Source organism: Tamandua tetradactyla, chromosome 11 (genome assembly GCF_023851605.1).
Source record: "Tamandua tetradactyla isolate mTamTet1 chromosome 11, mTamTet1.pri, whole genome shotgun sequence".
Classification (NCBI taxonomy): Eukaryota; Metazoa; Chordata; class Mammalia; order Pilosa; family Myrmecophagidae; genus Tamandua; species Tamandua tetradactyla.
In genome coordinates, this window is record NC_135337.1 from 86,786,309 (window position 1) to 87,074,666 (window position 288,358).

Sequence of the window (288,358 nt, forward strand, 5' to 3'; positions counted from 1 at the left end):
GCTGACATGATCATAATTTAATTATATGAAATGTCCTCTTCACAATAGACAAGTCAGCACTTGCCTAACTACGACTTGGACAAGTTGACACATGAACCTGACCATGACATCCCCATGTAAATACTTTCTAGGTATCGCTAGTTATAGAGTGCAGGTTTTATCCTCTATCTTTCCTTCTAGTGTCACACAAACCCCTAGATTCCACTTTCAACCATACTCATATTCAACTTTGTTTGTATACTTACAATATTGTACAAACATCGCATAGTACTGTTGCAACCTTTTCTGGATTTTGACTATCAATCCTGTTGCATATTCTTTACTCCTTCAGCATCAAGTGCCCAAATTCAACCCTCTTTCTATCTCTTGACAAACTGTCTTCCTCAACATTCATTCTCAAAGTTTGCTCATTATAGCAGTTCATACTAGTGAGACAACGCAGGATTTCTCGTTTGGTTTCTGGCTTATTTTGCACAACAAAACATTCTCAATATTCATCCATGTAGTTGCATGCTTCATGACTTTATTCTGTCTTATAGCTGCCGGATATCCATCATATGTATATAGCACAGATTGTTTAGCTGTGTGCCCATTAGTAGACATTTGGGCTGCTTCCAACTCTAGGTAATTGTGAATATGCTGCTATAAATACTGGTGTGTAAATGTCCATTCGTTTCCCTGCTTTCAATTCCTCTGCATATATTCCTGGTAATGGGATTGTTGAATCATATGGCAATTCTATACTTAACTTCTTGAGGAATTAGCAAACTTCCTTTACAAAATGACTAATTCTTCCCTTTATTCATGCATCATCTTCTTGATTTCCTTGAATTCTAGTGTCCATCTTTTCCCTTAGCTCAGTGAACCTTTATAGAAGAGTTCATTTGATGTCTTTCATTAGTTCTTCCAATATCAGGACTTCTTTGAGGTTTATTTATTTTTTCCTTTCAATGGATCATGTCTTCCTGTTCCTTGCATATCCTCAAATCTTCTATTGAATATAAGGTTTTTGAATATTTTGATAAGTAACTCTCACAATCAGATTTGCCCTCTAATATAAGATTTTAGTATAGAGTAGCTTTATATTGAATCTCTTCTTCATCTCATAGCCCAGTTCATACAGATAATTCAGAATAGCCCATGGTGAGCTGTGAGCTTTTACTTGCTTTGGATTCATTTACCATTCTTTTCTTTAATTCTTATAGGTGTGAAATTAGGTCACTGGTTTTAGCTCTTTCTTCATTTAAAACACAGGAATTGAGGGCCATCAATATCACTCTCAATCCTGCCTTCACTGAATCAAATCTCTTTTGACATGTGTTTTTGTTTGCACTTGATCTCAAGGATTTACTGGTTTCTCTTGCAACTTCTTCTTTGACCCACAAATTGTTTTCATGTCTTCTTTAATGTCTATAACTTTGTAAATTTTCCAGTTCTTCTACTTTTTATTGATTTCCACATTAAATATATTGGGTTCAGACAAAGCAATTTAAATCATTTAAATTTTTTACCCATATTGAAATCTGTTTTGTAATGCAACATGGGGTCCATCTTGGAGAACGATCAAGGGACCTATAGAAGAATATATGTCCTGCTGCTTGGGTGTCCATTGTTCTCTATATATTTGTAAAGTCTAGTTGACTTTTCATAGTATTCAGGTTTTTGGTTTCCTTATTTCTAAGCTTATTAGATGTTCTATATATTGATGAGAGTGGTGTATTGAAGTATCCAAGTATTATTAAACCGATGTCTACTTCTAACTGCAGTTTTCTACTTACTGACCTTATGTATTTACTGTTCTCCTTTTAGGATTATAAACATTTATGATTGTGATTTTTTTCATGGGGAATTATCCCTTACATTAATATAATGTTTCCTATTTGTCTCTTATGACACTTCTGCCTTTAAAGTCTTTTTCATCATATATTCGTTTTGCTACCCCAGCTCTTTTTGGTTGTAGTTTGTGTGGAATATGTTTTTCCAACCCTTCACTGCCTTTCTCATTGTTTCCTTTGGTTTAAGGAAAGCCTTAGATAGCCCATACGTTTTGTGCATTCTGCCAATCTGCATCCTTTGATGAGTGCATTAGTCCATTCACACTGTGTTATTATTCTAAAGGCAAGAATTACATTGAATATTTTATCCTTTTGTTTTTGCCTGTCATCCTTATATTTGCCTTTCTTTTACCCATTTAGTTGCACTTACTTTCTATTCTCTCCTCCCAGCTTCTCTCTTTTCCTTTTAGCCTGTACAACTCCTTTTAATATTTCTTGAGAAAGAAATAATTACTGTTTACCTGTGACCATTTTAAACTGCTTATGTGTGAAGGACAGTTTTTCCAGATACATAATTCTTAGCTGTCATTTATTCTCCTTTAAAGACAAGTATATCATATCATTGCCTTCTCACCTCCATCGATTCTGATAAGAAATTGGTCCTTAATTTTATTACACTGTTTTGTATGTGATGGATTGCTTTTCTCCCGCTGCTTTCAGGATTCACTCTTTTTTTTTTTTGGCTTTTAAAAAGGGGAATTTAATAAGTTGCTAGTTTACAGTTCTAAGGCCGAGAAAATGTCCCAATTACAACAAGTCTATAGAAATGTTCCATCTAAGGCATCCAGAGAAAGATACCTTGGTTCAGGAAGGCTTATGAAGTTCAGGGTTTCTCTCTCAAGTGAGAAGGCACATGGTGAACACAGTCACAGTTTCTCTCTCATCTGGAAGGGCACATAGCGAGCATAGCGTCATTTGCTAGCTTTCTCTCCTGGCTTCCTGTTTCCTGAAGCTCCCTGGGAGGTGTTTTCCTTCATCTCCAAAGGTCGCAGGCTGGTGAACTCAGCTTCTCATGGCTATGTCATTCTGCTCTGCTCTCTCTGAATCTCTCTCATTGTCTAAAATGTTTCCTCTTTTATAGGACTCCAGAAACTTCTCAAGACCCACCCAAATGTGTGGAGACATGTCATCACCTAATCCAGTTTAACAACTACTCTTTTTTTTGAGTATTTTTTATTTTATTTTATTTTTTAATTAATTAATGGAAAAAAAGAAAAAAAGAAATTAACCCAACATTTAGAAATCATACCATTCTACAAGGATTCACTCTTTATCTTTACATATATCATACTTAGCATTTGTACTAATAGGTGTAAGCATATTAGAATTCATTCAGTTTTTAATATGTTGTGCTTCCTGGCGATTTGCATATATATTACAACTTGGGAAATTTCATCCAAAATTTCCTCAAGTGTTCTTTCTCCCCCTTTTCATTTTTCTTAACCTTCTGGGACCAACATGAGCGTATGTTTATACATTTCATGATGTCATTCATTTCCCTGAGTCCCAGCTCCTGTTTTTTCATCTTATCTCTATCTCTCCAGTCTGTAAATTTCTATGTCCTATCATCCAGTTTGCCAATCCTTTTTATTGCAAGTTTAAAATATGCTGTCATGTTCTTCTACAATTCATTTAATCTCTTCTATTGTGCTGTCATCACCCCCAGTTCTGTTACCTTTCTTTTCATTGTTTGTAATCTTTTTGTTCAACCCTAACCGAGTCCCAAGATCTATTTTCAGAGAAATGCAAAAGGTAATCCTCATTCACAGAGCATTACGCTTCATCAGGAGTTCAATACCAACTTCAGGTGCATTATTTATTTATTTCTGTTACTCTTTGCTGTTTGACAGCAGGCACAATGCATTACTCTTTTTTTCATTCCCAGACTGTAATTTAATGATAACCATATAGTATTGCTGAATATATATATTTAGAATAACTGGAAATAAATAGTTGTGTGCATTGAATAGATATTGCTAACTACCGGGGAGAAAGGAAAAGCAGTGAAACAAGAAGAAATATTATTGAAAGAAGGCATCACCATAAATAAGATTGAACACCAGAAGTTGGAAATCACAGAAAATAGATATTTTAGTACTCCCAGAATTTCTATCCTGAATGAGTGATAGGGAACACATTATGGGAAAACTTGCAGTACTAGTGTCCACAGCTAAAAAGAGGTGAGAGTCTACTGGGATAAGAAATAAACAAGAACATCTAAAGCTTTCTCCCAAGGGTCAAAATAGATGCAAGTTTTCATTTCATTGCCTTATTTTCCCTTCAGAGAGCGAAATATCTTATGGAGCAGAGAGACAAAAGAATAATTCATTAATGAGGCTCATGGGAATTAAATTCATAAAAGCATGGAAACATAAATGCTTTGACTACACTATCTTAAGCCAGAATTACCAATCTCTGCTGAAGTAGACCCTAATTTTACCTTCTAGAGACCTCAAGATTATTTACATCTTCCTCCCCTTTCTGGGAGAAGAGCTTCCAACTTCATCCATCATTTAGGGAAGACTAGATATTGGTGAAATCAGAATCTTCTTTGATAATTTCAGGGTGAGTCATACAGTCTGGTCATGAGTGTGGGAAATGTATTAGGAGTCCATCACTACATTTATTGAGAGTAACTTTAGGGGCACCAACAAGGATAACACAGAGAGATAATTGTCCAAAGTTCTACCCAGGTAAAAAGATGGTGATTGAGGAAGACAAAGAATTCACTAAAGCATCTTCTTAACCGTATCTGTCTCATCTAATGTCAGCTCACAGTCATGGGCTTCCTTCATAGAAGTACATTGTTGACCACATCCATCAATTTTTTCTTAAAATCATTCCACACAAACCCTTTCATTAATTCCTTCATGGTAGGCACTAAGTGTTACTGTCAGAATAAATGAATGAGTAAAATAGTGTTCTTTATTTCAAAGAGAGTATATCTAAATATGACAATAAACATAGAAATGAGCACATGCAACATTCTGAGGTGGAAGGTGAAGTCTTGGTGAAGTGGATACGAACATTTGGACTAATCTGTTGAGGTTTGGGAAGGCTTTCCAAGGCTGCTGGGAATTGTGCTAACCCTGGCAGGAGGAATGTTTTCCTTACATTATCAATTCAAAGAGAAGAGGATATAAACCCACCAAGAAGAGAAGACAGGGACGCAAATCTGCAATCAATGTAACTGTAAGGTTTGGTTAAATTTAAAAGTGGATCTTAATTCCTGATCACAATGACAGTGAGAGTGTGAGAAAAGCAACAAAAGTCTGGGAAGGTTGTCAGCAGCCACATTGCAGAGAGCTTTGTGTTTTGTCCACAGGATTAATATTCATGTTTCAAGTTATCGGAGAGTCAGTGCAGGGTTTTTTGAAGGTGATGTTCAAGAAAATTCTTGCCCTGTGAAAAATTCTGGAACATTTTCTGTTGTCAAATTTCTGGGAGATGATGAGGGATGGAAATATCCCAGTTGCAGTGGGCTTGGAAGTTTGGAGAATGAATATGGTGGGGTTGAATCACAGTGTATAAAAATATTCTTCATTAATACTAAGCACAATATAGAACACTATATAGTCATTATTTTTAAAATTTTTTTCAATTACTATATGAATTTGGTATCTCTGTTCTGATCTAATAGGTGTTGAATGTGAGTCTTACAGCAGAGTCAAATTCTTTTCCATGGCTTATAATCACTTCTGGAATGAAGATCAGAGTTGTTTTCATAGGTTTTTGCATTTTACTAATATTTTTACATTTTAATTAATTTATTTTTAAAAACGGAGGATGAGATTTAGAGGAAAATTGCAAGGATAGTAGAAACAGATTCCAGAACATCACATCAATTTTCCCCTATTCTGAACATTTTCCATCCACAATACCACATTTCATCTATTTGTTATAAACAACAGTTTCTCAGACTCTTTGTTTTTGATGATTCAGATATTTTTCAAGGGTGCTGGTCAAGAGTATTCTAAAAAGTCCCTCAATTCGAATTTGTACTATGTTGTCCTCATGATTAGACTGGATTATGCATTATGGAGAAAACCGCTAGAGCTAAACTTCTATTCTCTTTACATTCTGTATCCAGGATACATCCCATCAATGTGACTCTTCACTGTTGATGTTAACATTCATCAACAATGATTGTCAGGTTTCCTCACTTCAAAGTTTGTCATTCCTCTGCTTCTCCATATATCATCTTTGGAAAGGGATTAATATGGGAAAACACACTTTAGGAGTGGGAATTAACTTCACCTTCCTGAGACAGCAGTATCTACATATACCATTTGAATGCATCTGCATGGGAGATCTTTGCCTTCTTCCTCATATAATAAATAATGTATTCAAATCATTATATACTCATGATGTTCATTTTATACATCGGGTTGTGATACAAAACTACTTTATTTATTTTGCTGTGAGGTTTATTTCAGTTGGGCAATGGGATATCTTTCACAGGTGCTCTGGGTCTATTGGATTTATCCTGACCATTGAATGCTTCATTTTAGTGCCAACTTAATTTCTGGTCATACAAGATGCTCCAGGCAGTTCCTGTATATTCGTGTTCCGGGTCAGCCATTTCTCCAAGAAACTTTTTTCGAAGAATGGAATTAAAATAAAGGTCTGGGCACTATGTGTAATCCGTATTACAAGGACATCTAGGCCCTAACTCCTACAGAGTGAGAAAATATATGTTTGTTTGCCAAGTTGTGCATATATACCAACCCATAAATAGGTCTACAGGTAACCCTCTATGTATATTAACCTACTCATGCTGATGTGTCATACTCTAAACCATTGCCAGGCAGAACACTCTAGCCTCCTCTCCTTTCTTATGGCTGACCACCCACTCTGCAGTGTAAAACATATTCTTCTCACCTGCCATCATCTCCTTTATTGCTTGATTCAAGTATACATGTCCAGATTTGATAGAATTTTCAACCTATATTATGGTGAGATAAACTTTATCCACTAGAACATAGTACTTAGGATTTCTGTCCCCTTTATTTTCCAGATTCCACTCATATCCAGTATGACCATTTGAGCATCTTTTCCCCTCACCCCTTCAGTAAGCATGTTTCATACATTTCTAATACAATTATTTTGTTATATCACATTTTACATTCCATTCTGGCATACCTATTGCCTTGACAATTAATCTCTTTTTTGGATATACTAAGGGTTATTCTTAGTGTCATAAAGTCAATGTGTTTTAACAAATGCATAAAGTCATGTGTCTGTTATTATAGGATTATACAAAATAGATTCACTGCTCTGAAAATTTTCTGTGATTCACCTATTCCACATTCTTCCCTCTTCCCAATCCCTTGGCTACCGATGATCATTTTATTGTCTCTATTATTTGGACTAATCCAGAAAATTATATAATTGAAATTATACTTATACCGGATATTTAAAGTGGTTTGCTTCAATTATCAGTAATCATTTCAGATGTATTCTTGACTTTTGTGACTTGAGGGAACATTCATTTTTATCATTGAGTGATATTCCATTGTATAGATGTAGCAGAGTGTGTTTATCCATTGACCTTAAAGAACATCTTGGTTGCATTCAGATTTTGGAGATTATACAGAAAAATGCTATAATTCATTCTTGCCTAGGTTTTTTGTGTGGACACAAGTAGTCAAACTAGCTGTTTGTCTAAGGGCACAATTTCTGGGCTGAATCGTAAGACTATGTTTAGTTTTGCTAAATAGTGCTGAACTGTACTTTGGCTGCACCATTTCATGTTCTCACTAGTGGAAAATGAGTCTGCACTGCTCTCCATGATCAACTGTCCATGGTATTGTCAGTGTTTAGGCTTTCAGATATTCTAAGACATGTGTGATGGTATATATGTGCAGTTTAATTTTGCAATTCCCTATTGATAAATGACAGAGCATCTTCTCACATACTTATTTGCCACCTGCATATCTTCTTAATTTCGTTTTCTGTTCAGAAATTTCACCCATTTTTAGTTGAGAGTTTCCTTTCTTATTGTTGGGTGTTAATACTTCTTTGTACATCAGATAGAAATCATTTATCAATATCTTTAACATAGCATACTTTTTATATTTTAATAAGGTTCAATTTTTAATTATTCTTCAATTATGGATCATGATTTGGGTGCTATTTCTAAAACCTCATCACCAAAGTACAGGCTGCCAGATTTTATGGAAGTTTTATTCTCAAAGTATTATATTTTGCATTTTAATTTTGCACACAGGATTCATTTTGAGTTAATTTTTGTGAAATGGATACAGAGCTTGGTTATGTTCCATTTCTGTTTTGCACATGTGTATGTCACTGCTCCACAGCAGTTGTTGAAAAGATTGTACTTTTTCTATTAAATTGCTCTTCCCTTTTTATCAAAGGCCAGTTGACTGTGCTTGTATGGGTCTTTTTTTGACTTCCCCAACATTTGATTTTGTGTTTACTGAGTTCTCTTAGGTTAGTTCATGTGTCTATTTCACCAAAAAATAGTTTGATCATCATGTCTGCATAGTTAGACTTGAAATCTGGTAGCATTGGATGCACACCCATGTTTTTTTTAAGTATTGTTTAGGTAATCTAGGGCGTCTGTTTTTCCCTGTAAAGTTGAGTATTTTGTCAATATATATAAACTGACTTCCTGCTATTGAGTATGGGATTGAGCTGAAAATAAAGATCAGGTAGAGATGAAATAGAATAACAACAATATTGATCTTTCTATCCATAAAGATCAAAAATTTATTTATTTTAATTTTTATTGTAGTAATCTACATACAACATAAAGTTTCACAGCCTAACTATTTTCAAGTGTGCAATTTAGTAATATTGATTACAATAAAAATTCCAATATGCATATCCCAACTTTTTCATTACATAGTGCAGAATAACCAGTCAAGTGATTTTTGAATAATATAAAGGCTAAAAGCGTTTGTAGTGGATCATATTACCTTGGGAATAAGTTCAAAATATAGACATGAATGGCTTGTGAAGAATTGCATAAAAGAGAGGGAAGAACATGTATTTACCCTGATATTTTCAGATAAAGGGCAGTAAATCTGTATATAGTTACACATAATAAATAAAAAATATTTCAATACATTTGCAATACAAACCATAGCATTTATGTTAATTTGCTGAGAGCTGCTTGTATCTAAATCTGGTTTGCTCTGGTCTTTGCTCCAGCAGTTTCATGACTTACATGCAATTAGGGAACAAAATACGTGTTTCAGAATTTATCCTCCTGGAACTCTCAGAAGACACAGAAGTGCAGACCCACCTATTTACTCTGTTCCTGACAATGTATCTGCTCCCTCTCACTGGGAACCTTCTCGTCGTCCTGGCCACCATCTCCGACACCCATCTGCACACACCCATGTGCATCTTCCTTGATAACCTGTCTTTTGCAGGCATCTGTTTAACCTCTGGCACTGTCTCAAATATGCTGCTGAACATCCAGACAGAGACCAAAACTATAAGTTATAGAAACTCCCTCACCCAGATGTATTTTTTCTTGGTTTTTGGAGGACTAGACAATTTCCTCTTAGCCATGAAGACCTATGACCATTACATGGCTATCTGTCACCCACTGCACTACATGGTCATCATGAACCCCAGGCTCTGCAGTCTCCTGCTGCTGGTGTCATGGATATTGAGTGTTCTGGAACCTCTTTTACAATGCCTAATGTATTTGCATTTGTCTTTTTGTACAGAGTTGAAAATTCCTCACTTTTTTGTGAATTTACTCAAGTAATCCAACTTGCATGTTCTGACACCTTCCTCAATGATCTATTGATGCATTTCGCAACTGCAATTCTGGGTGGTGTCCCACTCACTGGCATCCTTTTCTCTTACTCTAAGATTGCATGCTCTATTTTGATAATTTCACCACATGGAGGCAAGTATAAAGCATTTTCTACCTGTGGGTCTCATCTTTCAGTGGTGTCCTTGTTTTATGGTACAGCCTTTGGAGTCGTTCTTAGTTCTGCAGCTACACAAAACAGAAGGGCAAGGACAATAGTTTCTGAGATGTACACAGTGGTCACTCCCATGATGAAACCCTTTATCTATAGTCTTAGAAACAAGGACACAAAGCATGCCTTGCAAATAATTTACTACTGAGGAAGTCTGTATGTACAAGTATCATTCACCACAATTTCAGAAAATTACTCTTCATTGACAGAGGTTAAATACTGTGAAATGTAAATCAAAAGATGCTTATCAGTGTATATAAAGTTAAAACGCTTTTTGCTCTGTTGCTAGAACTTTATCTCTATTTTGCATTCATGAAAAACCATTATATATTCTGTATTTTCTTTAATTCATTTGACATCTAGGAATATATTCCCAGGATTCACTATTGAGCCAGACCCTATTGCCTGAATATTCAGTGGTAAATGTTTAACACAGTTCATTAGGGACATATAAAATTATTGTAATTACTGGAGAGGCAGAGGTTTATTGCTCCCTTGAAAGCAGAAATAAACTACTCTTGTGTCATATGCATTTGACCAAAACCATTTGTCTTTTCAAATGCTCTGTACCTGTTGCCAGAGTTATGTTAATCAGCTCTTGAAAGTAGGCCCAGCCTGGACTTGAGTCACAATATGATGAAGTTTCAATAAGCCAAATTCATGTCCAATTGTGAATTTTTTACTGACTATTCCATAAAAGGTAAGTGAGGATATAAGAGACATTACAGCCCTGATTCTTCAATCATTGATGGTTTTACTATTGTTGGATTTCTTTCAGGGATGAAAATTTGCTCTTTAAACATTGTTTTTATAGGCAGGGATTTTTTCAGTAACTTTCTCTTGGCACCTCTACACTCATAGGCCCCCTTCCCTGATCCTGAAATGGAATTTGGGTCATTTCTGATAGCCAACTGTATCTTTTAAAAATATTAAAGCAAGGTATTAAGTAATAACGTCATGGGTTTTGTAGACGTCCTGTTCTTTGTAAGGTAGAGTACCACTAATACTTTCTTCATCACTTGACACATTAGACTGACATTTTCAGATGAGAGATTGATCTGAGGTAATGTCCAGTTTGGGAAAAATGATGTGGTCATTTATTTTATTCATTTTATATCTTTGGTAGATCTGTGAAATCACTTCTATTGCAATGTATTAACCAAAGTATCAGACTCTGTTTTAGTCAAACCCATGTCAGCAATTTAATTTACAGACAAAACATATTTGACTCATGCAGCACTGCAAGTCTCTTGGTTTTGATTATTAAAGTTGTCAGCTTGTCATTTTTTGATGTCTCTCTGGGAAAAATAAAAGACCCCTCTTAGTCCACTTACATTGAGTCTGAATTCTTAACAAAATATTTTATCACATAAACCAGGCTGTTTTCCAAATTCTTTGATAAGTACTCTTTTAGGGATGAGTATAAAGAATATATTATGAATCATCCTTTGCCATTGCTAAATATGCACTAGTTGTATACATTTATCCAAAGTAAACAGCATCGTTCTGGTCTCACTTCCAACATGTTCATATATCAATTCCTAGAATCCTATCCAGGAAACTCCATGCATTTGCATTCAGTTTCTGTTTAAAATAATTTACTTGCATTACGCCTTTTCTTTAAGCAGAAATATCTTTCAATAAAAATCTCTAAAATGTTTGTGAAGAAATTTAGTAAACGTATATTCTCAATGTTACTGATGAAGCAAGAGGTATGTCTTTCAACTAGAAAAAAAATGAAAGAAAAAAAACATTTAGAAAACAGTCCAACCAGGAAATGTGATGCTTCTGCTATCCTCAGGAACATTGTATAATCAAGAAGACTCCACAAAAGTGTTAGATCAGTAAATGCAACATTTTCTGCAATTCAGGTATAAGAAGCTCTTCCCATAAGTATTGACTACATATGCACCTGATAGTTCACCATCCTCTTCAACACAGGATCCAAAACCAGGAGGAGTGAGAAATGCCTGTTAAGGGCTACTCCACCTCATCCATGTCACACCATATCATGTAGATGCCATGTGGGACACCACACTTACACTTGAGTGTACTTCAGGAGGAAGAGTGATTATATCTCCTTCATTTCCAGAGACTTCCTGTTTTCTTTCCGATACACCCAGTTCATAGGTTCTGAAGGAAAGACATTTTGTAGAGCATATTCTGAGAGAGTAATTGAAACCGTTAATATTCTGTCATATACACCAACACTCTAAGCTTTCCTTCTATTACCATTCCAGCAACTCCAGTTATTTCTCAGATGAAAAATATTTCTGGTTTGTTAGTAAAACTTTATTCTTCTCCAGAACTATTAAATTAAGTGATAATGATTATGATTCGATCTGTATTGAATGGATAGTTTTATTCTCACAGAAATTTAAATTTTATTCTTGAAGAATCTATATATGGAAACAAAGAAATAATCAAATTCTGTGCTATTGGTGAAAGAAGTACAGTGTTGGGTTTTGTTTGTAGGAAAATGTTGAAGAGTCTATTAAAATTTAGATATCTGCAAAAGAAATTTTCAGGAATCATGATGAGAGATAAATACCATGTTACAGAGCTAACTATTATTTTTCCAGCAGAAAGAGGGGATTTGATTATTTTCCTCAAATTTTCAATGTTATGTTATAAAGAAGGAGGAAAAGACTCATTTTGAGTAAATAAGCTCTGTTCAGTAGTTTTCAATTGGATACATCCAAAAATTTTTTCTGTGACCTTTCCATGCAAAATTTAAGTCATACAAAAGAGATGCATGCATTCTGTTGGAAGATTAATTGTCAACACTCGTAGAAGTCAGAATAAGCACTGTCAGAAATGGGGAACACGATTTAAATTCACACACTGTAGAAACCAGTAGCAAACTCCTCATCACTAAGAATGCACCATAAAAACGTAGCCAGTGTCAAAGTGCATGTATGCAATACATAGGAAGAATGAATCCTTCCATGCTTGTCAAGAGCTGAGTTTCAAAGGGAAGCAAATAACAAAGTTCCAATGTTGGATAAGAGGGTCTTGGATAACATGTCCTAGTGGTCTTCCACCTGTGTCAATATTCTCATTTTCCCTCGATTTCAGATTACCCTCCTCAGAAGTATTCAACACAACCCTGTAGCTCTGAGATAAATCATGCAATCTCAGATTATTGGTCTGTTTCATCTCTTTAGGTTCTGAAAAGATGGTTGTGCTTTTCTCTGCTATCTTTGGTGGAAACAGAGGCAGCAGAACAAAAGAATCACTTGAATTAACCAGAGAAGTTCTCTTATGCTGTAGGAATGAAATATGATGGCAGGGAATCCTTTACGTGCAATAACTACAGGAATTAGGGAAAATGTACAAACATAAATTTGTTTTATTGTCTAATGTCTTTTCTGGATTTCACCTTGGTTTCTATTGCAGCCAATTTTCTTTGAGTTCCACTTCAGGGAATTCTTAAATTTTCATAAATTTATATTTCAACAATTGATGCTTTATTTGATGTTTTTATTTTATTAGAAATTGTGATTTAAGAAAAACTCATGCATAAAATACAGATTGATATACACCACTCCACCATCAACATGTGCATGGCTATGGAGTGTTTGTTGGAATGGATGATAACACATTTTTGTAACTCCTTTGTTAACAGTAGTTAACATTTTTAACAATTGATGAAAATTTGGCAAAGTAATACTATAATGATTTTCCATAGTTTACATATGGGTATTTACCATCATATTTCCAGTCTACCATTATTATTATTTCTCATACATGTCTTTATTTCAATTCTCATCTGCTGATACCCTGAATAGAGGAAGTGTCAGTCGCAAGGATCTACAATCAAATGTTCACATGATGAAAATTCTATAGGTATGCAATCATTATCAAATATGAAGGCTAATGGATTATTACAGTTTCACGTATTTTGTTCTGGGTATTCTAACGTACTCGAAAATAAAAAGGTTGTGACATATCTATGTGAGTCAGTAGTCACAATCATTTGTTAAATTTTTATTTCTGGTTACACCTCACCCACACATTTGATCATTCTCTCAATCTTCTGGGAAATCTTGGCAATGACCATTTCATCTTCATGCAGGAAATGGGTGTTGACCTTACCAGATAAGGAAAGAAACTGGTTGATGTCCTTTGAGAAATTGTAACCTCTGGGTTTCAGAGTTTATCTGTGATAGCAAGAATTTGGATTCCTATAGTTTCTAAAAAAAATAAACTTACAAAGAAGAACTTTTATAGATTCTTACTCAGAGTCCAGGGTTTCCTTTAGGATTTTAAGGAATACTTTTGGTGGTGGCTTTGTACACTGTGGGAATATTTAATATCTGGCTGAAGTTTGCATAAGGGTAATCTCCAACATGTCAACTCGACTCTATTTGAAGTCTCTTGACCACTGAAACTGAATTTTGCCTGATTTCTTTTCCACATTTTGGTCAACAATATATTTCCAATCCCATGATGACAGGGCCAGGATCATCCCAGGGAGTCATATCCTATGTTTCCAGGGAGACACACCCATGGGAGTCATACACCAACTGGTGAGGAGGAAAGTGAGTTTTTTGCAGAGTTTGGCTTAAAGACAGGCCACATCACAGCAACAAAAGAGATTCTCTGAGGGTGACTCTTAGGTATAATTATAAATAGGCTTAGCATCAGCATTGTGAAAATAACTTTCATAAGGACATGCATTAAAATTGAGATAACATTAGGAATTCTCCCTATGGGGAAGATAAATTCTTCAACGTTTTCCCTAAGTCCCTCAAGGGGACTTTGCAAACTCTTTTTTTATTTTGTGCCCAAAATACTATGGAATTTATTAGGGTATTATGTTAATCTGTACAGAAAAATAAGACCTCAGTCTCTATTCAGGAATTAAAAGAAACCGTTGCCTCCACGAGATGGATCAAGATTAAAACATGGCTTTTCTAGGGTACATAATCCTTTCAAACCAGGAAAGACACCAAAGAATATTTGTCCTTACATTACTGACTTATTTCACTCAACATTATGTCCTCAAGTTTCACTCACCTTGTTTCATTCCTTACAGCTTCATTCCTTCTTGAAACTCCTCAACATTCTATCATATGTATGTACCACAGTTTTGCCTTGCATTCCTTATCAATGTACACGGAGGCCACTTCCATCCATTCCAATATTTTTCCCGTGAACATCGGTGTGCAAATATCTATTCATGACCCTGCTTTCAGTTCTTCCACCTGTATACCTAATATTGGGATTGTAGAATAATGTGGGAACCATATAGTTAGCCTCCTGTAGAACCAGCCCACTGCCCTCCAGAGGAGCTGCACCATTCAACATCCCTTCTAACAGTATCTCTCCACATTTTCTCCAGCACTTGTATCATTCAGCTTTTTACTGTCATATATTCACATATCACATAATCATCCATGGCATATATTCAGTTTTCATGGTATCATCATAAGGTTGTGCATTCATCATCACAACTTATTTTCACACATTTTTGTTACCTCATAAACAATAAAAATAAAAGTAAAATGAACATCCAAACATCCTTCACCATTTTCCCACTTATTATTATATTTTTGTCTTTATGACCTTACTCTTCTGTCCATACATTGGATAAAGGTAGTATCAGTCATAAGGTTTTCACAATCACTCCTTATAGTAAAAACCATATATTATGCAATCATCTTCAAGACCAGACTACATTTTGTTTCAGGTATTTCCCTCTAGTTATTCCAATACTCCCTGAAAAATGACACAGATATCTATTTAATCCATAAGAATAATCTGTAGAATGACCTCTTGACTGTGCTTGAAATCACTCAGCCACTAAATCTGTATTTGCTTCATTTCTATTCCCACTTTGGGTCAGGAAGTCTTTCTTAATCCTATGATGCTAGTGCCAGCCTCATCTCCAGGAGTCAGTTTCCATGTTACCAGGGACTTTTACATCCCTGGGATCATGTCCCATCTAGCAGAAGGCAGTCAGTTAGCCTGTGGAGAAAGCTTAAAGAGAGGTGCTACATCTAAGCAACAATGTAACTTCCCTCGGTGTGACTCTCAGGCATGATAATAAGCAGTCTAAGCTTCGTCACAGGAATGTGTTTCACAAGGGCAAAAACCAAGATCGAGGTCTTTGTCTGTTAAATTGGTACTACACAATGCTTGTGACAATTTCAAATGTTCCCTATGTGGGAAGTTTACAATCTAAATGAGTACATTTCTGTTTATTTTGGCAAAAAAGAAAAGAAAAAATAAGGAAACTACAACAAGAATCCCATATCCCTTCCTTATATACTCCTCTGTTATCATTTAGCTTTGGTATATTGCTTTTACTTAGAATTATTTTAAAAATATTGGAATGTTTTGAATAACTACTTCCTAGTCTGCATTAATAATATTTTCTCCATGACAGCTTTTTTCAACACCTTGCAAATGGTGAAATTCATTTATGTACAAGCTCTCTAAGTATTGCTACATTACACATTCCAGTTTTTATCCACTATCTTTATTTCTGGTGTCATATATGCCCCTAGACTTCCACTTTCAGCCATACTCACATTCAGCTTTGTTTGTTATACTTACAATATTGTGCAACCATCACATAGTATTGTAGTATCTATTTCTGGATTTTGACTATCAATCCTGTTGAATATCATGTACTCTTTCAGCATCAAGTGCCCAGATTCGACCCTCTTTCTATCTCTTGATAACCTGTGTTCCTCAACATTAACTCTCAGAGTTTGCTCATTACAGTTAGTTCATGTTAATGAGATAGTACAGGATTTGTCCTTTTGTTTCTGGTTTATTTTGCATAACAAAACATCCTCAGGATTCATCCAAGGTGTTGCATGTTTCATGACTTTATTCTGTCTTTCAGCTGCCTAGTATCCATCATATGCACATAGTACAATTTGTTTAGCCTCTTGTCCATTGGTAGACATTTGGGTTGTTTCCATTTCTAAGTAACTGTGAAAATGCTACTATAAATATTGCTGTGCAAGTGTTCATTTGTGTCCCTACTTTTAGTTCCTCTGAGTATAGTCCTAGTAATGGGATTGCTGAATCATATGGTGATTTTTTTACTTAACTTCCTGAGGAACTACCAAACTCTTTTTTCAAAATTATTAATTCTTCCCATGCATCATCTTCTTGATTTCTTTGAGTTCTATTTACATGTTTTCCCTTAGTTCACTGAACCTGTATAGAAGAGTTCACTTGATGTCTTTGATTAGTTCTTCCAATGTCAACCCTTCTTTGAGGTTGTATATATTTTTTCATTACAATGGGTCATGTCCTCTTGTTTCTGTATCTTCACTTCTTTATTGAATTTTGGCCATTTGTATATTTTGATAAGAACCCTGATAATCAGTTTCTCCCTCAGATGCAGACAGTTTTGCATTCAAAACCTCATTTGTCCAACATTGGTATAGCATCTCACAGTATCCAGGGGGTCCCTGAACCTATCTCGTGCTTATTGGCCCAGTTCCGAAATGCATAACTGGAATAGACATGTTCAGTGATCCTCATGCTGGTTTCCCTGAGGCTTTAAGATGGCTGGGACCAAGTCTGCTCTCTATTGTACCTGGGGGCACAGTGCCTGGCACATACTAGGTATGCAGTAAACATTGGTTAATTGGAACATGGGGATATATTCAGGAAGCACCAGTAAAATTTGAGATGGGAGTGGGAAGGGATGAGTGCAGAGAGGTAGACTGGGGTCAGATAGCAGGGCATCTACCCTTGTTGTGTTCCAAGTGAGTCAGGACTTTGCTCAGTAAGCATTAACGGGACATAATCTGATTTGTATTTTAGAAGGACACTGATGTTGGAGACCTTGAAGCCACTCAGCAATGCGTGCTGAGGGCGTGGATCAGTCTGCACCTTCTGCCATTGTCTGAGAGCCCAGGATGCAGCACCACCTTAAACTTATTTCTGTGGCGCTCCTCACCCGACCTGCAGGGTCACCTGTGGCAACTTGGGGAAAGCTGGGAGTGACATCCACAGATTCCTGAGCCACACGCTGTGGCAGGTCTGACCCAGGTGCTTGGACTCCTGCCCACTGTCACACTGCACTCACTCTAGGAAATGCAGCTCAGGCTAGACCACAAAGTTTGATGACAGACTTGCCCTCGAGTTCCTGATGGGGAAGAAAACCCTTGCCAGATTACAGGTACACAGAGTTGAAATCAAAGGAATTGTTTTAAAAAGGATGGTGGCTCTTTGTGCAGAAATCTACTCCCATCCTGCAGGCAAATCAACAGAAAATGCCCCTCTTGCTACAGCTTTTTACAAACCATTTTGTAAAATACCAACAATTCCCAATTGAGGTATTTACCTCAAGAGAAATCCGAGGAAACATACTGGGGTGCTGTTACCATTTTTCCTTTGAGCAAAGAGTGAGTTGGGCCTTTTGGAGATGGGCCATGCTGGACTCCACCTCACCATCACTCTGAAAGGGGATGAGGCCGTGTGTGGACTCCGAGGATCTCTTCTCTCCTCTGGATGATGCTGTGTCTCACCAGGTCCCTTGGCCCTATACAGACACCATGGAGACAAGCAGGTAGTGCTATGATATATTTAATGTTCTGAAAGAGATAAACTTTCAACCAAGAACTCCATATGCACCAAAGCTATGCTTCAAAAATGAGGGGCACTGAGTGTGAGCACACAAATGGACATTTGCCTTTTGCTGTCTATGGCGGAGGTGTTCACAATACACAATGAATGGAGGTGGTCCCAGGGTACAACAACTGAGGAATGGAAGGGGGAACCATGGTGTATACATACAGTGGACTACTGAGCTGCAGCAAGAAAGAATTAAGTTAGGAGGCATGAAACTAGGTGAATGAACATTATGGTTGTATGTTGAATGAAATATCAGAAGCAAAAAGACATTTAGTTCCTTCAGATGTGCAGTTCCGTTATTGACCTGTTGCCCTTCTGTGTTTTTATTATAGGGCTCCATAGCTATTACTTTCCCTCGGAGCATTGATTTCACTGCAGCGTATAAGTTCTGGTATATTGTATTTTACTTTTCATTTGTCTCAAAGTAGTTCTTGATTCCTGCTGTGATTAATTTTTGACCCTTTGGTTGTTTGAGACTGTTGTTTAACATCCATCTATTTGTGTATTTTCAGTTTTGCTTGGTTATTAATGTCTACCCTTAGTCCATTGTGGTCAGAGAAGATGGTGTTCTAGTTTACAAGCTGCTGGAACACAACACATGAGAGATGGATTTGTTTTTAATAAAAGGGGATTTCTTTCATTAGTTCTTCAGAGGTAAGGCAGCTAACTTTCATCTGAGGTTCTTTCTTACATGGGAAGGCTCTGGGTGATCTCTGCTGGCCTTCTCTCCAGGTCTCTGGTTCCAACAACTTTCCCTGTGGTGATTTCTTTCTGCATCTCCAAAGGCCTGGGATGAGCTGCGAGGGCTAGATGAGTTGTGCCGAGCTATTGGGCTGTGCTACATTGAGCTCTATCACTTAAGCACCAGCCAATTAAGTGAAACAGCATTGATTGTAGAAGGCACACCTCCTAGCTGACTGCAGATGTAATCAGTAACAGAAGAGGTTCACATTCCATTGGCTCATGACCACAACAACAGAACTAAGGTGCTTTCACCTGGCCAAGTTGACAACTGAATCTAACTACTAAATATGGTTTACTTAATTTCAATCATTGTCTTATTTCAGGCACCCAGTCCCAATAGCTCTGGTCACCTCAGCTCCACTCCATGGTCTGGTTTCACCATTGTGCTCTTGATTTTATCACAAGTCTTGTCTTGTGGCTCCACTCAAACTGCTTCACGGCCCCAGGTAAATTCCAGATTGAGGGACCCAGAACCAAACACCTCCATGGACACAGTTGCAGCCAATACACAAAGCCATCCAATACTTTTGTTTTGTGTCCCGATAATTAGGTCCAGCAAAAAGCTGTGTAACAGTGTGACACTGGGCATCCTTTTATTGTTTCCCATCTTAAAGAGAAAGCTTTTAGTCTTTCACCACTTGGTATGAGGTAGTCTGTATGTTTTTCATGTATGCCTTTTTCACATTGATAAAATTTATTTCCATTCCTACTTTTTGAAGTGTTTTTTATCAAGAAAGGATCCTATAGAAATGCCTTTTCTAAAGCAGTGGAAATGATCATTTCATTTTCCCCTTCATTTGGTTACTGTAATGTTTTGCTTTTATTGATTTTCTTATGCTGAGCCACACTTGAATACTTGGTATAAAATCCACTAGATCTGGTTGTGTTATTCTTTCAATGTGCTGTTGGATTCAATTTGCAAATATTTTGCTGAAGATTTTTGTACCTATATTCAATTGGTCTGTAATTTTCTCTTCTAACAGTATTTTTACCAGGCTTTGGTAATAGGGTGATGTTGGTTTCAAAGAATGAGATGGTAGTGTTCCTTCTTCAATTTTTTTGGAAGAACTTCAGGAGGATTGGTGTTATTTCTTCTTGGAATGATTCGTAGGATTCATCCATGTAGCCATCTGGTCCTGGGTTTTCTTGGTTGGGAAGAATTTGATGACTGATTCCATCTCTTTGCAATTTTTTCATTGAAATCTTCTGTTTCTTAAAGAGTCAGTGCAGGTGCCTTATGTGTTTCTAGGAGATTCCTTATTTCATCTCCCTTGTCTAATATCTTGGCATACAGTTGTTCACAGTATCATCTTATTATTCTTTTTATTTCTGTGTGGCCAGCAGTAATGTCACCCCTCACATTTCTTATTTTCCTTATTTGCATTTTCTCTCTATTTTGTCAGTCTTGCTAAGGGTTTGTCAATTTTATTGATCTCTTCAAAGAACAATTTTGGTTTCATTAATTCTATTCTTTTTCATTCTCAAATTCGTTTATTTCTACTCTAACTTGGTTATTTCTTTCATTCTGCTTACTTTGGGATTAGTTTGCTGTTCTCTATAGTGTACACTTAGAACTTTGATTTTAATTCCTTTCTTTTTAATATAGTCATTAAGGGCTAGAAATTTCCCTCTTAGCACTGGTTCATGGGATCCCATAAAGGTATATGTTGTGTTCTTGTTTTCATTTGTCTTGAGTATTTGCTGTTTTCTCCTGCAATTTCTTCATTGAACAATGGGTTGTTTAAAAGTGTGTTCTTTAAATTCCATATACTTGTGAATTTTCCCATTCTACCCATGTTGTTTATTTACAGCTTCATTCTATTATGGTCTGAGAAACTGCTTTGTCTAACTTCAATCTCTTTAAATTTATTGAGACTAGTTTTGTGACCAAATATGTGAACCATCCTGAAGAATGATCTATGAACAATTAAGAAGAATGTACACCTTGCTTTTTAGGAGGGCAATGTTCTGTCTATGTGTATTAGAACTTGTCAGTCATCATATTTTTCAAGTTCTCAGTTTCCTGGTTGATATTTTGCCAAGATATACCATGAATTGGAGAAAGCCCTTTACTAAATTCTCCATATATTTTTGTAACGGTGTCTATTGCTCCCTTCAGTTTTGTTGGTGTTTGCCTCATGTATTTTGGGGCATCCTGGTTAGATGCATAAATATTGACCTTTATTTATTCTTAGTGGGCTATACCTTTTATTACTATACAGTGTCCTTCCTTGTCTCTTTTAATATTTATGCTTTTTTTTTATCTAGTTTGTCCAATATGAGCATAGCTAGCTCTTCACTTTTTTGGTTACTGTATGTGTGGAATATATTCCTCCAATATTCCATTTTAATCCTCTTTGTGTCCTTGAGTCTAAGGTGACTCTTTTGTAGGCAGCATATTCATGGATCAGACTTTTTTATCCATTCTATCAGTCTGTGTCTTTTGATAGGGGATTTAATTCACTCACATTCAAGGTTATTACAGTGAAGGCAATACTCATTTCAAATATTTTATTCTTTGGGTTTTACATCAAGTCTTATTTTTGTCCCTTTCTACCATTTTAATTAAATGTGTTGATAAAATTGCTTTATACACTCCCCTCCCAGTCTCTCTCTCCTCCCTTTTTCTTTCAGTGTGCAGACCTCCTTTTAGTAGTATTTATTATTAGTGTTTCTTATAGGAAGGCCTCTTGTTGATGAACTGTTTCCACTATAAATATATAAAAATTTTGAATATTTCAACTCACCTTCACGTTTGAAAGACAGCTGGCCAAATAAAGAATTCTTGGCTGGGAGTTTTTCTGTTTCAGTACCTTTAATATATCATACCATTGCTTTCCTGCCTATATGATTTCTGATGAAAAATTGGTAACTAACCTTGTTGCAGTTCCTTTGTATGTTGTGAATTGCTTTTATCTTGCTCCTTTCAGGATTCTCCTCTTACCTTTGTCATTTCCATTCTTATTAGCATATGTTTTACAATAGATCTATTAGGATTTATTCTAATTAGATTACATTGCACTTCTTGGACATATACATTAATGACTTTCATAAGAATTGGGAATTTTTAAGCCATTAATTCTGCAGAGGAGTTTTCTTCCCCTTTTCTATTCCATTCTCCTTCTCTGACACCCATGATACATATGCATGTGTGCTTCATGCTGTTATTCAATTCCCTGAGACTCTGCTCAAAAGTAAAAAGGAAGTGAGGGGAAATAGGAATGTTGACCTTGGGGGAGAGCATGAGGAGATGCATTTTTGGCCCTCTCATTGAATAATGGTGTACCATCATTTGCATCCTTTGGAAACTCAGCTTTTGGTAGTGCTGTAAGGAATTCTTGTTTCTATATTGCACATATGCACATGTTGACACAGCTACATTATTATGGTGCATGCTAAGAGCTAAGTGCTCTGTTATGGCTCCTTAATTGTGTCTTAATTAAAATGGTGTTCCTTGGTCCTGAAAGTGTTTTTTCATTCCCTGATCTGAAAAATTAATCTTTTAATAGAAGAAAACATTTTTCCAAATATTCTTCATTTTAGAATCCCAGTAAAGAATTTGTTAAATTTACACAATATAATAAAATTAAAGAGAACGGAGCTCACCCAAAATTATTCTTCTCTTCCTTCTATATAACAAAACATTGGTATTTTGAAGGCATCAATCAACTCCCCATTTCTCCAGGAAAAATATTTCCCTTTATAACCTCTTGTTATTCGCTCACACATTTCATGTAAATTTCACTTGCTGAAATCTATATCATAATGTCTCTTTTCAAGTTTTTCGTTTAAAATAAAACATAGTTCCATTCCTGCAGTCTGCCCATGCCAAAAAATATAAATAAATAAATAAATAAATAAATAAATACACAAAACCTAATACTGCACTTGTCTCACCAATAACAAACAATTTGTTGATTTTTTCTTGTAGTCATATGTAGATTCTTTGAGAATAAAATTTAATTGTCTATGAGAAGAAATTTATCCCCTAAATTCAGTGTGAATCATTTCTTTTCCCATATATTTTAAGAAACTTGGGGAAGAAAACTATTCTAGTGATAAAATCCATGAAGACTTTTTTGTCTGAGGGAAAAACAGAAGTCACTAGAGCAGTAATTGAAGTAAAGATGAAAGGTCTATGGCAGAGTTGTAATGAAAACCATTGCATGATTGAAAGCACTCAGTCATGACATGCTTTTTAAAATATCTTTTCTTAGGACCCTATGTACTATCTAGGGCATCTTAGAAAATAAACAGGGAATTTTGGAAAAAATGCAATGCCCTCTCTCCTAAATTACACTCAGAGTACAAGTTTGGCATCTATCATCAAGTCTAAATGATATAGTGTCAAGTAGGTGCAGTGGACTGATTCCTATCAGCTATTTCTTCCTGCTTCTGGTTTTTGTCCCTGAACTCCAGAAGATGGTGAAATAACAAGGCTATTTAACCAATACTTAGGGCAAAATCTTCCTACTACCTGGATTGCAGAAAATGAAGCAAGTTTCTACAGCCAAGAATTTCACTGATATCTTCATGTTTATCTAATGTTCCTGGTGATAGCCTAAATAAAATACTCCCTGCTGACTGTTTCTCAATGTTTTATAAATTTTCAATTACTTGAGGAAAAAAATACCCCTATCTTCTCCCACATTGTTGCGACTTCATGCTTACTAAGTTTTGTCTAAAAACACTTATATAAAATCAAAAAAAGAGACATCAGCTTGAAAAAATGAGCAATAAGGTTAAATTTTTAAATACAAATACTGATAGAACAACAATGGATTTTCCAGGATAGGAATATTGGAATGAATATATTAACTACTTTTATGTCAGAACAATAATGATGCTATTTCCCTCAAATAAATATATACCATTGGTTTATGTATAGCATGGGTAGTGAAATGAGGGCAAAACAGTATCTTCCTAAATCTCACTTACTGCTGTTTCAATGTGTGTTTTAGGTTTAGGGTTAGGGTTAGGGTCAATGTTACTGATAGGATCTCTAAGGGAAAGAGTGTGAGACAGACACCTCATTTGCCTTCCTGCTCTTATTTGAGTGAAAACTTCTACTTCGTTTAAGAAGGCACATAGAAGCATATGGAATGAGACGAGACATTCAATTTAGAAAGTGAAGAGAAATGGAAGTCCTTGAGCCTTCTTGCTGTTACTGGTATGAAAAACAGCCACATGAGCATTCAGTCACTTCATGGTAATTGAAAGAATCCTGAAACCCAGTTTTGGAAAATCAGAGAAAGATATCCAATTGTAGCTTCACTTCGGTTAATGCTGGAAATCTACCCTGCATGCAGAAAGTCCCATGACACAATTGAAATTTAGCCACAATGTCAGCTGAGTGAAGTAAGTGAAATGGAAAGAAGACCTCATTTCCTACCCTTATTTTGTGAGAAACTGTATCTTGGAGAAACACAGACTTAGGGCAATTATTTGAACGCAGCCACAAATTCGATTTTAGGAAGAATGTCAAATAGCGCCACCTGGAGTTTCACTGCTCTTCTTCGAATGATAAAGAGCATTTTAATAATGTTCACACCGAGTGCTATTTGAAAGTGACCAGGAAGTTGTTTCGTCAAGACAGGTGAAAGAGCAGTGGTAAAGGATACTCTGCAGTGAAATGAGGGCAAAACAGTATCTTCCTAAATCTCACTTACTGATGTTTCAACGTGTGATTTAGGTTTAGGATTAATGTTACTGATAGGAACTCTAAGGGAAAGAATGTGAGACAGACCCATCATTCGCCTTCCTGCTCTTATTTGAGTGAAAACTTCTACTTCGTTTAAGATGGCACATAGAAGCATATGGAATGAGGCACACATTCAGTTTAGAAAGATAAGAGAAATGGAAGTCCTTTAGCCTTCTTGCTGTTACTGGCATGTAAAACAGCCACATGAACGTTCAGTCACTTCATGGTAATTGATAGAACCCAGAAAAACATTTTTGGGAAATCCATGAAATAGATTGAACTGTCTCACTTCCACTAATACTGGAATGCTAGCCTGCATGCAAACACTCCTTGACACTATTGAAATTTAGCCACAATGTCAGCTGCGTGACGTAAGTGAAATGGAAAGAAGACCTCATTTCCTGCCCTTATTTTGTGAGAAACTGTATCTTGGAGAAACACAGACTTAGTGGAATTATTTGGAAGCAGCCACAAATTCGATTTTAGGAAGAATGTCGAATAGTGCCACCTGGAGCTTCACTGCTCTTCTTTGAGTGATAAAGAGCATTTTAACAATGTTCACATGGAGTGCTATTTGAAAGTGACCAGGAAGTGGTTTCGGCAAGGCAGGTGAAAGGGTAGTGGTACAAGATACTCAGCAGTGAAATGAAGGCAAAGAGTGTCTTCCTAAATCTTTCTTACTGCTGTTTCAACATGTGCTTAAGGTTTAGGGTTAATATTACTGAAAAGATCTCTTATGGAAAAAATGTGAGACAGACCCATCATTCGCCTTCCTTCTCTTATTTGAGTGAAAACTTCTACTTCATTTAAGAAGGCACATAGAAGCATATGGAATAGGCAGACATGCAGCTTAGGAAGATAAGAGAAATGTATGTCCTTTAGCCTTCTTGCTGTTACTGGTATGTAAAACAGCCACATGAACATTCTGTCACTTCATGGGAATTGAAAGAACCCAGAAAACCAGTTTTGGAAAATCCGTGAAATAGATCCAATTGTAGCTTCACTTCGGTTAATGCTGGAAAGCTACCCTGCATGCAGACAGTCCCTTGACACTATTGAAATGTAGGCACAATGTCAGCTGCGTGCAGTATGTGAAATGAAAAGAAGACCTCATTTCTTGCCCTTATTTTGTGAGAAACTGTATCTTGGAGAAACACAGACTTAGTGCAATTATTTGGAAGCAGCCACAAATTCAATTTTAGGAAGCAACTCAATTAGAGCCCTGTGGAGCTTCGCTGCTCTTCTTCGAGTGATAAAGAGCATTTTAACAATGTTCACACCTAGTGCTATTTGAAAGTGACCAGGAAGTTGTTTCGTCAAGGCAGGTGAAAGAGCAGTGGTACAAGATACTCTGCAGTGAAATGAGGGCAAAACAGTATCTTACTAAATCTCACTTACTGCTGTTTCAACATGTGTTTTAGGGTTAGGTTTAGGGTTAGGGTTAGTGTTATTGCTAGGGTTAGGGTTAGGTTTAGGGTTAGCGTAGGTTTCGGGTTAGAGTTAGGGTTTGGGTTAGTATTTTGGGTCGGACTTGGATTTGGTTTAGGGCTAGTGCTTGGGTTAGGATTAGGGTTATGTTTAGTGTTAAGTTTAGGGCTAGGGTTAGTGTTAAGGTCAGGACTGGGACTAGGGTTATTGTTAGGGCTAGATCTACAGTTAGCGTTAGGGTTAAGTTTAGGGTTAGGGTTAGGGCTAGGGTTAGGGTTATGGTTAGAGTTTGGGTTAAGTTTAGAGTTAGGGTTAAATTTACGGTTAGGGCTATGGCTAGGGTTAGAGTTAGGTTTCGGGTTAAGGTTGGGGCTAGGATTAGTGTTAGGGTTATTGTTAGAGTTTGGATTAGGGATAGGGTGTTAGGATCTATAAGGGAAAGAATGTGAGTCAGAGACATCATTCACCTTCCTGCTCTTATTTGAGTGAATGCTTCTATTTCACTTAACAAGGCACATAGAAGTATATGGAATGAGGCAGACATTCAGTTTAGAAATGTAAGAAAAAGGAAGACCTTTTGCCTTCTTGCTTTTACTGGCATGAAAAAAAGCAGCATGGGCATTCAGTCCCTTCATGGTAATTGAAAGAACCCAGAAAATCAGTTTTGGAAAATCAGTTAAATAAATCCAATATATTGATTACATCTCCCTTCCTCCCAGTTAGTTCATTTTTGATTATGGCAGATCTTCGGGTTCAATGAGGTGGAGACTTAGGATGTTTGATTGTAAATTTTCTGGTGAGCTTTTGTCATGCCACAGATGTTAGTCTCTTCCTTCCCCATCCAATGCCGCCTGTGCCCTGGAACTGAACTGTTAAGAAGATGTACCCTTCAATTGAAATTACTCTGTCTTAAACCTCAAGTTCATATTATTGCCATTCTACAAAGCATTTTCATAATGTGCTAAATTTAAAAATGCATTTTGATTTCTGAGTGAAGAAACAAATTACCAATCCCACCATGAAGGTGGTCTGTTTTTCCATTTAATACTATTTTATTTATAAATAATGTCATCTTCTTCTGTGTATGTAGAATTCAGTCAGGGACTTCCAGAGCTTAAGTTAAGCTACTTATGTTAGCTAAAATTCTAAAGCTTCAGATGAGCCAGCTGTTGCCACTGATGGAACGAGTTCACTTGCTTTCATCCTACTTTGCTCTTTGTATTGGATTTGAAGGTACTAATGCTATGTGTCTTTTTCCTAAATATCCCTGTGCCCTCTATACAGCTTTCTGTCCAAGAACTACCAGTATGTTTTGGCCTTGGCTTTTGTCATTGAAGAAATCAACAGGAACCGCCATCTTTTATCCAACATTTCTCTGGGATATGATGTGTATAATGCCCTACACAGTGAACAGAAGACATTGGAGAGTACCATCCTTTGGCAACCAGGGCTGGGCAAAGTCATCCCTAATTATACCTGCAGGACAGAGAGAAAATCTGTAGCAGCTATTACAGGAACAACATGGGCAGTTTCCACTCAGATTAGGACACTCCTGGAACTCTACAAAGTATCACAGGTGAGTCTGGGTGGAAGTGAAGAGATATGATCTCATGTCTCTTTTGGTGCCATTATCAGGGGCCTTTATAAAACAAAAGGTGAAATGAGGGAGTTGTGCTTATGCATCTCTCAATGGGTACAACCAGTATCAGAAACATGGGATGGGCATATGTCCTTTATTTGGAATAGAAAGAAGGAATTTGGGGAAGGAATCAAAGGAGATTCCTGGAACTCTCTGAATCCTAAATTATTTCCTAGAAAACTCTCTATGACTGGGGATGATTATAAAACCGAATGAGCAAATCTTCCCCTCTGCCACTTTCCACCAGTGCTTAATATTCATCGGGACTGAGGTTGTGCTCCTCACTAATCCTCTTTCTTATATTGCTTCATTTTATGTTCCCCCTTTAGCTTTCCTACGGTCTTTTTTATCCTGACCTGAGTGATGGTGGCCAGTTTCCATCTCTCTATCAGATGGCCCCCAAGGACACATCTCTGGCCCTTGGCATGGTCTCATTGATGCTGCATTTCAGCTGGACCTGGGTGGGACTGGTCATCTCAGAGGACAAGGGAGGCTTTCAGTTCCTCTGGGACTTGAGAGGAGAGATGGACAGGAAGGGAGTCTGTGCAGCCTTTGTGGAAATGATCCCCGTCACTGAGAGGTCATATTACTCCAACTACTGGAAGTATCATTTGCGGACCAAGGAATCCTCAGTGAATGTGGTTGTCATTTATGGTGACACTGACTCACTACTAGGTTTGAACTTTTGTAAATGGGAATATTTAGTGTCCCAGAAAGTCTGGATTACGACCTCAAAATGGGATTTTGTCAACATTGAAAGAGAGTTTTTACTTGACTCATTCCATGGGACTCTCATTTTTTCACACCACCATGGTGAAATACCTGATTTCAAGACTTTTATCATGACTGCTAACCCTTCCATGTACCCTGAAGACTTTTACCTCAGCCATTTGTGGCTCATCTCTTTTGGTTGTGTGATTTCAAAACCTGACTGTAAAACACTGGAGAACTGTCCACCCAATGCCTCCTTGGAGTCCTTGCCTTGGTTTGACAAAGACATGATGGAAGGAAGTTATCATGTGTACAATGCAGTGTATGCCATGGCTCAGACCCCTCATGAAATGCTTCTTCAACATGCAGAAATGCAGTCAGTGGGAAATGGACATGGGCTGGTGGTTGACCCCTGGCAGGTAATGTCTCTTCCATTTGAAAGTGTGTGTATTTCAGAACTTGTAATAAAAAAAATTGTGGTTTTCAAAGCGATAGGCTGAGTCCCCAATCTTAGGCTTTGTTCATATGAAACTTAACCCCACAAAGGATAGGTCAAGCCTACCTAAAATTAGGCCTAAGAGTCACCCCCAAGAGAACCTCTTTTGTTACTCAGATGTGGCCTCTCTCTCCAGTCAACACAACAAGTAAACTCACTGCCCTCCCCCTGACTACATGGGACATGACTCCCAGGGGTGTGGACCTTCTTGGCAACGTGGGTCAGAAATCCTAGAATGAGCTGGGACTCAGCATCAAGGGATTGAGAAAACCTTCTTGACCAAAAGAGGGAAGGGTGAAATGAGACAAAATAAAGTGTCAATGGCTGAGAGATTCCAAACTGAGTTGAGAAGTTATCCTGGAGATTATTCTTACACATTAAATAGATATCACCTTGTTAGTCAAGATATAATGGAGAGGCTGGAGAGAACTGCCTGAAAATGTAGAGCTGTGTCCCAGTAGCCATGTTTCTTAAAGATGATTGTATAATGATATAACTTTCACAGTGTGACTGTGTGATTGTGAAAACCTTATGTCTGATGTTCCTTAGTTACCTTATCAATAGACAAGTAAAGCATATGGCATAAAAATAAATAATAGGGGGAACAAATGTTAAAATAAATTTAGTAGATTGAAATGCTAGTGATCAATGAAAGAGAGAGGTAAGGGATATGGTATGTATGAATTTTTTTCTGTTGTCTTTTTATTTCTTTCTCTGAATTTATGCAAATGTTCTAAGAAATGATCATGATGATGAATATGCAACTATGTGATGATACTGCAAATTACTGATTATATATGTAGAATTGAATGATCATATGTTAAGAATGTTTGTGTCTATTTCTTGTTATATTTAAAAAAATTAATTTAAAAGAAATTAAGCCAAAAAATTGTGGTTTTCAGGTTCCACATATTCCCAAGCCAAGAAGTTTAGTGTCTTTCTCCAAAACATCAGGAGTTTATGTACTTCTTTCACTGTCTAGGAGGTAAATCTAGTCCTAGGTAGAAAGATCATCAAACAGAAGGTCCTAGTGGCAGGGAGGAAATGAGTTATGAACCAAGGTCAATGCTTTGTGTTGGTAAGGATCTCAACATCCTACACAATTAATATTTTCAACAAGAAATAACTAGACTTCTTCCATGAAAGTTTTAAATGACGACCGGGAGAGAACTAGGTCTTTAAGTGATTGTGAAACCCAGGCACTGTAATGGATACTCTACATAAAAGATCCCATTTAATTTTAGAAACCACTTCAGGTATTGATAAACTTGCTTTGAAAGATGATGCTCTAGGAGAATTCAGAATGTAAAGGAGTGTGGTTAGATTTGATCCTTCCATTAAGATTTTTCTGCATCCACACTCACAGATTTCTGGATCCCCCTTGTCTTTGGAAGAGATTCTAATATTTTATAACATCAGATTATATTCTGATATTTTGTAAACATTAGATATTGTAGCTCTCAAATGCTTTCATTTGTTTTACTTCATTGGATACTAATAATAAAGTAGCATCATGAAGCAGGGGAAAAGGGGATGTTCAACAATATGGGTTTTCTGTCTTTAATACTGGGGTGCACTTTCTCACAGAATGATGCATCTCTTTTAGCTGCACCCATTTCTGAGAAACATGCAATTTTCCAATCCTGTTGGTGATCTAGTGACTTTGGATGAGGAAAAGAAATTGGATGCCAGTTATGACATTCTCAACTTTTGGAATTTTCCAGAAGGTTTTGCACTTAAAGTGAAAGTAGGACAATTTGCCTCAGATGTGCCACATAATCAACAATTGTCTCTATCTGGGGAGTTGATAGAGTGGGCCATAGGATTTTTAGAAGTGAGTAAGACCCAAGCACCATGGTTTATATTACATATAAATGACCAAAACTTTGTCGTGGTGTTCTTTTTGTCCCCTTATTATTCAGAAAATGACTACATCTGGTGTTTAACAACTCACCTTTAAAGTTGAAGAAATTTCATATCCTCTGTCCAATAGATTGAAAGAGAACACATTATTCAAATATATTTCTAATTATTATATATTTCATAACATACAATAAATATGACAGCCTATAATTAATGTGATTTCGGTATTTAAAATTTGAATCTGTTTGTGGTTCAACATCTCAAACAGTCTAATTATTAGAAGGTTAGTTAAAGTCAGAGCTGTGTTAACTCATCTCTGATTTTCTTCAGACTCCCCACTCTGTACAGTGAGAGGTGTATTCCTGGATTCAGGAAAACCTCTCAGGAGAAAAAGCCTGCCTGTTGCTTTTTTTGCATCCCCTGCCCAGGAAATGAGATTTCCATTGAGTCAGGTAAGTGTGACTCTCAAAGAAAGCCCCCACCAATATTTTATCACCAAAACATATAATATTTCCCATTGAAATGACACATTTCCTCTGCCCTGAACTACCTTTTGTGTCATTCCTTTCAAACTTGCAGGCAAAACCATCTCTAGGAAACCTTTTTATTGACCCCAGCACAGTAACTTAAGTTTTCATCTAACTTGGAACTTAGCACATGGTATTATACATATACAATTTCCATCTTGTTTGAAAGGATATTTAGATTATGTGGAAAGAGTGGATCTAAACCATCCTAAGTTTCAGCACAATGATGACATAGCATGCCCCTAATGAGTAGGTTTCAGTTTCTGCTCTCCTTTCATTCAGAGCTGACTAGGGGAGAGAAAACACAGAGTCATTTCATGTTCATGCATAAAAGTACATAATGGGATGTTCTAGTTTGCTAGCTGCCAGAATGCAATATGCCAGAAACAGAATGACTTTCAAAAAGGGGAATTTGATAAGTTGTTAGTTTACAGTTCTAAGGTCGAGAAAATGTCCCAATTAAAATAAGTCTATAGATATGTCCAATCAAAGGAATCCAGGGAAAGATACCTTGGTTCAAGAAGTCTGATGAAGTTCAGGGTTTCTCTCTCAAGTGAGAAGACACATGACAAACACAGTCAGGGTTTCTCTCTCATCTAGAAAGGCACAAAGGCGAACATGGTCAGGGTACCTGTCTCATCTGGGAGGGCACATGGAAACCATGGCATCATCTGCTAGCTTCTTCTCCTGGCTTCCTGATTCATGAAGGTCCCCAGGAGGCATTTTTCTTCTTCATCTCCAAAGGTCGCTGGTTGGTGGACTCTGCTTCTCATGGCTATGTCATTCTGCTCTGCTGTCTCTGAATGTCTATTCTCCAAAATGTTTCCTCTTTTATAGGACTCCAGAAACTTATCAAGACCCACCCAATTGGGTGGAGACATGTCATCACCTAATCCATCTTAAAACCACTCTTGATTAAATCACATCTCCAAGGAGATGATCTGATTACAGTTTTAAACATACAGTATTGAATAGGGATTATTCTACATTTATGAAATGGGATTTTGATTAAAACATAGTTTTTCTAGGGGGCATAGTTCCTTTCAAACCAGCACAAGGGACCAATGGAAGAATATCTACATTGAGGCAAGGGGGCTCATAGAATTCTTCCTAGAGGCAGTAGTATTAATATTATGTAAGATGAATGAAGAGTGGGACAAATTCTTGGCAGAATTATTAGAAGTGGCAAAAAAGGCAAGTTACCACTGCATGTAATATTCAGAGGTGCAGAAAACTGAAAAAACAAAGTTCTCTGTAATAGGATCACAGAGTATACTGGGTGTTGGGATTGAACATGATGCCAAATCGGGACGGAAAATCAGTATTTAAGATTTTTTCATACTGTAACTAATATCCTTAAAATACTTACATTTGTGGTATTTTAAATGCTAGAATCACCTTAACTGTGGGGATTTTCCAATTTCTTTCTGTGATTAATAAGGAGCTTAATATCACAAAATAAGTATTGTAATTTCAGTTCTTTGAAATGTGTTGAGTGACGATATAACCTGGCATTTAGTCAAACTGAGAAAAATGATTCATGCACACATTGGGTATAAGGTAAGTTGGAGTACATGTTCCAAGTGCATATATAAAGACCACTGTACCCATCCATTTCAATTTCCACATGCTTGGAGATTTAGAAATATTTTTTAAACAACCAATACTTAAAATTATGCCAGTGCTCAGCCGACCCCGGGGCGGAGACCTTGTTCCCAGCTCAGGGTTTCGTGGCAGCAAAGAAATCACAGATGAGAAAGCAGATACTGAGTAAATTTACTAGAGGAGAGTACACCATGCACATGCTGACGGGAGAGATGCCTGATGGACTTTTCTGTGCTGGCTCATTGCCATGCTTTCAGGCTAAAAGCCAGGTATGGAAAATTCCAAATGCCCCTTTGTACTCTACTCCCTTCCCCCTCTTTCCCTCTTGTTTTTTTTCAGCCATGTCTGAGAAGTGGAGCAAAGGATTCCAACACCTAATGTTTCGTGCTTGTGGTTAAGCCATTTCGTATCTTGCTTTAATTTCTTATGCAGCCCCAAAGTTGAATTAATCCTTCAGCTCTGAGTCTAGACTGAGCGATGCCCCTGGGTGAATTTTTCTAACCTCCCTCAGTAGGAATTATAAGATGCTTTGAAATTGAAAATACTACATATCAATCCTTCTTTGGTGGACCCAAAGATGTTCATAGAGAAAAAAAAAACTATAATTTTAAGACTATATATACTTGAGTATAATTTTGCATTTTTTAAATGTAAGCAGTTGAAATTCTAAGTATTCAAGCAAACTAAAGAACAGCAAGCTAAACATAAAGAAAATAGAAGATATAAAATGATGCATATATAAAGAAAGTGCAATAAAAGACAAATATAGAGGCAATAAACAAAGACAAAGCTAATTCTAATAGAAGATAAAATTGGTAAACCCATGCTGGCTTCAGCAGCACATGTTTAAAATTAAAATAATACAGAGAAGGATGACACGCAAATTCGTGAAGTGTTCCATATTTTTGAAAGAAAAAAATTGGTAAACCCCTAGAATGATTTATTAAGTAAAAAAGAAAAATTGCAAAATAAGGAATACCAGATAATCTGTACAGAATTTTTTAGCATCATGAAAATATAGTACAAATAATTTAATGCAAAAATATTTGAAATTTTAAGTTTAATTCACAAATTCCCAGAAAAATAAAAGTTATCAAACTGTCCTAAGAAAAAAATGAAAAATCTGAAAAGTTTCATATCCACTATAGATAATGGATATCTACTTTAAAACATTCTCATAAATTTTTATTGTGACCAATGGCTTCACTGGGTATTCTACCAGACATTCAAGGAAGAAAGTAATATCTGTTTACTCAAACTCTTCCAAATAAGGAAAAAATGGGAAAACTTCTCTATCTATTTTATGAGAAGAACATAACATTTGTACCAAAATCTGGCAAGTTCATTACCAAAAAAGGAAATTTACAACCACTTCCTTTTTTGAAATTAAACTCATGTTACTTAAAACATCTGCATTCAAAATCCAGCTATATTTTATGAAGCTATGTCATGACAAAGATTGGTTCATGCAGCTCAATTTAGTATATGAGCCCCCCAAAAGGAGAAATAGAATCTCAATAAATGCAGGAAAACGTTTAATAAAACTCAACACCCATTCATGACTTTAAAACAAACAACATAAACAATCTTAAAAATTAGTAATAGAAGGGAACCATGTTAACCCCATAAAGGATACTTTTTGAAAACTAGAGTAAATATCAAACCTTATGGTGCAATATTGAAAGCATTTCAAGACAGTGAGATCAAGAATGAGACAACAATGCTCAATATTACCATTTCTACTGGACATTATCCTGGAAACCCTTCCCAATGCAATATTAACAACAAAAGAAATGATAGGAATAATTACTGGAAAGCAGAAATAAAACTGACTTTATTTGAAAGCAATATCATTGTGTAAATTTAAAATCAAGAAAATTTTATAATCTGAGTTTAGTGGTCTGAGTGCAAGGTTAATATACATATTTCTAAATTGATATATGCCAGCCATAGGGCATTCTAAAATGAAATTTTAAAAGTTGACATTTAAAACATCCTGAAAGTTTTAAATGCTTATAAATAAAATTAAGGAAAGTTTGGAAACCATCTTCACATAAATTTATAGAAGAAGATTGATAAATACTTTAAGAAGCTTGAAATAAATTGACGGGTATACCATGTCCATGGATGAAAAGATGTAACATTATAAAGATTTAAGTACACTCCAAATGGATCAATTGAATCAATGTAATTGCTATCACAATCTATTTGTGGCAATACAACTTATTATTAAGTGAAAAAAGGTAAGATAAATTTAAAGATAATCAGTGGAATGGGAATGCTTTTACTACTTGTTTCAAGTTTCTTAAAATCACAATAATGTAGTTTTAACATAATGATAAAAAAAAATAAAAGGATACAAATGGCAAATCCAGAAACAAAATGGTCACATTTGAATTCATCAGTAACAGGAATACTGCAGTTCTAAATGTAAAAAATAAAAGATTTTAAAGGAACACCATGGAGAAGAACATTGTCAACTTGTGAAGCAAAAATTTCTTAAACAAGACAAATATAACACTAAAGGACAAATTTAATAAATGTAACTATATTAAAATTTCTATTTTCTATCCATCAGTAAAAGATCAAGCTAGCAAGTGGAATAAAACATTTAAAATAGATCTAGCCAATAAGAAATCATATCTATGATATATAGGGAGCTCCTACAAAACAACAATAAAGGCAGAAAATCCATTAGAAAAAAATCATGACTGGGAACAGGGTCTTCATATTAAAAATGTTTAAATTTCCAATGCGAGACAGTGCTCAGATTAACTAGTCACAAGGGAACTCCAAATATAAATCTTAGTAAATATCTGAAATTATCCCTAATAATAGCTAAAATTAACCAGACTTACTGTGTCAAGTGTTGGTGAGAATATGGAATAACTGTAACTCATATTGCTTGTTGGTGTGGAAATTGGTGTATTTATTTGGAAAACCACATGGTATTACCTTCAAAGGTGAATATTTGCCTATTATGTGACCTAGAAATATAGCATCATATTTGTGCCATATGTACAAACATGCTCATAGCGGCATTATTTGCAATGACCCAAACCCATATATGGTTCAAACTTCCATCACCAGTAAATTGGGTAAATAAAAGATGATGTGTCAATGTAATTGCATTCTGTCCAACAATATAAGTGAATGGATTATCCCACTTCATGCCCGCAAAGATACCTATATTTTAAAAATATAAATTACTAAGTATTGGTGGTGATCTGAAAAAATTGGAATTCTAGTGCATTGTTAGTGGTTATTTAAAATGGTGCTGCCATGGTGAAAAGCAATATGGCAGTTCCTTAAAGCGTTAAATATAAAATTACTATATGACCAGGCAGTTCCATCTCTAGGCATATACACAAACAGAGTGAAAAGAGATTTTCAAACAGATAATTATGCACAATGTTTATGACAGCATTATTCCCAACCACCAACAGGTGGAAGGAATCCAAGTACACATGGATAAATGAATGGATAAGCAAAATATGGTAAAGACACAAGGGGAAATATATGCTTGGACATGGTGTGTTTGTAAAAAGAAAATATCAAAAATATATATTTAAAAAGTGAATAAACTATAGCTATAGCCAGTGGCATGAATGAATCTCACAAACATAATATTGTGTAAAAGGACCCAAGCAGCATTAGTTTCCAGGATTATGTATAAGGAAGGTAGTTTCTTTGGAGAAATGACATAGGTGATGATTTAAAGGGTTGGGTTATGGATTCGTGAGGGGCTGGTTATGTGCTCTGCCTTGGCCCGTGTGGTGTTACACATGTGTTCAATTCCTTATAATTCATTAATCAGTACATATGTGATTTGTGCCCTTTAAAGAGTGTATATTATCTGCCAAACACATATTTTTTAAAAAGAAAAGTATGAGAACTTAAGAGTAAATGATAAATGCAACTGTTATCCAATCAAAGGTCTAAAATTCTAAAGGAATGCCAGAGGTCTGAGAAAACGTTTGTGGGAAGGAAACTAAACAGACTGAAACACAGAGTTAATACAGGATGAAAAGATTTGGTTTAAAACTGCCCACGGCTGTGTACTTGGGTCTTGTGAGTAAGAGAAACTTACTGAAATTGGGCTGATGACACTTTGCATTTCTTAATAGATACAAAGCAGTGTGTGAAGTGTCCAGATCGTCAGTATGCAAACAGGGAGAGAACTCGCTGCCTCCAAAAAGCTGTGACCTTCCTGGCTTATGAAGACTCTCTGGGGATGACTCTGGTCTGCACAGCTCTTTGCTTCTCTTTGCTCATGGCTGTTGTTCTTGGGGTCTTTGTGAAGCACCAAGACACTCCCATAGCCAAGGCCAACAACAGGGCTCTCAGCTACATCTTGCTCATCTCCCTCCTCCTGTGCTTCCTCTGCTCGATCCTCTTCATCAGTCGTCCTAACACAACCACCTGCATCCTCCAACAAATCGCATTTGGTATGGTGTTCACCGTGGCCATGTCCACTGTCTTGGCCCAAACCATCACCGTGGTTCTGGCATTCAAGGTCACTGTACCAAGGAGAAGGATGAGGCAGTGGTTGGGGTCAGGGGTACCTAACTCGGTTATTCCCATCTGCTCCCTGATCCAGATGACTGTCTGCAGAATCTGACTGGGAACTTCTCCCCCATTCTTTGACATAGATGCACACTCTGAGCCTGGCTATATCATCATCGAGTGCAACAAGGGCTCAGTCACTGCCTTCTACTGTGTCCTGGGTTACCTGGGATGCTTGGCTGTGGGGAGCTTCACCATAGCTTTCAGGTCCAGGAACCTGCCCAACACTTTCAATGAAGCCAAGTTCTTGACCTTCAGCATGCTTGTGTTCTGCAGTGTTTAGGTCACTTTCCTCCCCATCTACCACAGCACCAAGGGGAAGGACATGGTGACCATGCAGATCTTCTCCATCTTGGCCTCCAGTGCTGGATTGCCGTGCTGCATCTTTGCCCCAAAATGCTATATGATTTTGTTAAGGCCAGAGAGGAACACTCAGCATGCACTATGATGCAAAGTATATTCTGGGGGCAGTAAGCCTCCTTAAGTTTTAACTCATGTTTCCTACAATTAATAGAAACCATAGATTCCCATTGTCATATTTTAAATATAATCTGTTTCTAAATATACATACAAATACCTCTTTGTATAGGTCCCTTAATATTTATTATTTCATTACTTTTTTTCTCTCTTCAACAATAAAAGCCTGTTTTAATATGCTGAACTTGATGGTATGTTCTGTTTGATAGCTGACAAACTATTTCCATCCTCGTTATTGCATCATTTTACACCTTAAGAGAGAGTAAAACTGCATGATATCTGTGCCACTGAAAACTGTGCCTGACAGAAATGTTATTTAGTGAAGATCATCTAGAAGAAGAATACTTTGCCCTGTGCTCTCTAGGTTCTCTGAGGTCCACCTCTGACCATATTCCAAAAACAGGAAGCTTTGTGCATGGACCATTAGCTTTGCTTCTCTCAGAAGAACCTTCTGAAATATAGTTTATTTAATACCATGCCCTGGTTTCAGGAAATAGTGATGAATAAACATTTCTTTTTTTAATTATAGAACTGTTATAAAAAGCTCTGTTCATTTTGCCACTCAGGGTCTTACTTAAAAGGAAGGTTCCACTCTAAGAAATTTATTTGAGTTGATTTCTAAGAATGTCTGCCATTTTTCTAAGAAAATAATATCTTTCTTGATAATGAGAATTGTGTGGTTGATGCTCAGCCACAGCAACTAGAATAACATTTATGATCAAAATATTTGTGTTATGCTCCATTGTTTGGTACTGATCTTCTCTTTCTGTTTATTAGCCATGTACAGTTATTCCTTCCACATCACAACTTTCCCCATTGCCATTTCCATATATTGTGGGTGAGCATAAGACATTAACTGGGAATTTGGGGGGAGTTTGCAGAAGTCGCAAAATAGCTGATGCAGTTGGTGCCATTACTACGTCAGTGAGCTGGCCTTAACGCATACAAGGAAAAAGAAAAGGAAATCTGTGAAGCCATTGTGTCAGCTACAGCAGAATCTGCAAAGCATTTGCATAAACCACTGTGTTCCGCATACCTCTCACATAGAAATTGCAACATTTTGGGGTGCAGGATTTTTATAATAAAGGCATCCTGGTTACACTTTGGCATCAAACAAGAAAAGGTTCAGTCCTTACATGATTTCTTAGAGAAAAAATGAAGGTGAAAGGTCCTTTATAGATTTTCAGTCCAGCAAAAGTCTAGTCTGAAATTTAAAAAAAAATCAGTTTATGCAATGTAAAAGTAACAGGAGAAGCAGCATTTGTTGATGAAGAGGCATGTAGGGACTTTCCCAAAACTCTGACGAAAACTGGTGTGAAAGGAGGGTCAAAAATTTCTACACAAATTTTCCAGATCATGGTGGGGCGGTGGGGAATGCCCAAAGCCCCCTGCAATGGGGAAGGAATAACTGTATTATGCTGTTTTGTTGTAAATAAATAAATAATGATGTAATTTGTTGTCAATAAAGCCAAATTCTCTTTTAGAGATGCAACTTTCTGCCCAGTGGAAATATTTGAATGATGATGATGCTTAAGATGCATTAGTCAGAGGTTCCAAGATGGCGGCTTAGTAAGGTACGTGTGTCTTAGTTCCTCCTCCTCCAAAGCAACTACTAGGTGCACTGAAAGAGTGCAGAACAGCTCCTGGGGCTACAGCAGGGAATGGACACACAGCGTAACCCAGTCTGGACTGGCTAGTCTGACTGCGAGACTCGGCTGTGGTGAGATCCCCGAGCAGTGCGTGATTTCCAGAGCAGCGGCAGCTGCGGCAGTTGGAGCTACTCCCTCCCTCCTTCCCGGGCCGGCTGAGAGTCTCGGAGAGGCAAGTTTCCCAAGCCAAGGCGGCCTGGCGCCCCTCTTTTGCAGGTGGCTTCGAGTCTCGGCTTTGAGTCTGCGGCTACGAGTCTCAGATCAGAGGGCTATCCAAGCCACGGTGCCCCCCCCGTGGGCGGCTTCCTGGTCTGATGCGGAACTCCCCAGGCCGCAGCGGCCGGTGACCGATGCCCCTCCCCTGCGGGCAAATTCCTGGTCCGGTGGCGAACTCCTCGGGCCCGCTGCGGCCAGCGACCAGCCACAGGGTCCCCTCAAGCCGCGGAAGCTGATGCCCCCACCACGCGTGGCCCCTGAACCAACGGAGAGAATTGGATCGGAAATCCCCAGGCTGCAGAGATCAGTGACCGGGGGGGATCCATTCCAAACACTTGAGACAAACGTGTGCCATGAGCGCCACGTACTGGGCAGGATAAGAAAAACAGAACCCAGAGATTTCACAGAAAAATCTTACAACCTTGTTGGGTCCGACACCCAGGGAAATCTGACTAAATGCACAGACGCCAGCAACAGAAGATAACTGTCCACACTCAGAAGATTGAGAATATGGCCCAGTCAAAGGAACAAACCAATAGTTCAAATGAGATACAAGAGCTGAGACAACTAATGCTGAATATACGAACAGAAATGGAAAACCTCTTCAAAAATGAAATCGATAAATTGAGGGAGGACATGAAGAGGACATGGGTTGAACATAAAGAAGAAATAGAAAAACTGAAAAAACAAATCACAGAACTTATGGAAGTGAAGGATAAAGTAGAAAAGATGGAAAAAACAATGGATACCTACAATGATAGATTTAAAGAGACAGAAGATAGAATTAGTGATTTGGAGGATGGAACATCTGAATTCCAAAAAGAAACAGAAACTATCGGGAAAAGAATGGAAAAATTTGAACAGGGTATCAGGGAACTCAAGGACAATATGAAGCGCACAAATATACGTGTTATGGGTGTCCCAGAAGGAGAAGAGAAGCGAAAAGGAGGAGAAAAACTAATGGAAGAAATTATCACTGAAAATTTCCCAACTCTTATGAAAGACCTAAAATTACAGATCCAAGAAGTGCAGTGCACCCCAAAGAGATTAGACCCAAATAGGCGTTCTCCAACACACTTACTAGTTAGAATGTCAGAGGTCAAAGAGAAAGAGAGGATCTTGAAAGCAGCAAGAGAAAAACAATCCATCACATACAAGGGAAACCCAATAAGACTATGTGTAGATTTCTCAGCAGAAACCATGGAAGCTAGAAGACAGTGGGATGATATATTTAAATTACTAAAAGAGAAAAACTGCCAACCAAGACTCCTATATCCAGCAAAATTATCCTTCAAAAGTGAGGGAAAAATTAAAACATTCTCAGACAAAAAGTCACTGAGAGAATTTGTGACCAAGAGACCAGCTCTGCAGGAAATACTAAAGGGAGCACTAGAGTCAGATACAAAAAGAAAGAAGAGAGAGGTATGGAGAAGACTGTAGAAAGAAGGAAAATCAGATATGATATATATAATACAAAAGGCAAAATGGTAGAGGAAAATATTATCCAAACAGTAACAACACTAAATGTCAATGGACTGAATTTCCCAATCAAAAGAATAGATTGGCAGAATGGATTAAAAAACAGTATCCTTCTATATGCTGTCTACAGGAAACACATCTTAGACCCAAAGATAAACATAGGTTGAAAGTGAAAGGTTGGGAAAAGATATTTCATGCAAATAACAACCAGAAAAGAGCAGGAGTGACTATACTAATATCCAACAAATTAGACTTCAAATGTAAAACAGTTAAAAGAGACAAAGAAGGACACTATATACTAATAAAAGGAACAATTAAACAAGAAGACATAACAATCATAAATATTTACGCACCAAACCAGAATGCCCCAAAATACGTGAGGAATACATTGTAAACACTGAAAAGGGAAACAGACTCATATACCATAATAGTTGGAGACTTCAGTTCACCACTTTCATCAATGGACAGAACATCTAGACAGAGGATCAATAAAGATATAGAGAATCTGAATATGAGCTAGACTTAACAGACATTTATAGGACATTACATCCCACAACAGCAGGATACACCTTTTTCTCAAGTGCTCATGGATCATTCTCAAAGATAGACCATATGCTGGGTCACAAAGCAAGTCTTAACAAATTTAAAAAGATTCACACACAACATTTTCTCGGATCATAAAGGAATGAAGTTGGAAATCAATAATAGGCAGAGTGCCAGAAAATTCACAAATACGTGGAGCCTAAACAACACACTCCTAAACAATGAGTGGGTCAAAGAAGAAATTGCTAGAGAAATTAGCAAATACCTCGAGGCGAATGAAAATGAAAACACAACGTATCAAAACTTATGGGACGCAGCAAAGGCAGTGCTAAGAGGGAAATTTATTGCCCTAAATGCCTATATCAGAAAAGAAGAAAAGACAAAAATGCAGGAATTAACTGTCCACTTGGAAGAACTGGAGAAAGAACAGCAAACTAACTCCAAAGCAAGCAAAAGGAACGAAATAACAAAGATTAGAGCAGAAATAAATGAAATTGAAAACATGAAAACAATAGAGAAAATCAATAAGACCAGAAGTTGGTTCTATGAGAAAATCAATAAGATTGATGGGCCCCTATCAAGATTGACAAAAAGAAGAAGAGAGAGGATGCAAATAAATAAGATCAGAAATGGAAGAGGAGACATAACTACTGACCTCACAGAAATAAAGGAGGTAATAACAGGATACTATGAACAACTTTATTCTAATAAATACAACAATTTAGAGGAAATGGACGGGTTCCTGGAAAGACATGAACAACCAACTTTGACTCGAGAAGGCATACATGACCTCAACAAACCAATCACAAGTAAAGAAATTGAATCAGTCATTCAAAAGCTTCCTAAAAAGAAAAGTCCAGGACCAGACGGCTTCACATCTGAATTCTATCAAACATTCCAGAAAGAATTAGTACCAACTCTCCTCAAACTCTTCAAAAAAATCGAAGTGGAGGGAAAACTACCTAATTCATTCTATGAAGCCAACATCACCCTCATACCAAAACCAGGCAAAGATATTACAAAAAAAGAAAACTACAGGCAAATCTCTCTAATGAATATAGATGCAAAAATCCTCAATAAAATTCTAGCAAATCGTATCCAACAACACATTAAAAGAATTATACATCATGACCAAGTAGGATTCATCCCAGGAATGCAAGGATGGTTCAACACAAGAATATCAATCAATGTAATGCACCATATCAACAAATCAAAGCAGAAAAATCACATGATCATCTCAATTGATGCAGAGAAGGGATTAGACAAGATTCAACATCCTTTCCTGTTGAAAACACTTCAAAGGGTAGGAATACAAGGGAACTTCCTTAAAATGATAGAAGGAATATATGAAAAACCCACAGCTAATATCATCCTCAATGGGGAAAAATTGAAAACTTTCCCCCTAAGATCAGGAACAAGACAAGGATGTCCACTATCACCACTATTATTCAACATTGTGTTGGAGGTTCTAGCCAGAGCAATTAAAGAAGAAAAAGAAATAAAAGGCATCAAAATTGGAAAGGAAGAAGTAAAACTATCACTGTTTGCAGACGATATGATACTATACGTCGAAAACCCGGAAAAATCCACAACAAAACTACTAGAGCTAATAAATGAGTACAGCAAAGTAGCAGGTTACAAGATCAACATTCAAAAATCTGTAGCATTTCTATACACTAGCAATGAACAAGCGTAGGGGGATATCAAGAAACGAATCCCATTTACAATTGCAACTAAAAGAATAAAATACCTAGGAATGAATTTAACTAAAGAGACAAAAAACTTATATAAAGAAAACTACAAAAAACTGTTAAAAGAAATCACAGAAGACCTAAATAGATGGAAGGGCATACCGTGTTCATGGATTGGAAGACTCAATATAGTTAAGATGTCAATCCTACCTAAATTGATTTACAGATTCAATGCAATACCAATCAAAATCCCAACAACTTATTTTTCAGAAATAGAAAAACCAATAAGCAAATTTATCTGGAAGGGCAGGGTGCCCCGAATTGCTAAAAACATCTTGAGGAAAAAAAACGAAGCTGGATGTCTTGCACTGCCTGACTTTAAGGCATATTATGAAGCCACAGTGGTCAAAACAGTATGGTATTGGCATAAAGATAGATATATCGACCAATGGAATCAAATAGAGTGCTCAGATATAGACCCGCTCATCTATGGACATTTGATCTTTGATAAGGCAGTCAAGCCAACTCACCTGGGACAGAACAGTCTCTTCAATAAATGGTGCCTAGAGAACTGGATATCCATATGCAAAAGAATGAAAGAAGACCCATATCTCACACCCTACACAAAAGTTAACTCAAAATGGATCAAAGATCTAAACATTAGGACTAAGACCATAAAACAGTTAGAGGAAAATGTAGGGAGATATCCTATGAATCTTACAATTGGAGGCAGTTTTATGGACCTTAAACCTATAGCAAGAGCACTGAAGAAGGAAATAAATAAATGGGAACTCCTCAAAATTAAACACTTTTGTGCATCAAAGAACTTCATCAAGAAAGTAGAAAGACAGCCTACACAGTGGGAATCAATATTTGGAAACGACATATCAGATAAAGGTCTAGTATCCAGAATTTATAAAGAGATTGTTCAACTCAACAAAAAAAGACAGCCAACCCAATTACAAAATGGGAAAAAGACTTGAATAGGCACCTCTCAGAGGAGGAAATACAAATGGCCAAAAGGCACATGAAGAGATGCTCAATGTCCCTGGCCATTAGAGAAATGCAATCAAAACCACAATGAGATATCATCTCACACCCACCAGAATGGCCATTATCAACAAAACAGAAAATGACAAGTGCTGGAGAGGATGCAGAGAAAGAGGCACACTTATCCACTGTTGGTGGGAATGTCAAATGGTGCAACCACTGTGGAAGGCAGTTTGGCGGTTCCTCAAAAAGCTGAATATAGAATTGCCATACGACCCAGCAATACCATTGCTGGGAATCTACTCAAAGGAATTAAGGGCAAAAACTCAAACGGAATTTGCACACCAATGTTTATAGCAGCGTTATTTACAATTGCAAAGAGATGGAAACAGCCGAAATCTCCATCAACAGACGAGTGGCTAAACAAACTGTGGTATATACATACAATGGAATATTATGCAGCTTTAAGGCAGGATAAACTTATGAAGCATGTAATAACACGGATGGACCTAGAGAACATTATGCTGAGTGAGTCTATCCAAAAACTAAAAGACAAATACTGTATGGTCCCAATGATGTGAATCAACACTCGAGAATAAACTTGGAATATGTCATTGGTAACAGAGTTCAGCAGGAGTTAGAAACAGGGTAAGATAATGGGTAATTGGAGCTGATGGTATACAGACTGTGCAATAGGACTAGATACAAAAACTCAAAAATGGACAGCACAATAATACCTAATTGTAAAGTAATCATGTTAAAACACTGAATGAAGCTGCATGCGAGTTATAGGTTTTTGTTTTGTTTTGTTTTGTTTTGTTCTTACTATTTTTACTTTTAGTTTTTTTCTCTGTATTAACATTCTATATCTTTTTCGGTTGTATTGCTAGTTCTTCTAAACCGATGCAAATGTACTAAGAAACGATGATCATGCATCTATGTGATGATGTTAAGAATTACTGATTGCATATGTAGAATGGTATGATTTCTAAAAAAAAAAATGGACAGCACAATACTACCTAATTGTAATGTAATTATGTTAAAGCACTGAATGAAGCTGCATCTGAGCTATATTTTTTGTTTCTTTTTGTTTTTTTATTTATTTATTTTTCTTATATATTTTTGTATTTTTATTTTTATTTTTATCTTTTCTCTATATTATAATTTTATTTCTTTTTCTGTTGTCTTGCTATTTCTTTTTCTAAATCGATGCATATGTACTAAGAAATGATGATCATACATCTATGTGATGATATTAAGAATAACTGACTGCATATGTAGAATGGAATGATTTCTAAATGTTGTGTTAGTTAATTTTTTTAATTAATAAAAAATGTAAAAAAAAACAATAAAAAGTAAAAATATATAAAAAAAAAGATGCATTAGTCTACTCAAAAAGTTCATTTTCACCTAAGCTTTTTCAACATCTTTATCTCTGGGATTTCTCAGAAATCTCATAGATCTGAGTTATAGACCTGGACCCTCTATGGTCTTTGAAAAGTCACTTAATCTCTTATACCTCACTATAATACCATGTGCCCTGCTTACCTAATAAAGTGTTATGTAGAATGATGGCTTCTCTCTGAAGTGAGGCTCTTTGAAAAAGACTAAAGAGTGCCTAATATTTTTCCAATTTATGACACCGCATTATGCAACAAAGAGGAGTAAGGAAGAGAACTAAAATGTATTAACCACCATGCAGGATTTTTTTATGTTTGCCCCTCCAAATACAGTCTCCACATAGAAATGTACAGAGAAAATTTCAGGCATGGAATGAAGCCTGGTATTGAGGTTAAAGCTGCCTTTGCTGAATTTCTCACATTCAGCCTTTAGAAATGGCTCATCAAATGCTATAATAAATACTTTTGAATTTGGGCTAGAAATATACTGCATTTATAGATTAATTTGAGGGAGAACTGACATATTTGCAGTAGCGAATTTTCCCTTTCAGGGATTGCTATATTTTTCCATTCATTCCCTGTTCACCATCTTTTATTAGCACTTTATATATATACATGCATACATATAAGGACAATATATTTTCTTGCCGTATTTATTCCTGAGTAGTTTTAGGGATAATTGATACTGTGAAGGGGACTTTGTTCTTTACCACATTTCCAAGGTTGATTTTCAAGTTATATAACAAATTATTATTTATCTTATATTGTTCTATTTTTAAAATATTTTTATGGGGAAATCTTCACACACATATAATCCATACATACTGCACAATCAATGGCTCACAATATCATTACATATTGTGTATTAATCACTGTGAACATTTTAAGAACATTTACACCCTCCCAGGAAAAGAAATAAAAAGACAAAAAAAGACATACCTCTTACCCCTCACACTCATTGACCACTAGTATTTCAATCTACTCAATTTTTTAACCTGTATCACCCCCTACTATTTATTTACTTTTTTGCTTATCTGTCCATTCCTTGGATAAAAAAGGATTTTATAAAGTGATTTCAGTGGTCTGAGTTCAAGGAAATTAGACACACACAAATTTATATAGGCCAGTCATAAGGCATTCTAAAATGAAATTTTAAAAAGATGACATTTACAACATCTTGAAAACATAAAATGCACATAAATAAAATTAAAGAAACTTTGGAAAGACTGTGCTCATAAAGTTATAGAAGCATATTAATAAAATTTTTAAGAAGACTGAAAGTAATGGGAAGATAATCCATGCCCAGTCATAAAAAGATGCAACATTTCAAGATGCCAGGGCTCTCTAAATTGATCTACTGATTCAATGCAATTGCTATCACAATCACAACTGTTTTTGGAATTGGAACTTATTGTAAAATTCTTAAGAATATGAAGAAAACAAAAGTATAGCTAAAACAAACTTGAAGGTAAAGAATGGAATAGAAATACTTCTAATTGTTTCAAGATTTTTAGTCACAGTAACGTGGTTCAGCATGAGGATACAAAATAAGTGAAAGGAGTGAAGTGGCAAATCCAGAAACACAACGGCCATATATGGACTAAACAATGGGAGAATTATTGTAGATCTAAATGTAAAAAGTTAAAAAATGTAAATGAAGTCAAAGGAGAAAAATTCTCTCAATGTAAGAAGGCAAAATTTAAAGATGTGATTTTAAGATGTATGCGCACACTGCTGTTTATAGTGGTGTTATTCCCAATTGCCAAATGGTGACAGCAATCCACATGTCTATCAAGTGATGAATGGATAAGCAAATGTTATCTCTCCATAAAATGGAATATTATTCAGCTGAAAAAGTAATGTAGTTCTTATACTTGCTTTAATATGGATGAGCCTTGAAGGTATCTAGTATTGTAAAGTAAGCCATACACAAAAGGAGAAATATTGTATGTGCTCACTTGTATGAAAAATGTGCAAATTCATATTTAGAAAATAGTATACAGTTTACCAGAGCCAGGGATGGGAGTGGGGAATGGGGAGTTAACATTTATTTTGTACAGTAACTGTTTCATGCTTGAAAGTGGTTGGAAAGGGACATTTTATGTTGCATAAATTTTACCATAATAAAAATGTTTTTAAAAATATAGAACATCCAACCTAAACAGTGAACCCTAAGGTATAGACTATAGTTAAAAGTATAACAATTATAAAATAGTTTCAACCATTTGACAAAGGTGCCAAAATAATACAAAATATTATTTAAAAGAAAATCTGTGTGTTGAGTTATAAAGCATGTCTATTCTTTTTACATGACTGTTCTATGAAAATATAACTCCTCTAATAGAAACAAAAAAACATATTATGCATGAAAATGTTCAAAAATTGACTTTAGTGATGAATGCACAGCTATATGATGATGGTATGAACCACTGACTGTACATTTTAGATGATTATATGTTATGTGAGTGTATTTCAATAAAATTGCATTAGAAAACTATGTTCTGTGAAATAAGCAAGGCACTTGAGGACAAATTCTATGTGGTTTCACTTTATCAAATATTTCTAAAATGCAGATTCATCTACACAGAAAGTAAATTAGATGGTACCAGATGTTGAAAAGGGTAGAGAAGTGGAAAGGTTTGTTTGGTGAGTATAAATTGTTCATGATTTAGTTAATTTCATAAAAAATTTAATTTAAAAATTTATACATTGATTCTTTATATTGGAAAAATAAGTCTGGATTTTATGTTAAATAACCTGTAAGTTGGAAGCTAGAATAGAGGGGACAACATTGATTCCATATAAGAGATGAAGGAAATTCCTTCTCAAGAAGGAAATTCATTTTCTCCACCTACTATTACAGTTCTATTAACAAATTCTCAGAGATGGATGATCTCAGCCAATTTGTCTAATTATGACATGAGGGAATTGAACTCTCAAGTTTACACAACATTAAATATCTCACTGTAACCTCGAGTTCTTCAAATTGGGTGTACCAGTCAATCGAGCTCTCATCTGAGTCACTGTGCATAAAGAAGCCCATGCCTGGCCATTTCTTCTTTCCAGGCCACAGCACAGACTTTCAACCTTCATCACTCACCTGGAAAAGAAACACCAGTGGATCCAGAGTTCTTGGTTATGCCTCAGTCTAAAGAAATCTCATCCCAGTGAGTTCCATAAATATTGGATATAGACGGATATGTAAGAACACTGGTTTATGTCATTAGTACAAAGTAGAAGAGATAGCCAAATGGGTGGGTTCTGAAATGCAAAGTTACACTCAGAGGTTAAGGGGGTTAATTCTTGATTCTGGTAGGGATTTCAGTGCTGTCATTCCTTGTCTGTTTGTTATCTACCATTGGTCTCCAGTATCCATTGGATATCCAGTATCCTCCACCAGAGCAGAAATAGGTCATGCTAACCTGTCCCCAAAGCCCTCCGAAATTATCATGAAGGTGATGATTATGATAATGATAACAAAGAAAATGGCAACAAAATATCATGGAGCATATTTAAGTGTCCCCTTGTGCAAAGCTCAGAGGACAGTTTTCTATATACCTTCTCTCTTTTCATCTGTATAACCATCCATCAATTAAATGTGCAAATATCATTGCTATTTTTCAAATGAAGAAATTAGGATGTCATTCCTATTTAATATTTAACAAGTTCTAGTATAGAAAGGATCAAGCCAAGTTGAACTTGAGTAGTGAGATCCCAAACACAGAACTCCTGGTCAGTGTTCTCTCTTTCAACCTGCAATTTCATGTTTGTTGTCTTTCCAGGAAGTATGATTGGAGTGAGATTACTAAATTCCAGTTATCTGATTCCCCAGAGCCTGTATTGTGAATGCTGACAACCAAGTAAAAAGAGAAAAATCTCTGTTAAAATTGATTACACTTCTTTAGTTCATAGGGACAAAGTGCATTTATTATGACTCCCAAGCAATGGGTGACTGCCTGATTGTGCTTTATGTCCATCCAGAGAGATGCAGTAGGACTGACAACAGTTTAAATCTCTATACCATATGAAGCAAATATTTCAAGCCTTTGAATTTTTAAAATGGTGCTTGGCTTTAAATGATTAGTTAAATTAATGGAGCATTTTCTATGTTCTTGACATTTTTCTAGGGAAATGGTTCTTAACTCTATAGGTGCTAAGGGTCATCATTGGCCTCCTTTGTAGAGCTTCTAATTTAATTGGTCCTGGAATGTATCCTGGACTTGTTCATATTTTAACAGAACCATGGGTATTTTTAATAATCAACGAGGCTACAGAAACACTATGTTAAGCATCCTCTATATAGTATTTTACTTAATTTCTTTCAGAAATCCTCTAATGTAAGTTCAATTATTATATATACATAAATGTCAACTGATTAAATACATTTAATTTTAGGATAGATTCAAGTTTTCTGGTGTTTCTGATGATTCTGAAGCTTCAGCATGATCTGCAACACAATATTCTGGTTCAGATGTCAAGAATTATGAGGTTTACACACACACAGCCCAAGAGTGTATGGAGAGGTTATTACCTGCATAAGATGACTTTTGAGTAAAGCAGGCTAGGTCTCCAAAACTGGTTTGAAAATGGCTTGAGGAAGAAAGACAGTTGGCAGGATTGGTATTTCTATTGTGTTTATGTGGACAAGACAGAGTTCAGAGTCCTCAGGTTATGACTATTTCTTGTCTGGTTTAAATCTCTGGCCAATGTCAAAGGAGATAGAACTAGGGTATCTTACCAGCTTACCCATATGTGGGACAGAAACCAGCATAAATAGTGAGACCTAATTGTTGTCAGGAGTAAAAAATTATAAAAAGTGGAGTCAGACTATTTATTTCATAGCTTTTATAAGGTATTCATAAATTGTCCAAACTATGGATTTATTTCAATGCATTTCAATAAAGTGAAGTACATATGACTGTGTTCTATGTCCTTTAATAGGACTACTTATTAAAAAGCATATAGATTTCTTATGGCTTATGTATTTTAACGGAGAAAACAAGTATTTAACGGCATTTTTTTTCAACTCAATGTTTTTGCTACCAGTATGTCTATTAGCAAGTGTCTAGAATAACAAGTGAAAAGCAAAAAAACAAATGGAAAGGTGTTCTATCAAGTATGGGTTTGTAATAATTTCAAAGCATTAGTAAGGTACCAGGGTATATGCTACTCGAGGGTGAATAGGTGACTATTTTACATAGGAAAGTACTTGAATCTGAAATAAACATACAGTGGTGGGTGTATGTATATAATTTCCTTATATCAATCCTTTCTTTTGCAAATGTCTCAACCTCTCGGATTCACAGAATCTAACCAGTGTCTCAGAATTCTTCTTAGGACTCTTGGATGACCCAGAACTTCAGCCCCTCTTATTTGGGCTGTTTCTGTCCATGTACCTGGTCACTGTGCTGGGAAGTCTACTCATCATGCTGTCATCTATGACCCCCACCTCCACACCCCCATGTACTTCTTCCTCTTCAACCTGTCCTTGGCTGACATTGGTTTCACGTCTACCACAGTTCCAAAGATGCTTATGGGTGTCCACGCTCAGAGAGGAGTCATCTCCTACAGAGGCTGCCTGGTTCAGTTGTCCTTTTTCTATATTTGTTGATGTTTGGACAGCCTAATTCTGACTGTAATGGCCTATGACAGGTTTGTGGCAATCTCTCATCCTCTCTCTATGCATTTATCATGAACCCCCGGTTGTGTGGCCAGCTGGTTCTGCTGTCTTTGCTCTTTAGCATTTTGGACTCTCAGATGCAGCACTTAATGGTGTCACAACTACTATTCTGCTCAGACGTGGAAATCCCACATTTCTTCTGTGACCCTCCTCGACTCCTCAAATTGGTCTGTTCTGACACCTCCACCAATAACATATTAATGCATTTTCTGAGTTTCATCTTTGGTGGAATACCAGTCTCACTGATCATTCTCTCTTATACTCAAATTCTTCCCTCCATTCTGAGAGTCCCAGTTCCAAGTGGGAAATATAAAGCCTTTAGCACCTGTGGCTTTCACCTGTCAGTAGTTTGCTTGTTTTATGGAACTGGCATGGGAGTGTACCTGAGCTCAGCTTACTCACATTCACCCAGGAAGAGTGCAGTGACCTCAGTAATGTATACGCTGGTCATTCCCATGCTAAATCCCTTCATCTACTGCCTAAGGAAGAGGGACATCAAGAGAGCTCTGAGTAGGGTCCTCAAGGGAACACACTAATCTCAATTCTGTGCTTTCCTTTCAGATTTGTGGATAAGAAGGCACAGAAAACCAGATATCTGAAATTAAAGTATCCTCTCTGGGCACAGAATTTTTCATAGTTCCCACAGTTTTATTTTCATAAAAAAAGTCATGTCTCATATCTGGTCCTGGTGCCTTTGACACGTGTTTTTGAGGTTGCTGTAATATTTCTCTGGCTTTGACACAGTGTTTAACTCTCAAGACCTTTATTTCTTCATTTGTAGTCATATTTAGTCTAACTGCTTCACTTTGGGATTTACAAATAATGTAGAAGCATTTCAAATTTCCTTCAAATATAGGTATCTTCATGGTGATCACCTACTCTTATCTAGTACAATGAGGGTAGAATTTTTTCCCATGTTTATTCTCAAAATGATGAATAAATAATCCTTTATCACGCTAGAAAGTATGAAAAGTTTTCCATGCTTACATACAGCATTTTCCTTCCTTTTCTATTAGATCTTCTATGCAAAAAACTAAGAATTTCTGTGAGTAGAAATATATGGTTTGTTTGCTTTTACAAATATGGTCATTCAGAGTGATCTCTTAGATATCATCTAATAAAATGTGCAAGAATAATTCATATAGTATAATAAATGTGTTTTGACAATTTCATGAAAAATACAGGGATAAAAAATTCAGGATCAAAATTCTTCAATTGTTTATCTGAATAGTTAAGGAAAAAAAACTGGAGTAGTCTTGTTGTTTCTTCATGGATGTTCAATAACGTGAGTGGTAATTGTGAAAACTAAAAATATGGTTCGTATTAAATATATGTGTGGTCAAATTGTGCATCACACATATATTTGAACATTTTTTTGGTCCTGGCTTCACATTCGGTGGACCTATTATAAATAATCTTCCTTCAGTATACAACTTCAGTTATGATATGGTCCTACCGAGCAAGGCTGGGCTTCAATCCAGGTTATTAGATTCTTTTCTAAGCAGGGCTTCAATCCAGGTTATTAGATTATTTTCTAAGCAGAGTGAAAGTCATATGGAAATAAAATCCTGGGGAGCATCCAGAAGCCTAAAGTCAATGTAAGAAAGAGGAAGAAGGAAAATGCAATTCCTTGTGCATTGGCCTCTGATGGAAAAGCCAAGAAAGACAAAATTTCAAAACCAGCAAGAAAACTGACCCAGAAGAAAGCAAGCCTTCTAGTTTTCTTAGTCAATAAATTCCTATTCCTATTATAAAGCCAGCCCCTTGTATGGTACTTATTTTAGCAGCTTAAAAATAAAAGGCTGTATGAACCCAACTATCTATGGTTTCCATATGCCATTCTCTATACTAGGCTTTGACAGGAACTCATAATCTCAAATGTGATATCTTGTACTCATTATAGCACCAACATTCTAGAATGTCTCAATGCATAATCTCTCTGCCTTTAATCCATGTGTACACAGTTTTCATTTGGTCTTTTCTCCTGTAAAATTTTACTCTCCAACTATTAGCTACAGACTCATAAATTGCATCCTTTTTCTGATATCAATTCTAATTTATTATACTTATTTAAGGTTTATTCTAACTGGTAATTGACAAGTCAATCTCAGAGTTCCAAATTACAGGGATCTCCTAACAACCACTAAAACCACATTGGTCAAAACACATATTAAAGTCTTTGAGATTTGTGAACATGAAATTCTAAAGAAAATGCATTCTGAATAAAGTAATGCATTTTTAGTTAAGCAGAAATAAAAGCCTCTGAGGATGTTTGTTGACTTTGGACATGGAATGCCTACACTGTTACCTGATGTCATTGGAGTGACTCTGCTGGCTTAAGAGACAGCAGGGTGATTCTTTTGACTGAATTGAGATAGCATCATGTTGTGATCTACAGTAGAAATACCAGAGGCAATTCTGCATGTGCCGTTTCCTTTCCAGGGATTTCTTGCCTTGTTCATATTGGTGGATATGGGTTGGGGATTTCTTGTAAAGCAGAAGGAGATATCCAGAGTCCTGTTCTGTTTAGAAACTAAATTTATGATAGATTTTGAGGCCTATGTTGTGGGCATAACATAAGATTCTCTCGATATCTTCTGCCTCCTTGTGTCCATGCCCTTTCCTAAATCCCTCACTAGAACATCTTCAGGATCTAGTGACTCACATCCAAAGATTACTACATGGCCAAAGACATTAGATGTTACCTCTGAGTCTAGTGGTTTCAAACATAAAAGAATCTGAATTTCCTCTTGCTGACATTCTGTAGCTTTCTAGTCTGTGTGCTCAGATGGAAGCCAGCTGTTATACTGTAAGTCCTGCCCCTGGTGAGAACCTGGAAATCCTCTGCCCAATATCCCACGAGAAACAGAATCATGATAATAGACATGTGAGATTGGAAAAATATCCTCCACTGCTCTGGTCTTGATATGATTGTAACCCTTGCTGACAGCTTGTGTGCAGCCTTGGACTGCCCTGTAATATTAAAGTAAAATGTCAAGTTATCAAACAAGGATGCAAAATGAAATTGTTTTCTAATAATGTCAACATATAATATTAGGAAAGAATTAACACTGGATGGTCATTCAAATTAGTAAAATTGTATAGCTTAATGCATAAAACACCAAATGATGTGAAAGACATATAGAAAAGAAAATAAGTAATTATCCTTACAGACAAAATTTTTGATAAGAAAATGTAGTGGTATCACAAAGGTGGTATGGAAGTCCTAATTCTTCCTAAATTACTTGAAAAAGACAATGCATTTTCACGTGTGAGACATGTATTGATTCATTACATTAGAGTCTCGATTTTATATTGAGATTCCCCACTACTTAGAAATCAGATTTGGAGTAAATATCAGCTTCCTTCTAAGAAGACAAACCAAGATCTATTGAGGACATTTCTCTTCCTCTTATTCCATTAATCTTAATTCTTAGAGATGTAGATAACATCTGCCAATTTGGCTGATTTTGTGGCCTGTCAGTTGAGCTCTTAGGCCATCCAGGAAATAAAAATTTGACCTGTGTTCTATACCACTAGAGATTGCTAATCCTAGGTAGGTGGTCTCCACAGGTGTCCTCTCCAGCCAGACTCATCATCTGCCTTGGGGGAGAGTCTGTCCATGCCAGAGTTGGTCCTTCCGTCAATCCTGAGGTCAGGGCTTCAGCCTTTTCTCTCATTTAGCACAGTAATGACATTGACCACACATTCCTCAGTCATGTCCCAGCACGCATGAGATACAGTTAAGTGACTGTTGCAGATGATGATGCATTTACTTGTGACTATTTGGAATATTGTTTCCTCATCATTAGTACAAATGTAGCCATTCATATAGCCTTATGGGTAGGTGGGGGGCCTGAAATGCAATGTCTGAACACTAAGGGTTGAGGAGTTTATTTCCTGTTTCTAGGGGGATTTCAGAAGTCTCATTCAGAATTTTGTTTTTCTCTACCACTGGTCTTAGCTGCCATTGTACTGTCACCACCATGGCAGGCAATGCAATCCTCACAATTTGTTAATGTGTACTCCAAATGATCACAAAGACAGTGCTGATAAGGAGGGGGTGAAACTAATCATGATATTAAGTCCCATATGGAGGGTTTCCTAGTGCCAGCCTCTGAACTAGGGGTAACTCGTTTCATTTTTTTCTGAATAAACATCCCCAATAAAGAAGAACATATTTTATCCTTTTTTACAGATGAGGAAATAAGCACAGCCTCGCAATCTAACTTTTACCATGTCCTAGAGTAGACATGGGTAAATCCAGATATGACTTTGGAGAGTAAGCCTCCAGACCCAAACACCAAGCCAACCAAATCTGTTGTTTCATTTCCCTGGTCACTTCTGGCATTGTGCTAGGAGAGAAAGGACTGAAACTAATTTATTTTTTGTTCCCAGAGCATATTCAATGCTTGACCCAGATAGGTAATGAATCAACAAATCTGTTGAATACTGATTACCCTTCCTTCATAGGAATTAAGAAGGAGCAATATCAATTAGACACACTACATTGACAGCCCTTCCAAGGTTGTCCCATAGGAGTAAAGACAAGATTAAAAGCTGGAGCTGTGTATATCTGTGGCATTACTTTTCTTAGGAGACTTCTATTTTCTCTTAAATATAACCTCTAGCTTTATATTATCACACATCAGCTAAGCTAAATAAAAATTAAAAAGAAAATGGGGGAGGACATGGTGGCTCAGCAGGCAGAGTTCCCACCTGCATTGCTGGAGACCCAGGTTTGATTCCCAGTGCCTGCCCATGAAAAAAAAAATTAAAAAATAGAGGAACAGAAAAGGAAATTTCATCTTTTCTTGTGGCCTGAAACACAGTTTAGGATTTAAAAAAAAAATTCACCTGTGCCCAAATTTTTTGAGATAAGATAGGCTTCAACATCAGCCATATAATTGAAAATAAAGGTGGCTAAATCTTTTGGGGAATTCATTAATCAATAATCCTGTTATTCCAGTATTGGTTTATATCTCAATTCCAAATGATGAATTTTTTTAAGTGCCAAACCACCAGGGAGTCATAAATGAGTTTCAGATATTGATTCCCATTTCCCCCCATGGGAACTGAAAAGCTTTCCCTTTTCACATCTGCTTTAATTCCAGATGAGAAAATGGAAGAAAAACCCATTGGATTTTCTCCCTTGGGAATAGGTTATTTCATCTTCGAATTTGCTGAATAAGCCAGTGGTTTGCAGTATTCTCGAACAGTTAAATTATAGGGATTATATGAATGGTTATTAAATTTCCCCCCAGTATGGAAATCCAATATTCTGAAATAATGTTCTATAGAGAAGATGGGTTTTGTTGTGGAAAAATCATCTTTTACTACACTTCTTTGGGAGTATTTCCAACATGATAGTTTAACAATAAGAGCACTTATTTGGTTGTGTATGATTTTCCTATTGAGGAAGCATGCAGGAAATTAATAGTAAGATTTAATATGCATCTAATGTTGAAATGCATACATTTACCAGTGATGAGTATAAGTTAAAGAATTTTAAGAATTTAAGTTAAAGAATCAGTTGGATGAATAGAGAAAGGTTTGGGAATTTTTATAAGGTTATTTAATAACAATGAAAGTGAAGTTCATCTCCAACAATATTATGCATCAGGTTAACTAGAATTTAATCAAATGAGTGATAAAGGGAGAGTCAAAAATCACAATATTAATGTTTTGAGGTTCTGTTAGTAACAAGATACTGTCTACATGAGTTTTCTAAAGAACTCTTTATGAGTTAATGAATCAATATAGAAAATTATGGAAACATTGTCAGGTACATATCCTCCCACATTTATGACACTGGTTGTTTTAGAGAGACAGAAGAGTGGAGGAAAGGAATCGTTCAGTGATAGCAACAGAACACAAATTTTGTTGATAATATTTTAATATCTCTGTTGCTTTGAACCACTCTCTAGTCTCTTTTACTTTCATTCTGAAGCATTCCTTTAGGATGTCCAGGTTAAGTCCAGTGGTGATGGAATCCCTCAGTTTTTGTTTATCTAAGAATATCTTAATCTCACCCTCATTTTTTAAATAGTCTCACCGGACATAACATTTGTGGTTGACAGTTGTTTTACTTTAGCAATTTAAATTCATCAACCCACTGCCTTCTTCCATCCATGGTTTCTGATGAGAAATGTGGAATCAATTGGGACTCCCTTTTACATAACACTAAGTAACACATTGCTTTTCTCTTACAGCTTGTCATTCTCTCCTGTCCTTTGCATTTGATAGTGTAATCAATATTTGATGGGTTAGTATTTCTTTATGTTTATCCTGTTTGCTTTGCTCTGAATTTCTTGGATGTGCATATTCAAGTTGTTTTGCTAAGGTTAGGAAGCTCTCTGTCCTTATATCCATGACTATTCTTTCTGCCCATCTTTCCCTATTTTCTACTTTTAGGATTTACAAAATGCACAAATTGTGTGCTTGATGATGCCCTATAGCTGTCAGGCTATTTTTGCTGTTAATATTTCTTTTTTTCTTTCTGCTCCTCATCCTGACCCTTTTCAAATGTCTTGTGTTCCAGTTCATTGATCCTTCCTTCTGCCAGTGACATTCCACTCTTGAGTACATTCTGGATATTTTTCTTCAGTTCTTGTGACCTTCAACTACAGAAGTTCAGATTGCTTCCTTTTTAAAATGTCTATCTCTTTACTTAGACTCACATTGTCCATTCATTGTTTTCCTGATACCTTGTAGTTCTTTCTCCATTCTTTCTTTAATCTCTTTGAGCATTTTTAAAATAAATTTCTAGAAGCCTTTGTTCAGTTTGTCCACATTCTCATCTTCTTTGTTGGTGTTTTCTGTATGCTTTTCTTCTTCCTTTGGATGGGCCATTATTTCCTGTTTAATTGTCTTGCAATCTTTTCTTGTATATTGTATATTTTAATATTTTAAAACGTTACCTCTGGGATTACTAGTTGGGAAGTCTAATTCCTGGATTTATTACTAGCCAGTGAAAAGACACATTTTTTTTTAACTTCAGCCTTCCTTTCTGGAAGGTCTCCCTAAGGTGGTTGCACTGTGAAGTGTCTTCTCTATCTTTCTGGGCCTCTGTTGTGTCCTGGGCTTGTGATTGTTAGTTGTATTGGAGTTTCCTTATTCACAGGAATTTGGCTGTTCCTCTACTTCACAGGAAGGAAGGCTCCCTCTCCCAAGTATCTGAAGCTGGTGGGCATTTGTCACAATCTGTTCACCCGTGCAGTGTTTAGACTCCTTTCATTGCCTCATGTTCTGAGAGGAGGACCACCCTGAGGAGGAAATTCTGAACTGAGTCCTTCCCAACTGAAAAGACACAGGGACCCACAAAGGGGGCACAGACAGTCTCTAAGGTGCCCTGGAGAGGGAATCCAGAAGAGAGATAAAGCTTCTCTGAGGGTTCCCAGATGCTGAGCTCCCCTGGTTTGCCTGGTATATGCAGCCCTTCAGCTGACTTTTTACTGCAGCCCTGAATAAGTACTGCATCTTTATTTCTCTTCAGGGAGTATTGAAATAATGGTTGACACCATCTTTTCCCCAGTTGGGTTGAGACAATAGGGTGCAATCAGACCAGGACCCAGTGATGCAAACTTGCTAATCCTGTTATTTGAAGTGCACATGTGCCAGTTTAGAGAGACTCATTTCTTCCTTTGGTAGTGACAATTCTTATGGAACCTGGGCTCAGAGATAGAGGTAAACAAATTTCTGGATGGGATTTCTGAAATCCCCACTGAAACATAACCTCCATAGCTCTCAGTGCTGTGATGATGTTACACACGAAAGCCTTCTAATTTGGCTATCTCAATAGTTACACTTGTGTAATGATGAGAAAACAGAAAAAATGGTCCCAGCCATCCCTAAATCTAATATCTCCCATGACATTCACTTTGCTGCTTCTGGCCCCAGCTGGGGCATGAATGGCGAATGTGTATGCAATGCCATTATTCTGCTGGACAGGAGAAAATGATGAGGCAGCAACATTGGGACTGGCAGGAAGACAAACTCAGGCATGGGCCATCTAAGGCTGAGGAGGATTCTCAGAGAGAGAATTCCCACGGAGGCTGTTTCCCCAGGACCAGCAATCTCAAGTGTATTCTTTAGTGTTGGATGGCTTAAGAGCTCAATTCACAGCATGGATAATTAACTAAATAAATGTTATTTAAATCTGAGGACTTATTAATGTTAATGGGCTGAAAGTAGGATAAATCTCATTGTCCTTAATGAAACTGGCTCTGCCCTTCTCCCAGAAGGAAGCTGGCATTTATTCCAGATATTACTTCCAAATAGCAGACTATAACATAAAATTCACATACTCATTTTATAAATCAATCTATAACTCAATGTCTGAAAATGTAGTGAAGTCCTCAAGTAATTTAGGAAGAATAAGGACTGCCATACCAACAACCTGACGTTCTATTTTCCTTATCAATATTTTGCTTCTAAGTAACTGACTACTTATTTTACTTTTTATATACCTTGATGTGGTTTGGTTTTATTCATTCAGATTTATCATTTTAGTATTTCCAACGACAGTTCTATCCTAATTTTTCTTTCTCATTGATATATATTTACATATTAGAAAACATTTGAATTTTACATATTTATTTTATAACTTTTTACTTTTCTTAAATATTGCAGTGCTTCACAAGGCTGGACCCAAGATGAAAGCCAGGGTTATAGTTACATGGAAGCCAGAAGAGTGGAGGATATTCTTACAATCTCACCCACAAGACTGGTATCATAATTCACTTCCTTACAAGCTATTGAGCAGAGAATTTCCTGGGTTCTTTGCCACATTGGTCTCTCTGTGGGGAATCTCAGATATGGCAGCTGGCTTCCATCAGAGCAAATAAGCAAAAAAAGCAGTGGAGAACCAGAAAGTTGAAATTCCAGTTCTTTTAGTCTTTTAGAACCCTAGCCTCAGAACCAACATCCAAAGTCTTTGATCATTTGATAATCATTGCATGTGAGTCATTAGGTCCTACCCACTCTCAAAATGAGGGATTTAAGAAAGTACATAGCCATAAGGTAGTAGGGGACATTGGGAGAGTCTTAGATGCTGCCACCACACAACCTTACCAGCTACAAGGACAGTTGGCTCTAAAACACAAGGCTCTGGAGATGTACTTCTGATTTCCAACATAATCTCCAAACTTATCTCCATAGTTCCATGTACAAAATAGCCTCAAGAAGGAACTGGTTCATGCAGAACTTCCTCTGTATTTGTTCCACTGGAAGCCACAACAGGATGTGTTTTCCATGCAATCAGAAGAATCATCCTGATGTCTTCTGCATCAGCAAAGTCACTTGATCAATATCAGGCAAAGCTGCAGTCATTCCATGCTCAAATTCAACAAATATGCCCAGAGTCTCTGTTTTATGCTTCATTGAAAAGGCTCACCTTTATTCAGACTGTTATTTTCTTTAGAATTTCATGCTCACAAATCTTGAAGTCTTTATAAAATATGGTTTTGACTGATGTTATGTTATTAGCTGTTAGTAGATCTCCTTGGTGAAGAAATCTGAAAATTGGTTTGTCAATTACTGATTAGATGAAATTTTAAACGTGTATATACAAATAAATTTGTCATTGGAAAAATGATACCATTTACACACGTGTAGATCAAAGTTAGATAATAACATTTTAGAGAACTAAAGATCTAATGACAAATGTGTACAAATGGATTAAAGGCAGGGAGGCTGTGCATTGAGACCTTAAAATGCTGGTGCTAAACGAGAGTACAAGGCATCACAATGAGTGTTCTTGAGAAAGGTGCACTGCACCCTATGCACCAAACCTTGCTCCACGCTTGATCCACAAATACAAAACCTTAGAGGAACTAGGGAAATCAACTTCCAAATTCACCCTTTCAAAGTAATGAAATGTCTCGAATTCAAAACAAAGTTGCAAAGCATTTGAAGATGCAAGCAGATATAGCCCAGCCTGATGACCAAATTAAAACACCAGAGATACACAGGCTGTGAAACAACTAATCCAAGATGTTCATACACGTCTACTAGATAAATTCACTGGGTTGGCTAATGACATAAAAGATCAAGAAAACACTAGAAGAGCATAAAGAAGAATTTGAAAGAATAAATAGAAAAATGGCAGATATCAGAGGTGAAAGATTCTGTAGACCAAGTCAAAAATATACTGAAGACACACAACAGCAGATTTGAAGAAGGAAAAGAAAGAACAAGTGAGCTTGAGGACAGGAAAATTGATTTTGAATGCACAAACGAACAAATGGCAAAAAAACAAGATGGAAAAATTTGAATTGGATTTCAGGGAAATAATGGACAACAGAAAACACACAACATAAGAATCATAGGTTTCCCATAAGAAGAATGGAACAATGAAGGACTAAAGATTAACTGGGAAGATAATGGGGGGAACCTTCTCAACCCACATAAAAGACATAAATATACAAACCAAATAAATCCAACAAACCCCAAAAAGAATAAACCCTAATAGGCTTACTCCATGACACATACTAATCACTCTGTCAAATGTTGATGAGAAGCAGAAAAGCCTGAAAGCGGCAAGAGAAAAGCTACGTACTACATTCAAGGAAAACCACATACAACTGAGTTTTGACTACTCAAGAGACACCATGGAGGGAAAAAGGCAGGGGTAGGACATATACAAGAACCTTAAAGAGAAAGAATTCCAAGAATTCTGTACCCAGCCACATTGTCCTTCAAAACTGAGGGAGAGATTAAAATTTTCACAGACAAAGGCTGAGAACATTTGACAACAAGAAATCAACCTTATAAAAAATACTAAAGGGGGAGAGGAGGGGCCAAGATGGCGGCTTAGCAATGTGCACATTTTAGTTCGTCCTCCAGAAAAACTACTAAATAACCAGAAGCAGTACAGAATAGCTCCCAGAGCCACAATAGTTACTGGACACACAGCATTCCCCAGTCTGGACCAGCTGGACAGGCTGGGAATCTCCAGAACCATGAGTTCCCCAAGCCACGGTGGCTGGCACCTGGCACCCCTCCCACACAGGCAGTTTCCCAGAGGGAAATGAAAGACACTTTAACAGTAGCAGGGACTGAGTCCAACCAAACACCAATTGTGGCATTAATAAACAAATTCTGACTACTAAAAATAGGCCCCCAGCTCAGGCGAAAATGGTCAAGACGGAGGTCGCTTATTGGGCTAACCGAAAAAGAAGAAAGGAGAGGAAATGGAAGTTTTTGTGGCTGTTTCTATGGAGGCTTGGCTGCCTCTGGATTCAACAGTGGGACTACTCGGGTTGCAACTGCCCCAGACATGGGCAGAAACAGACTGCTTTCAGGGCTGTCTCTTGCCTGTTCCCCAGGGAAGGGGTGAAGCCTAACTTAGGTGAAATCCCTCTCTCAAGGAATTCAGATCCAAGGGCTTGGTAATTGAAGCCATTAAAACCAGCTACAACCTTTCCTCTGTCTCCACCATGCCCCCAGCAGGGAAAGCCTTCCAAAGTTAAAGGAGCCACAGCATCTTTTGCTGGTGTGACCCACAGGCAGACAAGTGCCACATGCTGGGCAGGATAAGAAAAACAGAGACCAGAGACTTCACAGGAAAGTCTTTCAACCTGCTGGGTCTCACCCTCAGGGAAAACTGACATAGTTGACTCATTCCCCCTGATAGGAGGCCAGTTTAGTCCGGGAAAAGCCGGCTGGAGTCTGTAATACCTATGTAGATTCTCCTAAAGGTGGGGAGAGAAAAGGCACCTTACAAGCAGGACAAGAAACAAGAAAACAAGAACTGAAAAATTACGCTCTGTTAAACAAAACTTAAGCTAGAGGCCCAGAAAAAGCTGAACTGAAGGTCAAAGAACAGACAACAAACTCATCTAGCAGGAAAATCCTAGGTAAGAGAAGTGGAAGCAATCTCCAGAATAAGCAAATTAAGGAAATCTAATGTGAAGACACCAGCAAAAAATAACAAATCACACCAGGAAAATTGAAGATATGGCCCAGTCAAAGGAACAAACCAATTGTTCAAATGAGAAACAGGAGCTGAAACAATTAATTCAGAATATATGAACAGAAATGGAAAACCGCATCAAAAACCAAATCAATGAATTGAGGGAGGACATGAAGAAGGCAAGGAATGAACAAAAAGAAGTAATGGAAAGTCAGAAAAAACAAATCACAGAACCTATGGGAATGAAAGATATAGTAGAAGAGATGAAAAAAAAACAATGGAAACCTGCAATGGTAGATTTCGAGAGACAGAGGTTAGTATTAGTGAACTGAAGGATGGAACATCTGAAATCCAAAAAGAAACAGAAACTATAGGGAAAAGAATGGAAAAATGTGAGCAGGGACTCAGGGAATTGAATGATAATGTGAAGCACACAAATATACATGTTGTGGGGGTCCTGGAATGAGAAGAGAAGGGAAAAGGAGGAGAAAAACTAATGGAAGAAATTATGCCTGAAAATTTCCCAGCACTTATGAAAGACCTAAAATTACAGATCCAAGAAGTGCAGCGCACCCCAAAGATCCAAATAGACATTCTCCAAGACACTTACTAGTCAGAATGTCACAGGTCAAAGAGAAAGAGAGGATCTTGAAAGCAGCAAGAGAAAAGCAACCCATCACATACAAGGGAAACCCAATAAGACTATGTGTAGATTTCTCAACAGAAACCATGGAGGCGAGAAGACAGTGGGATGATATATTTAAATTACTAAAAGAGAAAAACTGCCAACCAAGAATTCTATACTCAGCCAAATTGTCCTTCAAAAATGAGGGAGAAATTAAAACATTTTCAGACAGAAAGTCACTGAGAGAATTTGTGACCAAGAGACCAGCTCTGCAAGAAATACTAAAGGGAGCAGTAGAGACAGAAACGAAAAGACAGAAGAGAGAGGTGTGGAGAAGAGTGTAGAAAGAAGGGAAATTAGATATGACATATAAAATACAAAAGGCAAAATGGTAGAGGAAAGTACTACCCAAACAGTAATAACACTAAATGTTAATGGATTGAACTCCCCAATCAAATGACATAGACTGGCAGGATGGATTAAAAAACAGGATCTTTCTATATGCTGTATACAGGAAACACATCTTAGACCCAAAGATAAACATAGGTTGAAAGTGAAAGGTTGGAAAAAGATATTTCATGCAAATAACAACCAGAAAAGAGTAGGAGTAGCTATACTAATATTCAACAAATTAGACTTCAAATGTAAAAGAGTTAAAAGAGACAAAGAAGAATACTAGGTACTAATAAAAGGAACAATTCAACAAAAAGACATAACAATCATAAATATTTATGCACCAAACCAGAATGCCCCAAAATACGTGAGGCAAACACAGAAAAGGGAAATAGACACATCTACCATAATAGTTGGAGACTTCAATTTCCCACTCTCATCAATAGACAGAACATCTAGACAGAAGATCAATAAAGAAACAGAGAAGTTGAATATTACAATAAATGAGCTAGACGTAACAGACATTTATAGAACATTACACCCCATAACAATAGGATACAACTTTTCCTCAAGTGCTCATGGATCATCCTCAAAGATAGACCATATGCTGGGTCACAAAGGAAGTCTCAACAAATTTAAAATGATTGAAATCATACACAACACTTTCTCAGATCATAAAGGAATGAAGTTGGAAATCAATAATTGGCAGGGTGCCAGAAAATTCACAAATATGTGGAGGCTCAACAACACACTCTTAAACAACCAGTGGGTCAAGGGAGAAATTACAAGAGAAATCAGTAAATATCTCAAGGCGAATGAAAATGAAAACACAACATATCAAAACTTATGGAATGCAGCAAAAGCAGTGATAAGAGGGAAATTTATTACCCTAAATGTCTATATCAAAAAAGAAGAAAGGGCAAAATTTCTGGAATTAACTGTCCACTTGGAAGAACTGGAGAAAGAACAGCAAACTAACCCCAAAGCAAGCAAAAGGTAAGAAATAACAAAGATTAGAGCAGAAATAAATGAAATTGAGAACATGAAAACAGTAGAGAAAATCAATAAGACCAGAAGTTGGTTCTATGAGAAAATCAATAAGATTGATGGGCCCTTAGCAAGATTGACAAAAAGAAGAAGAGAGAGGATGCAAATAAATAAGATCAGAAATAGAAGAGGAGACATAATCCCTGACCTCACAGAAATAAAAGAGATAATAACAGGATACTATGAACAACTTTACGCTAATATATACAACAATGTAGATGAAATGGACAACTTCCTTGAAAGGCATGAACAACCAACTTTGACTCAAGAAGAAATAGATGACCTCAACAAACCAATCACAAGCAAAGAAATTGAATCTGTCATTCAAAAGCTTCCCAAAAAGAAAAGTCCAGGACCAGACGGCTTCACATATGAATTCTACCAAACATTCCAGAAAGAATTAGTACCATCTCTGCTCAAACTCTTCAAAAAAATTGAAGTAGATGGAAAGCCACCTAATTCATTCTATGAAGCCAACTTCACCCTCATACCAAAACCAGGCAAAGATATTACAAAAAAAGAAAACTACAGACCAGTAATTTTACTGACAATAAAGTACGTTTATTAATTTATTTACAACATAAGATAAATGCATGGTTAGTAAAAGGGAGAAAATCAGTATGTAGAATGGAGCATAATTCAAATATGTTGATCATAAAACCTGCTGTGGCTGACCATCAAACTTGAGGTTGAGCTTCTTGGCATTAATAAGTTACATAATTCTCATTTTCAGAAAAGGAAAACAATATTTTCTCAGAAAAATATGGCAGGCATTCTTCGAAGTCAACTCTAAAATAAATTTCTGATGGAGGAACCTTCTTTTTATGTAAGACAATGTCACAAATTTGAAAAGTGCTCTTAATAACAGTTTTATAACTATTAAAATAATGTTTTTCCATGACTTTTTCTTGTATTCAAGACATAATATTCAATAAGTTGCATTTCAACTTATTCACTTATTCACCTATCAAGTGACTCTGGGCAAAGATAAACTAATGGCCCCCACAAAAAAACTTCCTGGTGTTTTCTTATGCTCAGGTGGACTCTAAAGAACATACAGAGGAGAAAAAAGTCCTGTTTAGATGATCTTCCCTAAAAAGCTTTTCTGTCAGGCAGGCTTGATTGGAACAGGCATTATGAGGTTCTTCTCTCTTTCAAGACCTGAAATGATGGGAAAAGAAGGCAAATATGCTACCAGCCATCAAACAAAACACACCATCAAGTTCAGCATATTGAAACAATGTTATATTTGTTCAAAACGGAAAAAATCAATGAAATATAACAAGGGGGTTAGAAACAGAGTCATTTATAGGTAGGAATTTATTATATTTAAAATGTGACAATGGAAATCTGTGAGAAAAAGGTAATATTCCATAAATATTCTTGGATCTTTAGGATAAAAATGCTCAGATGAAAAGAGAGGGGTCTTTATTGTGTGTATCAGAAAATTAGGAAAAAAGAAGTGAAAAAGCGAATTGGAACACTATTTAGAGGTGGTTATGAAATACAATTAAGATAGAATATCAGTATTCATCAGGGAATTTAATGTGATGGATTAAATAGGATCAAAATATAATTTAAATTTGAAAATTGGAATGGTTAAGGGTTGCAATTCTCCAAGCCCTAATAGAGACAAATGACAGTAGCTTGTTCATTTAAGAAGGTAAATTACATTATATTGTTATCTGATATCTGACTACATGTAGATATCACTCAGGCTCTCTATTTATCATAGGAATCATATGAGTTAAAACTTAAGGAGGCTTACTGCCCCCAGAATATACATTACATCATAGTGCATGCTGAGTGTTCCTCTCTGGCCTTAACAAAATCATGTAGCATTTTGGGGCAAAGATGCAGCACGGCAATCCAGCACTGGAGGCCAAGATGGAGAAGATCTGCACGGCCACCATGTCCTTCCCCTTGGTGCTGTGGTAGATGGGGAGGAAAGTGGCTCAAACACTGCAGAACACCAGCATGCTGAAGGTCAAGAACTTGACTTCATTGAAGGTGTCGGGCATGTTCCTGGACATGAAAGCTATGGTGAAGCTCCCCAGAGCCAAGCATCCCAGGTAACCCAGGACACAGTAGAAGGCAGTGACTGAGCCCTTGTTGCACTCGATGATGTATACCCAGGCTCAGAGTGTGCATCATGTCAACGAATGGGGGAGAAGTTCCCAGCCAGATTCCACACAGAGTCATCTGGATCAGGGAGCAGATGGGAATAACCGAGTTAGGTACCCCTGATACCAACCACTGCCTCATCCTTCTCCTTGTTACAGTGACCTTGAATGCCAGAACCATGGTGATGGTTTTGGCCAAGACATTGGACATGGTCACGGTGAAGGCCATTCCAAATGAGATTTGTCAGAGGATGCAGGTGGCTGTGTTAGGACGACCAATGAAGAAGATGGAGCAGAGGAAGCACAGGAGCAGGGAGATGAGCAGGACATAGCTGAGAGCCCTGTTGTTGGCCTTGACTATGAGAGTGTCTCGGTTTTTCCCAAAGACCCCAAGAACAATAGCTGTGAGCAATAAGAAGCAAAGAGCTGTGCGGACCAGAGTCATCCTGAGAGGGTCTTCATCAGCTAAGAAGGTCACAGCTTTTTGGAGGCAGCAAGTTCTCTCCCTGTTGCTTACTGACGATCTGGACACTTCACACACTGGTCTGTATCTGGTGAGAAATGCAACGGGTCATCAGCCCAATTTCAGTAATTTTCCCTTACTCACAGGATCCAAGTAAATAGCAGTGGGCAATTTTAACTAAATCTGTCCAGCTGGCCTTAACTCTATTTTTCAGTCTGCTTAGTTTTCTTCCCACAAATGTTTTCTCACACGTCTGCCATTCATTTAGAATTTTAGACTTTCAGTTGAATAACAGTTGCATTTATCATTCACTGTTAAGTTGTCATATGTTCCTTTTAAAAAATATATTTATTGGCATATAGCATACAAGGGCATAAATCATATATGTACTGATTAATGAATTATAAGAAATTGACACATGTGTAACAACACACGGCCCAAGGCAGAGCACATAACCAGCCCCTCGCGAATCCATTTCCAAACCCTTTAAATCATTGCCTCTGGCACTTCTCCATAGAAACTACTTTCCTGATACCTAATCCTGGAAATTCATTCTGCTTTGGGTCCTTTTACACAATATTATGGTTGTGAGATTCATTCATGTCACAGGATATAGCTAGAGTTCATTCATTTTTTATTCACTTTTTAATATATATATATATTTTATATTTTCTTTTTACAAACACACCATGTCCAGCAAGCATACATTTCCCCTTGTGTCTGTACCATATTTTGTTTATCCATTCATTTGTCCATGTGTACTTGGGTTCCTTCCACCTGTTGGCTTTTGGGATAATGCTGCTATAAACATTGTGCATAATCATCTGTCTGAGAACCTCTTTTCACTCTTTTTGTGCATATGCCTAGAAATGGAACAGCCAGGTCATATGATAATTCTATATTTAATGCTTTAAGGAACTACCATGCTACTTTTCACCGTGGGTGCACTATTTTAAATTCTCACCAACAACACACTAGTGTTCCAATTCTTCTACATCTTCTCACTTGGTATTTTATATTTTTTAAATATAGTTATCTTTGTGGGTGTGAAATGGAACAATCCATTCACTTATATTGCTGGACAGGCTTCAATTACGTTAACACATCATATTTTATTTATCCATTTTACTGGTGATGGACGTTTGAATTGTTTATGAGTTTGGGTCATTACAAATAATGCTGCTATGAGCATGTTTGTACATATGGCACAAATACGATGTTATATTTCTGGGTCACATAATAGGCAAATATTTGCCTTTGCAGGTAATACCATACAGTTTTCCAAATGAATACATCAATTTACACTCCAACAAGCAATATAAGAGTTACAGTTAGGGTGGACTGGAGACTGGGTTCATTTCCCAGTGCCTGCCCATGTAAAAAAAAAACCAAGAGTTACAATTGTTCCACATTCTCTCCTGCACTTGCCACAGTAACTCCAGTTAATTTTAGCTGTTATTAGGGACATTTTCAGTGTTTTACTAAGATTTTTATTGGATTTCCCTTGTAAGTAATTAATCTGAGTGCTGACTCACATTGCACATTTAGACACTTTTTGTATGAAGACCTTGTTCCCAGTTATGCCTTTTTTCTAATGGGATTTCTGCCTTCATTGTTGCTTTGAAGGAGCTCCCTATATATCATAGATTTGATTTCTTATTGGGTAGATCTATTTTAAATATTTTATCCCACTTGCTGGCTTGACCTTTTACTGATGAACTAAAACTAGAAATTTTAATGTAGTTACATTTATTAAATATCTTTTAATGTTGGTGTTATATCTGTCTTGTTTCAGAAATGTTTACTTCCCAAGTTGGAAATATTCTTCTCTGTGGGGTTCCTTTAAACTCTTTTGTATTTTACATTTATAATTGCAATATGCCTGATTTCAGTGAACCCAAATTGGACCATTTTGTTTCTGGATTTCCCATTTCTATCTTTTTATTTTTTATCATTATGTTGAAACCACATTACTGTGTCTCTAAAAAACTTGAAACAAGTAGAATAGACAAGACTTCACTAATTATCAAGAAATTTGTCTTAGGGGCCGCGGTGGCTCAGCGGGCAAAGTGCTTGCCTGCTATGCCGGAGGACCTCGGTTCGATTCCCGGCCCCAGCCCATGTAACAATAAACGGAGAAACAGAATACAAGAAAATGTTTAAAAATGTTTCCCTTTCTTCCTTCCTTCCTTCCTTCTCTCTGTCTTTCCTTTAAAAAAAAAAAAAAAAAAAAAAAAAAAAAAAAAAAGAAATTTGTCTTAGCTATGGTTTTCTTTTTTTCATTTTATAATAAGTTGTAATGCCACAAAAGAGACTGTGATAGCAGTTGCATTGATTCAATAGGTTCATTTGGAGTGTATTGAAGTCTTTACACTACCGGACCTTTTCTTCAATGGACACGGGATACCCCTCAGTTTAGTTCAAGCTTCTTAAAGTATTTCTCAATGTCCTTCTATAAGTTTTTTCAAACTTTCCTTACTTTTATTTATAAGCATTTAATATTATTAAGTTGTCTCATTTGTTTACTGCACTTTGGTGTGTAACAAGAATTATTTGGGCTAAATGAATTGGATTCGAAACCTGTTTGCTCATTTTAAGCCACTGAACGGGAATTTCAGTGGTTGGTCAAAGAATCTCTCTTTTCTGATGGCTTCAGTAATTCAGTAACTGATTCTAATGTAGAACTTATTTGGTAAACAAGAATGACAATTTTACAATGATATGTTTTCTCTGCTTTTCAGGCAGAAAGTTTGAAATTTATATGTTAACAGTCATGTGTGTGTGTGTATGTGAATTACATGAATATATGAGAAATCGAGTTTACAAATAATTCATTTTTGATTTTTTGGGTACAGTACAAGAAGGTAAATTGAATTCTGTCATTATGGTTTTAGTCCACTTTGCCTAATATTTCTAAAAACTTTATTTTGTAAGTGATATGTATTACAGATCATGTGCTTTTATTTCATTTACTTATTTACTTATTTTAATGTAATAATATGTATATCAAATGCGATTTGCTATTTAACCACTTTTAAGTGTATAATTCCATGCTGTTAATTGCTTTTACAATGTGGTGCTAATGCTTTTTAGATCCTACTTTTTTTCTCCTTTAACATTTATTTTGCCTTAAGTGAATGTGAAAATATTAATTGTCTCATATTAAATGTAACTTTATTTTTTAATATTTTTATGGCATTTCATGGATAATCCCTGGTATTTTGGTACCTATGTTTAGTGTTGATTTCATATGTTGTCTGTGCATAGGTTAGCACTGAATATTGAAAAAATCATTTAAATAATTAAAATGATATATGTGGATACACCTCTGTGTTCTTTATTAGCTGCTGTAATTCACTTCCTTTATTTGTTCCTAGGTCTGCTAGTTGTACAATTGTTCTAGTTAAAATGTTCTCTACTAGCTTGGCAATATGCAACTTATTTGCATTCTATATTAGAGTATTTTTCAGTTAAAAAAAAACAAGAAGAACACAGAATCTGAAGCCTTGCCTCATTGACTTAGATGAAAATTTTACTAAATCTTTACTTCTTAATCCTCTCTTCAAATCCAGGCAATCTAGGCATAATCTGAGCTGTCAATCCAGACGATTTTGTCTGTTCTCTGATTTAACTATCTTGTATTTTACATTTTCTAAAACCACTTTTTCTGCATTTACTTTTATTTCTTCGATATTATGGCTTTTTTTCCAAAACCAGTGATTCTCAAACACTATCATGCATTGCAATCACCTGAAATGTTTGTTAAAACACAGTTGGATGGGGCAGGCCACATTGTCTCAGCAGGCAGAGTTCTTGCCTGCCATACCAGAAACCCAGGTTTGATTCCTGGTGCCTGCCCATTCAAAACAAAAAAGAACACAGTTGGATGACTAAACACCACCCACCCCCAAGACCCTCTGATTCAGCAGATAAGGAGTGGGGCCTGAAGATTTTTTATCTCACATTGTGATTAGAAGCTCTCCCTGCCTAATCCAACTTTCACGTCCTTAATTTTTCAAAGTACTTATATACCAGTAAATTTCTCATACTCCTAACTACATTTTAGCATCTACTCAATGGAGAACCCAAGTAACATGTAAGCTTTATTCTTTATTACTCCAATAGCGATGCTTTATTTTCGCGTACAAGACACATCTGCAGTAAAGAAAATGCAGCTGCCTCTCTGTGTTCTTCAGATAATTCAATTTATTTTCATAAAGACAGCATCATGCTTTTTACCTGTGAAATGCATTTATAAGACTACATTGGAAAAAAAGAAAAACTTGAAAGCCAGAGTATGCAGTAGAATGTATAGATATCCTAAGCAGGTACAAACTAAAATGAATCAGGGGTAAGTATTTTCATATTACAGGAAAATGGATCAGGATATAAGGCATATTAGGCATCAAGTGGTCAATCAATAATGATAAAAGGCCCAACTCATCACAAAAGTACAATAATTGCCATATATTGTATGAGGATATTATAGACTCAAATAAATAAAACAAAAAAGAGAAACAAGAAGATGTAAAATCAACCATCATAGTGAGAAATCTCAATATTTCTCAAACAAATAATATATATGTATATGCATATATATAATATAAAGTATATGGTGAAACAAGTTTAAGAAGTTTGATTTATTGGATATATTTGGAACCCCTTGTCCAGCTATAGAAGAGTACCCATTCTCCTAGAGGGTACAGGGAACAGGAACAGTTAGTAAAATGTTAATTAAATCTAAACAAAAGCAAATTCAAAATAAATATATGGGACTATTTTATTCTTGTGGAATTGCAGATCTCAGGTAATAAAAGGGAAGGGAATTTTCTTAGGCCTGGAGGATGATTTCTTAAGAAAGAAAATGGAACTGTGCACAGGTCTACAGGAAAGGTGAAAGAAATAAGGATCATTTGGAGGAGATACTACTAAAGATGTTGATTTTTCACGTTAATGTGATTGTTATAGTTTTAAACTGAGAAATAGATAATAGACTTTTTAGACTTTATGGTGCTTTTCCAGTTAGATTCTTAACGTATTCCCCATCCTCTTTAGTTATAGGTAAGGATCAGCTCCCTTTCCAAGTTTTTGCTTCTACTAAATATTCCTTCCTTCTATGATTCAACATTCACTGGGGCTCTGTGGTTCCCCTCGGGTTGTTGACTGTTTGTTTTTTTTTTACTTTTGCATGGGCAGGCACTGGAAAAGTTTATTGATTTTTCATGATCGAATGTCCAAAAGTTTGATGGGGTAAAGGCTTAGGCTATATGATTGCCAGTCTTCTGGTGGGACCTCCAGATGTTATGCCTCTGCCAACCCCATCTGATTTTGCTCATGATGTGGAGCTGAACCATTGAGGAGATACACCCTTCAGTTGGAATTACTCTGTCTTCAACCTCATGTTCATATTAGCAGCATACTACAAAACAGTTAATAATGTGTTAAAATAATAAGCACTGTGGTTTCTGAATCAAAGAATAAATTGCAAATACCATCAGAAAGTCAGTCTGTTTTTCCATTCATCACACTTTCCTTTGTACATAGCATCTTCTTCCCCTATGTATGTAGCGTTCATTCAAGACCTTCTAGAGCCAATATTATATTACTTGCATTAGCTAAAATTCTAAGATCTCAAAAGAGCCAACTGCTGCCACATAGAGCCTTGGTCAACTGTGATTTCCTTCTCAGTTCGGTCATTATGCTGGATTTGAAGATAACTGTGATTTGGTACTTTTGCCTAAATATCTTTGTGCCCTCAGTGCAGGTTTCAGATGAAAAATTACCAGTTTGTCCTGGCTTTGGTTTTTGTCATTGAAGAGATCAACAGGAATCCCTATCTTTTACCCAATATTTCTCTGGGATATGATCTCTATAACGCCATACACAGTGAACAGAGGACATTGGAGAGTACCATCCTTTGGCAATCAGGGCTGGACAAAGGCATGCCTAATTACACCTGTAGGACAGAGAGAAACTCTGTAGCAGCCCTTACAGGGACAACATGGGCAGTGTCTGCTCAGATTGGGACACTTCTCGAACTGTACAAAGTACCACAGGTGAGCCTGGGTGGAGGGTAGGGGAAATTAAATCATGTTTCCTTTAGTGCCATTTTCAGTTCCTTTCAGAAAAAAGGGGGGGAATGAAGTACTTGTACCTATGCATCTCTCAGTGTACAACCAGTATACAGACCCTTGGCAGGATGTGCCCATGTCTTTTATTTGGAATAAAAAGAAAGGTGAGCGGGGAGAGGAAAATATTTTCTTCAATCTCAGAATCATCAGTTGTGTTTTAGAAAGCTCTCATGGATCAGGGTAGGATGAGAACACAGCATATGCAAATCTTCCCTTCTATCGCTTCCCATCATTGCCTAATATTAACAATGACTGAGGTTATGTTTCTCACCAATCCTCTCCCTTACACAATTCACTTTCTGTTTCCCCTTTAGCTTTCCTATGGTGTTTTTGATCCAGAACTGAGTGATGGTGGCCAGTTTTCATCTCTCTATCAGATGGCCCCCAAGGACACATCTCTGGCCCTTGGAATGGTCTCATTGATGCTGCATTTTGGCTGGACCTGGGTGGGACTGGCCATCTCAGAAGACAAGAGAGGTGTTCATTTCCTCTGGGACTTGAGAGGAGAGATGGACAGGAAGGGAGTCTGTGTAGCCTTTGTGGAAATGATCCCCGTCACTGAGAGATTATATTTCTCAAAGTACTGGCACTATCATTTGTGAATCAAGGAATCTTCTGTGAATGTGGTTGTTGTTTATGGGGACTCTGACTCACTGCTAGGTTTTAGCTTTCACAGATTGGAATGTTTAGTGATCTGGAAAGTCTGGGTCACAACCTCACAGTGTGATTTTTACTCCAATGAGAGAGAGTTTCTCCTTGACTCGTTCCATGGAACGCTCATTTTTTCACATCATCATGGTGAGATACCTGGTTTCAAGACTTTTATTCAGACAGTTAACCCTTCCAAATACCCAGAAGACTTTTACCTCACTAAATTGTGGACCATCTGCTTTGACTGCTTTGTTTCTAAATCTGACTGTAAAACACTGGAGAAATGTCCACTCAATGCCTCCTTGGAGTCCTTGCCTTTTTGGCAATTCGAGAAGGTCATAAAAGAAGGAAGTTATCATGTGTACAATACAGTGTATGCCGTGGCTCAGACCCCTCATGAAATGCTTCTTCAATGAGCGGAAAGACAGTCAGTAGGAAATGGAGATCAACTGGTGACTGAAACCTGGCAGGTAATGTCTCTTCCATTTCATACCACATATATTTTAAGATGTGTCGTAAACATACCTTTTGGCATTCCATGTATGTTTGTGTCAGGTAGTTAGGAATCACTCTCCAAAATCACAGAAGTTTATGCACTTTGTTCAACATCTAGTAGGTAAATCTAGACCTACATAGAAATGTCATAAAAAATAAGGTGTCAAGTGGCAGGAACGGAATGAGTTATGAATTAAGGGCAATGCTTTGTGTTAAGGACCTCAAAATCACACCCAATGAATGTTTTTAATAGGAAATATCCAGACATCTTCCATGAAATTTTTTGGGACAACATGAAGAGAACTTGTTCTTTAACTGACTATATAAGCAGGGTACTGTAGTATATACCATAAATAAATTGTCTCATTTAATTCTTCCCACTGCAACTGCTGCAGTTATTGATAAGTTTGCTTTGCAAGATGATGCTATTGGAGAATTCAGATAGCAAAAGAATCATTAGTTTGGATTCTTCCACTAAGATTTTCCTGCATCCCTCAACCACCAATTGATTTGATCCCCTTGTCTTTGCAGTTTTCTATTGAAACTGACTGCTATTTTATAAACATCATTATATTTTAGTCCTCCATATGCTTCCATTTGTTTTCCTTCATTGGATGCTAATAATCAAATTGCATCATGAAGCAGAGATTTACAGAGAATCAGGGGTGTTCCTGAGTTTGGGTTTTCTGTCCTCAATATTGGGGCACACTTCCTCACATAATGATGCCTCTCTTTTAGCTGCACCCATTTCTGAGGAACATCCAATTTAACAATCCTGCTTGTGACCCAGTGAATTTGGATGATGCAAGAAAATTGGATGCCGGTTATGACATTCTCAACTTCTGGAATTTTCCAGAAGGTTTTGGACTTAAAGTCAAAGTAGGACAATTTGCCTCAGATGTGTCATGTAATCAACAATTGTCTATATCTGAAGGTTTGATAGCATGGGCCACAGGATTTTCAGATGTGAGGGGGACCCAGGCCATGCTTTTTTTATATTACACATAAATTATCAAAATCTTTTCTTTGGGGGTTTTCTACATCCTTACTGTTCACTAAATGAGCAAATCTAGGCATTTAACAGCTCATCTTTCAACTGGAAGATTTTTTTTTACCCACTATCCAAGGGATGGAAAAAAATACATTTATTCAAATACATATTTCTAAATTATTATATATTTCAAACCACACCATACAGATGACATCCATCAATTAATTTGATTTATTTAAAATTTAAATTTGTTAATGGTCCAATATCCCAAATAGCCTAATTATTAGATGGTTAAAGTCACAGATGTTAACAACACATGTCTGATTTTCTTCAGACTCCTCTGTCTGCATGCAGTGACAGGTGTCTTCTTGGATTCCTGAAAACTGCTCAGGAAAGAAAGCCTGCCTGTTGTTTTCTTTGTACCCCCTGCCCAGAGAATGAGATTTCCAATGAGACAGGTAATTGTGTGCCCACAGTGAAACTCCCCACTTCTCCTTTATGTCTCCAAATGATACAATGAATTGGAAGGGATATGGAGGACATATGCAGAGTCAAAATTCTTACTTCCTTCATTTACTAATTTAATTTTTATAAGCAATAATATTTTCCATTGAAATGACACTCTCTGCCCTGAATTAGCTTGAGTCATTGCAGGCAAAATCTTTTTTAGGAAACACTTTTTTTAAACACACCACAGTAACCTGTTTCATCCATATCTTGGAATTTAATACACGGTAGTATAATTACCTGCTTCCTCTCTTATTTGAACATCTATTTAGATTACGTTGAAGGCATGGATTTAAACCATCCTCAGTTTTCCTGTGCCTCACACTGTGGACACAGAACAGATGTTCAGAAAAGTTGTGATTAATTTAAGTAAAAAGGTATTTCTATGTTGTTCAACATGATGATGATAAAGCAGATGCTCAGTGAGTAAGTTTCAATTTCTGCTCTGCTCTAGTTTAGAGCCCAGTAGGGGAGAGAAAGCAGAGACAGTTTGCATTCATCCTTAAAGGCTGCAATAAAGGTGCATACAGGGACTATGGAACAGTATCTATTAGAAGGAGGGGATCATGGAGTTCTCCACAGAGGCAGTAGAATTAGTATTAGAATTAGTAGTAGATGAGATGATTGAAGGATGGAATAAATTCTTGGCAGAATTATGAGGCTCAGGGAATTGGAAAACAAAGGTTCAAGTGACAGGAGCACAGAGAAGATTGGGGATGGAGATTAGCACATGATGTAGAAAAGGAACAGAAAACCAATATTTGTGATTGTCCTGTACTATAGTTAACATCTTGAAATTACTTATATTCATGATATTAAATGCTGGATTCACCTCTTTAGTGCTGATTTTCTAATTTTCTTTCTGTGAGTTATATGTAGTTTAATTTCACAAAATACATGCTGTTATTTTTGTTCTTTGAAACAAGTTGATAATGATAATATAATCTGGTGTTTAGTCAATTTGAGAAAATGATTTATGTACACACTGGGTATAAGGCAAGTTTGAGTATATGTTTCGTGTACTCATATGAAGAATACTGCCTCCAACGTGTTTGAAAATTAAGAAATAAACGTTTAAACAATACATATTTAAAAGTACAGAATACAAGTGGAGTTATGAAATGTTTTGAAATTGAAAATATTACATATCAACACTTATGGGATGGAGTTATAGCTTCTTTAGAGAAAAATGTATAGTTTTACATAATAATTTTTTATTATTTAGTATGTACATTTATATGTAAGCTCCAAGCATTCATCACAAAATTAAAAAAAAAAACGGCAAACTGAACATAAAGAAATTAGAAGACAGAAAGTTATAAATGAAGAAGAAAACTTTAAAAAAGCAAATAAGGAGAGGATAACACAGTCAAAGCCAATTCTAGGAGAAGACAAAGTGGGAAACTCCTAGAATGTATTATGAAAAATTACATGATAAATCACAGCAGGAGTCAAAAGTGGGTCATCTGTATTGACATTTTTTAGCATCATAAAAAGATAGTAAAAATAACTTCATGCTAATGCATTTGAAAATATGAATGAAATTCACAAAATCCCAGAAAAGTAAAAGTTAGCAAACTGTCCCAAGAATAATTTTTAAAAATCTGAAAAGTTTAATATCTACCAAGGATACTGAATCCCTAGTTTAAAATATTCTCATAAAGTTTTATTGCAACCAATGGCTTCATTGGGGAATTCTGCTAAAGTTTCAAGGAAAAAATAATACTCATTTACTCTTCCAGATAATAGGAAAACCTCGCAATTTGTTGTATGAGAAGAGCATAACATTGGTACCAAAATATGGCAAGATCATTGCAAGAAAGGGAATTTACAGGACACTTTCTTTTTTGAATGTAAACTCACATATCTTTAAAACTCCACATTTCCAATCCATCTCTTTATAAAGAGGCTATATCATGACACAGTTTGGCTATGCAAAGTAATTCCATACATGAGCCTTCTGAAAAGGAGAAATAATCATCTCAATAAATGTAGGAAAACATTTAATACAATTCAACACCCATTCATGATCTTAGAACAAAGAACAACAAAAACAACTCTTATCAAATCAAATCAGGAATAGAAGGAAACCATCATAATCCCATAAGGAATACTTCCTGAAAACTAGAGCAAGCATTCAAGTTCATGGTGCAATAGTGAAAGCATTTCAGGACAGAGAGATCAAGAATAAGACTAAAGTGCTGAACATTCCACTTCCACTAGACATTACCCTGGGGGTCTTGACCAGCAGAATAAGAAAAGAAGTGAAAGGAATCATCACGAGAAATGATAAAATATAACTGATTTGGTTTGCAGGTGATATTATGTTTTAAGTATAAAATATGAAGATTTTTATAAACTGATTTCAGTGGTCTGAGTTCAAGGAAATTAGACACACATAAATTTATATAGGCCAGTCATAAGGCATTCTAAAATGAAATTTTAAAAAGATGACTTTTACAGTATCTTGAAAACATAAAATGCACATGAATAAAATTAAAGAAACTTTGGAAAGACCCTGCTCATAAAGTATAGAAACATTAATAAAATTTTTAAGAAGACTGAAAGTAATGGGAAGATAATCCATGCCCAGTGATGAAAAGATGCAACATTTCAAGATACCGGTGCTCTCTAAATTGATCTACTGATTCAATGCAATTAGTATCACAATCACAACTGTTTTTGGAATTGGAATTTATAAAATTCTTAAGAATATGAAGAACACAAAAGCATAGCTAAAGCAAACTTGAAGATAAAGAATGAAATAGGAACACTTCTCCTGTTTCAAGATTTTTAAAGTCACAGTAATGTGGTTTAGCATAAGAATACAAAATAAGTGAAAGGAACAAAGTGAAAAATCCAGAAATGCATTGGTCATATATGGGCTGAACAATGGGAGAATTGTTATAGATCTATATGTGAAAAGTTTAAAAATGTAAATGAAGTCAAAGGAGAAAAATTCTTTCAACTTAGGAAGGCAAAACTTTCTTAAACAAGACAGTTATTCTTTCAATTTAGGAAGGCAAAACTTTCTTAAACCAGACAGTTATAGCCTCACCCTTAGAGCCAAATTTAAGTAAATGCAAGTATATGAAACTGCAATTTCCTGATCATTAGTGAAATGACAAGCAGCTACTGCAATAACATACTAAAAATAGATAGGGCCAGACACAGCAAGAAAACTCACCACCCTCCCTCTCTCTACTTGGGACATAACTCCCAGGGGCATGGACCTTCCTGGCAATGTGGGACAGAAATCTTAGAATGAACTGAAACTCAACATCAAGGGATTGAGAAAAGCTTATCAACCAAAAAGGGGAAGAACAAAATGAGACAAAATAAAGTGTCAATGGCTGAGAGATTCCAAACAGAGTCGAGAGGTTATCCTGGAGGTTATTATTATGCATTGAATAGATATCACCTGCTCAGTTAAGGTGTAATGGAGTGGCTGGGGTGAACTGCCTGAAAATGTGGAGCTGTGCTCTGGTGGCCATGTTTCTTGAGGATAATTATATGATGATATGGCTGTCACTGTATGACTGTGTGGTTGTGAGAACCTTGTGTCTGATTCTCCTTTCGTCGACCTTATCAATGGACAAGTAAACATATGGATTAAAAATAAATAAATAATAGGGGAAACAAATGTCAAAATAAATTTCATAGATTGAAATGTTGGTGATCAGTGAAGGGTAGGGCTAAGGGGTATGGTATGTATGAATTTTTTTCTGTTTTCTTTTTGTTGCTTTTTCTGAATTCATGCAGATGTTGTAAGAAATGACTGTATGATGAATGTACAACTATGTGATGATAGTGTGAGTCATTTATTATATAATAAGAATGGAATGATCATATAATAAGAATGTGTTTGTATGTGGTTATGTATCATAAATAGTAAATAAACAAAATTTAAAAAATAGATAGGGTCAAACAAACACACACACACACAAAGAAATGTAAAGAAAAAATAGATGGGGCCAATAAGAAATCATATGTGGAATATGTAGAGAAGCCCCACAAAACAAGATATGAAGAAACTCCTTTAGATAAAAGGGCATGCCTTGTGAACAGGCTCTTTAACAAAAGCATCTCTAAATGTGCAATGCAAATTTGAGATACTGCTCAAATTAATTAGACTCAAGGAAATTGCAAAAAAAAATCTTAGTGAAATACCTTAAAATATCCCCCACAATAGCTACAACTAAACAGATATTGTCTCAAGTGTCAAGAGAGAATTTGGAACAACTAGAAATCCAATACATTTTGTTGGAATAAAAACTGATGTAACCATTTGCAAAATGTATGGTATTGCATGCAAAGGTGGGTACTTGTATATTTTATGACTGAGGAATACAGTATCATATTCATATCAGACATATAAAGATGTACATGGCAGCATTATTAGTAATAACCAAACCCCATAAACAATCCAAACATTCATCAGTAGCAAAATGGGTCAATAAAATGTGATGTGTTAATATAACTGAATTCTATCCAGGAGTATAAGTGTATGGATTATACCACTTCACAAGCACAAAGATCACCACATTTTCAAAATGTAAACTGACAGGTGTTGGAAAGGACACAGAGAAATTGAAATTCTAATGCACCATTGGTAGGAATGTAAAGTTGTGTAACCACTGTGGAAACCAGTATGGCAGTTGCTTAAAAAATTAAATGTAGAACTACCATATGACCTGGCAATTCCACTTCTAGGCATATACCAAAACACAATGAAAATAGGTTCTCAAATAGGTAATCATGCACGATGATTATTGCAGTATTAGTCCCAGTAGCCAACAGGTGGAAAATGCCCATGTCCATCAACAATGATTGGATAAACAAAATATGGTGCATATACACAATGAAATATTATTTGATCACAAATAAAATGAATTTCTGAGATATGCTGCTACATGGAAGAACTTTGTAAACATTATACTCATTAAAATAATTAAGATGCAAAAGAACAGATATTTATTTTATAGAGCCATTTATAAGAGACGTCTAGAAAAAACAAACCCAAGAGACATAAAAGTAGATATTACTAAGAAGTTGGGCATAGACGAAATGGGAAATGTGTGTTTGCTGGATATGATATGTTTGCAAAAGGAAAGTAACAAAAAACATGTATTTAAAAAGTGATTGAACTGTATGGGTGGTTCAATGATTAGAATGCCTGCCTTCCATATGGAAGACTTGAGTTCGATTCCCAGATCATGCACCCCCCCAAAAAGTGATTGAACTATAGTTATATACAGTGGTATTGATGATTCTAAGAAACATATTATTTTGTAAAAGTACATGAGCAGAATTTATCATTTTAATTTATAGGGTCAGAAATAAAGGAGGTATTTTCTTTGGAGATGTGCCAGGGAAAATGGTAAGGGATAAAGGGTAAGGAAAGGGGCTTCTAAGGGGCTGAATATGTTTTATTCCTTGGGCTGGTGTGGTGTTACAGGTGTTCACATCCTCAAAATTCATTAATCAAATACACTTATGACTTGTGCCTTTTTTATGAGTAAATAGTATATGCCAATATGTATTTAAAAGGGAAAGAAATAAAGCTCAACAGTGAAGGATAAATGCAACTGTTATGAAATTGAAAGTCTAAAGGAAGACCAGAGGTTTAAGAGAATATTTAGGTGATGAAAACCAAACTTGGTGAAACACGAAAATCCATAAGAGCTGGACAGAATTTGGCAAAAATTGTCCAGTGTGATTCGTTTGGGGTCCTGTGAATAAGAGAAAATTATTGGGCTGATGACACTTTGCATTTCTCGCCAGATACAGACCAGTGTGTGGTGTCCAGATCATCAGTATGCAAACAGGGAGAGAACTAGCTGCCTCCAAAAAGCTCTGACCTTCCTGGCTTATGAAGACTCTCTGGGGATGACCCTGGTCTGCACAGCTCTTTGCTCCTCTTTGCTCACAGCTATTGTTCTTGGGGTCTTTTTGAAGCACCGAGACACTCCCATAGTCAAGGCCAACAACAGGGCTCTCAGCTATGTCCTGCTCATCTCCCTGCTCCTGTGCTTCCTCTGCTCCATCCTCTTCATCGGTCATCCGAACACAGCCACCAGCATCCTCTGACAAATCTCATTTGGAATGGCGTTCACCGTGGCCATGTCCACTGTCTTGGCCCAAACCATCACCATGGTTCTGGCATTCAAGGTCACTGTAACAAGGAGAAGGATGAGGCAGTGGTTGGTGTCAGGGGCACCTAACTCGGTTATTCCCATCTGCTCCCTGATCCAGATGATTCTGTGTGGAATCTGTCTGGGAACTTCTCCCCCATTCTTGACATAGATGCACACTCTGAGCCTGGGTATACATCATCAAGTGCAACAAGGGCTCAGTCACTGCCTTCTACTGTGTCCTGTGATATCTGGAATGTTTGGTCCTGGGGAACTTCACCGTAACTTTCATGACCAGGAACCTGCCAAACACTTTCAATGAAGCCAAGTTCTTGACCTTCAGCATGCTGATGTTCTGAATCTTTGGGTCACTTTCCTCCCCATCTACCACAGCACCAAGGGAAAGGTCATGGTGGCCATGGAGATCTTATCCATCTTGGCCTCCAGTGCTGGATTGCTGGGCTGTATCTTTGCCCCAAAATGCTATATTATTTTGTTAAGGACAGAGAGGAACACTCAGCATGCATTATGATGTAAAGCATATTCTGGGGGCAGTAAGCCTTCTTAAGTTTTAATTCATGTTTCCTACAATGAATAGAAACCACAGATTTCCATTGTCATATTTTAAATATAACCTCTGTTTCTAAATATACCTACATATACCTCTTTGGATAGGTCCCTTAATATTTATTATTTCATTACTTTTTTCTCTCTTCAACAATAGAAGCCTGTTTTAATATGCTGAACTTAATGGTATGTTTTGTTTGATAGCTGACAAACTATTTCCATCCTCATTATTGCACCATTTTACACCTTAAGAGAGAGTAAAACCGCATGATATCTGTGCCATTGAAATGTGTACCTGACAGAAATGTTATTTAGTGAAGATCGTCTAGAAGAAGAATACTTTGCCCTGTCCTCTCTAGGTTCTCTGAAGTCCACCTCTGACCATATTCCAACAACAGGAAGCTTTGTGCATGGACCGTTAGCTTTACTTTTCTCAGAAGAACCTTCTGAAATATAGTTTATTTAATGCCATGCCCTGGTTTCAGGAAATAGTGATGAATAAACATTTCTTTTTATTAATTATAGAACTGTTATAAAAAGCTCTGTTCATTTTGCCACTCAGGGTCTTACTTAAAAGGAAGGTTCCACTCTAAGAAATTTATTTGAGTTGATTTCTAAGAATGTCTGCCATTTTTCTAAGAAAATAATATCTTTCTTGATAATGAGAATTGTGTGGTTGATGCTCAGTCACAGCAACTAGAATAACGTTTATGATCAAAATATTTGTGTTATGCTCCATTGTTTGGTACTGATTTTCTCTTTCTGTTTATTAGCCATGTACAGTTATTCCTTCCACATCACAACTTTCCCCATTGCCGTTTCCATATGTTGTGGTTGAGCATAAGACATTAACTGGGAATTTGGGGGGAGTTTGTGGAAGCCACAAAATAGCTGCTGCAGTTGGTGCCATTATTACGTCAGTGAGCTTGCCTTAACGCATACAAGGAAAAAGAAAAGGAAATCTGTGAAGTCACTGTGTCAGCTACAGCAGAATCTGAAAAGCATTTGCATAAACCACTGTGATCTGTATACCTCTCACATAGAAATTGCAACATTTTGGGGTGCAGGATTTTTATAATAAAGTCATCCTGGTTACACTTTGGCATCAAACAAGAAAAGGTTCAGTCCTTACGTAATTTATTAGGGAAAAAATGAAGGTGAAAGGCATTTATAGATTTTCAGTCCAGCAAAAGGCTAGTGTGAAATTTAAAAAAAGTTTATGCAATGTAAAAGTAACAGGAGAGGGAGCCTTTCTGATGAAGAGGCAGGTAAGGAGTTTCCTGAAACGCTGAAGAAAACTGGTGTGAAAGGAGGGTCAAAAGATTTCTACACAAATTTTCCAGATCGTGGTGAGGTAGTGATGGATGCCCAAAGCCCCCTGCAATGTGGAAGGGATAATTGTATTATGCTGTTTTGTTGTAAATACATAAATAATGATATACTATATTGTCAATAAAGCCAAATTTTCTTTTAGTGATTCAATTCTCCCCAGTGGAAATACTTGAACGATGATGATGTTTAGATGCATTAGTCTACACAAAAAGTTCATTTTCTCCTAACCTTTTTAAACATCCTTATCTCTGGGATTTCTCAGAAATCTCATAGATCTGAGTTATAGCCCTGGACCCTCTATGGTCTTTGAAAAGTCACTTAATCTCTTATACCTCAGTATAATACCATGTGCCCTGCTTAACTAATAAAGTGCTATGTAGAATGATGGCTTCTCTCTGAATAGAGGCTCTTTTAAAAAGGCTCAAGAGTGCCTAATGTTTTTCCTATTTATGACACCGCATTATGCAACAAAGAGGAGTGAGGAAGAGAATTAAAATGTATTAACCACCACGCTGGATTTTTTTTTTATGTTTGCCCCTCTATATCCAGTCTCCACCAGAAATGTACAGAGAAAATTTCAGGCCTGAAATGAAGCCTGGTATTGAGGTTTAAGGCTGCTTTTGCTGATTTTCTCACATTTGGCCTTTAGAATTGACTTTTCAAATGCTATAATAAATACTCTTGAATTTGGGTTAGAAATATGTTGAATTTATAGATTAATTTGAGGGAGAACTGATAAATTTTCAGTAGCGAGTTTTCCCTTTCAGGGATTGCTATATTTTCCACTCATTCCCTGCTCACCATCTTTTATTAGCACTATATATATATATATATATATATATATATATATATATATATATATATATATATATACATGCATGCATGCATATAAGGACAATACATTTTCTTGTCATATTTATTCCTAAGTAATTTTAGGGATAATTGATACTGTGAAGGGGAATCTGTTCTTTACCACATTTCCAAAGTAGATTTTCAAGTTATATAAGAAATTATTATTTATCTTCTATTATTCTCTTTTTAAAATATTTTTATGGGGAAATCTTCACACACATAAAATCCATCCATACTGTACAATCAATGGCTCACATATCATTACATATTGGGTATTCATCACTATGAACATCTTAAGAACATTTACATCCTCCCAGAAAAAGAAATAAAAAGGAAAAAAAGACATTCTCCTTACCCCTCACACTCATTGGCCACTAGTATTTCAATCTACTCAATTTTTTAACCTTTACCACCCCCTATTACTTATTTTTTTTACTTATCTGTCCATTCCTTGGATAAAAGGAACATCAGAAACAAGGTTTTCACAATCACACAGTCACACTGTAAAAGCTGTACAAATATACAATGATCTCTAAGGCTCAAAGATACTGAAGCACAGTCCAAACACTTTCAGGTACTTCTTTTTAGCCACTTCAATACCATCACCTAAAAAGTAATATCTATATAATGCATAAGAATAACCTCCTGAACAACTGCTCTACTCTGTTAGAAATCTCTGCCATTAACACTTCACTTTGTCTCATTTCTCTTTCTTCTTTTGAGTATTGACCTTGTCCACTTAGTCATACTTATTGATTAGCTCTAGTGGCTTTGCTGTAGATTTTTCAGGATTTTCAACATATTGTATCAGATCATCTGTAAACACTGAGTTTTACTTCTTTTTTCCAATTTGGATGCCTTTTATTTCTTTCTCTTGTCTAATTTCTCTGGCTAGAACTTCCAGCACAATGGTGGACAACAATGGTGACTATGGCCTTCCTTGTCTTCTTTCTGATCTTAGATGGAATGTTTTCAGTCATTTCCCAATGAGGATGATGTTAGCTTTGGGTTTTTCACGTATTCCCTTAAGCATGCTGAGGTAGTCCCCTTCTATTCCTATCCTTTGAAGTGCTTTCATCAAATGCATTTTCTGCATCAATTGAGATGCTCCTGTGGTTTTTCCACATTGACATATTGATATGGTATATTGCATTAATTGATTTTCTTCTGTTGAACCAGCCTTGCATACCTGGAATTAATCCCACTTGATCTAGGTGTATTTTTTTTTTTTTTAAAGAAAGACAGAGAAGGAAGGAAGGATAGAAGGAAGGAAAGGAGGAAGAAAGGGAAACATCTTTAAACATTTTCTTATTTTTATTATATTTTGTTTGTTTGTTTGTTTTTTTACATGGGCTGGGGCCGGGAATCGAACCGGGGTCCTCCGGCATGGCAGGCAAGCACTCTTGCCCGCTGAGCCACCGTGGCCCGCCTATTTTTTTTAATGTACTGCTTGATTCGATGTACATGTATTTGTTGAGGATATTTCCATCTATAAATATAGATGTGGGACTTCCGGAGAAGATGGCGGCTTAGTAAGGTGTGCGGGTCTTAGTTCCTCCTCCAGAACAACTACTAAAGAACTATAAACAGTACAAAACAGCTCCTGGAGCCATGACAGAGACCAGACACACAGTGTACCCCATTCTGGAATGGCTGGACTGGCTAAGAGACTCTGCTTCAGTGAGGTCCACGAGAGGCACACGCTTCCCCGGGCCGCGGTGGCTGGCAGCCAGAGCCCCTCCCTCCCTCCTTCCCAGGCCAACTGGAGCTTTGGATCGGGTTCCCCAACCCATGGCGACCAGAGCCCCTTTCACACACACGGCTTCCTGGGCTGGTTGGGAACCTTGGATCAGCGGTTCCCCAAGCCATGGTGGCACTCCCTCAGGCAGCTTACTGGGCCAGCTGGGAGCTTTGGATCAGTGGTTCCCCAAGCCATGGTGGCTGATGAACCTCCCCCATGCACAGCTTCCCGGGCCGGCTGGTAGCCTCAGAACAGTGGTCCCCCAAGCTGCGGTGGCCGGCGACCACAGCCCCTTCCACACACACAGCTTCCTGGGCCAGCTGGGAGCATCGGAACAGTGGTGACCCAAGGCACGGTGGCTGGCGACCCTCCCCCACAGGCGACATCCCAGAGGGAAAGGAAAGAGTCTCCAACAGTAGTAGAGACTGAGCCCAACCTAACACAAAAAGTGGCATTAAGGAACAACTTCTGACTACTAAAAATAGGCCCTCAGCTCATGCGAAACTGATCAAGGCAGAAGTCACCGATTGTTCTAACTGAAAAAGAGGAAAGGGGGTGAAACAGAGCCTTCTGTGGCTGTTTCTATGGAGGCTTCATTGCCTCTGGGCTCAGTGCAGGGATTATATAGGTTACAACGGCCCCGAATGCAGAAACAGGCTGCTTTTAGGGTTCTCAACCACCTGAACCTTCCCCGTGGGAGGGGTGAAATTCAACTCAGGTGGAATCCCTCTCTCAAGGAATTCAGATCCCAGGACTTCACAATTTGAAGTCATTAAAACCAACTTACAAACTTTCCTCTGTCTCCAACATATATCCAGCAGTGAGAGTCTTCCAAAGTTAAAGGAGCCACAACATCTTTTGCTGGTGGGACCTGCAGACAGACAAGCACCACATACTGGGCAGGATAAGAAAAACAGAGCACAGAGACTTCACAGGAAAGTCTTTCAACCTGCTGAGTCTCACACTCAGGGAAATCTAATTAAATGCCCAGACGCCAGCAAAAAATAACAAATCACACCAGGAAAATTGAAGATATGGCCCAGTCAAAGGAACAAACCAATAGCTCAAATGAGATACAGGAGCTGAGACAACTAATTCTGAATATACGAACAGAAATGGAAAACCTCTTCAAAAACCAAATCAATAAATTGAGGGAGGACATGAAGAAGGCATGGGATCAACAAAAAGAAGAAATGGAAAGTCTGAAAAAACAAATCACAGAACTTATGAAATTGAAAAACACAGTAGAAGAGATGAAAAAACGATGGAAACCTACAATGGTAGATTTAAAGAGACAGAGGATAGAATTAGTGAACTGGAGGATGGAACATCTGAAATTCAAAAAGAAACATAAACTATAGGGAAAAGAATGGAAAATTTTGAGTAGGGGCTCAGGGAATTGAATGATAATATGAAGCACACAAATATACGTGTTTTGGGTGTCCCAGAAGGAGAAGAGAAAGGAAAAGGAGGAGAAAAACTATTGGAAGAAATCATCACTGAAAATTTCCCAACTCTTATGAAAGACCTAAAATTACAGATCCAAGAAGTGCAGCACACCCCAAGAGAATAGACCCAAATAGGCATTCTCCAAGACACTTACTAGTTAGAATGTCAGAGGTCAAAGAGAAAGAGAGGATCTTGAAAGCAGCAAGAGAAAAACAATTCATCACATACAAGGGAAACCCAATAAGGCTATGTGTAGATTTCTCAGCAGAAACCATGGAAGCTAGAAGACAGTGGGATGATATATTTAAATTACTAAAAGAGAAAAACTGCCAAACAAGACTTCTATATCCAGCAAAATTGTCCTTCAAAAAATGAGGGAGAAATTAAAACATTGTCAGACAAAAAGTCACTGAGAGAATTTGTGACCAAGAGACCAGCTCTGCAAGAAATACTAAAGGGAGCACTAGAGTCAGATACGAAAAGACAGAAGAGAGAGGTATGGAGAAGACTGTAGAAAGAAGGAAAATCAGATATGATATATATAATACAAAAGGCAAAATGGTAGAGGAAAGTATTACCCAAAATTAATAACACTAAATGTTAATGGACTGAATTCCCCAATCAAAAGACATAGACTGGCAGAATGGATTAAAAAACAGGATCCTTCTATATACTGTCTACAGGAAACACATCTTAGACACAAAGATAAACATAGGTTGAAAGTGAAAGTTTGGGAAAATGATATTTCATGTAAATAACAACAAGAGAAGAGCAGGAGTAGCTATACTAATATCCAACAAATTAGACTTCAAATTTAAAACAGTTAAAAGAGACAAAGAAGGACACTATCTATTAATAAAAGGAACAATTAAACAGGAAGACATAACAATCATAAATATTTATGCACCGAATCAAAATGCCCCAAAATACGTGAGGAATACACTGCAATCACTGAAAAGTGAAATAGACACATCTATCATAATAGTTGGAGACTTCAATTCGCCACTCTAATCAATGGAAAGAATATCTAGACAGAGGATCAACAAAGAAACAGAGATTTTGAATATTACCATAAATGAGCTAGACTTAACAGACATTTATAGGACATTACACCCTACAACAGTAGGATACAACTTTTTCTCAAGTGCTCATGGATCATTCTCAAAGATAGACCATATGCTGGGTCACAAAGCAAGTCTCAACAAATTTAAAACGATTGAAATCATATGCAACACTTTCTCGGATCATAAAGGAATGAAGTTGGAAATCAATAATAGGCAGAGTGCCAGAAAATTAAGAAATACGTGGAGGTTCAACAACACACTCTTAAACAACCAGTGGGTCAAGGAAGAAATTACAAGAGAAATTAGTAAATACCTCGAGGCGAATGAAAATGAAAACACAACATATCAAAACCTATGGGACACAGCAAAGTCAGTGCTAAGAGGGAAATTTATTGCCCTAAATGCCTATATCAGAAAAGAAGAAAAGGCAAAAATTCAGGAATTAATTGTCCACTTGGAAGAACTGGAGAAAGAACAGCAAACTAATCCCAAAGGAAGCAAAAGGAAAGAAATAACAAAGATTAGAGCAGAAATAAATGAAATTGAGAACATGAAAACAGTAAAGAAAATCAATAAGACCAGAAGTTGGTTCTATGAGAAAATCAATAGGATTGATGGGCCCTTAGCAAGATTGAAAAAAAGAAGAAGAGAGCAGATGCAAATAAATAAGATCAGAAATGGAAGAGGATACATAACCACTGACCTCAAAGAAATAAAGGAGGTAATAACAGGATACCATGAACAACTTTATGCTAATAAATACAGCAATGTAGATGAAATGGACAAGTTCCTAGAAAGGAATGAACAACCAACTTTGACTCAAGAAGAAATAGATGACCTCAACAAACCAATCACAAGTAAAGAAATTGAATCAGTCATTCAAAAGCTTCCCAAAAAGAAAAGTCCAGGACCAGATGGCTTCACATGTGAATTCTACCAAACATTTCAGAAAGAATTAGTACCAACTCTGCTCAAACTCTTCAAAAAATTCGAAGTGGAGGGAAAGCTACCTAATTCATTTTATGAAGCCAACATCACCCTCATACCAAAACCAGGCAAAGATATTACAAAAAAAGAAAACTACAGACCAATCTCTCTAATGAATATAGATGCAAAAATCCTCAACAAAAGTCTAGCAAATCGAATCCAGCAACACATTAAAAGAGTTATACATCATGACCAAGTAGGATTCATCCCAGGTATGCAAGGATGGTTCAACATAAGAAAATCAATTAATGTAATACACCATATCAACAAATCAAAGCAGGAAAATCACATGATCATCTCAATTGATGCAGAGAAGGCATTTGACAAGGTTCAACATCCTTTCCTGTTGAAAACACTTCAAAGGATAGGAATACAAGGGATCTTCCTTAAAATGATAGCGGAATATATGAAAAACCCACAGGTAATATCATCCTCAATGGGGAAAAATTGAAAACTTTCCCCCTAAGATCAGGAACAAGACAAGGATGTCCATTATCACCACTATTATTCAACATCATGTTGGAGGTTCTAGCCAGAGAAATTAGACAAGAAAAAGAAATAAAAGGCATTAAATTTGGAAAGGAAGAAGTAAAACTATCACTGTTTTCAGACGATAAGATATATACGTCGAAAACCCAGAAAAATCCACAACAAAACTACTAGAGATAATAAATGAGTACAGCAAAGTAGCAGGTTACAAGATCAACATCCAAAAATCTGTAGTGTTTCTATGCACTAGCAATGAAGAAGCTGAGGGGTAAATCAAGAAACGCATTCCATTTACAATTGCAACTAAAAGAATAAAGTACTTAGGAATAAATTTAACTAAAGAGACAAAAGACCTATACAAAGAAAACTACAAAAAAACTGTTAAAAGGAATCACAGAAGACCTAAATAGATGGAAGGGCATACCGTGTTCATGGATTGGAAGACTAAATATAGTTAAGATGTCACTTCTACCTAAATTGATTTACAGATTCAATGCAATACCAACCAAAATCCCAACAACTTATTTTTCAGAAATAGAAAAACCAATAAGCAAATTTATCTGGAAGGGTAAGGTGCCCCGAATTTCTAAAAACATCTTGAGGAAATAAAACGAAGCTGAAGGTCTCAAGCTGCCGGACTTTAAGGCATATTATGAAGCCACAGTGGTCAAAGCAGCACGGTATTCACATAAAGATAGATATATCGACCAATGAAATCGAATAGCATGCTCAGATATAGACCCTCTCATCTATGGACATTTGATCTTTGATAAGGCAGTCAAGCCAATTTACCTGGGACAGAACAGTCTCTTCAATAAATGATACCTAGAGAACTGTATATCCATATTCAAAAAAATGAAAGAGGAACTGTATCTCACACCCTATACAAAAGTTAACTCAAAATGGATCAAAGATCTAAACATTAGGTCTAAGACCATAAAACAGTTAGAGGAAAATGTAGGGAGACATCTTATGAAACTTACAATTGGAGGTGGTTTCATGGACCTTAAACCAAAAGCAAGAGCACTGAAGAAAGAAATAAATAAATGGGAGCTCCTCAAAATTAAACACTTTTGTGCATCAAAGAACTTCATCAAGAAAGTAAAAAGACAGCCTACACAATGGGAGACAATATTTGGAAACGGGATATCAGAAAAAGTTCTAGTATCCAGTATTTATAAAGAGATTGTTCAACTCAACAACAAAAAGACAGCCAACCCAATTACACAATGGGAAAAGGACTTGAACAGACACCTCTCAGAAGAGGAAATACAAATGGCCAAAAGGCACATGAAGAGATGCTCAATATCCCTGGCCATTAGAGAAATGCAAATCAAAACCACAATGAGATATCATCTCACACCCACCAGAATGGCCATTATCAACAAAACAAAAAATGACAAGTGCTGGAGAGGATGCGGAGAAAGAGGCACACTTATTCGCTGTTGGTGGGAATGTCAAATGGTGAAACCACTGTGGAAGGCAGTTTGGCGATTCCTCAAAAAACTGAATATAGAATTGCCATACGACCCAGCAATACCATTGCTAGGTATCTACTCAAAGGACTTAAGGGCAAAGACACAAACGGACATTTGCACACCAATGTTTATAGCAGCATTATTTACAATTGCAAAGAGATTGAAACAGCCAAAATGTCCATCAACAGACGAGTGGCTAAACAAACTGTGGTATATACGTACGGTGGAACATTATGCAGCTTTAAGACAGAATAAACTTATGAAGCATGTGATAACATGGATGGACCTAGAGAACATTATGCTGAGTGCGTCTAGCCAAAAACTAAAGGACAAATACTGTATGATCTCACTGATGTGAACTGACATTAGAGAATAAACTTGGAATATGTCATTGGTAACTAAGACCATCAGGAGTTAGAAACAGGGTAAGATAATGGGTAATTGAAGCTTAAGGGATACACACTGTGCAACAGGACTAGATACAAAAACTCAAAAATGGACAGCACAATACTACCTAATTGTAATGTAATTATGTTAAAACACTGAATGAAGCTGCATATGTCCTATAAAATAATAGATGTAGAAGAGTCAGAGAAGGATGTGATAATAAAAAATATAGGTTGTAATGAGATTATTGGTTTTGAAATTTGAAGGGGGTCACCATCAAAGGAATGTGGGAAGCCTCTAGAACCTGGAAAAGGAAAGGAAGAACTTTTTCCTTAGAACCTGCACAAACCTTGAATTCAGCCCAGTGAAGCTTCATGTCTCCAGAATTTTAAGGTAATAAATCTGTACTGTTTATATCATTATGCTTCTGGAAAATTATTACAGTAACAATAGGGAACTAGTATAGTTATGCTCCTCAATCATTACATGAAATGTGTTTTTTAGGTTTATGAAGATAAATCTATCATTACAAATTTTTAGCAGTCCATTAGTAGCGATGCTATATTATATGGTATAGAGTTCAGGAATCTTTTCTCATCTGCCAAGACTTTCAATAAACATAAAGAGAGAGGAAACAATTTATTGCACTAGCTTTCTGTTCTTACACCCACTAGATACAAACTGAGAATACAACTGGAGTTTGGAAAAATGGGAGATCCTGCTAATAGCAAATTTCCCAGACATCTACAAAGGTACCTTCATCATGAGGCTGTTCTTCTTATTAATGACATAATAAAGAAAAAGGCTTTATGCAACAGAAGACAACAGACTTCAGACACAGAAGATTACATGGTCTTCTTCGGGGAAAGTTTATAGAAGGAAGTTTTGCAGTGAACAAAGCAGGAGATCACAAGGGAGGCAATTTAATTTGTAAATAACAGACCATAAAGTGAAATCTCAAGCCTATGAGTTTATGAAGTTATGGGGAGATGAGAGATAAGATCACAGCATAGAGAGGTAGTTGAACCTATTTGCACTGGTGTTTTGAGGGTGAAGGGAAATGGTGTATTTATTGCACTTTGCATGGAACTGAAGGAGAAAATGTTCCACCTTTTTTTTCATCAGCTTTGTTAATATCAACTCAACTTTTCCCTCCTCTTCTTGGAATCTCATGTAAACAGGTGTTCTAGTTTGCTAGCTGCTGGAATGTAATATACCACAAACAGAATGGCTTTTAAAAAGGGAAGTTTAATAAGTTGCTAGTTTACAGTTCTGAGGCCGAGAAAATGCCCCAATTAAAACAAGTCTATAGGAATGTACAATCTAAGACCTTCAGAGAAAGATACCTCGGTTCAAGAAGGCCGATGAAGTTGAGTTTCCCTCTCAAGTGGAAGGGCACATGGCAAACCCAGTCAGAGTTTCTGTTTCATCAAGAAAGGCACATGATGAATATGGTCAGGGTTCCTCCCTCATCTGGAAGGGCATATGGTGAACACAGCATCATCTCTTAGCTTTTTCTCCTTGCTTCTTGTCTCATGAAGCTTCCCAGGAGGCATTTTCCTTCTTCATCTCCAAAGCACTGGCTGATGGACTCTGCCTTGTGGTGCTGCAGCAATCTGTGCTCTCTCTGAAGCTCTTTCATTCTCCAAAATGTTTCTTCTTTCAGAGGACTCTAGAAACTTATCAAGACCTACTCAAGGTGGACACATGTCATCATCTAATTCAGCTTAACAATCACTCAATTAAATCACATCTCCGGGGAGATGATCTAATTAAAGTTTCAAACATACACTTTTGAAAAGGGATTATTCTGCCTTTACACAATGGGATTTAGATTAAAACATGGCTTTTCTGTGGGACATACATCCTTTCAAACCAGCACAACAGGTATGTAAATATTTCCTGTTACCAGTTAACATGACACCCACTGCTTAAATGCGCTGTACTTATGGTACTGAGCCTGCAGTTCTAATCACAAATGGCATCCCATAGCCAACAGGGTACATGTAGCTTTTCTTGAATCTGCTTGCACTGGTGTCTTTATCCACCTTGAAGTTTATGACAATGAGGATATGGTGCAGGCCTTCCAGGTGCATCCAGGTGAAGGAGGCCAACTGAAGATAATGCAATGTCCCTGCAATGAGCACAAAACCTGGAGAAGAGAGAAGACTTACTTGACTATTTGATGAACACAAAGATAACAACATTTAATATCCATTTTTTACAAGTTTATTGGAAGAAGATTTCATTATCTTTTTTAAGGCCTTTATTTTACTTAGGTGCATGACTCTAATTTGAATGAGGGACTTCTCTGTTCCTATGAGTTTGAGAAGGTCTCATGTGTTCCATCCACAAGAAAATGAAAATGTATTTAACTTCAATGGAAACGTAACTATATAAAAACCCACTTTAAAATGGAAGAAGGAAAAATCAAATGTGTCTTAAGGACTCTAGAAATTCATTAACGTTTTCCCTGACTAATCCATGGTAGATTCATGGTAGATTATTCTACATAAAACTGCTATCAGTGTAGCAAGATATGAAACATTCCAGAGAATGTTTCTCCTCCCTTCCACCTTCTCAGAATGAAACTAGTCTGCTAGGCTACTTTAACCTGGCATGATTCATAGTCCCTTTGATCTTGGTCATTACCTACAACTAATAACCCTTTAGTTATGTGGCATGTAGTAGGTATTCAAATATCTGTAGGATAGATGAATAATTGAGTGGAAGACTTTCCATAATATGCTTATTCTCACAATGCAGCAAAATATCTCCTCTATCACGACAATAGACCATGGTTTGATTATGTTGGAACTACTATCAAATGAGGATTAATCTTCAATTAAAAAACAGTGGCTCAGCAGGCAGAGTTCTTGCTTGCCATGCCGGAGACCTGGGTATGATTCCTGGTGTCCGCTCGTGCAAAAAATGTATGTATTTTCAGAATTCTCACCTGCCATGCAGGAGACCCAGATTCAATCCCAGCCCATGCAATTCCTCCTCACCTTGCCAAAAAAATCAACAAATGGGGCTGAAGTAATGGGCTAGTCACATGGAAAAATAATAAAATGTACCCCCACCATACAGCATACCAAAAAAAAGCACATATTTGAAAGCTTAACAGTAATGACAAACAACCACCTGTTTGTGAAAATTTATAGTAGAGGAACCCATCTAGGGAATAAATATGCATTCAACTATTGCTAGAGTTTTTACATTTAACTGATAACCATCTCTTTCTAAAACTAAGTATTTATTCATTATTGCTTCTTGACCACATTTTAAAAACATAAACATATTTTTCCAATGTCCATCACAGATTGGAAAAACTTGGCAAATAGTTGAAAAAATAAGGTAAATGAATGCCCACAGGCGGGACAAAACAATATTCAGAATAGAAAGTGGTGAGACCGGTGACCTTCCACTTCACTAAGTGTGCGGGACATGCACACTTAAATCCATTGCTCCATCACACCTTTTAGGCTGCTTCTTGTGAATAGGTTCCTTTCTTGTCGATGCAGTAAGGAAACCATTCACATCGATTATTGCCTGTGCTTTCACCATCACCATAGTCCTGCAGGGAGTCTCCATCTTCATGGCCCATGGTCTCCTCAACTGCGTAACATGAACCTTGGATCCTCTTCCCAGCACTCACAGATGCCCTCTTTCCTCATTGTTTGCATTGGCTAAGCCTCTCTTCAAATATTTGCATTCTCCCATCTATTGCTTTTCTTGCTGATGGCTGTTCCTGTTCCTACTGAACTCTAAGTCTAGGTAGTTCATCCCTGTTTTTCTATTTTCCAGTTTCCTAACACATGGATCTGCATGGTGGTTTTTCATCCATTATATCAAATCATGTGCATAGGGTCTAAAAGAAAAATATTACAAATTGAACATATTTTTACCATTTCTAAATATTCAAATTACATCATAATGATTATTAAATGTCATTTCTTGTGGGGATCCAGTTGCTGTTTTTTTTTTAATCAGAGAAGAAATCAAAGATGAAACAAGAAGCAATGCAAGTAAACACACATATATAATTACAATTTGTGATTCATGCTCTGGAGGGAATTGTGTTGAGACATGAACCTAATGGGTGAATCTCTTTAGACATGGAGGCATGGAGTTCAAGTAGAATAAGGGTCAGCCAGGCACAGAAAGGAAGAAAATATGGTATTACTGCCTTAGAGAAGTTCAGGAACCAAAAAGTTCAGTTCAAAAATCACGGAGGTCTTTAAGCAGTGATTTTGCATTACACTCCAACTAGATATATTGGTAACTATTGCCAGATTTCACTCCGTACACTTTGCATCCTTTTGAATTCCCACCAGTAAAGAATAAGAATACCCATTTCTCTCTAAACGCACCAATGGAGAGCTTTCTAACCCAAGTTTTGGTCAAGTCAATGGGTAAAATATGTTTTATCAGTGCAGTTTACATTGAATTTCTCTTACAAAGAATAAGATTGATTATCTTTTTCACAAATATCAGGGCAATTTCTAATATCCTTTTTGTGAACTGAGCATTTATTTCCTTCCCTCATTTTGTATTGCTTGTAGAACTTTTATCCTTTGGATTTTTAGTAGCTCTTTATATTAGGGATATAAGCCATTGTCTTTGATAAACTGCCACTATATTCTTACAGTGTGTTGTTTTAATTTACGTATCTTAGCCACATAGACTGCCTCCCAGACATTCTTAAATTCACAGAGGAAGCAGAGGTTAGAATGATATATGATTGCTGGTTTTGATAATCAAAGTCATTGTCATATCTCCATCTCTGATTCTCCTGCCCACTTTCCCTTATAACATTTCCTGTGATTGCATTAGGCCCCCCCATATAATCCAAAACAATGTCTGCTCTCAAAATCCTCAGCTTAATCAAATTTGTAAGGTCTCTTTTTCAACAGACGTTAACATATTCACAGGTGCCAAGGATTAGGATATGAGCATCTTTGGGGGATAAAAAGAGACTTTATGTAAAAAACTCATCCAAATACTCTTATGTTTCCTTTGTAAGATGATATTAAAAATTTTCAACCTGTTAGATTATCAGGGGGACATATATACTAAATACTTACCAGATATTGTTTTATTTTGGGTAAAAAAAAAAACAGCTTCATGAAAGTATGTCTTATTAAATAAAATTCACACTTTCTTCCACGGAGGAGATGGAGAGCAAGCTTGACTAAACAAAATGAAAAACATTATCCTTAACCGTCCATTTTTTATCCCTACTTCCTTTGCTGTCTTGCAATTTCACAAGCATGGTTCTGGCTATCTCACATTTTGTCAACACGTATCATGTGCCTTTTGACATTACTTGTTCTCAAAATATACTTGTTTCCTTATGTAGTGTATTTCAGAGAATTTGCCTCTTGTTCAGTTCTACCTTTTCTTTGTGTTTTCTTAAAATTTGAACCTACATTAAGGATGTAGAACAATCTGATGCAGCCAATTCTACTCAATCTTTGAATGGGTACACTAAAATTTGCCAAACATATAATACATATGGTTCTGGTCTTAAAATAATATTCAGTATTGCATTTTAACAAACTTTTTAAAAAGAGACAAAAGTTGCTTTCAAGAGATTTAATATACATATCTGCTTTATATGAGCCTAAATTTTATGCAAATTCAAATGCAGCAAATGAGGTCATTTTCAATGAACAACTTCCACTTTGCCCAGTGTCAGTCTTTCAAATACAACCCTTATGCTTAAAATAAAGTTCAAATCCTTAAAAAGAACTAGAAAATCTGCAGAGTCTGACCACTGTCTTTCTTTTCCACATCTTCTCCCTCCCCATTTTGTTCCATAGACTGCTTTCCTTAGTGCAACTTCAACTCTCAGGCCCTGCTCATGATCTTTGTCAGGAAGTCCCCATGTCTATAACATTTTCTACCTCTCCATCCTCTTCCCATGCTATGCTGATTTGAATATACTATGTACCCCAGAAAAGCCTATATTCTTTTAATCAAGTCTTATAAGAGCAGACCTACTGTTGGGTGGGTCCTTTGCATAAAGTTGTTTCCATGGGTATGTGACCTGGCCATTCCAGGTGTGTCTTACCCTGATTGTTGGAGTCCTTCAAGGGAGAAATATTTTGGACTGAACTCAGGAAGGAGACAAGCTAAGAGAGAAAGAAATGCCCACAGAGACATTTGGGAACGAGGACCAGCAGACATCACCATGTGTCTTCCCATGTGACAAAGGAACCTCAGATGCCAGGAGCCTTCTCTCCAAGTATGTATCCTCTTGTTGGTGCCTTTATTGGAACATTTTCATAGCATTCGAGTTGCAGTTGAAACTTAACAAATCCCAGTTGTTAAAAGCCAACCCATTTTTCATAAATTGCATTTTGGCTGATTTGGGACACTGAATCAGATTTGATGCCAGAGTAGAGGGGTGTTGCAATTGGCAAATATAAAAATTGCTGGAACAGCTTTATAAATGGATAAGGGGAAGATTCTAGAAGAAATGTAAAGAGCTTGATATGAAAGGCCTATATGGCTTTGAAGAAACTGTTGGTGGAAATATGGATTCTGAAGATACTTCCAAACAGAGCTTAGACAAAAATGATCAATATGTCATTGTAAACCTGAAAAAAGGTGACCCTTGTTTTAAGGTGGCAGAGAATTCAGCAAAATTGAATCCTGGTATTGGATGGAAGGTAGAATTTGAAAGTGGCAAATTTGGATATCTAGCTGAGGAAATTTCCAAACTATACATGGAAAATGCAGCTCGGCTTTTCCTTTCAGCTTATAGTAAAATATAAGAGGAAAGGGATAAGCCTAGAACTTAACTCTTGTGTGCAAAGAAATCAGAAAATGATGGTCTGAAAAATTCTGTGCATCCAGAAACTAAGACTCCATTGGCTAGTGCCCCATATAGGATTTAACCAAGCATTGACCAGTTGGCCATTTCAGGATAAGCCAGGCTTCGAAAGGGAGTTATCCAGAAAGGATTTTTGGAAAGTCCTATTGTTTTATGGTTGAGGTCCATGTATGCGGCATGCTCAACCAACAGGCTTTTTGTGGGGGCTGTATAAATGGAATCACTGCCAGTCTCCACCAAAAGGAACAGAAGAGAGACAGACTGAAGAAAAAAACAATTTAAAAGGCATAAGCTTGGAAGCCAGAGTCTGAAGCAAAGTAATCTTGGGCAGGAGAATATACATATCCATGCATTTGAAGAGGGTGAATTTGCTGTGGAGTTTGCAGAAGGTGAGGTCCACTGTTGAGGAAAAGTGCTGCCACTCCGAATTCTCAGTTGTCAGAGGAATTGATGGGAGCTTGGTCACCCTGGTTTTCAGGAAAAATACTGAAACCCAAGGCCACAGAAAAGGTAAAGCACATTCCCTCAGGATTGGTTAAGTGGAGAACCAAGAGGGTCTCCTGGAGATAGCAGAGTCTAGGTGACACCATGATGCTTAAGGAGGCTGGAGCTAAGAGCATGGTGGTCTCCCAAAGTGAACCCTCACATCAATGCTTGGAGAGAGGAGGTCTACTGAATAAGCCCTTGGAGAGGGTGGAATTGGCAGTCTCTCACACCCCAAGGATAAAATAATTTGCTGTAGATTATTCTCTTACTTTGAAATCTATGGGAGTGTTTGGGTTGTTGGATTCTGGTGATGCCTGCTTTCCTTCCAATTTCTCTCTCTGGAAATGAAAATATTTATCCTATGACTGTCCCTGCTTTGTGTATTGGAAGAAATCAACTTATTCTAAGTTTCACAGCTCCACAGCTTGAGGAGAATTTTTCCTGAGGACAAACAACATATTTTGACAAGACTTTGTACTTATATATTGATTTAAGGCATTTGTGATATTATGGTAGAATGAACATATATTGCACATGGAAAGAATATGTGTTTGGGGGGTTCAGAGAGTGGAGTGTCTTTGTTACAATCTGTTATCTACTCCAGAAAAGACTACGTTTTTTCACAAAAATATTTTTACTAAGAAATCTTCAATAACATACAGTCCATACATAGTATACAATCTGTGGCTCACCACATCATCAAATAGTTGTATATTCATCACCATGATCATTTTTACAACATTTGCATCACCACAGAAAAACAAATAAAAAGAAAAATTTCATATAGCCCATACCCCTTAACCCTTTATCTCATTGACCACTACTATTTCAATCTACCCAATTTTTAGCCCTTTATCCCCTTTATTATTTATTTATTTTTATCCTTATTTTTTATTTATCTATCCATACCCTAGACAAAAGAGGTATCAGAAACAAAGTTTTCATAATCACTTTAGTCACATTGTAAAAGCTATGTAGTTATACAATCATCTTCAAGAATCAAGGTTCCTGGAACACAGTTCAACAGTTTCTAGTATGTCCTTCCATCCACTTGAATGTACCATTAACTTAAAAGGGGTATCTGTATAAGGCCTAATAATAAGCCCCAGGATAAGCTCTAGACTGAAATTTCTCAGCCACTGAAATTGCGTTTTGTCTCATTTCTGTATTTACCTTTTTGGTCAAGAAAGCTTACTCAATCGCATGATGTCAGGTCCTGGCTCATCCCAGGAGTCCTGTCCCATGTGGCTAATGAAATTACACCCCTCAGGTCAGATCCCATGTAGGAGGGAGGGCAGTGAGTTCACCTGACAAGTTGGCTTCAAGAGAGAGGTTACATCTGAGTAACAAAAGAGGTTCTCTGGGGGTAACTCAGGCATAATTATAATTAGGATTAGCTTCTCCTTTGCAGGAATAAGTTTCACAGAGGCGAATCCCAAGATTGAGGACCCAGCCTCTTGAATTGATTGTCCCACAGCTTGCAAGAATATCAGGAATTCCCCAGATGGGGAAGTTTAATATTTCCTCTATGCTCCCCAGTCCCCAAGGAGACTTTGTAAATACATTTTTATTCTCTGCCCAAATTACTCTGGGATGTATCAGGGATCACACTAACCCATACAAACCAGTAAAATCTCACACACTATTCAAGGTTCCATGTAATTATGGTGTTCAAATAAACTGACCATACAAGTTAAATTAGATAATGCACTATCTAAAATGTAAATTTTGTACCAAATAAACATAACTTCCTTTGTTCTCACACAGATGTTTAAGTCTTAAAATATGAACTGTATCATCCTTTACCCTATTTTGACTTACCTTACTCCTATCCAAATGAGTTTCATTCACAATTCTAATCGAAGTTTTATCACTTTTCCAACTTTTTTTTTTAAACAATTGCTGTATGGGGTAATGCTCACTTTCAAAGTTTCAGAAATCAAACTCAGAGTCTCACGTGTCATATAAATAACCAAAGTTTCAGGAATGATCACATTATACACGAGTAGCCCAGTATCTCAGAATTTAGAAATAACAGTTACACCTCTTGAATATATGTGACTAAAAGCTTACAATCTACGACCTTTTACAATAGACTCCAACCTAAGAACCCATGTTCTCAACTACAGTTCACTGAGTTTGTATATTATAGTTAGTTCATATGCGTGAGGCATGATAATACTTGTCTTTTTGTTTCTGCCATTTCATACAACACACTCTACTTAAGCTTCATTCACCTAGTTGCATACCTCACATTCCTTCTTGCACCTGCTCAGTAGTCCATTATATGAAAACACCACCATTCCCCCTTCTTTCCTTCAGTCCTTGTACCCTTACGTCACCTCCATCCATTGTGAATTGTGAACACTTTTGTGAACACTTCTGCCATAAACACCAGTGTGCAAATGTCCATTCATGTCACCACTCGCAGTTACCCCTAGCCTCCTGTAGAATGACCACACTGCCCTCCAGTGAGGCTGCTCTTTTCATTTACCTGCCAAAAGTCAATAGTTACATCTCTTTCCCCATTTCCCTAACAAAAGTCAATGGTTGCATCTCTTTCTCCACACCTCTCTAGCATTTGTTTCTCTCTGTTCATTTTTAAACAGTATCATTCATACATCATACAACCCAGCCTAAGTAAATACCCATGCCTTCACCACCGCAATTTATATGAAGATATTCCCTTTTCTTCAGTGATGAATCTTATCCGTCCCCAATACACTCCAGGTATGTTCCGCTTGTTGACATTTAGTTTTGGCATAATACCTTTATAATATTCAGTGGAAGCATATTACAATGTTACTGCTGGCTCTAGACCCTAACTTGCATGGTTTTCATTTTTCCCATATAGCATCCCATTTTCAACACCTTATAATGTTGACATTTGTTTCTTTTCCCTCAAGTAAAAATGTTTTTATATTTCTACATTTAATTACTGTCATTTTCCATGCTAGGTATTTCTGAAATATATATTTCAGTCTTTATGCTCTGTCTTTACTTTTGGTTTCATAGGTGCCCCCAGCCTTTCTCCCTCAACCATACTCACATTCGGTTTCATTCAGTGTACTTATATTATTTGTGCCTCTATCATAGTATTGTGCTATCTATTTCTGAACTTTTACAGTCAGTCCTTTTTCTAGTTTGTTACGTGCCAGAATGCAATACACCAGAAAAGAAGAACTGCTTTTAAAGGGGGGGATTTATTAAGCTGCAAATTTAAAGCTCTAAACCCATGAAAAATGTCCCAATTAAAGCAAGTCTATAAAAATGTCTAAATTAAGGCACGAACAAGAGGCCACCTTCATTCAAGAAAGGCCAATGAAGTTTAGGGTTTCTATCTCAACTGGAAAGGCACATGGTGAACATGGCAAGGTCTGCTAGTTTTCTCTCAGTGCTTCTTATTTAATGAAGCTCCCCAAGGTTGTTTTCCTTCTTCATCTCCAAAGGTCTCTGACTTTGTGTGCTGTCATGGTTCTCACAGCTCTCAAGTCTTCTCCAAAATTTTTCCTTTTTTAAAAGATTCCGTAAACTAATAAAAAATCACCTGAACTGGGTGGTGTCACATCTCCCTTTAATCAAAGATTAATACCCACAATTAGGCATCATATCTATGTGGGGATGATATAATCAAGTTTCCAATCTATAGTGCTGAAGAGGGATTAAAAGAAAGGCTGAAAAGAGTGGAGAAGTGGAAAGGTTGTTTGGTGGGTATAGGCTGTTTATGAATAAGTTAATTTTATAATAAAATTAATTTAAAAATTGATACACTGATTCTTTATATTGGAAATATGAGTTTGGATTTTATGTCAAATAACCTGTAAGTTGGAAGCTAGAATAGAGGGGACAGCATTGATTCCATATAATAGATGAAGGAAATTCCTTCTCAAGAAGGAAATTCACTTTCTCCACCTACTGTTACAGTCCTATTAACAAATTATCAGATAGGATGACATGAACCAATTTGTCTAATTATGACATGAGAGAATTGAACTCTCAACTTCACACAATATTAAATATCTCACTGTAACCTCAAGTCCTTCAAAGTGAGTGTTCCATTCAATTGAGCTCTCATCTGAGTCACTGTGCATAAAGAAACCCATGCCTGACCATGTCTTCTTTCCAGGACATAGCACAGAATTTCAACCTTCATCAGTCACCTGGAAAAGCAACACCAGTGGATCCAGAGTTCTTGGTTATGCCTCAGTCAAAAGAAATCTCAGCCCAGTGAGTACCATAGATATTGGATATAGAAGGATATGTAAGAACACTGTTTTATGTCATTAGTACAAAGCAGAAGAGATAGCCAAATCGGTGGGCTCTGAAATGCAAAGTTACACTCAGAGGTTAAGGGGGGTTAATTCTTGATTCTGGTAGGGATTTCAGTGCTGTCATTCCTTGTCTGTTTGTTATCTACCATTGGTTTCCAGTATCCATTGAATCATCCTCCATGAGAACAGAAATGGGTCACGCTAAACTGTCCCCAAAGCCCTCCAAAATTATCGTGAAGGTGAGGATTGTGATAATGATAACAAGGAAAATAACAGCAAAATATCATAAAACATTTTTAAGTGTCCCCTTGTGCAAGGCTCTGAGGTCAGTTTTCTATATACCGTCTCTCTTTTCATCTGTGTGATCATTCATCAATTAAATGTGCAAATATCATTGTTATTTTTCAGATGAAGAAATTAGGGTGTCATTCTTATTTAATATTTAACAAGTTCTAGTATAGAAAGGGGTCAAGCCAAGTTGAGCTTGAGTAGTGAGACCCCAAACACAGAACTCCTGGTCAGTGTTCACTCTTTCAACCTGTAATTTCATTTTTGTTGTCTCTCCAGGAAGTATGACTGGAGGGAGATTACTAAATTCCAGTTATCTGATTCCCAGAGCCTGTATAGTGAATGCTGACAACCAAACAAAAAAAATCTCTGTTAAAATTGATTACGCTTCTTTAGTTCATAGGGACAAGGTGAATTTGTTATGATTCCCAAGCAATGGGTGACTGCCTACTTGTGCTTTCTGTCCACCCAGAGAGATGCAATAGGACTGACAACAGTTTAAATCTCTATACCATATGAGGCAAATATTTCAAGCATTTGAATTTTTAACATGGTACTTGGCTCTAAATGATAAGTTAAATTAATGGAGCATTTCCTATGTTCTTGACATTTTTCTAGGGAAATTGTTCTTAACTCTAGAGGTACTAAGAATCACAGTGGCCCTCTTTGTACAGCTTCTAATTTAATTGGTCCTGGACTGTATCCTGGACTTGTTCATCTTTTAACAGAACCACAGGTATTTTTAATAATCAATGAGGCTAGAGAAATACCATGTTGAGCATCCTCTGTATAATATTTTACTTAATTTCTTTCAGAAATCCTCTAACGTAAGTTCAATTATTATATATATATATATATAAACATCAACTGATTAAACACATTTAATTTTAGAATAGATTCATGTTTTCTGGTTTTTCTGATGATTCTGAATCTTCAACATGGTCTGCAACACAATATTTGCTTCAGATATCAAGAATTATGAGGTTTATACACACACACACACACACACACACACACACACACATCCCAAGAGTGTATGGAATGGTTATTACCTACATAAGATGACTTTTGAGTAAGCAGGTTAGGTCTCTGAAACTGTTCTGAAAATGACTTGAGGAAGAAAGAGAAGTGGCAGGTTTGGTATATCTATTGTGGTTATGGGAGCAGGATAGAGTTCAGAGTCCTCAGGCTATGACTATTTCTTGCCTTGTTTAAATCTCTGGCCAATGCCAAAAGAGAAAGAACTGGGGTATCTTACCAGCTTACCCATATGTGGGACAGAAAATAGCATAAACAGTGAGACCTAATTGTTGTCAGGAGTAAAAAATCATAAAGAGTGGAATCAGACTCTTTATTTCATAGCTTCCATAAGGTATTCATAAATTGTCCAAAATCTGGATTTATTTTAATGTATTTCAATAAAGTAAAGTACATTTTACTGTGTTCTTATGTCCTTTAATAGGACTACTTTTTTAAAAAGCATATAGATTTCTTACATTTTGTGTTTTTTAATGGAGATAACAAATACTTAACTACATTTGTTTCAACTCAATGTTTTGCTAATAGTATGTCTATTAGCAAGTGTCTAGAATAACAGGTGAAAAGCAAACCAACAAATGGAAAGGTGTTCTACGAAGTATGGGTTTGTAATAATTGTGAAGTATTAGTGAGGTTCCAGGGTATATGCTACTCGAGGGTGAATAGGTGACTATTTTATATAGGAAGGTACTTGAATCTGAAATAAATATACAGTGGTGGGTGTATGTATATAATTTCCTTATATAATCCTCTTTTCTTTTGCAAATGTCTCTGCCTCTCGGATTCACAAAATCTAACCAGTGTCTCAGAATTCTTCCTCTTAGGACTCTCAGATGACCCAGAACTACAGCCCCTCCTATTTGGGCTGTTTCTGTCCATGTACCTGGTCACTGTGCTGGGAAGTCTACTCATCATGCTGACCATCAGCTCCGACCCCCACCTCCACACCCCCATGTACTTCTTCCTCTTCAACCTGTCCTTGGCTGACATTGGTTTCACGTCTACCACTGTCCCAAAGATGCTTATGGATGTCCATGCTCAGAGAGGAGTCATCTCCTACAGAGGCTGCCTGGTTCAGTTGTCCTTTTTCTATCTTTTTGGATGTTTAGACAGTCTAATTCTGACTGCAATGGCCTATGACAGGTTTGTGGCAATCTGTCATCCTCTCCACTACACACTTATCATGAACCCCCGGCTGTGTGGCCAGCTGGTTCTGCTGTCTTTGCTCTTTAGCATTTTGGACTCCCAAATGCAGCACTTAATGGTGTCACAACTACTGTTCTGTTCAGACGTGGAGATCCCACATTTCTTCTGTGACCCTCCTCAGCTCCTCAAACTGGCCTGTTCTGACACCTCCACCATTAACATATTAATGTATTGTTTTGGTGCCATCTTTGGTGGAATACCAGTCTCACTGATAATTCTCTCTTATACTCAAATTCTTCCCTCCATTCTGAGAGTCCCAGTTTCAAGTGGGAAATATAAAGCCTTTAGCACCTGTGGCTCTCACCTGTCAGTAGTTTGCTTATTTTATGGAACCGGCATGGGTGTGTACCTGAGCTCAGCTTACTCACATTCACCCAGGAAGAGTGCAGTGGCCTCGGTGATGTATATGCTGGTCACTCCCATGCTAAATCCCTTCATCTACTGCCTAAGGAACAGAGACATCAAGAGAGCCCTAAGGAGGGTTCTCAAGAGAACACACTCATCTCAGTCTTGCGCTTTCCTTCCATATTTGTGGATAAGAAGCCACAGAAAACTAGATATCTGAAATTAAATTATCCTCTTTGGGCACAGACTTTTTCATATCTCCCATGGTTTTACCTTCATAAAAAAACTTCCTGTCTCATATCTGGTCCTGATTCCTTTGACACGTATTTTTGTGGTTGCTGTAATATTCCTCTGGCTTTGACACATTATTTAACTCTCAAGGCCTTTATTGCTTCATTTGTAGTCATATTTAGTCTAACTACATCACTTTGGGATTTACAAATAATGTATGAGTATGGTAAATTCCCTTCACATATAGGTGCCTTCATGGTGATCACCTACTCTTATCTAGTACAGTGAGGGTAGAGTTTTTCCCATGTTTATCCTCAAAATGATCAATAAATAATCTGTTATCATACTAGAAAGTATGAAAAACATTTTCCATGCTTACATCCAGCATTTTCCTTTCTTTTCTACTAGATCTTCTATGCAAAAAAAGCTAAGAACTGCTGTGAGTAGAAATTCATGGTTTGTTTGCTTTTACAAATATGGTCATTCAGAGTGATCTATTAGATATCACCTAATAAAATGTGCAAGAATAATTCATATAGTATAATAAATATGTTTTGACAATTTTATGAAAAATACAGGGATAAAAAATTCAGGATCAAAAATCTTCAATTGTTTATCTGAATAGTTAATGAAAAAACTGGAGTAGTCTTGCTGTTTCTTCAAGGATATTCAATCACATGAGTGGTAATTGTGAAAACCAAAAACATCGTTCTTTTAAATATATGTGTAGTTGAATTGTGCACCACAGTTTGGACAGTTTTTGGTCTTGGCCTACCTTCTGTGGACCTATTATAAATAATATTCCTTCAATATGTAACTTCAATTAAGTTATGGTCCTACACAGAGTAAGGCTGGGATTCAATCCATGTTAATAGATTCTTTTCAAAGCAGAGTAAAAGTCATATGGAGATAAAAGCCTGTGGAGCATGCAGAAGCCAAAAGTGAATGCAACAAAGAGGAAGAAGGAAAACGTAATTCCTTGTGCATTGGCTTCTGATGGAAAAGCCAAGAAAGACAAAATTTCTCAATCAGCAAGAAAACTGACCCAGAAGAAAGCAAGCCTTCTAGTTTTCTGAGTCAATAAATTCCTATCCTATTATAAAGCCAGCCCCTTGCATGATATTTATTTTAACAGCTTAAAAAATAAAATGCTGTATGAACCCAACTATCTATGGTTTCCATATGCAATTCTCTATACTAGGCTTTGGCAGGAACTCAAAATGTCAAATGTGGTATCTTACTCATTATAACCCCAGCATTCTAGAATGTCTCAATGCATAATCTCTCTGCCTTTAATCCGTGTGTACACACCTTCCATTTGGTCTTTTCATGTGTAAAATGTTACTCTCCAACTATTAGCTACAGACTCATAAATTGCATCCTTTTTCCCATATCAATTCTAATTAATTATACATATTTAAGGCTTATTCTAATTGGTAATTTACAGGTCAATCTCAGAGTTCCGAATTACAGAGATCTCCTAACAACCACTAAAACCACATTGGTCAAAACACATATTAAAGTCTTTGATATTTGTGAACATGAAGTTCTAAAGAAAATACATTCTGAACAAAGTAATGTATTTTTAGTTAAGCAGAAATGAAAGCCTCTGAGGATGTTTGTTGACTTTGGACTTGGAATGCCTACACTGTTACCTGATGACATTGGAGTGACTCTGCTGGCTTAAGAGTCAGCAGGGTGATTCTTTTGACTGAATTGAGATAGCATCATGTTGTTACCTACAGTAGAAAAACCAGAGGCAATTCTGCATGTGTCATTTCCTTTCCAGGGATTTATTGTCCTGTTCATATTGGTGCTATGGGTTGGAGATTGTCTTGTAAAGCAGAAGAAGATATCCAGAGTCCTGTTTTGTTTTAGAAACTAATGTTCTGATTCATTTTTCGGCCTATGTTGTGGGCATAACATAAGATTCTCTCGATATCTTCTGCTTCCTGATGTCCATGCCCTTTCCTAAATCCCTCACTAGAACATCTTCAGGATCTAGTGACTCACCTCCAAAGATTACTACATGGCCAAAGACATTGGATGTTACCTCTGAGTCTAGTGGTTTCAAACACTAAAACCATTTGAATTTCCTCTTGATGACATTCTGTTGCTTTCTTGCTTGTGTGCTCAGAGGGAAGCCAGCTGCTATGTTGCAAGTCCTGCCCCTGGTGAGAACTTGGAAATCCTCTGCCCAATATCCCATGAGAAACTGAATCATGATAATAGACATGTGAGATTGGAAAAAAATCTTCCACTGCTCTGGTCCTGATATGACTGTAACCCTTGCTGACAGCTTGTCTGCAGCCTTGGACTGCCCTGTAATATTAAAGTAAAATGTCAGGTTATCAAACAAGTGTGCAAAATGCAATTGGTTTCTAATAATGTCAACATATACTATTAGGAAAGAATTAACATTGGATGGTCATTCAAATTAGTAAAATTGTATATCTCAAAGCATAAAACACCAAATGATGTCAAAGACATATAAAAGGAAAATAAGTAATTATCCTTAGAGACAAAATATTTGGTAAGAAAATGTAGTGGTATCACAAAGGTGGTATGGAAGTCCTAATTCTTCCTAAATTACTTGAAAAAGACAATGCATTTTCATGTGTGAGACATGTATTGATTCATTACATTGGAGTCTGAATTTTATATTGAAATTCCCCACTACTTAGAAATCAGATTTGGAGTAAATATCAGCTTCCTTCTAAGAAGACAAACCAAGATCTATCGAGGACAGTTCTCTTCCTCCTATTCCATTAATCTTAATTCTTAGAGACATAGATAATATCTACCAATTTGTATGATTTTGTGGTTTGTCAGTTGAGCTCTTAGGCCATCCAGGAAATAAAAAATTGACCTGTGTCCTATACCACTAGAGATTGCTAATCCTAGGTAGGTGGTCTCCATGGGTGTTCTCTCCACCCAGACTCACCATCTGCCTTGGGGTAGAGTCTGTTCATGCCCGAGTCAGTCCTTCCGTCAATCCTGAGGTCAGAGCCTCAACCTTTTCTCTCATTTAGCACAATAATGACATTGATCACACATCCCTCAGTCATGTCCCAGCAGGCATGAGGTACAGCTAAGTGACTGTTGCAGATGATGATGTATTTAGATGTGACTGTTTGGAATATTGTTTCCTCATCATTAGTACAAATGTAGCCATTCATATAGCCTTATGGGTGGGGGCTTCAAATGCAATGTCTCAACGCTGAGTGTTGAGGAGTTTATTTCCTGTTTCTAGGGGGATTTCAGAAGTCTCATTCAGAATTTTGCTTTCCTCTACCACCGGTCTTAGCTGCCATCGTACTGTCACCACCTTGGCAGGCAACGCAATCCTCAAAATTTGTTGATGTGTACTCCAAATGATCACAAAGACAGTGCTGATAAGGAAGGGGTGAAACTAATCATGATATTAAGTCCCATATGGAGGGTTTCCTAGTGCCAGCCTCTGAACTAGGAATAACTTGTTTCATTTTTTTTCTGAATAAACACCCCAATAAAGAGGAACATATTTTATCCTTTATTACAGGTGAGGAAAAAAGCTCAGCCTCGCACTATAACTTTTACTGTGTCCTAGAGTAGACATGGGTAAGTCCAGATATGACCTTGGAGAGTAAGCCTCTAGACCCAAAGCACCAAGCCAACCCAATCTGTTGTTTCATTTCCCTGGTCACTGCTGGCATGGTGCTAGGAGGGAAAGGACTGAAACTAATTATTTTTTGTTCCCAGAACATATCACAGTGCTTGACCCAGATAGGTAATGAATCAACAAACCTGTTGAATACTGATTACCCTTCCTTACTTCATAGGAATGAAGAAGGAGCAATATGAATTAGACACACTACATTGACAGCTCTTCCATGGATGTCCCATAGGAGTAAAGACAAGATTAAAAGTTGGAGCTGTGGATATCTGTGGCATTAATTTTCTTAGGGGACTCCTATTTTCTCTTAAATATAACTTCTAACTTTATATTATCACATCAGCTAAGCTAAATAAAAATTAAAAAGAAAACGGGGCAGGCCACAGTGGCTCAGCAGGCAGAGTTCCCACCTGCATTGCTGGAGTCCCAGGTTTGATTCCCAGTGCATGCCCATGAAATTTTTTTTTTAAAAATAGAGGAACAGAAAAGGAAATTCAATCTTTTCTTATGGCCAGAAACACAGTTTAGAATTTAAAAAGAAAAAATTCACCTGTGCCCAAATTTTTTGAGATAAGATAGGCTTCAACATCAGCCATATAATTGAAAATAAAGGTGGCTAAATCTTTTGGGGAATTCATTAACCAATAATCCTGTTATTCCAATATTGATTTATATCTCAATTCCAAATGATGATTTTTTTTTTATGTGCCAAACCACCAGGGAGTCATAAATGAGTTTCAGATATTGATTCTCATTTCCCTCCATGGGAACTGAAGAGCTTTTCCTTTTCACATCTGCTTTAATTCCAGATGAACAAATGGAAGCAAACCCATTGGATTTTCTCCCTTGGGAATAGCTTATTTCATCTTCGAATTTGCTGAATAAGCCAGTGGTTTCCAGTATTCTTGCACAATTTAGATTGAAGGGCTTATATGAACGGTTGTTAAATTTCCCCCCAGTATGGAAATCCAATATTCTGAAATAATGTTCTATAGAGAAGATGGGTTTTGCTGTGGAAAAATCATAGGAGAACTTTTACCACACTTCTTTGGGAGTATTTCTAACATGATAGTTTAACAATAAGAGCACTTATTTGGTTGTGTATGATTTTTCTATTGAGGAAGCATGAAGGAAATTAATAGTAAGGTTTAATATGCATCAAATGTTGAAATGCATGCATTTACCAGTCATGAGTATAAGCTTAAGAATTTATCAGTTGGATGAATAGAGAAAGGTTTGGGAATTTTTATAAGATTATTTAACAACAATGAAAATGAACTTCATCTCCAACAATATTATGCATCAGGTTAACTAGAATTTAATCAAATGAGTGATAAAGGGAGAGTCAAAAATCACAATATTAATATGTTTTGAGGTTTTGTTAGTAGCAAGATACTGTCTACATGAGTTTTCTAAAGAACTCTTTATGAGTTAATGAATCAATATAGAAAATTACAGAAACATTGTCAGGTACATACCCACCCACATTTATGACACTGGTTGTTTTAGAGAGACAGAAGAGTGGAGGAAAGGAATCATTCAGTGATAGCAAGAGAACACAAATTTTGCTGATAATATTTTAATATCGCTGTTGCTTTGAACCACTTTCTAGTCTCTTTTACTTTCATTCTGAAGCATTCCTTTAGGATGTCCTGGTTAAGTCCAGTGGTGATGGAATCCCTCAGTTTTTGTTTATCTAAGAATATCTGAATCTCACCCTCATTTTTAAAATAGCGTCTCACTGGACATAACATTTGTGGTTGACAGTTGTTTTACTTTAGCAATTTAAATTCATCAACCCACTGCCTTCTAGCATCCATGGTTTCTGATGAGAAATGTGGAATCAATTGGGACTCCCTTTTACATAACACTAAGTGCCGGATGTAATTTCGGCCCCGTTCCTCTAGCTCTCTGCCTAGCAACATATTCAAGCTATCCCATTGGACCATTCTGCTCTCAGCTCACCCAATCCCTCGCTGCCACCCCTTAGCCTCCTCACCAATCACGCGGTGTGCCTCCCCTGGCCCCTCCCTATTTCCGCCTCGCCACTATATAAAGCTCTGTACCTCCTGTAATAAACGTTCTGGTGCGCGACGCCTTGCCAGCCCCATCAGTTCCCGTGATTCATCTCGCGCACTCTCCAGACCTTCGAGCCCCCGGAACCGGTCGAGTACCGAGTTCCCCCATCTTGCTGCGAGGAAGACCCCAGGCGGGAGCTAGGGAAAGCTCCCACAACTAAGTAATGCATTGCTTTTCTCTTACAGCTTATAATTCTCTCCTTGTCCTTTGCATTTGAGAGTGTAATCAATATTTGATTGGTTACTTTTCCTTCATGTATATCTGTTGCTTCTTATTGAAACAGAGCTCGAAGGATATTAAGGAATGATGAGATAAGAAAGGAAGAAAGAAAGAAAGAAAGAAAGACACAGACGGGCTCAGGGGGTCTGAAGGTTGAGTTTACTTCAGACAGTCTTCAGACAACTTTATTCTCAACCAGATCCTAGTTATATACCACAGGATGTCAATAGATATGCAGGCATTTCCTGAGGGAGCAAGATTCTTATCTCACAGTGTCCTTCATATTTAACATAACTGTTTTGGGTAAACATTCTCTTCCTCCCAGACTGCTCTACATAACAATCGCCACAGTTTACCACTGCCATCCTGAGGCCAGCAGCTTGCAACAAATTCTGTAGGTCTTGCTTTAAACTCTTGGCTTCTACATATATCCTGTTTGCTTTTCTCTGAATTTCTTGGATGTGCGTATTCAAGTTATTTTGCTAGGGTTAGAAAGCTCTCTGTCCTTATATCCATGACTATTCTTTCCACCCATCTTTCCCTATTTTCTACTTTTAGGATTTACAAAATACACAAATTGTGTGCTTGATGATGCCCTATAGCTGTCAGGCTATTTTTGCTGTTAATATTTCTTTTTTTCTTTCTGCTCCTCATCCTGACTCTTTTCAAGTGTCTTGTGTTCCAGCTCACTGATCCTTCCTTCTGGCAGTGGCATTCTACTCTTGAGTACCTCCTGGATATTTTTCTTCTATTATTGTGACTTTCAACTCCAGAAGTTCAGATTGCTTCCTTTTTAAAATGTCTATCTCCTTACTTAGACTCTGACATTGTCCATTCATTGTTTTCCTGATCCCCTGTAGTTCTTTCTTCGTCCTTTCTTTCATCTATTTGAGCATTTTTTGCAATCAATTTCTAGAAGTCTTTGTTCAGTTTGTCCACATTTTCATCTTCTTTGTTGGTGTTTTCTCTATGTTTTTCTTCTTCCTTCAGATGGGCCATTATTTCCTGTTTCATTGTCTTGCAATTTTTTCTTGTATACTGTATATTCTAATATTTAAAAATGTTATCTCTGGGATACTAGCTGGGAAGCCTAACTCCTGGATTTATTACTTGCTGGTGAAAAGACACATTTTTTTTAACTTCAGCCGTCCTTTCAGGAAGGTCTTCCTAAGGTGGTTGCACTCTGAAGTGTCTTCTCTAACTTTCTTGGCCTCTGTTGTGTCCTGTACTTCACAGGAATGAATGCTCCATCTCCAAAGTATCTGAAGCTTGTGGGCATTTGTCACAGTCTGTTCACCTGTGCAGTGTTTAGACTCGTTTCATTGTCTCATGTTGCTTTTATCTAGAGATCAAATTCTGAGAGGAGGACCACCCTGAGGAGGAATTTCCCAATTCAGTCCTTTTCAACCAAAAAGACACAGGGACCCACAAAGGGGGCACAGACAGTCTCTAAAATGCCCTGAAGAGGGAATCAGGAAGAGAGATAAATCTTCTCCAAGGGTTCCCAAATGCTGAGCTTTCCTGGTTTGCCTGATATATGCAGCCGTTCAGATAATTTTCCCCTGCAGCCCTGAATAAGTACTGTATCTTTATTTTTCTTCAGGGAGTATTGAAATAATGGTTGACACCATCTTTTCCCCAGTTGGGTTGAGACAATAGGGTGCAATCAGACCAGGACCCAGTGATGCAAACTTGCTAATCCTGTCATTTGAAGTGCACATGTGCCAGTTTAGAGAGACTCATTTCTTCCTTTGGTAGTGACAATTCTTATGGAACCTGGGCTCAGAGATAGAGGTAAACAAATTTCTGGATGGGATTTCTGAAATCCCCACTGAAACATAACCTCCATAGCTCTCAGTGTTGTGATGATGTTACAAACGAAAGCCTTCTAATTTGGCTATCTCAATAGTTACACTTGTACTAATGATGAAAAAACAGAATTCCCAAACAGCCATCCCTAAATCTAATATCTCCCGTGACATTCACTTTGCTGCTTCTGGTCCCGGCTGGGGCATGAATGACGAATGTGTATGCAATGCCATTATTCTGCTGGACAGGAGAAAATGCTGTGGCAGCAACATTGGGACTGGCAGGAAGACAAACTCAGGCATGGGCCACCTAAGGCTGAGGAGGTTTCTCAGAGAGAAAATTCCCACGGAGACTGTTTCCCCAGGACCAGCAATCTCAAGTGTATTCTTTAGTGTTGGATGGCTTAAGAGCTCAATTCGCAGCATGGATAATTAGCTAAATAACTGTTATTTAAATATGAGGACTTATTACTGTTAATGGGCTGAAAGTAGAAGAAATCTCATTGTCCTTAATGAAACTGGCTCTGCCCTTCTCCCAGAAGGAAGCTGGCATTTATTCCAGATATTACTTCCAAATAGCAGACTATAACATAAAATTCTCATACTCATTTTATAAACCAATGTACAACTCAATGACTGAAAATGTGGTGAACTCCTCAAGTAATTTAGGAAGAATAAGGACTGCCATACCAACAACCTGACAATCTATTTTCCTTATCAACATTTTGCCTCTAAGTAACTGACTACTATTTTACTTTTTATATACCTTGATGTGGTTTGGGTTTTATTCATTCAGATCTATCATTTTAGTAATTCCAATGACAGTTCTATCCTAATTCTTCTTTCTCATTGATATATATTTACATATTAGAAAACATTTGAATTTTACATATTTATTTTATAACTTTTTACTTTTCTTAAATATTGCAGTGCTTCACAAGGTTGGAACCAAGCTGAAAGCCAGGGTTACAGGTACATGGAAGCCAGAAGAGTGGAGGATATTCTTACAATCTCACCCACAAGACTGTTATCATAATTCACTTCCTTACTAGCTGTTGAGCAGAGAATTTCCTGGGTTCTTTGCCACATTGGTCTCTCTGTGGGGAATCTCAGAATATGGTAGCTGGCTTCCATCAGAGTAAATAAGCAAAAAAAAACAGTGGAGAATCAGGAAGATGAAATTTAGGTTCTTTTAGTCTTTTAGAACCCTAGCCTCAGAACTAACATTCTAAGTCTTTGACCACTTGATAATCATTGCAGGTGAGTCATTAGGTCTTGCCCAGTCTCAAAATAAGGGATTTAAGAAAGGACATAGCCGTAAGGTAGCAGGGGACATTGGAAGAGTCTTAGATGCTGCCACCACACAACCTTAGCAGCTACAAGAAGAGCTGGCTCTAAAACACAGGGTTCTGGAGATGTACTTCTGATTTCCAACATAATCCCCAAACCATATCTCCATAGTGCCATGTGCAAAATAGCCACAAGAAGGAACTGGTTCATGCAGAACTTCCTTTGTATTTGTTCCACTGGAAGCCACAACAGGATGTTTTCCACGCAATCAGAAGAACCATCCTGGTGTCTCCTGCATCAGCAAAGTCACTCAATCAATATCAAACTAAGCTGCAGTAATTCCATGCTCAAATTCAACAAATATGCCCAGAGTCTCTGTTTTATGCTTCACTGAAAAGGCTCACCTTTATTCAGAATGTATTTTCTTTACAATTTCATGCTCACAAATTTTGAAGTCTTTGTAAAATATGGTTTTGACTGATGTTATGTTATTAGCTGTTAGTAGATATCTTTAGTGAAGAAATCTTAAAATTGGTTTGTCAATTACTGATTAGATGAAATCTTAAATGTGTATATACAAATAAATTTGTTATTGGAAAAATGATACCATTTACACACGTGTAGATCAAAGTTAGATAATAACATTTTAGAGAACTAAAGATCTAATGACAAATGTGTACAAATGGATTAAAGGCAGGGAGGCTGTGCATTGAGATCTTAAAATGTTGGTGCTAAACAAGAGTACAAGGCATCACAATGAGCGTTCTTGAGAAAGGTGCACTGCACCCCATGCACCAAGCCTTACTCCATACTTGATCCACAAATACAAAACCTAAAAGGAACTAGGGAAATCAACTTCCAAACTCACCTTTTCAAAGTAATGAAATGTCTCGAATTCAAAACAAAATTGCAAAGCATTTGAAGATGCAAACAGATATAGCCCAGCCTAATGACCAAACTAAAACAACAGAGGAGACACAAGCTGTGAAACAACTAATCCAAGATGTTCATACAAGTCTACTAGATAAATTCACTGAGTTGATTAATGATAATAAAAGAGATCAAGAAAACACTAGAAGAACATAAAGAAGAATTTGAAAGAGTAAATAGAAAAATGGCAGATATCAGAGAGATGAAAGATTTTGTAGACCAAGTCAAAAATATACTAAAGACACACAACAGCAGATTTGAAGAAAGAAAAGAAAGAACAAGTGAACTTGAGGACAGGAAAATTGATTTTGAATGCACAAAAGAACATATGGCAAAAAAAGATGAAAAATTTGAATTGGATTTCAGGGAAATAATGGACAACAGAAAGCACACAACATAAGAATCATAGGTTTCCCAAAAGGAGAATGGAAGAGCAAAGGGCTAAAGATTAGCTGGGAAGATAATGGGGGAAACTTCTCAACCCATATAAAAGACATAAATATACAAACCAAAGAAATCCAACAAACCCCAAAAAGAATAAACCCTAATAGGCTTACTGCATGACACATACTAATCACTCTGGCAAATGTTGATGAGAAGAAGAAAATCCTGAAAGTTGCAAGAAAAAAGCTATGTACTACATTCAAGGAAAACCACATAAAACTGTGTTTTGACTACTCAAGAGACACCATGGAGACAAAAAGGCAGGGGTAGGACATATACAAGAGCCTTAAAGAGAAAGAATTCCAAGAATTCTGTACCCAGCCACATTGTCCTTTAAAACTGAGAGAGAGATTAAAATTTTCACAGACAGACAAAAGCTGAGAACATCTGACAACAAGAAATCAACCCTACAAAAAATACTAAAGGGAGTTTTGAGACTGATAAAAAAAAGGACAGAAGAGTGAGGTCTGGAGGACAGCATAGAATTGAAGAGTGCCAGTAAGGGTAACTTACAGAATAAGAGGAGAAAGAGGGAAAGTAATATATGGATCTGAGAAATAAAATCCAAAGGAAAAGGTGGTAGATTCAAGAAATGCCTTACAGTAATACTTTTGAATATTAATGGACTAAACTCACTGATTAAAAGATACAGATTTGCAGAATGGATTAGGAAGTATGATCTATTTATATGATGTTTGCAAAAGACTTCATCTTAGACCCAAGGATATAAATAAATTGAAAGTGAACGGTAGAAAAAGAAGCTCCAGTTCAAATGGTAAGCAGAAGAAAGCAGGAGAAGCTATTCTAATAATAGACAAAAAAGACTTTAAATATAAAAAAGTCATAAGGGACAAAGAAGAACACTATATATTAATGAAAGGGACATTCACCAAGAAGAAATAACAATCATAAATGTTTATGCTCCCAGTCAAGGAGCTCCAAATTCCTTGAGGCAAACGTTGGCAAAACTGAAGGGACAAATAGATATTTCAATAATAATAGTGGGAGACTTCAGTATACCACTCTCCTCTATATAGAGAACAACAAGAGAGAAGATCAACAAGGAAACTGAGAACTTAAACAATTTGATAGGTGAATTAGATCTAACAGACATATATAGATTGTTATACCCCAAAACAACAGGATGTACAATCTTCTCTAGTGCTCATGCAATGTTCTCCAGGACAGATCATGTGCTGGGGAACAAAACAGGTCTTTATAAATTTAAAAAGATTGAAATTATTCAAATTACATTATAATGGAATAAAGCTAGATATCAATAACTACCAAAGAACCAGAACCAAAAATATATGGAGATTAAATAATTCATATTTAAATAACCATTAGGTCAAAGAAGATTTTACTAATGAAATTGATAACTATCCAGAAGTGAATGAAAATGTGAATAGGACATATCAGAATGCACTGGTCTGAAATGATGTATGGACCCTAGAAAAGCCATGTTTTAATCGAAACCCCATTTCATAAGGGCAGAATAATCCCTGTTCAATGCTGTATGTTTGAATCTGTAATTAGATCATCTCCCTGGAGAAGTATCCCAGTCAAGAGGGGTTGTTAAATAGGATTAGGGCAGATATGTCTCCACCCATTTGGGAGTGTATTTTTAAGTTTCTGGAGTCCCATAAAAGAGGGAACATTTTGGGGAATGAGGAGATTTGGAGAGATCAGAGCAGAAAAATGCAGACAAGAGAAGCAGAGAGTCCACAAGCCAGCAACTTTTGGAGACGAAGAAGGAAAATGCCTCCTGGGGAGCTTCATGAAACTGGAAGCCAGGAGAGAAAACTAGCAGATGACACCATATTTGCCATGTGCCCTTCTAGCTGAGAGAGAAACCTGACTGTGTTCGCCATGTGCCCTTCTAGCTGAGAGAGAAGCCCTGACTGTGTTTGGCATGTGCCTTTCCAGATGAAAGAGAAACCCCGAACTTCATCAGCCTTCTTGAATCAAGGTATCTGTTCCTGGATGCCTTAGATTGGACATTTCTATGGACTTGTTGTAATTGGGACATTTTCTCAGCCTTAGAACAGTAAACAAGCAATTTATTAAATTCCCCTTTTAAAAAGCCACTCCATTTCTGGTATATTGCATTCTGGCAGCTAGCAAACTAGAACACAGAACTTATGGGATGTGACAAAGGCCGTGCTGACAGGGAAATTTATTGCCCTAAATGCCTATATTATAAAAGAAGAAACAGCAAAAATTGAGTCTTAACTGCTCATCTGGAGAGACTAGAGAAAGAACAGCAAACTGACCCTAAAGCAAACAGAAGAAGAATTATAAAAAAGATTAAAGTAGAATTAAATGAATTGGAGAACAAAAGAACAATAGAAAGAATCAATAACACCAAAAGCTGGTTCTTCATGAAAATCAATAATACGGATGGACCCCTCACTAGGCTGATAAGGAAAAAAAGAGAGGATATAAATAAAATCAGAAAGGAGAATGGGGTTATTACCATGGACCGTGAAGAAATAAAAAAAAATTATAACACTATACTATGAACAGCTATATGCCAAAAAAACTAGACAACTTAGATGAAATGGAGAAATTCCTAGAAACACAAAAACAAGCTACACTGACTCAAGGAGAAATAGATGATCTCAAACAAGCTAATTGCAAGTAAAGAGATTCACTTATTCATCAAAAATCTCCCTACAGATAGTAATAGTACTGATTTGAGGTGGGGCAATATAGTGGCTTAGGGAAGTGTGGAATTTAGTTCCAGAGCAGCTAGTAAATAGCCAGGAATAGTACAATACAATGCTGAGGCTCCATCAGTGACTGGACACACAGTGTACACCAGTCTGGACAAGCTGGACCGGCTAAGATCCCACATTGAACTGTAAGCACCCCCAAGATACAGAGCCTGGCTTCCCTCCGCCATGAGTGTGGCAGGCTGCTTCCCTGAGGGGAAAGAAAACAAACTTTACTACTAGCAAGGGCTTAACTCAACCGAGCTCCAATTGTGGAATTAACTACCAGATTCTGACTACTAAAAATCGGTCCCAGCACAGATAAACTTGGAATAAGGGCTAAAAGTACTACGAGTTTTTGCCCCAGCAGAGAGGGGGTGGAGCTGATGGGAAAAAACAAATGAGGTTTTTGAGTCTGATAGCACACAATACTGGAAGACGGCTGTACCCTAAAAAAGGGAGGCACATAGAGCCTGGAGATACATAAAGCCATGGGCAAACTTACAGAAAGTGCAAGCAGCACATGTTAGGTGACACTGACAGTAAGCCTGAAAGAATACGTACTCTGGGATCTGGTTTCCTGGGTTTGAATTCAAGGTCTCTCGTTTACCAGCAAAAGTAAGTTAGTAACTTCTTTCCTGATTTTTTTTTCACCTTTAAAAAGCGGATAATAGAATCTGCTTCATAGCACTTAGAATAGGGCCTGGCAAAAAGCAAATACTATATAAATATTATATATATATATATAATTATTTTATAGTATTTTTATAAATGCTGCTACTATCATTTTCTTTGTCAGTTGGTGGATCAATCTACAAAAGGGATTTTATGGAATTTCAGAGAACACATAAATATAGTCATCTTGGTAGGTTTATTATGTGTGTTTTCTATTTTAAGTTGAGGATCAAAATAAGTACTATTCTAACAACTTTTTGTTTCCTTTAAGACGGCAAATGCTTGAGATGTTTAATTGTTGGTGGAAACAGAAGATATCCATGTTTGCCTAAAACCTACTATATGAGTTTAATAAATAATTGTTGAATGCATGAAAGAATTAAAATAGAATTGTTAGACTGTAATAGTTAATGTGACTTGAAAGAAATTAGAGTGTACTCAAATTTACTTTAGACTGTATTTCTGTTTCAAACTTATGATATGTTTTGATGATTAGGTAGTATAAGCTAAGCTATGCAGCTATAACAAATACATCCTGACATCTAAGTGATTTAATGCAGCAGACAGATATTTCTTCAAAATTCTAGCATGGGTCAGCAGGCTCTTCTCCATGTAGTGACTCATACACTTGGGGAGCTCAAATTCTGTGTCTCTGTATTTCACCATATGGCTCCTTTGCTGAAAGGGAGAAAGCTGGACCACTGGGAAGACCTCAAACATAGTTGCGAGCACACTATCAACATCTCTCTTGATGAAACTCAGCCACGTGTCCCAGACAATCTGCAGGCAATGCTGGGAAATGTCCTCTCCTGTGCCCACGTGCCCAGGAAGGGGAAATGATAGGGAGATTGTATTGCCTTGTGCTTGTCTCACTTGATCCTCATCCTGAGGATCTTTTGCAGTCTTGAAGGAACATTTAGTGCTATTTTACAAGTATCTGTAGTCTACTCCAGTGAGTCTCAACGTCTTTTCAAAATGGACCCATGTCTTTCCCCATGGTCTTCTGCACTCTCTACTTTGTACATAATGGCCTATGTGTTTTATCTTCCCTCAGATAAACTTTATGTTTTATTTGACAACCTATGTATTTGAAGGACAGCCTTTCTTCCCTCAATAAATAAGTTTCCAAGATGAAAACCACAAGTTAAGAAGTTGACTGGATAAATAGAGGCCTTTAGCATAAGTTGTATTTTTATAGGCCATTTTACCACACAGGTGATGCAGTCAGAATTTTCTACATATCTAAGAACCAGAGTTTGTTTATGGGAAAGGAAAGGGGGATGGGAAGGGATAGGTAGATTGAGGGGTGTATTACTCATTGAGTACCAGACCATTTATTATAAAACTATGAAGTGGATTCATTTATCCCATTTTATGAGTGGGGGTAACAGACAGTTCAGGGTGATACTATATATTAGAGGATGAATCTGTTTTACATAAGGATTCTTCCTTTTCCTCCTGGATTCATTTACTCCAACTGTGAGTAAATTACAGCCCATGCACCAAAACTTGACTTCTATTTTTATCCAGCCCATGAACTATAAATAGTTTCAATACTTTTAAATGGTTGGGGAAAACTAAAAGTAATATACTTAACAACATGCAAGAATTATGTGAAACTCAATTTCAGTTTTCATAAATAAAGTTTTATTAAGCCACAGTCATTTGCATTCATTTACATATCATCTGTGGCTGATTTTTCACTACCCTGGCAGAGTGGATTCTGGTGACAGAGACCATGTGGCTTACAAAGCTGACAATATTTACCATCTGGGCCTTTCAAGGAAAAAATTACCAACACTGTCTTAAATAGCAAAGGACAGGGTATGGAACCTATTTACATGAAATTTACTTGCAACCACATGAATGGCAGTTTGCAGAGTTAATTAATATGTTACAACCATCATCAAATGAGGATCAGCCTTCAATTAAAAAACACGTATGTTTGAAACCATGATGTACTAAAAAATGTCCACCCACTTGTAACAATGCATATTAGAAGAACACATCTAGGGAATAAATAAGTATTCCTCTATTACTGGTGTTTACAATTAAATGTAGCCATTGCTTTCTTAAATCAAGTACTTATTTCTTGTTTCTTATTACATGTTTCTTGACCACATTTTTAATTCATACACATAGTTACCCCAAGCACATCGTGGTTTAAGAAGTGTTCGTGAATATTTACAAGAGATGGTGAGTAAATCCCTTCAGGAAGGACAAAACAATATTCAGAATAGAGGACAGTGAGATTGGTGACCCTCCCTCTTGGTTTTATCAGGACATTGACATTTAAAGCCCTTGCTCAGCTCTTCTTGTTCTACCCCTGGTGTCTGCATTTCTTACTGACCCACTGAAGGTAACATCTATATTGGTTATGCCTCGGTTTCACCATCACCAGTGTCCAGTAGGGAGCCTACATTTTCATGGTCTTCCATCTGCTCAATCAGCAGGTCATGTGAGCCTCATGCCTTGTTCCTAGCTCTCACACGTATGGTCTTCCCTCATCTTTTCATGGGCTAATCTCATTTCAGGTCTGATTTGTTTTGTCCCCCTGCATATCGCTGAGTGAAGAATAGATCTGGAGAGGCAGACTGAAAACATCCATAATGGTGTTTAATACATTCTAGTCTCTACTTCTTCATCCTTCTTGGTTGCCTTATAGGCATAGAACACCACTGATGTGTAAATTGGAAAATTTTAGTCACTCTTAGATTTTTTCAAGGAACCTCACTTCAAATTGCACTCATCATTTTATATAGCATTTTACTAGCTAAGCATAGTAACTTGTATTATACTGAAGTTTAATAGATTAAGTGACTTTTCAAAGACCATAGAGGGTCCAGGGCTATAATCCAGATCTTTGAAATTTATAAGAAATCCAAGAGATACAGATGTTGAAGAGGTTATTTGAAGATGAATCTTTTGAGTAAATGAATGGCTCCTAAACATCTTCATCATTCAGGTATTTCCACCGGGCAGAAAGTTGCATTTCCAAAAAAGGATCTGATTTCACTGACAATAGAGTATATGTTTATTAATTTATTTACCACATAAGATAAATGCATGGTTAGTAAAAGAGAGAAAATCAGTATGAAGGATGGAGCATAATTCAAATATGTTGGTCATAAAACCTGCTATGGCTGACCATCAAACTTGAGGTTGAGCCTCTTGGCATTAGTAAGTTACATAATTCGCATTTTCAGAAAAGAAATCCATTATTTTCTCAGAAAAATATGGCAGACATTCTTAGAAGTCAACTCTAAAATAAATTTCTGATGGAGGAAACTTCCTTTTACATAAGGCAATGAGTCACAAATTTGAAAAGTGCTCTTCATAACAGTTTTATAAAAATTAAAATAATGCTTTTCCATGACTTTTTCTTGTATTCAAGACATAATATTCAATAAGTTGCATTTCAACTTGTTCACTTATTCACCTAGCAGGTGACTCTGGGAGAAGATAAACTAATGGCCCACAAGAAAACCATCCTGGTGTTTTCTTATGCTCAGGTGGACTCTAAAGAAACTACAGAGAAGAAAAAGTCCATTTAGATGATCTCCTAAAAAGCTTTTCTGTCAGGCAGGCTTAATTGGAACAGCCATCATGAGTTCTTTCTCTTTCAAGGCCTGAAATGATGGGAAAAGAAGGTAAATATGCTAACACCCATCAAACAAAACACACCATCAAGTTCAGTATATTGAACAATGTTGTATTTGTTCGAAAGAAAAAAAATCAATGAAATATAACAAGGGGGTTAGAAACAGAGTCATTTATAGATAGGAAATTATGATATTTAAAATATGGCAATGGAAATCTGTGAGAAAAAAGTAATATTCCATAAATATTCTTGGATCTTTAGGATAAAAATGTTCAGATGAAAAGAGAGGGGTCTTTATTGTGTGTATCAGAAAATTAGGAAAAAAGAAGTGAAAAAGCAAATTGGAACACTATTTAAAGGTGGTTATGACACACAATTAAGACAGAACATCGGTATTCATCAGTGAATTTAATGTGATGGATTTAAAAAAAGGATCAAAATATAATTTAAATTTGAAAATTGGAATGGTTAACGGTTGTAATTCTCCCAGCCCTAATAGAGACAACTGAGAGTAGCTTGTTCATTTAAGAAGGTAAATTATATTATATTGTTACCTAATATCTGACTGCAAGTAGATATCACTCAGGTTCTCTATTTATCATAGGAATCATATGAGTTAAAACTTAAGGAGGCTTACTCCCCCCAGAATATGCTTTACATTGTAGCGGATGCTGAGTGTTCCTCTCTGGTCTTAACAAAATAATATAACATTTTGGGGCAAAGATGCAGCCCGGCAATCCAGCCCTGGAGGCCAAGATGGAGAAGATCTCCATGGCCACCATGACCTTCCCCTTGGTGCTGTGGTAGCTGGGGAGGAAAGTGACCCAAACACTGCAAAACACCAGCATGCTGAAGGTCAAGAACTTGGCTTCATTGAAGGTGTCGGGCAGGTTCCTGGACATGAAAGCTACGGTGAAGCTCCCCAGAGCCAAGCATCCCAGGTACCCCAGGACACAGTAGAAAGCAGTGACTGAGCCCTTGACGCACTCGATGATGATATAGCCCGGCTCAGAGTGTGCATCTATGTCAACAAATGGGGGAGAAGTTCTCAGCCAGATTCTGCAGAGAGTCATCTGGAACAGGGAGCAGATGGGAATAACCCTGACCCCAACCACTGCCTCATCCTTCTCCTTGGTACAGTGACCTTGAATGCCAGAACCACAGCGATGGTTTTGGCCAAGACAGTGGACACAGCCACAGTGAACACCATTCCAAATGAGATTTGTCAGAGGATGCAGGTGGCTGTGTTAGGACGACTGATGAAGAGGATGGAGCAGAGGAAGCACAGGAGCAGGGAGATGAGCAGGACATAGCTGAGAGCCCTATTGTTGGCCTTGACTATGGGAGTGTCTCGGTTTTCACAAAGACCCCAAGAACAACAGCCATGAGCAAAGAGAAGCACAGAGCTGTGCAGACCAGAGTCATCCCCAGAGGGTCTTCATAAGCCAGGAAGGTCACAGCTTTGAGGTAGTGAGTTCTCTCCCTGTTTGCATACTGACGATCTGGACACTTCACACACTGGTCTGTATCTGGTGAGAAATGCAAAGGGTCATCAGCCCAATTTCAATAAGTTTCTCTTACTCACAGGACCCAAGTAAATAGCAGTGGGCAATTTGAACCAAATCTGTCCAGCTTGCATTAACTCTGTTTTTCAGTCTGCTTAGTTTTCTTCCCACAAATGTTCTCTCACACATCTGCCATTCTTTTAGAATTTTAGACTTTCAGTTGGATAACAGTTGCATTTATCATTCACTGTTAAGCTCTCATATGTTCCTTTTTAAAAATATGTTTATTGGCATATAGCATACAAGGGCATAAATCATATATGTACTGATTAATGAATTATAAGAAATTGACACATGTGTAACAACACACAGCCCAAGGCAGAGCACATAACCAGCCCCTCACGAATCCATTTCGAAACCCTTTAAATCATCACCTCTGGCACTTCTCCATAGAAACTACTTTCCTGATACCTAATCCTGGAAATTCATTCTGCTTTGGGTCCTTTTACACAATATTATGGTTGTGAGATTCATTCATGTCACAGGATATAGCTAGAGTTCATTCATTTTTTATTCACTTTTTAATATATATATTTTTTATATTTTCTTTTTACAAACACACCATGTCCAGCAAGCATACATTTCCCCTTGTGTCTGTACCATATTTTGTTTATCCATTCATTTGTTCATGTGCACTTGGGTTCCTTCCACCTGTTGGCTGTTGGGATAATGCTCCTATAAACATTGTGCATAATCATCTGTCTGAGAACCTCTTTTCACTCTTTTTGTGCATATGCCTAGAAATGGAACAGCCAGGTCGTATGATAATTCTATATTTAATGCTTTAAGGAACTACCATGCTACTTTCTACCGTGGTTGTGCTATTTTAAATTCTCACCAACAATGCACTAGTGTTCCAATTCTTCTACATCTTCTCACTTGGTATTTTATATTTTTAAAATATAGTGATCTTTGTGAGTGTGAGATGGAACAATCCATTCACTATATTGTTGGACAGGCTTCAATTACATTAACACATCATCTTTCATTTATCCATTTTACTGGTTATGGATGTTTGAATTGGTTATGAGTTTAGGTCATTGCAAATAATGCTGCTATGAGCATGTTTGTACATATGCACAAATATGATGTTATATTTCTGGGTCACATAATAGGCAAATATTTGCCTTTTCAGGTAATACCATACAGTTTTCCAAATAAATACATCAATTTACACTCCAACAAGCAATATAAGAGTTACAGTTGGTGTGGACTGTGTTGTCTTGCCTGCCAGGCTGGAGACTACATTCAATTCCCAGTGCCTGCCCATGTAAAAAAAAAAAAAACAAGAGTTACAATTGTTCCACATTCTCTACGACACTTGCCACAGTAACTCCAGTTAATTTTAGCTGGAAACATTTAGGGATATTTTACTAAGATTTTTATTTGGAGTTCCCTTGTAAGTAATTAATCTGAGTGCTGACTCACATTCCACATTTAGACACTTTTTATATGAAGACCTTGTTCCCAGTTATGCCTTTTTTCTAATGGGTTTTCTGCCTTTATTGTTGTTTTGAAGGTGCTCCCTGTATATCGTAGATTTGATATCTTATTGGGTAGATCTATTTTAAATATTTTATCCCACTTGTTGGCTTGACCTTTTACTGATGAACTGAAACTAGAAATTTTAATATAGTTACATTTATTAAATATGTCCTTTAATGTTGATGTTATATCTGTCTTGTTTCAGAAATGTTTACTTCCCAAGTTGGAAATATTCTTCTCTGTGGGGTTCCTTTAAACTCTTTTGTTTTTACATTTATAATTACAATATGCCTGATTTCAGCGAGCCCAAATGGGACCATTTTGTTTCTGGATTTCCCATTTTTATCTTTTTATTTTTTATCCTTATATTGAAACCACATTATTGGGTCTCTAAAAAACTTGAAACAAGTAGAATAGACAAGACTTCGCTCATTATCAAGAAATTTGTCTTAGCTATGCTTTTCTTTTTTTTCATTTTATAATAAGTTGTAATGCCACAAAAGAGACTGTGATAGCAGTTGCATTGATTCAATAGGTTCATTTGGAGTGTACTGAAATCTTTACACCACTGTACCTTTTCTTTCATGGACATGGGATATCCCTCAGTTTTTCAAGCTTCTTAAAGTATTTCTCAATGTCCTTCTATAAGTTTATGAGCATAAGTTTTTTCAAACTTTCCTTACTTTTATTTATAAGGATTTAATACTTTCAAAATGATTTAAATGTCATTTTTTAAAATTTCACTTTCAAATGCCTATGACTGGCATATATAAATTAAGAATGCTGTATATTAACTTTATACTCAGACCACAAACTAGATTAGGAAAATCTTCTGGATCTTGTACTTACATAATATCACCTCCTAACAAAGTCATGGTAATATTGAGCATTGTTTTCTCATTCTTAATCTCTCTGCCTTGAAATGCTTTCAGTATTGCACCATAAGGTTTGATGTTTGCTATAGTTTACCAAAACTATCCTTTATGGGATTAAAATAGTTCCTTTTCATTACCAATTCTTTAAAGGTTGTTTCTGTTGTTTGTTTAAAAATCATGAATGAATGTTGAATTTTATTAAATGTTTTCCTACATTTATTGAGGTTACTATCTCTCCTTTTGGGAGGCTTACATACTAAACTGAATTGCATGAACCAAATGTTATCATAATATAACGTCTTATAAAATATAGCTGGATTTGGAATGCAGATGTTTTTAATTTATGTGATTTTATTTTCAAAAAAAGAAAGTGGTCTGTAAATTTCCTTTCTTGTAATGAGCCTGCCAGATTTTGGCACCAATGTTGTGTTATTCTCATTGAGAGAATAAGAAGTTTTGAGAAGATTGAGAAGTTTTCACATTTTTTCCTAATCTCTGGAAGAGTTTGAGCAAACTGATGCTAATTTTTTCCTTAAATATTGGTAGAGTTCCCAGTGAAGCCATTGGCCACAGTAAAAATTTATGAGAATGTTTAAATTAGGTAGTCTATTCCCATAGTCAATATGAAACTTTTCAATTTTTTATTTTTCTTGGGACAGTTTGATAACTTTTATTTTTCTGGAAATTTGTTTCTTTCACTTAAGTTTTCAAATGTATTTCATTAAATTTTGAATACTATATTTTTATGATGCTAAAAAATTTCTGTACAGAGGACCCATTTTAAAGTCCTGGTGTTCCTTATTTTGCAATTTTTCTTTTTAATTAATACATCATTGTACAGTTACCAATTTTATCTTCTACTAGAATTAGCTTTGACTTTGTTTATCCCACCTATATTTGTCTTTTATTGAGTTTCTTCATATATGCACCATTTTCTATCTTCTATTGTCTTTATGTTTAGCTTGCTGTTCTTATTTAGTTTGCTTGAAAAATACAAATGATACTCAATTACATATAATCTTAGGATTATAGGTTTTTTTCTCTATGGACAGCTTTAGCTCCATCAAAGAAGACTTGATGTATAGTATTTCCAATTTCAAAATGCTTTATAATGTCTAACGAGGAAGGTCAGAAAAATTCACCCAGGGTCAGGGGAATCACTCAGTCTAGGCACGGAGTTAAAGGATTAATTCAGTTTGGGGATTGCACAATAAATTAAGTCAAGATAGGAAATGGCTTAACTGCAAAGCATCAAATATCAAGTGTTAGGGACTTTTGACCCACTTCTCAGAAAAGGCTGAAACAAACCAAAAGAATGAAAAGATGGGGGTGGGTAGAGCACAAAGGGGCATTTGGAATTCTCCATACCCGGCTTTACCCTGAAAGCAGGGCAACGAGCCAGGTCAGGGAAGCCCAAGCTTAGGCATCTCTCCTGTGAGAATGCGCACCATGTACACTTCTCTCAAATTTTACTGTTTGCTGCTATCTGCTTTCTCTTTTGTGAATTCTTTACTGCAATGAAACCTGGAGCTCTGGTGTTGGCCAAGTGCAGGCAACATTATTGTATTCTACATTTTTAAACTTCTGTTGTTTAAAAGTGTATTTCTAAATCTCCAAGCATGTGGAAATTGAAATGAATGGGTACAGCGTTCTTTACATAAGCACGTGAAACATATACTCAAACGTACCTTATACCCAATGTGTACATGAATCATTTTTCTCAATTTGACTAAATGCCAGGTTACATCATCACTCAGTACATTTCAAAGAACTGAAATAAGTCATTATTTTGTGGTATCGAGCTGCACATTTATCACAGAAAAAAAATTAGAAAATCTCCATTCTAAAGGTGATTCCAGCATTTAATGTCACGAATGTAAGCAATTTTAAGATATTAATTACAGTATGAAAAATTATTAAACACTGATTTTCTGTCCCGGATCTGCATCATATTCCACTCGCCATCCTCAATATACTTTGTGATTCTGTCACAGAGAAGTTTGTTTTACAGTTCCCAGCATCTCTGATGATTGCATGCAGTGGTGCAATAATTGTCTTTTATGCCATTTCTAATAATTCTGCCAAGAATTTGTTCCACCCTTCATTCATATTACATGATACTAATACTGCTTCTAGGAAGAATTCTATGAGCCCCCTCATGCAGAAACTATCCCATAGGTCCCTGTATGTACTTTTATTGCATGAACATGAAATGACTCTGTTTTATCTCATCTACTCAGCTCTGAACAAAAGGAGAGAAGAAATTAAAACCTACTCTTTAGGGGCATGCTATATTATCATCCTGCTGAGACTGAGGATAGTTTAGATCCACGCTTTCCACATAAACTAATATCCTTTCAAAAAAGATGGAAAGTGGGTACTTATAATACGGTATGTTAAATTTCAAGTCAGACAAAAACTTAAGTTACTGTGCTAGAGTCAATATGGGTTTCCTAGAGACAATTTTGCCTGCATGGTCAAATGCAATAACTCAAATAAGCCAGTTTAGGGCAGAGAAATAAGTCATTTCAATGGGAAATATTATTGATTAGAAAAATTCAACCCCTAAATGAAAGAAGGAAGAATTTTGACTCTGCATTTCTCCTTCATATCCTTTCCAATTTGTTGTATGTTTGGGAGATATAATGTACCAGTGGGGGCTATCTCTGAGGGCACACACTTACCTGTCTCATTGAAAATCTCATTCTCTGGGCAGGGAGTGCAAAGAAAGCAACAAGCAGGTTTGCTCTTCTGAGAGGTTTTCCTGAATCCAGGAATACACCTCTCACTGCACACAGAGTGGGGAGTCTGGAGAAAATCAGAGATTTGTTAACACTGACTTTAACTAACCCTGAAATTATTAGACTATTTTGATGACATTGGACCATCAACAAATTTAAATTTTAAATACCTAACTCACATTAATCATAGGCTGTCATGATTTTTGTATGATATGAAATATATAATAATTAGAAATACATTTGAATAATGGGTTCTTTTCCCATTTATTGGACAGGGGCTACGAAAATTATTCAACTTCAAAGGTGGGTTGATAAATACCCAGATTTATTGAGTAGATCATTTTCCAAACAGTAAAGGGACAGAAAAATCCCATAAAAACATTTTGGTCATTTATATATAATATAAAGCATGGTGCTTGGATCTTACTCACCTCTGAAAATTCCATGAACCACTCTATCAACTTCTCACATAGAGACGATTGTTGATCATGTGGCACATCTGAGGCAAATTGTCCTACTTCCACTTTAAGTGCAAAACCTTCTGAAAATTTCCAAAAGTTGAGAATGTCATAAATGGCATCCAATTCCCTTTCCTCATCCAAACTCACTAGGTCACCAACAGGATTGTAAAACTGGATATTTCTCAGAAATGGGTGCATCTAAAAGAGATGCATCATCCTGTGAGGAAGTTCACCCCATCATTAAAGACAGAAAAACCCAAATTGTTGAACATCCCTGATCTCTCTGCTTCATAATGCAACTTTATTATTAGCATCTAATGAAGTAAAACAAATAAAAACATATGAGACCTAAATTTTCTAATGCTTATAAAGTATCAGTCAGTTTCAGAATTCCATCCAAAGTCAAGGGGAAATCCAAAAATCTGTGGATATATATGCAGAAGAATCTTAATGGAAGGATCAAATCTAAACACCCTTCTTTATATTCTGAATTTTCCCAGAGCATCATCTTGCAAATCAAGTTTATCAATACCTGAAGTGGTTGCTAAATTAAATGGGATCATTTATGTAGAATGTCCACTACGGTGTCTGGGTTACATGATCACTTAAAGAACTGACTCCCTCCCGGTTGTCATTTAAGATTTGATGGAAGAAGTCTAGATATTTCTTCTTGAAAATATTAACTGTGCAGGATGTTGAGATGCTTACCAACAGAAAGCATTGACCTTGGTTCATAACTCATTTTGTCCCTGCCATTGGCACCTTCTGCTTGATGCCTTCCCTACCTAGGACTAGATTTACCACTTAGACAGTGAAAGAAGTGCATAAACTCCTGTTGTTTTGGAGAAAGGTCCCTTAACTACTTGGCTTTGTGCATATGTGGAACTTCAAGAACACAGTTTTATTACAAGTTCTGAAACACATTTTCAAATGGAAGAGACATTACCTGCCAGGGTTCAACCACCAGCCCATGTCCATTTCCCTCAGACTGCATTTCTGGTTGTTGAAGAAACACTTCATGATGGGTCTGAGCTACAGCATACACTATAACTTCCTTCCATCATGTATTTGTCAAACTCCCACCAAGGCAACCACTCCAAGGAGGCACCGGGGGGACAGTTATCCAGTGTTGTACAGTCAGATTTTGAAATCACACACCCAAAAGAGATGAGCCACAAATTATTGAGGTAAAAGTCTTCAGGGAATTTGGAAGGGTTAGCAGTCATGATAAAAGTTTTGAAGCTAGGTATTTCATCATGGTGATGTGAAAAAATCAGAGTGAAATGGAATGAGTCAAGTAATTCTCTATCACTGTTGGCAAAATCCCATTTTGAGGTTGTAATCCAGACTTTCCAGATCACTAAATATTCCCATTTACAAAAGTTAAAACCTAGTAGTGAGTCGGTGTCACCATAAATGACAAACACACTCACTGAGGATTCCTTGATCCGCAAATGATACTTCCAGTAGTTTGAGTAATATGACCTCTCAGTGACAGGGATCATTTCCACAAAGGCTGCACAGACTCCATTTCTCTCCATCTCTCCTCTCAAGTCCCAGAGGAACTGAACACCTCTCTTGTCTTCTGAGATGGCCAGTCCCACCCATGCCAAGGGCCAGAGATGTGTCCTTGGGGGTCATCTGATACAGAGATGGAAACTGGCCACCATCACTCAGGTCAGGATCAAAAAGGCCATAGAAAGCTAAAGGGGAAACATAAAATGAACCAGTGTAAGGGAGAGGATTGGTGAGGAGCACAACCTCTATCTCAGTGAATATTAAGTAATTATAGAAAGTGGTAGAGGGGAAGATTTTCTCATTCTGTTTTATAATCATCCCCCAATCACAGAGAGCTTTCTAGGAAATAATTTAGGATTCACAGAGTTCCAGGAACCTCCTTTGTTTCCTTCCCCCTCAACCTCCTTTACGTTCCAAATAAAAGACATGGGCCCACCCCTAGTCTCTGTATACTGGTTGTGCCCATTGAGGGATGCATAAGAACAACTCCCTCATTACGCCTTTTGTTTTATAAAGGCCCCAATAATGGCACCAAAGAAGACTTGGGTTCATATCTCTTCAGCTCCACCTGGCTCACCTGTGGTACTTTGTAGAGTTCCAGGAGTGTCCCAATCTGAGCAGAAACTGCCCACGTGGTTCCTATAAGGGATGCTACCGATTTTCTCTCTGTTCTGCAGGTATAATTAGGGATGCCCTTGCCCAGCCCTGATTGCCAAAGGATGGTACTCTCCAATGTCCTCAGTTCACTGTGTAGAGCATTATACACATCATATCCCAGAGAAATGTTGGTTAAAGATGGAAGTTCCTTTTGATTTCTTCAATGGCAAAAAACATGGCCAGAGCATATTGGTAGTTCTTACACTGAAACCTTCAAAGAGAGCACAGGGATATTTAAGCAAAAAGCACATAACATTATTACCTGCAAATCTGAAACAATGAGCAAATTAAAGATGAAAGAAAGTGTACTCATTCCATCATTGGCAACAGCTGCGTCTCCTGAAGCTTTAGGATTTTAGCTAATATAAAGAGCTCAACTTCAACTCTGGAAGTCCCTGACTGAATTCTACATACAGAGGGGAATATGAAATTATTTACAAATAGGATTTTAACGAATGGAAAAGGAAACCACCTTCATGGTGGAATTTGTCATTTACTTTTTGTTTCAGGAACCAAAATGCCTTTTTTTATATTAGCACATTATTAAATGCTGTGTAGAGTAGCAGTAATAGCAACATGAAGTTGAAGATAAAGTAATTCCAACTAAAAGGTATATCAGCTTAATGGCTCAGTTCCACAGCATAGGCAGAATCAAATGTGGCAGAAAGAGACATAACATCTGTGGAGTGAAAAAGGCCCACCAGAAGACTGTCAATCAAACAGCCTAAGTCTCTACCCCATCAAAACCGTAGATCTGCCATCATCACAAATCAACTAACTGAAGGGAGAATTAGACACTTCTACAATATTAGTTGGAGACTTCAATACAACACTCTCATCAATGAATAGAACATGTAGGCAGAGGACCAATAGGAAACAGAGATCTTAAATGGTATGATAAATGAACTATACTTAATGGATATTTACACAGCATTGCATCCAACAACAGTAGGATACACATTTTCTCAAGTGCTCATGGACCATTTTCCAGGAGAGACTACATGGTGAGATGGAAAAGGCAGGTCTCAGTATATTTAAGAATATCTGAATTATCCAAATCACTTCTCTGCTTGACATGACAATAAATTGGAACTCAATAAGAGGCCAATGCCTGGAAAATTCACAATTTATGGAGTTTAAACAGCATACTTTTTAACAACCAGTGGGTCAGGGAAGAAATTACGATAGAAATTGGTAAATATGAAAAGAGAACACAATATATCAAAACTTTGGCTGCAGCAAAGGCAGTATGGAGAGGGAGATTTATTTCCTATGTTGGAAAAGAAGGAAAAACAAAAATCGAGGAATTAATTGCTCACCTGGAGGAATTAGACAAAGAACAGCAAACTCACCCCAAAGAAAATGATGGAAAGTAATAACAAAGACTAGAGCAGAAATAAATAAAATTCAGAATAGAGATAATCAATAAAGCTAGAAGTTGGCTTTTTTGAAAAAGTCAATAAAATATATGGACCCTTAGTTAGACTAACAAAGAAAAGAGAGGTGTAGATAAATAACATCAGAACTTCAGGGGTCGGGGAGGAAACTACTGACTGCAGAAATCAAGGAGATAATTAGAGGATACTATGAACAACTAAATGCTAACAAACTGGACAACTCAGACGTAGTGAAAGAACAAAAGAAAACCCATACCTCACACTTTATACAAAAATTTACTAAGAATGGATCAAAGACCTAAACAATAGTGCTAAGATAATAAAAAAGTTTAGAAGAAAATGTAAGGAAATATCTTGAGGATCTTGTAAGAGGCAGTTATTTCCTGACCTTACATCCAAAGCATGGGTAATGAAAGGAAAAAATACGTAAATGATATCTTCTCAAACCTGACCACTTTTGCACATCAAACGACTTTCTGAGGAAAGGAAGAAGGCAACCTAATCAATGGGGAAACAATATTTGGAAACCACATATCAGACAAAAGTTTAATATCCAGAATATATAAAGAGATTCTACGACTTTCACACACACAAAAACAATATATGCAATTAGAAAAATGGGCAGAAGTCTTAGACAGACACTTTTTCAAGGAGGAAATGCAGATGGCTAAAAAACACGAAAAGATGCTCAACTTCAATAGCAACTAAGCAAATGAAAACGAAAACCACAATGAGATATCATCTCACAGCTGCTAGATTGACCATTATCAAAAAACAAAGCAACAAAGATAGTGGATAAAACTGTGTTGGAATAACTTAATGATGCCCAGAGTAAACAATGATGTTGATTAAATATTCAAGTATAAGTAAGTCTTTGCATGAGGGAAACAAATTAATGTCAACATTCCAAGGTGTTGAAAATGGGGTTTTATATGGGGAAAATGCAATCAATGCTTGCTGGAGTCTATGATTAAATGTTACATTATAGTATGCTTCCATTGCATGTAACAAAGGCAATAAGCCAAAGCTAAATGTAAATAAGAGGAGGAGTATGGGATTTTTGCAGAGAAATAGAAATGTCTTCATGTAGATTTTGGTGGTGAAGGCCTGGTTATGTGATACCAGGAACAATTGATTACTTTTAACTTAGGTTGAATGGTGTGATGTGTGAAAAAACTGTTTGAAAATGAATGGAGAGATACAAGTGCGGGAGAAATGTAGAGAGAGAACAGAACCTATTCACTGTTGGTAGGGAAGTAGAGTGGTGCAATCTTTCTGGAGGAAAATATGGTGACTCCCCAGGAGGCTAGAGGAGGGTTTACCATATGATTCTGCAACCCCATTGTTAAGTGTGTACTTGGAGAGCAGGAACACGAATGGACATTTGCATACTAGTGTTTATGGTAGCAGCATTGGCGAATTCTGATGGATGGAGGTGACCTAATGGTAGGTCTACTGAAGAATGGAAGGTGCAACTGTGGAGTATAAATACAGTGAACTATTGAGTGATTGCAAGAAGAAATGAAGACCTGGGACATGCAGCTAGGTGAATGAGGCTTGAGGAAAGTAAGTTGAGTGAAATAATCCATAAATAAAAATACAAATATTATAATGCCTCACTAATTTGTGCTAATTATAACTACAACCTCTGAGAACTGGACTTGTGGGCATAGGTTATCAGTTGAAGGCCTATTATAAGGATTCCTGAATTGTAAGCTCTTCCTATAGTCAGAACCTATTCTGGAATTGCAAGTGTTATATCTAAAGTCAGAGATGCTGAGTTCTTTGCGTATAATGTGGACATTCCATATAATTTCGAGCATGTGTGACTCCTGAGACACAGAGCAGAGCTAGATTTCTAAACCTATGCAATTTTACATTGCCCAATATGGCAACTGTTTAAAATCCTGAAAAAGTGATCACACTTCAGTTAAAGATATGTATGAAGCTGATCTGGGTAAACTAAGGTAAATCAGAATAAAGGGTAAAGGATGACACTGACACTGACTATAGTTTGAAACTTCAACATCTGTGTGAGACAAAAGGAAGAGATGTTTATTTGGTGCAAAATTTATATTTTGGTAGCAAATTATCTAATTGAACTTGTTAGGTCAGCTTATTTGAACATCATAATTACATGGAAACATGCACAGGGAGTGAGATTTTGTTGGTTTGTACAGGTTGCTGTGATGCCCCTATACAGCCCAGACAAAGATGGGCAGAAGATGAAAAAGTGTTTGCAAAGTCCCCTTGAGGGATTGAGGGAAAAGGTGGAAATGTTAAATTTCTCACCAGGGTAAGATCTGATATTCTCACAAGCATTGAGTACTGCCCATTTGAGTACAGGCCTTTTTTGATCTTGGGGCTTGCCCTTATAAAACTTATTCCTGCAAAGGAGAAGCTAAGCCTATTCATGGTCATGTCTAAGAGTGACCCACAGAAAACCTTTTTTGTTGCCCAGATGTGTCCTCTCTTTCTAAACCAGCTCTGCAGGTGAACTCACTGCTCTACCTCCTCCAGAAGACATGACTCCCAGGAATTTAAATCTCCCTGGCAACGTGGGACAGGACTCCCAGGGATGAGCCTGGCCCATGCATCAAGGGAATGAGAATGCTTTCTTGACCATAAGAGCCAAAATAAGTAAGCGAACATGAAATTTCCATGGCTGAGATATTTCAGATAGAGTTGAGAGATCTTTCTGGAGAATATTCTTATGCAGTATATAGATGGCCCTTTTCAGTTTTTGATTTATTGAAGCATTTAGAGGGAAATACCTGAAAAATGTTGAACTGTAACCCAGTAGCCTTGATTCTTGAAGGTGATTGAATAAGTATCCATCACCTTTTAAATGTGAACATGTGGAGTGAAACCCTTGTGCCTAACACTCCCTTTTTCCAGTGTATGGACGGATGAGTAAGATAAAAGAAAGACAAAAACAAATAAATAATAGAGGCATATAGGGGGTGTTTTAGGTGTTCTCTTTTACTTTTATTTTTATTCTTATTTTTATTTCTATTGTTTTTGGAATAATGAAAATTTTCAAAAATCAAATATAATGAGGAATGCATAGCTTTATGATGACACTGTGAACCACTGATTGTACTCTTTAGATGGTTATATCACAATAAAAAAAACACTGAAGCAAAAAAGCCTTATAAGGAAGGAAAGTTGCTGCAAAAAGTCAACAAACTGAAGGAAACCACAGAACCTCAGTGAAAGGAAGTCATGCAAGGCAGGAATATTTGGGAGAAGCAAAACCATGGAGATGAAGTGATCTTTACCTGTATCTGAAATGACTGAAAAGTTTTAAGGATCTAAGGGTAACAACACTTTACATCTATCTTCCAATTGTTAATTTAAAAGTAAACAATTTTTAAATAAAAAAATCAGCAATTCCGTTAACAGTAAGAACCAATATCTTCAGCAGTACTTCCTCCAAATGACACTCATTCTTTTCATCTTTCCTACAGATTTGTGCAAAGTTCTACTTATTTATTAAGAAATCATCTCCAAGGCCAAAGAAAATTCCCTTCATTTCTATGTCTTGGGATATGAAATTCCAACTAGAATAAGTCAGTGCCTTGTGTCTATTATGGATGTTCTTTTATTGAGGCTTGATTAACTTCCTACCCACTGTTTGTTAAGGTTCCTTGTCCACTTGAGAATAATGAGTATTATTTAATAGTCTGATACATGGTTCCAGATGTGTCCCGTCACTCAAACATGCTAATCTTGTTTTCAAGTATAATTTATATTTCTTGCATGTATGGTGTCATTTGGTTGAGAAACGTGGAATTTTTCACTATGATGCTTGATTTTATATCTTCTTGTTTATCTTTTTGCTTTACTTATTTGAGCTTGTACTATATTCCTATTATGTATAATAATTTCTATAACTTTCTTGAGTTAGGCCTTCTATCATTGTGAATTAATGACTTGAAATCTAATGATGCATTTTATTCTTATCCATTTTGTCTCATATAACCTGATTTATTTTTATTATCATCTACCTAGGATCTCTTATTATCTTACTGTATAATGTGGCTTTCAAGTTTTCCTTTTCTTTTCAAATGCATCTTGTAAACATATTTTCCAAGGAAAAAACATGGCACAGTCTTCATTAAAATGAATTGAATTATCTGAAGAACACAGGGAGGCAGCAATGTGATACTTCTTGAAGATGGTTTCTTGCCCTGCAAATAAAATATCCCTTTCTGAGTGAAAAAGAACACAAGTGTTAGTTGGGTTTTCTAGGAAGTAGATACTAAAATTAAGTTAGAGTGCAAGTACTTTGTTGGAGTATAACAAGAGGGAAAATGAAAGAAGGGTGTTCTATTTTGAAACTGTTATGAATCCGCCAGAAAATCCAAATCCTTCTAATCCAATCTTGTTGGTGCAGACTTATTGTGAATGGGAGCTGTTGAGTGGGTTGTGTCCCAGGGAGACGTGACCCACCCCCAAATTCAAGGTGGGTCCTAATCATTTTACTGGAGTCCAACATGAAGAGAATAAATGCAGAAAACATAGAGAGAGCTCAGAGCCAACACAGAGAGCAGAGAGCTGAAACCAAGGGACAGATATTTGGAAATGCAGAAGGAAAATTCCCCAGGAGATGTCAGAAGATGACAGAGCTGTTTGAATCCAGAAACCTGGAGAAAAGGACAGTAGATGTTGCCATGTGCCTTCCTGTGTGATATAGGAAATGGATACCAGTTGCCTTTCCTCCAGGAATGTATCCACTTATTTAATTTTCAGCAGCTTTAGCAAACTGAAACAGTGGGGTGGTAGGATTAAGCAGGGAGAGCTTCTGACCACAATGTGGAGATACAATCCTCAAACTCCACTCCAACAACTGAATCAGAAAGTCTGGAGTGAGATTTAGCAATCCCTGTGTGCTTTAAGAAGATTTCCAGGTGATTCTGATGCTTGATGAAGTTTGAGAATCACTGGTTTGCAAAAAGGTCAAAGAAATAAATATAAATGCAGAGAATATAGTATTAAAATGAAAAATACAAGACACCTGAAGGAGAGAGAAAAAATTAAAATAATCTAGATTGCAACTTAAATTATGCATAAGTAGACTGAATTTGAAGAAAGAAGTAAGTATAAGCCTATTGAAGCAAGACTTTAGATTCTGTGTTCTTTATTTTTTGAAATTAAGAACACATTAAAATAGAATTCAAATAAGATACATAGATCCAACCAAGGGGAGAACATTTAACAAGGAAAATTATTGTAAAATTGGCAAGCCTAGAAATAATAAAAAGAAGAAAAATATAAGTTTAAAAAGAACCACAGATGATGGTGATAAAGAATGAATTTGTGAGGCATGCAACTGCATGAATGAACCTTGAGGACAGTATGTTAAGTGAAATAAATAAAAGAGAAACAAAAGACACGTATTACAATAGCTCACTATTATAATGTGCAAACACTGAGAATTGAATTCTAGAGCACAGGTTACTACGGGAAGGCTTATTATACAGGTTCTTACATTCTAAGCTCTTACAGCAGTCACTTCTATCCCTAGATTGTAAATCTGATTTTTAAATTCTGAGAGGCTGAGCTCTTTGTATATAACCTGTTGCTACCTGGAATTTCAGGTATCTGTGTGACACCTGAGACTCAAAGCTAGAGTTCTGCAGTTATGAAAGTCAACATTACCTCATTCAGAGATATGAATGAAGCTGATCTGGGTAGAACTAAGGTAAATCGAATTAAAGGGTAAAGGTGATATTGACTGTATTTTAAAATTTCAACTTTGGTGTGAGGCCAATGGAAGGATGTTTATTTGGTGCAAAATTTGTATTTTCTGTAGCACACTGTCTAATTTAATGTGTATTGTTCTTTTTCAAACACCATAATTACCTGGAAACTTGAATAGGGAGTGAGATCTATTTGGTTTGAAAGGGGTGGTATGATGCTATAATGCATCCCAGGGTTACCTGGGCAAAAAACAAAAAAGTATGTGTAAAGTCCCCTTGAGGAATTGGAGCAAATTGTTGAAATATTAAACACCCTCACCTAGGGAAGACCTGATATTCTTGAACGCATTGGGGGCTACCAACTTAATAGGACAACCCCTTGATCTTGGGATTTGTCATTATGAAACTTATTCCTACAAAGCAGAATTTAAGACTACTTATAATTTTGCCAAAGAGTCACCCCTGTGAACCTAAAATGTGGTCTCTCTGTAAGCCAAAGCTGCATGTAAATCAATGCCTATCCCCTTCATGGGACATGACTCCCAGGGGTACATATATCCTTGGCAGTATGTGTCATGATCTTCGGGGATGAACCAGGACCTGGCATCGTGGGATTGAAAAAGTCTCTTGACCAGAAGGAGAAAGATAAATGAAGCAAAATAAATTTTCAATGGCTGAGCGATTTCCTAGTAATGTCAAGAAGTCATTCTGGAGATTATTCCTATGCATTATATAGATATCTTTTTTCAGTTTTTAATGTACCAGAGTGGCTAGAGGGAAATACCAGAAACCATTGAACTTTAATCCAGCAGCCTTGATTCTTGAAGATGATTGTATATCACTAACAGCTTTTACAGTGTGACTGTTTGATTGTGAAAACCTTGTGACTGACACTTCCTTTATCCAGAGTATGGACAGTTGAGTTAAAAAAATAAAGAAAATAAATAAATAAATAATAGGGCCACAGGGGTTATGGAAACTGTAGTTACTGTTTAGAACATTTGGTAATGTTCATTTTTTAATTTTTATTCTTATTTTATTGTTTTTGGAGCAATGAAAATGTTCAAAAATCTATTATGATGAGTCATGCACAACTATATGATGGCACTGTGAACCATTGATTGTATATGTTGGTTGATTATATGGTATGTGAATATAGCTCAATAAAATTGTATTAAGAAAAGAACCACAGAGATAAATACCCACCTATCATTTTAATTGTTTAAATCATTTTTTCAATATTTAGTGCTATTCTATGCACAGGAGATATATGAGATCAACATTAAACATAGATAAAATACCAGGAATTATGTTGATATTCCATAAAAATGTTACCAAAAATAAAAACACATTACATATGAAACTATTAATACATTCATACACCTATGTAAAAGGCAAAAAAATATTAAGGAAGAAAATAGTAATTAGGGTTTAGAAAACATTAGTGCAAAATTGTAAAAGTAATTAATGCCACTGAATTTTACACTTAAAAAATGGTTATATAGGAAATCGCATATGTTATATAGGTTGATACAATAAAAATAAATATATATATATATATGATATATAAACTATGTGACCAGTAATATCATATCACATATAAAAGAAAGTTTTTAGAAAAACGAGGCAAAGTGGACCTAAAACCAGAGTGGCAGAGTTCAAAATACCCTCTCTGATTTACAAAAAAATCAGCTCGTTTAGCCACAAAAAGTTCTTGTTAAATATCAAAATGTTGTGAACAAATAAAACAACTTATTAACCAACATTCATACCTGTGAATAATTGTTGGGTCAAAGAGGTAACCAAATCAATGATCAGAAATTAGGGACAAATCATCCAGGAAAGAAACAGAAAGATAGAGACGGAGACAGAAAAAGAGAGAGAGTATTAGAAAGGGAAAGAAAATTTCTAATCTGAAATAAAATATTTCAGAGCTTTAATTCTTGAATAGTCAATAGAAATGAGGAATGAATTCATGTGACGTAAACCTCAATTCAGAGAGGGAAAATCAAGGAGAAAATGTGAAATAAAATGAGTAAGAAATTAGATACTCTTAAAGCACAGTAAGAGTATAAAACATATACAAATTCAGTCCTAAAGAAACACAATCATGAGACCTGATTTTTTTTCCAAAAAGTCGATAAAATTATATCATTCGGACAATTTGATAAGAAAAAATAGAGAAAACAAGCACTAACAACATTATGAAAAGGAAAGAAACAATGAATGAACAGAAGCAATTTTATAATCATCAAAACATCGTGTATAATTGCAAGTATATGACTTTGAAGATTTCAGTGAAAGCCCCATTCTTTTTTTCAGAGAAATATGATTTCACAAATTGAAACAAATAGCAAACAAAGGAGAAAATTATTACAATTATGAGAGAGGTCATAAAAATTTTTTTAAGAAATAAAATTTCAAGTATACAGCATGGATAGATTCATGGATCTAACTAAAACTTAAAGAAAAGAGAGTTACTCTAGTGGATTCTCTTCCAAAAAATAGAAGAAACACCTTAAGTTCGACCAACATCAGAAAGAAAATATGAATGAAGAACCATCTTAGACTATTATCAAATTAGATAATTGTTTACTGTTGGTCCTCACATTCTGCAAGGATAAATATGCATATATGCTCAATGAGGTAGATGAAGCAATTGATAAAATTCAACAATGATTCCTAACTGAACATACTAGTTTAGGAGAAGGGTATTTCTTAATATGATTAAAAACAAAACCAACAACACTCTCCAATTAGAACCTAGACTTTGCTTAATGCAAAGACAGTGAATAACAATTAGATGCAGCTGAGGGTCTGGCATGGCAGGAATCCAAACTGGGGCTGAGATGCATTCAGATACTCTTCCCCTCCAGATCTAAACGTACTGATGCTATTACACAAATGTATTCATACAGAGTGTCATCTTCCTCAGGTATTATGGGGTGAAAATTGCTTAAGGAATCCCTGAACAAGAGGTATTCCTATTAGAATCAAGAATAATATTACGTTCTGTAAGACCAGAATTACTTAGTACCTTATTGGAATTGGGAGCCTATCATAAAATACAATAAAATAGCAGGCAAAAAAAGAATGGAAAGGAAGGAGCAAGCCACAGTTTTGGCTGGAGATAAGACTGTTCACAAGGCAAATCCTACAGAAAATGTGAAAATGAATTCTGATTAATAAGGAAGTAATCAACCAAGTATATACTGCCATCAATGGCCTTTCAATATAACATCAATAATTTATAAATTGTTATGGTAAAATACGTATTGATAGTAGTCCAATTAAAAACTGCTCTGGCTCCTGAGACAAGACCATAAAGCTCTACTGAGGAATGTAAAAGCATTAAAAACAATATTACAAAGATTTCAATAGACTACACCGCCATCTATAAAGTTAACACAGGTGGTAGATTACAGGTTCCCAGGGCCCAGTAGTGAGGGGAAGGGGAATTATTATGTAGTTGGTGCAGATTTTCTGTTTAAGGTGGTGGAATTTTGGATAATGAATGTTGGTGATGGTGGCACATATTGTGAAAGTCATTATTACCACTGAAATGCACACTTGAAAGGGCTTAAAATGGACAATTTTGAGTTGTGTATATGATACCACAATAAAAAGTTTTAAAACAGGTTCAGGAAAATTTTCTTAAGTTACTGGTAATATAACTTCAGAGGTTTTCTGGAAGCATCAAAAGTTCAGGAAGTTTGTGAAAATAATTGAGAATGATAAGGGGAGAATGTGTCTTAGCAGAACTCATAATTGCAGTTATTTATTAGCCGTAATATTACCGAAACAGGGTGATAATGGCATTGGAAGATATGAATAGATCATTTTCCAGAATAGAAAATATAGAAACAATGTGTGTTTAAGTAAATGTTTCCTGCATTATAAAGATGGTAATGTAAACCTGTAGAGGAATAATGAATTTTTTAATTAATGGTGAAGATAAGTCATCTTGGAATATAAAATTAAGGAGATTTGCTTCACACTTGAGGCCAAGACATCCCATTTTTCATAAAGAAAAACACTGTACTAGAATTAACATTGTCTATTTATATAATTGTACACTGAGGAGGTGCTGAAAAAAGGCAGAAAGAATAAGAGTGAAAATGATTAAATTTTATTCTACATGAACCTTCAGGTTGTTTTAGATCTTAAAAATGTCATATAAAAATATTTAAAACAAGCAACTACCTGATAAGAGGAATAAAAATAAGTAACAAATACTTGTTATTTGCAATAAGTAAAATGTACTTTCAGTTGAAAAACCTTATAGTTGAATAGAAAAATGGAAAAAGGACTAAAATTCAAATCATCCAACAATATATCATTAAGATCAATAAACACAAGGAAATATGACCAATACACCTATTAATAAAATAAATGCATAGATGATCAATGAGCTACCATTACATGCATCAATTGTTAATATATTTTAATGTGAGGAAAATGGATACTCTGCTTCATAGTTATTGAGGTCAACTAGTGCATTTCTGGAGAGTTCTTCAGAAATATACTTTAAAATCCTTTAAAATATGCAAGACTTGCATGCAACCACCTTACTCCAAAGATTTCATTTGCTTTTTATACTGTGAAGTGTAAATGTTTATCTGCTAGTGTGCTCATTATGCTCTCAATTATTGCAACAAGTTATTAGAAACCAATAAAAATACAAAATTGGACTTGGATTAAAATTACGTTAGCCCTGACTTCCGGAGAAGATGGCGGCTTAGTAAGACGCGCGGGTCTTAGTTCCTCCTCCAGAAAAGCAACTAAAGAAACAGAAACAATACGAAACAGCTTCCAGAGTCACGACAGAGACCAAAAAGACAGCGTACCCCATTCTGGAACAGCTGAACTGGCAGGGAGATTCTGCTGCACTGAGATACCCAAGGGGCGCGCGTTTTCCCGGCTGGGGCGGCTGGCGACTGGGGTCCCCTCCACGCACATGGCTCCCAGGTCTGACTGGGAACATTGGATAGCGGGGCCCTCCTGTCACACTTGGCGTTTCGGGCCAGCTGGGCAATTAGGACCGGCACTCTCCCAAGCCGCGGTTTTGTCCACCTGTCTAAATAGAGCTGATCTGCCACAGTGCACGTTTCCCTGGTGTGATTTGTGTGGAGAGCAGAGGACAGGAAGAGAAGAATTTTGTTCTACTCCTATGACAGTACACACTCTTCCCTACAACCCTACAGAGTCCTTAAAGCAGCCTGGAACATAGCCACCAAATCGCCTGCTGCCCCAGGAGATCAGGGTAGAGCATCCCTGAATGAACCAACATCCACACCTGCAGCCCTGATGCTGGCTGAGAGTCAGCGCTCAGCAGATCCCACCAGGACGAGGTGTGTGCATCACAGATTTTAACAAGGTTGTTGTTTTGTTTGTTTTTTTGCATGGACAGGCACTGGGAATTGAACTTGGATCTCTGGCATGGCAGGCGAGAACTTTGCCTGCTAAGCAAACATGACCTGCCCAGTTGGTGCTGTTTGATAACTTGATCACCCACAGAGCTGTTTGCCTTTGGAGCACAGGCTATGTCTCACCATGTTATGCTAAAGCTGCAGGGTTCATGCTCCCTTTCTTTGCTGACCAAAATCTTGGAATATCACTGGGGAAGGCGAGCTGGAAGATTCCAGGCCTCCCTGGAATCTGGTGGAATCTGGTCCAGTTGCCCTCGCCCAGTGATATTCTGAGGAACAATGTATCCTTATCCAATTCAGGATGAACTGAGAGGACATTCCACAAAACTGAGTTTTCCTCTTCTTAAACTGTACCCTGATTAAGAGGCTGCATATTTACTTTTTCTGTTTTTGCAGAACAAATAGCTGCTAGTTTCAGGATATGTACAGGAAGACTGTGTGGTTGAGTGTGGAATGATGGATCAGGATTCCAGGCAGGATATCAGAAGCACTTTCCATCTACAAAAAGTGGTAGCCAGCTTTTGTCTAAGGCATGCACCAGCTGGGAGTAAGTGGGATTGCTTGAGATCACTAACTTTTCCAGCCTGTGGGGAACAGGGGAGTGAAGAGTGGCTCCTTCCCAAAAAATTGGGGCAATGCCTAACACATGCTGTGGCTGTTATAAAAAGGATTTGGATCTCAGGATCTGGGAAAGGAAAAAACACTCCACCTGCTTTTCCCACAACCTCTGTCTCAACCACATCCCTTTCAGGGGCAGGTCTGCTGAGAATTAAGGCACAGTCCCAACTTAGGCCTGTGGGGAGAGTGTGTGGATAAGCATCTTCTAATTGGAAGGACAAAAAAAGCTCGCAGAACCAATAGGCTTCCAAGGAAAGACCGGCAATGGCACCCTGGTGTCTCATTCTCAGAAAACCTTGTATTGATCTACACTCCATTCCTGGGCCTGTCCTGTTTGGGGAAAACAGACTGTGTGCTGAGCCAGATTTTGGCCAGCAAAGAAAAAGAACATGAGCCCTGCAGCTTTAGCCTGACATAGTGAGGCATAGCCTGTGCTCGAAAGGCAAACAGCTCTGTGGACAATCAAGTTATCAAACAGCACCAACTTGGTGGGCCATGGTCACTCAGCAGGCAGAGTTCTTGCCTGCCATGCAAGAGACCTGGGTTCGATTCCCAATGCCAGCCTATGCAAAAAAAAAATCACCAACTGAACAGACCAGAAATGCAAGAAGATGGAAGGACTTTTCAGAGATTATCAAAAACATTTCAGGCTATTGGAGCAGGAACTACTAGGTCACCTTCATGGAATTGCATGTTTTGGCAGAGAAATACAGATGACCCAACTGGTACAGCAATGCCCCAAAGAAAGCCCTGTCTTGCAGGATGGTGAGAAACACAGCAATACTTGGAATGTCTGACATGTTTTACCCACATGCAGAGACATTGCTGTGGTGCCCAGTGCCAATTCCCATGACTGGGGAAGGCTGCAATAGTGCCTGGTTTTTGAGGGAGTCTGGGGGGCGGGAGGGGAAACAACTCTCACAATTGGCCAGTGAGAGAGATGAACAGATACAGAACATATCCAAACAGCACAAAACTAGGCAAAATAGATAAAACAGCCTATAGAAAAACTAGCAAGAAATCAGATGCCTAAACACCAGCAAAAATTATAGCGCATACCAGGAAGAATGAAGATATGCCCAACAAAGGAACAAGGTAACACCTGAACTGAGATGCAGGAGCTGAACCAACTAATTATAGCTGTCCAACAAATCTAAATCACTTCAACGAATTGAAGAAAAATGTGGGAAAAGAGACAAACGATTCCATTTACAATAAAAATCAAAAGAATCAAATACTTTGTAATAAATTTAACTAAGGATACAAAAGACCTATACACAGAAAACTACAAGAAATTGTTAAAAGAATTCACGGAAGACTTAAATAAATGTAAGGACATCATGCAGTCATAGATTGGAAGATTAAATATAGGAAAGATGTCAATTCTACTCAAATTGATTTAGAAATTCAAAGCAATACCAATCAAAATAAGAACTTACTTTACAGAAATAGAAAAATCAATAATCAAATTTATTTGGAAGGGCTGGTTGCCCTGAATTGTCAAAAATACCTTGAGAAAGAAAAACGAAGTTGGTAGTCTCACACTACCTGACTTTAAAGCATATTATGAAGCTACAGTGGTCAAAACATCAAGGTACTGGCATAAAGATAGATATACTGTCCAAAGGAATCAGATAGAGTGTTCAGAAATAGACCCTCTCATTATGGACAATTGACCTTTGATAAGGCAGTCAAGCCAACTCACCTAAGACAGAGCATCCTCTTCAGCAAATGGGGAATGGGGAATGAATATCCATATGCAAAAGAATGAAAGAGGATCCATATTTCACACCCTATACGAAAATTAACTCAGAATGAGTCAAAGACTTAAGATTAGAGCTAAGACCGCAAATCTTTTAGAAGAAAATGTACGGAAATGTCTTCTAAATCTCCTAATAAGAGGTGGTTTTCTAGACCTTACACCCAAAGCAAGAGCTTTGAAAAAAGAAATAGATGAATGGGAACTCCTCAAAATTAAACACTTTTGTGCATCAAAGAACTTCATCAGGAAAGTAAAAAAGCAGCCTCCATAATGGAAGACAATATTTGAAAACCACATATCAGATAAGGGATTAATATCCAGAATATATAAAGAAGTTCTTCAACTCAACAACAAAAAGACAAACAACCCATTTAAAAATGGGCAAAAGATGAACAGACACTCCAGAATAAGAAATACAAATGGCTAAATGGCACATGAAAAGATTTTCCACTACAGTAGCTGTTAGGGAAATGCAAATCAAAACCACTATGAGATATCTGACACCCACCAGGATGGCGATTATCAAAAATAAAAGAAAAAAAAGGAAAAGATGAATTGCTGGAGTGGATGTGGAGAAAGAGGTACACCTATCCACTGTTGTTGGGAACATAAAATGGTACAACCACTCTGGAAGTTAGTTTAGTGGTTACTCAGGAAGCTAAGTATAGAATTGCCATGTGATCCAGCAATCTCATTACTATGTATATATCCTGGGGAACTGAAAGCAAGGGCACAAACAGACATTTGCACACAAATGTTTATAGCAGCATTACTTGTGATTGCCAAGACATGGAAACAACCCAAATGTCCATCAATGAATGAGTGGCTAAACAAACCATGGTATATACATATGATGGAATATTACCCAGATGTAAGGCAGAATAAAGTCATGAATCATGTTACAATGTAGACGACCCTTGAAGACAGTGTGATGAGTGAAATTAGCAAGAAATAGACTCTGTATTGTCTCACTAATATGAACTGACATTAATGAATGAACTTTGAGATAACACAGGTTATCAGAAGATAGAAATAAGGAGCAGATTGGGCATTTGGTGTTAAAGGTATACAGATTGTGCCACGAGATTGACTGTAAAAATTCAGAAATGGATACTCTCTGATGGTAGCACAATAATAGAAGTACACTGAATGAAGCTGAATGTGAGTATAATTGAGGGAAAAGGGCTGGGGAAATGTATGAAACCAGAAGGATAAGATAGAGGACAAATGCTGAGACAGCATAACTTAGGAATGCCTAGAGTGGGCAATGATGGTGATTAAATGTATAAATAAAAATCACTTTGGTGGAGAACAAATAAATGTCAACATTGTAAGGTGTCGAAACTGGATGGTATATAGGAAAAAGTACAACCAATGCAAGCTAGGGTCTATAGTCAACAGTAACATTGTGATATCCTTTCACTGAATATAATAAAGGCATTATGCCAAAAGTAAATGTCAACAGGAGGGGAGAATGGTTGAGGGGTAGGTACCCTTTGTGGAAGAAAATGAAATGTCTTCATGTAGATTATGGTGGTGAAGTCATGTCTATATTCTTATGTTGGATTGCATAATTGTATAAACAAATACTAGAGAAAAGGCAGAGAAAGAGATGTGTCTATTCACAATGGGTAGGGAAGCTGAGGAGTGCAGCTCCTTGCAGGGTGGTGTGGTGGTTCTACAGGAGGCTGGGGGTGGGGTTGCCAGATGATCCTGCAAACCCATTGCTCACATATAACAGGAGGAACTGAAGTGGGGATACATGTGGACGCTTGCACACTGGTGTTTATGGTGGCAGTGTTCCTGATTCACAATGGATGGAGGGGGGCTAATGGTACAATGGCTAGGGAATGAAAGGGGAAGCTATGGTGTGTACATAAAATGGACTACTGAGTGGCCACAAGAAGGTATGAAGTTGTGAGGCATGTATCTAGGTGAATGGATCTTAAGGACTGTATTTCGAATGAAATGCCATAAACAAAAAGGCAAATATTGTCATGCCTCACTCATATAGACTAATTATAGTATAAAAAGCTGATGAACTGAATTCAAGCACATGACTTATCATGTTAGGGCCTATTGTAAAGGATCATAGATTGTGAGCTCTTACAGCAGTCACATATATTCAAGAGTTGTAACTCTTATTTCTAAATTCTGTGATAATGAGCTATTTTTATATAACCTGGTCATTCCCAGAAATTTTGGGTATTTATGTGGTAACCAAGACTCAGGTTTAGAGCTCTGAAGCTATGAAAGTCATCAGTACCCCATGAAACACTTTTTAAAAAATTGAAGGAGGATCAGACTTTGACTAGAGATATAAGGGAAGCTAATCTGTATAGGACAAAGGTTGATCAGAATACAGGGGAAAGGATCATATCATCCATATCTTCAAACTTCAACTTCTGGGTGAGACCAAGGGAGAAGATAGTTCATTCAGTGCAAAAGTTATATTTTGGGTAGTGCATTACCTAATTTAACTTGTATGGTCAGTTTAGTTGAGCACCCTAAGTACATTAAAACATGAAAAGGGGGTGAGATTTTGTTGGTTTGTCCAGGTTAGTGTGATATCCTGAATATCAAAGGGTAATTTGGGCAGTGAATAAAGTATTTGCAAAGTCCCCTTGGGGACTGGTGAGAAAGGAAGAAATATTCAACCTCCCCATTTGGAGAATTTCTGATAATCTTGCAAGCAGTTAGGACAACCAAATCAATAGGTTGTGCCTTCAGTCTTGGGGTTTGCCCCTGCGAAACTTGTTCCTGCAAAGGATAGACTAAATCTACTTAAAATTAGGTCTAAGTGTCACCCCGAGTGAAGCTCTTTTGTGCTGAGATGTGGCCTCTCTGTCTAATCCAACTCAGTAGATGAACTCACTGCCATCCCTCCTATGGGGGATGACTCTCAGCGGGTGTAAATCCAACCCTCTTGCAACATAGGACAGAACTCCTATGAGCTAGGACCAAATGTCATCGGATTGAAAAAGCCTTCTTGAACAAAAGGAGGAAGAAAGAAATGAGACAAAATAAAGTTTCAGTGGCTAAGAGATGTTAAACAGAGTTGAGAGATTACCCTGGAGATTATTCTTATGTATTAGTGTAATTTTCCCTTTTTAATTTATGATGTATTGGAGTGGCTGGAGGGAAGTACCTGAAACAGTTGAATTGTGTTCCAGTAGCCTTGATTCTTGAAGATGGTGGTATGCAGATAAAACATTTACACTGTGACCCTGTGATTTTGAAAACCTTGTGTCTGATGCTCCTTTTATCCGGGGGAGGGGCAGATGAGTAAAAAAAATGGTTAAAAATCAATAAATAGTAGGGGGAATAAGGGGTAAAATAAATTGAGTAGATGGAAATACTAGTGGTCAATGAGAGGGAGGGGTAAGGTATATGGGATATATGAGTTTTACTTTTCTTTTAATGTCCCTTTCTTGAGGGATGCAAGAGTTCTGAAAAATGATCATGGTGATGAATATAATGATATTGTGGGCCATTGATTTTACACCATGTATGGACTGTATATATGCAAGGATGTGTCAATGCAAATATTTTGAATGCAGTGAGCTATCATCTCTCACCCACTAGGATGAGCATAATAAAAAAAAGAGAGAAGTACTGGAAAGAATGTGGAGAAAAAGTTACACCTACTCATTTTTGGTGGGAATGTATAATGGTGCAACCACTCTAGAAGGCTGTTTGGCAGTTGCTCAGGAAGCTAAGCACAAAATTGCCATATTATCCAGCAATCCCTTTACTAAGTATATACTCAGAGGAACTGAAACCAGGGACATAAGTGGACAGTGGAGCACCAATGTTTATAGCAGCATTATTCATGATTGCCAAGAGATAGAAACAGCCTTAATGCCCATCAACAGACAAGTAAATAAACAAGCTGTAGCCTATACTTACAATGGCATCCTACACAGTGTAAGACAGAATAAATGCATGAAGCATGAAACAATGTGGATAAATCTTTGGGACATTATGTTGAGAAAAATAAACTAGAATTGAAAGGGTCAATACTGTACATTCTTACTAATATAAGCTATAATGAGCAAACTCTGAGAGTTATAATTGAGAACACAGGTTATCAGGAGATGGAGAGAAGGTGGAGTTTGGTGACTTGATGCTGAAGGAGCACAGAATGTTCAACAGGATTGGTTGTAAAGATCCAGAAATGGATATCACAATATTATGTAATGGTTGCACAATATTGTAAGCATAATGAAACAAATCTGAATGTGAGTATGGTTTGAAAGAGGAAGACTAGGGACATGTATGACACCAGAAGGAAAGGTAGAGGATGAAACCTGGGACTGTACTACATAGCAAAACATAGTGGACATCGATGATGATTAAATGCACAAATATGAGAGAGCTTATGTGAGGGAGAGCAATTGGATTTCACCATTGCCAGGTGTTAAAAATGGAATAGTATAGGGAAAATGCAGTCAGTGTAAACTGGCCTACAGCTAACAATAATACTGTAAATGTCGATCATTAATTGTAAAAAAAGGCAATATACCAAAACTAAATGTCAATAAGAGGGGGATATAAGGGAAGGGTAAGGAATTCTCGTTGTTTCTCTTTTTGTTTTCTTTTTTCTTTTATTTCCATATTTTCTTCCTCTTCCTTTGTGAAAAAAATGGCAATATTCTCATGTAGGTTTTGGTGGGGAATGTATAATTATTTATTATACTTGGAACCATTGACTGTACACTTAGGATGAATTGTATGTGCATGATCAAAATGGTTTAAAAATAAATAAAAGGACAAAAGTGCTGGATAAAATGTGAAGGGAGAGAGATACCTATTCACTGTTCATAGGAAAGTGGAATGGTGCAGCAACTCTGGAGGACTGTGTGGTGAATCCAGAGGAGGCTACGTATAAGGCTGCATGGGATCCTGAAACCCTGTTATTAGACAAAGACATGGAAGAACTATGAGTAGGAATAGGAATAGGCATTCACATATGGGGGGTTTGGTGGCAGTTTTCATGACTTGCAAGGACAGGGGTGGCCTGAATACTTTGACTGATGATCAGAGGGGCAAATGGTGGTGTACACATCTGGCAGAACATTAAGTGGCCGCAGAAAGGAATGAAATCATGTGGCATGCAACTATATGAATGAAACTTGGGGATATTATGGTGACTAAATTAGATCAGAAACAAACAACAATTTGCACATGGTTTCACTGGCGTGACCTACTTATAATGAATAAAATCTGAGAATTGAATTCAAGTTCGTGGGTTGTCATGGAATGGAAAGTATGTAGAGGTTGCCTTTTTGATGATTAGGAGTAAAGAATGCCCAGGTAGGGTTCATTGTAAGGGTTCCAGGAATGTGGGCCCTTGCAGCTGTCACATCTGTTTCTGAGTTTTAACTGTTATTTTCTAAATTTTGAGATGCTGTGTTCTTGCTATGGGTATTAGTCAGGGTTATCTGGAGAAATAGAACCAACCAGAGATATTCGTAAATATAAGATTCATAAAAGTATCTCACGCAACTATGGGGATGCAAGAGGTCAAAATAAGTGGGACAGGGTGCAAGGCTGGCAACTCCAATGAAGGGTCTCAATGAAGTTCACAGAAGATGCTCGCTGGTTGAAGAAGCAGTGAAAATCCTCTCTTATCCCTTAAATGTCTTCAATTTATTGGATCAAATCTAACTAATTGGATTCTCTCTTTTGTGGAAGACACACTTTTTGTTGATTGTAGATGTAATCAGCCACAGATGCCATCAATTGGTGGATGATTTAATAAACCAGCCTTCTGGTTATACAACAAGCCATGAAATATCTTTGCATTAATGGTTAGGCTAGTACTTGCCTAACCAAACAACTGGGTATCATAAAGTAGCCAAGTTGAAACCTGAACCCAACCATCACAGCCTGTGACTTGGTGGTTCCCTGGAGCATAGGGAATCTGTGTAACACCTGAGACTCAGGGTTGAAGCTCTACAGCTCCGAAAGTCAGCACTACTCCACACAGCAACTATTGAGAAGTTGAGAGATGAGATTCCAATTGGAGATGAGAATGGAAATGAACTGGTTAAGACTAGGGTGATTCAGAATTCAGGATAAAGAATGATATTATCTGCATTCTGAAACTTCAACTTCTGTGTGAGACAAATGGAGAGATGTTTATTTGGTCCCAAATTTAAATTTTCTGTAGAAGTTTACCTAATTTAACTTGTTTGGTCAGTTTACATAATAATCCTAGATAAGGAAAGAGGTCTTATTATTCTGTACAGGCAAATGTCATACCCAGATATATTCCAGAATAGTGTGGGCAGAAAGTTCAAACAGTATTTGGAAAGTCCCTGTGCTGGTTTGAAACTATTAAGTACCCTAGAAAAGCCATGTTTTTATCCTGAGTCTATCCTGTGGGGAACAGCCATTTCTTCTCATCTTGATCCAATATTGTAGGGTGGAAACTTTTGATTAAATTATCTTCACAGAGACGTGAGATGCCTGATTGTGTGGCCTTTTGATTAGATGGAGATCTGACTCCACGCATTCAAGGTAGGTCTTGATTAATTTGCTGGAATTCTTTAAAGGGGGACACATTTGGAAGAAACTTCAGATATGGATGCTTGGAGAACAGTTCTTCAGAGCTGAAAGGGACATGAATGTTTGGAAATATTTAGAGTGCTGATAAAGAGACCAGATGCCTAGACATGGGCAGAGGACCCAGCAGACATCACCATGTGCCTTCCTATGAGATGCTAAGCAAGTCAGAATCTGGGGAGAACCAAAGGAAGCCAAAAGATGAAACCCAGCCCCAGAGAGGCAAAGTTAGGAACACAGGAACAGAAGCTGAATGCAATGGATCTTATGAGCAAAGGACCAGCAGATGCCAATGACATGCCTTCTTAGCTGACAGAGGTGCTCTGGATGACATAAGCCTTTCTTGAGTGAAGGTAACCTCTTGTTGGTGCCTTTATTTGGACATTTTCTCTTCCTTGGGACTATTAATCCTTAACTTACTAAATTCCTTTACAAAAGCCATTCCATTTTAGGTATATCGCATTCTGGCAGCTTAGCAAACTAATACAATGCCCATAAGGGACTGGAGAAAAATGAGGAACTCTTAAACTTCCTTACCTGGAGAATTCCTGATACTCTCTCAAGCATTAAGGTCCCCAAATGTAATAAACCAAGGCTTTGATCATGACACTTGCCTTTATGAAACATTTCTTTATTGATAAAGTTAAGCTTGTTTATAATTATCCCAAAGAATCACCACTAACCACCTTCCCCCGCTGCAGGAGCCTCATTATGATGTGGCCTTCTCTCTTTGAGCCAATTTTGCAAATAAATTCACTGCTCACTTACCGCCCAATGAGCAACATAACTCCAAGGGGTACAAGACTTGGTGACAATGTGGGAAATGACACCCGGAAATGAGCCTGGCCCTGGCACTGTGGGATGGAGAGTGCCTTCTTGACCAAAAGGGGGGAAAAGAATAGACCAAAATAAAGTTGCAGTGGCTAAGAGAATTCAAATAGAGTTGAGAGGCATGCCAAGCCCCAACCAACGCTATTCCTGAAAATCCTAGGGAATTTTCAAGGCTCTATTTAAATCTCTTTAAAAGCTTTTCTTAGTAAGTTTATTTTTCTCTGAAAATTGAGAGAACGATCAAGTGAGAGGAAAGAGATACAACTGAGAAATTAAGATGTAACAAATGACTGAGACACTAACTCATTATATAGATATTTCTCTTCAATGTCTAGTGTTTTAGAGTAGCCAGAAGAAAACATCTGCAGCTGTTGAATTGTAATTGTTGATAATCAATAATATACAGCAAAAAAAATCAGTTGCCTGTGTTTGTGTGAATCTACTTCTGAATGTTTTAATCTTTTTCACTGTTGCGTGTGTGTGTTTCTGAAAATACTACATTCCCTTATTTAAGTTTTCTCTACTGTAAGTATTAAACTTGGGTACAGTCCAATACAAGTGGACAGTATGACAATAGGGAAACGGTTATTGGGTTTTCTTTTTTCTCCTTCTTTATTTTTCTGCAGTCATGAAAATATTCTAAAAATGATCATGGTGATGAATGCACACCTCTGTGACAATACTGTGAACATATTTTGAAGTGATGGTGCATGAATAGAGCTTAATGAAATTATATTTTAAAAAAGAAATAACAATCATAAATATATATGCACCATCTGGAATTCCCCAAAAGACATTAGGGAAACCCTAGAGGGAGAAAAGAAACCTATAAAACATTTATTATAGACTTCAACAGATACCACTCCCCATCAATGGGCAGAGAATCTAGACAAGGATCACCAGGGAAACAGAGATCTTGAATAATATGATAAATGAACTAGACCACATACATTTATGATCCATTGCACTTACAGCTGCAGGATATGCATTCCTCTCAAGTGTTCATGGATCATTCTCCAGAGTAGATACATCATGGCTCACAGCAGGTCTCAGTAAATTTTAATAGATTGATAGTGTAGAAAACACTTCCTCAGATCATGATGGAATGCATCTAGGAATCAGTGACAGGTGGAAAACTGGAAAACTTTTTTTAGATATATTGAGGATAAATGATACACTGTTAAACAAGCAGAGGGTCAAGAAGGGAATTTCAAGAGAAATCATTAAGTATCTCCAGGCAAATGCAAATGAGAACACAACAGAACAAAATGTATAAGATGCAGTGAAGGCAGTACTGAAAGGGAAATTTGAAGCCCAAATGCCAATATGAAAAAGAATTAGAAGAAGAAAGAGGGTCCCTGGATTAGATAAGTGCTGAAATGCAGAGGGGTCAGCCATTCCAGAAGATCAAATAGTTCCATCCTCCTATCCCATATTATTGACATCCCCTTCCAACATGAAAAAGTTAGAATGGTCATGACTTAAATACCCCTAAAGAGTGAAAGAAAAATCAAAGGTGGTGGTGAAGTTATACAGAGAAAGTCAGGTTTAACAAATGAGTATGAGTATGGAATTATTACATTGCATTTCTTTTAGCCTCCAGTACCATAGAGCAGCTATAAATAAGCACCAAAAATTGGGTAATTGTAACCCTTACTGAACACTGAAATCTGTTTCATGACTAATTGTTGTGATGTAGTTTGAAATGTATTGCTTTTTTGTATATATGTTACTTTTCATAAGAAAGAAAAAATAGAAGGAACACTATAATAGAGAAGATAGGATTTAACAAATGCATATGACTACTGAATTAATATACTGATATTTCTTTTGGTCTCCAGAGTCTTGGAGCAGCTAGAAGAAAAAATGAAAAATCATGGAGCTGTAACCCACAACAAACTATAAAATCTGTTGTATAAATTCTTGTTAAAATGTACTTTTTAATTTATTGCTTTTTTGTATATATGTTATTTTTCACAATAAAAAAAAGTTTAAAAAGGAAGAAAGAGGAAAAACAGAGACCTAACTGCAGGCCTGGAGGAACTGGTGAAAAAACAAAGAACAGCAAATTAACCCAAAAGTGAAGAGAAGGATGAAAATCACAAATACTAGAGCAGAAGTCAATGAAATTGAAAACAACAAAGAATCAACAAAATCAGAAGTTAGTTCTTTCAGAAAATAAATAAAATAGATGGAGCTTTAAATAGAATTACAAAAAAAATAGCATGCAAATAAGGAAAATTAGAATTGAAAGGATGGACATTACTACTGACACACAGAAATAAAACAGTTATTATAGGATACTATGAGCTACTGTATGCCAAAAATCTAGACGTATACAAAGATGCTCAATTTCACTAGCTATTAGGGAAATGTAAATAAAACCACACTGAGATACTATCTTACACCTACAAGGATGGCCATTGTTAAAAACACTGAAAACTGAGTCTGCCCGAGAAGATGGCAGCTTAGTAAGACACGCGGATCTTAGTTTCTCCTCCAGGACAGCTACTAGGGGAGTAGAAACGATACAGAACAACTCCCAAAGCCATAACAGAGATAAAAAAGACAGCATACCCCATCCTGGAATGGCTGGCTGGCTGAGAGAACTCACTCTGGTGAGATCGCCGAGGGGCACGGGCTTCACCGGGCGGGGCGGCAAGCGGCCGGAGTCACTCCCTTCCCCCTCCCGGGGCCGGCTGGGAGAATTGGATAGGCAGTACCCTCAAACTGCGGTGGCTGGCGCCCACACCATGCACGGCCCCCCGGACTAACTGAGAGAATTGGATCGGAAATCCACAGGCCGCAGAGAACAGCGATGGGGGGGGCCCTTCCAAACCCGTGACTCCCCAGGAACGTGCACTCTCCCAGGCAGGCCGCTGCGGCTGGCACTCTCCTGCCAAGCTTGGCGCCCCGGACCGACTAGGAAATTCGGATGGGCACTTTCATGGGTTGCGGAGGCCAGCGACCCTCCCCGCGTTCGGACCCTGGGCTGGCTGGCACTCTTCCAAGCCGCTTCGGCTAGCGAACCTCCCAGACGGCGAGGGTTTTCCAAAGTTTAAGGCCCCACAGCACCTTTTACTGGTGGGGCCCGCGGACAAACGTGTGCCACGAGCACCACCTACTGGGCAGAATAAGAAAAACAGAACCCAGAGATTTCACAGAAAAATCTTACAACCTTGTTGGGTCCAACACCCAGGGAAATCTGACTAAATGCCCAGACGCCAGCAGCAGAAGATAACTGTCCACGCTCAGAAGATTGAGAATATGGCCCACTCAAAGGCAAAAACCAATAGTTCAAATGAGATACAAGAGCTGAGACAACTAATGCTGAATATACGAACAGAAATGGAAAACCTATTCAAAAATGAAATCGATAAATTGAGGGAGGACATGAAGAGGACATGGGCTGAAAACAAAGAAGAAATAGAAAAACTGAAAAAACAAATCACAGAACTTATGGAAGTGAAGGATAAAGCAGAAAAGATGGAAAAAACAATGGATACCTACAATGATAGATTTAAAGACACAGAAGATAGAATTAGTGATTTGGAGGATGGAACATCTGAATTCCAAAAAGAAACAGAAAATATCGGGAAAAGAATGGAAAAATTTGAACAGGGTATCAGGGAACTCAAGGACAATATGAAGCACACAAATATACGTGTTGTGGGTGTCCCAGAAGGAGAAGAGAAGGGAAAAGGAGGAGAAAAACTAATGGAAGAAATTATCACTGAAAATATCCCAACTCTTATGAAAGACCTAAAATTACAGATCCAAGAACTGCAGCACACCCCAAAGAGATTAGACACAAATAGGCATTCTCCAAGACACTTGCTAGTTAGAATGTCAGAGGTCAAAGAGAAAGAGAGGATCTTGAAAGCGGCAAGAGAAAAACAATCCAATTCCCAACATAAAAGGGAAACCCAATAAGACTATGTGTAGATTTCTCAGCAGAAACCATGGAAGCTAGAAGACAGTGGGATGATATATTTAAATTACTAAAAGAGAAAAACTGCCAACCAAGACTCCTATATCCAGTAAAATTATCCTTCAAAAATGAGGGAGAAATTAAAACATTCTCAGACAAAAAGTCACTGAGAGAATTTGTGACCAAGAGACTAGCTCTGCAAGAAATAATAAAGGAAGCACTAGAGTCAGATACAAAAAGACAGAAGAGAGAGGTATATAGAAGAGTGTAGAAAGAAGGAAAATCAGATATGATATATATAATACAAAAGGCAAAATGTTAGAGGAAAATACTATCCAAACAGTAATAACACTAAATGTCAATGGACTGAATTCCCCAATCAAAAGACATAGATTGGCAGAATGGATTAAAAAACAGGATCCTTCTATATGCTGTCTACAGGAAATACATCTTAGACCCAAAGATAAACATAGGTTGAAAGTGAAAGGTTGGGAAAAGATATTTCATGCAAATAACAACCAGAAAAGAGCAGGAGTGGCTACACTAATATCCAACAAATTATACTTCAAATGTAAAGCAGTTAAAAGAGACAAAGAAGGACACTATATACTAATAAAAGAAACAATTAAACAAGAAGACATAACAATCATAAATATTTACGCACTGAACCAGAATGCCGCAAAATACATGAGGAATACACTGCAAACACTGAAAAGGGAAATAGACTCATATACCGTAATAGTTGGAGACTTCAATTCACCACTCTCATCAATGGACAGAACATCTAGACAGAGGATCAATAAAGAAATAGAGAATCTGAATATTACTATAAATGAGCTAGACTTAACAGGTATTTATAGGACATTACATCTCACAACAGCAGGATACACCTTTTTCTCAAGTGTTCATGGATCATTCTCAAAGATAGACCATATGCTGGGTCACAAAGCAAGTCTTCACAAATTTAAAAAGATTGAAATCATACACAACACTTTCTCGGATCATAAAGGAATGAAGTTGGAAATCAATAATAGGAGGAGTGCCAGAAAATTCACAAATACGTGGAGGCTCAACAACACACTCCTAAACAACGAGTGGGTCAAAGAAGAAATTGCTAGAGAAATTAGCAAATACCTCGAGGTGAATGAAAATGAAAACACAACATATCAAAACTTATGGGATGCAGCAAAGGCAGTGCTAAGAGGGAAATTTATTGCCCTAAATGCCTATATCAGAAAAGAAGAAAAGAAAAAAACTCAGGAATTAACTATCCATTTGGAACAACTGGAGAAAGAACAGCAAACTAATCCCAAAGCAAGCAAAAGGAAAGAAATAACAAAGATTAGAGCAGAAATAAATGAAATTGAAAACATGAAAACAATAGAGAAAATCAATAAGGCCAGAAATTGGTTCTATGAGAAAATCAATAAGATTGATGGGCCCTTAGCAAGATCGACAAAAAGAAGAAGAGAGAGGATGCAAATAAATAAGATCAGAAATGGAAGAGGAGGCATAACTACTGACCTCACAGAAATAAAGGAGGTAATAACAGGATACTATGAACAACTCTACGCTAATAAATACAACAATTTAGATGAAATGGACGGGTTCCTGGAAAGACATGAACAACCAGCTTTGACTCAAGAAGACATAGATGACCTCAACAAACCAATCACAAGTAAAGAAATTGAATCAGTCATTCAAAAGCTCCCTAAAAAGAAAAGTCCAGGACCAAACGGTTTCACATCTGAATTCTATCAAATATTCCAGAAAGAATTAGTACCAACTCTCGTCAAACTCTTCAAAAAAATCGAAGCGGAGGGAAAACTACCTAATTCATTCTATGAAACCAACATCACCCTCATACCTAAACCAGGCAAAGATATTACAAAAAAAGAAAACTACAGGTCAATCTCTAATGAATATAGATGCAAAAATCCTCAATAAAATTGTAGCAAATCTTATCCAACAACACATTAAAAGAATTATACATCATGAACAAGTAGGATTCATCCCAGGTATGCAAGGATGGTTCAACATAAGAAAATCAATTAATGTAATACACCATATCAACAAATCAAAGAAGAAAAATCACATGATCATCTCAATTGATACAGAGAAGGCATCTGACAAGATTCAACATCCTTTCCTGCTGAAAACACTTCAAAGGATAGGAATACAAGGGAACTTCCTTAAAATGATAGAGGGAATATATGAAAAACCCTTAGCTAATATTATCCTCAATGGGGAAAAATTGAAAACTTTCCCCCTAAGATCAGGAACAAGACAAGGATGTCCACTATCACCACTGTTATTCAACATTGTGTTGGAGGTTCTAGCCAGAGCAATTAGACAAGAAAAAGAAATACAAGGCATCAAAATTGGAAAGGAAGAAGTAAAACTATCACTGTTTGCAGACGATATGATACTGTAAGTCGAAAATCCCGAAAAATCCACAACAAAACTACTAGAGCTAATAAATGAGTACAGCAAAGTAGCAGGTTACAAGATCAACATTCAAAAATCTGTAGCATTTGTATACACTAGCAATGAACAAGCGGAGGGGGAAATCAAGAAACGAATCCCATTTACAATTGCAACTAAAAGAATAAAATACCTAGGAATAAATTTAACTAAAGAGACAAAAAACGTATATAAAGAAAACTACAAAAAACTGCTAAAAGAAATCACAGAAGACCTAAATAGATGGAAGGGCATACCGTGTTCATGGATTGGAAGACTAAATATAGTTAAGATATCAATCTGACCTAAATTGATTTGCAGATTCAATGCAATTACAATCAAAATCCCAACAACTTATTTTTCAGAAATAGAAAAACCAATAAGCAAATTTATCTGGAAGGGCAGGATGCCCCGAATTGCTAAAAACATCTTAAGGAAAAGAAACGAACCTGGAGGTCTTGTACTGCCTGACTTTAAGGCATATTATGAAGCCACAGTGGTCAAAACAGCATGGTATTGGCATAAAGATAGATATATCGACCAATGGAATCGAATAGAGTGCTCAGATATAGACCCTCTCATCTATGGACGTTTGATCTTTGATAAGGCAGTCAAGCCAACTCACCAGGGACAGAACAGTCTCTTCAACAAATGGTGCCTAGAGAACTGGATATCCATATGGAAAAAATGAAAGAAGACCCATATCTCACACCCTACACAAAAGTTAACTCAAAATGGATCAAAGATCTAAACATTAGGTCTAAGACCATAAAACAGTTAGAGGAAAATGTAGGGAGATATCTTATGAATCTTACAATTGGAGGCAGTTTTATGGACCTTAAACCTAAAGCAAGAGCACTGAAGAAGGAAATAATTAAACGGGAACTCCTCAAAATTAAACACTTTTGTGCATCAAAGAACTTCATCAAGAAAGTAGAAAGACAGCCTACACAATAGGAATCAATATTTGGAAACAAAATATCAGATAAAGGTCTAGTATCCAGAATTTATAAAGATATTGTCCAACTCAACAACAAAAAGACAGCCAACCCAATTACAAAATGGGAAAAAGACTTGAACAGGCACCTCTCAGAAGAGCAAATAAAAATGGTCAAAAGGCACATGAAGAGATGCTCAATATCCCTGGCCATTAGAGAAATGCAAATCAAAACCACAATGAGATCTCATCTCACACCCACCAGAATGGCCATTATCAACAAAACAGAAAATGACAAGTGCTGAAGAGGATGTGGAGAAAGAGGCACACTTATCCACTGTTGGTGGGAATGTCAAATGGGGCAACCACTGTGGAAGGCAGTTTGGTGTTTCCTCAAAAAGCTGAATATAGAAATACCATACGACCCAGAAATACCATTGCTGGGTATCTACTCAGAGGACTTAAGGGCAAAGACACAAACGGACATTTGCACACCAATGTTTATAGCAGCATTATTTACAATTGCAAAGAGATGGAAGCAGCCAAAATGTCCATCAACAGACGAGTGGCTAAACAAACTGTGGTATATACATACGATGGAATATTATGCAGCTTTAAGACAGGATAAACTTATGAAGCATGTAATAACATGGATGGACCTAGAGATCATTATGCAGAGTGAGTCTAGCCAAAAACTAAAGGACAAATACTGTATGGTCCCACTGATGTGAACCGACATTTGAGAACAAAGTTGGAATATGTCATTGGTAACAGAGTTCAGCAGGAGTTAGAAACAGGGTAAGATAATGGGTAATTGGAGCTGAAGGGATACAGACTGTGTAACAAGACTAGATACAAAAACTCAAAAATGGACAGCACAATAATACCTAATTGTAAATTAATCATGTCAAAACATTGAATGAAGCTGCATCTGAGGTATAGGTTTTTTTTGTCTGCTTGTTTGTTTGTTTATCTTTTTTTTACTATTATTATTATTTTTATTTTTTTCTCTATATTAACATTCTATATCTTTTTCTGTTGTTTTGCTATTTCCTCTAAATCGATGCAAATGTACTAAGAAATGATGATCATGCATCAATGTGATGATGTTAAGAATTACTGATTGCATATGTAGACTGGAATGATTTCTAAATGTTGGGTTAATTTCTTTTTTTCTTTAATTAATAATAAAAAATAAGATATGCGTATTGTTGGGTTCTCCACCAAGTAGATGCTAAGATGGAGTTTAGGGGTACCAGGAATTTATTGGTGCATAACAACATGAAAAATTAAAGAAGTGGAAATTGTCTGAGGCAAGGAGAGCTTCTGACTACAGTGCAAGATACAAATCTTCACTCCAAACCTACTAAATCAGAGAGCCTTGAGGGGTGCGGGGGTGTTGACCAATCGCTCCCTACTTTAACAAGCATTTAAGTTGACTCCAGTGCATGACAAAGTTTGAAAATCACTGGTTTTGTTCTATTCTCTTTGGGGTGTGCTGCACTTCTTGGATCTGTAATTTTAGGTCTTTCATAAGAGTTGGGAAATTTTCAGTGATAATTTCTTCCATTAGTTTTTCTCCTCCTTTTCCCTTCTCTTCTCCTTCTGGGACACCCACAACACGTATATTTGTGTGCTTCATATTGTCCTTGAGTTCCCTGATACCCTGTTCAAATTTTTCCATTCTTTTCCCGATATTTTCTGTTTCTTTTTGGAATTCAGATGTTCCATCCTCCAAATCACTAATTCTATCTTCTGTCTCTTTAAATCTATCATTATAGGTATCCATTGTTTTTTCCATCTTTTCTACGTTATCCTTCACTTCCATAAGTTCTGTGATTTGTTTTTTCAGTTTTTCTATGTCTTCTTTGTGTTCAGCCCATGTCCTCTTCATGTCCTCCCTCAATTTATCGATTTCATTTTTGAATAGGTTTTCCATTTCTGTTCGTATATTCAGCATTAGTTGTCTCAGCTCTTGTATCTCATTTGAACTATTGGTTTTTTCCTTTGAGTGGGCCATATTCTCATGTTTTCAATTTCATTTATTTCTGCTCTAATCTTTGTTATTTCTTTCCTTTTGCTTGCTTTGGGATTAATTTGCTGTTCTTTCTCCAGTTCTTCCAAATGGATAGTTAATTCCTGAGTTTTTGCCTTTTCTTCTTTTCTGATATAGGCATTTAGGGCAATAAATTTCTCTCAGCACTGCCTTTGCTGCGTCCCATAAGTTTTGATATGTTGTGTTTTCATTTTCATTCACCTCGAGGTATTTGCTAATTTCTCTAGCAATTTCTTCTTTGACCCACTCGTTGTTTAGGAGTGTGTTGTTGAGCCTCCACGTATTTGTGAATTTTCTGGCACTCCTCCTATTATTGATTTCCAACTTCATTCCTTTATGATCCGAGAAAGTGTTGTGCATGATTTCAATCTTTTTAAATTTGTTAAGACTTGCTTTTTGACCCAGCATATGGTCTATCTTTGAGAATGATCCATGAGCACTTGAGAAAAAGGTGTATCCTGCTGTTGTGGGATGTAATGTCCTATAAATGTCTGTAAAGTCTAGCTCATTTATAGTATTATTCAGATTCTCTATTTCTTTAGTGATCCTCTGTCTAGATGTTCTGTCCATTGATGAAAGTGGTGAACTGAAGTCTCCAACTATTACGGTATATGAGTCTATTTCCCTTTTCAGTGTTTGCAGTGTATTCCTCACGTATTTTGGGGCATTCTGGTTCGGTGCGTAAATATTTATGATTGTTATGTCTTCTTGTTTAATTGTTCCTTTTATTAGTATATAGTGTCCTTCTTTGTCTCTTTTAACTGCTTTACATTTGAAGTATAATTTGTTGGATATTAGTGTAGCCACTCCTGCTCTTTTCTGGTTGTTATTTGCATGAAATATCTTTTCCCAACCTTTCACTTTCAACCTATGTTTATCTTTGGGTCTAAGATGTGTTTCCTGTAGACAGCATATAGAAGGATCCTGTTTTTTAATCCATTCTGCCAATCTATGCCTTTTGATTGGGGAATTCAGTCCATTGACATTTAGTGTTATTACTGTTTGGATAATATTTTCCTCTAACATTTTGCCTTTTGTATTATGCCGCGTCCTCTTTTTCCTCCCCGGTTTGACACGGTTCCCTGGAAGGAAGGGCGGTAGGCAAGACCTTCAACGCCCCAAAAGAGGACGAGGCATAAAATGGTGTAATAGAAAAATACTGGGATTAACAACACTAATTGTGTGTTTCTTGTTGCTGGATGTGCTCCAAGAATTATATCAAAACGAATCAGAAAACAAAAGAATTGGAAAAAATGATACAAATTGTACAAATTGCAAAACTTTACTAATGACTGCTTGGGAAAAATTAGGTTGGGACGTCCCCATTAAGCAAGTCATGCTGCAGATACAGCAGGCAGAAGTGCTTTTAGAACAAGTCACAGAAAAGTACCCCATAGAAAGTAAACACTTACAATTAAAAAACCCTGCATTGAGCCATCCTGGAAATTTACTCCCCCACCACGGCACTGGTCCATTGCTATAAAACAATAAAAAATCTAAGCAAACAATGTAACCTTTTAATCAAAACAAGCTAACCTTTAACCAGATTAAAATAGGTCTTGACATATTGCCTCACCTGTAGAATAATAGGAAAAGAAAGTCTAAACTCAGAAAACTGCAAACACAATGTCTGTGGTTTAAGCCAATATCTTGCTGCTATTAAAATCTTGTGTAAGTGTTCCTAAGAAAATCAAAACGTGTACTTTCGCTTTGCTTCCCTGAACCTGTAACTTTACCTAAAACGTAAGCCATGACACAACCATGATTCTGTGATACCTGTTTCCTTGCCAAAAATAAGGGTATAAAATCAATTAAGCAAAAATAAATCTAAGCAACTCTTCTCAGAGGAAAATTCTCTAAGCTGTCTCTTGGTGTTCTTCTCGCGCCGACGACCCTCCACACCTTCAAGCCCGTTCCCTCTGCTGCGGCTGGACCGCGACAAGTGGCGCCCGAACAGGGACTTGAAGGTAAGCTTTCTCTTTTACGGGAGAGTATAAGGCTCTCGCTATAAGGCACTGCAGGCCTCTGGCTATGGTCAGGTACTTGGGAAGTACGGATAGAGCGAGTAATCATGGGACATACGGAGTCTAAGGAACGCTCCTTGTTTGTAGATATAACAAAGCATATGTTGAAAAAGAGAGGTACAAATGTTACCAGCAGACAGCTTAGAGAATTTTTTTCTTTTGTGCAAAATGTTTCTCCCTGGTTCCCAGAAGAAGGGACTGTTAACTTAGATACTTGGCAAAAAGTAGGAAAACAGATGAAAGAATATTATACTAGAAATGGGCCAGATGGAGTCCCTATTGATGCTTTTGCCCTATGGAATGTCCTTAAAGATAGTTTTGACCCCACACATGAGGCTATTTGCATGGCCAGGGAAGTGGCAACTGAAGAAGAGCAACCATTAGTTACAGCTATGGCTAAAACAGGCAGTTATACCAGTATAGAGAGGCCTCCTGCTTATAATATACAGAAAGACCATTCTAGCTCCTCAGAAAGTGAAAGTGAAGCAGAGTCAGAAAGAGAGGATAAACTTAATCCTTTTGAAGTAGATGAATTGGAAAGAGTAGCGGCTCAATATGAACATAACAATGTCAGTTCCTTCTTCAGTGCTTCGGCACCTGAAATAAAAAAGAAAAAGAAACCTAGGCCATGTTTAAAGCCGCAAACTCATATCACGCCTTTGTGTGTAGGCTTTATGGGTGCAGTTAAAGAGGCTAAAGCTCAGGGCAACACAGAGTTAAAGTGTTATCCTGTGATATGGGGAGATGATAATTCGCCCCCTCAATGGGAACCGCTCCCTTTTAAACTAATAAAAGAATTAAAAATGGCTGTCAAAGATCTTGGCCCGACTTCCCCGTATACATTACAACTACTTGATAATGTAGCCAGTGAATGGCTCTCTCCTTTTGATTGGTTTTCTACTGCGCGATCTTGTCTAGCCCCCGGGAGTTTTTTGTTATGGAAAGCAGATTATGAGGAGAAGGCAAAAGGGCTAGTGCAGAAAAATTTATTAAAGAGACCCCAAAACCGGATCACGCTTTCCATGTTAATAGGGGAAGGTCCATATGCCGACCCAAAAACCCAGCTTGAGCTCACTCGGGAAACTTTACAGGAAGTCTCTAGAATTGCAGTTTTGGCTTGGAGGCAGCTGCCAGCTGGAGATTTAAAGTCCTCCTTTCTTAGCACTATTAAACAAGCTGCTCAGGAACCGTATGAAGATTTTGTAGCTAGACTGGAACTAAATGTAGAAAAATTAACAGGAAGTCAAGAAGCCAAAGACATTGTTTTGAAACAACTAGCTTTTGAAAACGCCAACAGCACTTGTCAGGCATTGCTCAGGCCAATCAGAAAATCTGGTTCTCTAACTGATTATATAAAAATGTGCGCGGATGCCTCCCCCGCATATGTTCAGGGCCTAGCAATGGCAGCTGCCCTTCAAGGACTGCCTTATCAACAACTCTTAAAAAATATGCAGCAGAATTCACAAAACCCTCATAGAGGTAAGGGATGTTTTAAGTGTGGAGAGTTTGGACACCTTAGTAGGGAGTGCCCTGTGAGGAACACCCAAGGGAGCCTCCCCCTTCCGGGTGGAATGCCTCCCCAAATTTCGCCTCAAAATTTGAGGCCTACCTCCTTGTGCAGTAGATGCGCTAAAGGTTTTCATTGGACTAAAGATTGCAGGTCAAAATACCACAAGGATGGCACTCCATTGGCGCCTGGACCTATGTCTACACCTTTCCAAAAAGGGCCAATAGTTCCTCATGAGCAAAAAAACGAATTTCTGGGGTGTCCTCTGGCCCCGAATCAGAACAGGGGGAAAGAAGCAGTGAAAAGCACTGCCTTTCCATCTATGACTTGGTCCGAGCAACTCCTGGAAGCGCTGGATTAGACTTGCCAGTTAGAGAACATTGTATCATTTCACCAGATATGTCAGTCCAAATACTTAATACTGGAGTTAAAGGTCCTCTACCCGAGGGAACGGTGGGACTAATTATAGGGCGTAGCTCAGCTTCGAAGACTGGCATTTTTACCTTACCTGGGGTAATAGATTCAGATTATACTGGGGAAATAAAGCTTATGGTACAAGCTGTTGGACAAACTATTCAATTACATCCTGGGCAGAGAATAGCACAGCTCCTTCTTGTTCCTTACTATAATACACCTAATTCTACATTATTACAAAAAAGAGACAAGGGGTCTTTTGGATCCAGCAATGTTGTGGCCTCGGTTCAAAAAATTCAGCAAGCCAGGCCTATGAAAAAATTATTAATTAATGGAAAGCCTATAGAAGGGTTATTGGATACCGGTGCAGATGTTTCATGTATAGCTGGAAAAGACTGGCCCTCTTCATGGCCAATATCCCAGTCATCTGCCCCATTAGTTGGAGTAGGTTTGGCCCATAATATAGCTAAAAGCACTCAGATACTAAAGTGGCAGGATGACTGCAATCAAGGAACTTTTCAGCCATATATAGTACCCACCTTGCCTTTCTCTTTGTGGGGAAGAGATATCTTACAGCAAATGGAGGTACAGTTAGTTACATCATCCGAGACTTTTTTAGCTTAAAGGCCACTGTTGTTCCTACTGCGGATCGTATACAATGGAAGTCAAATGATCCGGTATGGATCGAACAGTGGCCGTTAAATATAGAGAAATTAGAAGCGGTGCAAAACCTGGTTAAGGAACAATTAGAAAAGGGGCATATAGAACCCTCTACTAGCCCCTGGAATACTCCTATATTTGCAATAAAAAAGAAATCAGGAAAGTGGAGGCTATTACATGACTTCAGAGCAGTAAATAAAACTATGGAGACTATGGGAGCTTTACAGCCAGGTTTACCGTCACCTACTGGAATCCCAATCAATACAAATATTGTAGTGATCGATTTGCAAGATTGTTTTTTTACCATCCCCCTGCATCCAATGGATTGTAAGCGCTTTGCTTTCAGTGTTCCTTCAACAAATTTTAAGCGACCGTATCAAAGGTATCAATGGAAAGTTTTACCTCAGGGAATGAAAAATAGCCCCACATTATGTCAAAAATATGTAGACAATGCAATCAAGAATATTAGGGAAAAATACCCTGAAGTATATTTAATCCATTACATGGATGATATACTATTAGCACATTCAAACTACCATTACTTACATTACATTTTGGAACAGCTAATTCTCAACCTCCAACAACAAGGACTTATAGTAGCACGAGAAAAAATTCAGAAACAGCCTCCATACAATTACTTAGGAAGAGTAATTAAACAAGACAAAGTAATCCCACAAAAAATGGAAATTCGAGTTGATCAATTAAAAACCTTAAATGATTTTCAAAAACTACTGGGAGATATAAATTGGATTAGACCTTACATAAAGTTAACTACTATAGAATTAAAACCCCTATTCGATATTTTAAAAGGTGATTCTCAACCTACATCAAAATGAGGGATTACAGCTGAAGCCTATCAAGCACTTCAATTAGTAAATCAAGCTTTAAGTCAAAGTCATTTAAGAAGAATAAACATAGCACAAGAGTGGGCTCTAATAATATTAGATACCCCTTTTTTACCTACTGCTTGTCTATGGCAGACAGGTCCAATAGAATGGATACACCTCCGAATAAATCAGCATAAAAATTTAAAACCATATCCAGACTTAGTGGCAGAATTAATCATTCAAGGAAGAAATCGAAGTAAACAATTGTTAGGGGCTGATCCCTCCTGTATAATAGTTCCTTATACTAAAAATCAATTAGAACATTTATTACAATATAATGATGAGTGGATGATAAATTTAACTGCATTTAAAGGGGAAATTAAACATCATTTTCCCTCAGATCCTATACTGCAATTTATACAAAAACACCCCGTTATGTTTCTACAAAGGTGTTGTGTTCAACCCCTACCCCCCCCCAGCAGAATTAATTTTCACTGACGGGTCTGCTAAAGGGACGGCTGCTATATATTCCAAAAAACTTCAAAAACAAATACAGACAAAAGAAAAATCAGCCCAAAAAGTTGAATTATTGGCAGTGATAGAAGTCTTTAATTTGTTCCCTCAGGCCTTTAATTTATACACAGACTCTCTTTATGTGGCAAATTTATTTCCTGTTATTGAGACAGCTTATATTTCTGAAAATTCTACTGTTAGTCACTATCTTTTAACATTACAGCAACTCATCCACCAGAGACAGTTTCCCTTTTTTGTAGCACATATCAGAAGTCATAGTAATTTGCCAGGACCATTAGCAGAAGGTAATGCTAAAGCTGACCAACTTACTAACTATGTTGCCTTTCCAGTACAAACTCCTGTTAGTCAAGCTCAAGATGCACATAAACTGCATCATCAAAATGCTACAGCATTAAGGTTACAATTTAAAATCACTCGGGAACAGGCTAGACAAATCATTAAACAGTGTCCTATTTGTATAACTCACCTGCCACAGTTGCATACTGGAGTAAACCCTAAAGGTTTAAAACCCAATGCTTTATGGCAAATGGATGTAACTCATATTAAAGAATTTGGAAAGTTAGCTTTTGTACATGTTACTATTGATACTTACTCACATGTTCTGTTTGCCTCCGCACGAACAGGAGAGGCTTTAAAAGATGTAAAACAACATGTTATACAATCTATGGCTTATATGGGAAAACCTCAACATATAAAAACAGACAATGCCCCTGCATATGTCTCAAAAGGCTTTGAACAATTTTGTCATCAGTTTCATATCAAACATACTACTGGAATACCCTATAATCCCCAAGGTCAAGCGGTGGTGGAAAGAGCCCACCAAACATTAAAGCACCAAATTACTAAACTGCAAGATAGTGAAAGTAAGTACTTATCGCCTCATCACATCATTAATCACAGTCTTTTTGTCATTAATCACTTAAATGCAAATGAAAAAGGTGAGACTCCAATGAGTAAACATTGGAATAAAGTTATACAGCCACAAATTTTAGTAAAATAGAAGGATGTGCTAACTGGACAATGGAAAGGTCCTGATGTGTTACTAACCTCCGGACGAGGATATGCTTGTATTTTCCCACAGGATGCAGAAACCCCAATATGAATTCCCAATAGGCTCATTCGGCCCATATCGGCGCCCATCCCGGAGAGGGAACAAGAGGAGAGCCCCTCTTCCTCCGCAGTGGAAGAACCCGTCATCTTACCCCCAGGAGAATATGGATGAAGATCTTGTGCCTGGAATGGAAGATTTATCTCTCTCTTCTACCCCGCAGGCTCAATCTACCAGACAAGCTAGTCTGCCCACTTGGGGGCAGATAAAAAAGCTTACTGCTGACGCAGAAAGGGTAGTCCTAATAACCGGAAAAACTCCTACTCCTATTCACCTGTTTCTGGCTATGATTGCACTTCTTTCCTGTCAGGTATCTGGTTCTTCTGTAAATAAATCATACTGGGCTTATATACCTAACCCACCACTTTTCCACCCCACTGCGTGGGGGGATAAAAACTTAAAGGTCTTTACTAATAATACCAATCTTATGGGAGGACTCCCTAGTTCACTTATTCCTTTTAAAAGTACTGATAATGTTAATTTTACCGGATATGCTGATGAAGCCCCTCTATGCTTTGTAATAACCGGGACTCCTCCTCCTGGCTGTTTGCCTATCAATTATCGGTCATATTATACTGATTCCCCAAGTCATAAAAGAACTAAAAGAAGCATCTGGGGGCTCAACATGATTTCTCTTAGGTACCATACCTACAATGAAAGTTATGTAAACCTTTCCTCAAATTTTAACTCTTTGATTGAGTCTTGTACAGAAAAATATCCTAAAAAGGACATCTATTGGAAAAATATTCACTCTACAGGCTATCCCTGATGGCTTGAGTGTGGCTTTTTGCATAAAGCAAACATATATCACCCTGTAAAAAGTAACCTTACTATTTATGATTTTTCAGTCTCCTCACCTAATTATAATTATACTGCATATATTATAAATAATACAGACAAATATACTTATAACAAGAGTCTACCTACAGATGGGGAACCCCTTACACGGTGGTTCACCCCAGGATTAGTGACCCCCATTTATCAAAGTAGTGCTTCATCCCATAATCGAACTGGTTTATATAATAACTTATTTCGTCTGCTTGCTGCTACTAATATGGTGTTGTTATATCGCCCATCTAGTCCAACCCCTGTTCCTTACGGCATTCGTGCATGTGTAAATGCACCTCATGCTATTCTAGTAGGAAAGACTCACATGTTTAATATCACACAAATGAATAATGCCTATCATATCACGTGCACTAACTGTCTCCTTACTAATTGTATTAATTCTGGCTTGCCAAAAAATTATACTACTTTTCTTATTGTGCATCAACCTTCTTATGTCTTATTACCTGTTAAGTTAAATGAACCATGGTTTGATGATGTTGGCTATCAAGTTATGGAAAGGCTGAACAACTTAGTGAGACCTAAGCGTTTTGTAGCTACGTTAATTTTAGGAATTACCGCTCTAATTAGCATTATTGCTTCTTTAGCTATATCAACTACAGCCCTCATTCAAAATCAACAAACCGCTCATCATGTAAATACTCTAACTCATAATATTTCTTTAGCTTTAACCCTACAAGAAAAATTAGATAGAAACTTAGAGACTAGAGTAGATGCCTTAGAAGATACAGTTATTTATTTAGGAAACCAGATTCAAAATCTAAAAACCCAACTTACCACCCGGTGTCATGTTAATTATAAATGGATATGTATTACCCCAGCGCCCTATAATGAAACAGAGCAGTCATGGGAAAAAGTAAAAACCCATTTACAAGGAATATGGCATAACACTCAACTAGCACCAGATATTCTAGCTTTACAACAACAAATAACTGACATAAGTAAGGCACATATAACAGAACATGAAACCCTAGCAAACAGTCTTTGGTCCTCCTTACAAAATCTTAACCCAATTATTGGATGGCCCAATGTAGTAAACTTCGGCCTTACTGTGACTATAATATTAATTATTATTTTTTGCTTTCCCGCAGCAATCAAAACCATAAAAGCATCTATCAAGCAAATCGAGAGAGTCCAGCAAAAAGAAATTTTAAAAAATAAAGGGGGAAATGCCGCGTCCTCTTTTTCCTCCCCGGTTTGACACGGTTCCCTGGAAGGAAGGGCGGTAGGCAAGGCCTTCAACGCCCCAAAAGAGGACGAGGCATAAAATGGTGTAATAGAAAAATACTGGGATTAACAACACTAATTGTGTGTTTCTTGTTGCTGGATGTGCTCCAAGAATTATATCAAAACGAATCAGAAAGCAAAAGAATTGGAAAAAATGATACAAATTGTACAAATTGCAAAACTTTACTAATGACTGTTTGGGAAAAATTAGGTTGGGACGTCCCCATTAAGCAAGTCATGCTGCAGATACAGCAGGCAGAAGTGCTTTTAGAACAAGTCACAGAAAAGTACCCCATAGAAAGTAAACACTTACAATTAAAAAACCCTGCATTGAGCCATCCTGGAAATTTACTCCCCCACCACGGCCCTGGTCCATTGCTATAAAACAATAAAAAATCTAAGCAAACAATGTAACCTTTTAATCAAAACAAGCTAACCTTTAACCAGATTAAAATAGGTCTTGACATATTGCCTCACCTGTAGAATAATAGGAAAAGAAAGTCTAAACTCAGAAAACTGCAAACACAATGTCTGTGGTTTAAGCCAATATCTTGCTGCTATTAAAATCTTGTGTAAGTGTTCCTAAGAAAATCAAAACGTGTACTTTTGCTTTGCTCCCCTGAACCTGTAACTTTACCTAAAACGTAAGCCATGACACAACCATGATTCTGTGATACCTGTTTCCTTGCCAAAAATAAGGGTATAAAATCAGTTAAGGGGCGGGCCGCGGTGGCTCAGCGGGCAAGAGTGCTTGCCTGCCGTGCCGGAGGACCCCGGTTCGATTCCCGGCCCCAGCCCATGTAAAAAACAAACAAACAAACAAAATATAATAAAACAAGAAAATGTTTAAAAATGTTTCCCTTTCTTCCTTCCTTCCTTCCTTCTCTGTCTTTCCTTCCTTTCCTCCCTCTCTCTTTAAAAAAAAAAAAAAAAAAAAAAAAATCAGTTAAGCAAAAATAAATCTAAGCAACTCTTCTCAGAGGAAAATTCTCTAAGCTGTCTCTTGGTGTTCTTCTCGCGCCGACGACCCTCCACACCTTCAAGCCCATTCCCTCTGCTGCGGCTGGACCGCGGCAGTATTATATATATATCATATCTGATTTTCCTTCTTTCTACACTCTTCTCCATACCTCTCTCTTCTGTCTTTTTGTATCTGACTCTAGTGCTTCCTTTAGTATTTCTTGCAGAGCTAGTCTCTTGGTCACAAATTCTCTCAGTGAATTTTTGTCTGAGAATGTTTTAATTTCTCCCTCATTTTTGAAGGATAATTTTGCTGGATATAGGAGTCTTGGTTGGCAGTTTTTCTCTTTTAGTAATTTAAATATACCATCCCACTGTCTTCTAGCCTCCATGGTTTCTGCTGAGAAATCTACACATAGTCTTATTGGGTTTCCCTTGTATGTGACGGATTGTTTTTCTCTTGCTGCTTTCAAGATCCTCTCTTTTTCTTTGACCTCTGACATTCTAACTAGTAAGTGTCTTGGAGAACGCCTATTTGGGTCTAATCTCTTTGGGGTGCGCTGCACTTCTTGGATCTGTAATTTTAGGTCTTTCATAAGAGTTGGGAAATTTTCAGTGATAATTTCTTCCATTAGTTTTTCTCCTCCTTTTCCCTTCTCTTCTCCTTCTGGGACACCCACAACACGTATATTTGTGTGCTTCATATTGTCCTTGAGTTCCCTGATACCCTGTTCAAATTTTTCCATTCTTTTCCCGATATTTTCTGTTTCTTTTTGGAATTCAGATGTTCCATCCTCCAAATCACTAATGCTATCTTCTGTCTCTTTAAATCTATCATTGTAGGTATCCATTGTTTTTTCCATCTTTTCTACTTTATCCTTCACTTCCATGAGTTTTGTGATTTGTTTTTTCAGTTTTTCTATTTCTTCTTTATGTTCAGCCCATGTCCTCTTTATGTCCTCCCTCAATTTATCGATTTCATTTTTGAAGAGGTTTTCCATTCCTGTTCATATATTCAGCATTAGTTGTCTCAGCTCTTGTATCTCATTTGAACTATTGGTTTGTTCCTTTGACTGGGCCATGTTCCAAATCTTCTGAGCGTGGACAGTTATCTTCTGCTGCTGGCATCTGGGCATTTAGTCAGATTTCCCTGGGTGTCAGTCCCAACAAGGTTGTAAGATTTTTCTGTGAAATCTCTGGGTTCTGTTTTTCTTATCCTGCCCAGTAGGTTGCGCTCGTGGCACACGTTTGTCTGTGGGTCCCACCAGTAAAAGGTGCTGTGGGTCCTTTAACTTTGGAAAACTCTCGCTGTCTGGGAGGTTCGCTAGCCGAAGCGGCTTGGAAAAGTGCCAGCCGGCCCGGGGTCCAAACGTGGGGAGGGTCGCTGGCCGCTGCAGCCCAGGAAAGCGCCCATCCAAATTTCTTAGTTGGCCTGGGGCACCAAGCATGGCGGGAGGTTGCCAGCCACAGCGGCCCGCCTGGGGAGTGCACGTTCTCGGGGAGTCACGGGTTTGGATGGGGCCCCCCCATCACTGTTCTCTGTGGCCTGGGGATTTCCGATCCAATTCTCTCAGTTGGTCCGGGGGGGGCCGCGCATGTTGTGGGCACCAGCCACTGCGGTTTGAGGGTACCGCCTATCCAATTCTCCCAGCCGGCCTGGGAAGGTGGAAGGGAGTGACTCCGGCCGCTTGCCCCCCACCCGGTGAAGCCCGCACCCCTCGGCGATCTCACCAGAATGAGTTCTCTCAGCCAGCCAGCCATTCCAGGATGGAGTACACTGTCTTTTTTATCTCTGTCGTGGCTTTGGGAGCTGTTCTGTATCGTTTCTACTCTCCTAGTAGCTGTCCTGGAGTAGAAACTAAGATTCGCGCGTCTTACTAAGCCGCCATCTTCTCAGGAAGCCGATCCCTTTTATAAATTTTATATTTACTAGTGTTCCCTGTTGAATTTGTTTCTCTACAGAACCCTTACTAATATATGGTATTTCCTGGAAATGGGATTCTTCTTCACATCAAATGGCTTTCTTGGAAAAATAAAAAGGCAGCCTACACAATGCGAGACAGTACTTGGAAATGGCATATCAGATAAAGGTTTATTGTCTAGAATATATGAAGAGATACTACAATTCAACAGCACAAATACAAACAACCTAGTTTAAAATTTGACAAAAACATAGACACTTATCCAGGAGGAATACATATGGCTCCAAATCATATGAAACTATGTTCAACATCACTAGCAATTAGGGAAATTTAAATCAAAACTATACTCAAATATCATCTCACACATACTACAATGGCCATGTAAGAGACCTGGGTTCAATTCCCAGACCATGCACCCCCACCCAAAAAAAAGATGACAAGTACTGGAGAGAGATTGTATAATATATGGTTTTTACAATGTGAGGAATGATAGTGAAAACCTTGTGACTGACACTACCTTTATCCATTGTATGGACAGGTGAGTAAGATCATAAAGACAAAAATGAATGAGAAGTGGGAAAAGGGTGAGGGATGTTTTGGATGTTTTTTTTACTTTTATTTCTATTGTTTATGGAGTAATAAAATGTGCAAAAATAGGTGTGATGATCAATGCACAGCTATACGATGATACCAGGAACACTGATTGTATGTCTTGGATGAAAATATGGTATGTGAATATATCACAATGAAATTGTATTTAAAATAGACAAGCTTAATGATTCAAGTGCAGGAGAAAATATGGAGAGACACTGTTGGATGGAAAATAGAATGGTTCAGCCCCTCTGGAGGGCAGTGTAAGGCATGCAACAAGATGAGTGAAACTTGAGGACATAATGTTGAGTGAAATAAACCAGTAGTGAAAGGACAAATATTCTGTGGTATCTGTCCAGGTTTGAAAGGATTATGTACCCTAGAAAAGCCATGTTTTAATCCTGATCCATCTCATGGAGGCAACCACTTCTTTTAATTCCTGAATAGAGAGTGAGATCTTATTTTTCTGTACAGATTAACATAATACCCTTATACATTCTATAGTATTTTGGGCAGAAAAATAAAAAGGAGTTTGTAAAGTCCTTTTGAGAGGCTGGGAGTAATGTTGAAGTATTAATCTTCCCCCATATGGGAAATTACCAAATTATCTCAATCTTAAGGCAGGTCCTTATGAAAGCTGTTTCTGCAATGGTGATGCTAAGCCTACTTATACTTATGCCTAAGTGTTGCCCTCAGAGAATGACTTTTGTTGCTCTGATGTGGCCTCTCTTTCAGAAAAACTCTGCAAAAAACTCACTTTGCTCCCCACAATTGGAGTATGATTCTAATGGGTGTGTCTTCCCAGAAACATAGGATATGACTCCCAGGGATGAGCCTGGCCCTGTGATCATGGGTTTGGAAAGACCTTGTTGACCAAAATGAGGAAAAGAAATGAGGCAAAATTCAGTTTCAGTGGTCAAGAGATTTCAAATAGAGTTGAGTAGTCCTGTTGGAGGTTACTCTTATGCAGACATCAGCCAGATATTATATAATCCCACAGGATGCCAACCCACCACCAAAACTATTCCTTAAAATCCTGAGGGAAACACAGTATTCTAATAATCTATAAAAGTTTTTCTCATTAACTTTATTTTATTCAGAAACCATAGGACTCCAAATTATTGCTATCCAAATTAAGCTTGAAACCCAAAGGTAAGAGTTTCTCAAAGGACGTCAACCAGTTTCTTTCCTTATTCCAGCATGAAAGCAAAATGGTCATTGCTAGATTTCCGTGAAGACTGAGAGAATGGTCAAATGAGAGAGGGAGTTGTCACTGGAAATAAGAGTTTAACAAATGACTGTGACTACTGACTCATATAGATAGGTCACAAGTTTTTATTTTCTTGTTCTTTAGAATACCCAGAAGGAAATACCTGAACATGCTGTAATCCATTAGCCTTGATATTTGATAAGGATGGCATTATTATAGAGCTTTCATCATGTGACCATTTGAGTATAAACCCTTGTGACTGACACTCTCTCTATCCAGGGTAGATAAGAATTAAAATAAAGACATGTATAAAAACTATAATAATGGTAGATTGGGAATATGGGGGGAAATACCCATATGTAAACTATGGACAGTCATTAGAGTACTATTTTGATAATTTTTCATCAACTGTTAAAACTGTTAGCTACTGTCAATAAAGAAGTAGACTTACAAAAAATATTATCATCCATTGCAACAAACTCTCCACAGCCATGCACATGTTGATGGTGGGGTTGTGTATGTGAATCTACATTTTATGCATGAGTTTCCTTAAACCACAACTTCTAATAAAATAAAAACATCAAATAGAGCATCAACAGCTGAAATATACATTTATCAAAATTTAAAATTTTCCTGAAGTGAAACTCAAAGAAATTTGGTTGCAATAGGAACCAAAGTGGAATACAGAAAAAGACATTAGACAATAAAACAAATTTATGTTTGTAGATTTTCCCTATTTCCTGTAGCTATTGCAGGTAAAGCATTCCCTGTCATACTTTTTCCTACAGCGCAACTGACATCCTCTGGCTAATACAAGTGATTCTTTTATCCACTGACTCTGTTTCCTACCCAAGGTAACAGATAAAAACAAAATATCTGCAATCTGAAATTCAAGGAGATGAAACATAAATAATCTGAGTTTGCTCGATTTATCTCAGAGCTTCATGGTTGCATTCAATACTTCTGAGGAAGGTGATCTGAAATTGAAGGAAAATGTGAATATTTTCACAGGTAGAAAACCATTAGGAGATACTTTCCAAGGCCCTCTCATCCAATATTGGAACTCGGTCATTTGTTTCTCTTTGGAACACAGCTTTTGGCAAGGGTGGAATGATTCATTCCTCTTATATATCACATACATGGCCTTTGACACTGACTACATGAGGGTTCTGTTTCTGTTTTCTTCTGTGTATGAATTTAAATCCTGTTCTCTATTTCTGATACTGTTTATTCTGACTTTTCCTACTCTTGACAATTAATCTTTCAACAGAAAGCATGCATCTATTTGTACATCTTAAATTTTGCATGGAAAGGTCCTGGTAAATAATTATTGGATGTATCCAACGAAATACTATTGAACAGAGCATACTGACTCTAAAGGAGTCTTTTGTTCTTTCTAAATAACATAACACTGACAGTTTGAAGACAAGAATTAAATCCCCTACATCTGCTGGAAAAATAGTAGTACTTTCGTCTTTAAAATGGTGTTTATCTCTCAACCTGATTCCTGAAAAATTATTTTGCAGATATATAAATTTTATTGACCCTTCAACATTTTCTTTCAAATGAATCCCAACACTGCAGTTCTTTCACCAATAGCACATAATTTGATTATTTTTCCTTGTATCTGTGTATAGATTCTTCAAGAATAAAATTTAATTTTCTGTGAGAAAAAATCTATTACCTCAGTTCAAATTTAATCATAACTGTTATTACATAATTTAACAGTTCAGGAGAAGAATAAAGTTGTACTAACAATCCCAGGAATATTTTTCATCTGAGAAATAATTGGAGTTGCTGGAATTGTAACAGAAGCAAAGCTTGAAGATTTGGTGTATATGGAAGAATAGTAAGTTTTCCATTATTTTCACTTAGGACATGCTCTGCAAAATGTCTTTTATTCAGAACATGTCTATGAGCTGGGTGTATTGGAAAGAAAACAGGAAGTCTTTTGAAATTTTGAAGGAGATAGAGTGGCCCTTCCTCATGAAGTGCACTCAAGTCTAAGTAAGTTTGGCGTCCTGCATGGTGTCTACATGATATGGTGTGAAATGGATGAGATCCACTGTCCCTTAACAGGCATTTCTCCCTCCCTCCACTTTTGGATCCTGTGCTGGAGAGGATGGTGAACTAGCAGGTGCATATGTAATCAATACTTATGGGAAGAGCTCCTTACTACCTGAATTGCAGAAAATGTTGCATTTGCCGATCTAACACTTTAGTGGAGTCTTCTTGATTATACAGTGTTCCTGATGAGAGCAGAAGTATGGCATTTCATGGCTGGACTCTTTTCTAGTGGCTTTGTTTTTTTTCAGGTTTTTCTACTTGAAAGACATACCTCTAGCTTTTTCAAAGATATTGAGGGTATATGCCTACAAAATTCCTTCACAGATTTTTTAGAGATCGTTTTGGAAAGAGAATTCTTCTTAAGGAAAAGGAGTAATGCAAGTAAATCATTAGATACAGGAACTGACTGTAAATGCGTGGATCTCCCTGGATTAGATTCTGGGAATTGATACATGAACATGTTGGAAGTGAGACCACAATGATGCTGTGTATTTTGTGTAACTACATACAACTAGTGCATGTTTAGCAATAGCAAAGTATGATTCACAATATGTTGTTTATACTCAGTCCTAAAGAAAGTGTTTATCAAAGACTTTTGGAAAACTGTCTGCTTTGTGTGATAAAATATTTTATTAAGAATTCAAACTCAATGAATGTGGAGTAAGGTGGGTCTTTTATTTGCCCTGGAGAGACATCATAAAATGACAAACTGAGAATTTTAAACCTCAGATTATGACACAATCAAATCCAAGAAATTTGCAGCTCTACATCAATCAACTCTCTTTTTTCTGTAAATTACATTTCTGATGTGGGTATAACTAAAACAAAGTCTGATCCCTGTGTTAATATATTGCAATATAAATGATTCACAACTCTGCAAAAGATATAAAGTGAATTAAATAAATGGTCACATCTTTTTTCCTTAATTGGACATTACCTCAGAGTCATCTCTCATTTCAAAATATCACTTTAATTTGCCAATAGCTCTAATGAATAAAACATTAGTGGTATTTTGCCTCACAAGGAACATAAGACATCTACAAAAAATTGTGGTATTATTACCTAATATCTTGCATTAATGGTTGAAAAAGACACAGGTGGCAATGGGAAAATGATTCAAATTTCTTTTCAGGATTGTTAATGGAGGCCTATGATTGTAGGAAGTACTAAGGAAAAGTTACTGAAAAATGTCCCTGCCTATGCAAACAATTTTTAAAGAGCAAATTTGCATCCCTGAAAGAAATCCAGTGAAAGTAAAACCATCAATAATTGAAGAATCAGGGGCTGTATTGTCTCTAATATCCTCATCTAATTTTTATGGAACTCTACATCATACAGTCACAAGTGCAGATGGATGTGGCTTATTGAAACTTCATCATGTTGTAACTCAAGTCCAGGATGTGCCCTATTTCAAGAGCTTATTAACAAAACCCTGGCAACAGGTACAGAGCATTTGAAATGACAAAAGATTTTCTCCAAAAACATATAACACAACAGCAGTTTATTTCTGCTTTCAGGTGGGCAATACACCTTCACCCCTCCAGTAATTACAATAATTTAACAGGTCTCTGATGACCTATATTAAACATTTACCACTGACTATTCAGGCAGAGGAATCTGGCTCAATACTGTATTCTGGGAATACATTCCTAGATGTCAAATGATTTTAAAAAATACAGAATAAACACAGTTTTTTCATAGATGAAATGTAGAGATAAACTTCTAGTAATAAAGCAAATAGCATATTACCTTTATTTACACTGATAAAAGTAATTTGATTTACATTTCCCAGTATTTCACTTCTGTCAATGAAGAGTAAATATCTGAGGCAACGTGTCCTTCTAAGGAGAGACTTTCTCAGTTGCAAATTGTTTTTAAGGCATGCTTTATGTCTTCGTTTCTAACACTATAGATAAAGGGGTTCAACATGGGAGTGACCACAGTGAACATCACGGAAGCTATTGTAGTTGCCCTTGTGTTTTGTGTAGCAGTAGAACTAAGATACACTCTAAGACCTGTACCATAAAACAAGGACACCACTGAAAGATGAGATCCACAGGTAGAAAGTGCTTTATACTTGCCTCCACGTGAAGAAATTCTGAAAACAGAACATGCAATCTTAAAGTAAGAGAAAAGGATGCCAGTAAGTGGAATAACACCCAGAATTCCACTTGCAAAATGCATCACTATGTCATTGAGGAAGGTGGCAGAACACACAAGTTGGATTACTTGAGAAACTTCACAAAAAAGTGAGGAATTTCCAACTGTGTACAAAAAGACAATCGCAAAACCATTAGGCCATGTAAAAGAGAATCCAGAGCATTCAACACCCATGATGTCAGCAGCAGGAGACCACAGAGCCTGGGGTTCATGATGACCATGTAGTGCAGTGGGTGACAGATGGCCACATAATGGTCATAGGCCATCACAGTTAAGAGGCAGTTGTCTAATATTCCAAAAGCTATGAAAAAACATATCTGGGTGAGGCAGTTTTTGTAACTTATAGTTTTGGTCTCTGTCTGGATGTTCCCCAGCATCATTGAGACAGTGGTGAAGGTGAAACAGATATCTGCAAAAGACAAGTTAGCAAGGAATAAGTACATGGGTGTGTGCGGGTGGGTGTCTGAGATGGTGGCCATGACAATGAGCAGGTTCCCAATGAGAGTGACCAGGTACATCGTCAGGAACAGAGCAAATAGGAGGGGCTGCACTTCTGGGTCTTCTGAGAGTCCCAGAAAGATAAATCCTGAAATGTGTGTTTTGTTCTCTGCTTCATGTAGCTCATGAAACTACTGGAACAGAAACCACAGCAAGGCAGGTTTAGGTACAAGCAACACTCAGCAAATTAACACAAATATTATGGTTTGTCTTGTGACCATTTTGAAATAATTATTTCTTATATAGAAATTTATCTGAAAATGTCAGAGTAAACAAATGTTCTTTTTTCTCCTTGATGCGATTGCTAACAAGCCATCCTTGTCCATAATTTTGAACTTTTTCCAAAGGTGATATGTTCCACCTCAAATGTTCTTAGGCTTTAATTCATTCAAAAATCATTTGACAAGTTGTTGTGGACCATACAATGAAAAAAATTGAACAAGAATATTGGTAATGGTAGCACAATATTATTATTACAGTCAATATTACTAAATTGCACACATGAAAATGGATAGGGTGAGAAATTTTGAGTTGTATATAGATTACTACATTAAAAATTTTAATTAAATAAATTTCCAACTTTATGGATAGAAAGATCAGTATTGTTAATGTGCCATTTCATCTCCTGATCAATACCTGATCAATACTTTCAGCACAATCCCATTCCCAAAAGCAGGAAGTCAGTTTGTAGCCATTGGCAAAATAATTTTCGAGTTTCTAAGGAAAGACAAAAGTCCTGGATGGCCTAAACAATACTGAAGAAGAACAAATTTGTAGAACCAATGCTACCTGATTTTAAGTGTAACTATAAAAACATGATGATCAAAACATACTGTGTTGGTGAAATAGACACATGCACTAATCTGTGGTAACTCAGTAGACACACGATCAAGTGTTAGGGAACTCAAAAACAGACCCACACAAATGGAGTCAACTGGCTTTTGACAAAGGGCAAAGACAATTTAATGGAAAAAGTATGATCTCTTCAGCAAATGCTATGAAACAATGGCATACACACATGCAAAATAGAAAAGGATCTTAACCAGGCATTGCCTAAATTTCACAAAAATTAAGTCAAAATGAATCCTGCACTCAAAATTAAAAAGGCAAAGTGTAATACTTCTAGAATAAAACATCCAAATAAATCTATGTAGCCTGTACTTTGGTGATGAGTTTTTAGAAATAACACCCAAATCATGATCCATGAGACAAGAATATTTATGAATTGGATTTCATAAAAATATGAAACTTATGCTCTGTGAAAGACATTGATAAATTATTTGCATGCAAATATATAAATAACTCTTTCTTAATAAGAAAGGAAACACCCAATTAAAAATGGGACTGAATTTTGAACAGAAACTGAAATGAAGAAGATATACGGGTAGTAAATAAACATGTGAAAAGATGTTCAGCATCATTTGTCGTTAGGGTATTGCAAAATTAAACTTCAGTGGCATAGAATACCTGAGGAACAGTGCAGACTCTCATTCACTGCCAGTAAGAAACCAAAATGGTGCAGCCAGAAGACAGTTTGGCAGTATCTAGCAAAACTAAGCATAGTCTAACGATTCAGTCCAGAAACTGTGTCTTTATGTATACAGCTAATTTGGAAACTTCAGTCCACACAAAAACTATATGCAAACATTTATAGCAGCTTTATGTACAAACTGCAAAGTCTGAAAACAACCAAGACGTCTACCAAAGTCAAAGGATGAACCCACTCTGCTGCTTGATGTGTACAATAAATATTATTCAGTGCTAAAATTAAGTGATTCCTCCACCCTCAAAAGTTGAGGATGTATCTTAAATGATTACTGATAATTAAAATGAGTGAGTCAAAACATCTTACATAAGGATACTTTCAAATGTATGACTGGATAAGTGAAACAAAATAAACAATACAATGATCAATGGTTGCCAGAAACTGGGGAGAGGGAAGGAGGATTGAACAGGTGAATCACAGAGCAGTTTTTAGAGCAGGGAAGTTATTCTCTATAATACTAGACTTATAGATGCATGACTTTATGCATTTGGTAAAACACACTAACCTTTACAAAACAAAGACTATGCAAACAGCAGTACATGGAAATGAAAGATTCATTGTCAAGATAATAGGAATACAGGGATGGAATGCAAAATGTAACAAAATAATCTAACTGCATTGCAAGTATATGAAAAACCCTTACTGAGATGATGAGGGGACAAAGTGCTGAAATGGTAAAACTGGATATGAATGGATTCTGGAAAATGAATAGGACAGAAACCATGCATAAGAAAGGTATTGTAGTGGATAAAGTTTATCTCACCAGAGTATGGGTTGAAATTCTATCACTTCCATATTTGAATCAAGTAATTAAGTGGATGGATGTCAGGTGAGGAGAGTACATTTCCCACTGCAGAGTGGGAGGTTAACCATAAGCAAGGGAAAGAGTCTACAATGTTTTATATGGTAATGGTATAGAGTTAAACACATTAACATGAGTACCTTAATACAGATAGGAGGCTACATGCAGACATATTTATAGATATGTGTATATGCACAACATGGCAGACACACATATTTCCTTACTCTGTCAGTGGAGAACACTTGCAGGTCTCAGTAACAAGAAACACATGTAGTGTCCAGACCTTGGTTTTAAACTCAATCCTTCAAATAAATGTTTCCTTGGAGAAATGACTGAAATATACAAGAAGAGCCTGGATCATGTTGTACTACCAGAAATTAAGTAGGTACTAAAATAAAGTCTTCAGGGATGGGGACAAATCAATATCCCCAATGAATGACATTTCATTGCCAAACCTAAAATAAACTGCAGAACAAGATGAATAGAGTAGTATTTTTATCACAACCCAAAGTATAAAATAAATGTCATGAGATTATAATGACTTAAATAAATTATTTAATATTTTAATAAGAAGACAAAAATTTCCCATACAGAAGCATTCTAATGATTTATGTAGATACTGCTGTCTCAGGAAGGTGAAGTTAATTCCCACTCCTAAGGTGTGTCTTCATGTATTAATGCCCTTCCAAAGGTGATATACGGAAAAGTGGGGAAATGAGGAACTTTGAAGTGGGGAAACCTGACAAACATTGTTGATGAACGTCAACCTCGATAGTGAAGAGTCACATTGATAAGATGTATCCTGGATACATAATGCAAAGAAAATAGAATTTCATCGCTAGTGTTTTTCTCCATAAAGCACAACCCCAGTCTAATCATGAAGAGAACATCATGTAAATCTCAACTAAGGGACATTTTACAAAACACCTGACAAGGACCCTTGAAAAATATCCAGGTCATCATTAACAAGTAGAGCCTGAGGAGCCATTGCTTGGAACAAATAGATGTAACATATTTTGGTTGGAACATGTTCAGAATAGGGGAATTTGGATGTGTTGTTCTGGAAAGTGTCTCTACTACCCACTCAAATTTTCTGTAAATCTCACACTGTTTTTAAAAATTACATTTATTTAGAAGTAAAATTGTTAATGAAATGCAAAAACCTGGGAAACAAACTCTGAGCTTCATTCCAGATATGATTACATGCCTTGGAAAAGAATATGACTCTGCTGTAACATTCATATTCATCACCCATTAGGTCAGAACACAGATACAAATTCCATTTAATAATTGAAATAATTAAATTTAAAAATGACTATTAAATGTCCAATATAGTGCTTAGTATATATGAAGTCTTTTTTATATGCTCTGATTCAACCCCACTCATACTTATTCCCCTAACCTCCAAGCCCACTGCTGCTGTGCAATTTCCAGCCCTCATCACATCCCCAGGAATTTGACAACAGAAACTGATCCAGAATTTTCCACAGAGCAAGAATTTTCATGAACATCACCTTCTATAAACCCTGCACTGACTCTCCAATAGCTTCAAACATAAATATTAATCTTGTGGACAAAACACAAAGCTCTCTGTAATGTGGCTGCTAGAACCTGCTCATGCTCAGGTTGCTTTGTTCATACCCTCCCTATCATTCTTCATCAGATATTGAAATCTTCTTTTAGACCTAACCACAGCTTGCAATTTTATCGATCACAGATTTGCATCCATGTCTTCTTTTTTTGATGGATTCTACCACCATCTCCTCTTGGAATTGCTAATGTAATGAAAATATTCCTGAAGCCAGGGTCAGTCAATTCCCAGCTCCCTTGGGAAAGCTTCAAGAACTTCAACGGGATGTGTTCAGACTTTTGGGTCCACTTCATCAGAACTTCAGTTTTCACCGCACGTTATAGGATGCACCCATTTCTATGTTTGTTGCCACATTTAGATATAATCTCTTTCAAATACACAACACTGTCTTATTTATTATAATGAGAACAACACTGCCTACCATGAAGGAATTAATGAATGAGGTTTTTGTTGAGTGATTTAAAGAAGAAATTGATGAATGTGGTTAAAAAGTTACTTCCATGAAGGAAGCCCATGAGTGTGAGTAACATTAGATGAGACAGATATGAGAAAGAAGATACTTTAGTGTATTCATCACTTTCCTTGACCACAAGGGTTTTACCTGGTTAGGACATTGGATGATTATCTCTATGTTATCCTTGTTGATCCCTAAAGTTACAATCAATAAAAAGGGTCCTGGACTCATAATACATTCCCCACACTCATGACTAGATTCTATGACTCACCCAGAAATTATCGAAGAAGATTCTGAGTTCAGCAATGCCAAGTCTTCCTTGAAAGATGGATGAAGTTGAAAGCTCTGCTCCCAGGAAGGGCAGGAATATGAAAATACTCATGAGGTCTCTAGAAGGCGAAATTACGTTTCACCAGAGATTGGTAAACTGGACTCGAGATAGTATAGGCAAAACATTTATGTTTCCATGCTTTTTATGGATTTAATTCCGATGAGTCTTATTAATGAAATCTTATTTTGTCTCTCTGCTCCATAAGATATTTAGCTCCCTGCAGCAAAATAGGAAATGCAATGCAAACTTCAGTCAATTTTGACCCTTTGGAGAGAGCTTTGGAACTTCTTGTCCATCTCTTATCCCAGTAGACTCTCACATGTCTTTAGCTGTGGGCTCTAGTAGTGCAAGTTTTCCCAAAATGATTTCCCTATCAGTGATTCAGAATAGAGATTTGGGAACACTAAAATATCTTTTGTCTTTGATTTCTCTCTTCTGATATTTGATCTGATTTATGGGGCTGCCCTCTCTCAAAAATTCTATTGCTGGTGTTGCTGCTTTTCCTTTCTCCCCAATAGTTAGCAATATCTGTTCAATTCACTCAATTACGTATTTTTAGTCATTCAACAACACTATATGGTAATCACTAAACCATAGTCTGAGAATGAAATAAAAGTGTAATATATTGTGCCTCCTGTCAAACAGCAAACAGTCATGGAAATAGATAAACACAGCATTTGATGGTGGTACTGAAGACCTGGTGAAGTGTAATTCCATAAGAGTGAGGATCAGCTTCTACATTTCTGCTAAAATGGATCTTGGGTGCTGGAGAGTGATCATGTTCAAGCTATACATCTTTTGGGTATTATTGACACCTTAATAATATTAATTATTTCCATCCAAGAAAACAGGTATCTTGCCTTTTACTTAGGTCTCTCTATTTATTTCAGAAATGTTTTCTAGTGTTCTGTGTATAAGTGCCTCACATCTTGAATTAAAATTAACGTTTTTAATGGTTTGCTGAATGAATTTTAAAAAAACTTACAGATAGGAAATATGTTTGCTGATATAGAAAACATGACAGGTTTTTTTCATATAATTTTGGAACTTGCATTTAGCTGGATCCATCTATCATTTCTAGGAGTTTTCTACTGGATGAATTCATATTTTATATATAAAGGTTGTGTTGTCTGTGAATACAGACATTTGCACTTCTTTCTTTACAATTTGGGTGCCTTTTATTTCATTTCATTGCCTTAATTACCAGAACAATACTGAATAGGAGCAGTAAAAATGCACTGTATTTTTCCAGACCTCAAAGGAAGGCTTCAACTTTTTCAGTTTTGAGTATAATATTAGCTGTGTTTTCCTAAGGCTCAAACTGAGATTCTATAAGTGTTTCACGCACTAGGTTTACTTTCCTGGAACATAATTCCAAGAGGATTCCCAGGGCAGACAAATTCTGAAAGCCAGAGAGACCAGCCTCTCCAAGATTGTCAATGAATTACATCCGCCTATCCTTTAGTGTGGACACACCTCATCAACGTGAAAAAGGCGGAACATGCAGTCCCCAAAGATCCTGGTAGAATGGGAGAAGGATTAAAGAAGAATGAGATATGACAGAGAAATGGGATTTAACAAACAATATGGCTGCTGCATCACTATATTTACATTTCTTTTGGCCGTCAGTGTTTTGGAGCAGCTAGAAGGAACAATCTGATATGATGGAATGGTAGCCCGTGACAAACTCTGGAATCTGTTCTGTAACTACTTATTGATTGTGCTTGGAAAGTATTGCTTTTGCCTTTCTTTGCTTTGTATATATGTTATATTATACAATAAAAAGCCCTGAAATATTTAAATAATTAAAATATATATTAGCTGTGTTTCTATGTATATGCCCTTTATCATATTGACAAAGTTACCTTCTGCTTTTTTTCTGAATGATTTTATAATGAAATGGCAGTGACTTTTGTCTAGCACATTTTCCTCATCAATTTAAAATACATAATTTTTCTCTTTCATTCTACAAATGTGCTGTATTACACTGATTGATTTTCATATGTTGAATCCCTTTGAATTTGTGAGATAAATCCTACTTGGACACAGTGGATCATTTCTTTACTATTTTGTTTAATTCAAATCTCTAGAATTTTATGAAAATTTTGCATCTTTATTCATAAAGGCAATTGGTCCTTAGTTTTCCTTTTTTCTTATGTCTTTATGCTGCTTTGGTGTCACAATAATGTTAGCCTCATAGAAGGAGTTAAGAAGAGTTCCTTATTCTTTTATTTCAAAGTGCTTCAGCACTACTGAAAATAAATTTTCTGTGAATGTTGGATGGAATTCACTATTGAAGCCATCTGGTCCTAAACTTCACTTTTTAATGGGTTTTTGATTATTGATTGAATCTATTTATTATAGGTCTGTTGAGATCTTCAATTTCCTCTGGAGTCAAATAGGAAAGATGAATTTGTAGGAAGTTGTCCATTTCTTCTAGATTATCCAGATGGTTGACAAACAGCTGTTCATAATATTCATTCCTAAAACATTTAACTTATACAAAATCTATGAATAACCTCATTTCATTTTGATTTTAGTAATAGGCTTCCTCTCTTTCTACCACTGAATCACTCATATATCCCTTTGTTCTTTTTTAATATAAGCACCCACAGCTATAAATCATCTTCTGAACAATGATTTTGCTGCACCTCATAATTTATGTATGCTGTGATTTCCTTTCCATTTGTCCCAAGATATTTCCAGATTTCCACTGTGATTTATTTTTTGACATTTTGATTGAGTTTGTTGTTTAACTTCCAAGTATTTGTGTATTTTCCATTAAATTCTCCTATTTATTTCTAAGTGAAAAACAGAAGAACATATATTTTTCTGCTGTACTCATAGACCATTCTCTGGGATATACCAGATATTTGTTAACACAAGTCTCAATAGATTAAAAAAATTGAAATTATGCAAAGCATCTTCTCGGACCACAGTGAAATGAAGCTAGAAATCAATAAGAGAATGAAATGGAAAGTACACAGATATGTGGAAGTTAAACAACAAATTCAAGCAATCAAAGGGTCAAAATATAAAGCAGGATGCATGGTTAGTTCAGTGATTAGAATGCTAACCTTTCATGCAGAAGACCCAGGTTTGACTCCTGGGCCTTGCAACCAAAAATCAATCAATCAATCAATAAAATGAAGCACAATGTGAATCCGAAAATATCTTGAGGCAAATGGAAAGGAAACCACAGCATACCAGAAATTTCAGGTTGCAGCAAAATGACTGTTCAGAAGATGATTTATATCTACAGATGCCTATATTTAAGAAGAAGAAAGATCATAGATCAATAATCTAAGTTCACATCTTGAGGAACTAGAAAATATGAAGAAACTGAATCTAAGGCTAGTAGAAGGAAGGAAACAATAAACATTAGCCTATTGGAGTTCAATGAAATGATGAGAAAAACAATTGAAAAAACCAATGAAACTAAAAGTTGCTTCTTGGTAAAGATCAATAAAATTGCAAATGTTTAACTACACTGAAAATAAAGAAATAGAGGAAGCTTGTTACTAAAATCCAAAATGAAACGGGGTAATTAATAGATATTGAATACATTAAAAGGTTTATAAATAAATACTATGTACAATTGTATGCCAAAAATCTGGATAAACAAGAAGAAATGGACAACTTGCTACAAATTCAACTTTAATAAATTGATTCAAGAGGAAATTGAAGACTTCAACAGACCATTATAAATAAAGAAATTCAATCAGTAATCAAAAACCTACCAAAAAGAAAAGTCCAGGGCAAGATAGCTTTAATAGTGAATTCCATCAAACATCATAGAAAAATTAATTCCAGTATTACTGAAACATTTTGAAATCGAAGTGGAAGGAACTCTTCTTAACTCATACTGTGAGACAAACGTTATTGTGACACCAAAGCAACATAAAGACATAATAAAAAAGAAAAACTAATGTCCTGATCAATGAAGATGCAGAAATTTTCAGCAAAATGCTAGCAATTTGAATCAAACAGAATAGTAAAGAAATTATCCACTGTGGTCTAATGGTTTTTTGATTGACTTTTTGTACAGAGTTGGAAATTCCTCACTTCTTTTGTGAACTTACTCAAGTAATCCAACTTGGGTGTTCTGACACCTTCCTCAATAACCTAGTGATATATTTTGCAACTGGAATTCTGGGTGGTATTCCACTCACTGGCATCCTTTTCTCTTACTCTTAGATTGAATGCTCTGTTTTGAGAATTTTATCATGGGGAGGCAAGTATAAAGCATTTTCTACCTGTGGGTCTTATCTTTCAGTTTTGTCCTTGTTTTATGGTACAGCCTTTGGAGTGTGTCTTAGTTCCACATCTGCACAAAACACAAGGGAAGTACAATAACTTCTGTGATGTGCACAGTGATCACTCCCATGCTGAACCCCTTTATCTACTGTCTTAGAAACAAGGACATAAATCATGCCTTAAAAATAATTTCCTGCTGAGACGGTCTCTATGTGCAAGGATCCTTTGCCGAAAGTTGAGAAATTTACTCTTCATTAACAGAGGTAAAATATTGTGAAATGTTAATCAAAGGACTCCTATCAGTGTATATAAAGTTAACATGCTATCTGCTTTGTTACTAGAAATTTATCTCTATTTTACATGCATCAAGAAACATTATATATTCTGTATTTTTTTAAGTCATTCAACATCTAGGACTATATTACCAGGATTCAGTATTGAGCCAGACTCTTAGGTCTTAATATTCAGTGGTAAATGTTTAATACAGGCATTAGGGACATATAAATTATTGTAATTACTGGAAGGGCTGAGGTGCATTGCCTCCCTAAAAGAAGAAATAAACTGCTCTTGTGTTATATGCTTTTGGTGAAAACAATTTGTCATTTCAAATGCTCTGTACCTGTTGCCAGGGTTGCGTTATCAGCTCTTGAAACAGGGTGAATCCTGAACTTGAGTCTCAGCATGTTGAAGTTTCAATACGCACATCCATCTCCATCTGTGAATTTGAGTGTAGAGTTGCATAAAAGTTAGGTGAGGTATAAGAGACATTACAGCCCCTGATTCTTCAATCATTGATGGTTTAACTAATCCCTGGATTTCTTTCAGGGACACAAATTTGCTCTTTAAACTTTGCTTTTATTGGTAAGGATTTTTCAGTAACTTTCCCTTGGCACTTCCTACACTCATAGACCTCCTTTACTGTTCCTGAAATGCAATTTGGGTCATTTTCCCATTGCCAACTGTGTTTTTTTAAACTACCAATGCAAGATATCAGGTAATAACATCACGAGTTTTTGTAGATGCCCTGTTTTGTGTGAGGTAGAATACCACCAATGCTTTCTTCCTCAGAGCCATTGACAAATTTTGAGATGAGAGATTGCTCTGAAGTAATGTCCAGTTTGGGAAAAAAAGATGTCACCATTTATTTTATTCATTTAATATCTTTGGTTGAGCTGTGAGTTCACTTATATTGCAATGTATTAACCCAAGTATCAGACTCTGTTTTATTCATACCCACATCAGAAATGCAATTTACAGGCAGAAGAGATTTGATACATGCAGCCCTACAAATTTCCTGGTTTTGATTGTGCCAAATCTGAGGATTAAAATTTTCAGCTTGTCATTTTCTGTGTGTTTCTGGGAAATAAAAACCAACCTTACCCACATACATGAGTTTGAATTCTCAACAAAATATTTATCACATAAATCAGACAGTTTTCAAAATCTTTCATAAGCACTTTCTTTAGGGATGACAATAAACAGTATATTGTGTTTATTCTTTGTCATAGCTATAATGCACTAGTTTATACATTTATCCAAGTACACAGCAACATTGTGGTCTCACTTCCAACTTTTTTATATATCAATTCCCAGAATCTTACACAGGAATATTTGCAATCAGTTCCTGTATCTAATAATTTACTTGCATTACTCCTTTTCTTTAAGGAGAAATCTCATTCAATAAAAATCTCTAAAAAATTTTGGGAAGAAATTTAATAGCCATATACTCTCAATATTTCTGGTGAAGGTAGAGGTATGTCTTTCAACTAGAAAAAAAATGAAAGAAAAAAAACACTTAGAAAACAATCCAGCCATAAAATGATGCTTCTGCTATCCTCAGGAACATTGCATAATCAAGAAGACTCCATCGAAGTGTTAGATCAGCAAATGCAACATTTTCTCTTTTTCAGGTAGTAAGAAGCTCTTCCCATAAGTATTGATTACATTTGTACATGCGACTTCAACATCCTCTCCAACACAGAATCCAAAACCAGAGGGAGGGAGAAATGTCTGTTAAGGGCTAGTCCAACTCATCCATATCACACCATATCATCTAGACACAATGTAGGATAGCAAAGTTACTAACACTTAAGTGTACTCCAGAAGGAAGGGCAATTGTATCTCTTTCAAAATTTCTAAAGACTTCCTGTTTTTTTCCAATGCACCCAGCTATTAGACATGTTTATTAGACAGCTATTAGACAGGAACCCCTGGCCACAGTAAGTCAAACCATCTTTACTTTTGAATGGACTCACCTAGTGGGGGGTTCTCTGGACAACTAACTTGGACTTGGCTTCAAAAATTCTCCCACCCTGTTTGATGAGGACTAAGCCAGTTCTGACTCATTTTAGACAAGAGCATCCAGAGATAACCCTCCTACAATATGTACTGGCAGCTAATAATTTGTCAAACTGTAAAAAGGCAACCAAGAACTTGTTACAGGAACTAGCCCAGTTGGGCTATCGGATCTCAGCCAAAAAGGCTCAACTCTGCACCAGTTCAGCAACATACTTAGGGTATGAATTAGAAGGGGAAAAAGAGATTTGTCTTCTAATAGGATTGAAGCTATCCTAAATGACCCAAAATAAAAAGGCAGATGGGGAATTTTTAGGAGCAGGTGGATATTGCCAGCTCTAGATTGCTGGGTTTGCAGAAATAACAAAACCCCTGTACACTAGCACAGGGGGAAAGGAGGAAGCTCTAATCTGGACTTAGGCTAAGCAAAAAGCTTTTAAAATGCTGAAATAGGCACTTGTGAGTGCCTTGCCTTAACCTTGCCTGACCTGTCCAAACCTTTTCAACTATGTGTCGCTGAAACTGAGGAATAGCAAAAGGAGTCCTCACCCAAATGCTAGGACTATGGAAAAGAACAGTTGTCTACCTGTCTAAAAGACTAGACTATGTAGCAGCTGGGTGGCCAGGCTGCCTCTGGGCCATTGCTGCCACTGCCATTTTAGCAAAAGAAGCATCTAATTAACTCTGGGACAAGACTTACACATAGTGGCCCCACATTCAGTAAAAACATTACTAAGGAGCCCACGTGTAAGATGGCTCTCAAATGCCCAGATAACCCAGTATCAGGTATTGCTACTGGATCCCCCAAGAATCTGCTTCCTAAAAATGGTGGCTCTTAACCTCGCCACCTTGCTTCTGGATGGTGACCCATCTGAGCCTATTCATAACTGTTGTGAGATCTTGGAATCTTTCATGAACTTGAGGGCTGACCTCACCAACAACCCCTGGCCAAATCCTGATAAAGAATTATATACAGACAGGAGCAGTTACATCTCAGAGGGAAGCAGGTATTTGGGGGCTGTGGTGCTAACTGTGGACCATGTTATCTGAGCTCATGCTGTAAAACATGGGACTTTGGCCCAGAGGCCAAACTGATAGCTCTGACCCAGGCTCTAAGGTGGGGAAAAGGAAAGGTTGTCAACATCTACACAGACAGCAGATACACTATTGTAACTACGCATGTCCATGGGGCACTATATCAGGAGCAGGGACTTTTGACATCGGGAGAAAAGGAAATTAAAAATGTACCAGAAATACTGGCCTTGCAAGAGGCTATGTGGTTACCAGGAAGGGCAGCCATTAAGTGAAATTAATATATATGGAGGCCTATACTCAAAACAAAGAAGGGTAACAGATCAATAACTGAATTACACATCCGAAGAGACTAAATGTCGTTTTCCCTCTTATATTTCATTCAACATACAGTCCTTAAGGTTCATTCACCTAGTTGCATGCCTCACAACTTCATTCCTTCTTGCTTCACTTAATAGTCCATTGTTTATATGTATACACCATGGTTCCCACTTCCATTCCTCAGTTGTTGTACCCTGAGGCCACCCCCATCCATTGTGGATTGTGAACTCTTCCATTATAGACATCAATGTGCAAATGCCCATTCATGTGCCCACACTCAGTGCCCCTCATTTTTCAAGGATAGTTTTGCTGGGTATAGAGTTCTTGGTTGGAAGTTTATCTCTTTCAGAATATTAAATATATCACACCACTACCTTCTTGTCTCCTTAGTGTCTGCAGAGAAATCCACACATATTCTTATTGAGCTTCTGTTGTATCTGATAGATTGTTTTACTCTTGCTGCTTTCAAAGTTCTCTCTTAGTCTTTGACATTTGGCAATCTGCTTAGTAACTGTCTTCAAGTAAGTTTATTTGGATCTATGCTGTTTGTGGTTTGTTGCATGTCTTGGATTTGTAATTTTATGTCCTCCATAAGAGGTGGGGAATTTTTACTGATTATTTCCTCCATTAGTTTTTCTACTCCTTTCCTGTTCTCTTCGTCTTCTGGGACACATATAACATGCATATTTTTGTGCCTCATGATGTCATTCAGTTCCCTGATGCACTCCTCAGGTTTTTCCATTATTTGACCTATATTTTATTTTGTTTGTCAGATTTCAGGTGTCCTGTCGTCTAGGTCACTAATCCTTTCTTCTGCCTCTTCAAATCTGTTGTTGTAGGTCTCCATTGTTTTTCATTCCATTCTTTTATGACTTTCATTCCCATAAGTTCCATGATTTGTTTTTTCAAATTTTCTGTTCTTCTTTGTGTTCACCCAAGGTCTGCTTTATATCCTCTCTCAATTCATTGATTTGATATTTTTAAAGTTTTTTTTATTGTGTAATATAACATATATACAAAACAAAGAAACAAAAAAGAAATAGTTTTCAAAGCATTCTTCAAAAAGTGTTTAGAGGTCAGATCCCAGAGTTTGTCATGGACTACCATACAATCCTCTCATATTTTTCCTTCTAGCTGCTCCAGAATATGGGGAGGGGGCTAGATGGCTTAAATTCTTTTCATCATCACAATCAACTTTTTCCCTATTTTTGTGAAAAATAAAATATACACAAAAAGCTATAAATTTCCAAGTACAGCACCACAATTAGTTATAGGACATATTTCAGACATTGACATGGGTTACAATTTCACAATTTTAGGTTTTTACTTCTAACTGCTCTACAATACTGTACACTAAAAGAGATATAAATTTAATGATTCAGTACCCATATTCCTTTGTTAAGTCCTATCTTCTATGTATAATTCCATCAACTTTAATCCCACTATATTTCTTTTTAGATGTATTTAGGTTATGGCAATTTTAAATTTTTCATATTGGAAGGTTTTGTCACTAATATGGGGCAGGCAGATGAGACTATCTGACATTCTGGAGAGACAGGGTTAGGTTTCAGGACGTATCTGGACCAGGGACCCATGTAGAGGTTGTAGGCTTTTGGCAAGTTACTCTAGTGTCTAAAACCCTTGTGGAATCTTTTAAATTGCCCTAGGTGTTCTTTAGGGTTGGTTGGAATGGTCCTGGTTGGGGGTTGGCAGGTTATGATAGGTAGTGAGATCTATGTGGAGCAACCTTCACGGTAGCCTCTCAACTCTATTTGAATTCTCTCTGCCACTGATACTTTATTAATTACACTTCTTTTCCCCTTTTTGGTCATGACATAATTGTTGATCATGTGGTACCAGGTATGGATTCAACCTTGGGAGTGTTCTCTCACATTGCCAGGGAGACTTTCACCCCTGGATGTCATGTCCCATGTTGGAGGAGGGCAGTGACGTCACTTGCAGAGGTGGGTTTTGAGAGTCTGATGTCACATCTGAGCAACAGCAGAGGTCCTCCAGAAGTAGCTCTTAGGCATGCTTGTAGTCTAAGTTTTTCTGCTGCCTACATAAGCTTCAGAAGAGTAAGCCTAATGATTGAGGACATGGACTTTTGATTTGGGTATCCCTAAAATTTGACACAGTATCAGTGTGTTTCCTGATGGTAAGGTTTAATAGTTCCATATTCCTCCTCCCCTCCCTCAGGGGACTTTGTCAATACTTTTTTATTATATGCTTAATATATTTTAGGATGTTTCTAGGAATTACAGTAATCTATACAGGATTCTGTGCTTCCTGTGTTTCACTTGTTCAAATGAGCTATACAGACAGGTTGAAGTAGATTATACACTATAGAAAATTTCAGTTCCAGATCAAATGAAACGTTCTTCCATTGGTCTCAAAGAGTATGCATGGCTCTAAAATACAGACACTGTCTTTCTTACCCCTATGTTCTGAATTACTTTAACCTTAAGCTGTTCAGTTTCATCCTTATCTCTAAATATCTGATTATATATATATATATAACAGCCTCTCAAAATTCAGAAAGAATAATCACCACTCTGGTCTTAATGTGTCTGCTCTAAAAGCTTAGAATCTAGGCCCCTCTTTTCTTATAAGCATTTTCTAAATGTGACCATACCATTGTTCTTTTTTGCTTCTGGTTTGTTTTGTCTCACCAAATGTCCCACATGTTCATTCAAGTCATTGCCTGCTTCACCACATTGTTTCAGGACATCATTTTTTCTTACTGCTGCATAATATTCCATTGTATGTATATGCCATGTTTTGATGATCCACTCACTTGTTCATGGATATTTGCTTTGTTTACATCTTTTGGGGATTGTGAATAATGTTCCTGTGAACATCAGTGTGCAACTGTCTGTTCCCTTACTTTCAGCTCTTCTAGGTATATACCAAGTAGTGCTATTGCTGGGTCATACGGCAGCTCGATATTTAGCTACCTAAGGAATGGTCAAACTGTTTTCCATAGTGGGCCCACCATCGTACATTCCCACCAGCAGTGCCTAAGACTCCCAGTTTCTCCAAAACCCCTCCAACATTTATAATTTCCTGATTGTTTAATAGCAGCCATTCTTACCATGTGAGGTGGTGTCTCATTGTAGTCTTGATCTGCATTTCCCTTACAGCCAGTGAAAATGAGCATCTCTTCATGTGCTTTTGAGTCATCTGTATTTACTCTTCAGAAAAATGCCTATTGACGCAAATTACAACTATCCTTGTGTTTTTCCAATGAAGAGGTTTTAATTGTATCAGGTTTGAAATATGTTCATGCCATTGTATATTTTTTAAGGTTCTTTTTACTTTTCTTGAACTTAGTAAAATGTGTTGTCTCATGATCTGTGTTTGAATACTTTTTAATATATTAAAAGGTTGACTTGAGACTTCCTCTAGTACTATATTTTTTTCTCAACTTTAATCTTGATATTAGTTATTGTATCTCCCTGAGAGGTCCTTTAGGTTTTACTCTTGTTCATTCTCTCAGCTACATTACACTCCCATTTGCCACACTTAATATAAATTTCTGTTTGTTCACTATTTTAATAGCTGAGGCTTCCCTTTTCTAGGTCTTATCTTTTCTCTGCCTTTCCACTTTTACCTTGATATCATTATTATTCTTCACTATTTTCCAAAAGGTAGATGCAACCCAACAATCCAGAACTGATGGGTGAATAAACAAAATGTGGCATATAAATACAATGGAATATTATTGACCCACAAAAAATGAAGTTGTATGCTCCAACCTGCCTGAGGGAAATTTGACAGTGCAATTTTGAATGAAGTGATCCAAACAAATAAGACAAATTTGTATGATCTGGCTTCAGAAATACATAGATTAAGCAAATTCATAGGAATAGATAGTAGATGACAGTATACCAGTAGTTAGGCATGAAGGACATGGAGGGAGATATTGTTTAATTGATGCAGAGATCCTGTTTGAGGTTATGAAAATGTTTACATAAAGGATGTTGGTAATTCTAACCCAATGTAGTGAATGTAATTATTACAGGTGAATTGTCAATATTTGACAGGGAAAATATAAAATACTGAGTTTTATTTATTACAGTAGATATTTTTCTAATACAGAGTTTTTATTTTTTGCTCCCCATTTAAATGAATAGAGATAATAACAGTTTGATTAACTAAATAATTTGAGCAGTACCCAAGGGTATTGGGATAAACTTAAATGAGGCATACATTCATTGTAAGGTGGTAGAGACAAGCTATGGTGCATTTTCCTTCCTATTGAAATGGAGCTCGAAATATATTAAGGAATGATGAGAAAGAGAAAGAAAGAAAGAAAGAAAGAAAGAAAGAAAGAAAGAAAGAAAGAAAGAAAGAAAGAAAGAAAGAAAGAAAGAAAGAAAGAAAGAAAGAAAGAAAGAAAGAAAGAAAGAAAGAAAGAAAGAAAGAAAGAAAGAAAGAAAGAAAGAAAGAAAGAAAGAAAGAAAGAAAAAAGAAAGAGAAAAAGAAAGAAAGAAAAAGAAAGAAAAAAGACAGACACAGATGGGTTCAGGGTGTCTGAAGTTTAAATTTACATCAGACATCAGACAACTTTATTCTTATCCAGATCCTGCTTAAATACTGCAGGATGACAAAAAGCATGCATGCATTTCCTGAAAGAACAGAGAGCTTGTCTTTCAGTGCTCTCTTCCTTCATACTTAACATAACCATTTGGGGTAAACATTGTCTTCCTTCCAGACTGCTCTACATAACAATCTCCACAGTTTACTGCTGCCATCCTGAGGCCAGCTGCTCCCAACAAAACCTTCAGGTCTTGTTTTAACCCTTGGCTCCTACATTTCCCCCTTTTTATTTTATAAGCTGAGATGACTGTGCCTGTCTTAGGTTGCCCTTAGGCTCTGAAGGAAGGGTCTTACCTGTCATTGGTTACCAGTCAAGCTTTCTGACTTTGATTTGGGAAGGAACCAAGAGTTCTTGCAAGAATAACATTGTTAGCATGGCTTTGCTTAGTGACTGTGCCTGTCTTAGGTTGCCCTTAAGCTCTGAAGGAAGGGGCTTACCCATCATTGGCTACCAGTCAAGCTTTCTGACTTTGATTATTTGTTGTTAAACACAGCTGAGGAGGAAGAGAAAAAGTATAAACAGCCCCAAACTTAACAGTGCAGTTCCAGTGACCACAGCCACTGTGATAATTCCAATGATTCCAAAGACAGCTATAATAATGAGTCCAATTAGTCTTAGTCCTTTTCAGATATTCTTTTGCCAAATGGATCAGGACTTGTGTTTCTGTAGAGGATTGCCAGGATTTGACATCTGCACCAGCAGTCAGATACCTCTTCTTTTCCTTGCCACTACAATCATCTCATTTTTCTGCAACATAAATGCTTGGAGACAAGGGAATAGAGAATAATTCTCCAATTAAATGTTTGGTTTCTTATATGTATATAGTATTTATGGTTGCTATTTAAAGAGAACTTATAGTTACTAGAATTCACTACAAAAATTGGTCCCAGTCATAGGAAAATTTCCCATAAATTTCTCTGAGTAATTTATTTATCATCCCAAATTTTGGCACAAATCATCCTCTATGTAATAACTCTGGTTTAGCTTGCCTGTCCATATAGTCTGTTATCCTCAACCTCACATGGGAATCTTACAATTCCATAGGAATCATTAATTATGATAACTGCCCAATCCATATGACATGACTGCCATCCATTCCAACTTTCTTTCCCATCTAACAGGCAAGTATACTTTGTTTCCATAGACTTATGCATACAGGTCTTTCTAAAAATGGAAGAATTAAATTTGACACCAGTATTCTTCTTACTGGAACTGGGAATCCTAAACTTGTATTCAGATTGTTTTGGTAAAGTTGGATTGGCTCATGTTAAGGCCCACAGATAAACCCAATAAGTATAAATATGTCCCTGTTCTTCAGCAATTAAAATTGTATGTCCTATAGTATACATTACCCATTTAGTTATTTTCATCTGGGTCAACATGTCTGGTTTTTATTCTCTTGGAGGGAAACCAAACTAAGGTTCCATCATCTGCAATGCAAGAGCAAATCCCCTATCCCACAACTTTACCATTCCTGGTTTCCATAAATCATCTTTAACATTATTCCAATAGATTAGTTGCAGCTGCAGTTCTGTTTGGGTTGTATCATTTTTCTTTTCCAAATTACTAAAATGTTGTTCTGCAGGAGTCTTTGATGAATTATCATAAATGTTTAACAAATTTAGAGTAAACAATGCCTTTGCTAATTGATCTTTAGGTGTACTTATTTTTATAACATCTTCCTGATCATCATCCCCCCCTTTTGGTTTCAAGAGCGTAGACTTTACCATCCGGTTTGCTTGTTCAATAATTCCTTGCCCTGAGGGATTATGTGGAATTTCTGTGATATGAGTAATATTAAAATTAGTACAAAATTTATGAAGTTGTTTTCCTGTATAAACAGGAACATTGTCCATTTTAATTGATTGAGTGCATCCCATAACAGCAAAAGCATTAAGTAAATGTGATCTAACATGGCAGAAATTCACTCTAGATTGTGCAGTAGGCCAGATGAAATGAGAACAAGTGTCTATGATAGCATGTGCAAACTGCATTTTACCAAAATGTGAAATATGAGTAACATCCATTTGCCATAATTCATTTGCTTTTTGACCTCAAGGATTAGCCCCTGATGCAAATGGGAGTGCATTTAAAGGTCCACAGATCTGACAAGTCCTGGCAATGTTCTGAGCTTGCTGTTTAGATAAAGATGGAAATTTCTTTCACAGACCTTTGCTCTTGATATGATTCAATTGTGAAGTGTTGTGGGATCTTGCTTTACCTCACAAGAGTATCTGCTTGGTGATTTTGTAATGACAAAGGACCCGGAAGATTGGTATGAACTCTTATATGCATGATAAAAATAGGATTAATTCTACTTCTGACTAATGTTTGTAAATGTAAAAACATTCGGGACAATTCATCTCTTTCAAACAAAGAAGCTGTCTCAATGTGAGTAACTGTTTGGCAAACATATTCAGAATTAGAAACAATATTAAGAGATTGGGGAAAACTTTGCAATACTTGAATTACAGCTGCCAATTCAGCCTGCTGGGCTGAGGTGTAAGGCGTTTTCCAACTTTTGTTTTCTCCTGGGGTAACATATGCAGCCTGTCCATTACTGCTACCATCAGTAAAGACAGTAATGGCTCCCTCCATCGGGGAAGCCCAAACTATTTTAGGCAAGATCCATTGTGCTCTTTTTAGAAATTGTAAAAGTTTTGACATAGGCAAATGATTATCAATTTGTCCTTTGAAGTCACTTAATGAATGCTATTTGCCAAGAGGTATTGAAAGTATATAGACTTTGAATCTCTTCCTTTGTGAGATCACACACTATGCGATTAGGATCGTCACGTCTTACTTGATAATATCTTTGATGACCTTTGGCTATTAAAGAAATGATTTTTTGCAGATATGTATGTAAGCGTTTTTGTTTATTGTTTGGTAAAAAGAAATCCATTCTAAAACTCCATCTTGCCAAAATAGACCTGCGGGAGATTGCAAGGTAAAGAAAATAATAAAATCAACAGGCTTTTCTAGATCTATTTGAACAAGCTGTCCTTCTTGAATGTGTTGTTCAATTAATTGTAACTCTTGTTCAGCCACAGATGTTAACTGCCTTTTGCTTAATAAATCAGAATCTCCTTGTAAAATATCAAACAAGTTCTGTAACATATAATTAGGAATCCCTAAAGTGGGTCTAATTCAGTTAATATCTCCTAACAGTTTTTGAAAATCATTTAAAGTTTGTAAATTATCCCATCTTAATTGTATTTTTTGAGGAATTATTTTATTTGCAGCTATTTGCATTCCTAAGTGTAGGCAAGGCTCAGTCTTTTGAATCTTTTCTGGAGCTATTTGCAGCCCATATTGAGGTAAATTTTTTATGATAGCACCGAAAACCTTTCCCAAAGAGTCATCATTGTCACATGCAATATCATCCATATAGTGAATAACAAGGGCCTATGGAAATTTATTTCTTATTTCTTGTAAGGGTTGATGCACAAATAGTTGACATATGGTGGGACTGTACCTCATCCCTTTGGGTAAGACACACCATTGATATCTTTGCATTGGACACTGATTATTCAGTGCTGGAACAGAAAATGCAAACTTTTCTTCATCCACTGGATGCAAAGGGATATTTAAAAAGCAATTTTTTAAATCAGTAATAACCATTTTCCAAGATTGAGGAATCATAGAGGGTTGAGGAACCCCAGGTTGAAGTGTGTCCATAGGGCTCATGGCTTTATTTACTGCTCTTAAATCATTCAGCATTCTCCATTTCCCAGATTTCTTTTTAATAACAAAAGCTGGAGAATTCCATGGGCTTTGGTAAGGTTCAATATGTTGTAATTGCAATTGCCCTTGGACAAGGTTATGAAGGACATTCAATTTTTCTTGAGGAAGGGCCATTGATCCACCCATATTGGTGTAGTAATAAGCCATGTTATTGGGGTAATTATGCCCTTTGTTTCAATGGCCCCCATTATAAATTTGTTCATCCTTAGAATATCCTAACCTCAATAATTCCTTGTTTGCCTAGTGTTTTGAAATTGTATCTTTAAGTATAGTTGTTCTGCCTTATCTGATAAGTGAAGGATATGTAAATATGCTCCCCACTGGAAAAGCAGGTCTCTGCCCCAGAGATTCAAACAGACATCTGCCACGAAAGGTTGTAATCTTGATTTTTGTCCTTCCAGGCCAATTACTTCAAATGTTTCAGTACTTTGATAAATATCAGTCATGGTACTTATGCTGGTAAAAAAAGTTTTTAATGTCCAATTCTGGGGTCAGTATCTTTTAGCTATGCTAGTTACATCAGCTCTAGTATCAATCAATCCCAGAAAAATTTTATCTTTAATAGTAATAGTAATTTCTGGGTGATCATCCCCAATAAATATTTGCCAATAAATTTCATTTCCAGTTGAACCAAAACCTCCTTGACGGTTGAAGGGCAGAGAAGGAGGAACATGATAAGGTAAGAGTAGTAATTGAGCAATGCATGGCCCAGTTTTGATTTGAAAAGGCTGTAAAGATTAGCCATAATTTTCAATTTCTCTTTATAGTCACTGTCAATTAAACCAATTTGTTTTAATACACCCTGATTAGTTCAACTACTTCTTCCAATTATTAAGCCAACAGTATGGTTGGGCAGAGGGCGAGAAATTCCAGTGCTAATTAATTGAATACCCATTTCAGGTTGAAGTAAAATATCCTCAGCTTCAGATAGATCTATTGCAGCACTACCATGAGTTGCAGCTTTAAACTCTAAGATTGGAACACATGATTTTTGCCATTGCTGACAGAATACTGTGTCTGTGGAGCTTGGCTCATGTTGTTTGTCCTGGGGCCCTGACCTAAGCCCGCAAGGCAGTTTCCCAACTTTTTCAATAGAGCACCATTTTTATGTGTTCTAGAATGACATTCATTAGCCCAATGAAAGCCCCTCTGGCAAATAGGACATAATCAGGATGGCTGGTTTTTAGTTGGGGTGTAATTATTATCATGAAAAGATTTGCAGTTTATCTGAAGGTGCCCAAATTTTCTACATTTAAAACAATTTCCTTTCTTTTGATTCAAGTTAGACTTCATGGTAGCTGCCAATACTGCTATTTGATAAGAAGAAGACCCAATTTCCTGACAGGCTGTTATATAGTCCTATAAGGAACCACCAGCAGTTTAAATGGGTTGAATAGCCTCTTTACACTCACTGTCAGCATTATCAGAGGCTAATGTCATTAAAATTAAATCATAGGCTTCAGGTGCTTGCACATTTTTTGAATCACGTCCGTTAGACATGCCACAAATTTGTCATATGAATCATTATGTCCTTGAATTTCTTTAGCAAAAGTTAAAGCAGGTTGTCCTGGTGTAGAAATTCTCTGCCAATCTGCAAGGCAGGACATTCTGATTTGGTTGATAGTGCTATCATCATATTGTAACTGTCTTTCAATACCTGCCCATTGGCCAGTGCCCATGATTTGTTCTGCTGTTATTAACACTGGAGGTTGCTCATTAGCATTCCTCCTAACCAATTGATTAGCTTCATCTGTCCACCATTTTTTAAATTGTAAAAATTCAACTGTACTTAAAACAGTTCTGGCTAACATCTCCCAATCCAAGGAATTAATCTATCAACATGGGCCATGCCCTGGACTAGACCTGTAGTATATGGGAAATTCACTCCATACTTGGCACAAGCTTGTTTCAACTCTTTTAACAATTTAAAAGGAATGGTTCATGATGAATTTCTACAGTGCCATGAGGATTATTTTGATTGGGAGGCAAGTGATTAACTGTCACAGGAAAAGCTGATAAAAGTTGTACTGCCTCTAGGTCCCCTTGCTGAGATCCTGTAGTAAACATTTCATTATGGATGTTTTGGGTGTAGGCTTTGGTGCTATTATACGATTCATATATTTAACTGAATTGCCAGTATATGTAAAAAATGGATTCTGAGGAGACTGCAGACTGGGAATAGGGGCAGAAGGAGGATTGCAAATTCGTGCAGGGAATATGGAATTTTGCTGATATAAAGTAAGCACACTAGTAGCTTTTGTTTGATAAGAGTCGGGAAAGTCTTGAGGGCAACTGAAGCTTGCCTGTTTTGAAAAGGGGGAGGTATGGGCTACAGTGTAAGAACACTGCAAGCTCGTAGATTTAACATCTTCCTCATCTGTACTTACACCCTCCTTATCTCTAAGTTTCATTCCCTTTTCATCTATATCTGCTGTCGCAGTCATGATTTTTCAGGAAAAATTCTCAGTTTCCCCATCTTCACTTTCTCACCATAAGGGATCTAAGACTGCTGCTATTTGATGACACAATGTCCATCCTGATAATGGGACAGTCTCCCCCTTTTGATAGGCCCTCCGAAGAGCCTTCATAACTAATCACCATTGTTTTAAATTTAAAACATTATGGCTCTCAGGATGAAACCATTGACAATGCTTTTGAATGAGATCAAATAGGCTTAATAATTCAGATATTTTAACAGGCACCATATTAGCTTCTAACAGTGTATTCAATACACACACATACCTTCAGCTGCCCATTGTGATTACCCATTACCATGATGATGCAAGGAAAATGCTTACTTACCAATATGAATCGAGTCTTCTTCTATTGGCTGGGCACACACGTCTCTAATGAGACTTTTCCTGGTTTCCTTAATATTGTTTTGGAGTCTTCTTCTTTGAGCGCCATTTTTGGTTCAAGATGTTGTTTCCTATTGAAATGGAGCACGAAGGATATTAAGGAATGATGAGAAATGGAGAAAGAAAGAAAGACAGAAAAAAAGACAGGCAGACACAGATGGATTCAGGGAGTCTGAAGCTTAAGTTTACATCAGACATGAGACAACTTAATTCTTATCCAGATCCTGCTTAAATACTTCAGGGTGACAAAAGTTGTGCATGTATTTCTTGAAAGAACAGAGAGTTTATTTTTAAGTGCTTTCTTCCTTCATAATTAACACAACCATTTGGGGTAAGCATTCTCTTCCTCCAAGACTTCTCTACATAACAATCTCCACAGTTTACTGCTGCCAACATCCTAATGCCATCTACTCTCAAGTTGTTCTGCAGGTCTTTTGTTAATCCTATCTCCTACACAAACTAAATGTGGAAAATGAAGTATTGTTTCACCTTCCTGCTTATAATAAAAAGTGAAAAAAGTGATAGGCTGAGAATTGAACTCTTGAGTACAAGTATAGTATAAATTGGTAGTTTTGAAGATTCTGTGTTTATGAAAAATGAGGCAAACTCTGGGATCTGTACTGCAACTACTTGTTAAACAGTGCTCTGAAAATTATTGCTTTTCTCTTTCTTTGCTTTGCATTTTTGTTATATTTATACAATGAAAAAGCTCAAAAAATAGTACCAGAGGAAAAAATAGTAAGGATTAGGACTTTTAAAGAATTCTGAGAGAGAATTTATGATTTGTGGGCTCTATGTTAGAATCTGCCATTTAGGAGTTATTCTGTCATGTTCCAGAGATCATGACACTTACTATGCTAGAAGTCCTTTTTTTATGTATTAATCATTTGTATTTTGAAGTACAGATATTAAAAGTGTACATCAATAACAGGCAGGGAAATCATGCTGTTTTTAAACAATGAAACTGAAAAATATAAATAAATGATGCATTTTACAAAAAGTAAAATAATGTTAGCTACACAAAGAAACATTCTTGGTTCTAACAAAGCAAAACATCTCAGTGAAGAAACCTTGCATTTCAATGAAGATTCATCTATAACTTCTTGCTTTGCAGACTCAACAAAATATACTCCAACTTGACATTTGCTTTATCCCATATATGAATATTACAAAACATGTTTGAAAACTTTGTTGAAATACACAAAAAATTATCATGACTTCTGAGTCTTAGATGCTTAAATAACAGAAGAAACTGTAACATAGTATCCCTTTGGACTGCAAGAGCAGTCTTACATCACAGCTTTGCAATGAATTTTATACTTTCAGGTCTTCTCCACTTTTTTCCCCTTCAAACCTATATCTAAATGAGCAGTTTTAATAAAGGCAATGGAAGGGCTTATATTAGCATCTTTTTGTCTGTTTGTTTTTTGAGGTCTGGACACTAGTAACTCATTCCCCTATTATCAATCTAATTAAAAAGCTCTGTGTCACCCATGATTATATATTTCATGTGGATTTAGTGTTATGGTCCTCAAACGCAACGGAAGTTTTTCTATAGGTGCAGGGCTCTGAGCAATCCCCAAGCAAACTGATCTGTACATCTCTTAGTGCAACACAGCAGCTAACTGTGAGAAAGGGATTGTGAAGTCTCTTTCAATCTGGAGGAATGTCAAATGAAGATAACTGACTGCTTGCAGGTGTTCTATTATTGCAATTAAATTGCAAGTTACCTACTACTTAATTATCCTCCCTTGATTTATGCTTTCTTATTCTTAAAACATTTTCCCCGAAAATGGTTAAAATTGTACTTTTGTTCATCTTTATTGTCCTGATAGAACATTTAGTTCCCACAAGTATCTCATGAGATGTAAAGGAGCCACTAGATTTCTGAGACTTTTAAAAAGAGAAGGCAAATACCACAAACGTTTCCAATTTTTTAGTTTTGAAATTGTTTCTGTTTTTTTATAAAGAGAAAAGATACAACAGAACAAACACTACCCTGACTTCTCCTTGATGTTGCTATCTGTCTCAATCTGTTTTCTGAAGTTTTAAGCTTCTGTATCTCAGAGTTTGCAGCTGTTTCTTTATGGGTGATAGAACAAACTTGATGTCCAATGGGTTTACCATGACACAGAGAGGAAATCCAGCCAACCACTGCCAAAAAGCTTGGAGACCATGATGAGTGAAAACAAAAACACATGTACTAAATGTTGACATGTCTGAAATTGGAGATTTAATCCGTTTCTACCAGAACAATGGTTTCAGTATCATCCTCAAGGCAAGGACTACATCCTGCAAGAAGAGCCATTTTCCATGTGTCAGAAAAGGTGGTATATTCTGAAAGGTCACAATCAGCATTTGATTTTTTTTCACATGGGCATGCACCGGGAATTGAACTCGGGACTCCAACATGGCAGGCAAGAACAGTGCCTGCTAAGCCACCATGGCCCACCCGGAATTTGATTTCATTTTGTTTTTAAAGAAAAGCCCTGAGTCATCTTGCTGTCAAAGGCTGATACTGACCCCAGCAACAGAGCATCCCACTCTGCTCCTGAGACAGGGCCTCCCTTGTCAGGAAACATCTATTTAGAGATGAAGGACCGAGATTGCATTGTGCCATCTCCTTGGTCTAACTGTTTCCTTATCTGTGACAATTTCCAGTATAATACCTTGATATACTCATCAGCTTCTACTCCTGTATTTGCACAGAGGTAAATTGTCCTGAATGGAAATACTAAGCAAAAGCAGTTTACCCTTTCCCGTGAGTAATCAAATTGCACAGCTGAACATTCTGTTAAATCTAGGACCCAAATTTGTTCTGGTGACATTGGGTCTTAGAAATATTTTGGTTCATTCCTATGCAAAGTGAAATGTCCTATTTTAAATATCTTGACCATGCAGCCCTGTTTGGTGAGGTAAAAAAGTTTACCTCACAAGTTTTCAACTGGTGCCCAGTTGAAAACCAAAGAAAGAAGCATCAAGTGGAGTAAAAGTTCTTTAGTATTTTACAATGTTTAAACAACAAATATCAATTAGAAAATTACTTCATTGTTGACACAGAACAGATTATTGGTGAGCACTTCCCAGAATATATCTATACATTTCCATATAGCACCAGGGACCAAAATCACCTCTGCTTGAGATCCACTAGTTGAGAGAGTGAGAACTGGAAACATGTTGGGAGTTCCCAAAATTTATTTGGGTCATAACTTTAGTCAGATGCTTAAAACTTTGCATCCCACCCATTTATACAAATGTAGAGTTGGTTCCATAAGAGTACTGGTTTCTAGAATTAACTTTTGTAAGAACTCAATAAGAAAAACTCTATAAATATACTAAGCTCAGGTAATGTTGCAGAAAGACATCAAATTTAACCTTTAATTAGCTAATATTTTACATAAAGAATCAACATTACCTCCAACATGTGTTACAGGCATATTTCTAATTGATTGGAAAATTTCTAAATTGATCAAGGGGTGCACTGCTTATTGTTTCATATCCAAACAGCCCAGTTTTCCATTTGGTTTAAAAAGAGAAAAGCAATGCTCCAGAGAGAATAGGGGCAATATCCTTACCCCAAATCAATGCTTTCTTGGAAATCCAAGGGAATAGTGAAGTGGATTCATAGTCATGGACATGGGGAAATATTTAATTCAGAAGAGGGGAAAGGTGCCAGAAAGTTAGATCTGTACAAGGGAGTACATTCCACAAAATACAAAAGTGATAAACCTGGAATAACCTGATGCAGCCTGGTCTCTTGGGAACAGAGAGTGAGCAGAATCCACTTCCACTCTCTCTTGACCAGTGTCCCAAAGGGGAATGATGGCTCTGGGGTAAAGCCACAAATGAATGTGTTAATAAAGGACACAGAGAGAAATATGTTAATGAGGGACAGAGGGAATTGTGGGAATGATTACCTAAGGCAAAGCTGTAAATAACTCCTTGGTTGTTGTCCCTTCTTCTAACAATGGGACTCCTTCCTAGTATCTGGTCTGGAGGCAACATTTCAGTCTCCATTATAAACAACCCAGGAAGTATTTCAGACTTTCACAGTGAGATGTTATTCTCAGAGGTAACATCCAGGTGAGTTGAAGAGCAAGGTAGAAGCTGCAGGAAAGTGTCAATGATAATGGATGCCAAGAATTTTTGTCTAAGGCCATAATAGGTACATTTGGCACAGTCCAAAACTGACACATCACCAAACTTGTTGCTTTCTTAAGTGAATAAGTTAATGTATTTATGTACAATGTGCTTAAATTTTATTTCTGTATAATTCACAGATATTCAGAAACCTCTGGGAAAACACACAGATGAAGAAAACCAATATAGTCTCTGCTTCCTTAGATTTTACCATATACTATAAAAGTCACAGTACATTTAAATGAGAAATGGAAGTGATGTAATGTTCTCAGGAATATATCAGAAGAAGAAATATATATCAGAGTAATAGATAGTATTAACATGTGCATGTATTTAGAGAATGTTATGGAAATCCTTTTGTTAATATATGAGGTAAAGAACCAGGACTGATGTGATTGTCAAAAACCAGATCAAAATATAAGATATGGAAATTAACTTGCTGAATGTAAAACAAGGATTAATGCATGCCAACTAGACTAGCAATGCTTGCTTGGGTAACAATTAGAAATGTTCTTTATCTCTTTCTTCCTAGTTATATCTGTCACATGGAACTAGAAAACAACACCCAAGTTTTAGAATTCCATCCTCTAGGGTTTTCAGAGGCACCAAAATTGCAGCCCATCTTCTTTGGGCTCTTCCTGTCCATGCACCTGGTCACTGTCTTCAGGAACCTGCTCATCATCCTGGCCAACACCACTGACTCCCACCTCCACACGCCCATGTACTTCTTCCTTTCCAATCTGTCCTTTGCTGATGTCTGTTTTATCTCCACCACCATTCCAAAGATCTTCAGACACAGAGAAAAGTCATCTCCTATGGAACCTGCCTCACACAGATGTCCCTTTTCTTACTTTTTGCAGGGTTGGAGGACTTCCTCCTATCTGTGATGGCCTATGATCACTTCATGGCTATCTGTCACCCCCTGCACTACACGGTCATCATGAATCCCCAACTCTGTGTCATGCTGGTTATGGGATCCTGGATCATGGCTGCTTTGAATTCCTTGTGCAAAACTCAATGGTGTTGCAGCTCTCTTTCTGTGCACCCTTGGAAATCCCCCACCTTTTCTGTGAACTTAAACAGATCACTCAATTTGCCTGTTCAGATGCCTTTGTCAGTGACATGGAGATGTATTTTGTAGCCATGCTGGTGAGTGTGGTTCCACCCACTGGGATCCTTTTGTCTTACTCTAAGATTTTTTTCCTTCATATGTGCAAGCTCATCAGCTCAAGGGAAGTATAAAGCATTTTCCACCTGCATTTCTCACCTCTCAGTGGTCTCCTTATTCTATTGTACAAGTCTTGAGGTATATTTTAGTTCTGCTGCTACACATGACACATACTCAAATGCACCAGCCTCAATGATGTACACTGTGGTCACCCTCATGCTGAACCCCTTTATCTACAGTCTGAGCAATAAATATATAATAATGCCTCTGAAAATATTCTTGGGAAGGAATTCATAATAGTATCATTTGTGTTGGAGCTGAGTCAGTCTTTCATAAACAGATACTAGCAATTATGATTTTTTGATAAAAACATGGAATTAAGAAGTGTCCCTTTCTATTTATTTCAAAGTGTTTCCATGGGTTTGATCTTAAGCTAATTCATGTATTAATCTTTCTTTCTACTTAGATATTAACAGTTTTTCCTGTTGTCCACTTTCCTATACTTCTGATATTTTTCTCATTTTTGGATGAGATACAACTTGTAAATTATAAATACTCCAAAAACCTTTATAATCACAAGCATCCATTTTGTTCATTTTGCTGATAGATTGGTGGAAAGTTTTATTACTCTTATGGAAAAAACTACCCATGTTATCTAAGTCTATAATAGTTTATTATGAAGAATACTGCAGTTTTCCCTTTGTGTCTGTCATCTAGTTGTCTGTCTTTAGCTCAAAAGTTTTTTCTACTACTACAGACTTTCACATATTGGTCTTTCTTCCAGCAAGTTATCAGATTTTATCCTTATTATTATGATTCTGTTGTTTTCTTGAAAACATTGTCCTCACTGCTTATCATTGATAGACTCTGCATCAGGGTGCTATAGGCAAAATTGTTTGCCCAATATATATAGCTCAAGGAGGGTCAAGAAAGAAACAAAATTACAAATTTATGTATGATGTCACCTTCTCATCACAAATGATCTTAAAAATGGTGAAGGAAAATATTAAATTATGCATTGCTTTACTAAAGAAAGATTTATTGTTCATGATGTGGGTGTCCTCATTAAATTATGGAATCTTGGTGCACCCATGTGAAGGTATAAATATTTTTGGCATGCGTTTTTGTGTTTGTCATTCTAATTTCTTTATTGACTTTTTTCCTACTTCTGTTTGACAACTTCCAGTGATGACTACAAATGTGATTTTTTCTTTTACTCTACATCAACTGTCTGCCCTTTTCATAGATATCATAAAAACAGAAAAGGTCAAGTGAATGAACAAACTTTGTATTTACTATAGCACCCCTGTATTTCACTTATCAAAATTTCCTTATATCCTCATGGTCAAAATATAACTGATGCAAAAGTTTAGATTCCTACCAACAGGATCCCTCTGGCAATTGAGGGTTCTGATTCAGGGTCACTAGTTATATATGACAAACATGCATGCTTTCCAAACTTTCCTTCCTGTCTGGACAGGAAACTTATCTGGTCACTTTTAAATACAGTTACCTGAAGTAAACTTAATAATTGGTGATCATGAAACTGTCTTCAAATGTCTGAAATAGTATAAACAATCAGAAGCTGTAGTCTTCTCTCAACACTATTTTATCTGTAGTGTTGACTGTTGTGTCCAAAGAAGACATCCCAAATATAAATGACTCTAGATGCTGATTTTATGACTTTATGGAAGACAGTCTATGGTGTGGAGCTCTTTTCATCTCTTCTGTCTTCTCAAGAGTCTTTATTCATTTGTTTTTTGGGATGTGGGTCTGCTTTGATCGTCTTAGTTGAGCTCTCTCACTCTTACTGTCTCTATTACCTGCCAGTTGGGCTTTTGTGACATTAATTGTGTCAACTGGCCTTTTCTCCACATCATCCAGCAGACCAGTCTGGAGTTTCTCATATGGCTGAGATAGGATTCCAAAAATGAGCATCAGAAACAAACCAATACCTCCTGAGGCACTCTATCAATTCAGCCATACTCTTTTGGGCAAAGCAAAATATCACCATTCCCACACTGATTCAATGGAGGATTAATAGACCCTATCTAATGATGAGTTGAGCTTCATTTTCATAGTGCAAAAGAGGTGAATATAAAGAAATTTGGGAGACTGGTGCCATCTTAGCAAGAGTCTAGAAGACATACACATTTTAATGCAAATGAACTTTATTGTAATATTTCAGGAAGTAAGCCCTAAAGCATCATTTTCCAATTCTTCTGTCAACAAATAAATGAATTACTTGGAGGAGAAGTTGATGGTTAATCTACAGGTTTGAAGAGAAGCTATTCAAATTCTTCTCTAAAACCTCAAGTCTGTCCTGGATGTAAATATTCTCTACCAGCCCCTCATCTCAAGCTCACAATTCCTAACCAAAGAAGAAATACAGTATTTCTTTCCAGATGCCTCACTGAGTGTGGGGATATCATGTCTGGCTCACTGATAACCAGACCTAAATTGTTCTTGCTTCAGTGTTGTCATCTTAATGTCTTTGTGTCTATATTACCTTTTGTTTTATCGACTTGCAATTTATCATAATCAGCAGAGTTTCTATTTCCTTACAAGAGGTTAAGATGTTGTAACCTTCTGGAAGATTAGGCATTAGAAATGCAGTTAAACAATAAACTTAGCTATTGGAAAAGGAAGGGAGTTTTGAAGTATTAGATCCATTTCCAGTATGGATTTGCCTTTCCAAACTGTGAGGATTAAACAGAGATGGGGTCTCAACCTACTATATAGTTACTTGCAGCTAAAGCTTGGAGTGATGTAGTATTTCAGATAGTTTTATGTTCACTTGAACATGGGTGTCATGGCCACATTTTCCTAAAGTTAGGCAGAAAATATATTTCTTGCTCTTATGAGTCCCCTATGCTATGTTCTCAGAGTTTTCTATACATATTAACTCTCCTTTCAGATCTTATACTTTTCAAAGGTCTTTCTTCCATTGCAGCAGTCAGTAAAAAAAATGAAATTCTGAAACATTTTGAATGATCATAAAATAAATGGGGGTATAGTCATTTTTAGGAAACCTGAATGCCTTTTAAATGGTATAGTTGAAAAACTTCCAAACTATGTCAAGAACAGTGAATTTAGTTAGAGATGGCAGTCAGCTTCAGGAAAAGAAACCCAAACAAAAATAGTGTTGTACAGAAATTAAGGCTTTATTAACTACACATCTCAGATTTAGGTAAAGTTATCCAGATCTAGTACAGTAGCTAAATGATCTTACCAAGGACTAGGCATTTATGATTTTTTTCTCATCGCTCGGTTTTCCTTCTCATGGTCACAGAATATGGGCTTCCCTTTAAGACATGAATCCATATCTCAGTCAGAAAGACTGGAATAATAATGAAGGATGGAGTACAAATGCAGTGCCAAAAGGATCATTGTGAAAGAATGAAACATTATATATATATATATATATATATATACACAAATGCCATATCATAAACTCAGTGAATTTGTGCAAACCAACAGCTCCATGTCCCCAGAACCCAGTGCAATAAATAGAGCATTATCAGCCCCAGAATTTCGCTGTGTGCCTGAATCTAATTACCACTCCCTTCCTCAAGGCCACCACTATCCACAATTCTAACAGTATAGAATTCATTGTATCTTTTATTTTACTGATTCTGTCTATCAGGTATCAATCTATCCTAAAATTTCCCATTTTAATGCACAGCAATCGGTATTACAAAATTATATCCACATTTGACTTTGTATACGTGGAACCATATCATGTATGTTCTTTGTGCATGACTTCTTCTGGAAAACATTCTATGGTGAGGTTGCTTTTTTTTTAATTAGGAAAGTACATGTTTAGGTAGAAGAGCTACCTAAGACTGTGGCTTGAATATCTTTAGCCAAAATTTGATCATATGTTATTTTGTGAACCTTCCAAAGCTGCCCACATCCTAGTCCCTAAAACCTGGGAGTAAGGTAAACTACCTGACCAGTAACGATCAAGATGACAGTGGAATTAAAGTTTCCTTTTAACTGATCTTAAATAAAGAGATTAGCTTGGATGATCTGGGTGGGCTCGGTGTAAAGTCAATGGACCTGAAATGCTGAAAGGGGCACAGGTGAGTCTGTGTCAGAGGATGTGATTCAGAAAGAACTGGCTTTGTAGATTGGAAGTGGACATTGAGCCCCAGAATTCTCAAAAATCTGGAACATGCAAAGAAAAAAAGTATTTCCATATAGAATTTGCAATATATCACATCTCTTCTGATGGAGTGATTTTAGATCAATTTGAACCTCTTTCATTTCTCACCTGGAAAATGAATGATAAGGTTTTTGTTATTCCAAACCCCTAATTTATGGTATTTCCTTACAGCAGAGACATAAAACTGATACATATTGTAAACCCTAGATTGTGGATTTGGCTATGTATATATCGCCCCCTTAACAAAATCTAATTTCTGTTATAATGCTAAAGCCCACCTGTAACTGGAAATTTCCCATGGTTTACAAAAGGAATAATTAAACAAGAAAATTTTATAAAGAGAAATATATAAGGGAGATTTGGTCATTTCTTTGTGAGATATTTAATTAGGCTGTGCTGAACCCAACTTTGTGAGATTGTGACAGGTGAAATATATATATATACACACCTCAAAATAATCACAAAAATATTAAATTAATGAATTATTAAATTAAAAAGTGGTTTTAAAACCAGTAAGAAAATAAAGGACCTTGAAATAAATGGTTTAGGACAATTAATTATTTGTTGGAGGAAAAAATAAGTCTACCTATCTATATAAACACTCATTGTGATGATAACTGACATTGGAGAAAAATGTAAAGTACCATAAAATTTCTAGATGAAATATAGCTTACCTTTATTAGCTTAAACTGAGATAGGGAAGCACAAAACAAATAACTGTTAAAATAATTGTTGGATTTGTGTCCACTAAGAAAAAGTATGTCAAAACATTATAAGGTAAATAAAAGCACTTTCCTTCCTTCACCACATCCTTAAAATTCTAACAAAATACTTTATATTGCAGAAGTAGCATTTTTTAGAACAACCAATATTTTTTTTTCCAAAAGTGACCCAGATTTGGAAGGAGCTCTTTAAAAATTGACAGTGTTTAATGACTAGACATCGAATTATAGACTCTTCACAATTAGAGGATAATTTCTACAGCAGAATTAAATCTGCTATCAAAGACCTATTGCCAGGCCATGGTTACCCAGCAGGCATAGTGCTCGCCTGCAATGCCAAAGACCCAGTTTCAGTTCTCAGTGCCTACCCATGCTAAAAACAAAAGACCTATTGCCACACAGGTGTTTGTGGTGGCAGCATTCCTGTTTTACAATGCATGGAGGTGGCCTACGGACACATCCAGTGAGGAATGGTCCAGAGAACATGATGTATACATACAACAGAATGCTGAGGGGTTCCAAGAAGGAATGAACTTGTAAGGCATGCAACTATGTGAATGAAACTTGAGGATAGAATGTTGAAAGAAATAAGTCAGCAACAAAAAGCCAAATATTATCAAGCCTCACTCGTGTAAACTAACTATAATATACAGACTCTGAGAATTGAAATTGAGGTGATGTGTAATCAGATTAAGGCCTTTCCAAAGGTTCCTAGATTCTAAGCTCTTGTAGCACTATTCCAGCATTGTAACTGTTAATTCTAAATTCTGAGATGCTGAGCTATGGTGCATTTCCTGGTTGTGTCCTAGAACTTCAGGAATTTTTGTGATGTCTGAGATTCAGAGTGAGAGCTCTGAAGCTATTAATGTCAGCATTACTACCATACTGCAACTGATTAAAAAGTTGGAAGAGTGATCAGACTTCAACTAGAGATATGGATGAAGCTGATTTGGATAGAACTATGGTAAATCGGAATGCAGGGTAAAGGATGACATGGTCTGTATTTTACAATTTCAATTTCTGTGTGAGGTTAAGAAAAGATATGTTTATTTGGTGCAAAATTTATATACTTGGTAGCACACTATCTAATTTAAGTTGTATGGTCATTTTATTCAAACACCATAATTACATGGAATCTTGAATAGGGAGTGAGATCTTGTTGGTTTGGACAGTTTGGTGTAGTGCCCTGATACATTCCAGAGTAATTTGGGCAGAGAATAGAAAACTATTTGTAAAGTTCCCTTGAAGGCCTGAGAAGAAATGAGGAAGTATTAAAATTCCCCACCAGGGGAATTCCTAATAGTCTCACAAGCATTAGGGACTACTGATTTAATAGCCTCAATCTTGGGGCTTGCACTGATGCAACTTATTCCTGAAATCAGAAGCTAAAGTTCCCTATAAATATGCTTAAAATCAGCCTCATAGAACCTTTTTTGTGGCTCAGATATGGCCTCTCTTTCTAAGCCAACTCAGCAGGTGAACTCATTGCTCTCACCTCCTATATTTCATATGACTCTTAGGGATGTAGACCTCCCTGACAATAGAGCTGGGACCTGACATCATGAGCTTGGGAAAGCCATCTTGACCAAAAGGGGGAAGAGAAAAATGAGATAAAACAAATTTTCAGTGGCTGAGATATTTCAAATAGATTGGAAAGGTTATTCTGGACGTCATTCTGATGCATTATATAGATATCCCTTTTAGATTTTGGTGTATTCGAATAGCTAAAAGGAAGTACCTGAAATGGTTAAACTGTATTACCATAGCATTGATTCCTGAAGGAGATTGCATAACTTTATAGCCTTAGCAATGTGATCATGTGAATATGAACACCTCGTGGCTGCCCCTTCCTTTATCCAAGATATGGGCAGTTGAGTAAAAAAATAAGGATAAAAATTAATAAATAATAGGTGGGAATGGGGATAAGAAATATTGGATAGATTGCAATAGTAGTGATCCATAAGAAGGAGGGCAAAGGATATCAGATGGATGAGTTTTTTCTTTCTCTTTTCTTTTTTGTTCTTTATTTAGTTTTCAGGAGTGATGCAGATGTTCAAAAATCATGGTGATGAATGCACAACTGTGTGATAATTTTGTGAGCCTTTGATTGTACACTATGTATGGACTGTATGTGTTGAAAATATTTCAATAAAAACTATTTTTTGACCTCTTCCTGACACCCCAAAGTTTTTGTTGATTACCTGCAGGTTTCACTTAAGCAAGTTCTTCCCTTAATATCCCCAATCTCCACAATGTTCATTGATGTGCTCCAGTAACAAAAAAAGTTTATTACTTGTCCTTGATTCTCACCACACATTTTTGAGAAAGTCCATCTTGGAAACAGGTGGCAGATATGGAGGAGTTTGCTCCAACTTCTGCTCATACTATAGTCCAGACCACAGGCATTTTTTGCCTACTTGACTGAAATAGCCTAATAATTGATCTCTCTACTTTCACTTTTGTCTACTTGCCTTCTGTTTGCAGAATGATTCTTAGAAGCATAAATAAATACCTTGCATAAAGCTTTCATCAGGTTCATCATATTTCAAATATTTGGAAACTCAAGTCCCTGCCTTCTTGTCCTACCCACCTCTTCTTACAATCTGTCTTGGTCTTAGCAATCCATGTACAGTGCCCTTCTTGTTGATACCTGAGTCCCAAATGCATGATAGAATTCACTTTGGAGATAAACGATATGAATGCCATCTACATGGGAAAACTTTTACTCATCTTTCTATACTTAGGCAGCAAGAGAACGCACAAAGAAGGGAAACATATGGATGTTTTCTGAGTGGGAAAGTCATCTGTCCTATTCCCTTAGAAGACATGCATGAACTCACATAGGGAAAAGAACCAATATGAATGCTAGATAAGTGGGAAACACTTCACCAGCTACGTGAATTACAGGTTACTACGAGTCCCCCCACAGATTGTTTGCAACAGATTCTGGTCACAAATCTCTACCAGCCAAATGGGAACCCAGTATTCTGGTGTCAAAAATTGCCAAATTTAATCATAGCATATATGTTACTATGAAAAAAATAACAAACTATTTAAATAACAATGAATGAATTAAATGCAAAAAAATGTTACAAGCACCTCAGAAAGATTTATCTTGAACCAAATAAGTTGTTGACTCAGTTGTAGGATGGTGAGAAGCTCCCTGGTCTGTTCCCACTGAATTTTATCGGTGCTCCCCCTGTCCTGTTTGAAGCATTGCCACATTGTCACAGGGGACCAGAGTCCCCCATGGGTGAAAACGACTGGCTGAGAGACTGAGAATTGGAAGCATCTTTACAAAGTTAACAATAGTGCCCCAGCCCTTACTTCTTTTACAGCCTTAGGCAGGTACTTACACCATGAAACCCCAGCTGTTTCTAAAAGTGTGAAATTGGATACATAATAGTACTGCTTTTATAAAATGGATGTTTGTAAGACTTCAATGGGAAAATCCATACAAAGGCACTGGGTTCAGTAATGTTGGATAAAGAGATCAAAATATATCTCTTAATTAATAAATATTTAAATAAAAGAATAGATGATACTTCTTAACTTGCCTTATAGGAAGGACATTCCTAGTTGATTGAACAAAAGTGTGATCAAGGAGTGTATTGCTTTTGGTTTCATAACCAAGAAGGCTATTTCTCCACTTGGTTGAAAAAGAGAAAAAAATGTTCTGAAGAGTACAACACAGGCTGTATCCTCACCCCAAGTCCAGTCTTTGGAGACACCAGCCCTTAGTGAAGATGGTTTCATCACCTATAGAGATGGTGAAAACTTCAGTTCAAAGGATAGGAAAGTTGGGAGAGTGTTAAACCAAAGTGAACAAGCAGATTCCATGAGGAGGAGTGATAGAGACTGGAATCACCAAATGCAACCTGGTCACTTAGGGAGTTAAAGTCAGCAGGAACCATTTCCATTGTTCCCTGACCAGTGTCCCAAAGGGATATGATGACTCAGGGGTGAAGCAACAAGGAATATGCTAATGAGAAACACAGAGAGAAATGTGTTAATGAGAAGCTAAAGGAAATCTGTAAATATGTCCTGTGCTGCTGCTGACTTTCATCCTGTGCAATTTGGGCTGAAAGGGACAAGGGGGCTTCTTTGTGGTCCTAACTCTGGCTAGCAGAGGAATGCCTGACTCTTCCTGCTGTCTTGTCTGGGGACAGAGCTTCAATCTCCAGATTCCACCTACCAGACAGGAATTCAGACTTCTTCAGGGAGTCCTAACTCTCTGAAATGCTTTCAGGTGAGAGGCAGAGCCCAGTAGATAACGCAGGAAAGGGCAGACAGAATGGACACCAAGAACTCTGTCCATGGTCATCTGAAACATAATCCTACATAGGCAAGAACCGAGAGATCTCCAAACTTGCTTATGTCCTTGACTAATAAACTAGTATTTCATTTATTATATTTTTAAAAATGTGCTTGGATTGAGAAGTGTGTGGATCATTGTAGAAAATCAGGGATGTGAATGGAAGACCACTTAGAGGGTGCAATGGGAAGAAGTAAGTGGTTCCAGAAAAAGCAGAATCTCTTCCCAAAGTATTTTGCCATTAAGAGATTTATGGGGCATTATCAGTTCAAGAATGTGCATCAAAGAAAAAATATTATTTGCTACTTTAAAAATTGGTTATATTTGAATATGATTGTCTATTTATGAGAAAGACTTAGATAAGAGATGTACCTATTACCTTGCAGCACAGTTCATACACATTGTGGCTGGTGAACATGCTCTCTCATTTTGGTTATTCACCTGAAAACCAGTTTCATTTAAGAGGTGACTGGGGGATATTGTAGCACAGTACATTGAAATAATTTCATTACACTTAAGGCTAAATACGTTTATTATATTGTTAGCCATTTCTTGCTCTATTTCTCTATTTAAGTTTTCATTTTTGTTTAACTGTGATCTGAGAGTTTTTATTCTTGTTTATGCTTGCATGTGTTCAAAGAAAAATGGAATATTTTCCCAGCCACTTGGGTTTTTATGACATTTAACTTTTTTCTGAATTTATAGTTGTGTCTTTGGGAAATGGTTAAAAATTAATTTTGTTTGGTCAAATTAGTTGGCACCACATACTGTGATTCCCTGTTATTTTTCAAACCTAGGAAGATTTTCAGCATCCTTTGTGTTGATGAATCACCTTTTATATGTGTTGCCATCATGTTTTCCTGTTGTTACAGTTTGACTTTTATGGTAGATTTTTTTTTTACATATCATCTCCTCTGTCCTGATTTGGAAGACATTCATATTTTGCCTTCAATTGAAGAGAGCCTTTAACTTTTTCATCAACAAATTTCATCAATATATATTCATACAGTTTTAAATATAACTTGTCCTCAAAATGTAAATTATACCTGTGAAATAATGCCTGTTTGTTTGGGAATTAGTCATGTTCTTCCTCTGTTTTTGGGTAGTCACACCAACAACATGGGACCTGTAAATGAAACAGAAATTTCAGAATTTTATCTTCTGGGAATTTCAGAGGAACCAGAACTGCAGCCCTTCCTCTTTGGGCTCTTCCTGTCCATGTACCTGGTCACCATCACTGGGAACCTGCTCATCATCCTGGCCACCCTCTCTGACGCCCACCTTCATACACCCATGTACTTCTTCCTCTCCAACCTGTCCTTTGCTGACATCTGTTTATCCTGCACCATCATCCCAAAGATGCTGGTGAACATTCAGTTGCAGAGCGGAGTCATAACCTATGCAGGCTGCCTCACCCAGATGTCCTTTTTCATACTATTTATAGGGTTGGATGACATTCTCCTGACCGTGATGGCTTATGACCGCTTTGTGGCCATCTGTCATCCCCTGCACTACACGGTCATCATGAACCCCAGGCTCTGTGTCTTGCTGGTTCTGGGGTCCTGGATCATAATAGTCCTGAATGCTTTGTTACAAAGCTTAGTGGTGTTGCAACTGTCCTTTTGTGCACCCTTGGAAATCCCCCACTTTTTCTGTGAATATAATCAGATGGTCCAACTTGCTTGTTCCGACACTTTCCTCAATGAGATAGTGATGTATTTTGCGGCTGCACTTCTTGGTGGAGGGCCATTCATTGGCATCATTTTCTCCTATTCTAAGATTGTTTCCTCCGTACGTGCAATCTCATCAGCTCTGGGAAGGTTTAAAGCATTTTCCACCTGTGCATCCCACCTCTCTGTGGTCCTCTTATTTTATTGTACAAGTATTGGTGTGTACGTGAGTTCTTTTTCTATGCCTAGTGCATATGCAAGTGCCCAAGCCTCAGTCATGTACACTGTGGTCACCCCCATGCTGAACCCCTTCATCTACAGTTTGAGGAACAAAGAGCTAAAAGGGGCTCTGAAGAGAATCCTTGGTGGAAGAGCATAAAATGTTCATTGGTCCTGGGGCTGAAAAAGTGCAGTGATTGAAGGGCTCAAACCCTGAGTGACTAAAGTTATACTTTGAAATTTCATGGCAATTAAACATATCATACAGCTATTACCTTACATATGTTGAAGAAAAGATTAAATTATGCTTGCTATTACTAAAGGAGAGAATTGCTTTTGATGGTTTCATCAATTCATAAAGTAAGAAATCTTGATTTTGATGTGCAAAATATTATGCACTGGGGTGCAGGACTGGGTTACATGTTCTGTATTACTAATGGGAAATAAATAAGATTATTTTCATTCCTCTAAAGTAAATAGCTGAAATATCTCTAATTTTGCCAGAAATATTAATTTAACAAAAATTAAATTGTGCATTTAATTACAGCACAATGCATTGACTGAAGCTTCCTTCCAACTTTTATAGCTTTAATGTTCAAAACTCTGTTCAGTCTTCATGGTGAAATGACGATTTACTCAAGAGCTTGAAACCCACCTTAATGATTCTTTTGGGAATGGAGTGTTGTGAGTAAGGGCCAAGTTAATCCTGAATACAGATGTATGTCCATTCAACATTTACTGTTTAACCCAAATGGAATCTCAAAGGAAGTCACATTTTTTTTTTGCATGGGCAGGCCCAGGAATCAAATGCAGGTCTCTGGCATGGCAAAAGAGAATTCTGCCTGCTGAGACACTGTGACCTGCCCAAGCTGTCACTTTTTAATATGCTGCTCTGAAATCAATTGGAATAGCAGTGTGATCATAAATACTGTCCTCGAATATCTGAAGGAATCCGTGATGTAAATTGCAGTTGATTTTTCTATCTGCCATTCTGCCTGCAGTGATTATTTTCATGATTTGCATCTAATCATTGAAATAGGAAATCTTGGTATAAATGTGTTATTATGCATATACGTTGGGATGTGTGCTAGACCTTATGTTCTAGATTATGCAAATGGATAATAAATAACACTCTTTCTGTTCCTCTAAACAAGTATATTCCCTTTCTCTATATTCCTCAAGAACTTCAAAGGACACTTACTTGAATTTTTTTTGTATTTTGTCTTTCCTCCATCTCTTTTATCACTTATATATCCAAAACTCACTTCAATCTTTATGAACAGATTAAGACTTATTTAAGCACTTGAAATTATTCCTAAAATACTCTCTAAAATAGAGTGTATTGATTCAGGGCCATGAGTTATTCTTGCATAAACATGCATTTCCCTCCAACATCTCCTGTTTTCTTGCAAGGGAACCTCAGCAGTAGTCACTTTTTAATACTCTTATCTGAAATAAACTTGAAGTGATTATGCATGCTTTCTTCAAGTGTCTTACTGAATGACCAATAATAAGAAGAAGCTGATTATTCTTAATGTCCTCAGTTCTTTTCACATTTTAAATGCCTATTGTTTCATCTAGTAATTGCTTTATAACAAACTGTTTCAAAAGTAAGTGGTTTATGGGCTGGCCATGGTGTCTCAGCAGGCAGAGTTTTCACATGCCATGCCAGAGACCCGGGTTCATTCTTGGGGCATGCTCATGTAAAAAATAGAAATTGAAACTAAAAAAAAAGTAAATGGTTTGTGAGAATGCTTTATTACTGCAACCAAGTCTGTGTTGTGGAGATATTTTGATCACTGCAATGTTTTGCAGTGCAGTCAGCTGTTTGTTAGCTATGAAAGCTCAGCTGGTCTTGGCTGTGCCCCTCACATATTGGAATTAGGTGGTAATAGGTCTGTCTAGGGTTCACTTGACAGTGGTGTTTCCTCCACATTTCTCTCATCCTACAACAGGCAAGCCTGGGGTTGTTCACACAGCTGAGGTAGAGACCCAAGGGAGAGCTGCAGAAACTGAGAAGGTCTTGATGCAAAACTGTTTCCTCCTCATTATTCTCTTGATCAAAGAACATTAAACACTTTCAACCTAACTAGAACTAAAGGTGCATAAGTAAACTCGATCTCTCAATAGGGGAATTGCACAGTCTAATGGAAAACACATGGAGTTAGAGTAAGGTAGGAAAATGGGCCATTTTTGCAAACAGTCTACCTCTAGAAAGAATTTCAATTCGATTCAATAATCTGTATTGGGCTCTTTCAAAACCCAATTCTTGAATGATGACACTTTCCTTTTTGCCCTAAGTGGCATTGCAAAATTCTTGGAGAACAGGGTGAAAGTCAACCTATATTTTATTAGCAGCTATGGAATTTCTACTCTAGATCACCATGGCTTCCTCAAATATAAATATTCCTTCGTGCCCCTCATCTCCAGATCAGCATTTTTATACTAAGTAGAAATAAAGCTTTTTCCTTCTCCTGTCTCCCCAAATGCAGGAGCATCTTGCCTCACTTGATGACCCAGGAAGTGCTGTGGGGATGGCAGGTTTTATCTGCAGTATCTCCAGAGACACACTGATGAGCAGTTTATGGACGAGGCACAAAAATGGAAAATTCTCCAATGGTTAACCCTGGTGGATACTGATGTTGTTGATGAAGGGACAGGTGATTAGATTCAAGCACACAGAGAACTTCAGGGGCTAGTCATATTCTATTTATAGGACTAGGTTCTAATTACATGGAGTATATTCAATTTGCAAAAATTATTGAGGTTAACATGTGTCATCATTTATCCATATATTTGTTATACTTCAGTAAAAGGATCTTTCACTAAGATACGTCTTGAAAATTATTTGTACCATGCCCTTGATTCTTACCCAGTATTCCTGACTGGGATACGGATTAAGTACCTGGCACTGCAGCCCCTGTTCTGTGGTGGTTAGAATGGAAACTACACGAAGAGAAAAGATAATGAATGGAGAGTTACTGTCAATTTCACTGAGCTGTTTGATTAGTCTGGGACACCTCAACCTAGGCCTGTTGATATATGGGTTAATAAATCCTTAATTTTTGTTTTGCAGCTTAATGTTGTCTCTTAATCCACAGTTTCTGGTGTATTTTAGGACTTTTTAACTTGTCCCACCTTTAGAAGAGCTGCGTGGGAATAGAAAACAGTCATGTTCCCTACATACTTTATGATAATATTTCAATTTAGTGTGCTAACGCTTTGCTAAAGAACCAAGAATTTCCTTGATAAAGTGTAACATCTCCACCGAACTCCTACCAAAACAGGGGGAAATGAAGGACATTTAACAGGGAAACTGAAGAAGAAAAAGAAAGTTATTTTCTGCATAAGCAGGAACCAGTGGCCATGAAATCTCAGTGCAACTGAATGGAAAGCTGGCTGAGGCTCAGCAGTATCACTTCATGCCATCTCTGCTGGTCACTTTGTAGTGTACATAGAACCCAACTCTGCTCAATCCTCACATTTAGGATGGGAAAAGTCATTCCAGGAAAGTGGACCTAATACCTCAAAACTACATTCTTTTTCTAATTCTTAATTCCTATTGTCTATTTGCATTTGAAAAGTGAAACTTCCCTCAGAAGGTTCCTATGCCCCCACTTACTAGTAACAGAATGGAAAAATTAATGAATCTATTAAAGAAAAGGTCAATATAAAGAAAGGCAGTATATACATTAGGGCATCAAGATGGCATCAGTGAAGCAAGAATTCTCTAATTCTCTTAATCAATGAGGCAGACATGAAATCCCTGGACTTAATGTAGTAACTAGAAAGAAAAAGGATATTTGTCTTTTCTAGGAGGTGGTGAGCTGGAGATGAGGGGCAGATATGTTCTGGAGTAGCATTTCAATAGTTTCTCATTAAACATATACTTCAATTCTTAATTTCTTCAACAAGAATTTAAGTCAATTCCCGAGGGAAGAGTTGGGAAAATGTCACCTTTCAAGACTTGGTTCTTGAAATATCACATAAAAATGTAACTTTTCTGGAAGTTATAATCTGGTAGATATATTGCAGGGATGACAGCAGTCCTCCAGCTTTCTCTGTATCCATATATTTCACAATATTACCATGAAGCTCCACCCATTAAATGGTGGGGTCTCTTTCTCCACCTTTGAATCAGGGAGGCAATTATGATGTATCCTTTGCTTTGGCCTATAGAGTATGGAAGAATTGTCAATGTACTTAGAGAGGATTCAATGTGGTTCTGATGCTCTCTCTTGCAATCCTGCTCAGCCATTTTATCAAGTCCAAGCTCACCTGCTGGAGAATCAGAGGACATGTGGAGGAGAGGCAAGTTCTTCCAGTTAAGGTCATCACAGCCCAGTCTGCATGTAATCAGTCCTCCAATGGTGAGAGAGCTTAACCAAGAAGATCAAAACAGCCCCAGCCAATCACAACAGACAACAGACTCATGAGGAGCCAAAAAAGATCAAAGGGACCCCAAATCATGGTCTCCTATGGAAAATAAAACCATGATCTGAAACCATGTACTTTTGTGTTGACTTCTTATGCAGCAATAGTTAAATGACAAATATTAGCCAGACACAGGAATATTCATATAGCCTGCTGATTCCAATTATTTGCATTCCTTCAGACATTTGAAGTCAGCACTGATGATCACCTGTTATTAAGGTTTACTTCAGCTAACTGTACTTAAATGTGAATATAATAAGGTTGCCCTTCAGACAAGAAGGAAAGTTTGGAAGGACATACATCTTTGTATGGGAAGAACTGGTGATCCTGAATCAAAACTCTCAATTATCCAAAGTATTTTGTGAGCAGTATACCAAACTGTTGTGTCAACCACATCTAATTGCGAGGATGGAAGAGAATCTTGATGATAAGTGAGATAAAGGGATGGCAGAGCAAATCCAGTGTGTTCTTTCACCTTCCTTCAGTGTTTTCACAATAGTCAGGAAAATGGCAGATACTTTATTTAGAGGAATACAATGAATCATGTTTTCTGACATCACTGGAAGTTTTCATGCTGAAACAGCATATAATCCAATAAATAATATGTGATACATGACACGTGACTGCGCCCCAGTGGGAAAGCCCCCGTATATTCCCTTATGTATTGGCACCAAGAATCCATTCTCATAAATGCACCTATGTCATCAAAAAAATTTTTCTGCATACTTAATGCACAATTGAAAATTTTCCTCCTCCATATTTAAGATGATCCATGATTTTATGGTCTTATCATGTAAAATATGCACCAATGTGTCTTCCTTCAACTCCAGTTCAAATATGAATATTTGGTAAACAATTTTTCTTTAGTATTCTGTGCAAATGAACATCAATGATAAACACTTTGGACAATGAGAATAGTAATATAACAGGAGATTAATAAGGACACTAAAAACAGATGACCTTGTATAAGAAGTGCAAATACATGAACACTGGCATTAGTAGAAACATACTTCAAACCAAAGATATAGAATGGGATGACACACACAAAACTGATATGCTACACTGCCAGACTTTCATTTACATAACTTCCATAAATAGTCTTAGGGGCTACGTGTACTTTTCCATAGGACCAAGCCACTCACCACCTTTAGTAAAACAAAGGAAATCAACACTTCTGATGATAAGATGTCAATTGAGGGGAAATATTTCTTCAAGAAATCCATGCTTCTTGTGATAAGCTGGAAATTCCATGCTGTTTCTCAGTCAATGTTCAGAATAACGTTGGAAAAGTAGGACAGTAGACAAAGGGAAAAAATACTGATATGTAAGAGACAGAAAAAACTTAATTTGATTAAAATCAAACATATTAATGAAATGCTTTGAAATAAATAGAAAGAGACACTTCTTATTTCCATGCTTTGATAAATGAATCAGATTTTTGAATCTGTGTGTGAGGCTTGATATCACAAGTAATTCTCAGTCCCAGCACTGAAACTTTCTTCCTAAGAAATTTTTCAGAGCTGCTTTTATATCTTTATTCCTCAGATAAAGGGGTTCAGCATGGAGGTGACCACAGTGTACATCATCGAGGCAGGTGCATTTGAATGTGTGTTCTCTGAACCAGCAGGAATAAAGTAACCCCCTAGGCTGGAACAGTAAAGTAAGGAGACCACTGAGAGGTGAGATGCACAAGTGGAAAATGCTTTGTACTTCACTGAGATGACGAGATTGCATGTATGGAGGAAACAATCTTAGAGTAAGAGAAAATGATCCCAGCCCGGGAAACTAAACCCAGCTGCCCAGTTGCAAGATACATCAGTAGGTCACTGATGAAATTGTCAGAACAGGTGAGATGGACTATCTGATAAATTTCGCAGAAATAGTGTAGGATTTCCAAATGCATACAAAAGGAGAGCTGCAACACCACTGGGCATTGTATCAAGGAATTCAGGGAACTTATAGCCCAGGACCCTAGAACCAGCATGGCACAGAGCTGGGGGTTCATAATGACCATGTAATGCAGAGGATGACAGATGGCCATGAAGCGGTCATAGGCCATCACAGGAGGAAATTCTCCAACCCTCCAAACAGTAAGAAAAAGGACATCTGGGTGAGGCATTTGCATAGGAAATGCCTTTGTTCTGTGTCTGAAGATTCACCAGCATTTTTGGGATGGTGGTGGAGATAAAACACATGTCAGAAAATGACAGGTTGGAGAGGAAGAAGTACATGGGTGTATGAAGGTGGGAGTCACAGATGGTGGCCAGGAGGATGAGCAGATTCCCAAAGACAGTGACCAGGTACATGGACAGGAAGAGCCAAAAGAGGAACAGCTGCAGTTTTGACTCCTCCGAGAACCCCAGAAGAAAAAATTCTGAAACTAGTGTGTTGTTTTCTGGTTCCATGAGGCTGATGCAGCTAGTATGAATGAGCAATAAAGAATATGACTAATTTTTACATAAATGGGCATTGCTAGTCTGGTAGACATGTTATAATCTATGATTTATTCAGAAAATTAATTTATATATCTGTGTTTTGATCTGTTTTCGACAGTCCAATATTGACTCCGAGACCTAGTTCCATACCTCATACAATATGCAAAGGACTTCCAACACCATTCCCTCTAAATATGTGAACATGTCAAAACTATATTATGATAGTATCTTTCTCATTCTGATGTATTCTTGAGAACATTATGCCAGGTGCACTTATTTATTGTACTTAACTTCTCCAGTATATTATAAAACCCAAGAAATCTGAGACTACACTGGCATTTTTCAGAGTATGTTTTCACAGAGATTTCTGAATATCTGTGCATTATATAGAAACAATTTTAAGTACATTGTAAATAAATACATTAGTTTATTTACACAAGAAAGGAAACTACCTGCATGACCTTTTGACTCTGGGTTGTGCTGCTTTGACCTCAGATGACGTATGATAAAAATTCTTGGCATCCATACTCTCTGACACTTTCCTGCAGCCTCTACCTCACTTTTCAACTCACTTGCACAGTAGGTCTGAGGTGGTCTGTGTGAAAGTCTGAATTCCTTCCTAGGTGGCTGGTAATAGAGCCTGGAGACCTGTCCCCAGACCAGACAGGTAGAAGGAGTCAATTATCTGTCCCCCAGCCAGATTTAGGATCCCAAAGATAAAACAATGTCCCAGCTACCCCACACTGCACAGGATAAGGGACAGCAATAGATGGGGTTATTTTCAGCTTTCCTTTAGTTGCTCATTTTTGTATTTCCCTCTGATCCTCATTAGCACATTTCTCTCTGTGTCCCTTATTAACACATTTCCTGGTTCCTTCACACATGAGCCTTTTTTTCCCTTTGGGACATTGTTCAGGAGACAATGGAAATGTGTCCTGCTCACTCCCTGTTCCCAAGACAGCAGGTTGCTCCAGATGAATACAGCTTTATCACTCTTTCTCCTCATGAATTCTGCTACTTTGAATAGCTCTAAACTTCTAGCACCTTTCCAATCCATTGAATTAATCTCTTTGTGTTAATCCATTGAATTAATCCCTGAGCCTGGCACATTTTTAGGCATTTTCTCTCTGAGTTCTTACAAAAATCATTCTAGAAGAGAAGTACTATTATGGACCCAAAACTAAATCTGCATGACTGAGTGATATTCAAATTTTATTATCTGACTAAAGTTTTGACCGAGGTAAAGGCTGGGGCACTGTTGGGAACTCTACAGATGTTTCCAGTTCCAAGTCTCTCATCCAGTGGATCTCAACAAGGTGACCCTGGCCTCTGGGCCTATATGGAAATGCCTGGAGCTATAATTCGGGACGTGTGCACATCAGATCTCTTTCATTTCAAAGAGAAACCATTTTACAAGTGATTTTTCTTGTGTTGGTATTATAAAATACTAAAGAACTTTCAGCATACTGAGCTAGATAATTTTTTTCAACATGGCAGAATACAATGAATTTTCTGGTCTACTCAGCTCTTTTTTTTAAAAAAATAAAGTACTTCCATTGGATAGAGGAATAAGCTAAATGACACCACAAAGAAGCACGAAATAATTTCCCAAGTGTGAGATACAGTACAAACAAAAGAACTAGATTCTGTAACAAGTCAATGGTAGGGAAAAAGATATAAAAAAGAAGCTGGGGCAGTGCCATGGTGGCTCAGTGGCAAGTTCTTGCCTGCTGAGCTGGAGACCCTGGTTTGACTTGCCAATGCCGAAAAAAAAAAAAAGGAAACAAAAAGGTAGGCAACGGTGTCTCAGTGACAGAGTCCCACCTGCCATGCTGGAGACCCAAATTTGATTCCCAGAGCCCGCTCATGCCAAAAAAAAAAGAGCTGCTGTTGATTAAGAGAACATTTACAGACCTAACAAGAAAATGTCATGTGACCTTGTTTGGCTTCTGATTCTAAACAGGAAACCAATCCAGCTAACATGGAATAGATCCTATCTTACTTTTGAACCTTAAACAAACCCTGGACATAATACAAAATTTAACTGTAAAAGTCTCGAAAACATGAAAAGGTAGACTGGCTATGGTCATAAGTACTTGAAGAATGACATGGCAGTGAATTTGCCTCAAAAATATCCTGGGTAAGCGGGTAAAGAATTCTGTCCCTGAAGTAAAAGATAAGACAAGATGAAAAAAATCTTGTGCCTTGTAGTGAAAAAAGAACTGGTGAGTGGCTAGCAGAACAGAAAACCTCAATGGCATAACACCAGTCCTGCTCTATCTAAATGCCAATGGAAAAAAAAAAACTGCCTCTCCTATATCCTATAATGTCAGCAGCAACCAGTGGACAGATGAATCTCCATCTTGACCTGGTAATTGTGCAAGTTGGCCCTCTATTTCCCCTATTATGTTCAGTTACTACAAACAGGGTGCCAAACCTTCACTCCCATGTAGTGGCAATAAGGCAATGTGAATTGACCTTTCTTTCACAGGCATGGTGTCAGCAGGGCAAAATGGACAGCTGAATTTCCACCCATCCTGCCCTCATTCCTCCACTGCTGTAAGGGGCAAGATGAAAAGAACCTAGTCAACACACCAATTCCTCCTATGCCTGGGTGCTGTTGACAGAGTTGAATGGGGAGCTGAAATTTCACTCCTACTCAGCAGCAACAGTGTGGCATAATCAGCCTTCTGCTATAATCACTAACCCCCTCATGTTTGCTATTGTCAGTAGAGACCAGAAGGAAAATGAACTTCCATTCCAACAGCAGTAAAGGGTTGGAACACTGCTCCTTTATTCCCCCAGTGTCACGAGCTGAACCCTCAGCTGGGACTGCATGTTGCACACAGGGTGACTGCATGCCAACAAGGAGGACTAAATGGGACCTAAAATCTCACAACAGAATACTCAAAATGTCCAGAACACAACAAGAAATCACTCCTCATACCAAGAACCAGAACAATAGCAACTTGAATGGAAAAAGGCCATGAATAGATGCCAGGTCAAGAGACTCAGATGGGGCGGGCCGCGGTGGCTCAGCGGGCAAAGTGCTTGCCTGCTATGCCGGAGGACCTCGGTTCGATTCCCGGCCCCAGCCCATGTAACAAAAACGGAGAAACAGAATACAATAAAACAAGAAAATGTTTAAAAATGTTTCCCTTTCTTCCTTCCTTCCTTCCTTCTATCCTTCCTTCCTTCTCTCTGTCTTTCCTTTAAAAAAAAAAAAAAAAAAAAAAAAAAAAAAAAAAAAAGAGACTCAGATGTTTGAATTATCTGGCAAGGATTTTAAAGCAGTATTCATAAAAATCCACCTATTTTTCAGGTGCTGGTTTGAAGTCATGGTAACTGACAAAGTTACTGTCCTCCTGGAGCTTACATTCTAGTGCACATGGATCTTGCCATGTCCATCATTAACTTTTGTTCAAATATTGACCTTACTCTTCATTTTTAAGATCTCTTCTGGGCAGATTCTGTTGACTATGAATCCTTTATTATTGTGTTTCCTGCTGAGTATTCACTTGATAATGGTGACTATTAGGTGTCTGCTTCAAATACTGGCCATGTACATATGACCATAGGTTTTCTCCAATAGAACTCATTGCTGAAAAACTCACCTCATTCTGAATTCTTAAAACACTACATTTCAGAAATATTCTCCATCGTGTGGATTTTCTGATGAAAATGAGATGTCTGATTTCTGAAAGATACCTTTACCACATGCATCACATGTATTGGTTTTATGACATTTATTATTATCTGATCAACTTGAATGCATGAAGTCTGACTAAAACCCTTAGCACATACAAAACATTTGTGTGGATTCTTTCCAGGATGGACTCTTTGATGGGCTTGATGATGTGAGGCCTGAAAGAAGGTCTTAACATAAATGCCATATTTATAGAGTTTTTCTGCCAAATGGACTCTCTAATGGCCTAGGAGGTATAAACTGTGACTAAAGCACTTACCACATGTCACACATTTGTATGGCTACTCTCCTCTGTGAACTCTCTGATGATGGTGAAGTTTTGAAACCAATTGAACTCTTATCACAGGGCTCATATTGTATGTTTTCTGTCCTGTATATATTGTCCAATGGCCTTGATGATATGATCTCTGATTAAAGCCCTTATCACATGCATCACATTCCTTTGGTTTCTCTCCCATATGAACTCTTTGATGAGCCTGAAACTTGAAATCTGTCTGCAGTCTTTACCACATGTCTCACATTTGTAGGGTTTCTATCCAGTGTGTATTCTCTATTGAGCATTAAAACTTGAAATATGACTAAACCTCTTACAACGTCTTATATTTGTATGGCTTCACTCCTATGTGAACTCTCTGATGAGTATAAAGATTTGAAATCCTACTGAAGCCCTTACTACATGACTCACATTTACGTGGTTTCTCTCCTGTATGAATTCTATGATGAGCTCAAAGACATGAAGTCCTTACTGCATGTCTCACATTTGTCTGGGTTCTCTTCCGTGTGGATATGGAGATGGGCTTGAAGATGGCAATTATGGCCAAAGTTCTTATTAGACACATCACATTTGTATGGATATCTCCAGTGTATATTCTCTAATGAGCTTGGAGATATGAGTCTTTCCTGAAGACCTTAAAACACACCTCACGTTTTGGTGTCTCTCCATTGTGAACTGTCTGACAAAGACCAGAATTCATATCAACTACCCTATCAGAGTTTTCCCAATACTATGTTCTACTTCACTGGGGTGTGGGCTCTCTGATGCTTCTCAATATGTGATGTCTCACTGAAACCTTAATTATAAACATCATATTCACAATATTTCTCTTCAGTGTTGTACAACTGGAAATGTCAAGATCTAAGCTATGACTGAACCACTTTGCACATCTGTCATGATAACATGGCTTTGCCCTTGTTTGAATAAGTTCATTGGTTGGAAGAAAGAAGTTCTGATTGAAGACCTTAACACATACCTGACATTTGAAGGATTTCTCTCCCCTGTTGACTTTCTGATGAGTTTTCAGATGTGAACTCTGACTTTTGCTCTCACCAAACCCAACATTCCTCTAGTATTTCTCCCCTGCATGAACACATAGCTGAATGGACAGCACAGAGCTATAGCTGATGCCCTTTCCTCATGCAATACATATATGAGGCTTATCTTGGAGTGCAATTGCTGATGGAGTCCAAGGTTAGAGCCAGTGTTGACATTTTTCCATTCTCATCAGAAGTTTCCTCCCCTGAGTGGACTGCAGTATGCTGGGATGATTTCAAGTCTTCCACAATTCTTATGGTTAAATGCTTTCTCTCTTCTGGGTACTCCATGGCTGTCATGGTCATGATGGATCCTCATAAAACACTGAACACATTTACACAGTTTATTCCTCACATCCATTAGATAGTTTGGTGACTCTCTGTCAAACACTTTATTCCAAAAATCCCAGATAGTTCAATTTGGGAACTCTTTATTTTGATTCCCACTGGAATTCTCCCCTTGGAGCTCCGTTATAAAGTTATCATCATCAGAAACCTGAACGAATTCCCCTGCCCACACCTGAGAGAGGGGATCACTTTGTTTTAGCAATTTGGATGTCTTACATTGAGAACCTATTGTCAAATTTTGATTTCTGGTCAATTTATTTGAAAATTGTTCCTACATCTGTCAACACATATGGTCTTCACGGCATTAAGAAATGCTACTTCTTGAAGAATCTCTATCTCACTTTGACTTCTGTGTCCTAAATGCTCATCTTGAATTTCTGACTCTATCATCAAAAGTTTCCCTTCTCTCCCCAAATGTAATATATATGGCTTGAAGGGTTGATATCCCACAGAAAGCAGTTTCCTAAAAACCTCCACCATTACCATTTGGTACAATATCCTCTTGGCAACATCCAGCAGCCCAAGTTCTTCCTTGGTGAAGACCGCAGCTTCATCCTAGAATGTCACTGCCTACTGGAACCATCATTTTCTCTTGCTCATTTGGAGGAGGTAAGAGTCCTGGTAAGGCAGAGCTTACACAAGTGTCTGATAAAAGCCACCACACTCTCCAGCACTAGAAGTACCTCTATACCCAGGTATTAATATTAAAATCACACAAACCATAATTGCTCTCTTGTAATTCTTTAAAAGTCCTAATTTATGCTGCTATTTCTTTTTCTTCTTTTATCAAGTTTTTCCTTTTTATTCGTCAGAGAACTTGTGGATTTACAGAACAATTATCCCTAAAAAGTAGGATTCCCATATACCATCCTATTACAAACACTTTTCATTGTGTGGCATAAATGTCTTGACTGATGAAAGTACATTATTAGTTGAGGGTTCACGGTTTGAGTTTTGCAGTTCTTTGAATTTTCCCTTAGTTATATTTTTGTACCATATATACAACCTAATATTTCCCATATAGAACACATTGGGATATATATTTTAGTGCTGTCCATTATGTTCACAGTGCTGTGCTGCCATAACTACCATCCAATACCAAATTTCCTTTCATGCCATAGGAGCACCGTGGATTTTAGCATTCACTCCCTGTTCCTTACTTCCATTCCATCCTCTGGAAAACTATATATAAGATACTCACTTTATGATCTTGCTTATTCTAATTAGTCAAAACAGTTAGTTCAGGTATATTATAAAAACAGGGAAATGTCTTAATGAATTTTGAAAGAGATTACAATCACCCTCTCTCCCAAATTATCCTCAGACTATATGTAAGTTCGGTGTCCACCATTCAGTATGCATGATATTGTGTGAGGTCGATAGGATGGACTGGCCCTTAGCACCTATTTATCCTTCCTTACAGTTTGTGTTCCTGTTCTCCAGCAGGCACAGTGCATAAGTGACCACTACTTCTGGGAAAAACTTCCTACTATCTGAAGTGCAGAAAATGCAGCATGTTGTGGTACCAAATATTTCACTGGTATCCTCTTTTTATTTATTTATTTATTTATTTATTTTTTATCAATTAAAGAAAAAAGAAATTAATACCACATTTAGAAATCATTCCATTCTACATATGCAATCAGTAATTCTTAACATCATCACATAGATGCATGATCACCATTTCTTAGTACATTTGCATCGATTTAGGAAAAGAACTAGCAAAACAACAGAAAAAGATATAGAATGTTAATATAGAGAAAAAATAAAAATAATAATAATAGCAAAAAAAAGGAAAAAGAAAAAGTGAGACAAACAAACAAACAGACAAACAAACAAACAAAAACCTATAGCTCAGATGCAGCTTCATTCAGTGTTTTAACATGATTACTTTACAATTAGGTATTATTGTGCTGTTCATTTTCGAGTTTTTGTACCTAGTCCTGTTGCACAGTCTGTATCCCTTCAGCTCCAATTACCCATTCTCTTACCCTGTTTCTCACTCCTGCTGGTCTCTCTTACCAATGGCATATTCCGAGTTTATTCTCGAATGTCAGTTCACATCAGTGGGACCATACAGTATTTGTCCTTTAGTTTTTGGCTAGACTCACTCAGCATAATGTTCTCTAGGTCCATCCATGTTATTACATGCTTCATAAGTTTATTTTGTCTTAAAGCTGCATAATATTCCATCGTATGTATATACCACAGTTTGTTTAGCCACTCGTCTGTTGATGGACATTTTGGCTGTTTCCATCTCTTTGCAATTGTAAATAACGCTGCTATAAACATTGATGTGCAAATGTCCGTTTGTGTCTTTGCCCTTAAGTCCTTTGAGTAGATACCCAGCAATGGTATTGCTGAGTGGTATGGCAATTCTATATTCAGTTTTGAGGAACCGCCAAACTGCCTTCCACAGTGGTTGCACCATTTGACATTCCCACCAACACTGGATAAGTGTGCCTCTTTCTCCACATCCTCTCCAGCACTTGTCATTTTCTGTTTTATTGATAATGGTCATTCTGGTGGGTGTGAGATGATATCTCATTGTGGTTTTGATTTGCATTTCTCTAATGGCCAGGGACATTGAGCATCTCTTCATGTGCCTTTTGGCCATTTGTATTTCCTCTTCTGATAGGTGTCTGTTCAAGTCTTTTTCCCATTTTGTAATTGGGTTGGCTGTCTTTTTGTTGTTGAGTTGAACAATCTCTTTATAAATTCTGGATACTAGACCTTTATCTGACATGTCATTTCCAAATATTGTCTCCCATTGTGTAGGCTGTCTTTCTACTTTCTTGATGAAGTTCTTTGATGCACAAAAGTGTTTAATTTTGAGGAGCTGCCATTTATTTATTTCCTTCTTCAGTGTTCTTGCTTTAGGTTTAAGGTCCATAAAACCGCCACCAATTGTAAGTTTCATAAGATATCTCCCTACATTTTCCTCTAACTGTTTTATGGTCTTAGACCTAATGTTTAGATCTTTGATCCATTTTGAGTTAACTTTTGTATAGGGTGTGAGATACGGGTCCTCTTTCATTCTTTTGCATATGGATATCCAGTTCTCTAGGCACCATTTATTGAAGAGACTGTTCTGTCCCAGGTGAGTTGGCTTGACTGCCTTATCAAAGATCAAATGTCCATAGGTGAGAGGGTCTATCTGAGCACTCTATTCGATTTCATTGGTCAATATATCTATCTTTATGCCAATACCATGCTGTTTTGACCACTGTGGCTTCATAATATACCTTAAAGTCGGGCAGAATGAGACCTCCAGCTTAGTTTTTTTCCTTAAGATATGTTTAGCAATTCAGGGCACCTTGCCCTTCCAGATAAATTTACTTATTGTTTTTTCTAATTCTGAAAAATAAGTTGTTGGGAGTTTGATTGGTATTGCATTGAATCTGTAAATCAATTTAGGTAGGATTGACATCTTAACTATATTTAGTCTTCCAATCCATGAACACGGTATGCCCTTCCATCTATTTAGGTCTTCTGTGATTTCTTTTAACAGTTTTTTGTAGTTTTCTTTGTATAGGTTTTTTGTCTCTTTAGTTAAATTTATTCCTAGGTATTTTATTCTTTTAGTTGCAATTGTCAATGGGATTCGTTTCTTGATTTCCCCCTCAGCTTGTTCATTACTAGTGTATAGAAATGCTACAGATTTTTGAATGTTGATCTTGTAACCTGCTACTTTGCTGTACTCATTTATTAGCTCTAGTATTTTTGTTATGGATTTTTCTGGGTTTTTGATGTATAGTATCATATTGTCTGCAAACAGTGATAGTTTTACTTCTTCCTTTCCAATTTTGATGCCTTGTATTTCTTTTTCTTGTCTAATTGCTCTGGCGAGAACCTCCAACACAATGTTGAATAATAGTGGTGATAATGGACATCCTTGTCTTGTTCCTGATCTTAGGGGGAAAGTTTTCAATTTTTTCCCTTTGAGGATGATATTAGCTGTGGGTTTTTCTTATATTCCCTCTATCATTTTAAGGAAGTTCCCTAGTATTCCTATCTTTTGAAGTGTTTTCAGCAGGAAAGGATGTTGAATCTTGTCAAATGCCTTCTCTGCATCAATTGAGATGATCATGTGATTTTTCTGTTTTGATTTGTTGATATGGTGTATTACATTAATTGATTTTCTTATGTTGAACCATCCTTGCATACCTGGGATGAATCCTACTTGATCATGACGCATAATTCTTTTAATGTGTTGTTGGATTCGATTTGCTAGTATTTTGTTGAGGATTTTTGCATCTATATTCACTAGAAAGATTGGATTGTAGTTTTATTTTGTAATAAAAAAACTTTGTCTGGTTTTGGCATGAGGGTGATGTTGGCTTCATAGAATGAATTAGGTAGCTTTCCCTCCACTTCGATTTTTTTGAAGAGTTTGAGGAGAGTTGGTACTAATTCTTTCTGGAATGTTTGATAGAATTCGCATGTGAAGCCATCTGGTCCTGGCCTTTTTTTTTTAGAAGCTTTTGAATGACTGATTCAATTTCTTTACCTGTGATTGGTTTGTTGAGGTCACCTGTTTCTTCTTGAGTCAAAGTTGGTGGTTCATGTCTTTCCAGGAACCCGTCCATTTCATCTAAATTGTTGTATTTATTAGTGTAAAGTTGTTCATAGTATCCTGTTATTACCTCCTTTATTTCAGTGAGGTCGGTGGTTATGTCTCCTCTTCCATTTCTGATCTTATTTATTTACATCCTCTCTTCTTCTTTTTGTCAATCTTACTAAGGGCCCATCAATCTTATTGATTTTCTCATAGAACCAGCTTCTGGTCTTATTGATTTTCTCTATTGTTTTCATGTTTTCAATTTCATTTATTTCTACTCTAATCTTTGTTATTTCTTTCCTTTTGCTTGCTTTAAGATTAGTTTGCTGTTCTTTCTCCAGTTCATCCAAGTGGACAGTTAATTCCAGAATTTTTGCCTTTTCTTCTTTTCTGATATAGGCATTTAGGGCAATAAATTTCCCTCTTAGCACTGCCTTTGCTGCGTCCCATAAGTTTTGATATGTTGTGTTTTCATTTTCATTTGCCTCGAGGTATTTAGTAATTTCTTTTGCAATTTCTTCTTTGACCCACTTGTTTAAGAGTGTGTTGTTGAGCCTCCAGGTATTTGTGAATTTTCTGGCACTCCACCTATTATTGATTTCCAACCTCATTCCTTTATGATCTGAGAAAGTGTTGTGTATGATTTCAATCTTTTTAAATTTGTTAAGACTTGCTTCGTGACCCAGCATATGGTCTATCTTTGAGAATGATCCATGAGCACTTGAGAAAAAGGTGTATCTTGCTATTGTGGGATGCAATGTCCTATAAATGTCTTTTAAGTCTAACTCATTTATAGTAATATTCAGATTCTCTATTTCTTTATTGATCCTCTGTCTAGATGTTCTGTCCATTGATGAGAGTGGTGAATTGAAGTCTCCAACTATTATGGTATATGTGTCTATTTCCCTTTTCAGTGTTTGCAGTGTATTCCTCACGTATTTTGGGGCATTCTGGTTCGGTGCATAAATATTTATGATTGTTATGTCTTCTTGTTTAATTGTTCCTTTTATTAGTAGATAGTGTTCTTCTTTGTCTCTTTTAACTGTTTTACATTTGAAGTCTAATTTGTTGGATATTAGTATAGCTACTCCTGCTCTTTTCTGGTTGTTATTTGCATGAAATATCTTTTCCCAACCTTTCACTTTCAACCTATGTTTATCTTTGGGTCTAAGATGTGTTTCCTGTAGACAGCATATAGAAGGATCCTGTTTTTTAATCCATTCTGCCAGTCTATGTCTTTTGATTGGGGAATTCAGTCCATTAACATTTAGTGTTATTACTGTTTGGATAATATTTTCCTCTACCATTTTGCCTTTTGTATTATATATATCATATCTGACTTTTCTTCTTTCTTCACTCTTCTCCATACCTCTCTCTTCTGTCTTTTCATATCTGTCTCTAGTGCTCCCTTTAATATTTCTTGCAGAGCTGGTCTCTTGGTCACAAATTCTCTCAGTGACTTTTTGTCTGAGAATTTTTTAATTTCTCCCTTATTTTTGAAGGACAATTTTGCTGAATATAGGAGTCTTGGTTGGCAGTTTTTCTCTTTTAGTAATTTAAATATATCATCCCACTGTCTTCTAGCTTCAATGGTTTCTGCTGAGAAATCTACACATAGTCTTATTGGGTTTCCCTTGTATGTGATGGATTGTTTTTCTCTTGCTGCTTTAAAGATCCTCTCTTTCTCTTTGACCTCTGACATTCTAATTAGTAAGTGTCTTGGAGAATGCCTATTTGGGTCTTATCTCTTTGGGGTGTGCTGCACTTCTTGGATCTGTAATTTTAGGTCTTTCATAAGAGTTGGGAAATTTTCAGTGATAATTTCTTCCATTAGTTTTTCTCCTCCTTTTCCTTTGTCTTCTCCTTCTGGGACACCCACAACACATATATTTGTGCGGTTCATATTTTCCTTGTTTTCCCTGATACCCTGTTCAAATTTTTCCATTCTTTTCCCTATAGTTTCTGTTTCTTTTTGGAATTCAGATGTTCCATCCTCCAAATCACTAATTCTATCTTCTGTGTCTTTAAATCTATCATTGTAGGTATCCATTGTTTTTTCCATCTTTTCTGCTTTATCCTTCACTTCCATAAGCTCTGTGATTTGTTTTTTCAGTTTTTCTATTTCTTCTTTTTGTTCAGCCCATGTCTTCTTCATGTCCTCCCTAAATTTATTGATTTGGTTTTTGAAGAGGTTATCCATTTCTGTTTGTATATTCAGCATTACTTGTCTCAACTCCTGTATCTCATTTGAACTATTGGTTTGTTCCTTTGGGCCATATTTTTAATTTTCTGAGCATGATCCGTTATCTTCTGCTGGCGTCTGGGCATTTAGTCAGATTTCCCTGGGTGTTGGACCCAAGAGGTTGAAAGATTTTTCTGTGAAATCTCTGGGTTCTGTTTTTCTTATCCTACCCAGTAGGTGGCGCTCGTGGCACACGTTTGTCTGTGGGTCCCACCAGTAAAAGGTTCTGTGGGTCCTTTAACTTTGGAAAATTCTCACTTTGGGGAAGGTTTGCCAGCCGAAGCAGCTTGGAAGTGTGTCAGCCAGCCTGGGGGTCTGAACGCGGGGAGGGTTGCTGGCCATCGCAGCCCAAGAGAGCGCCCATCCGAATTTCCTAGTCATCCTGGGGCACCAAGCATGGTGGGAGTGCGCCAGCCGCCGCAGCCTGGGAGAATGCACTGTTCCCAGTCGGACTGGGGAGTCACGTGTTTGGAAGAGACCCCCCTGGTCACCATTCTCCATGGTCTGGGGATTTCCGATCCAATTCTCTCGGTTGGTCCAGGGCGCCTTGCGTGGTGGGGGTGCCAGCTGCTGCGGCTTGAGAGGACCGCCTGCCCAACTCTGCCAGCTGGCCCGGGAAGGAGGAAGGGAGTGACTCCGGCCGCTTGCCGCCCCACCCGCGAAAGCCCGTGCCCCTCGGCCATCTCACCGGAGCTGGTTCTCCCAGACATTCAGCCATTCCAGGATGGGTTGTGCTGTCTTTTTTATCTCTGTTGTGGCTCTGGGAGCTGTTCTGTATCATTTCTACTCCCCTAGAAGCTGTTCTGAAGGAGGAAAGGTGAGAGTGGCAAGGCTGTTGAGGACGGTGGCAGAGGAGCCGATGAAGGTGGAAGAGAGCACGGTGGTGGCTGGAGAGCCGCTGGAGTAGGAGGAGAAAGGGAAGTATAAGATGGCGGATAGAGAGCCGCCAGAGCTGAAGGGGAAAGAAAAGGGCAAGATGGTGGCACGAGTGCCATTGGCGGAGAACGAGGAAGAGGAGGGCTAGATGGTGGTGAGAGCGCCGGTGGAGAAAGAGGAAGAGGAAGGTTGAATGGCGGCGGAAGTGCCGCCAGTGGAGAATGAGGAAGAGGAGGGCTACATGGCTGTGGGAGTGCTGGAAGAGAAGGGGGAAGAGGAGGGGTAGATGGCGGCGGGAGTGCCGGTGGAGAAAGAGGAAGAGGAAGGTTGAATGGTGGTGGAAGTGCCGCCGGTGGAGAATGAGGAAGAGGAGGGCTAGATGGCGGCAGGAGCGCTGGCAGAGAAAGAGGGAGAGGAGGGCTGGATGATGGCAGGAGTACTGCTGGCAGAGAAAGAGGAAGTGGAGGGCTAGATGGCAGTGGGAGCGCCAGCAAATAAGGGGGAAGAGGAGGGCTAGATGGCGGTGGAAACACTGGTGGAGAAAGAGGGAGAGGAGGGCTGGATGGCAGTGGGAGTGCCGCCGGCAGAGAAGGGGGAAGAGGAGGGCTAGATGGTGGTGGAAGCGCCACCGGTGGAGAAAGAGGGAGAGGAGGGCTGGATGGCGGTGGGAGCGCCACCGGCGGAGAAAGAGGGAGAGGAGGGCTGGATGGTGGTGGAAGCACCGCCGATGGAGAAAGAGGGAGAGGAGGGCTGGATGGCGGCGTGAGCACCAGCGGAGCTGATTACATAGTTTTAATGTTCACTATACTAAAATAATTATTTCTAAGGAGGACATCTTGCTCAAGATTGGAATCACCATAGCTTTTGGAGTTTCAAGGTAGAAAAACAAATGATAGATTACAATCTGTTTGCCACTGCACAGTGGTAAAGTAAAGGCTTAGCCACATCAGAATTGTAATTGACAACCCCAGAGAGTTCTAATTGCTATGAAAGAAACAAAACAAAACAAACCCCTCTGAGGCCATCACTGCATAATGATGAAATGTTAAATAATTCAGGCAAATAGACAACAAATGAAAATGGAAGCACATTCTCTGGAGACATTTAAAGAAAATCTTCCTTTTGTGTCTACTATCCATTAATTTGCAGGTCAAAAACTTGGTGCTTTGGCAAATAGCTTATTCAACCCTTGGAAACTCCTACCCATTTATCCAGCATTGTTGGCCATAATGTTAAGAAAATGCATCACCTTTTTAGGAAAGGAATAAAATCAAAGATGAATTTTATCTTTAAGTCACTCACTGTAGTATATTTTTCCATACTTCAGTATACATAGACATCTGTAGACATTTCCCACTGAAAGAAGCAATGCTGTGGGCTTCCCACCCACAGTTTCTACTGGTGGCCTTCATACTGGCCACTCAATCTGTCCTTTCATGCACTGTGTGAACAGCCTGTGTGTGTCTCACAATGCTTAGAGTCTTCACCATAAAAGGGCAAGTCAGTCCTCAAAACTACCCCTGACCAGATTTTGTATTCCACGTGTATTCTGCATTACCCCTTTTGAAAGCAAATTCTTCCCCAGTGGTTCCCAATGACTTAGGGAATAATTGTTTACTCCAAGTGTATGGGTGCACATACTTTCTACTGGCTAATAAGGACACCTTCAAGGATTTATACCTGAATCAACAAAGAATGCTCCTGCTGACCCCTCTCCTAGAATGTTCCCCCTCTTGTGCATGAAGAGAGAGATGTTCCTCATGCCTTAAGGACCAGCTCTCTCACCTGTTTTATGAAGGCTCCACCATTTCTCCCTATGTATCCCTTTTAGATGCGGTGATGAATGAACTTTTAAAAACTTCCAGATAGGAACGATCTTTGAGGGTGTACAAAACACAACAAATTTTGTATCTTAACCTTAGAGCTTGTGTTGGGCTGAGTGTACTTATGGGCTCTAGAAATGTTCTTCAGAATGGTTTTCTATTTCTATACAAAGGATCATGTAATCTCTGAATTTGGACAGCTTTCCATTTGCCTTTTCAATTTAGATGAATATTATTTAATTCTAATGACTATTTTTTTTTACTAGGACTTCCAGTAAAATAATGAATAGCAATAGTAAAACTGTACATTCTCGTGTTTTTCCAGATCTAAAGGGAAAGCGTTGACTCTTTCATCTTTGAGTAAAATATTAACATTGCTTTTACATATATGCTCTTTATCATGTTGTTAAAATTACCTTCTATTATTCTGAGTTTGTTTGCATTGGTTTCGTTGAATGCAAAGGGCATTGGCTTTGTTGAGTGCATTTTCTGCATCAGTTGAGATTATCAATTGATTTTCCCATTCATTCTGTGAACTTGATTATTACATTTGATTGATTTTCTTATTGTGAACACCTTTGCATTTGTGAGTTAATTGGACATGGTGGATACTTCCTTTATGGTGCTCTTTGATTCAAATTGCTAGTATTTTTAATGCAATTTCATTGAGTTCTACACGCATACAATATAATCATCCAAAGTATGAATCAATGGCTCACAGTATCATCATATAGTTGAGTGTGCATTACCACAAGTAATTTTACGACATGTTCATTACCCCCCAAAAAATAAAAATAAAAAAGAACAAGCAAAATATCTCATACCCTTACCCCCTATTATTTACTTATTTGGGGCCTTATTTTCTTAATCATCTTCCCCTAAATTGTATAGAGGCCTTACCAATTGCAAGGTTTTCAAAATCACATGGTCACACCATGAAAACTGTATAGTTATATGGTCATCATCTAGAATCAAGGCTACTGGATTGCGGTTTAACAGTTTCAGGTATTTCCTTCTAACTATTCTAATACACTAGAAAATAAAAGGGAATATCAATATAATGCATAAGAATAACTTCCAGAATGACCACCTAACTGTATTTGAATTCTCTTAGCCACTGACACTTTATTTTGCTCAATCTTCCCCCCTTTTGGTCAAGAGCTAGGGATAACTTATCCTTGAATCATGTTAATGTTGTGAGGGAGATGTACATCCCTGGGAGTTATGTTCCATATGTGTGTGTGGGGGAGGAGAAGAGTAGTGAATTTATTGGCATAGTTATTTTAGAGAGAGAGGCTACATCTGAGCAACAAAAGAGGTTCTCTGAGGGTGACCCTTAGGCATATATATATGTGTGTGTGTTTGTGTATATATATATACATGCACACACATATACTATATATATATATTAGGCATAGTTTCTTTTTGGAAGGGAAAAAATTTCATGAGGGCAAGCCAAAAGATCAAGGCTTGGCTTTTTAAATTGGTAGTCCCCAACTTTTTAGAGAACATGAGGAATTCCCCAGGTGGGAAAGTTCTATTTGTCCATATTTTCCCCTAGCCTCAAAAGGGAATTTGCAAACACACTTTTTAAAAATTTTCTGCCGAAATTCCTCTGGGTTGTATCAGGGTATTACCTTAACTTGTACAGAATAGTAAGATCTCACTCTTTATTCAAGATTCCATACAATTATGTTGTATGTATGTGGACTGACCATGCAGGTCAATTTAGTGTGCTACAAAAACATATAAATTGTGTACAAAATAAAAATCTCTTCCTTTGGTCTCACACAGAACTTGAAATTCTAAAATGCAATCAAAATCATCATTTACCCTGAATTATGATTTACCTTAGTCCTAAACAGATTAACTTCATGCATCTCACTAACTGAAATAAGATTATTTGCAACTTTATTAGCAATTGCTTTTTGGGATAATGATGACTTTCAGAGCTGCAGAACTCTAACTCTGAATGTCAGTTGTCACAAAGATACACAAAATTCCAGGAAACGACCAAGTTATATACAATGTGTGAACATCTCAGGATTTAGAACTAACAATTAAAATTCAGGAATAGATGTGACTGCTGTAAGATCTTACAGTCTAGGGACATTTGCAATCAGTCTTAATGAACATTCTGTACTCCTTCTTCATTGATTTGCCAATCTCTGCTCACATTCTATAGCCTGGTAATCTATGCTCTCTAATTCACTTCTTAAAGTTTGCACAATATAGTTAGTCCATATTACTGAGGCTTTAAAATATTTGTCTTTTCTTTTCTGGCTTATTTCACTCTACATAATGACCTCAAGGTTCACTCACCTAGATGAATGCCTCACAACTTCATTCCTTCCTGTAGCTGCTCAGTATTGATTGCTTATAACTGTACACCGCAGTTCACCCTTCCACTCATCAGTCAATCTACCCGTAGGCCACCTCCATTATTGCAAACTGTGCACACTGCTGCCATAAGTACCAGTGAGCAAATGGCCATTCCATTTTATGCTGTCAGTTCTTCCAAATATTTACCTGATAACAGGTTTGTAGGATCACATGGCAATGCTGTATTTGGTCTCCTGTCAAACAACCACACTGCCCTCCAGAGGAGCTGAATCTTCCTACTTCCCCATCAATAGTGAATAAGTGCACCATTCTCTCCACATTTTCTCCTGCACTTGTATATTTGTCTTTATTTTCACAGTTTTATTCACACAGCATGCTATCCATCCTAAGTAAACACTCTGTGACTCCCAGTATAATCACATAGCTATGCATTCCCCACCACAGTTTATATGAGAAAACTTTCATTTCTTAAGCTACGAAGGAAGGGGGGAAAATGAGAATTAAAAAAAAACATTAAAGGGAGAAACAAGAACACTACCATGAATCCCATACACCTCCCTTATAACACCTGCTTATTGACATTTACCTTGAGAGGGGCTATATCTGAGCAACAGATATTTTTATTACAATTGATGGAAGAATATTACAATGCTGCTGTTACCTATACACCCTAATTTGCATTGGTTTTAATTTTTCCATATTTCTATAGCTACGGCAGCTCTTTTCTGGTTGTTATTTGCATGAAATACCTATTTCTAACCTTTCACTTTCAATCTATTTTTCTCCTTATGTCTAAAGTGAGTCTTTTGGAGATATGCACCTTGATTTTTTAATCCATTCTTCCAGTCTTTGTCTTCTGATTGATGAATTTAATCCATTGACAGTTATTCTGGATTTTCTGTGTCATGTCTTATTTTTCCTCTCTCTTACCTTACTGATAGTCTTCATTTTATATACTTCTGCAAAGCTCTCTCTCCCTGTCTTCTCCTATCTGGCTGAACGGTCCTTTTTAGTATTTCGTGTAGAGCAGTTATCTTCTTCAAAACTGTCTCAGTGTCTGTTCGTCAGAAAATAGTTTAAACTCTCCCTCATTTGTGAAGGAGAGTGTTGTTAGATATAGAATTCTTGGTTTGCAGGTTTACTCTTTCACTATCTTAAGTATATCATACCTCTGTCTTCTTGCCTCCATGGTTTCTGCTAAGAAATATGCACATAGTCTTGTCAAGCTTCGTTTGTATCTGATGGATTGCTATTCTCTTGCTGCTTTCAGAATTCTCTCTTTGTCTTTGAGAAATGACAATCTGTTAAGTATGTGTGTTTGGGGTAGATATATTTGTATCTATTCTATTAGGAGTACATTGTGCCTCTTGGATATGTAATGTTACATCTTTCAAAAGAGTTGGAAAACTTTTGGTGATTATTTACTCCATTATTCTTTCTGCCCCTTTTCACTGCTCTTCTCCTTCTGGGACACCAGTAATGCATATATTCATGTGCTTGATATTGTCATTCAATTCCCTGAGTCTTTACTCATATTTTTCATTCTTTTCCCTAAATTTTCTTTTGGGTGTTAGATTTCAGATGCCCTATCCCTTAGTTCACTAATCCTTTCCTCTGCTCTTTCAAATTGGTTGTTGTATACCTCCATAGTGTTTTTCATCTTATTATTGTGCCTTTCATACCCATAAGTTCTGCCACTTTTTTAAAAAGTCATTGCATTCATCTTTATGGTTTTCCAATGTCTTCTTTATGCCCTTCATTTCTTTTGCATATCTTCCTTGAATTTGTTGATTTGATTTAGAAGATGTGCTTGAACATCTTTTGTTACTTTTTTAAATTCTTGTCCCTCATTTTAAGTATTAGTTTCTTCCTTTGACTGGGTCATATCTTCATGCTTCCTAGCATGACTCATGATTATGCTGGTGTTTAGACATCTGATTTCCTTTATTAGTTTATTCTGGAGGACATTTTCTTGTTTTACCTAGGGTTTTCTTGTTGTTTATCTTTGTGAGTTTTTTTTTGGTTTTTGCTTTTGTTTGGTTTTGAGGAGAGTTTCCCCAGATGTGATTGACCCCCACCAGATTTTCCCAGACCAGACAGGGCCACATCTCAGCAGGAGGATATAATCCTTATCAATTTTCCTGAGGATGAAACCCAGAGGGTTTTCGGTTTTTCCTATGAACCCTCTTGATTCTGGGCTTTAATGACCCTGCCCAGCAGGTGGCGCATTGCCACTGGCATAAAGTGAATTGTTCAATGACTTTAGTTTCAGCAGACCTTGCTCCTGTCAGAGATTTGGTTGTGACAGACTGAGTTAAAAGGCACACCTAAGCTGTTTCTGTTTTCCAGCAGTTGTGTCTGAATTCTCTGAATGAAGCCATCACTTGTGCTGGGATTTTCTCCCCTCCATTTTCTGGGGGAAGACAGACACTTTCGGGAATTATCTCCTTCAATTCCCTAGTTATTTTGTCTTTCAGACATACCTTAACTCTGCTCTTGTCTGGGTAGTGTTGACAACTGAAAATGCCTGAGGCTTTCTTTAATGGTCTGTTTAAAATAAGCTTTAAAAATTCCTTTTCAGAGCTGGTCTCCAGCCCTTCAGGTTCACCAGTGAAGAGCCAGAGTTGGTACTCAGCATTATGTGTCCCTTTTCCTTGGGCACAACCCTTTTCAGACATCCTGAGCTCATCAGACTCCAAAAACCCTTGTTTTTTCCCCTTTTGCATCATTCCAAGCTCCTCTCTACATTTGAATAAACCTCAGGATTAGTATCTGCTTGCTCTAAGTTTATTTGTGCTTGAAGCTTGTGTTCACTAGTCCAGATTTGTTCACTGAAATCACAATTGGAGTTTTATTGAGCTATTTTCCCTTTTTCCTGGTAAAAACTGCTTCTTTTTCCCGTGAGGTGTGTCTCCTAAAGAACTTGCCATACCAGTGGTGGAGGAGTACCATCATCCACAGTTTGGCAGACTTACTTACAGTTCTACAATGTGACCTTGGTCCTTCCATCCATTCCAGACTGTTATACGATGTTTGTCCAGTCGTGGGTGTCCCACAAATAGTGGTTTCAGTTTCTCGCTATTTACTAGCTACTCTAGAGGACAAACTGAGTTCCCCACCTACTTATACTACCACCATCTTGCCCCACATAATTTATAGTATTTTATTGAGGATATTTGCATTTATATTCATGAGGGAAATTTATCTATAGTTTCCTTTTCTTTGGTTTCACAAAATATGTCATTATGTTTCTTAGGTTTCACAAAATATGTTAATCTCACAGAATGAATTAGAAAGGGTTCCCTCTCCTTCAAATTCAATGCAGTTCATAAATATTGGAGTTAATTATTCTTTGAATATTTGATAGAATACACTCTTGAGGCTATCTGGTCCTGAACATCTTTTGTCAGGAAGATTTCAGTCAGGAAGATTACTGACTGAATCTCTTAACTTATAGATCTATTGGGATCTACTATTTATTCTTTAATCAATATGGTTAAGTTGTATTTCTAAGAATTTGTTCATTTATTCTATATTATCCAGATTTTTAGAATACAATTATCCATAGTATTCATTTATAATTCTGATATTTTCTACAATATCTATTAATATCCTCAATTCCTTTTAGATTTCATTAGTTTGCTTCATCTCTCTCTCTTTTCTTTTTAGTTGAGATATTTTTACAATTTTATTGACTATTTCCAAGAACCAGCATTTAGTTTTATTGTTTCTCTCAGTTGTTCTTCTGTTGCTTATTTCATTTATCTCCAACACACTAATATTTATTTCCTTCCTTCAATTGGCTTTAGATTCAGTTGCCCATATTTTTCCAGTTTTTCCAGTTGTGAACTTATGTTACTGATTTGTGGTCCTTATTCTTTTTTTCACATAGATATCTATGGATATAAATGTTACTCTGAGCCCTAATTTTGCTGCATCCTGTTAGTTCTGGTATACTGTGTTTTCTTTTTCATTTGGCTCCCGGTATTTCCAGATTTCCAATGTGATTTATTTTTTGACCCCTTGATTGGTTGACTTTGTTGTCTAAATCCAGCATATTTGTGTATTTTCTACTTAATTCCCTTATTGATTTCTAACTCATTCCATTGTGGTCAGAGAAGGTGCTTTGCGTAATTTAAACTTTTAAAAAATTCATTGATACTTGTGTTGCTAATTAAAATGTGGCATATCCCAGTGAATGATCCACATGTACTTAAGAATAATATGTGCTGCACTATTTTTCGGTTGGAATATTCTGTTATTGTCTATTAGGACTAAACCTTTATCGTTTTGTCTGATCCTTCCATTTCCTTGTTTGTCTTCTGTCTTCATATTTGATTCATCAGTGGAAGAAGTGTATTGAGGTCACCAACCACCTATTACTCCCTTCAGTTTACTCAATATTTGTTTCATAATTGCTGTTCTGCTGTGATTAGATTTATAGATGTTTATAATTGTTAAATCTTAGTATATTGATGTATATATCAATGGGTACTCCCTTTCAATGTGTCCCATAACTGACTTTTGTACCAGGTATTTCTATAGCCACACTAGCTCTGTTTGATAAAATTTCATTGGAATATTTTTCCATGCTTTCATAGTCTATCTATTTCTGTCTTTGAGTTATATGTGGACCATGTTTTTCATCCATTCTGCCAATCTCTTTCTTTTGATTAGAGAGTTTAATTCATTTACATACACTTAATTACTGGAAAGGCAAGGCATATTTTAGTCATTTGTTCACCTGCTCTTATACATTGTACATTATTGCCCCTCATTTCCTCCAAGGCTGCTTTTTCTTTTCTACAGATGATCTATTATAGTGATATAAATTGATCGCCTTCGTATTTGCTCTTCTGTATATATTTTATATACTTTCTTTGTGGTCACCATGGTGTTTATATTTAACATCTGAAAGCTATAAAACAACAGTTTGAAATGACACTACCTTAACCTCAGCTGCATATATAATGTGTACTCTTATATTCTCTTGCCTGCTTGTTGTTCCTTCCAAACAGTTCCTCTTTATATACTTCATATTATTTATATATTTCATAGCTTATATCATAGAAATATGACTATATTTATGTTTTTGTGTTTTTGATATTGTAAGAAATAATAAGTAGAGTTACATAAGGAGAAAAAATGGCACTGGAACTTATATTTTCCCATATATTTACATTTACCTAGATGTTTATTTTTCCAGATGTCTCTGAGCTACTGTCTAATATCCTTTTCTTTCAACCTGAAAAACTTTTTGTACCAATTCTTATAAGGAATGTCTAAAGCTAACATACCGCGATAGCTCTGTCTGTCAGGATGATGGTATTCATCACATTGTCCCAACATATACCTTATACTCTTCTTACTTTTTGAAAAATCGTGTCTTAAGTGTAGTGATTTTTCTTCTAACTATTTTAATCTGTTACTGAACACATTTTGTATGTTTTCAATTTCCATTACAGCATTCTTTCATCCAAAAAATTCATGGTAGATTCCTTTTGAAAAATTCCACTTCTTCCTTTTATTGAAGCATCATCATCTGGACTTCTTTTAGTTCCATATCTATGTCTTTTCTTAGCTCATTGAATTTATTTAGAATAGTAGACTTAATGTCTTTAACTAGTTTTCCTAATATCTGTGCTTCTTTTGGCTTCTTCTCTATTCAATAAGTCATGTCTTCCTGTTTTTTATATGCCTTAAAATCTTCTATTGATGACTTGGCATTTTGATATTTTTATAGGTAGTCACACTCTCCCTCTAGTTTAAGAGTCTAGTGTAAATTGGCTGCATGTTGAGTCTTTTCTTCAACACAACACAGTTTATTCTGAAATGTTAGAGCAGCCCTTGTTGACTAGTTAGCTTCTTCTAAGGTTCTCTCTGAGTCTATTTCTTTCACTGGGTAGGCATAGAAGCTTTCAAGGATTGCCCAATATGTGCAAATATTTCACCTTCCAGAAGGAATTTCCTTCCAAATTTCCTTTTCCTGTGTCCATGGCTGGGTTCTTTGTTTTATTACAGTCACTCAGTCCCAGAAGCAGTGAAGAGATCAGCTCAACTTCAGTTCTTGATTTCATCATTGTGCTCTTGTTTTCATCATGTTTTGCTCCATAGCTCCTCTCATGCTATCTTCTATGCTTCTCTGCCCTAGGTAAATTCCTGATTAAGGGATCCAGACATACATCCTTCAATGGGGTCTTGAAAGGACTTATGTACTCTAAAAAAGTCATGTTTTAATCCTAATGAATCTTCTGGGAGCAATGGTTTCTTCCAATCCTTATTCAGACTATAGTTTGGAAAATTGATTAGATTATCTCCATGGAGATGTGACTCAATGAAATGTGGGTATTAAACTTGATTAGATGAAGACACATCTCCAGCCATTCTACAAGGGTCCTGATTAGTTTACTGAAATCCTATAAAAGATGAGACATTTTGAAGAGAGTTCCTTTTGATAATGAGAAGAGAGCTGCAGAACCAGGACAGAATGGTGAGAGAACCACAGAGACCACCGGTGAGCAACCCTTGGAGATGAAGATGAAGAATGCTCCAGGGGAGCTTCATGAAGGAAGAAGACTGGAGAGGAAGCTAGTACATACCACCATTTTTGCCACATGCCTTTCCCATGGGGAACAAAACCCTGAACTTCATTGCCCTTCTTGAACCAAGGTACCTTTCCTGGTATGCCTTAATTTGGGCATTTTTGTAGATTTGCTTTAATTGGGACTTTTTTAGCCTTAGAACTGTAAACTAGCATCTTATTAAATTCTTCTTTAGAAAAGCCATTCCATTTCTGGTATATTACAGCCCGGTGTCTAGTAAACTAGAACAGACACTATTGCAGCCAACATACAAAGCCACCCAATATTTTTGTTTAAGTGCACCAGTAATTAGGTTCAGCACAAAGTTGAATAATAATATTGACAATGGACACCCTTGTCTTCTTCCAGATCATACAGAGAAAGACATCAATCTTTCACTTCTGAGTATGATGTTAACTGTAGGATTTTCAGATATGCCATTTTCCATGTTAAGTGAATTTCTTTCTTCTCCTATTTGTCTAAGTGTTTATATCAAGAAAGGGTATTAGAATTTGTAAAATGTCTTCTCTAAGATAGTGGAGATGATCATGTCATTTTATTTATGTGTATTGCATTAATTGATTTTCTTATGCTGAACCACCCTTGCCTAGCTCAGATAAACCCCAATTGGTCTCAGTCACTGTGAAAATCAGTTTTGTGATTCCTCAGAAAACTAAATATTGGGTTGTCCTGTGACCCAGAAATGCCAATATTCAGAATATACCCAGCAGAGCAAGAGCAGTGACATAAACAGACATTTGCACACCGATATTCATAGTAGCACTATTCACAATTGCCAAGAGATTGAAATAAAGTAGATGCCTATCAAAAAATGAGAAGATAAAAAAATGTGGTATATACATACAATGGAATATTATGCAGCATTTAGACAAAATGATGTCCCAAAACATATGACAATGTGGATGAGCCTTGAGGATATAATGCTGAGTGAAAAAAGTCAGACACAAAAGGACAGATACTGTATGATTCCATTATTATGACTCTGAAAAATCTGCCAGTGTTTTGGAGCAGCTAGAAAGAAAAATCTGAGTTGAGGGCATGGTAGCCCATGACAAACTCTGGAACTGTTTGGCAGCTGATTAAAGAAGTGTGCTTTGAAAATTATTGCTCTTTTTCTTTCTTTTCTTTGTATATAGATATGTTATATTTTACAACTAAAAATGGTTTAAAAATGATAGGAAGTTAAAGTAATATTAGATAAAATAAATTCCTGAAATAAATTTTTTAAATATTTATTAACATAGCTCACTACTATAGCAAAGTTGATATGTGTAATAACTTTCTCTTGATATTTTGAGAATGCACACAATTTTGAAAGTTAATCAAATGGCATTTAAGATACTGTTTAATATCTAGAATTCTAGTAACTTTGATACTGTTCCTTGTTTTCTTTTAAATTGGTTTATGAAATATACTGTATAAACAGGCTTTACAATGATTACTTAGATTTTTTAAATATGCCAATGGATAAGCTAACTTAGATATTCATTTTAGGTGGTTATGATTTCCATATTTTAATTATAAAATATTTGCATCTTCATATTTTCCTGAAATAAGGAAAATATTCAGTATCATAGGTCGTTACTATAGCAATGCATATATTTGAAAGAGTTTTTTACCTGATATTTTGAGAACACTGAGAGTTTTGAAAGCTGATCAAAAGGTATTTCAGTTAATGTTTAATACTTAGAATTTAAGAACTTTCTTATCTGAATATGTAGATTTTTTCCTTATTGTCTTAATTTTAAATTGGTTTTTGAAACTTACTTCACAAACACAAGCTTTACAGTGATATGGATACTTTATTTAAATGTATGTCTATGGCTAAGCCAACTAAGATATCCAATGTCAGTGGTTCTACGTGTATTGTTTGTTTTCTTAAATAAATTTAAAAAGAAAAAAATGTTCATGGTGTATAATATTTTAATATGCTACTGGATTTGATTTGCAAATAGTGTGCTGAGGATTTTTGAAACTTTATTCATTAGGGAAATTGTTCTGTAATTTTCTTTTTTTTGCATCATCTATTTATTGTTGGTGTTAGGGTAATGTTAGCTTCAATGATGAAGGTTTTAACACTCACCTTATTACCTTAGCACATTTCGCCTGGATGTCTAGCTCTGAAACAAGGGTCTACCCAGATAGGATTGACCCCAATCAGATTTCCCAAACAAGACAGGGGCAGAACTCATGAAGAGGTGTAATCAGTATCAAGGTTTCCTGGAAATGAAGCATGGCAGGGTTCCAGCCTTTTCTGTGAAGCATCGTATTTCTGAGTACCATAAAATTACTATAAAAACTCTAGGGAAACATCTTCAAAATACAGTAATAGGTACTATACTATAGTACCTATAGTACTGTTAGCATTTACACCTAATGTACAAACTTTGAAAGAACTAAAAGATAGGGAATTACGCAAAGTGAAATTCTTCTGCATGTTAAAGAATTTAGTCAAAAGGGTGAAAAGGAAGCCAGCTCACTTGGAGAAAATATTTGGAAGCAACAGGTCTGGTAAGGTTCTAATATCCAGAGTATAAAAATAAATCCTACTGCCATGCTGGAGACCTGAGTTTGATTCCTGGTGCCTGTCAATGTAAAAAAGAAAAGAAAGAAAGAAAGAAAGAAAGAAAGAAAGAAAGAAAGAAAGAAAGAAAGAAAGAAAGAAAGAAAGAAAGAAAGAAAGAAGGAAGGAAGGAAGGAAGGAAAGAAAGAAGGAAAGAAAGAAAGAAGAAAGAAAGAAAGAAAGAAGAAAGAAGAAGAAAGAGAAAGAAAGAAAAGAGAGAAAGAAAGAAAGAAAGAAAGAAAGAAATCCTACAACTTAACAATAAAAAGACAAGTAAACTGTTCCAGTTTGTGAACTGCCAGAATGCAATAAACCAGAAATTGAATGGCTTTTAAAAGGGGAAATTTATTAAGCTGCTAGTCCACAATTCAAAATTTAAGTTGCTAGTTTACAGCTCCATGGCTATGAAAATATCCCAATTAAAGCAGGTCTATAAAAATGTTAAAATTAAGGCACCAATAAGAGGCTATCTTTACTCAAGAAAGGTCAATGAAGTTCAGGGTTTTTGTGTCAGCTTGAAAGGCTCATGGCAAACATATAGATGTCTGCTAGCATCATCTCCTGGCTTCTTGTTTTGTGAAGGTCCCCAAGGGGTGCTTTTCTTCTTCACATAAGGAGGTCTCTGGCTGCATGAGCTCTTGGCCTCTTGTTGCTGCCAGCTCTCTCTAAAATGTTTCCTCTTTTAAAGGATTCCAGAAAACAAATCAAGACCCACATGGAATGGGTGGAGTAACATTTCCCTCTAATCAAAGTCTAATACCTACAGTTTGTTGTGCCACGTCTCCATGGAGATAAACTAATCAAATCTATAACCTACAGTACTGAATAGGTATTACAAGAAACAGCTGCCTCCACAAGATGAGTCAGGATTAAAACATGGCTTTTCTTGGGTACATAATCCTTTCAAACCAGCACATTAGGAATTACCACTGATGACAAGACCTAAACTCAGGGAACTGCAGGCAAGGAGAGTGGATACATCCCCACATGTGGAAATGGTGAGTTTGCCCTGGAATGTTCAGAGGAAGGGCCTTATATCCCATTGTTTGAGAAGAGTGCTGCTGCCCCAGGGTTCAGAGAGGGTGGAGCACATTCTGGAGGGGTTAAGGAACACCTGACCATCATCTCACTGTTCTGAGAGGATGGAATTGGTGCCCTGGAGATGGCAGAGTGTCTGGCTACCAGCCCAATGTTTGAAGAGGTGGAATGAGAGTATGGAGATCTCCCCAATGCATGGAGAATTTGGATCCTTCACCCCAGTGTTTGGAGAGAGCAGAGCCTCTGTATTAGCCCTAGGGTAGGGTGGTACTGCTGCTCTATCAAACATTGAGGATAAACATTGTTCTATAGATGTCCTACAGACCGGGAGATCTAACAAAGAATGCTCTGCATGTTTTCATATCTCTTTCGGTGTGTGACCCATTTTCCTTCCAGTTTCCTCCTTTGTAAATGGAAATAACTTGTGATGGTCACTCCTTTGTATATTGGAAGCAGATAACATGTTCCAAATTTCATAGGTTCACAGCCAGAGGAGAATTTTGTTTTAGGACAATACATGTTATTGATATTTATGAGGCTATATACTTAATATTGTTATCAAAATTATTTAAGGCATTTGAGTTATTGTAATGAAATTATTGTACTTTGCATATGGAATGAACATGCCTTTTGGGCGTGTATAGTGTGGACTGTGCTGGTTGGAAGCTGTTATGTACCCCAGAAAGTGCATGTTCTTTTAATCCATTCTTTGGGTGCAGACCTATTATTGCTGGTACTTTGGAGTTAGGTTATTTCAATGAGATGTAATCCCGTCAATTCAAGGTGTGTCTTAAACTTTTTCTGACAGTCCTAAATGAGAGGATAAAGGACAGAAAAGGCTGAGAGAGCTTAGAGAGAAAAAGGCCCCAGTGTGGTGGAGATAGGAAGTCTCTGGAACCAGAAAATGAAAACAGTGAAATCCAGGAGACCAGCAGATGTTGGTCACGTGCTTTCCCATGTAACAGAGATTGCTAGATGTATTGTCTGTCCTAAAGCCTTTCTTCAGAGGAGATATCATCCTTAATTTATATATTTTCAAAGACTTAGAATGCTAAATTTTTAAACTAATAAATTCTCATTGTTAAAAGCCAGACCACTGCTGATATATTGCATTCTGGCAGCTTTAGAAAACCAAAATATTGGAATATACATAGAAGATCTGAAAGCGGGGACATGAAGAGACATTTGCACAATGTTGTTTATAGTAACATTATTCACAATTGCCAAAAGATGGAAACAACTCAAGTGTCCATCAATGAGTAAATGGATGCAGAAAATTTGATATAAACATACGATGGAATATTATTCAGTAGTTAGAAAGAATGATTCCTGAAGCATTTCACAACATGGATGAATCTTAGGATAGTATTTTAAGTCAAATAAACCAGACACAAAGGAAAATTATTGTATGACTGCACTAATATGAGAGAATTATAATAAGAAAATTAGAGATGCAAACTATAGAATATAGGATACAAGAGAATAGAATGAGGCTAAAGAATGGGGAATGGTTGCTAATATGCACAAAATGTTTATCTAGGTCAAACATAACTACACGGAAATGAATACAGGTGATGGTAACATGTTTTTATGAGAATAAATAATGCATTGAAATTTGTCTGAATGTGGTAGAAAGTGGATGTTTATAGTCATGTATTCACCAGAAGGAAAATTGAGGTTAAAGCATGGAAATGAACAACACAGTGAATCCTACTGTGGATAATGACTTGACTAACCATATCAATATCAATGAATTCTTTCATGAACCAGAACAAATGTACTCTACCACAAGGAGCTAATAAGGAAGGGGTATGGAGAAAAATGTACCTAATGCAATCCAAGGTCTATAGTTGACAGTAATATCTTAACATCCTTTCATCAACAGTAACACACATACCACACCAATACTAGGAGACAAAAATAGGGAGGAATAAGGTATATGGGGGGATTCAGGGCTTTTTTATTTTCATTTACTTTCTGGGGCAATGAAAGTGTTCTAAAATTGAACATGAGGTTACCTGTACAACCACGTAATGATACTGGGAGCCACTGATTGTATACATTGGATGGCTTTGTTCCTGTGTGAATAATCTCAATAAAATTGCATTGAGCAATAAACAATTATAATAGTAATGTTAATAATTATAAAAACATTTTTGTGCAAAAATAAGGGATCATTTCCTGTTTTCTTATTATTCATCATAATGAAGCCACAAATCTAAAAAAAAGGTAAAAGATAAAATTGTAGAAATTAAGCAAAAGTAGATATCTCTCTTCCCGGTGCCTGCCCATCCAAAAAACAATTAAAAATAAAAATAATAAAAATAAAAAATAAATATCTCTCTATACTCTGATAAGAATATCTAGATTCAGATCTCAGAACTTACCCACTGTTAATTATTAGCAAATTTCTAAACTTGAAACAAAGGATCCTTTTCAATATTTTTTATTGTGAAATATAACATAGGTACAAAAAAGCAATACATTTCAAAGTACATTGCAACAAGCAGTTATAGAACAGATTTCAGAGTATTGTATGGGTTACAGTTGCACAATTTTAGTTCCTTCCTACCAGGTGCTCAAACACACCGTAGACTAAAAGAGATATCAATATAATAATTCAGCATTCTTACTGATTTAAGTCCTATGTTTTCTGTTGTAATTCCTCCTTCTCTTTGATATTTCTCCCAATCCATAGGGATATTTGGGCTATGCCCATTCTAACATTTTCATGTAGAAAGGGCTGTTGATAATATAGGTTGGAGGATGGAACTAGTTGATGTTCTTGGAGAGGCTGGGTCCTCCAGGTTTCAGGATTTTTTTGCCTTAGTAACCCATTTGGAGATTGTAGGTTTCTGGAAAGTAACCACAGTGCATGACATTTGTGGAATCACAGATAGAGATCCAAGGGTTCTTTAGGGTTAACAGGAATTAATTTGGTTGGAGTTTGGCAAACCATGGTAAACATAAATATCTAGCTGTAGCTTGTATAAAAGTAGCCTCCAAAATAGCCTCTTGACACTATTTGAACAATATCAGTGACTGATACCTTATTTTATTACATTTCTAGTTCCCTTTTTGATCAACAAGGCATAGTTGATCACACAGTACCAGCTCCAAGCTCATCCCTGCGTTTCAATGCCCACATCACCAGGGACTTTCACTCCTAGATGCTTTATTCCATGTAGTGGGAGGGTAATGATTTTCCTTGTAGAGTCGAGCTTAGAGAAAGAGAGGCCATGACTGAGCACTTAAAGAGGGTCACTGGAAGTATTTTATGCATAACTATAGGTGGGCTTAAATTCTATGCTAGTCAAATAAGTTCCACATGAGCAAGACTCAAGGTCAAGGACTTGGCCTATTGATTTCCAAGCCTGTAATGTTTGAGACAGTATCACAAGTTTTTCCTGTGGCAAAGCTTAATAATTCCATATTTTTTTCTCTTGTCCTTCAAGGAACTTTGCCAATACTTTTTAACTATCTGTTAAACATACTCTTGAATGTTATATTGATTTGAATATATATGTATTCCAGAAAAGCCATGTTTTAATCCTGATCCACCCTTGTTGGGGTGTTTTATTGAAAACTGATTTAATACTGCATTGCAGAAACTTTTGATTAGATTCTCTCCTCAGAGAGGTGGCCCAATAGGGATGTGATCTTTTAATTCTATGGCGATGTGACTCTACCAATTTCAGGCAAGTCTGGATAAATTCACTGGAGCCCTATAAGTTAGTAAACATTTTGGAGAGAGCTAGAAGAGAGACTCAGATGTTTGGAGATACTTGGAGCCCAGCAGATGTAGCCATGAAATTTTAAGCAAGCCAGAGCCAACAGAGAGAGCCAATGTAGATGTTTGAAGATCAAGACAGAAATAGACAGAAATAGTGCTTATTGGCAAAAAGATGTTTCCTTATATGTTCTTCTAGGAGTTTTATGGTGCCAGTTCTTCTATTTAGGTTTGTGATCCACTTTGAGCTAATTTGTGCATTCGGTATATGGTTAGAGGTCTCTTTCATTCTTTTGGCTAAATATGTGATTTCCAAGGACTTACAGAAATAGACAGACCCTGAAGAGAAGAAATCTATGACCCCAGCAGATGTTAAGCTAAGAGATGAAACCCAGAGTTTTGTCCCAGAACAACTAAATGAAGATCTACAGACACCAAATGAGGAACCCTCACAGGAAACAGTGGCTGAAAGCAAAATACCAGCATATACAAGGAATGTGCCATCCCTGCTGAAAAAGGTGCTCTGGCTGGCATTAACCTTTCTTGAGTGAAGGCAACCTCCTGATGGTGCCTTATATGGACAGTTTCATGGCCTTAGAACAATATACTTGCAATGTATTAAATTCACTATGCTAAAAGCTATTGCATTTCTGGTATATTGCATTCCAACAGCTAAACCAACTAATACAGATATATCCAGGCATTACATTAAGCTATACAGAACTACAAGCCCTCATTCCCATTCAGGGCTCCATGTGTTTGGGTTGTTGAAATTAGCTCTCCAGAGAAGTTGAGATAGACTACATACTACAAAAAAATCGGTTTTGAACAAAATAAAATAAAATAATTGGGTTGTTTGTTCTTTTGTTGTTGATTTGTATGATTTCTTTATGTTTACAGGATATCAAACCTTTATCTGATACATGATTTCCAAATATTTTCTCTCACGCATTGACTGCCTCTTTACCTTTTTGCAAAATCTTTTAAGCACAGAAGCATTTGATTTTGAGACATTCTTATTTATCTATTTTTCCTTTTGTGGCTTATGCTTTGGATGCAAAGTTTAGGAAACTACCTCCTATTACTAGGTCTTGAAGATGTTTCCTTATATGTTCTTCTAGGAGTTTTATGGTGCTAGTTCTTATATTTAGTTTTTTGATCCACTTTGTTACTTTGGGTATTAAGTATGTGGTTACAGTTCTCTTTCATTCTTTGGCTATTGCTATACAGTCCTTCCATGCACATTTATTTAAAAGAATGTTCTGTCTTAGTTCAGTGGTTTTGGGAGCCTTGTCAAAATCAGATGACCATAGATTTGGTGGTCTATTTCTTCACTCTCACTTCAATTCCAGTGGTAAATATTTCTTTCTTTGGGTCAGTAGCATGATGTTTTAATCACTGTGGTGTACAATAAGCTTTAAAATCAGGAAGCGTTATTTCTCTCACTTTATTTTCTTTTAGAATATTTTAGCTATTATTCAAGGACCCTTTCTCTTCCAAATAAATTTTATAACTATAAATTTTTCCGTGTATTGAGACTAGGTTGTGGAGTTTTGGTTGGTATCATGTTAATCTGTAGATCAATCTGGACAGAATTGATGTCTCAACTACATCTAACCTTCCTAACCATGACCAGAAATGGTCTTTCCATGTTCCAAAATCTTCTTAGATTATTTTAATCAATGTTATGGAATTATCTGCATCCTGGTCCGTTACTTCCCCAGTTAAGTTTATTTGTAGATTCTTGATTCATTTAGTTCCAATTCTGAATGGAATTTGTTCCTTAATCGTCTTCTCAGTTATTCAATTGTTTGTACATAAAAACATTACTGATTTTTCACAGTGAGTTTTCATCCTGCCACTTTCCTGAATTTGTTCATTAGCTCAAAAAGCCTTGTCTTAGATTTCTCAGGATTTTCCAAGTATAGGGTCATATTCTCTGCAAAAAAAATGAAAGTTTTAATTCTTCTTTCTGATTTGGATGACTTTTATTTCCTTTCCCTGCCTGACAGCTCTAGCTAGAACTTCTAGTACAATGTTGAGTAAAAGCGGTGACAGAAAGAAGAGACAAATGTTCCTTTTATAGAGAGAATATTTCTCCTCTGGAAAGTCTTTTAAAGGTATGCTTTATTTCCCTGTTTCTAAGACTATAAATAAATGAGTTCAGCATGGGAGTGACCACTGTGTACATCACTGAAGCAATTGCACCTGTCCTTGCATTTTGAATAGCCACAGAACTAAGATATACTCCAAGAGCTCTACCAAAAAACAAGAAAGTTGAGAAAGATGAGACCCACAAGTAGAAAATGATTTATAATTGCTGCCAGTTGATGAAATTCTCAAAATAAAGGGTATAATCTTAGAATAAGTGAAAATGATACCAGTGAGTGGAATAACACCTGCTATTCCAACTGCAAAATCCATCACTCGGTCATTGAGGAATGCATCAGAACAAACAAGTTGGATTACCTGATTAAGTTCACAGAAAAAGTGGACAATTTCCAACTCTGTACAAAAAGACAATCGCAAAACCATTAGGTCAAGTAAAAGGGAGTCCAGTATACTTAATAACCAGAACATCAGCAGCAGGAGATCACATAACTTGGGGTTCATGATGACCATGTAGTGCAGTGGGTGACAGATGGCCACATAACGGTCATAGGCCATCGCCGTCAGGATGAAGTTGTCTAATCCTCCAAAAACCATGACAAAATACATCTGGGTGAGACAGTTTTCATAAGTTATGACTTTACTCTCTGTCTGGATGTTCACCAGCATCTTTGGGACAATGGTGGAGATGAAACTGATGTCTGCAAAAAACAGGTTAACAAGGAAAAAGTTCATGGGCATGTGCAGGTGGGCATCAGAGATGATGGCCAGGACGATGAGCAGGTTCCCAGTGAGAGTGACCAGTTACATTGTCAGGAACAGCCTGAATAGCAGGGGCTGTATTTCAGTATCTTCTGAGAGCCCAATGAGGGTAAATTCTGAAATATGTGTTTGGTTTTCTAGTACCATGTTTCTGATGAAACTGCTGGGAAAGAGCCCAGAGAAATAGACTTTTAGTCACAAACACTGATCATAAAATTAAAACAGATGGTATGGATAACACAATATATTATTATTTATTTATACATATAAAGCTAAAATATCTATATCTGAAAATATGCCTATATCTGAAAATATCACAGAAGTCAAGTGCTCCTGCTTATCCCTGATGCCTTTGATGGCTAGTGATCATTCTCCATAATTGTGAACATTTTGCCAAGGCAAAACTTTAAACTACACATCCTCATAATCTTTATTTTATTCAAGAATTTTTTTGTCCAGTCATTCTGTGCCATTTGATGGAACAGTTGGGGTAATGCATTTTGATGATGGAAGCACAACTTCCAATGTATCAAATATTACCAAATTGCACATCCGAAAATGGTTGAATGAGAAATTTTGTTTTGTGTATAGGTTACTACAATAAAATGTAAAAGTAAATAAGTTAATTAATAAACTAATTATTTGTTATTTATGGATAGGAAGATTCAATATTGTTAAGATGCCATTTCTTCCCAACATTATCAACAATTTCAACTCAATTCCGTTCTTAACATCAGCAAGATATTTTGTGGATATTGACAAATTTTTTCTAATGTTTCTATGGAAAAGCAAGTTAGCTAGATAACCTAAACAATTCAGATGAAGAATTACAAAGATGCAGGACCCATCATACCCAAGTCTATTGTTCAAGTCTAACAATAAAATCACAATAATCAATGTGGTGTAGGGATATAAATAAACAAACTAACGTGGGTGAGCTCAAATATAGACACACACAAATACAATCAACCAATCTTTGCCAAGGGAGCAAGAGCTATACAATGGGGAAACTATGGTCCTTTCAACAAATGTTGCTGGAACAATGGAATGCACACATGCAAAAACAAAAAAATAGCATACACACATTATATGCATTTCACAGAATTAATTAAAATGAAATCTATGTTTAACACTGAAATGCAAACTGTAAAACTTCCAGACAAGATATAGAAGAATTTCTCAGGTCCAATGTTTTGGTGATGAACTTTTAGATATAGCACCCAAAGCAGAATGAAAGACAAAAAAAAAAAAAAACTTATATGTTGCACTTTATTCAAGTATAAAATCCCTGATCCTTGGGAGACAATAATGAGGGAAGAAAAAGAAAGTTCACAGATTTGGAGAAACATTTGCAAAACATATATCAGATAAATGATTTGTATCCAAAACTACAAAGACCTCTTAACACTTAATAAGAAAGCAAACAATTTACAATGGGCAAATATCTGAACAGAAACCTAAATAAATATATTGTACAATGGCAAATAGGCACAGGAAAAGATGGTCAACATTATTTGATATTAGGGAATTGCAACATTAAATAGCAATTATACAAATCCAAACTTATTAGAAAATCTAAATCCTAAACACTGACAATATCAGTGACTGGTTAGGCTATGGTGCAATAGGATCTCTCATTCATTGTTAGTAAGAAAACAAAATGGTGCAGATAGTTTCGCAGTTTCTTGTAAAATTAAACATAGTCTAATCTTACAATGCAGCAATTGTGCTTTGGTGTATGCAGCTGATTGAAAACAGAAATTCATGCAAATTCCACACAGGAATGTTTATAGCGGCTTTACTTGTAATCTCCAAAATCTGAAATCAACAAAGACGTCTTTTAATAAGTGAAAGGATAAGCATACTCTACTATAGCTATACCATGGAATGTCACTCAGTGATAAAAATTAAATCCTACAACCAGCCGCAAAAATTCAGCAATGAATCCTAAGTGATTCTTGTTGACTGAGAGCAATCAGACTACACATATTACATAAGTTTCATTTCAATTACTAAACTTTTTGGATAAGTCCAAATAGAGATAATACAATAATCACTGATTGCCAAAGGACTGGGGAGGAAGATAAGAGGGTTGAATAGGTGAAGCACAGGGAAATTTTCCATGTGGTGAAACTATTCAGTATAAAACAATGATTACAAACTCATGATTTTATGCATTTATTAAAACACATTGACCATTATAACACAAAGTGTGAGCCCAAATATACGCAAATACTCATTTCAAGATCAAGGGAACCCCAAGATGGAATGCAAAATGTGACAAAACAATGTAACTCTATAACAAATATGAGTACTAAACTTACTGAGGCTATGAGTGAGATAGGTGTTAAAATAGAAATATTGGATATGAATGGAGCGTGGAAAATGAAGGGAACAGAAATTGCACAGAAGTACTGTTCACTGGTGGATAAAGTGTATCCCACCATGGTGTAGGCCAAGAATTCTTTTACTTCTATGCTTGGATACTGGAATGAAGCAGTTAAGTAAATTGATGGCATCTATGGGAATTCGTTTCTCACTGTGGAGTGGAAGTTACACATGAACAAGGGGAAGAAGGGAGACAGTTCTATATGGGTATGATTTACAGTTAGAAATACTGACGTGAACTCATGTATAGGTTACTATAGATGCAGGAAGTTAAATGTGGAATTGATTATAGCCATGTGGATATGCACAGGTTGGTAGACACATGCATTTTCTCACTCTCTTAGAGGAGAGGGCCTAGAGGTTCCAATAGGAAGGAGAACAGATAGTGCCAAGACCTTGGTTTTCACACCTTCTTCCAATAAAAGAGTCCTTGGAGAAATGTCCAACTCTAGGATGGCATCAAGAAATATACAAGAAGAGCCTGTAACAACTTGTACTACCAGAAATTAAATAAGCATTAAAATAAAGCCCTCAATGATAGGCATATCAAAGAGACACGCGGAAGAGTTGGTAGGGATCCCATGGCCAAAATCGGCACAGCTTGAGCCAGAAAATAAAGAAGTATGGTGTCATAGCTCGAAGTACAAAATAAATGCCATGAATACATACAGGCATAAGTAAATTAGTGAATGAATTATTAATAAGAAAGGCGAACCTTCCATGTAGAAGAATTCCAATAATGTAGGTAGATTTTGAAATTCCAAGAAGGTGGTAAGATTCTAAAGTGTGAGATTCATAGAGTGGTTCTCCAAAAGTGATGCATGGAAAAGGGGAAATGAGGAACTCTAAAGTTAGGGAAGCTGGCAAGCTCTGTTAATCAAGGTCAACATCAGCAGTGATAAGTCATGGTGATAAGGTGTACCCTAGGTGCACGATGTAATGAAAATAGCACTTTATCTCTGGTGTCTTCCTCCAAAAACCCATTCTGTCACCTCATTCATGACACACATCAAACAAATTCCAACTGAGAGACATTTTACAAAACATCTGTGCAGTACTCCCAAAAGTTATCCCAGTAATGAAAAGCAAACAGAGTATGAGAAACTGCCAGTGTCAGAAAGAACTAAAAAATTATTACAAATAAATATGATGTGGGATTCTGCACAGGTGATGTTAAGAATTGTGGAAATGGTGGGAGGTTTCGGAGTCTGTCACTACCATTCTCAAAATATTTCTGTAAGCCTAACACTGTTCTAAAAGTTGTTTATTATTAAGGAAAATTATTAGTGAATTCCAAAAGCCAAGGAAACAAGTAACTCAGAGCTTCATTGCAAATGTGATTATATACCTTGGACAAAAATAAAACACTGCAGTAAGTCTTACATTCTTCACATTATATAAGAAGAGTGGTCCCAATTTCATAGAGTAATTGAAAGAATTAAATAAAATAATGAATATAAAATGTCCATTATTGTGCTTAGTATTAATAGAGAATATTTTGTACATTATGATTAAACACCATGCAGATTCATTCCCCACACCTCCAAACCCATTTCCACTCTGGCATTTCCATATCCTTATCACCTCTTCAGAGATTTAACAACAAAAAGTGACTTTGAGTGAGATTTCCACAGAGCTGGCCTTTGCAAAAACATTACCTTCTATAAACCCTGCCCTGCCTGACTCTCCATTTACTTCACACATACATACCAATCCTGTGAGCAAAACACAAGGTTCTCTCTTATCTGGCTGCTTCTGAATTGGCCAGGCTTATGTTCCACATTTCAGACCCTGACTCTCATCATTCAGCAGCTAATAAGAGCTATTTTTAGAATTCAACCACGCCTAACAGTTACATTCATCCCATTTTGTGACCCTGTCATCTCTTCTTCATGTGCTTCTACCCCCGTCTCCTTCTGGCATGACCCCAATTCCTACTTCAAAGCTCATTACAATTTTCAGTTGCCTTGGGAAGCCATCACTAACCTCCATAATATGAGTCCAAACTTTTGGGTTCTCTTCACTGGGATTTCAGCACCATCTCAGGATATTGCATGTGCTCATTTTCATGTCTCTTGCCCTGTTTAGGTGTAATCTCTTTGAAAGAAGAAACAAATGCCTTATTCATTTCTTTATTCCCAGAATAATATCTAGTGCCCATCATGAAATATTTGATGACTAAATGGTTGTTAAATAACCAAAGAAAAAGTGGATGAATGTGATTAAAAAGATACTTCCAGTAATTGTAGAAAAACAATGAAAAATGCTCTTGAGAGGGTGAAACCCCATGAGCGAGAGCTAACACTATAGGAGACAAATAGAGAAAGAAGATATATTAGTGCATCCATTTTCTCCTGCCACAATGAGGCTTTTAAATTAGGCAGCACATTTTATGATTAAGATTTCTTTACATGGTTTCTCTATTGATACCCCTAAAGTTAAAACCAGTAATAGGGCTCTCTGGGGCCATAACACATTGTTCTAGCACCTATGAAGACTCTGTGACTCACCCAGAAAGCATTAAAAAGGGTCTGGTTTTAGCAATGAAGATTGTTGTTGAATGAAAAAGTTGGAAGCTCTTCTCCTGGGAAGAACAGGAAGATGGAACCACTCATGAGGTCTATAGAAGGCACAGCTAAGTTTTCTCCTCAACAGTGATTAGTAAATAAACTTACAATAGTGTAGGGAAACATTTACAGTTTCCAGGCTTTTGCAGAGTTCATTCTCCTGAGCCTCATCTATGAAGTATTTTCTTGTCTCTTTATTTCCTGAGATATTTAGTTCTCTGGAGGTAAGAAAGAAAACACAATGAAAACTTGTGCCCATTTTTACCCTTGGGTAAAATCTCTGGGGCTTCATATTCACCTCTTATTCCAGTGGACCCCGTTCTCCCAGTAGAAGGTTGTCTCTCTTAAAGTGTGGTCTCTAGATTGTCAGGATTTTCCATAATGACTTCTCTAAAGCTGATCCAGGAGCGAGATTCTGAGTACAATAAAATATCTTCTGTGTCTTTCATCTGCCTCCTATGGTGTTGGCTTTCATACATGGAGCTACCCTCTCTCAATATTATTGCCTCTTGCTTCACTGTCTCTTCTCTCTCCCACATCGTTACTCAATCATATGTTTTTAACCATTAAGAAAATATTTGTTCAGCAATACTGAACTTTAGTCTGAGAATGAAGTCTAAAGTGTCCAAGAGACAATAAAATAAATCAATGCAACACTCTAAGGTGGTACTGCAATTCTAGTGAAGTGTTATTCCACATGAATGAGAATAAGCTTTTCTATTTCTGCTAAAACAAAGGGAAAAAGGCTCCTGGTACTTTAATCAGGTTTAAATGCAAACTAATTATTTGGGTTTTATTGACAGTTTAATAAGATTAATTCTTACTATCCAAGAACACAAGATGTTTTTCCATTTACTCAGGTCTTCTCCTTGTAATGTTTTCATTTTCAGTGCACAAATCCTTCACCTCTTTAGTTAAAGAATACTTTACTCTTTAAATGCTGTGGTGAATGAATTTTTTTTTTAAGTTTCAAATTAGGAATATTCTTTGCAGGTGCATAAAACACAATTGATTTTTGCATGTTAATCTTGCTGCTTGCATGTAGTTGGATTCATTTATGAGCTTTAGAAGTTTTCTTCCGGGTACTTAGGTTTTTCTATATAAAGCATCATACCATCTATGAATACAGATAGTCAATTGAATACTTTTTTTTCCGCATGGGCAGGCACCAAGAATCGAACCCAGGTCTGAGCATGGCGGGCAAGAGCTCTGCCTGCTGAGCCACAATGGCCCACCTCCCATTGGATACTTTTTATTTTGTTTTACTGCCTTATTTCTTTGACCAGGACTTCCAGTACATACTAAATGGCAATAGTGAAAGCAGACATCCTTGTCTTGTTCTGCTTCTCAAGGGAAAGATCATCCCTCTTTCAGCATTGAGTATAAGTTTTATATATATATATATATATATATCCTTTATCATGTCGAGGAAGTTACTTTCTAGTCTTATTTTTCTGAGTGTTTTTTCATGAAATAGCATTGGATTCTGTCAAATGCATTTTCTGAAGCAATTGAGAGTATCGTGTGGTTTTCCTCTACATTCTGTGACTGCAGTGTATTACTTTGATTGATTTGCATTCATGAGATAAATCTCACTTTGTCATAGTGATAATTCTTTTAATATTGCATTGGATTTGATTTCATAGTAACTTGTTGAGAATTTTGTGCCCAAATTCCTAAGAGAAATTAGTCCTTAGTTTGCTTTTCAGGTTATGTCTTTATGTAGCATTGGTAGCACCATAAGGCTTACCTCATAGAATGAGTTAGGAAGAGTTCTTCCTCTTCAATTTGAAAGATTTTGAAAAATATTGGGAATAATTCCTCTTTGAATATTTGATAGAATTTATCACTGAAACTTCCTGGTTGTGGGCTTCTATTGTTGGGAAGTTTTTGATGATGGAGTCAATCATTTTACTTCTTATATGTCTGTTCAGATGTTTTAGTGCTTCCAGCTTCAGGTTAGGTAGGTTGTGAGTTTCTAGGAATTTGTTCATTTTTTTCTAGATTATCCAGGTTTTTGGCATACAATTGCTCAAAGTATTCATTAATAATTCTTATTGCATCTTCAATATCAGTAGCAATTCCCTCAAATTCATTTGGGATCCTAGTAATTTTCACCCTTTTTTCAGTTTTTCAGTCTGGCTATATGTTTGCAATTTTATAGAAATTTTCCAAAGACCAGTTTTAGTATCATTAGTTCTTGCAATTTTTTTTCTATTTTCTATTTCGTTCATCTCTACCACTCTGATCTTTATTATGTCCTAACTTCTACTTTTTAGGCTCAGTTTCCTCATATTATTCTAGTTTCACCACATGTGCAATTAGATTTTTCATATGCAATTTTTCTTCTTTTTTAATATAGCATCATAGTTATAAATTTCTTTCCGATCTGCCCATAAATTCTGATATGCTGTGCTTCCTTTTTATTAGTCTCAAGATATTTCTTAATTCCCCCTGTGATTTATGTTTAACCATTTGACTGTTTAAGAGTGTGTTGTTCAACTTCCACATATTTTCCATTTCATTCTCCTATTGATTTCTAGTGACATTCATTGTGGTCAGAGGAAATGATTTGCTTAATTTCAATTATTTTCAATTAATTGAGACTTGTGTTGTTAACTAATATTTGGCCTATCCTGGAGAATGATCGATATATACTTGAGAAAAGCATGTATTCTTCTGTTCTATTGGCACGTTTTGCATATTTCTCTTAGGTATTATACCTTTATAGCATTGTCCAAATCTTGTTTGCTTGTTGATGGTCTATCCTTGTGTGAATGTAATGCACTGAAGTCACAAACTATCTATTTCTCCCTTAGGTTGGTCAATGTTTGCATCATGCATTTTGGGCTCTGTGATCAGATTCATATATACTTAAAACTGTTAAATTTCCTTAATGCATTGACCCATCAATACATACCGTCCTTCATGGTATCTGGTAACTGATTTTCATATAGTCTATTTTATCTGATATTAGTATTGCCAACCGTCTCTCCTTAGGTTACTATTTGCTGGAATATTTTTTACATCTACAACAGTTCTATTTCTGTTTCCATCCACCACTCAAATCCCCCAAGGCCCATCCTGCTTTCACCCAGGAGCTGGAGGTTCTGGTAAAACAGAGCTTCCATATGCCTCTCACCTACGTGCCCCGCTCATTCCCCAAGGCCTTAGAATATGGACCAGGTTCTTTTCCCAGCCTACCAGGCCTTGAATGAACTGGATCTGACTCCTCTCTGAGCAGCTCATGCCACCATCCCCTTTCATCTGCCTCTTCCACCCATGCCTGTCATGGGCCCTGGGAAATCTGGGTCCATTGCTCCATGAGGGATTTCATACATGCTCCTCTTGAGTCTGAAATCCTCTCTTGAATCTTTATCCCAATGGTCAAGCCCTTTGCCAAGTCAAAGAGTAGTAGCCTTAAATAATTATGGTCTAAGGCAATGTATCTCAGGGGACATATGATAGTACCTGGAGATATTTTGGGTTGTCATGATTTTAAGACTGGGGGCTATTCCTGGCATCAAGTCAGTGGAGGCCAGGGAGGCTGTTCAACATTCTACAGTGCCTGGAAAGGCCTCCACTGCAGAGAATGATTTGTCCCCAATGACAGTAGCACCAAGGCAGATGTAACCAGTTATAAGTCCCAATATCTGTCCTTTGTCAGAGCTCTCCCCACCCACCCCAAGATGAAGTATTGTGTTACATGCTTCCATCATAGCTGAGTCTTCATTTAAAACTCCAACAGCCCAACCAGACTCTGGGATACATGGGGAAAGGGCTTCTGTTTTACTTGTGATTATTTCCCAGTATTGATCTCACTGCATGGTGATATTGACAGTCCCCTCAGCAGTAAAGAATCCAGCACAGTCCAGAAGGTTTACCAAGACACAGAGAAGCAGAGCATAAATTGAATCCAAGAATTGTCTCCTGTCAATATTATAAGGCAGATTACAAACACAAGCTTCAATGATACTTTTAAATAAAGCTTATTCTTCTTTCAAAAGCAAGTTGTAAGGAAGCAAAGCCTTGCAAAATTAAAAAGCAAAATGTTATTTTCCTCAGAAGTAATTATTTTCCCATTTCACAGGAGAACAGACTTAAGCTTATTTTGTTAAAAAGCTCAGTTAAAACATAATGCTGGGGGGTGTGGTCTGGGGTGTGAGGGTCAGTCTTGGCCCTGATTAATGATCTGTCCTTTAATGCTGGTCGAATAGCAGGAGTTCTGGGAAGACTGTGGGAAGGGAGAGATCAAATTCAGCCCTGCTCCAGGGAACCATTAGAGAAGGGACAGGAAGGCAACTGAGATGGCGATTCCTGGATATAAGTGACCTGGAGAGTCTTCTGCACCACCTAGGGTGGCCCTGTATGCAAAAGCTTAGGAACTTAGCAATAGAGATTTGAAGATGTCTGACTGGTGTAAATGGAAGCTTAGAGCCCTCAGGAGTGTAGAGACTAGACAATAAGCCAAACCATTTTCCTTGAACAATGCCACCATCACCAGTAGAGCCCCTGTGACCCATGACTCACACCATACCCCACTCATCCGAACCCTTTCACCTGCCCTTACTCCCCGAGGTCCAAATGCCCCCACTCATCCAACCCCTGGTGCACGTACCTTCCCCCCACCCCCACCCCAAGTGCAGCCCAACTCACCTCTTCTGCACCCCTCCCAAGCACTACTTCCCACTCCCTGCTCCCTGCAGGCTGTCACCAGTGCATAAAGTTGTGGGTGCTTACTTCCATACCCAGACCACATCTGTCCCCAGCCCACACAATTGAGCAGCCCTCCTACCCTCACCAAACTCTGTGCACGGATACATCAGTTATGGTACTCCTAGGCCCATCACATAGGCATGGCCCCCTGCCATGACCCACAGCCCTGGGAAAGCTATACCTGTGCAGCTGGGTCACATCTGCCCCCAGTCCATGTAGTCATAATGTCGACCCATGACCATTGCTCAGCACATGCACACAAAGAGCCCCACACCTTAGACCAGTGCACCGCAGGGCCACACTCCCCAGACCTGTGTACCCACACAGCCACATCCTCCTCCACCACTGTGTACCCATGTCCACAGGTATCCATGTAACATCCCCAACCTGTACCTATACCTGTGCTTCAACACATCATTGCACTGTGGTGTTCCACCCTGTGCCTGGCATCCTGCTGCACATCCATTCCACTGGCATAAGTCTTTAGACTACTGAAGGAAATCAACCAAGATACTTACATGCAGTGAAAACAACGGGATATCAGTAAGCACATCCCAATGCAGATGAATATAGCACAGCCTAATGACCAAATTAAAACACCAGAGGAGAAACAGATATTGGAACAATGAATCAAAGATGTTCATACAAGTCTACTAAATAAAATAAATGGGAAGGTTAATGACATAAAGGAGATGAAGACATTAAAAGGGTATAAAGAGGAATTTGAAAGAATAAATTCAAACAATAGCAGATATTACAGAGATTAAGGGTGCTATAGACCAAACAAAAAACATTTCTAGGCAGAAGAAAAAATAAGTTAACTAGAGAACAGGACAACTGATTTCAAACACTCAAAACAGCAAATGGCAAAAAAGATGGAAAATTTTGAATTTAATCTCTGGGAAATGATGGACAAAAGAAAGGGGACAAATACAAGAATGATCAGCATACTAGAAAGAGAAGAGAATAATAAGGGGTTAAGAAGATTAGTTGAGGATATAGTGGGGTAAAACTTCCTAACCCTTGTAAAGGACATAAATATGCAGGTTAAAAAAGCTCAATGAACTCCAAATAAAACAAACCCAGATAGGCCTTACCAAGACACATGCTGTCAGTCTGTCAAATGTTTATGAGGAACAGAAAGTCCTGAAAACAGTAAAAGAAAAACAATCTACTTGTATGTGGTTACAAACGAGGGTAACCACATAAAACTGAGCACAGACGACTCAGCTGGTACTTTGGAAGTGAGAAGGCAGTGGTATGATGTATATAAGAACCTGAAAGAGAAAGAGTTCCAGCCAAGAATTGTGTGCCCAGCCAAATTGTCCTTCAAAACTGAGGGAGAGAATAAATTTTCACAAACAAATCCTTTAAGAGTATGTTATGAAGAGACCAGCCCTACAAGAAATACTAAAGGGACTTCTGTTGGTTAAAAAAGAAAGACAGGAGAGGGAGGTCAGAAGGAGGGCAAAGAATGGAAGAGTACCAGTAAGGGCAATTTAAAGGATAAAAAGAAAAAGAAGGAAAAGAGTATATAGATCTGACAAATGAAATCCAAAATATAAGAAGGTGGATTCAAGATATGCCTTGTCAGTAATAACTTTGAATGTTAACAAACTAAATTTATCAATTAAAAGATGCAGATTGGCAGAATGGATTAAACTATATAATCCTGGTATATGCTGCTTAGAAGATACTCATTGTAGACACAAATATATAAACAGATTGAAAGTGAAAGGATGGAAAAAGAGGTTCTACTCAAGTTGTAACCAAAAGAAAGCAGGTGTAGTTAGATGCAAAAATTTCAACCAAATACTACCAAAGTATATCCAATAACACATTAAAAGAATGATGCACCATGACCAAATATCATTTATACCAGGAATGCAAGAATGGTTCAACACAAGGAAATCAATTAATGTAATACTAACAAATATTATTCTATTAATAAATTCATTAATACTAATAAATATATTTATTATATTTATTTAATAATTATACTTATGCATATTTAATTCTATTTAATAATTGTATTTATTAATAATTAATATAATATTAATATTAATAAATATAATATTAATAAATCAAATGTGAAAATCACATCTCAATTGATGCTAAAAAGTCATTTGACAAAATTCAACATCCTTTTCTAAGAAAAAACTTCGAAAGGGAAAAATCAAAGGTAACTTATTCAATATGATAAAGGGCATATATGAAAAACTGATAACCAGCATGGTATTCAATGGAGAGAGACTGAAATCTTTCCCCCTAAGATCAGGAATGAGACAAGGGTGCCTTCTGTAACCACTATTATTAAAGATTGTACTAGAAGTTCTAGGTAGAGCAATTGGGCAGGTCAAAGAAATAATAGGCATCCAAGTTGGAAAGGAAGATGTAAAACTCTCATTATTTGCAGATGATATGATATTATACTTGGAAGATCCTGAGAAATCTACAGCAAAGTTACTTGAGCTAATAAACAAATTTCAGCAAGGTGGTGGGATATAAGATAATGTGCAAAAATCAATATTGCTTCTATACACAAGCAATGACCTAACTGAGGAGTCAGCTAAGGAAAAAATTCCATTCAAAATAGTAACTAAAAGTATCAAGTACTTGAGAATGAACTTAACTAGGAATGTAAAGGATTTGTACACAGAAAACAATATAACATTGCAAAAAAAACAAAGAATTTCTCAATAGGTGGAAAGACATTCCCTGCTAATGGATAGGAATGCTAAATATAGTTAAGGTTTCAAGTCTATCCAAACTGATCTACAGATTCAACACAGTACCAATCAAAATCCCAACAATCTACTTTGAAGACTTAGAAACGCAAGTTACCAGATTTATCTGGAAGGGAAAGAGATCCCAAATAGCTAAAAGCATCCTAAAAAGAATACCGAAGTGGGAGGATTAACACTTCCTGACTGTAAAACTAATTATAAAGCCACAGTGCTCAAAACAACATGCTACTGGTACAAAGATAGAAGCATTGAGCAATGGAATCAAAACCATGAATCGAATCATGGTTAGAAAGGTTAAATGTAGTTAAGATATCAGTTCTGTCCAAATTGATCTACAGATTAAGATGATACCAATCAAAACTCCAATAACTAGCTTGACTACATGGAAAAATTTTATAGTTATAAAATTTATTTGGAAGGGAAAGAGTCCTTGAATAATAGCTAAAAATATTCTAAAAGAAAATTAAGTGAGAAGAATAACACTTTCTGATTTTAAAGCTTATTATGAAGCCACAGTGATCAAAACAGGCCTAAAGAAAGAAGTATTGACCAATGGAATTGAATTGAGGGTGCAGAAATAGACCACCCAATCTATGGTCAGCTGATTTTTGACAAGGCCCCCAAGTCCACTGAACTGGGACAAAATAGTCTTTTTAATAAGTGGGCATGGAAGAACTGGATATCAATAGCCCTAAGAATGAAAGAGGACTCTTACCTTACACCCTATACAAAAATTAACTCAAAGTGGATCAAACACCAAAATAACACCATAGAGCTTCTAGAAGAAAACATATGGAAACAACTTCACGACCTAGTCATAGGAGGTAGCTTCCTAAACTTTATACCCAAAGCACAAGCAACAAAACAAAAGTAGATAAATGAGGACTCCTCAAAAGCAAATGCTGGTGCACCTCGAAAGACTTTGTCAAAAAGATGAAGAGGCAGCCAACTCAATGGGAGAAAATATTTGGAAATCACACATCAGGCCAAGGTTGGTTATCCTGCATACATAAAGAAATCATACAGCTGAACAACAAAAGAACAAACAACTCAATTATAAAATGGGTTAATGATATGAATAGACATATTTCTGAGGAGCAAATACAGATGGTTCAAAAGCACATGAAGAGATGCTCATTTTCCATAAGAGAAATGCAGATCAAGACTACAATGAGATACCACCTCACACCTCTAAGAATGGCTGCTATTAAATAAAACAGAAATTATAACTGTTGTGCAGGATGTGGAGAAATTGGGACACATATGCACTGCTGGTGGGATTGTATAATGGAACAGCCACTATGGAAGACATCTTGGCAGTTCCTGAGGAAGCTAAATACAGAGTGGCCCTGTGACTCAGCAAGAGCACTATTTGGTATATATCCAGAAAGCTGAAAGCAGTAACACAGTCAATGTTTGTAGCAAAATTGTTCACAATCGCCAAAAAATGGAAGAATTCCAAATACCCATCAGCAGACCAGGGGATTAACAAAATGCGGTGTTTACATACGATCAAACATTATACAGCAGTAAGATTAAATGATGTTCTGAATTAGACGACAAGATGGATGAGCCTTGAGGACATAATGCTGAGTAAAATAAGTAAGACACAAAAGGTTAGATACTGTATGACCCCACTTTTATGAGCATGGTAAAGGTAAAATCAAAGGTTTATAATACAAAATAAGGACTTAAAGATACATAGACGCTAAAGATGAGAGAATGGTAAGCTGATGAGGTTGAACCCAAATGTAAGGGAATAGACAGAAGCGAAGGTGTTTCTCTAGTAGGTCTAGAAGTCCTATTACCATATTGAAGAAGAACAAGATTGAAAGGGGTTTTATAGACCTATGTGTCCCACTTAACATGAGAAATATAAAAAAAGTTTTGTAAGAACTACCTCAAAGGTATGGTTCATGGACAAAGAGTGTATAAGTCCATAGTACAGGGGGAGAACTACCGTTGTATGCTATGGGCCATATTTAACAAGATAAAATCAACATTACAAGAGCAACATCAGAGGTAAATAATGGGGGAAGGACAAGATTTAAAGAGAAATTTAGATTTCCTATTTGGTGATGTTGTGTTTATTGGTTATCTTTCTGTTGGGAACTATGAAATTTTCTAAAATTAAGAGTGTTGGTGGCCTGTGAACTTTGAACATTATACGTGATGCCCAATGAATGCAGGTGGCTGACGGAGGTACTGACTAAGATGTAGATTGGCCAACAATGGTGTATACATATGATCGCATACTGTGTTGCTTCAAAAGAATGAAGTCATGAGGCATGCAATGATGTGGATGAGCCTAATCGATATTTGGTGAGGTAAAATAAGTTACAAACAAAATAACATTTGTTGTATGGTCTCTCCTTTAGAAAATACTTATCAGAAAACAGAGGTTTAGATTGCAGGCTTTTATATAGCAGACACATTTAGTCCATATGGTAATTATTGCTTCTGAATTTTGAGAGGATGTTTTCTATATCTATAACCTGGTATTTAGAGATAAGAATGAAGCTGATTCAGTCAAAATTAAGGTAATACAGAAGATAGAGGTAAGTAAGACATTGTCTTATGTTAGAACTACATCTAATCTTTGAGCAAAAGAAGAAAGTTTTATTTTGTCTGGGACCTAAATTTTCTGTAGCACACCATCTAATTCTACCCATCTGGATAGATCATTTGGACAATACAAACACAGGGAGGCCAGAATACCAATGAGGGCTTTAATCCTGTATACTTTAATGTAATACCTGGATACCTGCTAGAATATAGTAAGCAGATAATCAAAAAATATTGGCAAAGTCCCTTGAGGGATGGAAGAAAAAGTATGGAACTATTAAACTTGACGATCAGGGAATCCCCTGATACTGTGTCAAACTTTATGACACCCAAATCAATAAGCCATGCCTTTGATCTTGAAGCTTACTCTTGTAAAGCTTATGAAGGGAGTGGAGAAACTTGGCCTACCTATGGATATGCCTAAGAGATAGTTCTGGAGGGTCTATTTTGTTGTTGAGATGTGGCCATACTCTCTCTAAGCTCAATTGTGTAAGTGAAATCATTGCATAGGGACATGGGACATGACATTCAGAGATGAAAATCTCCCTGATGGTTTGGGAGATGACTCTCAGGGATGGGTCCTGCCCTGGCACTGTGACATCGACAATTCTGTCCTGATCAAAATGGGATAGGAAGTGCAACAAATAATGTATCAGTGGCTGAGAGAGTTCAAATAGACTCAAGGGTCTACTCTGCAGGTCACCCTTACACAAGCTTCAATTAGACATTGTACCTATCATAAGGCTCTCCTGTATGCAAATATTCTCCACCAGCCCCTCATCCCCAACTCTCCATTCCTGAGCATAGAAGAAATACACTATTTTTTTCCATATCTCTTGCTGAGTGCAGCAATATCATGTCTGGCCCATTGATAACTAGAGCTAGATACTTCTTGCTTAGGCTTGATGTCTGAATGTCTTTGTGTCTATATTATTTTTGTTGTATTTCATTTACAATCTATCAAATAAATTAAGGTTATTATTTCATAACTGGAGACTATAGTGTTGTAGCCTCCTGAGAGATTAGACAATAGAGATTTAGGAACTGGAGATGGAAGGGAATTCTGAAGTATTATATCCACTTCCTGAGTGGGCTTACCATTCATAATTGTGAGGATTAAACAGAGATTGGGGGCTCAGGACAGTACATAGTTACCAGCAATGAAGGCATGGAGTGATGTTGCAGTATCTTAGTCAGCTTTATGTGCATTTGAAAATAGGTGTCATGGCCACACTTTCCTAAAATTATGCCAAAAATATATTCCTTGTTCTCATAAGTACTCTCTGCCATGTTCTTGGATTTATATATATATATATATAAACTCTCCTCTGAGTTTTTATATTTCAAAGGACTTTCAATCATTATAGCAGTCATCAAAGAATGAAACTCTGAAACATTCTCTTTTATCATGAAGTAAATGGGGATATAAGCATTTTTAGAAAACCTGCATGCATTTTATAAGTGTTATAATTGAAAAACTTCCAAACTGTGTCAAGAATGGTGAATTTAATTAGAGCTGGAAATCAGCTTTAGTAAAAGAAGCCCAAATAAAAACAGCCTGGTACTGAAACTAAGGCTTTCTTAGCCACAGATCCCAGATTTAGGTAAAGTTGTCCAGAGCTAGTACATCAGCCAAATGATTTTTTAGGGACTAAGTATTCACAAATTTTTCTCATCACTTGGTTTTCCTTCTCATGGTCACAGAATATGGGCTGCCCCTCCAAACATGAAAGCCATATCTCAGTCAGGAACTTAGAAAAAAAAAGAAGGGTGGAGTACAAATGGAGTGCCAGATGGGTCACTGTAAAAGACTGAGAGGCAGCATATATATTTTTTACAAGTGCCATATCATAAACTCAGTGAATTTGCACAAACCGAGAATTCCATGTACCCAGAACCCAGTGTAATAAATAGAGCATTATCAGCCCCAGAAGCTCCCTTGTGTGTCCATATCTAATCACCACTCACTTTCCCAGGGACACCACTATCCACGATTCTAATAGCAAAGAATTCATTGTATCTTTTAATTTATGTGATTTGGTCAGTCTATCAGGTATCTATCTATCCTAAAATTTCCCATTTTAATCACTTTAATGCATAGCAATTAGCATTGCAACTTGTACCTACAATTTGATTTCGTATAAGTGGAACCATATCACGTATGTTCTTTTGTGTATGACTTCTTTCAGTAATCACATGATGAGGTTTTCTTTTTTTTAATTAGGAAAGCACATGTTTAGGTAGAAGTGCCACCTAAGACTTTAGCTTAAATATCTTCAGTAAAAATTCATACACTTGGTAATTTGTGAACCTTCCAAAGATGTCCGCATCCCAGTCCCTAAAACCTGAGAGTAAGGTAAACGACCTGGCCAGTAACAATCAAGACTGGAGGCAGAATTAATGCTTCTTTTCAACTGATCTTAAATCAAGAGATTACCTTGGATTATCTGGGTGGGGCGAATGTAAAGTCAAATAATCATAAATGTTGAGATGGAGCACAGACAACCCTTTGTCAGAGGATGGGATTGAGAAAGAACTGACTTTGCAGATGAAAGTAGACATTGAGTCCAGGAATTCTCTAAAATCTGGAAAATGCGAAGCAAACAAGTATATTCACAGAGCCTTTATAATGTATCACATTTCTTCTGACACAGGAATTTTAGATCAATTTGAACCTCTTTGGATTTTCCACCTCCAGAACTGAAAGATAATATTTGTGTTATTTTGGCCCACTGATTTATGATATTTTCTTACAGCAGAGACAGAAAACTGTCTCATATTGTAAACCTTGGATTGTAGACTACATTGTATATTGCCCCACTAACAAAATCAGATTTTTGCTATAATGCTACAACTTACATGTAACTGGAATTTTTCCATGGTTTACACAAAGAACAATTGAACAAGATAGTTTTGTAAATTGGAATACATAAGGGAGATCTGACCTTTTCTTTTTTAAACATGCAGTTAGGCTGCACTTAACACAGATTTGTGAAATTGTAACATGTGAAATATATATATATATTGCTCAAAATAATCACAAACCAGTAAAGTAATGATGTTTTAGATTAAGAAGTGCTTTTAAAACCATTAAGGAAATGAAGAAATTGAAGTAAATGGGTTTGGGGCAATTAGTTATTTCTTGGAGGAAAAAATAAATCTACCTTCCCATTTGAACACTAGTTATGATGATAATTGCTGTTGGAGAAAGATCTAAAGTAGCATAAAATTTTGAGATGAAATATAGCTTACCTTTCAGAGCTTGAACTGAGGCAGAGGAAGCACAAAACAAATAACTGGTAAAAGAATAGATAGATTTGTGTTCGTTAAGAAACTGCATATCAAAACATTACCAAGTATGTCAAAGAAATCAATGTGTAAATGCCTTTAATTAAAATTCATCTTAAACAACATGATTGTACTATACTTTAAGTAACCCTGTATCATAGTTACCTGCAGGAAATTGCATCTGAGCCCAGCCTTGCTGTACACAATATCAACTCAGAGTAAGAATAAAACCTGAAGCAACTAAACACACAGGAAAGTCTTACACCAATATCTTTCATGAATATAGATGCAAAAGTCCCCAACAAAATGCTAGCAAACTGAAAGCAACAGCAAATTAAAAAAATTATACACCATGAGCAAGTGGGATTTATCCTTTATGTGCAAGAGTGGTTCAACCCAAGAAAATCAATTACTGCAATACACCACATTAACAGTTTGAAGAGGAAAATCCACATGATCATGTCTATTGATGCCAAAAGGTCTTTTGACAAAATACATAACGTTTTCTTTTATCAAGAAAGCATTTAGAAAATTAGAAATTTAAGGGGAGTTCATCAACATGATAAAAGGGATATGTGAGAATCTATAGCCAGCTTAGCACATAATAGCAAAAGAATGAAAACTTTACACCTAAGATCAAGAACAAGACACTTTTATTTAATACTATACCAGAAAACCTTCCAGAACAACTAGGCAAGAAGAAGAAATAAAAGGCATCCAAACTGGAAAGGAAGAAGTAAAGCATTCCCCATGTGCACTTGATAATACCCTATATACAGAAAAACCTAAAAATACACAACAAACTCTCAGAGCTAATAAATGAGCTCAACAAACTGACCAAGTACACGATCAAGACCCAACGTGTATTAGTATTTCTAGGAACAAGGAATGAACAATCAGAAGATATCAAGAAAAAATTCCATTCTCAATAGTAACTAAAGGAATCAAATATCTATCAATAAATCTCACCAAAGATGTTAAGCGCTTGTACAAAAAAAAAAACAAACTACTAAACATTACTAAAATAAGTTCATGAAGGCCAAATATTCTTTGTTTGTGGATTGGAAAGTTAATATTATTAAGATTTCAATATTAACCACATTTATCTACAGATTCAAAACTATAGCAAGGAAGTTACAACTGCCTTCTTTGGAAAAATGGAAATACCAATCATCAAATTTACATGGAAGGTTAAGGGGCCTATAATAGCTAAAGCCATCTTGAAAAGATGAATGATGTTTGCAGACCCACACATTCCAAACTTAAAACTTAGTACAAAGCCACAGTAATCAAAACAGGATGGTATTGGCAAAAGGGCAGACATATAGACTTATGGAACAGAATTGGGGACTCAGAGATCAGACATCACACTTATGGCTAACTGAGTTTTGACAGGGGTGAAAAGACACTTAATTGGGAAATAATAGCTTCTTCAAAAAAAATGGTGCTGTAATAACTGGATGTCCATTTGCAAAAAAAGAAAGAGGACATGTTCCTCACACTATATACAAAAACAAACTCAAAATGATTTGAAAGCCTCAATATAAGAATCAAGCTATCAAAATCCTAGAAGAAAACATAGGGAAGCATCTTCAGCAATCTGAGTTAGGTGATACTTTCTTAGAATTAGCACCCAATGCACAAGCAACAACAACAAAAAAACAGATCAATGGGACTTAGAATTTAAAACTTTTCCCCCTCAAATGACTTTATCATGAAAGTAAAACAAGCATCTATACAGTTGGAGAAAATATTTGGAGACATTACCGAAAAAGGATTAATATCTGGAATATATGAAGAAATCCTTCAACTTAACTACAAAGTGATAAAAAAAAAAGGTTTTTTTAATTGGCAAAAGATTTGACCAGACATCTCTCCAAAGAAGATATACAAATGGCAGAAAGCACATGAAAAGACATGATTACCCATTAAGGATATGTAAATTAAAACTACAATAGTATGCCATTTAACACCCCCTGGAATGGCTACTACAGTTTGGCAGTCCCTCAAAAATTTAAGTATAGAATTAACATATGACCTGGCAGTCCCACTTTTAGGTATATTCCCAGAAGAACTGAAAACAGGGACCCAATCTGACACTTGCACAAAAATGTTCATATCAGCGTTATTCCCAATTGACAAGAGATAGAAGCAGCCCAAGCATTCATCAACTGATGAATGGATAAATGAAATGTGGCAAACATGATGGGATAGTATTCAGCCACAAAAAGGAATGAAGTTCTGATACAAAAGACAACAAGGATTAACCTTGAAAGCATCATGTTGAGTGAACTAAGTCAGACACAAGAGGGCTAATAGTTTATCCTCCCAGGGATATGAAATAATTAGAATAAGCAAATTCAGAGAGTTATAATAGAGAACACAGGCTATCAGGGTTGGTAAGAGGGCATGTGATATGGAGTTAATCCTTAAATGTACACAAATTTCTGTTGCTTCCGTGGGGCTGGAGCATGAAGTATATTAAGGAATGATGAGAAAGAAAGAAAGAAAGAGACAGATGGGAGCAGGGGGTCTGAAGATTAGCCATAACAGAAAACAGACAACTTTATACTTAACCAGACCCTGCCTATATACTGCAGGGTGACAAAAAGCATGGATGCATTGCCTGAGGGAATAGAGTACTTATCTTTCAGTGCTCTCTTTCTTCATACTTAACATAACCATTTGGGGTAAGCTTCTCTTCCTCCCAGACTGCTCTACATAACAATCTCCACAGTTTACTGTTGCCAAAACCCTGAAGCCAGCTGCTCCCAACAAATTATGCAGGTCTTGTTTTTACCCTTGCTCCTACAAATTTCTGTGAGGGACAATGGACATGTTTTGGTAATTGGTGCTGCTGGTGGGAGCACAACAGCATAAACATAATTAGCCACACTAAATTATATATTTAAATGTAATTGAAAGAGGAATTGTTAGGTTGCATATAAGGTATTAGAATAAAAATTTTAAAATAATCCATGTAACTGCATAAAATGAACAGTAAACCCTAAGTTAAATCATAGATGATAGTTCATTGCACAGTTATAAAAAATGTGCTTTAATCAATTGTGACAAATGTTCCACAGCAAGCAAAAGAATAATTAATTAGGAATGTCCCTCTTGTAAAGCAAGAAATACCATCTATTCCTTTATATAAGTATTTGTTAATTAACCTACATTTGTTAATATAAGTGCCATATCAGGATCCTGTCTTTTCTACATGACTGTTCTATAAACAATACAAAGTTTTTAATAAATTAAAAATAAAAAATTATGAGCAGGAGAAAATAAGTATCAGTAGAAATGAGGTATTTTTAAGAATTCTAAGAGGGGATCTACGGTTAATGTAATTTTACTGTTATATTCTGGGTAGACTAGGAAATTCATTGCATTCTTCCATGTTGCAAAATTCCACCAAGCTCAGTATGATGAAAGTCCTTCAGCACTTCATAACCCCAAAGGAACAAAGATCAGTAGGAAAACAGATCCCTCTTGGAACAGAGCGGATTGAAGATGAGCACTCATATGGGCTACAGTGAATCCCAGGTTACTAAGAGTCCTGCAGTAGATGATTTGCAGCTTATTCTGATCAGAAATATCAACTGGTCAAGTGGAAAACCACTCTACTGGTGATGAAAAATGTGAAATTTACTTGTATAA

General features: G+C 37.0%; 4 protein-coding genes and 5 pseudogenes across 4 annotated transcripts; 5 read left to right on the top strand and 4 right to left on the bottom strand.

Moving 5' to 3' along the window:
- The first annotated feature begins 18,240 nt into the window (after nt 1-18,240).
- Nucleotides 18,241-38,134, top strand: LOC143649208 (vomeronasal type-2 receptor 116-like). Its single transcript, XM_077119395.1, is given in 7 exon segments — nt 18,241-18,341; nt 27,564-27,855; nt 28,248-29,048; nt 30,732-30,959; nt 31,319-31,332; nt 31,334-31,440; nt 37,248-38,134. Coding segments are annotated over 7 exon segments (2,430 nt in total).
- A 13,273-nt stretch (nt 38,135-51,407) lies between these two features.
- Nucleotides 51,408-67,895, top strand: LOC143649209 (olfactory receptor 7E178-like; annotated as a pseudogene).
- A 377-nt stretch (nt 67,896-68,272) lies between these two features.
- Nucleotides 68,273-83,817, top strand: LOC143649210 (vomeronasal type-2 receptor 116-like; annotated as a pseudogene).
- A 23,615-nt stretch (nt 83,818-107,432) lies between these two features.
- On the top strand, nt 107,433-108,326 carry LOC143649211 (olfactory receptor 7E178-like). Its single transcript, XM_077119396.1, has one exon. It carries the CDS (start codon nt 107,433-107,435, stop codon nt 108,324-108,326), a length of 894 nt encoding a protein of 297 aa, XP_076975511.1.
- A 3,280-nt stretch (nt 108,327-111,606) lies between these two features.
- Nucleotides 111,607-157,320, bottom strand: LOC143649212 (vomeronasal type-2 receptor 116-like). The gene is given in 13 exon segments (XM_077119397.1): nt 111,607-111,729; nt 114,059-114,183; nt 126,411-126,854; nt 126,857-127,108; nt 127,111-127,281; nt 132,362-132,485; nt 132,850-133,077; nt 133,826-133,925; nt 133,927-134,490; nt 134,492-134,582; nt 134,971-135,198; nt 135,201-135,265; nt 157,304-157,320. Coding segments are annotated over 13 exon segments (2,532 nt in total).
- Nucleotides 157,321-184,507: 27,187 nt separating this feature from the next.
- On the bottom strand, nt 184,508-205,138 carry LOC143649213 (olfactory receptor 7A17-like; annotated as a pseudogene).
- Nucleotides 205,139-224,774: 19,636 nt separating this feature from the next.
- On the top strand, nt 224,775-225,704 carry LOC143649652 (olfactory receptor 7A17-like). The gene has a single exon (XM_077119582.1). It carries the CDS (start codon nt 224,775-224,777, stop codon nt 225,702-225,704), a length of 930 nt encoding a protein of 309 aa, XP_076975697.1.
- Nucleotides 225,705-231,454: 5,750 nt separating this feature from the next.
- On the bottom strand, nt 231,455-232,383 carry LOC143649214 (olfactory receptor 7A10-like; annotated as a pseudogene).
- Nucleotides 232,384-265,636: 33,253 nt separating this feature from the next.
- LOC143649215 (olfactory receptor 7A10-like) lies at nt 265,637-266,406 on the bottom strand (annotated as a pseudogene).
- Between the last annotated feature and the right edge of the window lie 21,952 nt (nt 266,407-288,358).

Coding starts and splice junctions, on each gene's coding strand:
- LOC143649211 (XM_077119396.1), top strand. CDS start 107,433: ATGTACCTGGTCACTGTGCTGGGAAGTCTACTCATCATGCTGACCATC.
- LOC143649652 (XM_077119582.1), top strand. CDS start 224,775: ATGGGACCTGTAAATGAAACAGAAATTTCAGAATTTTATCTTCTGGGA.